General features: G+C 48.4%; 3 protein-coding genes across 51 annotated transcripts; all 3 read left to right on the plus strand.

The window, feature by feature from the left end:
- The first annotated feature begins 7,576 nt into the window (after positions 1-7,576).
- On the plus strand, positions 7,577-169,075 carry LRRFIP1 (LRR binding FLII interacting protein 1). Of its 48 annotated transcripts, XM_019957993.2 has the most exons (26): positions 7,577-7,733; positions 95,835-95,921; positions 102,477-102,494; positions 106,339-106,386; positions 109,134-109,178; positions 109,798-109,848; positions 112,917-112,955; positions 116,584-116,643; positions 119,654-119,716; positions 122,479-122,556; positions 123,917-123,961; positions 125,108-125,173; positions 130,789-130,878; positions 139,301-139,336; positions 139,733-139,858; positions 141,351-141,422; positions 143,353-143,523; positions 147,183-147,275; positions 148,199-148,291; positions 149,456-149,548; positions 151,083-151,224; positions 161,506-161,555; positions 163,679-163,796; positions 164,853-164,932; positions 166,457-166,561; positions 168,215-169,075. In XM_019957993.2, exons 1-26 carry the CDS (start codon positions 7,638-7,640, stop codon positions 168,323-168,325), a joined length of 2,076 nt encoding a protein of 691 aa, XP_019813552.2. In that variant the 5' UTR covers positions 7,577-7,637; the 3' UTR covers positions 168,326-169,075. The 48 variants fall into 48 exon arrangements, 47 of the variants coding, with proteins under 47 accessions (XP_019813552.2, XP_019813553.2, XP_019813524.2 ...); XR_011565966.1 differs by lacking the exons at positions 164,853-164,932; positions 166,457-166,561; positions 168,215-169,075 and adding an exon at positions 158,162-161,385 and having other exon boundaries at positions 163,679-163,719; XM_019957994.2 differs by lacking the exons at positions 148,199-148,291; positions 149,456-149,548.
- A 7,164-nt stretch (positions 169,076-176,239) lies between these two features.
- RBM44 (RNA binding motif protein 44) lies at positions 176,240-206,320 on the plus strand. Of its 2 annotated transcripts, none has more exons than XM_070786976.1 (16): positions 176,240-176,358; positions 180,009-180,099; positions 181,094-182,697; positions 182,982-183,037; positions 184,870-185,046; positions 185,668-185,851; positions 185,942-185,964; positions 186,097-186,178; positions 188,057-188,171; positions 189,060-189,188; positions 191,177-191,256; positions 191,356-191,429; positions 193,297-193,582; positions 199,726-199,871; positions 200,007-200,151; positions 204,311-206,320. In XM_070786976.1, exons 2-15 carry the CDS (start codon positions 180,027-180,029, stop codon positions 200,128-200,130), a joined length of 3,153 nt encoding a protein of 1,050 aa, XP_070643077.1. In that variant the 5' UTR covers positions 176,240-176,358; positions 180,009-180,026; the 3' UTR covers positions 200,131-200,151; positions 204,311-206,320. The 2 variants fall into 2 exon arrangements, with proteins under 2 accessions (XP_070643077.1, XP_070643078.1); XM_070786977.1 differs by lacking the exon at positions 176,240-176,358 and adding an exon at positions 176,404-176,767.
- Positions 206,321-212,956: 6,636 nt separating this feature from the next.
- On the plus strand, positions 212,957-254,136 carry RAMP1 (receptor activity modifying protein 1). The gene is made up of 3 exons (XM_019958002.2): positions 212,957-213,102; positions 222,245-222,383; positions 253,509-254,136. The coding sequence occupies exons 1-3, from the start codon at positions 213,051-213,053 to the stop codon at positions 253,762-253,764; spliced, it is 447 nt and encodes a 148-aa protein (XP_019813561.2). The 5' UTR covers positions 212,957-213,050; the 3' UTR covers positions 253,765-254,136.
- The last annotated feature ends 30,364 nt before the right edge of the window (positions 254,137-284,500 follow it).

The raw sequence follows: 284,500 nt of genomic DNA on the forward strand, positions 1-284,500 counted from the left end.
TGGTATGGATCTAACAGAAGCAGAAGATATTAAGAAGAGATGGCAGCAATACACAGAAGAACTGTACAAAAAAGATCTTCACGACCAGATAATCATGATGGTGTGATCACTCACCTAGAGCCAGACATCCTGGAATGTGAAGTCAAGTGGGCCTTAGCATCACTACGAACAAAGCTAGTGGAGGTGATGGAATTCCAGTTGAGCTATTTCAAATCCTAAAAGATGATGCTGTGAAAGTGCTCCACTCAATATGCCAGCAAATATGGAAAACTCAGCAGTGGCCACAGGACTGGAAAAGGTCAGTTTTCATTCCAATCCCAAAGAAAGGCAATGCCAAAGAATGCTCAAACTACCACACAATTGCACTCGTCTCACACACTAGTAAACACATGCTCAAAATTCTCCAAGCCAGGCTTCAGCAATACATGAACTGTGAACTTCCAGATGTCCAAGCTGGATTTAGAAAAGGCAGAGGAACCAGAGATCAAATTGCCAACATCTGCTGGATCATGGAAAAAGCAAAAGAGTTCCAGAAAAACATCTATTTCTGCTTTATTGACTATGCCAAAGCCTTTGACTGTGTGGATCATAATAAACTGTGGAAAATTCTGAAAGAGATGGGAATACCAGACCACCTGACCTGCCTCTTGAGAAACCTATATGCAGGTCAGGAAGCAACAGTTAGAACTGGACATGGGACAACAGACTGGTTCCAAATAGGAAAAGGAGTATGTCAAGGCTGTGTATTGTCACCCTGCTTATTTAACTTACATGCAGAGTGCATCATGAGAAATGCTGGGATGGATGAAGCATAAGCTGGAATCAAGATTGCTGGGAGAAATATCAATAACCTCAGATATGCAGATGACACCACCCTTATGGCAGAAAGTGAAGAGGAACTAAAGAGCCTCTTGATGAAAGTGAAAGAGGAGAGTGAAAAAGTTGGCTTAAAACTCAACATTCAGAAAATGAAGATCATGGCATCTGGTCCCATCACTTCATAGGAAATAGATGGGGAAACAGTGGAAACAGTGTCAGACTTTATTTTTTTGGGCTCCAAAGTCACTGCAGATGGTGACTTCAGCCATGAAATTAAAAGATGCTTACTCCTTGGAAGGAAAGTTATGACCAACCTAGATAGCACATTCAAAAGCAGAGACAGTACTTTGCCAACAAAGGTCCATCTAGTCAAGGCTATGGTTTTTCCAGTGGTCATGTATGGATGTGAGAGTTGGACTGTGAAGAAAGCTGAGCGCCAAAGAATTGATGTTTTTGAAGTGTGGTGTTGGAGAAGACTCTTGAGAGTCCCTTGGACTGCAAGGAGATCCAACCAGTCCATTCTGAAGGAGATCAGCCCTGGGATTTCTTTGGAAGGACTGATGCTAAAGCTGAAACTCCAGTACTTTGGCCACCTCATGCGAAGAGTTGACTCACTGGAAAAGACCCTGATGCTGGGAGGGACTGGGAGCAGGAGGAGAAGGGGACGACAGAGGATGAGATGGCTGGATGGCTTCACTGACTCGATGGACGTGAGTCTGAGTGAACTCCAGGAGTTGGTGATGGACAGGGGGGCCTGGTGTGCTGTGATTCATGGGGTCGCAAAGAGTCGGACACGACTGAGCGACTGAACTGAACTGAACTAGGGGAATTACTTTTTTGAAAAGCTTTTAAATTCTTGAAAGCTATTTGTCCACTTTTGAGTTTTGGTTGAAACTAGATTACATAAACCATAAATCCATTTAATCTTGTTCATCCAAATGTATCAAAATGTTCTGAAAATGATCTAATGAGAGAAAAGGCCCTCGGAATACATTGTGATATGACCTACAATGACTTACAGCGACATTATAGATCAAATATTAACATTTGATATATAACACTCTTATATTTAGTTTAAAATACATGTTAGTAGAAGTTTTAGTATGTTCTGCCTGTACCCCAGTTGTCTCATGCACCCCACCCTGGAGACCCCAGGTCCAGGAGATCCTGCAAGTCATCCATAGGTATGACAAGATGAAGCAGTTACAAACCATTGTGGAGTCAGCAAAGATGTGGAAGGGGAATAGACTCAATCAGAGATGAAGGATAAGATAAATTTTTAAAAATCCAACATGACTCCAAAGTTTTAACTACAAGAGAAATGGAAAATAACTGCAAGTGTTACTATCCTGGGAGAGAAGAGGCATTTTAGAATGGCAAAACTGGGTTGGGTGGATCCATCCAATTTGCTACTTGGAGATGCTGAACGAGGCAATTGACAAAGGCCATCGGGCCATCGGAGACCTCTCAGGCATGATAGAGACACTGACCTCAGCCAGCCCCGCTCTGGGCATGATTTTGGCTCTGTGTTCTGCCCACTGCCTTTTGAGCCATCCCTGTGAAGGGCTGTGACCCTCCGCAGCCCTCCTCCAGCTGTAATCCCCGTGAGCTTTACCCGTCCTCTGTTAATTGGAAGAGCAAGACTGGAACTTCCCAGTCTTGCTTCCCAGGTGATGTTAGTGGTAAAGAACCTGCCTGCAATTCAGGAGATGTAAAAGACGTGGGTTCTATCCCTGCGTCGGGAAGATCCCCCGGAGAAGGAAATGGCAACCCACCCCAGCATTCTTGCCTGGAAAATCCCATGGACAGAGGCGCCTGGCGGGCTATAGTCCGCGGGGTCACAAAGGGTCAGACAGGACTGAGCAAGCCGCAACAAACAACAAGACTGGAACATGAGTGGACAATGTTTGAAGCACAGAGAAGGCCTTCTCAGCGGACCCAGGTGAGTGGCGTAGCATCTCTGTCTCCTGCTCAAAAATAACCTCGCATGGGTAGTGTAGTCACCTGGAACAGGAAAAGGGCCACGTGGGAGGGGGCTTTAGTGCCAGGGGCAGTCTTCCAGGTAGAAGCAGCTTCATGGACAAGTGTCCAGAGCAAAGAGAAAGCCACTGCTCCTTGGTGAGCCATGGCTCAGCCTGACGGATGGAGTCTTGTGGTCTTCTGTATCCCTCAAGGGGCACCCCAAGAATAGGGGATACCCGCAGAGCTGTCTAATGCCCTTGCGCACCCCCTCACGCCTCAGCAGAGGCAGATTCATCCCAGATCCTGGCCCTTTGGGGACAGGAGCGCAAGGACCGCTTATTGACTGCTGTGTATCAAGCCCTGAAATACCTCATTACGTGAACTGCCTGCACCCAGACAACGCAGGTATCGTTCCCAGGCCAGAACCGATCCCCAAGGGAGAAGCCGTTGCAAAGCACGTCACCAAAGAAGGAGGAAACAACGGATGGTGGTCCACGAGGTCATGACCTCATGGGACCACGTGAGGACCAGCAACCTTGGTTCCGACGATTCCCAAGAAGTGGCCCTTTCCCAGATGAGGGTGGTTGATGGAGGAGAGGTGGGAGACAGAATTCACTGCAGTGTCTGAGGACACTGTGTAGGGACTGAACTTTTCAGAAATACCTCCAGGCAGTCCCTGAGGCAGCGAGTCCTCCCGTCTCTGGACAAAACCCAATGGGGTCAGTCAGGAGGGGGGTCGGAACCTGTACTCAGCCCCCAGTTTCAGACAGATGCTCTCATTATGATTAAAGCAGTGAAACATCCAGTCCCCAGTGAGGGCAGACAGCTGAGCAAGATAAGGTCAGCACAGAAGAATTTCAGTGCTGGCATACAGATCGGCTTGATGTCCTGATGAAGACGGGTGAGGGAAGCAGAAGCAGCCTTAAAGAGCTGGAAAGACTTCTTCCAGAAGGGAGCTGTTGGGGACTTTCCTGGTGGTCCAGGAGTTAAGACCTGATACTTTCCCTGCAGGGGGCACAGGTCTGATCCCTGGTTGGGGAACTGAGATCCCAATATGCCATGCAGCATGGCAAAAAGAAAAAGAGTTTTAATTTCTTAAAAATTAAAAAAATTTATAAGTTAAAGATTTCAATTAAAAGATTAAAATAAAACAAAGGAGATATTGGAACTTGGATATGTCATTGGATGAGCAGTTCCGGGTGTCTTGGGTAAGTCCAGAGAGAACAGCGGCTCTGTCTGAGTCCTTGGCGGGTCTGCCCCAGCCTCTGGCACAGATCCTGCCAGGCAACAGGTGTGGGTGAGTGAGTGAGGGAAGCCATGGGCACCAGCCTGAGCAAAGACAGAGCCTTCACAAGGCATCAGGTGCTGGGGGAGCAGTGAGCCTCCAGCAGGACTGAAGAGAGACCTAGGGATGCTCTTCCACCCAGGACTGCATCATCTAAGGACTGTGGGGACCTAGGCGGTATAAAATGTGATGTAGGAAACCCAGTCCACAGACACTTGCCCAGTCCCTCCACTGTGACAAGCAAATGCAAGCTCCCGGAGTACAACAAGGAACGAGGTCACTGCCCCTCTGCCCTGCTGACCCACCCCACAGCAGTCCACTAAGATGTCCTGAGCAACGGCACCTCCTGGGTCACTCCCCCACCGTCTTTTCGCCGCAATAAACCTCCAGCATCTTTCTCGGCCACTGCTGGGTCCCCTTTCTGTCCCCTCTTCCACACTACCCCCAGGTTACTTCCTAAGAGCCCAAACCTTCCTGGACACATCACTTGGTCAGAAACATACCAAACTGTTAACCATACTTATCTCTGAGGGGGAGGAGGGTAGGAAACACAGGTGACTTCAGAGTGGGCCTGCCCTCCTTTCTTCTCTTGAGCATTAAAGTTCTCCCCACACCCCAAAATAGTGGTAACTTTTGAACCCTGAGTTTCTACCAGCACATTTCTTCTTCCCTAATCCAATACTGACAGGTAGTTGGGTCTTTACCCTGAGTGAGAAGGCAATGGCTTTGTAAATCTTATCTGATCCTCCAGTTTATTTTGTTTTTGAAATTGAAGTATAGTTGATACACGACGTATAGAATAGTTGATATGCACACTCAGTCCGTCAGTTGTGTCTGACACTCTGTAGACCCCATGGGCTACAGCCCACCAGGCTCCTCTCTTCATGGGATTTCCCAGGCAAGAATACTGGAGCAGGTTGCCATTTCCTCCTCCAGAGGATCTTCCCAACCCAGATATGGAACCCGAGTCACTCGCGTCTCCTGCATCGGCAGGGCAAATTCTATACCACTGTGTCACTTGCTAAGTACCAAATAAACTATAGTTGTGTTAGTTGCTCAGTGGTGTCTGACTCTTTGTGATGCCATAGACTATAGACTTTCAGGTTCCTCTGGCCATGGAATTCTCTAGCCAAGAATGCTGGAGTGGGTTACCATTCCCTTCTCCAGGGGATCTTCCTGACCCAGGAATCGAACCCGGGTTTCCTGCATTGCAGGCAGATTCTTTACCTTCTGAGCCACCAGGGAAGCCCATAAATAAACTATACCTCTGAGTTATTTTTAAACCCACCCTTAGAGTGTGGAAGGTAAAGCTCAGGTTGTGGAAGGTAAAGCTCAGGTGAAGTCATTCCTTTTTCAACATCTACTTCCTGAGAATAGTCGACCTGTCAGGGCTTTTCCTAGAAGATGGGGATACAGGAATGAAGTGACAAGTCCCAGAAAACATGCCCCTGAAGAAGGAAGCGCCATCAACACAGGGTTTCTGAATGTGCTCTAAGGCTCGGCGGAGGGGGTGGGATGGGGGTTTGGTGGTGGCCAGATCCCGCAGCCTGGTAGACTGGAGCCAGAGCTGAACGCCCTGCTTATTTAACTTATATGCAGAGTAAAATGTGAAATGCTGGGCTGGATGAAGCACAAGCTGGAATCAAGATTGCCAGGAGAAATATCAATAACCTCAGATATGCAGATGACACCACCCTTACGGCAGAAAGTGAAGAACTAAAAAGCCTTTTGATGAAAGTGAAAGAGGAGAGTGAAAAAGTTGGCTTAAAGCTCAACATTCAGAAAACTAAGATCATGGCATCCAGTCCTGTCACTTCATGGTGAATAGATGGGGAAACAGTGGAAACAGTGGCAAACTATTTTGGGGGGATCCAAAATCACTGCAGACGGTGACTGCAGCCATGAAATTAAAAGACTCTTGCTCCTTGGAAGAAAAGTTAGGACCAACTTAGACAGCACAATAAAAAGCAGAGACATTACTTTGCCGACAAAGGTCCCTCTAGTCAAGGCTATGGTTTCTCCAGTGGTCATGTATGGATGTGAGAGTTGGACTATAAAGAAAGCTTAGCACCTAAAAATAGATGCTTTTGAACTGTGGTGTTGGAGAAGACTCTTGAGGGTCCCTTGGACTGCAAGGAGATCCAGCCAGTCCATCCTAAAGAAAATCAGTCCTGAATATTCATTGGAGGACTGATGCTGAAGCTGAAACGCCAATACTTTGGCCACCTGATGCAAAGAACTGAGTCACTGGAAAAGACCCTGGTGCTGGGAAAGATTGAAGGCAGGAGGAGAAGGGGACAACAGAGGATGAGATGGTTGGGTGGCATCACCAACTCAATGGCCATGAGTCTGAGTAAACTTCGGGGGTTGGCAATGAACAGGGAGGTCTTGTGTGCTGCAGTCCATGGGGTCCCAAGGAGTCAGACACGCCTGAGTGACTGAACTGAACTGAGGCCTGACTCCATCTGTGAGGTCAGACCCCATCTCACCTGGGGTGTAGGTTTGAACCAGGTCCCTACAGCCACCTGTTAGTACAAACCCCTTTCTGCAACCCAATCACTTCGAGTCCTCCCCTGTCCTCGCTGAGGTCCAGACACAAGCGGTAGCCCCTGCCTTGAGGAGGTCAGCCCAGGATTGCCAGGGTTCCCCACCGGGCCAACCCAAACCCTGGGGGCTCCAGGCATCTCGGGCTCCGCCTCCTTTCTCTGATCGTCTGCCATGGCTTGCTCCCGGTCCCCACCAACGACCCGAGCCCCCATCACCCCCTCCTTGGCGCCCACAAGCTCCCCACCCTGAGCCATCCCAGGCCTCCTGCCATTTTCCTGTTCACTGTCCCCTGTCGTCCCGCACCCCCATCCCTGCCTCCCACTGGAATCCCCAGCCCTCATAGTCCCCGTGCCCCTGCGCCTCCGCCTTGCTCTCGCTCCTCCAGCCCCTGTTCCCACCGGAACCCCGAGTCCCCTTGCCCCACGCATCCTCATTCCCCTTCCCTGACTCCCAGCGGTCCCAAACCTCCCGAATCTCCACGCTCACGGTCCCCAGGCGTCCCCGGGCCCCTAGACCCCAGCGCCCGGATCCCTGGCCCCTGGAGTCCCAGCGCACCCGGCTCCCGGGTCCTTCGGCGCATCCCCACAGCCCGGGACCCGTGCCCCTCTCCCCGGGAGTCCCCAGACTCCAGCCCCCAGCGCCCAGGTCCCCATCTGGCTCGCCCCGGTCCCCGTGTCCCTTCACCCCCACTCCGCTTCAGGCTCCCCAGCCCCTGTCCCCCGCGTCCCTGCAGTCCCCGCAGCCCGGGTCTCCGTGACCCCCTCCCCCGGGCGTCCCCAGACCCAGGCCCCCAGCGCCCGGGTGCCCATCTGGCGCGCCCCGGGGTCCCTGCAGTCCCCGCAGCCCCGGTCCCCGCGTCCCCCTCCCCGGGCGTCCCCAGCCCCTGTCCCCGCGTCCCCGCGTCCCCGGCCCGCGCCCGCTTACGCCATGACGCCGGCGGAGGGCGGGGCGGAGCGGGGCCGGGCGGCCAGAGGGGCGCGGGCGGCGGAGCCAGGGTCCCGCGGCGCAGCGGGCGGCGCGGCCGATGGACATGGGCACGCAGGGCTCGGGGCGCAAGCGGCTCCCCAACCGGGAGCGGCTGACGGCAGAGGACGACGCGCTGAACCAGATCGCACGCGAGGTGAGCACGGGGCCCGGCCGGAGCGGGGCGCGGGCGCCGGGCTCCGCCGCAGCTGTCGGGCGTCCGTCCGCCGGCTCGGCGGGAGGGGCGCGGGCCGGGCCGGCACCTCGGTGGGCCGGGCGCGGGTCCTCCGCCGCGGGGACGGGCAGGCGACACCTAGCCCTACCCCCAGGCCCCCGGCCCCATCCGGCCGCCGCCCCCTCGCCGAGCTGGACTGGGGTGCCGCCCCTCTTGTGCACGGTGGCCTCGGGCCGGCCTGGTGGGGGGCGAGCGCCCGACTGGGTTGTTCGCCGCATCGTGGGGGTGACGTAGGCCCGACCCCCGGAGCCTGCGGACAGTCCCCGGAGGCCACATGGCCCTGGCGAAATGACCCGGCTCCTGTGTCTGACCCGCTGTCGTCTCGATTGTCACACAGGGCGCAGCTGGGGCGCGAACTGGGGTCTCCCTGGATTTCGTTTCTGGACCGAGGCTTAAAGCGGGCCCAGGCACGCTGAGGTTCTCATCAAAGTTTCCAGGGCAGAGTTTATTATGACGGTCGATGATGAACTTGAAGTGTGCAAATTAAAGGAGCCCCGCTAGGGTGACTTGTACAAACGCCTTTTCTTCCCACAAGAATTCAACCTTTGGGCTAAACAAACCGCAGGGGAAAGATGCCAGGGAGACCCGGGGCAGCAGGTTCCCTGGGAAGGGGTGAGATTCCTAGGGCCCACAGGGGACAGAGCTTGGCTTGTCATGTCACAGAACACCTTTGTACGCCTTCTGGATTGCCTAGCCAGCGTGCTCACTGTAGACAGGCCCCCCTCCCCATCCACTCTCTTCCAAGTGTTGGAGTGTGATGGAGAGGCTGTCTACATGTCATTATCATCACGTGGAAAAACCTCCAGGCGGTGTAGACTGCGGTGTCTGGTTGCCTCAGCTATTTATGGAGGTCCACTCTAGTACCAGGTCTTAGATGATTGGCTTTTATGGATTCGTGGCTGTCGCTCAGTATTTGTTGAATATTGAATGAATAAATGCATTTATTTTTCTCCATGTGGGAAGAAACTGGGCTTTCCAGGAAAACTCCTATTCAGCCCTTAAAACCCATGGTAGATTTGTGTCCTGTGTGGGACCTCCCCCATCAGCCCAGGCAGAGGTCTCCCTGCCTGCACTCGGGCTCCTCTAGCTTTTGCTCCCTACACCTGCCGTGGTGGTCACGTGGCTTCAGCCATTTCTGTTCACCTGTCCGACCCCCGTGGAAGGTAGCCACCAGGCAGGCACCGTCTTACTCATTTCGCATCCCCAGCACTCAACACAGAGCCGGGCGCATAGTAAGTGCTACTAAGTCTCTGTTATATTGCCTAAAAAACCTAAGGGGTACGAGGCACTTACAGTACATGTGGCTAAATATAGGCGCTTGCTAAATGTAGCAGCTTGAACATAATCCCCACCCCTGTGAAGACGGTCATGTAAGTAAGTGTTTAAACATAAAACCAAACAGGTGTTCTCCGGGAGGCCTGAGGTGACATGATCCGTGGGCCTTGTCTTTCCAGCAGTGGTTGCGGACAGAGGAAGGAGACTGAGGGTCCCGAAGTCCACCCCGTGTCTGCTGGATTTTATTAAAACAGACTGAAAGGAAAGGCCAAGGGATGCTCCTGGGGGGAGAGCCTTGAGATGCACAGTAACCGGGCACCCACGGGCCTGCCTCCCAGCCTAGGGACGCAGTTGGCAGTGACAAATTCAGACACCGGCGTCAGACCCAGGACTGGAGCTACACACAGCTCCTCTGTGCTCTCCTAGTCAGCCCCTTCCCGGTCTCTGTTTTTTCATCTTTAAAATGGGGAAAAGACCTCCCCTGAGGCTGTTAGGAGTAACGGAAGTGAGCAGCAGATGTAAAGTGAGTCACTGGCTAGATGTAAGGACGACAGGCTTGGAGCGTCCCAATAACCCTGGCCATGTAGCTGTTCCGAGTGCTGAGTGGCAGCTATTTGTCATGTTGGAAGGAGCCGGTGCAAATACATTTTACTGCCAACTTAACTCTGTCTCCCAACTGTGAAAATTAGAATCACTATTCAAATGGCAAATATCTATTCACCATGGAGTTCTAGAGAGTTCTTATAAAAATCAACAAAATTATCTTAAAGTTTCATATGAATACTTTCTCATTTGCTCATTGACTCAGCAGATACATGCCGCTCTTTCTGAAGCCCTGTACTAGGGAGACTGGGATTCAGGGATGGACTTAAAGAGCATCCGCCCTTGAGGAGTTGGGGTCTGACTTAGAGCATGACAATAATAGAAGACAGGAAGAGATCTGAGATTAAAAGGATATTGGGCCATGAAGGTTTGGAAATGAGAGAGTAACAATTTATTGATGGGACTAAGAATAGCAATCAGAGGTGGCTCCCTGGAGGAAGTGGCATTTTGAGTTATTCTTGAAGAAACCCTGACCTGGACTGGCCTCCACCAGGGGAAATGTTCTGGCTGGAGGGCAGATTCTCTGGGCAGTGTCCCCAGGGCGGTGGACCCTGGTCTCCACAGCGTCTCTGCAGCCGGCTCTGCTGGGCGTCTCTGCAGGTGGCCTCATCCTCAGGCTGCCTTGCTTTAGCAGACTCTGCCCCCCACCCCCTGAACCCACATGCTCCGTCTCTTCTGCTGGCTCTGTCCTGGGAGCTGGAAGCATCTTCCCTGACAAATCTCGCAAGTCTCCCTGCTGCTCCTGAGCCAAGCTCTCTGACCGCGGCACGGGGGCAGGGCAAGAAAGGTTACCCAGTGATCAATCAGGCCTCTCCTGGAAGTGGGAAATGGGGGGACGTGGCCTCCCCCGAAGCTCTTGGGGACATGAGGGGGGCCTGACGGAAAAAATCAAGAGGCCTCAGGAAAGTGGCAGGGGGTGGGGCAGGCTTGGGTCAGGCAGGCCCCCAGGAATGTGCACTCAGAGGATAAGTGGAGAATTCCAGGCTGCAATGATGGAGTCGGGCAGGGACAGGGAGCAATGAGGACGGGGCGGGGAGGCGGGGGACGCGGGGAACAGGGGCAGGACCACAGTGTAGAGCTGGCTGCATCCCCCTCGATAGCTTCGGACTCTCTTTGTGGAGGAACAGGAAGCAGGGACCCAGTAGAAGCTCTGCTTTTATATTTCCGCAGTTCCCTTATGGTCTCACTCCGGGCAAGTTGATAGTAAATGGAGCTGTAACTTGAAAACGCTGCAGATGCATTTGCAGGAGTGGCTTGTTTCTCGCTGTCTGAGGTGGGATTCAGGCAACATGTTGTCAGGAAGAAGGTCCAGTAAGCTACCTTGAGGCACTGGAGCGGCGTGTCTCTCACCCCCGGGAGGGGTGTCTGAAAGCAGATGTAGTTTTCTCTCCCACCGCCTTGAGCGTTCTGCTCAGGATTCTGGTAGCATCCACACCTCTCATCCCATGCTCTGCTGGGAGTGCAAGCATGTTGTCTCAGAACACTGGCCGTTTGTGTTTCCAGTACAAGGAAGTTGGCTCTGCAGGCTGCAGGAGACCGGCCCTTCGGTGAGCTCACCATCCAGTGAACGCTGGTGGGGTTTCCTTCCTCTTTCACAGCACAGCGACCCGCCACGACTGTGGCCTCCTTTCCAAGGTGGTCTTGCTGGGACGCTGCCCTCGGGGTACCCTCGCCAGGGTACTTCCCAGGTTCCCCCCTATTGGTGGAAGTTGACCCCTGACCTGTGAGAGCAGCTGTTCTGGGTTCATGACCCCTCCCCTTCACTAGAGAAGCACCCATGGCCCCATAAGGGTCAACCTTTCCGGGGAGGGGAGTTAAGACCTCGTACCCCAGGGCCAGCGACTGACCCAGGGGAGTGAGGATGCAGGAAGCCCCACCCCACCCGCTTGCCTCCTGAAGGAACCGACAACGGGGTGCAGGTCACCCTCCAGGGCCCCCGAGGGAGGGCCCGAGGGCAGGCTCCACTGAGGCCACCTCCCTTCCCCCCAGCCCCTCACCGCCCCCCACTGACAGTGCTCCCTGGACAGAACACTCACCTTCAAACCCCAGCCCCGGGCTCCACTTCTGGGCACCCAGCTTAGGACAGCCTCCGTGCCTCACTCTGGGTGGTCCCACGAATACAAAATGTTCTGTCCTAAAGCCCCAGGTCACTTGCTGTCCTCCCACCCCCCATCCTTCCCAAATAGCCCCAGAGAGATCACCCTGTCCTGAAGGACCCTGACTGCTTTCCAGTCCAGCCTTGAGGCCATTCGAGGGCCCAGTCTGGGCGTGGGCCTCTGCAGAGCGGCCCCAGAGTCCGGTTCCGTTGGACCCCCGCTTCCCCTTCTTCCAGCTCTCGGCAGGCAGGTCTGACTCCTCTGGAGTCAGAGGTGAGCCCTGATGGCACGATGCAGGCTGCTGGTGTCCGGGCGTGGCCCGTGCCCTCGGGGGAGGTCACACGGCGGGCGGCGTCTACAACCTGGGCTTCCTGCAGCTGGTTTCCCTCATTTGAACCGTCACCTTCACTCGCTTCTCCCCAGCGAGTTTGCCTGTTTGAAGCTGGCCAGTGGATGCAGGCCGTTTGGACTGGAGGATGAAATCTATCCAGTGTGGCCGCGGTTTGGGACTGGGGTGGTGTCAGAGCCCCTCCTTCCAGGGTGGGAAGAGGTGAGGGGCCTTCAGACACCCCCACCCCCGGCCCCAGTTCTAACGCAACCACCGTGGGGTGACCCCGGGCCCCTCCCTGGCTTGTCGTCCTGAGACACTTGCACACATCTTGGTGCATCAGTAACAAGCATTAGGAATATGACAAGACGAGCCTTCCGAGTGGATGTGTGTCATGGTCTGAGCTGTCGGGAATGGCCTGCGCCCTGCCTGTGACCTGGGGCTGATTCCCGACAAGACGGTTCTGGGTGGGGGGTGGGCAGTCCTGCTGGACTCCCATGATCTGTGGGCCCCGCTCCACGGCTATTTCTGTCAGAGGGCCAGCTGTCTCCCTGTCCCTTTTCTGGGCGACTCTGTGATGACTCACGGCTTTAGTAGTCAGGGCTGTGAATGCATGTGGAGGACCTAAAGCATCTGCTCCATAGAGTGACTGTCAGGGACCTGGGTTCTCACTGAGCCTGTCACCTGCGAGCCTTGTCAGGGTTCAGGAGGGACAAGGGGGACAGGTGGCGACCGAGGGTGCTTTTAAGGTCTGAGGTGCGTCAGGGACTCCCAGGAGCTTCTCCCCTGTAAGTGTATGCCATCCCATCGGAAGAGTTTAGAGCATCCCTGTTAGATGTGGAAAAACTGCTCCGAGATGCTCGGTGACTTGTCTGAGGTCATCTAGTAACTCAGAGGTGCCAGGTCATCGTCCAGCCTGTTTCCTGCATCAGAGTCTTGGCTCCACACAAGGCCCTATTCCAGGCGGTGTCCTGAAGTTAAGCTGACTTGCTTCCCATCTCAGGCACTGTTGTCCTCAACTGCCCTCTGAACCATCAGGCTTAACATTGCATGTTCAGTTCAGTTCAGTCGCTCAGTCGTGTCCGACTCTTTGCGACCCCATGAATCGCAGCACACCAGGCCCCCCAGTCCATCACCAACTCCCAGAGTTCATTCAGACTCACGTCCATCGAGTCAGTGATGCCATCCAGCCATCTCATCCTCTGTCGTCCCCTTCTCCTCCTGCCCCCAATCCCTCCCAGCATCAGAGTCTTTTCCAATGAGTCAACTCTTCGCACGAGGTGGCCAAAGTACTGGAGTTTCAGCTTTAGCATCATTCCTTCCAAAGAAATCCCAGGGCTAATCTCCTTCAGAATGGACTGGTTGGATCTTCCTGCAGTCCAAGGGACTCTCAAGAGTCTTCTCCAACACCACAGTTCAAAAGCATCAATTCTTCTGTACTCAGCTTTCTTCACAGTCCAACTCTCACATTCATTCATGACCACTGGAAAAACCATAGCCTTGACTAGACGGACCTTTGTTGGCAAAGTAATGTCTTTGCTTTTGAATATGCTATCTAGGTTGGTCATAACTTTCCTTCCAAGGAGTAAGCATCTTGTAATTTCATGGCTGAAGTCACCATCTGCAGTGATTTTGGAGCCCGAAAAATAAAGTCTGACACTGTTTCCCCATCTATTTCCCATGAAGTGATGGGACTGGATGCCATGATCTTCGTTTTCTGAATGTTGAGCTTTAAGCCAACTTTTTCACTCTCCACTTTCATTTTCATCAAGAGGCTTTTGAGTTCCTCTTCACCTTCTGCCATAAGGGTGGTGTCATCTGCATATCTGAGGTTATTGAGATTTCTTCCAGCAATCTTGATTCCAGCTTGTGCTTCTTCCAGCCCAGCGTTTCTCATGATGTACTCTGCATAGAAGTTAAATAAGCAGGGACAATATACAGCCTTGACGTACTCCTTTTCCTATTTGGAACCATTGTGTTGTTCCATGTCCAGTTCTAACTGTTGCTTCCTGACCTGCATACAAATTTCTCAAGAGGCAGGTCAGGTGGTCTGGTATTCCCGTCTCTTTCAGAATTTTCCACAGTTTATTGTGATCCACACAGTCAAAGGCTTTGGCATAGTCAATAAAGCAGAAATAGATGTTTTTCTGGAACTCTCTTGCTTTTTCGATGATCCAGCAGATGTTGGCAATTTGGTCTCTGGTTCCTCTGCCTTTCCTAAAACCAGCTTGAACATCTGAAAGTTCACAGTTCACGTATTGCTGAAGCCTGGCTTGGAGAATTTTGAGCATTACTTTACTAGCGTGTGAGATGAGATGAGTGCAATTGTGCAGTACTTACTGTTTCTCCTCCTCCTCTTGTTTTTTTTTCACACTTTCATCTTTAAAAATTAATTTTATGTCATTAAAGTAATGTTTGTTTTCACCCTGGTCCCATATTCTCAGGCCATTCTCCACACAACAGCTGGGTGGTCCTTCTAAAACATGTCAGATTGTGTCGTAATGGCTTTCCATATCCCTCAGTAAAAGCCAAGCTCTTAATGGGCTTTGTTGTTGTTGTTCATTCAACAACCCCATGGACAGTAGCACCCAGGCTCTTCTGTCCTCCACTGTCTCCCAGAGTTTGCTCAAATTCATGTCCATTGAGTCGGTGATGCCATCCAACCATCTCATCCTCTGTCATCCCCATCTCCTGCCACCTTCAATCTTTCCCAGCATCAGGGTCTTTTCCAGTGACTCAGCTCTTCACATCAGGTGGCCAAAGTATTGGAGCTTCAGCTTCAGCAACAGTCCTTCCAATGAGTACTCAAATCTGATTCCCTTTAGGATGGACTGGTTAACGGCCTTAAAAGACCCTAAATGACCTGGTAATGGGCTCCCCATTTGTAAATAATATGCATGTGCACTATTCATTGATTTTTCAACTGTAGGCACCGTGTGCTGGCCTCCTGATTGGAGGGGAGGACTTGGGTCTGTGGGTCTAGCTCAGGTTCACTCCCCGCTTTCTCCCCGCTCTTCTTCACGTCATAGTCACCTTGCGCTTATAGATTCATAAGCGACCGCTAGCAGAACAATAGGCTGGTTAAGAGTGTGGGGGCCCAAGTCAGTTTTCCTTTTTCCTGGGTTCAGTCCCCGATCCTTGCACTTGCTCCATGACCTCAGGCAAGTTCCTTAACCACTTTGTGTCTCTATTCCCTCATCTGTAAGATGGGAACATTTTAAGAGTATGCTTCTTCCCGGGTTTTATGGGGGTAAATGAAGTATTTCCTGACAAGACTTCAGAGGATGACCAGAACATGCTCAGTGAACACTAGTGGTGATGATGATGTAGTGTGATAGCGCTAACTGCAGAGCCAACAAGTATACGATGATGTTTTTCTTTATACAATTTTCTGCTTTTTTTGGAGTTCATTATTTCCTTTTTTCCCCAATCGCTCATCTCTTTGCGTATCTCTCATGCCTAATTTCTCACGAGCTTTTGAACAGAAACCTTCGCAATATTATTTTCTATGTGATTAAATGAATCTATCAGTTCTGCTTTGTGCCCTCCTGGAAATCTCCCCCCGAGACCTCTGTCCAGTCTGTGCTGAGTGCTCTCGGGGTTTGTGTCAGCTGCCCTCCCTTTGCCACTTCTTTGTTGCTGTCGATGCATCCGTGTGTGCTGGATTCTGCACTGTCTTCTTTCTTGAGCTACTAACTCATTTTGTTGGAACACACCCTTCAGTAGCTTTCTGAGAGGGAATGCCTTTTCTAAGCGCTTGCATGTCTGAAAATGTCTTTATTGTACCCTCACACTTGATTGTTCGGCTGAGTATAGAGTTCTAGGTTAGAATAATTTTTTTCCGAAGAATGACAGAGATTTCTATGTATACTTTGAAATTATTTCCAGTGTGTATTGTTAACTGGGAAAAAAAGCAATGTGCAGAAAATGAAGATAGCATGCCATTGCTCAGGTGAGGAGGTCTGTGACTTGCCTGCATTTGCATAAGGAAACTGGCAGAAAGTCCAGTAAAAGCAATGTGGACATGTAAGTGGAAATGTAGATTTGTTACACGTAATTTTTATACTCCTTTGATATTTGAACCCTGTGACTGTATGATTTTTATGTGATTTTATCTCTTTATTTTTGGCTCTGCTGGGTCTTCCCTGCTGCACGGCCTCTTCTGTAGTCGTGGAAGCGGGGACTGCTCTCTAGCTGCAATGTGCAGACTTCTGATTGTAGCGGCTTCTCGGTGCGGAGCTAGGGCTCTAGGCACGCGGCTTCAGTAGCTGTGGTGCCCGGGCTTCGTTGCTCCACAGTGTGTGGAATCTTCCTGATCAGGGATCGAACGAACACGTGTCTCCTGTATTAGCAGGTGATCTCTTTACCACTGAGCTACCAGGGAAGCTCTGTATTACCTATTTAATAAAATAAAATAATAAATACCAAAAACGTATAATTAACTGTTTTCTACCACAATTTTGAAGACATTTTTTTCCATTTTATTCTAGCTTTCAGGATTGCTTTGATCATTTTGATGCCTTATATATTCTCAGTATCTTGTGTAACATCTATTTTTACACTCTACAAGCTTTCAGGATCCTCTCTTGATTTTCAGTATTCTGGATTTTATTTTTACATTCATTCAATCTGGAAATGTATATCCTAAAATTCTGGGATATTTTCTGAAAAATTTCCCCTTCCCACTGTTTGCTCTGTTCTTTTAAAGCAACTGCTGTTGATAGAAGTAGCTTCCTTTTTCATCTCATTTTCTAGCTTTTTGTATTTTGGTGATACTTTATAGCTAATTACTCAGCTTTATCTTCTCCTCCTTCTACTAAACTTATTTGTCCTATATTTTATTTCTAAGAGTATCTGTTCGTTTGTTTTGGTTCCGTGGTCCATTTTTGCAGCATCCTTTTTGAGTCACTAATGCAGCACCTTTTTCTGTCATTCTGAGGAGTGTTTATTTTGGTTTTCTGATTGTTCCTGAAAATCGCTTTTGTTCCCTGTGTGATGGTCTATTCCTTTCCGTCCTTTGTGTGATTTGGCCTCTGTCTTTAACCTTGGAGCCCTTCCCAGAGGTGTGGTGATCCTTGGATCCATTCATGTATGAGGACAAGGCACTAAAAAACTGGGAGACAATTTGAGGGAAGGCTAGGAGGGCTTCCCAGATGGTACTGGTGGTAAAGAATCCACCTGCCAATGCGTAAGACATGGGAGAAGGAAGTGGCAACCCACTCCAGGATTCTTGCCTGGAGAATCCAGAGGAGGAGAGCCACAGAGGCTGGTGGGTAACAGTCTATGAGATCACAAAGAGTCAGACACTGTTGAGTACATAGGAGGGTAAATACCACAAGATTCGGCCAGGACACCTCCTGGGGTGCAGTGGGGTGGCGGAGGTGTTGGCCCCAGACTTTAAGTAGCTCCTCAGGGCACTGGCACACAGTCAGGATTTGAACCCGAGTCCCCCTGTCTTCTGGGGAAGGCAATGGCACCCCACTCCAGTACTCTTGCCTGGAAAATCCCATGGACGGAGGAGCCTGGTAGGCTGCAGTCCATGGGGTCGTGAAGAGTCGGACACGACTGAACGACTTCACTTTCCCTTTGCACTTTCATGCACTGGAGAAGGAAATGGCAACCCACTCCAATGTTCTTGCCTGGAGAATCCCAGGGATGGGGGAGCCTGGTGGGCTGCCGTCTCTGGGGTCGCACAGAGTCGGACACGACTGAAGCGACTTAGCAGTAGCAGCAGCAGCCCCCTGTCTTCAAGGCCAGCAACTTGACCACAGGGTCAGTGTTCAGAGGAAATGCTGCTTAATGCGAACAAACCAAGCCTCTCTAATTTGGTACCTAGAGATAGAGTTTTGTTTTGATGAAGGGGGTAGAAGAGATTGAGAAGAAAGTTGGAAAATAGTCTGAGACTTATACCAAGGAAGAGGTTGTGTCCATACAGCCCAAACTGGAGAACTGGTCACGACAGTGTGCTTTTACTCAGGGTGGAAAAATGTCAAATTAGGTGAGCAAACAGAGAGCTTTGTTTTAAAAAATAAGATTTTCATAGCTTCAGGCATCAAGAAGAATTCATTTGTTGGTTCGGAAAATTCTCTTAAGATCTGAGAGATACTTTCCATAAAACAAATAGAAAATACCTGGAGAGGTTAGGTAGGCAGAATGTGATATGGTCTTGGCAGCGGGTGAGCCCCTGGATCAGCAAGAGCCAGAGCCAGAGCCGTCCAGTGCCTCCCCTGGCGGATTAAGTTGCGATGTTCCCACCCACTCCTTGGCTCAGGGGAGCGAACGAAAAACCCCGCAGTGGTCACAGTAGTGTTTCAGCAAGCAGAAACCAGGAGATCTAAAGTTGTTCGTTAGGCTTTGAATCTCCCTCACATAAGTTTATCCATTTTTCCACCCTTACCCTTGATTGCTTTTTATTTCTTATCTTCTTTTGTGATGTCTCTTGTTGTTGTGCTTTTTAATATGCTTTCTAGGTTGGTCATAGCTTTTCTTCCAAGGAGCAAGCATCTTTTGATTTCACGGCTGCATGCTGTGATTTTGGAGCCCAAGAAAATAAAGTCTCTCACTGTTTCCACTGTTTCCCCATCTATTTGCCATGAAGTGATGGGACTAGACGCCATGATCTTAGTTTTTTGTTTTTTTTTGAATGTTGAATTTTAAGCCAACTTTTTCACTCTCCTCTTTCACTTTCATTAAGAGGCTCTTTAGTTCTTCGCTTTCTGCCATAAGGATGATGTCATCTGCATATCTGAGGTTATTGGTATTTCTTCCAGTAATCTTGATTCCAGCTTGTGCTTTATCCAGCACTGTGGTGTTGGAGAAGACTCTTGAGAGTCCCTTGGACTGCAAGGAGACCAAACCAGTCAATCCTAAAGGAAATCAGTCCTGAATATTCATTGGAAGGACTGATGCTGAAGCTGAAACTCCAATACTTTGACCACCCTATACAAAGAGCCAACTCTTTGGAAAAGACCCTGATGCTGGGAAAGATTGAAGGCAGAAGGAGAAGGGGACGACAGAGGATGAGATGGTTGGATGGCATCACCAACTCTATGGACATGAGTTTGAGCAAGCTCTGGGAGTTGGTGATGGACAGGGAGGCCTGGCGTGCTGCAGTCCATGGGATCGCAAAGATTCGGACACGACTGAGCCGCTGAACTGAACTTGTTGTGCAGTTGCTAAGTCATGTCTGACTCTTTGCAACCCTGTGGACTGCAGCATGCCAGGCTCCCCTGTCCTTCACTATCTCCCGGAGTTTACTCAAATTCATATCCATTGAGTCAGTTATTCTCTCTAACCATTTCAGGCACATGAGAAAATATGGAGTTTTCCAAGTTGACACTGGGAGAGATGGAATTTCCATGTTGATTGAACAACTAATACGACCCCACCCTGGATGCCCTAAAATATAGCTTGAAGTTACCCTTGAAGCCCTCAGAGCAGAGCTGGCCAGTAGGACTTTCTGTGATGATGGAGATGCTCTGTGTCTATGCTGCATTGCTGTCGAGCACTTGAAATGCAGCTAGTACAGCTAAGGAACTGCATTTTAATTCATGCTTCGTTTTACTTCCTTTAAACATAAATAGACACCCCTGGTTGGTGGCTACTGTATTGGACAGCACAGCTCTTGAGCAATGATTTATTCTTTGTTGAAATCTGCTGTCCTGGAGGTGTGCTCTCTATTGCAGAAGCTGTTGATTCTCATCCGGAGAGGGGTGACAGGTGGACAGGCCTGGCGTCCCGCAGGCCGGAAGTGAGTCCAGCCCAGGGAGAATGCATCGGGCAGTGGGAGAAGCACAGTCAGCCTTTTGAAGTTGTGTGTCCGTAGGCAAGTTAGTGAGTCCGAGTCTCCTTCCCTTTGTCTGTGACAGAGGAATAACGTTTTCCATGTGGTTGTGGTGATGAGTGGAGCTTCCCTGGTGTCCCCGTGGTGAAGGATCCACCTGCCAACGCAGGAAGCAGGAGACTCAGGTTCGATGCCTGGATCAAGAAGATCCGCTGGAGGAGGAAATGGCAACCCACTGCAGTATTCTTGCCTGGAGAATCCCACGGACAGACGAGCCTGGCGGGCTACAGTCCATGGGGTCGAAAAGAGGTGGACACGACTGAGCGACTGAGCATGCCTGTGGTAATGAGTCGTGCCAGGAAATGGAGAGCATCTGCTGGGGACAGGAAATACACGATGGTTCTGGTGGGTGCCTGGGTACCTAGTGGGCGCTAACTGGATAGTGGCTATTTTCTCCCTCCTGCCGGCTGTGTTCCTCTCTACCAAGGGACAGCAGTACTGCCAGACTGGCCAGGATGTGCCCCGGGCATCACCGATGCAGAGACAGGGGTGATTGGCAGGTGGATGCTTTACCACTGAGCCACCCTCCCTCATAAGATGAGGGCTGGAACGAGAGACCAGGATCAAGATAAGGAAAGAGAGTGGCCTATAGGAAAAGTGTGAGAAAAATACAGGAGAGATGATCTCCTGTGTGCTGGGGGGGAAACAGACAGCCCTGGCTCTGGGTCAGTGAGCTCAGAGGAAAAGCCCTCACCGCTACCCCTTTAAATACGCTAACCCCATAAACTTTGTTTAGTATCAGAACCCCGTGTGCTTTCTTATAGTTTAGAGCCTGTGTTCAATTCTTTGGCCTTTAGATGGAAGGGACCCTCCGCTTTCGATTGTTTTTTGCTTCTTGGCCTTGAACTGAAGAACCAGTAATAAGATGCAGTCATATTTTTCTAGCCCCTTTACTGTCAGGCAGCCAAGCTCTGGTGTCGGGCCTCTGGTTAACGTCCCGGAGATGACGGCCCACTTCACCCAGGCCATGTCCCGCGCCATTTATCTTTGGGTTTATCTGACCTCTCAGAAGCTACTAAGCTACCTGCCTATTTTTAACCTGTGCCTGGAGCCAGCTCCAGAATGAAGTGGCCACATGAGCCGCGATGAGGTGGTGACCACACAGCCTTCCAAATCTTCACTCCACTTTCTCGGGCTTTTCCTCTTTTGTGTCGGGGTTTGCCAGCCTCGGGATTACTGACATTGGGCCGGATGCGGGGGTCAGGGGAGGGTTTCTGGACATAGCGGAACGTTTAGCAGCATCCCTGGCTTCCGCCCGGGAGTGACGACCGCAAGGGCCCCAGGGAGCAGAGCGGCCTGTGGAGAACCATCGTGTTTCCTGTTCCCGCTGGGAGTGTACCTCAGCTCTGGACCACACGCCTCGTCTCCAGAAACCTGGTTCCTTTGCTCTCACCTCTGATCGGTGGCTGCAGCTGCTCCCCAGGAGGGCAGAAAGCACCAGCTGACCAAACCACATGGTCCTGGGAGTTTTCCCAATTAAACCTCCCGGAAGTTACTCTGAGGGGCCGCCTACTCTGGAAACCTGTGGTGGAGCTGTTCTAGGAGCAGCTGTGCAGACTCAGGAAGTTGGGATGTTCATAGCAAACTCGATGAGCCTTTGCTGAGTGCCAGGGGACCCTTGAGTCGATGGTGGGGTGCGAGGGGCATGGGGAGAGGCTAAGGGGGGCTGGAATGGACCCTGAGAGGCAGGTACAGCAGTAACTCTGGCTGCCTCCACGGAAGGTGGGCTGGCACGAAGCTGGGGGCTGGTGAGAGGTGGTCTTTTGTGTTACATCCTACTAGAGAGAGTGGCTCCTTTGCGCCCACTGGAGATGCCCTTTGCCTTCTGGATGTGCTTGAGGGCCGTCAGGCCAACATCAGGCCCAATTTGGGGACTGCAGAGCAGAGCTGCCTGCCACCAGGCCGTGTCTGCCTGTCTTTCTCTCTGGGAAAAGCCCCAGGCCCACAGCTCAGGTGCGCTCTGGGGACAGCAGAGACGAGGTGGCGTCGTCCACGTGGTCACCATGGTGAGCGCTGTGGAGAGTCGGCTCTGCCCTGGGGGCGGGGACGCTGCAGGGTTGACCTTCCCAGCCAGCCGGGGTCCTGTCCCCCCAGCCCACAGGCTCTGCCCAGCGCCCTCCAACTCCATGCTGGGGATTCAGCAAGAGATGAAGACAGAGAGGTGCTGCTGGACGCTGCCCGGACATAGCTAAGCATAGCCACCTGCGACGCCCCCCATCCTGTAACCCTGAGTGGGGCATCTCCTTACAGCACCCACCGCCCCCCTCCCCCAGACAAGGGAAGCAGCCTGGGACAAGCATTGGTCCAGTAAGTGGCCGGGCCTGGGATGACACTGCTGGTTGACTTGATGTCCCCAAAAGGGCAGGGACGGGGCAGTGTAAGGCCAAGGGAAGGAGCCCAGGCTGTCGCCTTGTCCTTTTAGAGCCAGGAGGCCTCTGTGGCTGGGTATGACCCTAGCACACCTGCCAGCATCACTGCTCATTCGAAATCCCAGGTGTGTTGTGGGCAGGGAGGACCCCCCCAACTTCAGCATCACCAGTGGGGGCGGTGCTGGCAGCCCATTAATACTCCAGATCCCCACGGAGGCCCGCCCCCCAGATCAGAAGGACGCTGGGTGTCGAACGACGTGAAGACTGGTGACCAGCACACTTCCACAGGGCTAAAATTGTCCCAGTGCCTCCCAAGAGGCACAGTTGCTTTTGACATTTGTAGCTGAACTTCTTAAAACAGATGACCAGTTCTGGGCCCTGCGAGGACCCCTCTGTGTGCCGGGGTCTTTGCTCGTCTTGTTCTTTAGGAAGTTCTGTGCAGCCCCGTCTCCCCATACTTCCAGAGTGAGAACCAGGAGAATCAGCCATCCTAAGGGCTCACCTGCCCCGCCCATCCAGGGCCTCGCTTCCCTCTGGATTCCCTGGGGCCCAAAGGCCTGTGAGTCACCCCAGACGCTGCAGAGATGAGGCAGGAAGTGGCCGTTAGCCGTGGGGATGCTCTCTGTTCTGTCATATTGCCTTCCGAGGTTTAGAGCTCTGGCTTCTGTTTTAATATACAGTTTTCAAAGAAAAACACAGACATACTGCATCCCTCTCATGCTTGGAAAATTCAACTTTAAGATTCCTTTCACTTAGATTTTTGCTTGGTGAACAGCGCCACAGTTTTCTTCTATTTTTTTTATCTTTCTTAAACATCTTTTCCAACTTTCCCTAAACGTGATGAGGCAGATGATAAATTACCCTGAATACCGGATGCCGTGGGCGGGTTGCCTTGCAGCTTGGCATTGTGTCCAACACTAGCCAATCGCCTGCTCTTTAAATATGATTAAGTGTAGAAAAACACAGCAGGTGAAAAGCACAGCGTATGTAATGTGCATCGTGTCCTGTGCGGTTCCAGCTCACTCTGTCTGTGCTGCTCTGTATCCGGCTTTTCAAATGTTGAATTCTGTCGGGTGAGGATGCGCCCGGCCTGTTGGTGGGTTTCACGGGCATCCTTTAGAGGGTCATCATGCCCCCTGTCTCGGGCCCTGGCCGCGTTCCGTGGTAGATGGTCCATTTCTTCCGGAGAAGTATAAGCTGGCCCAGCCCTGCTGACCCCTGGATCTGGGATGCGGGTCCTTCACTCTTCTTGCAGCACCAGGTCCTGGGCGGTAGGGTGAGGACGTGGTGTTGAGAGGACTCAGGAGAAGATGCCTGTTGGTGGCCGGGGTCTGGGCTTCCCTCCGACCTCACCCTCCCGGAGGTCACTTCCTCTGGGAGGCCCCAGGCCGTGCGTCTCCCACCCCCAGGCCTGAGACAAGCATCCTTCCCAGTGTCCGCAGCTCCTCCCGTCCCCGCAGCCGTGGGCTGGCTGCTGCCTCCTTGTCTCCGCCCTCTCCGCACCCCCGACCCCCAGCAGGCTGTGTGCTCTCCTCTCTCGGGGCTGTGCCACGTCCAGTGCCCCTGAGGCCCGTGCCCCGGGCACACGGGAGGCCGTCACAGCCCACCTGTGACTGAATACAGCTCAAAGCACAAGCCAGTGTTCCTCTTCAGGTGGCTGGGGACGAGTATCCTCCGATTAAAAGGAAAGCCTTTGAATGTGGCGTTTTTCTTCCAAGGAGTTTCAGCTGCCTTTACTACACGCAGTGGGTTTCTTGGCCACTCATTCTGCATCCTGACAGCCTCCGCAGGCGCCAGCATAGGTCAGGAGCCGGAGTCGCTCTGTCCGCATGCTGGCAGCGTCATCGGCGTTCATCGGCGAGGGACCGGCACCCCCAGAACCACGCTCAGCTCTGCCGCCGAGGCCAGGTCCATGTTAGCTCCTTTCCGGCTCTCCTTGTCCACCGTTAGTGTGGCGGACAGCGTTGTGGGAAATGCACTGTCCTCCTAATTCCCATGGTTAGAGACATGAGATCATCTTTAGGAGCCCTGCAGAGAAGGTGCGCATGGGATGTCAGGGTCAGGAGACCTGGGTCTGAGTCCCCAGGGCACCATCTCCTGGCTTCGCCACTTTGGACACGCCACCCAGCCTGCCTGAGCCCAGCTGTGCCCACCTGTAAGGTGAGGTGAGAACCGTGGGGTGAGCACCAGGTGAGGGCCTCTGGACAGAGTGCGCCTGCCCTCCATCGGGCATCCAGGTCTCCCCATGCACAGATGCTCTGAAACCGGGTCAGGGGTCACGGGGCCCCTGCCACCCACGTTAGATGAGATGCGGACGGAGACAAGCCTGGCTCCTGTCCCCGGCTCCAGGCGCTGCTCCAGGCTGCCTGCTGGGGAAGTGGGAGGCATGGGGGGTGCGGGGGGGGAGGGGGCGTGCATGGTAGGGGCTGTGCCTGGGATGAGTCCTCCTCAGCTTCGACCTCCTTAACTACTATAAGGAGGGATGACCCCCACCCGCCAGCCTCACAGGGTTCACGTGAAGCCCAGGTGGGAAAACACGTGAGAGCGTGCTCACAAGCCCTCAAGGGCTCTGCACACATAAGACGGTGGTATTACTGTCGGAAAAGTTGGAAATAAATTCTTAACACCTGGGCGTCTCAGGCTGTCTTGTAGCTGCTCCTGGGGCTGGGAGAGGAGTGCTCACGGCAAGAGTGGTGCGTTTTTCTTCACATGGGGCCCTGTCTCTTTTTTATTTCTTAAATGTTACTGGGGTGTAGTTGATTTACAGTGTTGTGTGACTCTGTCTCTTGTGGTGCTGATGTTGCTCTCTTCTAAGACTGGAGGAGGAAGCCCTGCATGCCTGGCATGTCCATCAGGAAAGAAGCGGGTGGAGGTAGGGCGGGAGGTGCAGGAGCCGTGGCCCAGAAGCGGTCCACACGCAGCCCTGGTCTGGCCTTGGAGGCCTCTGCTCCTTTCAGGTCCGTGGGGAGGGGAGGAGGAAATGGACCAGAGTCACCATCACCATGACAACCACAGATCCCCCCGGCCCTGGCTCAGGGAGGGGTGTTGGAGGGGCTGGCACGGGCGCCCTCCTAACCGTTTCTAGTCTCTCTTGAAATCTCTTTTTGCCTTAATTCCCTGCAGTCTGGCCCTGCGTGCCATCTGCATAGAACAGGAGGGAAGTAAGTGATAGAAGATCCGATCTCATACAGGGAAGCGGCCCTTGTTCTCAGCACACGTGCGTGCTGTCACTTACACACTGTTACTGAATCAAGCCTTGTCTCAGGGACACAGGAGGGCGCTGGACTCTTAGACCTTCGTGTGGACTTTGCAGTAAATGGCGTCCTTTTGGCTTTGTGGCCTCTTTTGCGTTTTGTGGAATCAGCTGTACAGCAAACCAGCAAAAACCACCAGTCCTCATGGGGTGGAGTCGAGTCAGCCTGTCACCCCAACGGGTTCTGGTCCCTCGGACAGGGATGTTCACAGAGCTTCTCTGAAATAGTAGCTGTTAACTTACTCAAACTGACTCTGAGTATACAAAGCACACTGGGCTGGAATTGAAGGTGGCGGGTAGCATCTTAGATCAGTGGTTCTCAAAATGTGGCCTCCAAACACAGTATCCACACCCCTTGAACTCTTTAGCAATGCTGGTTTTCAGTCTACCCACCCAACTGAATCAGAGCCTTGGGGTGGGGCCCAGCCACCTGTCCTGAAAGCCATCCCAGTGGTTCACATATACTCTGAAGTTTGAGAAGCTCTGCTTTAGATTAAACGATGCTATTGGTGAGTCTGATTATAAAGATGACGTGAGGGTGTGAGTGAAAGTGACTCAGTCACGTCCAGCTCTTTGCGACACCATGGTCTATCCCTGGAGTTCTCTAAGCAATAATACTGCTGTGGGCTGCCATTTCCTTCTCCTGGGGATCTTCCTGACCCAGGGATTGAACCTGAGTCTCCTGCATTGCAGGCAGATTCTTTACCATCTGAGCTACCAGGGAATCCCATAAAGATGAAGAATAGCCTTTATACTAATACTTCTGATTAGAATAGTAGGGCTTTTTCCTGCTCAAATGCCTGAGGAGTCAGTCAGGCTGGGTAAACCTGCTTGTTGAGGAACTGACCCTTCTCACAGGTTTTCCCCACCCTGTCTCCCCTCTCCATGAGATCCTGGTGTGGCTGCCAGCCCTGATGGTCAGCCTCCTGGCACATAACAGGTGCTCAGTTAGTAGGGTTAATGGTGAATGAATGAACAAGTGAATGGCTGAATGAATGATTGGATGGATGGTGGATGGATGGATGGATGGATGGATGCTTGAGTGGATGGATGAATGGATGGATGGATGGAATTAGCCCAACTTCAAAGTAATATTTGAAAATACAGATTCTTTTGAAACTAGAACAAGATTTTTAAAGGTTTTTGATGGTTACTTGGGTATAAATGAAGATTTTCATTTACTGAATGAAAGCTGTTGCCTGCAGGATCTCACTTGGCAAGCTCTTGATCCTGAAATGTCCAGTCTGTTTCCCCGCCACAGCCCCACCTTGGGCAGCTTGGTCAGTGACCTCGTCCGCCTTGCGTGCAATAGGAGACGGAAGGAGAAATAAAGCAGGAAACTTTCCATTCTTTCCGGTGGTGCATGCAGTTGTTCCCTCCTCCCAACTCCTCCTTTTCAGACTTTGCCCCTCGTGTTTTTCCATTGTGTTGTTTTGTGATGTTGGCACTTGGAAAAAAATCTTTGAATTATCCTAGTGATGGCCATTTGGACAGGGCACGGGCGATCAGGTTCCACAGCATGTCGCCAGTGCCCCGAGCTCACAGTCACTAAAAAGGCATTCATTGTGTCCAGGGAAACTGCTAAGGCTGGTGGCACCCTACCAGGGGCTGAAGTAACTTGGACTGGGTTTGTAGAACATTCTCCTCTGGTTTCCCTACTGGGGAGCAGGGTTTGGACTGGAGGAGTTTAGGTGTATTCATGTATCCTGCCAGGTGCAATAAATAGCTGTCTTTGCCTGACCTTACCCCCCACGTAAGTTCTAAAAAGCCCTGTGCACACCAGGAGGAACTGAACACTTTAGGAGCAGGCTGATGCTAGTGTAACACGTCAGAAGCATGTTGGGCACACAGATGGAAATTGAAATGATTAAATGTTGGAGATATGCCTTGTAAAACCAAAAACTTAGCTAGACTGATCATTAAAAGAAGGCCTAACCTGTTCTAAGTGACTTTTGTTTGCTAAACTACAGACCTTAGACAGATCTCCCAGCTTTGTTTTTTCTGTGTTGGGTTTCTTGTTTGTTTTAATAAAGTCTTCTTTCTGTTTGGGGATCCACACTGCATTTTGTCATTGTGTTGCCCTTGTCTCTTCCAGCCTGTGATGGTTTCCAGGGACTTGTGAAGAGTGTCAGCTGTGTATGCACTAGAATGTTCCTCAGCTTGGATCTGTCTGATTAGACTGAGCTGTGGACTTGGGGGAGAATTCACAGGTGCAGTGCCCTTTTGCTCAAATCACATCAGGGGCGCCTGATGTCAGCATGACATCCTTGACAACGTCCCCCCGGACCCACGGGCTAAGAAGGGGTCTTGCCAGGTTCCTCCATGGCAATGTTACTGGTTTTACATTTCCCTGCTTTTTCCTCAAGAAGTGCATCCCTAAACCCAGTCCATCTCAGTGGAGGGGACATCTATTCCACATCTTAGAGGGAGGACTATCAAAGAATGTGTGGTCCTAGGTTGAAACCATCACTGTAATTAGCAAATTTGAGGAGAGATGTTTTCAGGCTATGCAGATATCCTGTGCTACCCTAAAGTTTTTCAGTGGATAAGGCATTCTTTCTTAACTATGAGTATCGAAATTGAGTTAGTAATTCCCCTACAATAGAAACAAGTTCCATCCTGAAAACATGTTTTTAAGTCCTGGATGGCATCAGCAACTTGATGGTCATGAGTTAGAGTGAACTCCAGGAGATGGTGAAGGACAGGGAAGCCTGGCATCCTGCAGTCTATGGGGTCTCAAGGAGTTGGACATGACTTAGCGACTTCCCTGGTGGCTCAGAGGGTAAGGCGTTTGCCTGCAATGCGGGAGACCTGGGTTTGGAAGGACCTGGGTCAGGAAGATCCCCTGGAAAAGGAAATGTCAACCCACTCCAGTATTCTTGCCTGGAGAATCACATGGACGGAGGAGCCTGGTGGACTACAGTCCATGGGGTCACAAAGAGTCGGACACGACCGAGCAACTTCAGTTTCTTTCTTTCACTTTCTAACAACTAAACAACAGCAAAAAGTCCAACAAATTTAGCCTACCCAACTAACACAATCAGCTATATAGCACTGTACTCTAATAGGTTTATAGCACTTTTCACACAAATAATACGTAACATTAAAAAACAAACACAAGAAAATAAAGAAAACGTTTTTAATCTTATACTGCGTTACCTTGAAAAGTACAGCAGTTGCAGCTACATCATCGCTGCTTTCACACTTGCTCCCTGACAACCTGGGCTTGAAATAAAGATGCTGTACTGCGCCCTCTGGACAGTACTCCACGGTAAAGTACACAAAAGCACAGCCACCTGCAGAGGATCCACACACATGACAATGTACGCCAGACACATGAATAACTTACATGATTGGACATGCGAGTTCAGTTCAGTCCAGTCACTCAGTCGTATCTGACTCTTTGCGACCCCATGGACTGCAGCACAGTAGGCCTCCCTGTCCATAACCAGCTCCCGGAGTTTACTCAAACCCATGTCCATTGAGTCGGTGATGCCATCCAATCATCTCATCCTCTGTCGTCCCCTTCTCCTCCTGCCTTCAATCTTTCCCAGCATCAGGGTCTTTGCAAAAATGAGTCAGTTCTTTGCATCAGGTGGCCAAAGTATTGGAGTTTCAGCTTCAGCATCAGTCTTTCCAACGAACACCCAGGACTGATCTCCTTTAGAATGGACTGGTTGGATCTCCTTGCAATCCAAGGGACTCTCAAGAGTCTTCTCCAACACCACAGTTCAAAAGCATCAATTCTTTGGTGCTCAGCTTTCTTTATAGTCCAATTCTCAGAGCCATACACGACTACTGGAAAAACCATAGCCTTGACTAGATGGACCTTTGTTGGCAAAGTAATGTCTCTGCTTTTCAATATGCTGTCTAGGTTGGTCATAACTTTCCTTCCAAGGAGTAAGTGTCTTTTAATTTCATGGCTGCAATCACCATCTGCAGTGATTTTGGAGTCTAAGAAAATAAAGTCTGTCTCTGTTTCCATTGTTTCCCCATCTATTTTCCATGAAGTGATGGGACCGAATGTGATGATCTTAGTTTTCTGAATGTTGAGTTTTAAGTCAACTTTTTCACTCTCCTGTTTCACTTTCATCAAGAGGCTCTTTAGTTCTTCTTCTTCTGCCATAAGGGTGGTGTCATCTGCATATCTGAGGTTATTGATATTTCTCCTGGTAATCTTGATTCCAGCATGTGCTTCATCCAGCCCAACGTTTCTCATGATGTACTCTGCATAGAAGTTAAATAAGCATGGTGATATACAGCCTTGACGTACTCCTTTTCCTATTTGGAACCAGTCTGTTGTTCCATGTCCAGTTCTAACTGTTGCTTCCTGACCTGAAAAGGCAGAGGAACCAGAGATCGAATTGCCAACATCCACTGGATCATTGAAAAAGCAAGAGAGTTCCAGAAAAACCTTTGTCTGCTTTATTGACTATGCCAAAGCTTTTGACTGTGTGGATCACAATAAACTGTGGAAAATTCTGAAAGACCACCTGACCTGCCTCTTGAGAAATGTGTATGCAGGTTAGGAAGCAACAGTTAGAACTGGAAATGGACAGGCAAACACACAGAATTTGAAGGTTCACGTGTAGGGGACTTACTGTAATTGGTGTAACCGCTGAACCCAAGAATAGAGCTTGGTCAGGGGTTGTGGCCCCTGACCTGGCCTCTTCCCAGCCCTGCCCTGTGGCCTTTTCTGCTTCTCCTCGCTGTACAGACACCGGCTGCGGGGGGTGGGGGGGTTCCTCTGGGCCCCACCAACCCCTTTGAGCGTTCTGCTCACCACGGCGTGTGGACTGGATGCTCCAACACCTCCCCGCCCTGCACGTGGTCCCCTTCCTCCCAGCTTCCATCGGCAGGCGCGTGCTCTGAGCAGCAGCCCCATTCCCGTTTCCTCGTGGTGCAGCCAAGAGAGGCCACGCTCCCATCCCAGGGGGGACAAGACTTGCTTGGGAAGATAATTCTCTCTCTTTTGGAGGGCATTCCAAGGAGACTAAACAGTGGGTCGTTATTGAATGAAGGTTATATAATGCATCCCTGGAGTAGGGAATGGCAACCAGCCCAGTATTCTTGCCCGGGAAATCCCACGGACAGAGGAGCCTGACGGGCTACAGTTCAGGGGGTCACAGAGAGTCGGACACGACTGAGCACACGCACTAAGACGGATAGAATAATGACTTTTTTCATCTTCACTCATTGTCACTTTTCATAGTCGAGACGTTTATTGCCTCAGTTTGAGATGAGATCTCAGTTTTTAAAGGCACAGGTCTGCCGTAGAGAAGCTCTTGAACGTGTCACCTTGTACAGAAGTCCTTTGGCAGAAAACAATCACCTTTAGTCACTTGAAGCTCGCTTTGCAGTTAAACCTAAATAAAAGTAGCTGCTGTTTAGTGCACATACTTTTTGCTAATTTTGTTCCCTGCTTTTTTACCAATAAAGTGAGCCAAGACTTAAGTGGAAAAGTCTAGTGGAAAGAAGGGCAAATACAGCACCTGCCTTTTAGAAATTATCCTAAATAACAGTGAGCCATAGAATGTGAGAAAAATTGGGGGGGGGGGCAGAATGCAGACCAGACTATTAGAAGACAAAATGTCTAAATTGCAGAGAATTATAAACCTTTCAATGGCAACCCACTGCAGTACTCTTTCCTGGACAATCCCATGGACGGAGGAGCCTGGTGGGCTGCAGTCCATGGGGTCGCACAGAGTCGGACACGACTGAAGTGACTTAGCAGCAGCAGCAGCAGCATAAACCTTTCCCTGGAAATGCCAACCAGAAATCCACACAAAGCAGCACTCATCGGGTTCTAGAGAGCTCTCAGAATTGCAGTTCTCCGTAATCTCTGGCCTAGCTCTTCATCCTGTGATACGGTTCTTTTCTTCTTTTCCTGAGATTGATTATCCACTGTGGGCGCCCTTGGTAATAAGATCAGGATAACAACAGAGGGAGTGGTAGCGGCTTTTCCTGAGTGGTTAATACCCTTTGATTAACTCACTAAATCTTCCCAGTGACACTATAAGGCAGTGTATGGCCTGAACGACCGTCCTCCCCACACCACTCATACAGCTGAAGCCCGGTGTGGCTGTGTTTGGAGGTGGGGCCTCAAAGGAAGTAGTTAAGGATAAATGAGTGCTTCAAGATGAGACCCTGACCCGACGGGACTGGTGTCCTTACATGAAGAGCTCTCGCCTTCTGTGAGCACACAGGAGAGGGTGGCTGTCCACACACAGGAGGAGCACCTCGCCAATACCTGTGCCTGCTGGCATCTTGATCTAGGACTTCCAGACTCCATGACTGTCATTTAAACTGCTGTTTAAGTCATTTATGTGACTTCTGCTCTCAGCAGCAGTGAGCAGAGGCCACAGAGACTTGTTCACTGGCTCTGACGCCTCTGCCCTGAAATGGCACACGTTTCGGACACAGGTGGCAGGGAGCATCCTGACTGAGCCCCTGGCCAATGGGAGACCCTCTGTGCAAAGGGGCAAAGGGAGGAGACCCACCCCGCAGGTACCCCTTAGGTGGGCAGACCCCAGGATGTGTGGCTGCGAGGGGCGGGGACAGGTTCTAAGCATGTTTTGTCTCTTCAGCCAGTGTTCAGTTAGTGGGAGGCCCCCCACCCCAGGTCCTGGCCCTTGGTTGTGTCTCAGCTGAGATGGAATGAGGTTTTGCCTCTTTTTTAAAAAAAATAATTTTGTCTATTTGTTTAGTAATTTTTGGCTGGGCTGGGTCTCTGTTGCTGCAGCTGGGCTTTCTCTAGGGGGCTTCTCTTGCTGTGGCGCTTGGGCTTAGCTGCCCCACAGCACATGGATCTTCCTGGACCAGGCATCGAACCCATGTCCCCTGCATGGGCAGGCACACTCTTAACCACTGGACCACCAGGGCAGTTGTGTTTGGCATCTTTTCAGCCTCCGTGGGAATTGTCAGGAGCAGTCGGGGCTGCCCCCAAGATTGCCATTCAGACTGTTATTGATGTTGAAGCCGTGTCTGTTTATTGAAGGTTCCAGAATCTGGGGATGCACTTACTCTTTTCCCTGGTGTCCTCAAGTCCTGAGGCCTGCTCTTGACGACAGCTGCATCTGCACCGCAACGTGAGGCAGCGTCTGAGGACGATGGTCTTTATGCTCTGTTTCACTTCCCTTGTTTGGATCCCAACATCACCCTCATTCTGTGCCCCTGTTAAAATTGCTTTTGAAAGACCAACGAACAAAGCTAGTGGAGGTGATGGAATTCCAGTGGAGCTATTTCAAATCCTAAAAAATGATGCTGTGAAAGTGCTTCACTCAATATGCCAGCAAATATGGAAAACTCAGCAGTGGCCACAGGACTGGAAAAGGTCAGTTTTCATTCCAGTCCCAAAGAAGGGCAATGCCAAAGAATGTTCAAACTACCACACAATTGCACTCATCTCACATGCTAGCAAAGTAATGCCCAAAATTCTCCAAGCCAGGCTTCAACAGTGCATGAACCGAGAACTTCCAGGTGTTCAAGCTGGACTTAGAAAAGGCAGAGCAACCAGAGATCAAATTGCCAACATCTGTTGGATCATAGAAAAAGCAAGAGAATTCCAGAAAAAACATCTACTTCTGCTTCGTTGATGCTAAAGCCTTAGACAGTGTGGATCACAACAAACTGTGGAAAATTCTGAAAGAGATGGGAATACCAGACCACCTGACCTGCCTCCTGAGAAATCTGTATGCAGGTCAGGAAACAATAGTCAGAACCAGACATGGAACAATGCACTGGTCCCAAGTTGGGAAAGGACTATGTCAAGGCTGTATATTGTCACCTTGCTTATTTAACTTCTATGCAGAGTACATCATGAGAAACACTGGGCTGGAGGAAGCACAAGCTGGAATCAAGATTGCCGGGAGAAATATGAATAACCTCAGATATGCGGATGATACCACCCTTATGGCAGAAAGCAAAGAGGAACTAAACAGCCTGTTGATGGAGGTGAAAGAGGAGAGCAAAAAAGCTGGCTTACAACTCAGCATTCAAAAAATGAAGGTCATGTTAAAAAGGCTATACAGTATAAGCATAGGAAGGCTGGAGGAGCTATATGGATAATAGGTAAAAGTTCAAAATAGAGATAAAGAGATATAAAGTGAGACTGTATAACAATAGAAAGATCAATTCATCAGAAAGATAAAAATCATTAATGCACATTTGTCTGATTAAAAGAAAAGCTTCAAAATACATAAAACATGATTTGCCCAAAGTTTAGGGGAAAATGGGCTTCCCTTGTGGCTCAGCCAGTAAAGAATCCACCATTCAGGAGACCTCGTTTCGATCCCTGAGTTGGGAAGGTCCCCTGGAGAAGGGAAAGGCTACCCACTCCAGTATTCTGGCTTGGAGAATTCCATGGACTGCATAGTTCATGGGACTGTGAAGAGTCGGACACGACTGAGCGACTTTCACTCACTCACTCATAGGGGAAAATAGTGCATTAAAAAAAAAAAAAATGAAGGTCATGGCATCTGTTCCTATCACTTCATAGCAAATTAATGGAGAAACAATGGAAACAGTGACAGACTTTATTTTCTTGAGCTCCAAAATCACTGCAGAGGGTGACTGCAACAACAAAATTAAAAGATGCTTGCTCCTTGGAAGAAACGCTATGACAAACCTAGACAGCATATTAAAAGCAGAGACATCACTTTGCCAACAAAGGTCCAGCTAGTCAAAGCTATGGTTTTTACCATAGTCATGTATGGATGTGAGAGTTGAACCATAAAGAAAGCTGAGTGCCAAAGATTTGATGTTTTTGAACTGTGGTGTTGGAGGAGACTCTTGAGAGTCCCTTGGACTGCAAGGAGATCCAACCAGTCCATCCTAAAGGAGATCAGTCCTGAGTGTTCATTGGAAAGATTGGTGCTGAAGCTCCAATACTTTGGCTGCATATTGTGAACAGCTGACTCTTGCAAAAGACTGTGATGCTGAGAAAGATTGATGGCAGGAGGAGGAGACGACAGAGAATGAGATGGTCGAATGGCATCACCAACAAAATGGATACTAGTTTGAGCAAGCTCCAGGAGATGGTGAAGGACAGGGAAGCCTGGCGTGCTGCAGCCCATGGGGTTGCAAAGAGTTGTTCATGACTGAGCAACTGAACAACAGCAAATGCCCAGTGAGGGTTAATACCCAAGATACATACAGAACCCATGCCACTCAATATACAAAAGCAAACAACCTCATTCAACAATGGGAGGATGGCCTGAATAGATACTTTTCCCAAAGACTATAGAAGATGGTCCCAGATACGTGAAAAAATGCTCAACATTGCTGATCATCAGGGAAATGCAAATCAGAGCCACAACGATGTATCATCTCACACCTGTCAGGACGGCTCCTGCCAAAAAGACCACAGATAACAAGGGCTGGTGAAGATGTGGAGAAAAAGGAACCATTGTACAAACTAGTGCAACTACTGTGGAAAACCATATGGAGTTTCTTTTAAAAAATTAAAAATAGAACTACCATACAATCCAGCAATTCCACTTCTGGGTATTTTTCCAAAGAAAACTAGTTGAAGAAGACGTGTGCACACCAGTGCTCTTTGCAGCATTGTTTACCATAGCCAAGATACAGAAATAACCTAAGTGTCTGTGGGTGGATAACATGGATGATGGATGGACATAGGGGGTATTACGCTAAGTCAGTCAGAGGAAGACAAGTCCTGTGTGATTTCACTTGAATGTGGAATCTAAAAAGCAAATGAGCAAACATAGCAAAATAGAAATAGAGTCATAGATTCAGAGAACAGACAGGTGCTCTCCAGAGAGGAGGAGCATGGAGGGGCAAGTGAAGCAGGGAAGGGAGATTAAGCAGTAGAAAGTTCCAGTTACACCATAAACGAGTCATGGGGACAAAATGTACAGTGTGGGGAATATAGTCTTCAGTTCAGTTCAGCCACTCAGTCATGTCCACTTCTTTGCGACCCCATGGACTGCAGCACGCCAGGCCTCCCTGTCCGTCACCAACTCCCGGAGTTCACCCGAACTCATGTCCATTGAGTCGGTGATGCCATCCAACCATCTCATCCTCTGTCGTCCCCTTCTCCTCCCACCTTCAATCTTTCCCAGCATCAGGGTCTTTTCAAATGATGAATATAGTCTTAAGTTTGAAAACAAGGAAGAGATTTCTGTCCCAGGCTACGACACAGATGAACCTTGACGACACGATCTAAGGAACTGAGGCAATCACAAAAGGACGAGAACCACGTGATCCCACTTATATGGGGGAGATCTACGGACAGGAAGCAGGTGGTGGGGCCTGGGGCGGGGAGAGAGGGCTGGGGAATTTTTAATAGGGTTTGGGAAGATGAAAAAAGTTCTGGAGTGGGATGGTGGGGGTGGTTGTACAACGTGTTGTACTTAATGTCCGTAAAGTATACACTTAAAAATGGTTAAAATGGTAAATTTTATGTTACGTATATTTTACCATGAAAGAAAAAGGGGTGCGGTGAGGGGGAACTTGAGGTGGGGTCTACATTGTAGGGGTGAGGTGTGGAGTAGCAGTGTCAGATGGCAGGTGGAGATGAGGATGGAATTAAGAAAAACCGGGAGGTCTTCTACACAGGAGTTTAGCTGTATAGACTTTCAAGGGCAATACATAAAAAATGTTTCAAAGTTAAGGAGAGGAAGTAGCCACTTTGGGCCACTTCTCTATGGTGACCTTGGAGGCAGTTAAAAAAAAAAAAAAAGCAAAATCCAGTAAACTCTTGATATAATTTTCAGGCCAGGCTAAATGTGCTTCCAGGGAGTGTGTCCTCAAAAACAGATCATACCAAATAGATTATATAAAACAGATATCTTTGGGGTGATGGAAAAGTTCTAAAATTAGATTGCGGTAGTGTTTGCATTGCCTTGTAAGTGTGCTGAAAATCCTTGAATTGTACACTTGAAGGAGATGATCGGTGTGGAAATTGTGGCCAGTAAAGCTGTTAAAACACACGCACAGGCAGAAATGGTTGTGGGTCCCTGTAACCCACCTGATCCCTTAGCCAGAGGCACTCTGTCTGTTGTCCATTTCACTAGGAAAAGAGGGTGGTGGCGGGCAGTGGGCTATCCAGCTGTCGGGACCCTTCGCGCTTTTACGCCTGGAAAGCGTTCTAATCTGGATGTGTGACCTCATTGCGGGCGGATCCTTGGTGCGACTCAGCAGTCCGCTCCCGGGCGCCGGTGGTGAAGGCTTCACCATGGGGCGGGGGTGGGGTGGGGGGGGTGTCACCAGGATGAGGCCAGCTCTCGGGTGCCAGCCACGCTCGTTGGTCGTGGGGTGGTGAGCCCTTGGGAGGTGTGAGGGTGCGCCCACTTCTCCGCACAACCCCCGCCCCCACCCCAGTCACTCGGCCTGGCCCTCTGCTGTCCCTGCCGCCACGCCAGGCACCTCCCCAGGCGGCGGCAGCTGGGTCCGCAGAGCCGGCTGGAGCCCCAGGCTTTCCTGCAGTAGCTGCAGTAGCTCTGAGCACAGCTCTCTGTCTGCAAGCCATTTACCACCTCATTCCTTTCCATGCTGCCACCAGCCCCTGTGCCCCCTCCAGACTCCATGGGGGCAGGGCCGAGCCCGCGGTGCTTGCTAGCGGGGAGGCATTCGGGCCGGGTGACTGGAGTGGGGCAGCTGTTCCCACCGGGGTCTGAGTCTATAAAAGGAGCATAAGGCATACCCGAGCTCTCTGCTCAGACTCAGTGAGGACCGATGCTAAAGGCTCTCGGGAGCTTCCCGGCACTAAATCAAGCGATCACAGTGACTGAGAGCTGGAAGGGGCCTTAGAGATTGTTCATTTCTATCCCATCGCCCTTATCTGAATAACGAGACTCAGAGGGCCTAGGACTGTCCCGAGGATACACAGCCAGCCAGGGTCAGGACTCAGACTTTCTGCCCCGTTTCTGGCTGGGCTGACTTCACTCCCTCAGGCCTGATGACCCCCAGCCCGCCTTACCATATTTAAATGCTTCCGTAACCCAACAAGGCCCGTCTGTTCAGGGACGAGATGACTTACACGTGCGTAATTAGAGCAACCTGACAGTTTCAGGAAACGGACAGATGGCTGTGACCCGCGATGGCAGTAAAGCCTGAATCTGGAGTGAAATGACTTCAGGCCCAACTGTGTCGGCCCCAGTAGAGGACTAGGCTGTCACCCACATGACTGTAGTTTTATCAGTTTATTTAGGTGTTTAGTTGGTGTCAATTCACAAGGGATTTTTTTCAATGTCAAGGCTGTCTGGCACCTAGAAGGCATTCTAAACTGTTCACTATTCTTTTATGATGTGAGTCACTAGCTTGGAAACCAGGACTTGGAGGCTTTGAGGGGTGGCCCCTCTGGGAGGGTCACTCAGCCCGGGGGACTCAGAGCTGGGGGCGAGCCCCAGTTGGACATCTTGATGACTGAAGAGACTCTTCTTGTGCCCAGATTGGCTTAGGAACTACTCTTCTAGGGCACAGCAATCAAAAATAATTTTTTGAAATCACAATTGCATAGCAAGGTCACAGTGATTTTAGAAGACTCTCCAGGCCAACTCAGCATCACTCACATTCTAAGGGAGAAGGGTTTTGTGTTTAAAAGGAAGACGGATGCCTACCGTTTTTCTAGGAAGCTGAATTCACGGTGGCAACACAGATGTCTCTAAAATCCCCCACTGCTGGGTGCTAAATGGGATTCCTGGTGATCTCTAAGTCCCGTACATATCTGTTGGCAGAGCCAGAAAGCATGCAGGGCAGGTTGTCTAAACCTCCTGCATTCACAGAAGCTGATCTGCTCCCTTGCATTGTAATTGGGTTTATATAGTACAGCTTTATGATTTAACTCAAAACAGTCTGTGTACTCACTGTAGAAAACATACCAGCTCAGTGTTGACTGACATCCAATCATGTAGACAAAAGGAAAAGTATCTGAAGATATTTTTATGTCTTTTTATATACAAAAATATCCATTGAATCTGTAGATTGCTTTGGGTAGTATAATCATTTTCACAATATTGATTCTTCCTATCCAAGAACATGGTATTTCTCTCCATCTGTTTGTTTCATCTTTGATTTCTTTCATCGCTATCTTAGAGTTTTCTGAGTACAGTCTTTTGCCTCTTTAGGCAGGCTTATTTCTTGGTATTTTATTCTTTTTGTTGTAATGGTTAATGGGATTGTTTCCTTAATTTTTCTTTCTGATCTTTCCATAGAGTATAGCAATGCAAGGGATTTCTGAGTATTAATTTTGTATCCAGCAACTTTACCAAATTCATTGCATGAGTACTAAGTCATGTCTGACTCTTTGTGATCCCATGAATTATAGCCCACAAGACTCCTTTGTCCATGGAATTTTCCAGGCAAGAATACTGGACCAGGTTGCCATTTCCTCCTCCAGGAGATCTTCCCCACCCAGGGGTCTAAGCAGCGTCTCCTGTGTCTCCTGCATTGTCAGGGAGATTCTTTGCCCCTAAGCCACCTGGCAAGCCACCAAATTCATTAATTAGCTCTAATAGTTTTCTGGTAGCATCTTTAGGATTATCCGTTTATAGTATCATGTCATCTGCAAAAGTGACTTAAAGTTTTACTTCTTGTTTTCCAATTGGGGTTCCTTTTATTTATTTTTTCCTCTCTGATTGCTGTGGCCAGGACTTTCCAAAACTATGTTGAATAATAATGGAAAAAGTGGACATCCTTTTGTTCGTGATCTTAGAAGAAATGCTTTCAGGTTTTCACCATTGAATCTAAAAATATCCAGACCCTCAGTTGAAATAATCAAAGACAAAACAGGAGAAAAACTACTTTTTTGCTATTGAAAAAGACGCGTAATTCCACCAACAGGACAGACATCCCTTTCTGGTCTCATCTTGTTTTCTGAAATGGTTCCCAGTCTCAAATTTATGCATGTAGTAAACTATCAGTTTTGTTGTTGAAGTTGTTTCTCTTTCATTTCATTTGGTTTTGACCTTGACTCTCTGGGCCTGTAATCTGGGTGAAGAGATTGAGAGGATGGGAAGGATGGGGACCTACCTGGCAGGAATTATCTGAAAGTGAAAGGGTTAGTTGCTCAGGCGTGCCCAACCCAACTCTTTGCAACCCCAGGGACTATTGCCCGTCAGGCTCCTCTGTCCACAGGATTCTCCAGACAAGAACACTGGAGTAGGTTGCCATTTCCTTCTCCAGGGCATCTTCCTGACCCAGGGATCAAACCTGGGTCTCCTGCATTGCAGGCTGATTCTTCATGGTGAGCCACCAGGGACTTACCTATGTAGCCTTTAAAAAAAAAAAAAGAAGAAGACAAACTTTTTGGTGGCAATTGTGCTACATATTTGGGCTTCCCAGACCCAGGTTTTATCCCTGGGTCGGGAAGATCCTCTGGAGAAGGGAATGGCAACCCACTCAAATATGCTTACCTGGGAAATCCCGTAGATTGAAGAGCCTGGCAGGCTACAGTCCACGGGGTCGCACAGAGTCGTCCTCGACTTAGAGACTAAACAGCAACAGCACTGCTGCCGCTGCTGCTGAGTCGCGTCAGTCGTGTCCAACTCTGTGCGACCCCAGAGACGGCGGCCCACCAGGCTCCCCCGTCCCTGGGATTCTCCAGGCAAGAACACTGGAGTGGGTTGCCATTTCCTTCTCCAATGCATGAAAGTGAAAAGTGAAAGTGAAGTCGCTCAGGCGTGTGCGACTCCCAGCGACCCCATGGACTGCAGCCCACCAGGCTCCTCCATCCATGGGATTTTCCAGGCAAGAGTACTGGAGTGGGGTGCCATCGCCTTCTCCGAAACAGCAACAGCACTATTGTGTTAAAAAACTAAATAAATTGAAGCAAAAATCCCTTAAGCAAATCAGTGCTACCTATATATTTCCCTTTTGCTTGTTTGCGATAGAAGCCTTCTTTATTATGCAATTAAGGGTTAAAGTAAGAGTAATTAAAAAAAAGGTACTTACTAGGCAGGAATGAGGCATGGATTTTTAAATCTTTGAATGTGTGTGTTAGTCGCTCAGTCATGTCCGACTCTTTGGGACTCCATGGACTGCAGCCCACCAGGCTTCTCTGTCCATGAGATTTTCTAGGCAAGGATACTGGAGTGGGTTGCCATTTCCTTCTCCAGGGGATCTTCCCAACCCAGGGATCGAACCCGGGTCTCCTGCACTGCAGGCAGATCCTTTACTGACTGAGCTATAAGGGAAGGCCCTAAATCTTTGAATCTATTCAAATCTTTGAATAGATTTACTCAAATTACATATATGCTCCTTTTTTGGCCAAGTTGAGGTACACGGTTTATTATATTATTTAAATACCTTTCACGGTCAGTAAATCAACTAATATTTATTGAGCAACTATATGTACAAGACTTCGGCTAGATTTTGAAAGCAGTGGTTCTTGGCTGTGGGCCACAGAGCCCTCAGAGTCACAGTGCCTGGTACTCTTGTATTCACATCAGTCACTGTTGAGGACAGTGATTGAAATCCAGCAGCAGATTTCAAATAGAATCTCTATCCAACACACGTGTGGTTACTTATTCATAATTATACGTGCACTACCTCCAATACTCTGGCCCCCTCATGCAAAGAGCCGACTCACTGGAAAAGACCCTGATTCTGGGAAAGATTGAGGGCAGGAGGAGAAGCGGATGACAGAGGATGAGGTGGTTGGATGGCATCACCGACTCGATGGACATGAGTAAACTCCAGGAGATTGTGAAGGACCGGGAAGCCTGGTGTGCTACAGTCCATGGTGTTCCAAAGAGTCAGATACGACTTAGCGACTGAACAACAACCACCACAATAAAAGTTAATTCACTGTACAGTACAGTGAATAAAAATAGAAGGAGGAACTAAAAAAAGACGAGAAAAAAGATCATTTGAAGAGCATGCATTTCACTTTGGAGAAGTAGGCCTACCAGACAAAGATAAATCTGTCTTATACCTGAACAGACTTTTAGTTTTCAAGCATTTGTTGATGCTATCGTCCTTAATAAAGCAGGCGGTGGAGAGTCAACACATGCAAAATTGGAATCCTCAAAGAAGAAGCCAAAATAAATGGAATGCAATAAATATTTCAAAATACGGATTAACAGAACACCTTAAAAAGAAGACTTGAATTTACACTGTGACCCAGAAAACAGTCATAGTGCAGTCAATACCAAGGCGCAGTCTAATAAAGTTACTAGATGCCATAATAAAGATTCCCATGCGAAGCTAAGCAAAAAGATCAAGTCACACATGAAAGGAAAAACATTCACGCTGGCCTGACTTCTCCATGGTAACACTCAAAGTAAGACAGTTGGAGCAATGGCCACAAAGCCAAGGACAGGCAGGATGACCCAGGATGGTACACCCCAAACTGCCATTCAAATTTAAAGAGGAAAAAAGTTGTATGCAATTACTTTGCCAACAAAGTCCATCTAGTCAATGCTGTGATTTTCCCTGTGGTCATGTATGGATGTGAGAGTTGGACTATGAAGAAAGCTGAGCGCTGAAGAATTGATGCTTTTGAACTGTGGTGTTGGAGAAGACTCTTGAGAGTCCCTTGGACTGCAAGGAGAGCCAACCAGTCCATTCTGAAGATCAGCCCTGGGATTTCTTTGGAAAGAATGATGCTAAAGCTGAAACTGCAGTACTTTGGCCACCTCATGCAAAGAGTTGACTCACTGGAAAAGACCCTGATGCTGGGAGGGATTGGGGGCAGGAGGAGAAGGGGACGACAGAGGATGAGATGGCTGGATGGCATTACCAACTCGATGGACGTGAGTTTGAGTGAACTCCGGGAGATGGTGATGGACAGGGAGGCCTGGCGTGCTGCGATTCATGGGGTTGCAAACAGTCGGACACGACTGAGCAACTGAACTCAACTGAACTGATATGTGCATAGAGTTTCTCTGAAGAGATGTGTATGGAAACAAAATTCGATTTTTGAAAATGTAAGAATTCAGGAATATCACTCCAGGAGCCCCTTCTTGGATAAACTATTGGGGATGGTGTTTTCCATGTAATGTTGCTCAGCGGAACCACCTGGAGGTCCTTTATAAATCCCCTTCCCAGGCCACACCCCACACTCATTAAGTCAGTTGCTCTGCTGTCTGCACCGAGTGACCAGTATTTTTTAAAATCCCAAGTTTGAGAATCAGTGCAGCCAAGAGAGTAAACCACCACACAAAAGGCCTGAACGTGAGCCTTGTGCCTATTGCGCTGTGGGACTAAGGTTAAAACCAGTGGAGAAAAGCTGTGACCCAGAGGACCACCCGGGAAAAGGATTACAAACAAGGCGTGAACCCAGTAGGGCAGCTGGCTGTGAAGAGCTGCACTGAAGTCAGCAGGCTCCATAGACACATGCAGTGAAGCAGCTATGATGGAAAAAAACAGTCCCATTTAATAACTGCAAAAATTAAAAATAAAAACAAGAAATAAGCTTAACAGCGCACAGTTTATGTAAAGTAACCTTTAAAACACCATTTGGAGATGCAAAGACTTCAATAGTAGGAAAGGCATACTATAGTCTCAAATAGGATGACTTAATATCAGAAAAATATCAAGCCTCCCACATCAATCTGCAGAATGCCAATTCCAATCAAAATAGCAATAGGATTTCTTTTGAAACCTGATTGACAGCCTGATTCTAAGATACATATGGGAAAATTAACAAGCAATAATAACCAGGAAATTCCAAAAAAGTAACATTCATAGGCAGATTATCCTTAAAATATTAACTACATTATAAATCTGTAATAAATAAGGCTGTATGATACAAGCACATCTCAGAATAGGCAGGTCAGGTACAAGGTACAAAATGCAGAAATAAAGAGCTGTTATTTGTGGTCAAAGGAGCATTTCAAACCAGTGGGGGAAAATAAATTATTAAGTGATTGTTTGGGGACAGATAGCAAATTGTATGGAATAAAGTTAGGTCAGTAAATGCTTCACAACTTATATCAAAAATAACAAGAGTATCAATGACTTAAATAGAAAAAAAATGAAGCCATAGAATTATAAGAAGAAATGAGAGAATCTTGAAATAATATTGGAAAGCCTTTCAAAGTAAGATATGAAACATAGAAGTTACAAGAGATTCTTACATTTGACTTAAACATGAATATATTCATTATGGCAAAAGTGAAAGTGAAGTCGCTCAGTTGTGTCCAACTCTTTGCAACCCCATGGACTGTAGCCTACCAGGCTCCTCCATCCATGGGATTTTTCAGGCAGGAGTACTGGATTGGGTTGCTATTTCTTTCTCCAAGGGATCTTTCCAACCTGGGGATCGAACCCAGGTCTCCCCCAATGCAGGCAGACACTTTACCATCTGAGCCAATAGGGAAGTCATTATGGCAAAAACCAACATTAAAAATAGGTCAAAAGACAGTCAACCAACAGAAAAAAGCTGTTTGCCATTCTCGGGCCCCCAGGAGTTTCCCGTCGGGTGGAGCGTCTGCTCTCCCAGCCTCTGCTAGTTGTGGGGGACACAGTGGACCACGTGTCCAGCCGGCCCGGACGGCACCATGCCTGGAGCCCTCTCCTCTGACTGCAGGTTCCCCCATGCTCCTGGGAGGGCGGGCAGCAGGAGTGTTGGTTCTTCGGAGCCCTCCGGCTGGCAGGCTGCCCTCCCCAGCACCCCTCCTGCCTCTGGATCCCAGTTGAGTCTGGGACGTGGCTGGCACTCACTCTCGCTTACCCCACCGCCCATCTTGCTCTGGGCCCTGGTCCACCTGCCGTCCCTGCCCGGGGCCCGGGGCTGTGTGGATGCCCCTGTCCTCAGCGTGGTGCCAGCTTCGTCCTCGGTGCGATCCTCTCGGGCGGAAGCAAAAGACTAAAGAAGATCCCGATGGCCTCGTCGCTGTCAGTGGGATTTTAAAATGAAGCTGAGGTGTGTGACGGGCATGTGCCAGTCATAGCAAGTACATCCGCTTGCCCTGCATGGGGACAGCTCCAGAAAGACGATGGCAGCACTTCTCTGTCTCCCGCATCCCCCCCTGCAGTTATGTGGCCAGACTGCCTGGCAGAGGCTGTGCCAACCGGGTACCCGTGAGCCCCCAGAAGAGGGGTCACTAGGATTCCTTTGGGCAAGATGTACAACCTGGCAACCTACGACAGGGAGCTTTTGTTATGCCCTGAGGTGGCCGTCACAAACTGCTGCAAACGGGGGGCTGAAAACAGTGTAAATTCCTTCTCTCGCGGCTCTGGAGGCTGGAGGGGTCGTTCGGGTCAGTTCCTTCTGGAGGGTCTTGGGGAGAGTCTGTTGCCTCTCCAGCTTCTGGGAGTTGCTGAAACTGTCATGTACACGCACGCCTCCAAGCTCTGCCTTTGTCTCCACCGCTTTCTCCCTGAATGTCTGTGTCTCTGAGTCCAGGCTTCTCTCTCCTTACAAGGATGAGGGTCCGTCCTCATCTAGGATGACCTCAGCTCAGCCTGACTGCATCTGCAGAGAACCTGTCCAAGGAAGGTCACGGTCACAGGTTCTGGGTGGACATGATCATTGGGAGGATGGAGTAGGGACAGTGCTCCTACGCTCACGAGTGTGCTCGTGTCCCTCAGGGTGGAAGTGTGTGGTGTGTGTCCTGTGCTCTGAAGCCCTTCAACAAGATCAGGAAAACCTTTTTTTCCTCCCAGGCCTAGCCACTGAAGGTATTTTTTCCCTTTATCTTGGGACTTGAAGACGTATAACAGTATGTGATAAACTGACCTGAAATACCTGTTTGTTCTGCAGTAAAATCCATTAATAATACCTGATAACTAGGACAGTTTTATGCTCCCTTTCTCAATCTGGCTATTTATAGTGAAACCTATTTTCTCTGAGTTAAAGTGCACTGGTTACCATTAACAGCTGGCACTGGTTTAACTAAAAGGACTCGATTTTTCAGTTTGATTCTGTCACCCCAGACCACTTGACCATCCTGATAACGACGGTCTTAAAACATGATGGATAAAGACTTTGCTGTTCTGACACAGGAGGGAAAGAGGTGAATAGCTAGATTTCCGGCATGGGGAAGGAGGGTACGCTGTCACGGTACTGTTTATCCAGACTGGGGAGCCAGGAGGCTGGCGGGGCAGGGTGGCACACAGGGGAGAGTTAAGAGTCCGTCTGAAAGCGTTGTGTTTGAGGGAGCTGAGGGCTGCCCCGATGGAAAGGTCTAGCAAACGTTCAGACATGGTGACCTGGAATTGGGAATCATCTCATTTGGGGATGGTCCATGAAATCTCATAAGGAGATGGGGAGAATGGGATGCAGAGGGTAGACAGACAGGGCCAGAGAAGAGCCACCCAGACTCAGGGGGGAACCCGGCAGCACCTCACGCCTCGGGAAGACCCAGAGGGGCATAGTTAGAGGATGTCAGGGGGCCTAGCCTGGGGCTTCAGGAAGGGCCACGGTGGACTGAACCTCGGTGGCAGGACTGCGGATGGAGTTAGGGTTTGTGTCATGGGCGTTGCAGCAGTCTGAACACAGGTTGCAAAAGAAGCTCCAGACTCAGAGGATCTCAGAAAGGAGTGAGTTTATTAAGAACAGAGAGCGGAGAGTTTGTGGGCATTGCAAGCGTGGCGGGCCAACCTCCTGAAGGCGGAGGAGAGCGGATAATTTTCGTGCCCTAGTAGCCAACTGTTACAGCCTTAAGACAAAGCTCCTGCTAGAAGAGTGGCATCAGGGAATTGGTTACGGCACCATTCTCAGGTGGCACTAGTAGAAAGAACCCACCCCCCAGTGCAGGAGATGCAGGAGATGTGAGTGTGATCCCTGGGCCAGGAATATCTCCTGGAGGAGGGCATGGCAACCCACTCCAGTGTTCTTGCCTGGAGAATCCCATGGACAGAGGAGTCTGATGGGCTACAGTCCATGGGGTCGCAAAGAGTTGGACATGACTAAAGTGACTTGGCACTGGGCACTGTAGGATGAGTACCAGGGTGGGTATTTTTGCCTAATTTGGGGTCAGGAAGCCTGCTGGTGATGATCAGGGGGGCTTTTGGCAAGGCTCCCTTCTATACAAAATGGAAAGTGATGCTGCTCAGAAACTGAATGGACTTCCTTGAAGATGTGAGGTCTGGTATCTGGAAGTGTGTTTTTGCTGCCTTCTTTGAACTTTTTTGTTTGAATACTAGAATTTTGAGCAAGTATCATTTTTTAAAATAATCACTGTAAATGTACATTTTTCTACCCACTGGCTGCACAGTGCTCTTCCGATATTTACCACAGTCTGTGCACATAAGCCCCTCATTCCCTTGCTCTAAATAACATGGAGACGAACAGCCACGTTTAACCATCTCTGCCTGCATCTCTGGCGTGGCTGGAAGTGAAATCGCTCAGTTCAGAGGATGCGAGCTTTTGTGAAGGCTTCTTGAGCGTACTGCGTCTCATGCCCCCTTGAATTAGTTTTCCACTACATTGCAGAATTTCGTGACAGCCAAGAATCTCCATTCACGAGACTGCACGTAGGGTTTTTTCTGGAAGCTAATACACGACTTCAGGCTTGTTATCGGCCCACTGCACCGTGCTGACTCTGAAAGATTTCTGAGTTTCTCATGTATCTTAAAGAACACATACAATTTTAATAATTCATGAAACATTTAAATAAGCTTCTTACTGTTAAATAATGCAGGAGGTCTGATGGTGGAATAAACTATTTACTGATGCTTTTTGAAGTTAACGAAACTGAAGTCTAAGGGTTTCAAATAAAGGTTAATGTAAAACACAATAGCAATTTTGTTTAAAAAGAAAGAAATGTTGATTTTGTTATTTACTGGAGTGAATTGTTCTCCTGACATATTTATATTTTGAAATGATTTAATTTAATAGCCTGCAATTTTGATAAAACATATATAAATAACCTATGATCTGTGAAACACAGGAGTCCCGATGTTTCTCCCAGATTTGAGAGTCAGCATAGGAATCCAGTCTTCCCGTGAGACTGAGTTGGTTCCTGGAGACAGCTATAACGCAAGATATCATAGTCTGAGGCCTCATTGATTATCAGCACAGTATTTCAAAGTGAATTTTTATCCTAACTCATTTCCTGCCATAAACTACGAAAAGGCACTACAAAAATAAAGCAATAATATGTTCTGTTAATAAATTTTATTTTATATTGGGCTATGGTTGATTGGCTCAGAGGTTAAAGCGTCTGCGTCCAATGCGGGAGACCTGGGTTCGATCCCTGGGTCGGGAAGATCCACTGGAGAAGGAAATGGCAACCCACTCCAGTATTCTTGCCTGGAGAATCCCATGGACGGAGAAGCCTGGTGGGCTACAGTCAACGGGGTCGCAGAGAGTGGGACACGACTGAGCGACTTCTCTTCACTATGGTTGATTCACAGCGTTATGTTAGTCTCAGGTATACAGCAACAAACATGTGCTCTTCATAAGCCTCATTAGCATGAAAACTGGACTTTCTGTGGAAGCGATCTTGTGTGTGTGTGGAGGGGGGTGTTTGACAATTTCCGCACAGCTGAGTTGGCTGGTGTAGCAGAGAGGCGACACCCCTTCCATGTGGAAAGCGTGATGGGCATTCTTTACCTGGCGAAAGGGCTGGGACTGAGGTCAACGCTAGGGGCCCTGGGACCAGCTATTCCTAACTGGCTGGATTTGCAGGACAGAGGGTTTCCATGGCAACTCCCTGCTGCTTTCCAGGCCCCTGACCCTGAGGATCATTGATTCAAAACACCCAGGCTCCCAGACCTTCCCCTTGGGGGAGCCCCTGGGTCCTGGCCACACCACCCACCAGCCACATGACTTGGGGCAATTTATTCAATAGTTCACCTTTTTTTTTTTTCTTTTTTTTTGCCTCCATAACCTTCCTTGGAAAATGGCTGGGGTGGAAATTAAATAGGAGAACCCAGGCACTCAGCAGGCTCCAGAGTCAGGTTCCTGCCCGCCACGTGGAGCACGTGCTGTCTGTGGAGGGACATGGACGCAGCCGTGAAGCAGGTTGGGGCCGCTCAGCCATGTTCCTGCTGTCCAGTTGCTGGAGGCCCCTGTGGGCTGGCGTTTCACTCTTCTTGCCCGTCCTCTCAGAGACTGGGGTTTTTCTCTTACCTGGAGATGGAGCAGGAGGCAGGGAGGGTGCAGGGGAGGGAGGCTGGCCCTGCCGCTGCGGAGGCCAGAAGCCGACGTCCCGCCTCCGTGAATGGGAGCACGGCTTGCTCATCCACCCATCACCACCCACAGTGTGGTACCCGCGGCTTCCGTCTGGGATGGACACAGACCAGAAACCACCTACGCAGGGGCTGGGGAGCCGCGCTCTGACACAGAGCGGCCCCTCGGCCTCCCTTCCTGCCGTGTGACCCTCAGACCGTGTGTTTCCCACCTGCCCCTGTCTCTCTCCTCTGTCACACCCTAGGCTCTTCTCTGTGCAGCCGCTCCCACGGCTTTAACCCCCCTCACGACCTCTCCACGTCCTTCCCTGAAACCCTCTCCTTCAAATTTGGTTTGATGATGCTACGTCCACAGCACTGAGCATCTTCACCCCTAACCGGCCACTACCCCCCTGTATCTCCCGTCCCCACCCCGCCACAGCCGCCTGAGCCAGGATCCCTCATCTGAACCCCAACCCCCTCCATGTCCCTCCCTCTGTGGAGCTGTGAGCATGGCTCGCGTGGTTGCCTCTGTAGCTTCCTAGCCTTTGGGCTTCCAAGACTGGCTCCCCTCAAACCTGTCTTCACTGTGGTGTCCCAGGGAGTCCCAGCAAACACAGACCTCATGCCACAGTTTCCCTCTGTTACCATCCTTGTGAAAGTGAAAGTCGCTCAGTTGTGTCCCACTCTTTGCAACCCCATGCACTGTAGCCCACCAGGCTCCTCTGTCCGTGGAATTCTCCAGGCCAGAATACTGGAGTGAGTAGCTGTTCCCTTCTCCAGGGGGTCTTCCCAACCCAGGGATCGAACCCAGGTCTCCTGCATTACAGGCAGATTTTTTACCGTCTAACCCACCAGGGAAGTGCCTTCACCATTCTTAATGACTCCCTATAGCTTCTAGGGTCACAGTCCGTGGGGTCTCCCTACAGCTTCCAGCTGCAGTCCATGGGGTTGCAAAGAATCAGACATGACTGAGCAACTGAACTGAACTGATAGCATCCAGGACCAATTTAAAGCTCTTAGGATAACACCAGGGGCCTCTTAGCTCCCCTTCCCATCTCCTCTCTCTCCCGCAGCATCTTGCACTGCAGACGTGCTGAGCTACCCAACAGTCTCTCCCATCACTGTCCATCCTTCTAGACTCAGTTTGCCCTTCCTCCAGGAAGCCCTCCCTGACTTCCACAGGCTGGGTAAGAGCATTCACACCCACTGCATATTCTCCCGAGAGCATTTATCCTAAAATTTGGTTTACAACAAGTTTTTGGCTGAATAAATGAAGAAATTACCAACAAGGGTAATAATTGCTGACGACAGGAAATGTTTATTACATTAACTGTCATACATATTCATTGTAGAAAATAATTAGGAAAATTCAAACAGAAAATAAAAATGATGCCCTGTACTGTGACCAAGCATAAGACCTGTTAGCATTTTGCTCTATTCCCCTCTATTGTATCAATGGCGTTTTTGAAGATGGCTTCAATTATATGTTTAGCAATACTGCATCTTTCGTTCTCCTCTTTAAGGAAAGAAATCCACTCAACCTCGGTACTGAATGCTCTGTAAAACCTTTAAATGGCCACAGAATACAGCACTGAGGTTGTTACATTGTGTCTTTGTTTTCCTCTTGTTGGATGCGAAAAGGTGTTTTACAGGTGTCTCTTTTCTCAGTTGTGAATAACACGGCAGATGAATGTCTTTAAGAATAAATCATGTTTTGTAGGAAAGTGTTAGTGGTTCAGTCACGTCCGACTTCGCAACCCCGTGGGCTGTAGCCCACCAGGCTCCTCTGTCCATGGGATTTCCCAGGCCAGAATACTGGAGTGGGTTGCCATTTCCTTCCCCAGGGGACCTTCCCATCCCAGGGATCGAACCCAGGTCTCTGGCATTGCAGGCGGATTCTTTACCATCTGTGCCAGCAGGGAAGCTGATTTCCTTGAATGGGATATTGGAAGTGCAAATAAAGCTTTTAAATGCTTAAACGCGTGTGAGGGTCCCAATACTTGTTTTCCAACTGCCTGCCTGAGAGGCTGTCAGTTTACATTGGCATCTGTATCGTCTGGAAGGATCTCACCACAAGAGGAGGTGCCTTTGTAAATCTAGGAGCTAAAAACTGGTGACTCTTTGATTTGTCAGTCTCGAAAGCTCTTTTTCAAACTGTCAAAGCTTGCTTGCAGTGTTAGTATTTCTTTCTTTCTTGGTGACTTAGAGCTTACTTATTAACCCGTTTGCATTGCCTGTTGCAAATCTGTCTCCTTAGCTGAGATTAGGAGAGTGTCTTTGGCCATGCTGGGTCTTTGTTGCTGCGCACGGGCTTTCTCTGCTTGCGGCAAGCAGGGGCTGCTCCCTGGTTGCAGCGTGCGGGCTTCTCGTGCGGGGGCTTCTCTTGTTGCCAAGCACAGGCTCTCGAGTGCGTGGGCCTCAGCAGTGTGGTACACGGGCTTAGTTGCCCTGAGCTGTATGAAATCTTCCCACACCAGGGATCAAACCCAGGTCCCCTGCACCGGGACTTCTAACCACTGGACAACAGGGATGTCCAAAATCGGGAGCTGAACATCTTCCTCCTTGCCTGCAAGAAACACCCTACCCAGGTGCTTGATAACCCTAAAATAGGTTCTCCACCGGGCTTATCTTATAAGATGTTGAAGCCGACACCGGGTGTTAGGCCGATGAATGAGAGCAGAAAGTTGGACTTAAGTGGGACCAAAAAAAGGACTCCAGCTCGGGTAAAGGCGTATACGCACTCCTCTCTTTAAAAAGAACATGATCTCCTTAGACGCCGACTAGTTGTTCCATCACACTGTTCCCTAGGCAACAGTCACTGACGAGCAGAAGCCTGCAAGGTCTCCTTAGCTTCCACCCAGCTGAGATGTGTCCATTGGACACAAAGTCTCCCACATCGCCCAGAGAGTGGGCTTGAGTCAGCTTCTGGCAGGAGATCAGGACAGTCTGGACAACTCTGAATGTTAGACACCAAGCCATCTAACAAAAACCAGCTGGGAGGAGTAGGTTTCCTGTGTTCTTGGACACTCAACAAATGGTGGTAGATGGTTGTAATTCTGAAAGGGAAAAAATAACACATTATCTAAGGACAATTTGTCAACTGGGTTTTTTTCACGGAGAGGAAAAAGCCTGAAATGTCCCCAGTAAAGCTGTTTGCCGTCGTTATAACCACAGTTGGCGGGGCGGAACACGGAGGCTGAAGCGAAGATGGCTCTGTCCTGGGTGTGGTGCTCGGCCGTGCGGTCTTGGACAGGTCACTTGTCAAGGCTGGAAAAGTGACGTCCACTGGGAGCAGCAGCCAGGCCAGATCATGTCCGGAGGCCCTTCCAGCTGTGGTTTTAAGAGGGAGAAAGAGAACATTTGTCCGGTGGAGGCAGGGGTGGGGTAGGAAAGAGCCGGGGCTAGGGAGGGAGCCGTTGAGCTCCTGGTGTGGCCACGCCATCTCGAACCTGCGTCAGCTGGAATCCATCACTCAACCCCAAGCCATGATTTCCAAAAAGATGCCCGGGAATAATAATAACCACCTTTCAGGGCTGTCGAGGCTTAAATGAGATAAACCCGGAAAGTGCCAACACAGCGTGTGATACAGGGTTCAGTGGCCGTCTTGTGATGGTTTGGGGACCCCTTCACACCGGTCCTGGGCTCACAAGGCCCCACTGCCTGCTGTTTCCAGGACCTCAACGAGCCTCTCTCCCTGTCTCCACCTCCATCCTAAATCGGAGAGTGGGTCCTTTCTCCTGATGGGGCTTCTGTGAGAAATAACAAAGCATGTCAGGCACTTCGATAGCCTCTGCTACACAGTATTAGTGATTGGTTTTGTCATCAGCCTCATGGGGAAATGTTTCCCTTGAGAGTCGAGCAGAGATGCTGAGCGCAGCACATGGGGCTTGGGGTCGGGGGGTTTCACAGTGAACCCTCCCCCCACAAGGTTCTCATCCGCCCCTTGTTTTATCTGAACAGACACACAATATCTTCAGGTCGTATGTGGAGACCCAGTCTATTCTATTGCATTTTAAAAGGGTCCTGGGATCCTGAATTAAGGGAACCCCTTCCAGTTCATGTGGCAATTATTGCTGTAACATTGGTCTCCCCCTTTGCAAGGGACGAGCAATGGCCTTGTGTCAGCTCGTGGCGTCAGTCATGGATCGTGTGACAACGTGCAGCACGCACACACTCGACAAGCAGTAGTGGGTGGTTCTCAGCTGCTCTAGAGGCTCAGAGCCGAGAGCCAGAGGCTTTCCACAGCAAGTCAGGTCCCCACACGCTTAATCCCAACCGGTGAAAACAAATGGTCCCACAAAAGCTAATTCATCTGCCACACGTCAGACACCCAGGACAGCACAACTAGATTCTCTCTTGCTGTTGCACATCTAAGTCAGACACTTCCAATTAAGGGTAAACCCTTGCTTTCCTGGTGGCTCAGACAATCAAGAATCCTCCTGCAATGCAGGAGACCCAGATTCAATCCCTGGGTTGGGAAGCTCCCCTGGAGAAAAGAAATGGCAACCCACTCCAGTATTCTTGCCTGGAAAAGTCCATGGACAGAGGAGCCTGGCCGGCTACAGTCCATGGGGTCTCAAAGAGTCAGACACGACTGAGCGAATTACACACACTATAGTGGAGACATTTGTGTTGGGTCTTTTGTATCCTTAGGACAACCACAGAGAATAGCTGGGGGCCAGGGGGCTCTGCAAAGGCTGAGGGGCTGCGGCGGGCAGCCCACCAGCTCTTCACTGCCTCTCCCCGCTTCCGTGTCCCCGAGAAGCCAGCCCGGCCCGGGGCGCACGGCCAGCACTGGCGTTGTGTGTGTGGCTGAGGGGCTGCGGCAGGCAGCCCACCAGCTCCTCACTCCCTCTCCCCGCTTCCGTGTCCCCGAGAAGCCAGCCCGGCCCGGGGCGCACGGCCAGCACTGGCGTGTGTGCATCTGTGCACGTGTGTGCACGTTTCCTTGTGAAGTATCTCAGACCACCTCGCCAAGTAGATTAAGAGACGTGCAGAACCAGTCTGGTAACATACTTCTTACAGCTTTTTCACTGTTCACAGGGTTGAGTTTCTTTTCCTCATTCTAATCTCTGCATTTTTTACTAAATGAAATGAATATTAGGTCCTCAGGTTTCTAGAAGTCTATGGAAGCACACAACGAGCAGGTCAGTCTCAGGACAGAGTCACTGATAGATCCTTAGAGATGAAGGGTCAGTGCCCCCCATTTCTTGTCCTGTTACTGACTTTAAATGTGCAGACAACATAGAGCTTCCTAAAGCAGAGGCAGAAAATGTGGTTCTTGGAAAGAGAGTTATACTTTTGTGTTCAATGAGAGTTTAATATTTGAAAAATTAAAAATTGAATACAAACAAGATATTAAAAAATTCTTAGATAGCCATTATGATCATATTACTTGTTCAAACTGGAAAGCAGAAATTTTTCTGTACCGTATGACACAAATTTTATCTTGCCTTAAAAAAATACTGACCTAAATTTAAGTTTGTTCTATACTTGGTTTATTATTCTGGTTATTCTAAAAGAATATATACTTTATCTTATATTAAAATAAGACCTTACAAATATCTTAGAATGGATGATACATATTTTAAAATGTCTCTTAGCTTGAAGTGCTAATCAAATCTTGCAATGTGATTCACCCTGTATTTTTCAAATATTGCTATAAATAAGCAGCAAGATGCTGACTTTCAGTGCCTTTAATAAATTGTTAGTTTTTCAGTTCTTCACAGAGAATAATGTGTTTACAGTCTGTAGCACTGTTCAAACTTTATAGATTAAAAGTAGGCTTATCAATGTGTGTATATTCCATCTGTGAGACAGAAAAGTGATCTTGTTTCTGTGTTAAATAAAACTCTGACATAGATGAGCTTGTTACCGAGGTTCCTCAGCTGGGAGTTGGGTCCTCTTTTATTACAAATGCTGTTAGAAACACTGTAACGAACTGTCTCATGGACGGAGGAGCCTGGCGGGCTACAGTCCACGGGTTCACAGAGTCAGACACGACCAAGTGCCTAGGCCCACACATGAGCTGAGTTCGTGGGAAAAAAGAAACACGGGGATTCAGCCGCCAAGGTTGGAAGTGACCACCAGGAGGCAGTCCTCTGCCGCCGGCCTGAGACTGCAGGGTGCCGCTCGGCCGCGTTAGGGCGCCAGGAGGCCACCAGGAGGCCTGGGGACTCGGAGTGTCGCCCTTTGTCCGGCTTTCAGAGGGGAGCCCCACCAGCCTCACGGGAGGGCTCTCCTCTCCCCCACCTCGAGTCACTTCTTGTTTTCTCAGAAACACAAAGCTGCGTGTTCTGGCTGCAAGCCCCACGCCTGGCACGTGTGGGGATATTTTCATTGAATGGCATGGCACCTGTCACGGTTATAAGTGGTTACTTATCTGTGCAGTTACTTGACATCAGTCTCCCCCCAGAGGCATGACTGCCCTGTCCCCTGTTACGTCCGTGGTCTCTGACCCGTGGCAGCCCCACCCCCGCGTGATGACGGGATGAGTGACAGGAGTGGATGACGTGACGATGATTGGCAGGGCGATAATGGGGGCGGGGAGGGGGCGGCACCGGGGACAACTGCGGTAATTCTGAGGAGACTCGCTGAGGCCGGGCTGGGGCGGTGGCCCGGGGGCACCTTGAAGTGACTCAGAGAGGGGAAGCCAACTTGCTGGTGGACTGCGCAGGGCGGGGAGGAGCGCCGGCCTCACTCGGGCGGGCATTTGCTGATGTCCGGACCTGAGGGATCATTTAGTCCTCCCACCAGCCCCGAAGGTTGTGTCTGCCACTGCCTCTCCTTCACTGATGGGCAGCTGAGACCCAGAGACCGCAAATGAAGTCTTCCCCAGAGGCGCTGGTCGGCAGCGCCCCCTTGGAAGAGAAAGTGCAGAGGACAGACCGTTGGAGGCGACAGGAATTCCATTTTGAATACATCTCGAGCTTGAGGTGACTGGGCCCTCCAGGCAGAGATGTCCACCTGGCCGGTGGGCTGAACCTTGGACAAATCAAGAGAAAAGAAATACAGATCTGGACTGGGGAACGTCTGGGTCACGGTCAATGAGGCGGGGCTGGCCAGGGGCCTTACGGGAAAGAACTCTGAAGACTTCCTGGGAATCCTAAAATCCGTGCCCCCAGGAGCATGGGATGAGGATGTAAGTGCAGCTGTGTGTTCGCTTTCTTTCTGGGGCATTCAGAAGTAGGTGCAATATGATGGATAAAGATGCAACAGTTACTGCTTACTGCTTGCAAGACGGGTTGACCATATCAGTGAAAAGAGAGACGTGCACCAAAGACATGAGCTTGCATCACCGTTATTTTCTCTTGCAAAGAGAAACCTGGCATCAGTGATCCACCCTGTGATCACGCGATCAAGCCTGTGACTTTTAAAGCAAATTTTAAGGAAGAAAAAAAAAGCACTTTAACACCCAGAAGGATTCTGAACTTTGGGTCCCCTCACCCTCCAAGGGCCTTTGGTTAGATTTCAAAGGATCCCTGAAATTGGGTCAGAATAAAAAGAGCAGCATTACCTCACGTTATGAGTGCCAGCCTCAAACCCGAGCAGAGTTAGAAGTGCGCGTGGTTTCATCACCGAGTACTGTTTTTGTGTAACTTTTCGGTGGTTGCAGACAGCTGGGGAAATTCACATGGTCGTGTGGATATTAAAGTAGACGTGAGGTCTGGCTACTCAGGGCACCAGGAAAGAAGCTGGTACCGGGGCCAGTTATTCCCGGCCGTGTGACGCTGGGCCGGCGCTCTGCGCACCTCATCTCCCCCGGGCTCTGCCCACGGGCGCTAGGGGGCGACAGTGAGGCGGAGGAAGGAGACAAGTCTGCTCCGCCCCGCCTGCTTCCTGTTTCTGTAAGCCGTCGCCCCAGCAACCGCCTTCACCGGCAGCCTGGTTCCGTTTCCAGCGTTCTTCATGCTCTCAGAAACCACTGCCGCGGAGCCCGTGGAGGTTCTGGAGCACAGTGCCTTCTGAGTCTTTGGGGTACACTAACTCACCCCTCTGTTCCCCCAGCCCTAGTGTTCCCCGAATTATTACCTCCTTGTTACCTGAGTCTCCTATGCCTTCTAAGTCATTCAACACTTGCTTAGTGGGTCCCCTGTATTAAATTACTCCTATTAACATAACTGGTATAATTTCTCTTTTTTTTTTTCCTGTCTGTATTGTGATTGATTGATTGCTGTTGTTGTTGTCAATAAGTCATGCCCAACTCTTTTGCGACCCCATGGACTGTAGACTGCCAGACTCCTCTGTCCATACAATTCTTCAGGCCAGAATACTGGAGTGAGTAGCCATCTCCTTCTCCAGGGGATCTTCCCCACCGAGGGGTTGAACCCACATCTCCTGTTTTGGCAGGTGGTTTCCTTACCACTGAGCCACCAGAGAAGCCTGTGATTTATACTGTATCACAATTTTAAAATATATTTTGACAATACGTTTCATAATAATCACTTTCCTTTGTAACTGTGTATACTTTGTTTTACAGATCTTCCCTGTAGCTCAGACTAGGTAAAGAATCTGCCTGCAGTGAGGGATACCCGGGTTCAATCCCTGGGTCAGAAAGATCCTCTGGAGAAGGGAATGACAATCCACTCCAGTATTCTTGCCTGGACAATCCCATGGACAGAGGAGCCTGGCAGGCCACAGTCCATGGGGTTGCAAAGAGTCCGATACGACTGAGCGACTAACACTATACTTTGCTTTAAGCACTTACAAATACCATTCTGAGGATGGCCACAGGCTTCACCAGCCTGCCTCACCAGGGGCACCTGTGGTGGTATAGTAGAAAAGTAGGAAAGAGGCAAACACAGTAGAAGCAGCCTAATTAATTGCAGTTTCCTTTTAGGTTTAAAAGCCTCTAGGAAATGAACACATAAAGGTTTTTCTTTTCGTTCTTCTTTTCCTTTCAAATAAAGTTACAGAGGAAAATGAAACTTATTCCCCCCTTTAAAAGTAGTACATGTGTATAAAAAAAAAGGTGAAAAATAGAAGGAAACAAAAAGCTATCTATACTCTCATTATAACATAAAAACAATCATGGCACTATTTCAGCTCATTTCCTCGGGTCTAGTAGTGAAAGTCGATCAGTCACGTCCAACTCTTTGCAGCCCCATGGACTGAACTCTCCAGGCCGGGATACTTGAGTGGGTAGCCTTTCCCTTCTCCAGGGGATCTTCCCAACCCAGGGATTGAACCCAGGTCTCCCACACTGTAGGCAGATTCTTTACCATCTGAGCCACAAGGGAAGAATACTGGAGTGGGTAGCCTATCCCTTCTCCAGGGGACCTTCCTGACCCAGGAATCGAACGAGGGTCTCCTGCATTACAGGCAGATTCTTTACCAACTGAGCTATCAGGGAAGCCCTATTTTGTTAGGGTCTTTGTTATTTATTTTTTCATAGATGTTATTGGAGTGTGTATGTTGACAGTGTGCACTCAGCATGGTCCTAAGCGCTTTGCATTCTATTACATACTCATCAAATATACCATTTTTATAGCCAGACAGAATGCCATAAAGTAGATATCCCAAGATCAATTTGGCCATTTCTTATGGTCTAAAACTTTCAACATAAATTAATTTTTAGTGTGGTAAAACACACATAACATAAAATTCCCCATCTTACCCATTTTAGGTATACAACTCAGTAGTATTAAGTACGTTCACAGTTATGCAACCATCACCACCACCTTCTCCAGAGCCCTTCTCATCTTCCCAGACTGAAACTTTGTGTCTATTAAACACTGACCCTCATTCCTGTGGGTTTCCCAGGTGGCGCTAGTGGTAAAGAACCCACCTGCCAATGCAGGAGACGTAAGAGACGGGGGTTTGATCCCTGGGTAGGGAAGATCCCCTGGAGGAGGGCATGGCAACCCACTCCAGTGTTCTTGCCTGGAGAATCCCCAAGGACAGAGGAGCCTGGTGGGCAACTGTCCATGGGGTTGAGAAGAGGTGGACACGACCGAAGAGACTTGGCATGCATGCACTCATTCCTGTGTCCCCTCCATTTGGCAACCACCTTCTACTTTCTCTATAAATTTGACAATTCTAGGTATCTCATGTAAGTGAAATCATATTTGTCCTTTTGCAATGCGCTTATTTCACTTTGCACAATGTTTTCAAGGTTTTATTCACATGGAAGCATGTATCTGAATTTCCTTTTCTTAAAGGCCCAATAATATTCCATTGTATGGATATACCACGTGTATTTATCCACTCATGTATCAGTGAACACTTGAGGTGTCTGACATTACTAGCCAATAAGAAAGCTTTCGCTCAGGCCCCTTGGGAACACTCACCTGTGGCCAATGGGAGGCAGCCACTGAAATTTCACCACCCCTCCCAACTGTGTATCTGTTTCTCCTTAATTTCTCCTGTTCTTCCCTACTTATGAACTTCCCAGGTGGTGCTGGTGGTAAAGAATCCACCTGCCAACGCAGATGTAGGAGATGCAGGTTTGATCCCTGGGTTGGGAAGATCCCCTGGAGGAGGGCGTGGCAACCCACTCCAGTATTCTTGCCTGGAGAATCCCATGGACAGAGGAGCCTGGCAGGCTACAGTCTATGGCGTCACGAAGAGTTGGACACGACTGAAACGACTTAGCACGTGTGCACTCCCTACCTACACATCCTTTTGCCTCCTTCCGGAGATAAAGATGCTAGAAGATACGGTGTTATTATAAGTAAGTAAGCAAGTGAGTGAAAGTCGCTCAGTCGTGTCTGACTCTTATCAACCCCATGGACTATAGTCCATGGAATTCTCCAGGCCAAAATACTGCAGTGGGTAGCCTTTCCCTTCTCCAGGGGATCTTCCCAACCCAGGGATTGAACCCAGGTCTCCCACATTGCAGGTGGATTCTTTACCAGCTAAGCTGCAAGGGAAGCCCCAGTTTTATTATATTTTATGCTAAATGGAGGACACATGTTCTAAATAATCATAGAATATTCAAACTGAAAACTTTGAATATCTTTATTCAAAATTCTTAGTTGCTTCACTGTGGGACAATTTCTTCTTTTTCAAAAATTGTACCAAAGGAGAGTCTCTTTACCCAAAAAGAGAAGTTCGTGGGCTTCTGTTGCCTAATCCCCTTCTTGGGAGACACAGTCGTTTCTCCTTATCTGGGCTGTGAAGTTCAAGTCCAGTCATCTGACCAGAACTTCCTTCAGAGTGTCTGAAGGCAAATAACGTTCCCAAAATTCAGGCCACTTGTTCTAGAACAGTAATCATGGTTCCTCCTACTCCAGCTCACAACTTAGAGTTGCAGTTCGTCTTCTGGTTGCAGGGGCTTACCAAGCCTGTGTGTTTCCCCTGCACCAGAGCTACCCAACAGGCTGTGGCTTCTGAGCCACGGAGATACTGGCAGAGATAGAAGCCAGAGTGGGTGAGGCCGGAAGGCAAGAAGGAGGGGCGGCTGGTCTGGGACAAAAGTTAACTCTCAGATCCCTTTGTGAATAGTGACTGGTTCCAGTAGATTTAGGTTACACGTGCCTTGAAGAACTTTGTAACGTGTGCACTGTGAACCAAACACCTGCACCGCACTTTATTTATTTAAGTACAGGCTTCGAGTCATCACGGATGGAACCTGACACACCGCGTGCACCAGGTTACTGCCGCTGTCCGTCCTCTCTGACGGATGAGGAAACCGAGGGGTGGACCGAGGTTACAGGACTGGCCAAGGCGGGCACCACGTTCTTGGCAGAGCGCAGCTCCCCGCACGGGCAGTGTCGGTCCCAGACCTGATCGTTCCTTCTCGGTGCCTCTCCCTGCAGAAAAAAATCAGACGGTGACGCTGACAATAATAATTAGCTTTTCACTGACTTCAGTGCTAATCCTCCTTCAAGTCGCTTTGCCTGTTTATCTTTTATTGTTTAAAATTAGATTCTGGCCTTTAGGCAAGAGTGTCTTTTTTCTGAGCCTTATAATTTCTTTCCTTTCAGGGGCTTTATCGAGTGGCTGACAACAGAGTCTCTGTTTACTTTCTAGGCAACTGCAGTGCTCTTTCTGTTCTAATAAGCCTGCCGTCCTGTCCTGTGTTATTGCAGCGCAAGCACAAACTCCCAAAGCTGCTGAGTCCTTACTGCTTCCCTAACTCAGAGCATCCGATGGAGGAAGAGACGGCAGGCCGGGGCTGGTGTAACGTTCTGATGATGGGAGTGCTGCTGTTCAGACAGGATAAAGAGATCAGCAGTGTGACTACTGAAGAGAGAGAGAGTGTGTAACTGCTTGCACGCTAATCCAAAAATTCAGCCCCAAACTGAGTCCTGTGTTTGTAATTATATAAACAAACATCCATAGTAGAGGGGAAGGGTGAGGGGGGAGGGATGGTTAGGCAGTTGGGGGTGGACATGTACGCTCTGCTATATTTAAAATGGATAACCAACAAGCACCTGTTGTACAGCACAAGGAACTCTGCTCAATATTCTATAACAACCTAGTGGGGAAAAGAATTTGAAAAAGAGTAGATACATGTAGGTAAATAACTGAATCACTTTGCTGTGCATTTGAAACTAACACAACATTGTTAATCAGCTGTGCTCCGATACAAAGTTAATTGATTGATTAAATGTGCTCAGGGAACAAGTTTCTCTACTTCTCCCCTCCCCCGGAAAAAACCATTGCATTCTCATACACCATGGTCGTTTTTTTTTTTTTTTTTGAATGATGGCAAGAAGACAAGCTTTCATTCAAAATAGCATTTAGGAATAAAGAAATATGCAAGGCCTATATGAAGGCAACTATAACAATATACCAAAGGACATAGACTAAAAAAATGGAGAGAGAGGTACCTTGTTTCTGAATTAGAAGACTCTGTATTGAAAAGATGTTAATACATCCATAAAGTAATTCCAATGATATCCCAGTTTAGGGGACAAGGTTGGCTTAAAGTTAAAAAAGTAGACTCTGAAGCTGATCTGGAAGAATAAATAGTGAAATCAGCCAAGAAACTTTTGGAAAAGATTAACAAAGGTGATTTTTAACCTTTTTTTGTTTCCTGCAACTTCTTTGTTCAAACAAAATTCTACTTCCCTATTCAAACACTTTCAGTGGGTCCTTTACTGCCTCCTGAATAAAGTGCAAGTTCCTTAAGCTATTATATCCAAAGAGCGTTCTAACAATATCTGAGGATATTCTGAACAGCAATACAATTCTATCACTTAAATAGAGCAGCTCTTTTGTTTATGTGTTTCCTTCTGGTCTTTGTCTACGGTTTCACAGAGTCCTATTCGTAATACATCAAGACCGCAGAAAGCTTGGCTTTGGGGAACTAGTAAAGCCAAAATTCTGGACTTGGAAGGGGGAGGTTCCAGAAAGAGGACAAAGCACCCAGTGCTCAAAAATGCTGACCAAAGCTTTCAACCTAACGCCAGCCAATTAAGTGACATGGGACTCACTCTACCTGCAGCTTCTCTCAACCTATGTGTCAACTGTTCATTCCAGAGTCCCTTACCTGCAGGAAGAATAACCCATGTATTTTCGAATAACAGCCAGAGTGTGCAGCAGGTGCCAGCCTGGGGTCTTACCACTTACCCGCTGCCTGCCTGCTGGCCGCATCTGTGCTGTGTCACACAGGAAGCTGTGGAGGTCACAGCAGTGGCCCGAAACTGCAGCCTCGCCAGCAAGAGAGCAAGAATTCTATTCAGCTTTCTCCCAAACCTCTGCTTTGGAGGTTTTTCACTTTGTTTTCCTTGTTACTGGCCTCTTTCGTTGGTTTACAGTATCCTGTTAGTTTCAGGTATAGAGCACAGTGACTACGTTATATATAAATGTGCATATATATATATATTCTGTTGAGACTCTTTCCCATTATAGGTTATTACAAGATATTGGATATAGTTTCCTGTGCTATACAGTAGGTCCTTGTTGGTTTTCTATTTTATCTATAATAATGTGTCTCTCTTACCCCCAGCCTCCTCATTTACCCCTCCTCCCCACCTTCCCCCTTTGGTTACCATAAGTTTCTTTTCTGTGTCTGTGAGTCTATTTCTCTTTTGTAAATAAGTTCATTTGTATAGTTCGTCGCTCAGTCGTATTTGACTCTTTGCAACACCGTGGTCTGCAGCCCGCCAGGCTCTTCTGTCCATGGGATTCTCCAAGCAAGAACACTGGGGTGGGTTACCATTCCCTTCTCCAGGGGATCTTCCTGACCCAGGGATTGAACCCGGGTCTCCCACCTTGCAGGCAGATTCCTAACCATCTAAGCCACCAGGGAATCCCGGATAGTTTATTTTAGATTCCACATATATGTCTCATCGTATGATGTTTGTCTTTCTCTGCTGGCTTACTTCACTCAGGAGGCTTTGGAGGTGTGAGGGCCCCTGCGCTGTGTGGACTCTGCCGGCCGCCTGTGGGCCCCCACCCTTGCCCTGGCTGTGTTCTCCATCACGCCCCGCTTTTGGATCAGGTCTTCCCACCGGGTCCAGGAAACCAAACTCAGTTCTTTGACCGTCTCACTTCCTGTGTTCTTCCTTCCAGCCCACCTCCACTGTCACCGCCTTGCCCTTGGCCTGACTGCACCAACTCTGAAAGCTCCGTCTCTCTCTTCCCACCCTGTGGCCCCCGCTTCCTACCTTTCAGTGTCAGTCCTGACTTTCTCGCTGCTCCTGACCGTAACATCCAGCCCCGCTTTTGAGTTTTTACTTGAAAAACTGAGGGCCACAGACATCAGAGGACATGGTGAAATATTTCTGTCATGACCATTACTTCTGTGCATGTTTAGCTTGGATCTGTTGGGGTGTGACTCCTCTGTGTGAGTTAGTAAGTCCTTCTACAGTGTGGGTGTCTTGGATGAAGGCACGAGCTCCCTAGATCAAGGGTTCTCAGCAGGTTCCCTTCGCCTCCCAGAGGACATCTGTCGGTGTCTGGAGACACCTCTGGTTGTCGCAGGAGGGAGGAGACTGCTACTGGCACCTAGCGTGTGGTTGCTGTTCAGCCGCTCAGTCACGTCCGACTCTGCAGCCCATGGACTGCAGCACTCCAGGCTTCCCTTCCTCTACCATCTCCCAGAGTTTGCTCAAATTCATGTCCATTGAGTCGGTGATGCCATCCAACCATCTCATCCTCTGTCAGCCCCTTCACCTCCTGCCTTCAATCTTTCCCAGCATCAAGGTCTTTTCTAATGAGTCAGCTCTTCACATCAGGTGGCCAAAGTATTGGAGTTTCAGCTTCAACATCAGTCCTTCCAAAGAATATTCAGGACTGATTTCCTTTAGGATGGATTGGTTGGATCTCCTTACAGCCAAGAGACTCTCAAGAGTCTTCTCCAACACCACAGTTAAAAAGCATCAATGCTTTGGTGTTCAACTTTCTTTATGGTCCAACTCTCACATCCATACTTGACTACTGGAAAAACCACAGCTTTGACTAGACGGACTTTTGTTGGCAAAGTGATGTCTCTGCTTTTTAATATGCTGCCTAGGTTAGTCATAGATTTTCTTTCAAGGAGCAAGCGTCTTTTAATTTCATGGCTGCAATCACCTTCTGCAGTGATTTTGAAGCCCAAGAAAATAAAGTCTGTCACTGTTTCCATTGTTTCCCCATCTATTTGCCATGAAGTGATGGGGCCAGATGCCATGAACTTCCTTTTTTGAATGTTGAGGTTTAAGCCAACTTTTTCACTCTCCTCTTTCACTTTCGTCAAGGCTCTTTAGTTCCTCTTCACTTTCTGCCATTAGGGTAGTGTCATCTGCATATCTGAGGTTATTGATATTTCTCCCGGCAGTCTTGATTCCAGCTTGTGCTTCACCCAGCCCGGCATTTCGCATGATGTACTCTGCACAGAAGTCAAATCAGCAGGGTGGCAACATGCAGGCAGGGAGGAGAGTGCTGTGGCGCCCAGTGTGTGGAGGCCAGGAATGCTGCTGGTCATCCTCTGATGCACAGGGTAGCACCCAGCAAAGAATCACTTCACCCCAGATGTCAGAGGAGCCACGGTTACAAAACCCTGCCCTGTATTTGTATTAAAGTTCCATCTGGGGAGGGAGATGGGAGGGAGGTTCAAAAGGGAGGGGACATATGTATACCTATGGCTGATTCGTGTTGATGTTTGACAGAAAACAACAAAATTCTGTAAAGCAGTTTTCCTTCGATTAAAAATAAACAGATAAAGAAAAGTTCCCTCAAAGTCTAATCCCATATTTAATACACATGCCTCAGTGGAAGTGAGGATAATAGGAAGGGACTTCAATGTAATCTGAGTAACTAAAAATCAAACCCACAGGTCAGAAGAGGCATTTGGAAATCCTACAATGGACTTAGGGAGCCACGCCCTTCCATTACCGAAGGCGGGTCGAAGCTGCCCGGTGAGGTGGCGGGTATAAAGGTGCCTCTAATTGACCTGTCGGCTGGTACTCAGAGCTGACGTGGTCAGGAGTGCTATTTGATCTCTAGTTATTCCAGAATTTCCACTCTCGTGCCAAACATGTCTCTTCAGACGGCTGTTCTTCGCTCTTCCTTAAACTTCTCTTGAAGTTCATCTGAAGTCTTCGTGTTTCAGAGGTGAGGTTTTTATGCTCTGTGTTAAGTCTTCTGGAAAGATGTCTGGTTCATACAAATTGGTGATAAAGGAGGTGCCCATAATCTGGCACCTTTCTGAGGCTATTAGTTGATGGTTTTTCTTTGCACTGTATTTCAGGGGCTAAAATGCAGAAGGGAAAATCCTTATTTTAGGCTGTGGACATGTGTTTTTAGTGTTACTCAGGTGGCACAGGGTAAAGAATCCAGGAGACACAAGAGATGTGGGTTCGATCCCTGGGAGGGAAGATCCCCTGGAGGAGGAAATGGCAACACCCTCCAGTATTCTTGCCTGGAGAATCCCATGGACAGAGGAGCCTGGCGGGCTGCAGTCCATGGGGGCGCGAAAGGGCTGGACACGACTGAGCGACTGAGCACATACACAGTGTGTTACAGTCTTTGTTTTCTTTAGAAATATGTATTTTCTTAGGAAGATTATTTTAGGGATGCTGTTTTAGACATTTCTGTACCGTAGGCGAGAAGGTTGCTTACTTCTGATGTTTCTGATTTTCCTGAAGTCGGGTCACCTTCAAGTCAAGCTGTTTAGCAGGAAGGCCTGATTTTAAACCTTTGAATTCATCCTACATGCCCTCAAATTTCCCTATGTGCTGTGGGTACTGTTTAAATTTAGATTATAAACTCCTGTGTTTCCCATACTTCCTTTCTATGCATGACATTTGTCAATAGCATTTGTAGCCTGACTGATTTCTGGATTTTTCAGTGAGCAGGGTAAATGTTTGTTTCATGGTTCTGATTGTTAGGCACTTTTTATCTCTCCTAGATGTTAAACTCATAGGCAAGATTACTGAGGCCAGAGCCAAATAAATCAGTGAGCATCTAGAAGAAATATTGCTTTTATCTGTAATCATTTTATTTTCCTAAATATATATTGAAACATTTCCTTTATTTCTTACCAGAAAGTGTTCTGTTAGCTAGTAAATACAGTTGTTGAAAGTAAAGCACATTTTTTCTGTCTATTCTGATCGAAAGTATTATACATGTACTTTTCCAAGTGCATGTAGAGATATTTTTTCCTTTGAATTAGGGTGGACTTAGAAGGGCTTTTCAGCCTTTTCCTATATTATGGAGAAATATGTAATGGATTTCAGTTGTTTTGTCCTCAATATTTTTAGAAAATAATTGGCTGATACTTGCAGTGTGTTGTGTTCATGAAAAACAGAATTGGTTTTGCTAAGAGACGCTTTATCACAGGTGTTTGTGGCCGTTTCCTTGGCCACAATACATGAGGAGTGTTCCCGTGATCACTCTCATCTTGGTCTTAAGGATCAACCGTTCTGAGGAATGGATTGAAAAAAACTGATACATTTCCCCCCAAGACTGCTATGGACTTATTCCCGGGCACTCTTGGAGATGAACGTAATCCCAGAGTAAAATAAGCTAGAAATTACTTTACATGTGGGTAGCGTTTACCCTGCCGCAGCATTTGTGGGCTGTCTGGAGCCCCGTGGAAGGGCTCCGGGTGCAGGTCCTGAGACCAGCATCGCCCAGGCTGAGCCAGAGGCAGCTCTCCCGCATGCCCTGCAATTTCTGCTCCACCCGCCCTTCTCCTGCCCCAGCTCTGTGTCCACAGTCTCTGCACCAGGCCTGTGCTTCTCGTGGTCTGTCCTCTCCTGGACACTGCGGTTTTCTCATCCCCATCTTAGCTCGGAATCAGGCCAAATGCTGAAAGTCCGGAGAAACCCCCCAGCCCACCCCCTCCATCCCTTAGTCAGCCGTCTTGCCCACGCCCCCTCTGTTTTTCCTCCCTCTCCTTTTGACTCTCCCACTTTTCAGTCTCCAAACTGGCTCAAGTCGCTTCCATCCTTAAAAACAGATGGGCAAGTGAACATGTCTCTCCCCACCCAATCCCTCTTCTTGCTTCTGTCTTCCTCCCGGGCTGTCATGTGTCATGTACTATATGAGCAGAAACCACTGAAAATGCTGGAATGTAGAATTTCAACAAGAGAATACAAGAGCCAGTGTTTATCGAGTTGCAAATTAAAGGCTTTCCGGACCCTGTTGTCATCACTTCATCTGCCTTGCTTAACACTGGTATTCACACCAGCCTTCTGAATAGTGGTTTCCAGAAGGCACCTCTGTTATGCGTTTCTCTACCCACCCATCGTCTGTGTTGACTAAGTGTTCTTGTATTATGACGATGATGATCTGGCTGTTCTGGGTCTAAGTCGCAGCATGCAAGCTTGTCAATCTTGGTCGAGCTTGCAGGATCTAGTTCCCTGACCAGGGATCAGACCTGGCCCCCTACGTCGGCAGTGTGGAGCCCTACCCACTGGACCACCGGGGAAGTCCCGGTGTTGGCTTGTTCTTGTCACTCCTCGTATTCATGAAATGTGGGGATCCCCAGATTCCTTCCTTCAGACCAGTTTCTGTTATATGCATGCCACCATTTTTCTCATCACCTTAAACCAGTTTATACTTCTGGTGCCAAAGCGCCTGTTGGACACCTCCAATAAGGCTTTCTGCCCCTGCTTCTAGTTCAGTCCAACCAAAACTCGAACTCATCACCTTGCTTAGAAAATCCAAAGGGATTTTAAACATACATATTAAATAAAAAAGAAGTCTGGTGAATTGCTGGGTGCTAGGTAGCCATGCAGAAAAAAACATTCCTAAAGTCATGCCACTTTTAGAAGAGAGTTTCTATTCTCCGTGGCTACAAAAATGTAAAATACATAAGATAAATAAGAGTTGATGAGAAGCTATCGAAGTCCCTCGTTTTCCTGGGAGAATCACCCGTGCATCTGTCGTTTATGAACTGCCCTCTGTCCCCCGAGGTGAGCACATGCACCCATCCCTGAAGGGCCCACTCAGTCCTGGGCGACAGTGAGGACCACACAGGCAGCCATGAGGCTGAAGGATGTGGTCGTAGGACACCGGCCCAGGGTGGGTGCTTAATAAGCAGGAGCTGTTTGTGTGCTAGAAACAAGCTCCCTCGCTTTCCAGTCACTTGCCTCCAATACTTGTGTCCACCGGAGGCTGTCAGGATCTTGGCTCGAGGGTCAAGTCCACTGTGGCCTGAGCTGGGCCAGCTGACTGGGAGGTGAATGGCATGCAGGGTCTGACTCCCTCACCTGATGCTTCTACCAGTGCCCTGGTCTTACCAGGAGAGCCGGCTACACCCTTGACCTTGATCTGGCTACATTATTTTGTCGGTACCCATGGAGCGGGAGATGGGGCTACTGGTCCAGACTGAGCCCAGGGAGGCAGCCTGTCTGCTGACTGTCTGTCCCAGTGAGCATCCCTGGCTGGCCCGGGCAGGGAGCACCTCTGTGTCAGACAGTGTACTGGACACTGAGGGCTTGGACTTGGGTTAAAAGCCGGGCTCCACTCTTCCAACGATCATCTGTGTGGACACGCGACACAACCTTTGTGGGCGTCAGCGTGTGTACAGGCAGACCTCTTTTCATTGTGCTTTACTTTACTGCAGTTCAAAGATACTGTGGTTTTTTTGTTTGTTTGTTTGTTTAACAAATAGAAGGTTTATGGCAACCCTGTATTTAAGAAATATGTTTCATTAGGTTATCGCTGCCATACATAGTGATTCCTCTGGTGGACTTGGGCAAAGTAAATTAAAACCCTTCTAAAAAGTATTCACTATGCTTCATGCCATTAAGAACATTTGTAATGCATTGGAAGAGCTCAGAATATCAACACTGACAGAAGTCTGGAAGAAGTTAATTCCAGCCTTCATGGGTGACTTTGTGAGGTCAAGACTTCAGTGGAGGAAGTAACTTCAGATGTGGTGGAAACAACAGGAGAACTAGAATTAGAAGTGGAGCCTGAAGGTGAGCCTGAATTGCTGCAATCTCATGACTAAATGACATTCGCTGACTCATCGGACATGAGTTTGAGCAAACTTTGGGAGATGGTGAAGGACAGGGAAGCTCTGCGTGCTGCCGTCCATGGGGCTGCAAAGAGTCAGACATGGCTTAGCAACTGAACAATAAAACATGTGGACAAGCAATGCTAATGGTTTCTTGAGATGTAATCTACTCCTGTGAAGATTTGTTGACATGTCAACAAAGGATTTGGAATATTCCATAAACTTAGTTGCTAAATGATAAAGAGAGTTTGAGAGGAGGGACTCCAATTTTGAAAGAAGTGCTACTGTCCACAAAAATGCTATCAAACAGCATTGCATGCTACAGAGAACTCCTTTGTGAAAGGCAGGATCAATCACTGTGGCAAACTTCATTGTCATCTTATTTTAAGAAATTGCCACAGCAGTTCTTAGCCTTCAGCAACCTCAACACAGAGGCAAGGCCGTCCTCCAGTGAAAAGATTATGACTTGCCAAAGTTTCAGATGATGGTTGGGGCTTCCCTAGTGGCTCAGTGGTAAAGAATCTGTCTGCGATGCAGGAGACTAGGGTTCAACCCCTCTAGGTCGGGAAGATCCCCTGGAGGAGGGCATGGCCCACTCTAGTATTCTTGCCTGGAGAATCCCATGGACGCAGGGGCCTGACAGGCTACAGTCCATGGGTCACAAAGAGTCAGACATGCCTGAGGGACTGAGCACACACACACATGATGATTAGCGTTTCTTTAGCAATAAAGTATTTTTAAATGAAGGGCCTCTTGAAGATAAGAGAGGGGAGTGAAAAAGCTGGCTTAAAACTCAACATTCAAAAAACTAAGATCATGGCATCCAGCCCTGTCACTTCATGGCAAATAGATGGGGACACAATGGAAACAGTGACAGATTTTATTTTCTTGGGCTCTAAAATCACTGCAGATGGTGACTGCAGCCATGAAATTAAAAGATGTTAAAAAAAATAAATAAATAAATAATAAAAAAAATAAAAAAAGATGTTTATTCCTTGGAAGAAAAGCTATGACAAACCTAGACAGCTTATTAAAAAAATAGAGACATCACTTTGCTGACAGAAGTCCATATAGTCAAAATTATGGTTTTTCCAGTAGTCGTGTATGGACGTGAGAGTTGGATCACAAAGAAAGCTGAGCACTGAAGAACTGATGCTTCTGAACTGTGGTGTTGGAGAAGACTCTTGAGAGTCCCTTGGACTGCAAGGAGATCCAACCAGAAAATCTTAAAGGAAGCCAGTCCTGAATATTCATTGGAAGGACTGATGTTGAAGCTGAAGCTCCAATACTTTGGCCACCTGATGGGAAGAGCTAACTTATTGGAAAAGTCCCTGATGCTGGGAAAGATTGAAGGCAGGAGGAAAGGGGGATGACGGAGGAGGAGGTGGTTGGATGGTATCACCGATTCAATGGACATGAGTTTGAGCAAACGCCAGGAGATAGTGAAGGACAGGGAAGCCTGGCGTGCTGCAGTCCATGGGGTCGCAAAGAGTCAGACATCACCGAGTGACTGAACAATAATGACAACTTTAAAATTAAGGTGTATACATTATTTTTTAGACATAATGCTCTTGCATGCTTAATAGACTACTGCTGCTGCTGCTAAGTCGTGTCAGTCGTGTCCGACTCTGTGCGACCCCATAGACCGCAGCCCACCAGGCTCCGCCGTCCCTGGGATTCTTCAGGCAAGAACACTGGAGTGGGTTGCCATTTCCATCTCCAATGCATGAAAGTGAAAAGTGAAAGTGAAGTTGCTCAGTCATGTCTGACTCTTCTCGGGTCCCCATGGACTGTAGCCTACCAGGCTCCTCCACCCATGGGATTTTCCAGGCAAGAGTACTGGAGTGGGGTGCCATTGCCTTCTCTGAATAGACTACAGTGTAGTGCAAACATCTTTTTTTATCCGCTAGGATGCAAAAACTTCATGTGACTCTCTTTATTATGACACTCACTGTATTGCAGTGGTCTGGAACCAAGCCCACAGTATTTCTAAGGCATGCATGTGTAAAATGCTTTGTAAACTGAAAGATGTGGTGCACATCTGGGTAATCGCTTCATGAACCAGCTTTACTACATGGAGTGTTCTTTTATTTTAGTCAAAGGGATCCATGGGAAGTTATAACATACATGTAAGCTCACTGTTTGTAGAAGTAATATAGAAATGTTTACTCTCCTGAAACCAATGACTGGTGATTCATGTTTATGAAAAACAGCTGTGATGGCTATGATTTGGAAAAATGGTTTTGTGCGAGCTATCTGAAGAGCAGGACGGCCAAGGACCACCCTGCTTTCCCCTCCCGGCCCTTTGCCTTGTCCTGCAAACCTGGAAGCGTTTGTCTTGGTTGCTGTAGCTTTCAGAACCAAACCACAGAAGCAGGCGATGCTGGTGAACCTAGCAACGGCTCAACACCATGGAGACCAGTAAACGAGTTAGGGTGTGGCCCCAAAGTGGTTGAATGTTGTGGCGTTTGCTGGTGAGCTATGAAGGCTGATGTTCCCAGAACAAAATTAGATCATTCTACTTACCTGTTTGTCCTTATTAGGCATCCCTTAAGAAGTTAAGTTCCTGCACGTAATCTTGAATGTTGGAGAACTGCTTTTGAGATCTGGGACATTACACTTTTGGGGGGAGGGCTCCAAGCAGCATAAGCATGGTGGCTTTTAGGAATGCCCGGGACAACCGGAGCTTTCACAAAACCTGAGGCCCCTCTCAGGACAGAGTCCCTGGGTGCCTGTAGGTGAGTGGCTGCCCGCAGCTTGGAAGGAGTGAAAGTAGCCAGCCTGCTGGAAGTGGGGATCTTGACCGAAAGAAGGGAAAACGGAGCCTGTGTCACTGACCTCACAGCTCTGCATATAAAGACCCTAGGCCCACACTGGAGCAGTCAGGATGCATGGCCTCCCTCTTCCTGACCCCTCCCCAGTCCCCCCTCCCCATTTTGCGGCTCAGATCTTTCAAAGGTGCCCTGGGTTTCTTCTGCCAGCCTCCCTGAGGATGGAAACTGGGGGCTTCTTGTCTGATTTTCTTCTTACCTGACACTCTTAGGTGACTCTGGTTTTGTCTTCCCCAATCTAAAGGATTTAGGTTACTCTGCCTAGTGGAGGAGGGAATGGTAACCCACTGCAGTATTCTCACCAGGAACATCCCATGGACAGAGGAGCCTGGCGGGCTGCAGTACGTAGGGTCGCAGAATCGGCCATGGCTGAGCTGTGGCCCTAGTGACCTAACACACACCCCTGGTGACCTAACGCTGTGAGCACAGGGGTAAAAATGTAGTGCACGTCCGTGGTTTCTCTTCTACAAAATGTCACTTTCTTTGACTTCTGTGTGGACTTTCCCAGCACCAAGTATGTAGGCGACACTCAGTAGTCATCCTCACAAGTGTCCATGGTGAGTTTAAAACACAAGAGCGGGGTGGGTACTGCTGAGAGAGGGCCCCAGGGGGGCCCCTTTTCATCGGAGGGCTGCTTATATCAAAATAAAGGCAACTAGACCCTCGACACTGTGTTCTGGGGCCCCGGCGTCTAAATAACAGAGAAATGTGAATTCTGCAGCACTTAAAATGCAGACTGACATTTGCCCTACAGCTGGGACCGGTCTGAGCTGTCCCCCCAGGGTGGCTGGCTGGGACACATGTCAGAATGTCCTGGCCTCTCATCTACAAGGATGTTGGTACAGCTGCTGTGGCTACTGGGTGGAGTCAGAAATCTCTTGTGCCTTTACTATTATTATCTTACTGTTGGTGTTGTTAGTTTGTTCCTGGGACTAAAATTAATCAGCCAGTTGCTTCTTCTGAGACAGTGTCCTGCCACCTGGGGCTTCTGCAGCTGGGCCCTCCCATAGCTTCTGTGGGGGCTGTGGGTTTGTTGTCTTCTCTGGGGCTACTCACCATCTTTCCCGGTTCTCAGCCATGTTAACCTGTTGTTGCCCAGCTTTCCTCCTGCTGCAGAGCAAGGCAGGTAGGCCCGGGTGCCTTGTGGGGGGTTTCTGGAGGCAGGGGGAAGGTAGGAGGCCAAGAGGCAGCCAGGCGGCTCCACCGACTGTGCTCAGGGGGGCCTCCCCTTCACCCTGGGCACTTTCATTATAACTGGCAGGTTTCAGATGAAACTCGAGACACAGGGGCTAAGTAACTTGCTCACAGTCCTACAGCCAGTGACAGGGCCAAGAACTGAGCCAGAGGGTTTAACTCCAGGGCCCACTTCCCTATGCGGTTTTCCTAAAGCTGACAACTAGCAACTGGAAGGCCACCCGGGAGGTGGTGGGGAGGGGGTGCCCGTGTCTACAAGCATTGCCCTGAGACCTGCAAGACAAATGAAGCCTTCTCCCTGGCCCTGGCTCAGGGAGATGTGGTCACAGGGTTCCAGGTGGCAAGTAGCTCTAGAATCTGCTGATCTACATCAGAATATTCCAACTGATCAGATCAGATCAGTCGCTCAGTTGTGTCCGACTCTTTGCGACCCCATGAATCCCAGCATGCCAGGCCTCCCTGTCCATCACCAACTCCCAGAGTTCACTCAGACTCACGTCCATCGAGTCAGTGATGCCATCCAGCCATCTCATCCTCTGTCGTCCCCTTCTCCTCTTGACCCCAATCCCTCCCAGCATCAGAGTCTTTTCCAATGAGTCAACTCCTCGCATGAGGTGGCCAAAGTACTGGAGTTTCAGCTTTAGCATCATTCCTTCCAAAGAAATCCCAGGGCTGATCTCCTTCAGAATGGACTGGTTGGATCTCCTTGCAGTCCAAGGGACCCTCAAGAGTCTTCTCCAACACCACAGTTCAAAAGCATCAATTCTTCAGTGCTCAGCCTTCTTCACAGTCCAACTCTCACATCCATACATGACCACTGGAAAAACCATAGCCTTGACTAGACGAACCTTTGTTGGCAAAGTAACGTCTCTGCTTTTGAATATGCTATCTAGGTTGGTCATAACTTTCCTTCCAAGGAGTAAGCGTCTTTTAATTTCATGGCTACAGTCACCATCTGCAGTGATTTTGGAGCCCAGAAAAATAAAGTCTGACACTGTTTCCACTGTTTCTCCATCTATTTCCCATGAAGTGATGGGACCGGATGCCATGATGTTCGTTTTCTGAATGTTGAGCTTTAAGCCAACTTTTTCACTCTCCACTTTCACTTCCAACTGAAGGCTCCCAGAAGGCGATTTTATTAACAGGTTATCCTTCTCATCTGTGGAGCTGTTACTCAAATTATCTTTGCTTTCCACCAGAGATTCCCCAAATCCCATAGGTATTTACATAAAATAACTTAAAATTTTCTCCAACGTGTTTAATCAAGAACTATTAACACATTAACGGATTTTAAAAGCGTTATAGTAAGAAGACAAGGTATTAAAGGTACGCATTTCAGTCTTTCTGAAAGTTATTCTTGCGAACCTGACAGTCCTGTGCATTAAAGCTTAGCGGCCGTGTTCACTTTCATCAAAGCTGACACCTGCTGTTTCTCCCGCGGTGGCCACTCTGGGTCTTTACTCGGCCTTGCTTTTCTGCTGCCCCTACTCCCTCCTAGGTTAGAACCCCCGGGCCCCCCAGAACCTCCTCTGTCCACCCCGCCCCGTCCTCCACACACATACATACACCCTTCCTTCCAGAGCCCCCTCCCCTGAAGCCAGAGTGGGAAGGTGAGCGCACACAGTCCGCCGCGCTGACACTTTACTGAGAGCTAGGTTAGGGTGGCGGAGATCGGGAGACGGGGCGACGGTAGCATTTAAGTGCGCATTGGTGGTCTCAAGACGCTTGCTGGAGCCGCCTTTGCAGACACCTCGGCCCAGCCTTCCTGTTGGAAGTTTTCATTTTGAGGTGGGGAGGTGGTCTTTCTGAGAAGGGCTTCCGAACACGTGCCCTCAGGGCGAGGTCAACAGAGGCCGGGGCCGCCTGGATGCGGCGTAGGAGCAGGGGGCGCCGCGGGCGCGGGGCATGGCCGGGACAGGCTGGCATTCCCATAAAAATCTGCGTCCTTCCTTCCCGTCGCTCCCGCCCCGGCCTGGCGAGGTCGGGACACGTTTCCATGATTTGCTTGTAGGACTTTTAAAGAACGAGTCACGCGTGTTCTGGGGCTGGAGGAGGCGCGTGCGGAGCCGCGGGGGCCCCATCCCGCCGCGGACACTCCCCTCCGCGCGGCCCCAGCCTCGCACGACCTCCCGCAGGACCCTGGACGGTGCGGCCAACCCCCCCGCCCCCACCAACCCCGGCGCTGAGACCCCGGATCCGCGCCGAACATTATTCTTCTGCCGCAGCTTGTTGAGCTGGAGCCGGGCGGGGGGGCGCACTCGGCCACCGGATGCTTGTTCTCACCCCGGCGGGCAGCGCATTCTGCTCGCCCTAGAAGGCGGCCCTTTCTCCGGGGGACGCGTTAACGGGGTACCCCGGCCAGCAGACGCTGCGGAGCTCGGGCGAGGCTGTCGTGTCCGTAGAAGCTCAACTTGGCTTGAATTTGGGGCCGCAGCCCAGCACCGACGGCGCGGGGGCGGCGGGCGGGGGCACAGGCGGGGCCTGGAGAGACTGTCAGCTCTGCCCCCAGAGGACGCCGCCCCATTACCCGGCCCCCGGAGGACCCCGCCCCAGGGCCCCGCCCCCGGAGGGCTCCGCCCCCGTGCAGAACCCTCCCCCTTACCGACCCCTCCCCAAGGGGAGCCAGGCCCCGTGCGCACCTCCCCGCTCCCGCATCTTCCAAAACTCCTCAGTTCGCCCTCCCTCCGCGGGTGGTGGGTGACCAGGGCCGGCCGGGGGTTTTCTCCTCGGGTGGGGACCGAAGGGGGCTGCCGGTGATTAATGACCGCGCCGGGGGGCGCGGCGTGGGGGCGGAGCGCGCCCGGTGGACCCGGAGGGCGGCGAGGGCGGAGCGCAGGGGCGGAGCTCGCGGGGGGGGCGGCCAGTCTCCTCGGCTCCCCGCACCGCCCCCCGCCCCGGCCCGCGGGCCCCGGCCACCTGCGCCCCGCCCCTGCGGCCGCGCCCGAGCCCCGGAACCGCGGAGGCGCGCTCCGCCCGGGCGAGGGCGAGGTTGCCGTCCCGACGCGAGGGTAGTCTCAGGCAACGCGATCCCGCCGTTCTCGGCATGTGGCTGCGCTGAGAGCCCGCCCGCGGATCCCGGGAGCCAGACGTCCACTGAGGATCTCTGCTGGCTGTGTGAGAAGGTGGTCTTCAGCCGGCAGGATGACCAACCCTGCGGCCGCGCAGAACCAGGAGATAGACTGCCTGAGCCCAGAAGCTCAGAGACTGGTAAGAGGACAACACATCTCCGAAACGTTTGGTTCTGACTGCGAATGTGTGGACCTTGTGGATGTGCTGGGACCGGCCGAGGGCGGGCGCCACCTTCCACCGCAGCCATCTGTGCCTGGTGAGGTGTGGGTGGGCCCCGCCTGGCCGGGGACCCCCTTAAGCGAAAGTCCGTCCCCACGCGAGGATGTGCGGCGGGGCGGGGGTAGGGAGTTCTCGGTTCAGTTCGCGGTTTCGTTTGTGCTGCCCGCCTTGCACCCCGAAAACACGTTTCCCCGGACGGCGTTCCTCGCCACCGCGGAAAAGAACTCGGTCTAGTCCGCTCAGGCCGCATTGTCGGGCTCTGCCCAGTTGGGTGTTTCGTCCGCGGATCCAGCCGAAATCTGAGACCTGCGCGTGGTCTATAGAGTTTCACTCACAACTGCTGGTTTGGTGTTTTACAAAACAGAGCACCTGGGCACTGGTGCCCAGGGGCGGTGCCTTCAGCCTGAGGCTGGCACCCCCAGCGGCTGGGTGGTTTGCAGTGTTTATCCTTCTCTGGGCCTTAGAGCCTTCTCTAGTCCCCGAGATTCCAGTTCCCAAATCCTCCTTGGCTGGTCTCCTGGGGTCTCTCCGTCTGGTGGGGACCTTTCATCTGTGGGATTTTGCAGTTATTCAGCTCAACACCCAGTATTGGGACTATGGATGTGAGGCATTAAGAGTCCAGCAGGGGATGAAGTGGGGAAGGTTTGTAATTACCTATTTTCGTGTGGCTTGTGGCTGATCATGAATGGGAATATTTAAAAGTGAAAGGGTGCAATTTGGAAAAGACATACATTATTAAGTTAATACTGTAGAGAGAGAGAGACCCTAGATTTTCACTTTATTGGGCCTTTGTGGAACCTTAATCGAAGTGTAAGCCCCCAATAATCACTCCTTCACCAGGCAGGAATTAACCCCCTACTGAGTGTTTCTGGAAGGTTCAAGATGAATAAGACTGCTCTGCCCTCAGCTTCCTGGTCAACCCCAGAAAGAAGTGTAGAAATAGATTCTGATGAACACACACTTGAAAATCACATTCCTTCCTGAGGACTGTCAGGTGGGTATTATTTTTAATGTCCACATTCGGTGTGCTCCTCTGGCCTTAGGTTCCAGCCTTGAACCAGATCCTTGGAGCTGGTTCCTACCCCTTGGCCTAATTGGGAACCTGCAGAGAGAGCCTTGCGTCAGCATCAGGGAAGGGCCCTTGGAAGAAAGAAGGATGGGAATGCTCTGAGAAAGGCCGGTGCTTCCAGGAGCCGCCTAGGCAAGCCATAGATGGCAAGAACAGACTGATGTTAGTCCTGGGCAAGATTCGAGCTCAGAGGAATGAACTGCTGGGCACGGAGAAGAACAGAGTGACTGTGGGGAGCAGGATTTGAGGCAGGAGTAGAAACAGCACCTCTTGTTCAACGGCACTCGATGCGGCGTCTCTTTAAGCCTTAACTTACCTCGGGATCGGGTCTGGTGGAGATGTGTGCCTCACAGACATGCTGCTGGGAGCCGGAGCCAGGAGAGACTGGAACAGCTGCTCGTTGAGAAGGTGCCCACCCCCTCCTGCCCACGATTCCAGGATCTAGTATAGTCAGAAAACTAAGGCTGTTACTCTTTTTTGTAAGTTGTGAGCAGAATTCATTTGGCAGTGACGGGAGGCTATTTGTGTCCCCTCCCAAGTCTCATCGTATTGTGGGGTCCTGTGCCAAGTTCTCCAGGTCCCATTTATTTGGCTGATGGGAGGTTATTTTCAGTCTTTATTCTTCTTAGTGTGAATGCGCATACATTTCTCTGCAGCCCCGTTAAGGTACTTGATTAAGGACTGTTACTCTGAGTCTTTAGAGAACATACAGTGTATGCCTCTTATTACCCTTCTAAAACCCAAAAATGCTGAATTCTGAAACATCCTTGGTCCCAGGGGTTTTCAGTAATCAGTTGTGAACTTGTTAGAGTTTTTGTTTGTTTGGGAGAGGGCTTGTTAAGGAGGGGTTTGTTTGTTTTTAGTAAAAAAACAGCAAAAAAAAAATTTTTTTTTAAGCAGAACATGGGGAACAGAAGTAAAACTCAGTCCTTGTTTTATGACGTTAGTGGTTGAAAGGAAACAAGTGAGGTGGGGTGGGGTGGGGTGGAGGTGGGGTGTTGGGTGGGCCATGTCCGAAGGACTTACCCAGCGGCCACCCTGGGCATTAGTATTCTAGCCAGAGAAGGGTGGGCATTTCAGACTGGTTTGTGCCGGCTTGTGTTCAGCACTAAGTGACCCTGTGTCCCAGGAACAGTGGTCCCCAGTGGAGGAGGAGGAGGGCCGGGGCCCCATGGGTGTGAGGCCAGGGCTGGGATTGGCAGGAGGACATGGATTTGTCTAGCTCCACCTCAAAGCAAAAAGCAGGATCCGAGCAGGAAGTCCAGGCTCCTTGCAGGACTGGACGGTGTGGAAACCGTGTTTCCTTAACTTGGGCAGCTTCCCCGTGTGCACGCTGGTTGTGTCAGCTGGCTTTTTCCCACGAACTGAGCAGCAAAGGGTCCTCACAAACACCCAGCCCCATCCTGAGAGAGGCTGTCGGGGGAACGTGGACCCCCCAAGTCTCCTCGCATCGTAGGTGCCTGTGCCCGGGTCCACTGGCCCTGGCGAGTAGAAACACGCAGCGCTCGGGTGCCTGGCCCTGCTAGGCTCAGCCTGAGACTGGGTGTTGGAACCCTGGTTTGTGTTAGGTGCGTCATTGCCCCAAGCTCTTAAGATATAAAAGCAGTAAGTTAGGTCTTTTCTCTTAGTAGTAAAAGTGTCCCACTAGGGCAAAGATGGAGACTCAATTTCCCCTTTTCTTTAAGAATTAGTTTCTGTTCAGCCTGAACTTATGTCAACGGAGCGGAAGCCTCATTTGCACCCTTTTTTTTTTCTTCAGATCCTGCAGTCTACACTGCCGCTTACACTGAGCACAGGAAATTGCGTTATTTATAGCGGCTCAAGTGTTTTCAGACAAAGTTGATCCGAGTATTACCTGATTAACAGTGAGGTTCTTATCTAGTTTCTACAGAATTACAAGGTCGCATGTTGGTGTGATATGTTTGCTCCTCAAAAGGCAATGTTCAGGAGGAAATTCTTATCCTTGAAAAATCAGGCTGTGTGACTCAGCAAAGGAAATGTTTATGACTGGTTGATTACTCATATGCCAGTGTTTCCAGAATATCTGATCATACTTAAAAGTTTTGACCTCGGAGCCCCACTGGCCATAGGGTTCAGGTTACTAACCTGTTAGAGCAGGAAGGCTGCTATATCTCACTGTATGTTAGACATGGGTCAGAGAGAGAGGAATTTTTGTTACTTCACTGCTTTTACTCTGGGGCACCCCAGTTTTAGTGCACGCACACTCACGTGTGTGTGTGTGTGTGTTTTAAAGCAGGTTATTTCCATATTTTCATGGATTGGATTTACCAGAACTTTTACGGTTCAGACTATCTAGAAAAAGTAAATGAACTTCTAATTTAAACAAAGCACTGTCTTGACTACATCCAAGATTCAGTGATTCAGAATTCCTGTGCATTTAATGGTGGACCACTACTTAAATCCCCTTTCTGAGACTGATGTTTTTGTTTAGGGAAGGGCCGGAGTTTCAAGTGGTTTTCTCCTTCAGGCTATAAGCTGACACCTTTAAAACCTGTGTAAATACTTTGGTTTGGACTCTGAAGGAGGGCTACTTTGTAGTTTAAATTACTATAAAGATTTACTTTTCCTTTTAACTAAAATGTTTCATTTATGTGTTTGTGTCCTAGAGCTTACCAGAGCAACATGGTTTCTGATCCTCAGGTCTGTTTTATCTCTGGCCGGTGGGGGTGGAATTCTCGCTGCGGGGAGAGAAACAGGAGTGGGCTTTTGGTGTGGGTGGGCTATCTCCCCAGCACACTTACTCCTGGTGGGTGTTTCAGCATGCTCGTCTTCTCCCTTGTCTTGTAAACTTCCTCTGAGCTGAGTTCACGCTGCTGGGACAGAGACAGTGTGTAGGTAGACACAGTTGGTAGCGCTTCCCAAACCCCTGCTGTGTCAGCGATCTTCAGGGTTTCCTGTAGAAATCTTCCCTTGCCCTGGCGTATCTCAGGGGCAGTTAGGTTATCTCCACTTACACATAAAGAGAAGATGAGCTCAGAAGGTTCAGGGGACTTTCCCAAGACTGCACAGCCACAGGCCGCGGGGCCCGTTGGGCCCCAGGCAGGATGGCTCAGAGCTGATGATGGTCACTGCCACCCCTGTCCAGCCTGCTCAGGCAAGGTCTGGCGAGGCGGCTGGAGAGCATTCTTGCTGTTGTCAGCCTGTCTTCTGAGCCCTGGGCCGTCAGCCCCAGGCTCGGGCCGAAGGACGTCTTTCTGCTAAGGCAGCTTCTCAGGACACACGTCTTTGCAACTGAAGTCTTGATTTGATTAACATTTCCTTTCTATTTCTGGTAGTTTTTCAGACAAAAGAACACTCAATGGGCTATTTTTTCTAAATAAGGACATGAATAGAAACCACATAGCTGCCAGAATTTTTATTTTTCTGTAGTTCATACCGTACCCACGTTTTAGCTGTCACTTGGGTCAGCCCGCAGCGGGAACTGCTGGGTACCAGCCTCATTCCCATGTGTTGTAAAGCTCCTCCCCACCATCCCAACAGACGAGCCTGCTGAGGATGTTTGAGGGCTCCTGGCCCTTTCCTGGCTGGTTCCAGGAGGATCACCTGGGCAGAGGAAAGGGTGTCAGTAGCTGTGTGCTGCCTGCGTGGGAAAGCATGGGGCTACTGGAGCATCAAGTCTTTTTTTTGAGAAGGAACAATGTCAGTGTTTTGTGTCATCTCAAAGGGGTGGGGGGTGGGGCGGCTTCCCAGATGGCTCATTGGTAAAGAATCCGCCTGCAGTGCAGGAGAGACAGGTTCGATCTCTGGGTCGGGAAGATCTCCTGGAGAAGGACATGGCAACCCACTCTAGTATTCTTGCTTGGAGAATCCCATGGACAGAGGAGCCTGGGCTGGAGTCCATGGAGGGTCACAAAGAGTCAAATACAGCTTAGTGACTGAACAGCGAGAAAAGTATGCGGTTTACAAGGAAGAACCTGAGCGGAGCAGGTGAAGCGAAGGCCACGGAGACCAGATGGATTGCCCGGAGGGAACCTGTCACGGGGAGCGCTGCTCACGTGAGGCCAGGCTGCTCCCACCTGTCACTTGTCAGTCACACATGAGGGTATTTGCGACTATTGCTTGCTTGTAGCTCCAATATGCTGAGACCCTGAAGGAAGTATGAACATCCCTCATCTCAGAAAAACATTTAAGATGTATTAACAGCAAGAGGAGAACTTTTTGCACGGAAAATACTGTGCCCTGTTTTTTGTTTTTTTTTTTTAGTTTTTAATCATTCGGTTTTATTTTTGGCTGTGCCGGGCCTTCATTGCTGCACACAGCCTTTCTCTAGTTGCAGCGAGCGGCGGCTGCTCTCTGTTGCGGTGCACAGGCTTCTCATTTCGGTGGCTTCTCTCGTTGCAGAGCACGGGCTCTAGGTGCTCGTGCCTCGGTCATGCGGCCTCTGGGCTCAGCAGGTGCGGTTTTCAGACTCTGGAACACAGGCTCGGTGGTTGTGGCACCGGGCTTAGTTTCTCCGTGGCATTTGGGATCTTCCTAGACCAGGGATCGAACCCGTGTCTCCTGCACTGGAGGGCGGATTCTTTACCACTGAGCCACCAGGGAAGCCCTAAGTATGCGCTGTTTTTGTTCATCAGCTTGAGTGCGGGTCACTGCTAAGCTGAAGATCGTTTTGTGAAGTTTCAGTAGGTAATTGCTATTAGTCTGCTCTCTGTTAAGTAACATGAACACTTTTGTTCGTGATGAAAATGTTTGTTCTTTTGGTGTGTTTCTCTGAGAAGAAAAGTCAGGAGATTTCCAGTAGCAAAACGGGGAAAGAGAACTCTGTGGACAGTCTCAGTGTAACAGATAATTCACCCCTTTGTAGACCAAACATTTCAGAGGCAAAGCAAGCTCCTAGAGACCACGTCACCGGGTTTCCAAAGTGACGTGATTTGTCTAAGTTGTCATAATGGGCGAGTGGCAGAGCCAGCACTCACAGCTTGGTCTTGAGACCCCTCTCAGGACAGTCTCAGTCTTTGGAAACCCTGGACCCTGCTGAGAACACCACCACCAGGAGAGGTGGTTTCTACGCCTGGTCCCCCGAGACCAGAGGATGCGGCGCCAGAACTCAACCTCTGGGCACAGACACGGGTGGCCTTGTGAGGTCAAGGCTTCTTTGAAGGCTGCTGTTTTATTATAAAATTCCTTGATCATTTTATAGTCCATAACTCATCTGATTTGGTTTTGATGGAAACATAGTGTTTTAAATAACCAATTAAACTTTAGCCTGATTAGTCCTTAACTGTATGTCCTCCATATCATCAAGTGAAGTTGATAACTTGTTTATTTTGCGGCTTCAGCACTGGCCCCCAGACCTGTGCCCTGAACCTGTGGTCAGGCTGTTTCAACAAGCGTGGACATGCAATAGAGGGGTTCAGCGTCCCCATTGCACCCCAGACTTTTAAAAAAGTGGTTCCCAGTCATGTCAGACCCAATGTCCCTTTTTATAACAAGTTTTTAATATCCTTGTTACTAAACCAGAAATGAAATTCCTAGGTGGTAGAAGCTACCTTCACACATAATTTCAAGTCAATATAATGTTTGCACCATAACATTAAAAAGAAATCAAATGAAAGTAAAGTGCAGGAACAGAATGTGAATATTGTGAATAACTCTTGGGAAGGTTCTGAACAAAGCCGTGTATAATCTTTCCTGATTTCCATGCAGATTGCATTCCTGGAATATTCGATGTATGTTGAAACTACCCATAACATTTTGAATTTACATGTGAGTCGAGATCAGTTTGTAGGTCTGAAAGTTATGAATGTGGTTTTTAGATCTGGTGGGAAAATTCCTCATTGTACAGGCCTGCCCGAGGACAGGATGGTTGGCATGCCATGCCCTGCCCCCAAATGCCATCAGTCTCTGCTCCAATCACTGTGACTTCCCAACACCTGCCCCCTCCCCCCAGCATTTCCTAAATGCCCTCTGAGAGCTGGCACATGCTCCCTGACAGCGTCATCCCAAAGTGCCTTCTCCTCCCTGGCGATCATACAGCTGTGGCTGGAAAGGCAGGCCCCTTCGTGGAGGGACTTACCATGATTGAGGGGGTTGGAAAGATGAAATTTTGAGACTGGAGTCCAATCCCCGTGGCAGCTGAGGGGTGCAGGGAGGGCAGTGGACACACATACAGAGACCCGGGTGCCCACTGATTCTGGGCTGCCAGCTGGATGTTCCCTCTCCTGTTCCTGCCTGTGCGGGAGAACACATGGCCCCATCTACTTGGTTACTTTGACTAGCACGCTATTTTTAGAATCTACTGCATATGAGGAGTTGGGGGTCTATGTAGAAAACAAAAGTTGGTGGCTATTGTCAGTTCCTGTAGCCAAGTCAACTCAGCAAAATAATAAAGATCAGAGTGTACATAAATAAAATAGAGATTAAAAAATCAGAAAAGATCAATGAAACCAAGACCTAGTGTTTTGAAAGGATGAGGAAAATCAGCAAACCTCTAGGCAGGCTCCCCAAGGAAGAAAAGGGAGAGGACCTAAATCGAAGAAGAAATGGAAGAGTAGAAATAACAACTGAGACCCCAGAAATACAAAGAATCATGGTTATAAATACTATGGATGGCCGTGTGCCAATAAATTGGACAACCTAGGAGAAATGGGCATGTTTCTAGAAACACAGCCTGCCAAAACTCAGTCAGGATGAAACAACTAATTTGAACAGACTGATCACTAGAAGTTAAATAGAATCTGAAATTTAGGGAGGAAAAAAAAAAAGAACCTCCCTGCACACAGAAGTCTGGGACTAGACAACTTCACTCGGGAATTCTACCAAACATACAAGGAAGAACTTATATGTATCCTTCTTAAACCATTCCAAAAACTGAAGAAGGGGGCACACTCCCAGACTCATCCTGTGAAGCCACCAACACCCCGATGCCAAAACCAGACACAGACACTACAAAAAAACGAAAGGTACAGGCCAGTGTTGCTGTGAATGTAGATGCAAAATATTAGCAAAGCACATACAACACTGCATAGAAAGGGTCATGCACACAGTCCCGCGGGATTCATTCCAGGGCCACAAAGACGGTTCCACATCAGCAAATCGATCAACGTGATATACCGCATCAACAGAAGGAAAGATGGAGACCACGTGATCACTTCAGTAGACGTGGAAAAAGCATTTGACAAAATCCAGCCTTTGTTTATGGTAAAAACTCTCACCAGAATGGTTATAGAGGGAACATATCTCAATGTAATAAAAGCCATTTATGATAAACCCACATTCAACATAATATTCAATGGTAAAAAGCTGAAAGCCTTCCTGCTAAATTCAGGAATAAGACACAGTTGCCCCTCTCATTACTTCTATGCAGCATAATATTGGAAGTTCTAGTCATAGCAATCAGACGAGAAAAAAAATACAGAACTTACCTGGTGGTTCAATGGTTAAGAATCTGCCTTCCAATGCACAGGACATGGATTTGATCCCTGATCGGGGAACAAAGGTCCTACATACCACTCAGCAGCTAAGCCCATGCGTCACAACTGGAGAGCCCGTGCACTCTGGAGCCTGTGCGCCGCAACTAGAGAGCACAAAGAACGCACAGGCCAGCGAGGACCCAGCACAACCAAACTAAAAGTAGATGAATAAGAAATACAAGGCATCTAAACTGGAAGAGAAGAGGCAAGCTGCTACTGTTTGTACATAACATGATGCCCTATACAGAGAACCGTGAAGTCGCCACGTAAAGCCTATTAGCACTAATACATGAATTCAGCAAGACAGCAGGATACAGGGTTAGAAACCTGAACCTGTTGCATTTCTTTAATAAGAAAATATCAGGAAAATAACCTTTAAAAAAAAAATCCTGTTTAAAATCACATCAAAAAAAAAAAACAAAAAACCTAGGATGAAACTTAACCGTGGTGGTAAAAGAGCTGTATGCTAAAAATTATTAAATGTTGATTAAGGAAATTGAAGAAATCCACAGGATCACTAAGTGTCAGACACAAGTGAGCAACTGAACTGACTGAACTGAAGGAAATTGAAGATAATTCAAAGAAATGGAAAGATATCCCATGCTTTTGCTGACAAAGGTCCATATAGTCAAAGCTATGGTTTTTCCAGTAGTCACGTAGGGATGTGAGAGTTGAACCATAAAGAAGGCTGAGTGCTGAAAAATTGATGCTTTCCAACTGTGGTGTTGGAGAAGACTCTTGAGAGTCCCTTGGATGGCAAGGAGATCAGTCCTGAATATTCATTGGAAGGACTGATGCTGAAGCTGAAGCTCTAGTACTTTGGCCACCTGGTGCGAAGAGCTGACCCACTGGAAAAGACCCTGATGCTGGGAAAGATTGAAGGCAAAAGGAGAAGGGGACGGCAGAGGATGAGGTGGTTGGATGGCATCACCGACTCGATGGACATGAGTTTGAGCAAGCTCCGGGAGACAGTGAAGACCTGCAGTCCATGGGATTGCACGGAGTCGGGCGCGTCTTAGCAGCTGAACAACGACGTAGATCACCAGAACGGAGAGCCCAGAAATAAACCCACAAACCTCTGGTCCAACTTCAGCAAAGGAGGCGAGAATGTAAAACGGCAAAGCGGTGTCTACAGGTGGTGCTGTGAAACTGGACCACTGCATGTAAATCAGTGAAATTAGCACACTCCCTCACACCATATAAAGCATAAACTCAAAATAGTCTAAAGACCTAAGTAAAAGACATGACGCCATAAAACCCCTAGAAGAGAACATAGGCAGAACATTCTCTGACATAAGTTATAGCAATATTTCCTTAGATCAGTCTCCCAAAGCAAAAGAAATAAAAGCAAAAATAAAATGGGACCTAATTAAATTCAAAAACTTTTGTATAGCAAACAAGACTATAAACAAAAGGAAAAGACTGGGAGAAAATATTTGCAAAGGATCTGACCAGCAAACAGTTAATATCCAAAATGTACACACAGCTTCTACATACAACTCAATCTCAATAAAACAAACAACCCAATCAAAACATAGACAAGACCTAAATAGACATTCTCCAAAGGAGACATACAGATGGCCAGCAGGCAGATGGAAAGATGTTCAGCATTACTAATTATTGGAGAAATGCAAATTAAAAGCCCAGTCGGGTATCACCTCCCACCAGTCAGAATGGCCATCATTAAAATGTCTACAAATAATAAATGCTGAATAGGGTGTGGAGAAAAGGAAACCCTCCTACACTGTTGGTAGGAAGGTAAATTGATGCAGCCACTGTGGAAAGCCATGTGGAGGTGCCTTTAAAAGCTGAAAATAGAGTTGCCATGTGAGCCAGCAATCCCACTCCTAGACATATCCACTTATGTGTGGAATCTAAAGAATACAAAAGAATTTGTACGCAAAACAGAAACGGACTCACAGACCTCAAGACGAACTTCTGTTACCAAAGGGAAAGGCAGGGAGGCAGGACAAACGAGGAGCTACGGACTAACAGATCCAAAGTACCGTGTATAAGATAGACACACACCAAGGCTATACTCTACAGCACAGGGAATTGTATTCAATATCTTGTAGTAACCTGTTAATATAATAGCATAGAGTGTGAAAAATAGCTGAATCACTTTGCTGTATGCCGGAAACTGACACAATCAATTCTACAAAAAATTTTTTTTTAAAGGCAGGTCAGGGAAGGGCTTCTGTGTTAGAGCCTCATGGTGTCCCTGCACGGAGTGCAGCGGTGTAAGTCCCTTCAGCCTGGGGCCCTGTGTGTGCTCCGGTGAGTCTGCGAACTTGGTCATCTGTTCTTTCCTCATTCCAGGGACCAGTCACATGTGGATGGACGGAGGGCCCCTGCTTCTTTCTAAACAAAACCGGTTCTTTGTCCCACTTCAGGCTTCAACCCCTTGGTACTCCTCTTACATTAAAGTGTGTGTGCGCTTTAGTCCTTTAACTTTTCCCAAGAGGTGATAAATACCGTGGTAACATGTCCTGTGGCTGGAAGAAAACTCTCCCATCACAGAGCTTTGGGGTCACTGATCCACATGTCAGCCAAGAGCATAAGTCTCCTGGGCTCTGCGGGGCGGGGTGGGAGCTGCTTCCAGCAGCGACACCCCTTTCCAGGCCCCGGGGCTTCTCTGCGGAGAGGGAGGAGATGACAAAGCTGCCAAGCTCATTTCCCAAGACTCACACCAGAGTTATGGCTCATAAATCCCTGCCCCTTTCCATGTAGAATTCTGGAGCCCCAGGAGAATCTAAGAACAGAGGAGGAGCTTTTTCTGTGACATGGGATAAGGGATGTGGGGATATAGAATTCCACACTTTGCTTGAATCCCAGCAAAGCTTTGGAGCTCGGAAGAAAGTGTGCAGAGTCAGGACTCTGGACTTCATGTGGGGCTTTTCAGAAAAATATTGAGTCTGCCTCCAGGCACCTCTGTCCTCTCCAAGCAGGCAGGACTTGGGTTCCACCGGCGTTTACCACATGTCTGTTTTTTAAAGATGTGGGGTTGAATTGGTAGCAGCCACAAAAGGATACAAAGAGTATTAGAGCTCTTAGAGCCCCCCAGACGCCACTGAAATTGGGGTGCAGGGTACTGGGGTGGTGTGTGGTCACTCCACCCTTGGGCAGAGTCTCCCCTTCCTGCTTACGAAACCCCCACCACAGACAGGAGGTGGGGGGAGGAAGGAAGCTGTGCCGGGGCCGGCCTAAGAGGCAGGGCACACCTCGCCACTTTCTCCTCCTGCCCTGGTGAATCACTTCTGCTTTAGTTTTGCTCAGTCCCCAGGCCAGGCTGGGCTGTCCCTGAGTTCCCTGAAGAGAGGAGCAGCTGAGGTCCTTGGAGCAGTCCGAGCAGGGGGCCTGTCGGGGTCCCTGATAGAACAGGGGTGCGTCTGACTGTTTATCCACTGACTCTGATGTTTCATCCTGGTAGAACCCACTTTTGCTCTGTGGTCTGATCTAGAACCAGAGCCCATCGAGCCCTTGGCATAGAGACCCGTCACCAAAGTAACTCCTGCTTTTGCTGGTGACATCTTCACATAGCTCGCCAGCCTTTCTCTGGCCCTGTCTGGGTCTGCGCCTGCCTCAAGGGCATTTCAGATAGAGAAGCACTGAAACCACTGGGTGTCATTTCTGGGGCTCCGAAGAGCTCAGGTACCATAGACCTTTCTGTTTCAGTGCAGAAAGAATTCAGTGAGAGAAAAAGTTATAGGTAACAAGTGATTTGTTATTTGGTAGAAACCAATGCAATACTGTAAAGTTACTAACCTTCAATTAAAAAAAAAAAGAAGTGATTTATTAGAATAGGATGCTTGTGAGGCTTACGGGCGGGCAGGCAAGGTGGTACCACATGACTTAATGAAAACTTACTGGGCTACAGTTTTATAATCAAACAAAAAGTGGGAAAAGGAGACCATCTTTGTCTTTTTTGAGCAGATGTCGCGCCTCCCTTATCAGCTTCTCCTCCAGGTTGAGCAGAGGAGTTTTCTGGTCCTACTTGGTCAAACCAGGTTCACAAATTATTGTTTTTTAATGTGTGTGCAGAGAGCATGTCCTGCGTGCATGTGTGCTAAGTCACTTCAGTCGTGTCCGACTGTGGGACCCTATGGACTGTAGCCCTCCAGGCTCCTCAGTCCATGGGCTTCTCCAGGCAAAAATACTGGAGTGTGTTGCCATGCCCTCCTCCAGGGGATCTTCCCAACCAGGGATCAAACCCAGGTTTCCCACATTGCAGGCAGATTCTATACCATCTGAGCCACCAGGGAAGCCCAAGAATACTGGAGTGGGTAGCCTATCCCTTCTCCAGGGGATCTTCCCAACCCAGGGGTTGAAACCACATCTCTTGCATCTCCTGCACTGGCAGGCGTGTTCTTTACCACCTGTGAAGCCTGAGCATACCCTAGGGATCATCAGCTTGCTGAGCTCACTGGGCAGGATGTGGATCTCATGCCAACATTGTTTCATTGTTTGGGCACATGTCTCAGGCTTCTGCTGGGTGATTTTGTTGTTAGGCAAGCCTGCTTGGTTTTGCAGTTAAGCAAACCTGCTTTTCTGAGTAATCATTAACTTACAAGAGTCTCCCATAGTTTTTCTACTTACAGTCCCCTAGTGAAATTAATTGCTTAATCACCTACTTTGTCCCTTTAATCTGACCGTATCAGCAATACTTTGGCTGTCTGTCTCTCCAGCCAGCCCGTGTGCCCTTGTGGCTGGGCTGCTGGCCGGAGGTCTCCGAACCTCCGTCCCAGACCATGGGTGGCACTGCAGGGCTGGCACCCCAGGCTCTGACTGGGTGGGCCCGTCTGTTTTTAATTAACCCTTTGTTCAGAAGTCCCCGGAACTCAGACTTGTGCTGCTCTGTGTATTTTTTAGCGTCTCTCAGACCATACCGGTCACCTCAGGGTCAGAGTGTTATCTTGTTTATCACCAATAAAATGTTGAAAGTGGAACTTTGGAATCAGGGGTTCAGCTTTTGAGGATTATTTTGAGGCCACTGGGGCGATAAAAGAAACTTTCTCACCCCAACCATCTCCATTGTCAAAGGCTGCCTTGCTTTAAAGCCCAGCATCTGTAAGGCTCTGTTTGTGGGGTTCCAGGTCAAGTGGGACCTGGGGATGGGGGAGCTGTGTCTCCTGGGAGGGGCTGGGCCTCTGGCTGTCGTTCCCCTCCAGCCCTGGACTGTCCTGAGAAAGCTGGGGAGCCTGGATCTCATCAGAGGAAGCCTGGCCGGGTCAGCTCCTCCACCCCCCCTCCGACCTCCTTGGTCCTGGAGTCTCGGCGGGACAGGGAGGGGGGCCCAGGTTGGGGGTGGGGGCAACACTGCAGGGGTGTTTAGTGGCAGAACCAAGGCTACCTTCTCACAGCAGGGAGCTTGGTTTTGGTTTCAAGGCTCCTTCACTTCCTTCCTTCCTTCTCTCTCTCCCTCTCAGCCTCTGCTCCCTTCCCCCACCCTTTCCTTCCTTCCTTCAAAAATGTTTGCTCTTTGTTATGAAAAACGTCAAACATACCCAAGCGGAGATGGAATAACAGAAAGCGGAGGTCGTCGCCCTGGAGGAGCAGCCAGCACCCGGGGCATGTTGCAGCCCAGACGGGCGTGGCCCGAGGCTCTGACTCAGCGGTCTTGGGTGGAGCTGGGCATTCTGCATCTTTAACAAGCCCCGGGGGGGGGGGGGGGTGGGGGCGGGGGGCTGCTCCTGCTGCTGCTGCTGCTAGGGAGCAAGACCCTTCCCCCATCCCACCACCAGCCCCGCAGCTGTCAGCTTGCGTGAGGCCCTGAATGTCTCCTTAGTATCTCGACAGAGATGATCTTGGGCAAAGGAAGGAGGGTCTGGGGTCCGGAGCCCCTTCCAGGGATAGTGGACTGACGGAGGAGCCGCAGGACTGGTGGGGCCCGACGGCCAAGCTCTGGAGGGAGCGGGGGAGGTGGACCTCAGCCCTGCGGTGCCCTGGCATCACAGCCGGCAGGCCTGGGGCTCAGTGACCAGGGGGAGACCCGCGGACCTTGACCTCCAGTGAGTACGAAAGGACTACCACTGGCAGCTGGGGAGGCAGGTGGGAGAGGAAGCCTGTGCAGACTCGTGCTTTTCTATGTGTGTGTGTGTTTAAATTTTTATTTTGTATTGGAATATAGCTGATGGCTTCCCTAGTGGCCCAGACGGTAAAGCGTTTGCCCGCAACGTGGGAGACCTGGGTTCGATCACTGAGTCAGGAAGATCCCCTGGAGAGGGAAATAGCAACCCATTCCAGTATGCTTGCTTGGAAAATCCCATGGATGGAGGAGCCTCATAGGCTACGGTCCGTGGGGTCTCAAAGAGCCGGACACGACTGAGAGACCTCACGTCATAGCCGACGAGCAATGTTCTGGTAGTCCCAGGTGGCCAGGCCGGGACGCGGCCGCTCAGGTACACGTGTCCCTCCCCCTCCACACTCCCCTCCCGTCCAGGCTGCCTCCACACTGAGCAGAGCTCCTCGTGCGCACGGTGGGTCCTCGTGGGCCATCCGTTTGCATTATCGCAGTGTGCGCATGCGCTTGGTTCCAAGGCCCTGCGAAGGTCGTAGCTTGTGCTCTGAATTCCGTGGGTCTGTCAGTCCCTCTCCATCCTTCCCCTTGGTCATCATCTCCTGTGAGGCTGGGAGCTGGGTGGGCAGAGGGTCAAGGTGGAGAAATAAGCCATCTTCAAGGCCAGGGGCGTCAGCAGACCGTGTGAGTCTGGGTGGGCCTGCTGCGTGGGCCTGGGTCTGGGCTCTCGTCCATGGCTCTCAGCTTCCCAGGGCCTCGGGGGCCTCCTTGGGGCCTCGGGCTCCTGACCTCCTTCCGGAATCCTCTCCCATCTCTGCTCAGCATCATCCTTGGCACGTGGTTTATGCTCACAGGCTCTCTGACCGGAAGCGTCCCCTCCTCGCCTCCTAGGTCTCAAGTCCCTCCTCCCACCCCCGCTCCCGCTCCCCACCCTCATCCAGAGCGGTGTTTCTAAATCAGAAGTCAGACCCCACTGTGTTCCTCCTCCTTCAAACCTGTCAGTGCTTCCGCATTCCTTCCTGAGATAAGGTTCCAGACACCAGGGCTGCAGCTGTGGGGGATGCCTGAGACCTTGGGGACCACCCCCCGCCCCCGGCCCAGGCCCTATCCTGGCACCTCGCCACCCGCCCCCTCGCCCCGGCTTTCTCTTTGCTCCTCAGGGTGGGCTCAGGGCTCCTGATCCCCGAGTGGGTTGTGTTCTCCTCCAGAGCAGCCCAGCACGTTTTTTTTTCTCACCCAATGTAGCACTCGTCACTTGTCCACAGCCCCCCATTGCTTTGTGTGCACCCGTGAGACTGGGCCCCAGCCTTCCCTGGCTGGCTCAGCAGTGCTGCATGACCTGGGCTGGTGGTGGCGAGGGTCCTGCAGCCCGTCCCCTACAGGCACGGGGCAGAAAGTGAAAGTGCATTAGGAAACTTAAACAGTCCAACGTGGCTGTGACCCCCGGCATGTGAGTTGGTATTTTACAAAGTGTCAGTCTGAAGTGGATTTGTCCTGCACCATGGAGGCTCTGGCTGTGGGCACATCGACCGTCAGAACTGCTACCCAATGGTCGCCAGCTAGAGGGCAGGGCTGGGCCCCGCTGGAAATGCTGGGTGAGTGACCTCATGCCTGCAGGTCACCAGGGTGGACCATCGCTATTTGGTACTTTTTAGTTCCCTGGACAACTTGATCTTACCGGAGATTTCCTCTGCTGCTGTCTTGAAGGATGGGTATTCGGGATGCTCTGTGTCCGTTTTGTGTTCTTGGCAACATGAGTGTTTCAGGATGCACTGTGTTATCGGGGATCTGTGTGGTTTTCTCTCTGGCATCTCAGGCCATGTCAGGGTTGTTCTGCTGGTACTAGTTTTGTGCTGGTGAAGTTAGCTGTGTGTAGGTTCTGTGCCACTTGAAACGTTGGCTTGTGTATCTGTCAGCTTCTAGCCAGAGTCCCAGAGGCAAGCATGGTTGTTTCTACTTCCTGTGTCGTGAGAGCCTGTTCTCCACGTATGAGTCATGTCAGAATCCATGAGATGAAGGGACTTCGTATGGTGGTGACTGCAAGCATTTGAAACTGTGCTGAATCCTCTCCTTCCCTCCCGCCTTCTGATCTAAGGTGAAGCGTGGCTGTGTTGACGTGTCCGCAAGGTTGATTAGCTTGTATCCTAGCAGGGAGTTTGTCCTAGGACTTGGTTCATCCATGTGGTCCCTTTAGCAATACAGGCCCAGGTCCCTCAGATCATGGACGGGACAGACAGGCTGGATGGATGTAAGGACCAGAGAGGGGGCGGGCCCTTTCCTGGGGGGAGGGTGACCCGCCAGAGTAGCCAGGGTCTGATGATGGGCCATGATTTGGGAGACCTGCCAGTCTGATGGGGAGGTCACCCCAGGAGGTGGGGGCTACCTGCTCAGACAGGTCCCTTTGAGGATCATTGCTCCTGTCCCAAGCAGGGCAGGACAGACAGGCCAGGGAGGAGCTGGGCGACCACGGGCTTGGGCTCCCTTTGATCGCAAAGGCTCCCACGCTGTGTGAGCAGGAGTCATCCAGCCCTCACCCACTTGGGCCAGTTCTCCACTGCTGTGTACCCAGTGCCCACAAACATGGCAGCCTGGAACAGCACACGTTTTTCAGCTCACAGATTCTGAGGGTCAGGAGTCTGGCCGCAGCCTCCCAGGTCCTCTGCTCAGGGTATCAAACAGGCTGCAGTCAGGGTGTTGGCTGGGCTCAGTCTTTTCTGGAGCGCAGGGTCCTGAGCCCAGCTCCCATGGGTGTTGGTGGTGGTCTCGTCCTGCTGGTGTGGGACCGGGGTGCCGCATTCCCATCCGCTGGGGCCACGCTCAGCTCTCAGAGGCCCCCACACTCCTTGTCGCGTGGCCCCTCACAGGCAGGAGACTCTGATCTCTAGACCCACCTTTCCAGGCCTCCTCTGGTGAGGTCAGGCCCACACAGAACTCAAGTCTGCAGTTGAGGGGATCTTGCTCACCGGGGCAATTGTCTCTGCAGCGTGGTGTAACCCAGCCCCAGGGTGACACCCGTTGGACAGCGCTCTGCCCACACTCAGGGGCAAGGCATGTGTGCAGCGTGTACATCGGTGACGGGCATCTCAGGGACCACCTGGAGTCCTGCCCGCCGCTCACCTCTCTCGCTGTCCCCCGCCAGCAGCCCCTCCTTCTCCAGCCCCTGGGCTCTTTCTTACATCCTCACTCCTCATCCCCCTTCTCTTCCTCCTTGGCTTTCTTTCTGCTTTTCCCAACTGCCCTCCTCCCAAGCTGAGGGACTCTGACTGCCTGGTTCCCCACTGGCGTGGACCCTGAGCCTACAGATCTGGAGCCCACGGCTCCCCAGGCAGGGCTCTGAGGCCACTGCGCTCAGCGTGAGTGCAGATCTCTTGCTGGCCCGTCCACGGGGCTGTCGGGACTCCGCGTGGCCAGGGGCCAGTCTGTTGGACCTCCCCCCATCCTTCCCCCCCACCGCACGACACCCCGGCTCTCCAGTTTGGCTCATCACACAGTGTAACATGGTTTAGAAAGCTGAAAATGGCAACGAGGTATCAAAGTTCTGATGGAGCTTGATTCTTGACACCATTGATTTGAAGGACTTGGGCTTGGGTTGGTTGATCAAGAAACCACATGAACAAAGCAGGTTATAGAATAAATTCCTTGTAAAGACATTAGCCAGCCAAACTGCGGCAGGCCAACTAAGGCCAGTTTTCAACTTAGATTAGAATTTAGAAAGAAGATGAATTTGTAGCGCTATGCAATATAATTTGGAGAAAGAAATGGCAGTCCACTCTAGTATTCTTGCCTGGAGACTCCCATGGACAGAGGAGCCTGGCAGCCTGCAGTCCATGGGGTCGCAAAGAGTCGGACAGAACTGAGCAACTAACACACACACACATGCAGTATAATTATAGGGTGGAAGTGAGGGGCGTCGTAGACATCAGGACCCACCATCCTGATGGGAGTTTGGGGTACAGGGTGCCCCGCCCTCAAAATTGGACAAGAGGACTCAGGCCGCCTCACAGCTAGCCAGACACAGTGACCACACCAGAAGCATGCTGGCCGTCTCAGTGGCCTCATTTTAGGATGATCTAAGGAACAGTGAAAGCTGGGTCAGAACTGTTGGAAGCATTACAAGTGAATTCCCATAAAAATTTAAGTGGAAAGGAAAACGGATTTGTTTTAACAGCAGGAAACCTGGATCCTGGCACCTCTGCACCATTTAGCTCACTGGGCCGGTTTATCACCTGCAGCAGTGCATAAGCTCGAGATTTGTAGAACAGGAAACAGGGTTCAAGCACCAGGTCCCACGGCATTGGTTAGTCTTGGTCAAGCATTTTTGAAAGCTTTTAAATAGAATATTGCGTGCGAAATCAGCTGCAAGTTGACTAGTAGTTAAATGGAGTCGGGTTTTGTTTTAATGTAACCTTTCTAAACAGCTGGAGCCACTCAGCTCTGGTCTGAGATGCTTTGAGAGAAGGTGGGGCTTGCCCAGGCTCCAGTGCTGAGCCTGGAGGCAGCAGGGAACAGCGAGGGGTGACCAGACTAGAGTTCTGGGAAGCAGGGGCAGAGTCCCAGCCCCGTGACCTTGGATGGGTCTGGTGGCCTCTCCAGGTCTCTGCTCCCTGCTCTGTACAGGGAGCACTTGAACTGGTGACCCCAGGGTCTTGTCCAGCTCTGATGCTCTGTTCCTGCATTAATCTGTCATCCCTCCAGAGGAATGCAGACCGCCCAGTCCTGCCACTTGACGGGCTGTGTGACCTTGGGCCCATTGCCCTCTCTGTGCCCTAGGTCTCTTACTTGTTAACTGGGTGTGATAACATGATCGTTGCAACAAGGCTGCTATGATGAGCCCACAGCTTAATGTGTGTGAAGCCCTCAGAACAGCGCCTGCTTGGCCTTTAGCAGAGTGAGCAATCCTGACTACTGAAAAGTATTGTGATTCCTGGGCCCTCTTTAACACGTACGGGTCTGTGTTACTGTGTGTTTGGTAACCTCCGAACCAGAGCACCATGGTTGACCGGAGCCTGGAAAGGAGCCGCTGGTCTGTCTGCTAACACAGTCTCTGGGTCTGTTGCAGGCGGAGGCCAGGTTGGCGGCGAAGCGTGCGGCCCGCGCGGAGGCCCGAGAGATCAGGATGAAGGAGCTGGAGCGGCAGCAGAAGGAGGTAAGGCTGGGCTGGTCAGTGGGCCCCCAGGAGGGTCCCTTCCAGGCCCTGTCCCTCCTGTGATTCTGGTCCTGGTCAGGCCAGGCGCGGCGTCCTGGACACTCGACCCGTCCAATCCGCACAGCGCACTTGCCCGCGTGGATCACACTGGACCAGCCTCCCGGCCTAAAGGAACCAGGAGATGCTGCTTCCAACTGTGGAGCCACAGTTCCCATCCTCTGAATTAAAACGTGAAAGAACAGATTATTATTTTTTGAGGCTACCCAAACAGTCCCGTTTAAAAATACTTCCCTTGCGGTTTTTACACTTTGTAATAGGTTTCATGAGACCTGAAACCCCGTTAAGTGATACAGGGAACAGAATAAACGCCGGATGAAATGGCCAGGGGGGGAAATGGCCCTCCTGGGAAGTGGACAGCGTGGTGTTTACACACCCATTAATGCTGTTTGCTGCTTTCTTTCACCACCTCGAGCCGGAGCCAGAAGCCACGTGGGCGGCATGAGGGCTCTCTCACTCGCAGCTTGAGGGGTGGGCTTTCCCCTGACCTTAAAGCTCACGTGGTGGGTGAAGGAGTCCCTCTCCAGAGGCTCCGCCTTCTCCTGTGGGCCTCGGCCTCTGGGGGTCTCGGGAGCAGCCACGCCAGGCCCCCCCGGAGGGCTCTCTCTGTTGGGAAGATTTGAACATTGTTGTATTGGAGAGGGGGCCAGATGCCTTCTCACAGCGGATTTTCGTACAGAGTCTGGTCTGGTTCACGTAGTCACATTTTCTAAGTTGAACCAGTGTTTTAAAACTCGTCAGGCTTCAGATAAAACTGGATTTCCAGCCTCTTGTGAAACTGCAGTTTCTGCCAGGTTCCCAACGTCACATTCCCCGTGGGGGTGAGTCCCTCACGCTCACTCTCGCCCCTTCCCGCTGCCTGCAGGGTCAGCCGCTCTGAGTGAACTCAGGGGAGGGGCGTGGACAGGTCTGAACTTGAGGAGGAAACCTCTTGCGTGTGGCTGCGAAAGCAGGTTGGAGGTCACTAGAAACTCAAGCCCAGGGGCTTAGTTAGGGGAGTCATACCTGGGTCCCAGTGGTGGAAAGCTGAAAGCCGCCAAGGAGGGTGTGATGTCCCTGAGAGAAGGGCCACCCCCCAGGCCAGCAGGGATGCTGGGAAGTGAGCCCGCAGTAGGGCAGCAGCCACGTTTCTTGGGCATCACTTGTCCTGTGTTTACATGCAGACAAAGACTAAACAAATATTTGAAGGTAGATCAACCACGCCCTCCCTCCTTGTTGGAAATACAAATACGATTGGAAGTAAGTTCTAGCTTTTATGATATTTTGCCTCTAGAATTAATTTAGTATTTTAATTTGGGGGCTTTTCTTTTGATTTACTTGGAGAAGCATGGGTCTGACATTTTCTCAGTGCCTCTCCCACCTAGAATCACATTTACCGTTTTAAAAAATGGAAATAGAGCCTCCTGAATTCTCAAGTTAGTTATTTGAACTCTGCAGTTGAGCTGAAACTGCTTAATGCTGGGGTTACCTGCAGCCCCTCCCCTGCCATGAGGCTGGTTAAGGGCGAGGGTGGGAGCCTGACTCATATTCTTCTGTAAACAACTCTGGGGACTGGACCTGGCCCAGAGTAGTTGTTAAAGTGCATTCCAAGAGGCGTTTTCAGGAGACGCTTCAGGGAGGAGTACTTGCACTGGGAGGTGGAGAGGAGGCGTAGACCTCGTTGTCTGTGGGCCTTTGTCACCTGTCTGTCTGAGACATGTCACCTGGGCTTTAGGAATCACCCTGACACCAAGAGCCGGCACTAGATGGACATAAAGCGTACGCATTGGAGGCCACCTCGGTTTTTAGGTTAGGGATTTTATTTATTTGTTTTAGATTTAATTTTATTCTTTATTCTTTATCGGCCGCTCCGCAGTTTATGAGACTTCAGTTCCCCAACCAGGGACGAACTCAGGCCCCGCCAGTGAGAGTGCTGAGTCCCAGCCACCGGACCCCCAGGCAGTTCCCCGAGTCAGAGATTTTAAGTGACGGATTGATTGTTCGGACTGCCTGGTGCTGATGTCTGTTCAGAATGTTGCTGTTCACGTAGTAACTCCTTGCACACCCTGAGTGCAGGACACCGGGAGCCCCTTCCCTGTGCTTTGGGAACCCCCGGCAGGGATGTTCAGGGGTTAGTGCCACGGCTTCATCAGTTCCTGGGGCGGGGGCTGCGTTCCCCAGCCTCCAGCAGGAGTGGTGGCTCGTTCCTTCGTCTGCTTCCCCTGCTTCTCCTCCAGCCCCCAGCCTTAAAAGGGCTGTAAGAAGAATTTTCCACAGTGTTTTGTTGCCCCATCCTGGTTTCTCCGCCTTTGACTGAGTATCCACACTGCACCCTCCTCTGCTGGTAGTAAGTGTTTTTGGCGGCCTGTGGCTGTCCCCTCTACCTGAACCACTGGACTCGGGAAAGATGACCTTGAACCTGAAAGGAGGACTCCCTTTGGTTTCCGTGGTGGAAATCATTTTACCATTTGTCTCACAAAGTAAGAGAAAGTTACTCTCACCAAGAACACAAAGGGAAAATTTCTACCAAATCAAGGTGAAAGTGAGTTAAATAGTATGTGTGTACATATCTATCCTCCAGATTATAATATATTCTATCCTTAATTATGGGCAGAACTGAATTAAATATATATTAGGCTGTCCAGAAAGTTCGTCCCAGTTTTCCTGGGCGCTCCCAAACGAACTTTTTTGGCTAGCCCCTGCTGAATCATATGAGCAGCATGTTATTCACAAAGTTCTTTGGCAGAAGTTCTTGTTTTAGAAAATAAAGGTTAAGAGGAATTAAGCTAAGTAAGAAATTATGTGAAGTGCCTCCTTTAAAAGCAAAGCACCCCTTTCTCTTTTGAGTCAAGGGAAGTCCCCTTCCGTTCCACATTAATTCTGCAAAGTGATCTCTTGCTGAACTCCTGCACTGCAGTTGCAATACCTCGAGCTGCAGAACTGCAGCTGCTACCCAAAGATGGGAAACTGCGTCCGGGCCATTCGATCTCGGTATCATTAAATGGGCATTGGGTGTCAGCAGGGGAGTGACCTTGTGGAGTCTTCCCCCACCCCACCCCCGCCAGCACAGGGCTCCCAGGACAGAGGTGCCCGAGGACTTGAGCAACCTGGCCCAGCTGCTGTGTGGCGTGGCCTGCCCTCGGGTGTCTGGTGACTACTAAGGACCTCAGGCTTTGCAGAGAAATTTGATTAAAACCTGGGAAATCTGATTTAAAAATGCCACAGTTTGCCTCCCTCGGTCAGACACACAAGTGCCGTTGGTTAATAGATGCCATTAGAATTTCAAAAAAAATTTTTTAATTTTATTGAGGTATAGTTGATTAATAACGTTGTATTAAACCTCTGCTGTATGGCAAGGTGATTCTGTTTTACCTATATATTCTTTTTTGTCTTTTTTCCCCATAGTGATTTATCATAGGATCTGATTATAGCTCCCTGTGGTACACAGTAGGGCCTTGTTTATCCATTCTTTATGTAGCAGTTTGTACGGAAACTCTGTATTCTTACAGTAGAGACACATACGTGGTCACGCGGTGAAGCGGCGTTGTTGTGACTCACAGGGAAGGTCTTGCACGAAAGCGGTGCGCTGACCAGGGGGTTCTTAGCATTCAGTCCCCGCAGGGACGCTTTCAGACATGAGAACGGGTTTCCAGGGTGGGTGGGTCTGAGCGTGAGGACCCAGAGGAAAGCTCACCTTCACTGCCTGGAAGGTACCTTAGGTAAACGTCACCTTTTTAAATGAGCCCTGTGTGGGTCTCCTCTGTGGGACCCTTCTCCCTGCCATGAGCTCAGGGACAGGCCAAGGAGACTGCGACGGTGTCTTCTCTGCTGAACGCACGCCTTTCTCAGGGTCAGACCACATGCCTGGCGACCACGCCCCACACTGTGAATTATCTGGGTGCAGAAAGACACCCTGAGTGGGGGGCCTTGCATGTGTCAGGGAGGAAGCAGAGGAACTAACTCTTGTCAGCACAGCGAGTGTGGACACCGAGTGAAGAAGCTGCTGGTGGAGAAAGGCAGGGCGGGCAAGGAGGCTGTGGGCAGAGAGCTGGATGGCGGAGGCTGGAGCGCGGACGGGGGCCCTGGCTTGGCCCAAGGTTTGTATTCAACCTGTGAGCCTATGGGCGCTCACTCACACCAAGGACAGCTTTGCGCGCATAAATCCAGTGTCCTTGGGGCAGGAGAGCATTGCCACGGACCGTTTCTGTCTAGTTCCTCAACTAAGGGATTTGGAAGGTTTAAGATAAAACACGTGGATATGTATTAATAGTCAAAGCGGACTGGGGTGGGGCAGGGGGTCGGCAGGGACCTCCCGGAGCCCCCTGGAATGTGGCGGTGCTGGGCTTGGGTGCCCTCACCGTTGGGAACAGGGTCTATCCGGGTTTTACTGACAGATGAGGAAAGCAGGCCTTAATTAGACAGAAGCCGAGAAGGTGGCCGAGCCAAGATTCAAACCTGGAACCGAAAAAGCTGCAGAGCCTGTAATCCTCACCCTCTGCCTCCAAAGCAGGCGTGTCATCACCAGTGGCAACAAAGGGCCTCACCAGTGTGTTGACCTCGGGATTAACACCAGCAGGGCGCACGCTGGCACTCATGCAGCACGGGAGTGCAAACACCCACGTAATCCTCAGCGGTTCACAAGCGGAAGCACACCTTGAAAAACCAGTTTTTTTCCCTTGGTGCTGATTCGGGGCACGTCATGGGAACGCAGAACAGACCGTGGTGTCCGCCCATGTGCTAGAGAGACACGAACAGTAGCTGTTGGTCTGGCTGATTCTTAGCGTGACCCAAGTCCAGGGCTGCGGGGTGTGCACAGGTGTGCCCATCTGGAGAGAGGAGGCAGACGGCTTTCAGGTTTGGGGCCCTGCTTTTAGTAGCGAGGATGGCATGCAGGCGTACTCCTGGGTCTCCCCTTCGCATATCACGTCTCTGGGCCTGCCTATAATTAGATCCAGCCCCACAATCTGTGTTACACAATCTGTCAGCACTGGCATTTTAAGTTGTTGATGAAGTGGAAATGAATATGCTTTGGAAGACCGGTGTTTAACCTGTAGCATTGGTATTTCAGTATAAAAATTGAGAAACACGATCCCTCCTTCCGTGTGGTGGCGAGCCACCACACTGCTGCTTCTGAGCAGGGCAAAGGCCTTCCTTGACACGGAGGTGGGCTTGGCAGCAGGCAAACGGAGCCTGTGAATGCCTGGAGAGCAGTGAGGTCCCTGGAGGCTCATGAGAGCAGGAAGCTGACGACACCACTGGAAGGTGTTGGAGGTGGGTGGTGCATGAAGCCACGCTGGTGCCTGGGCCCCTCCAAGGCCAGCATGGAGAGTGCACACAGAGCAGAGGTGAGCCGAGTGTCCCCCCTCTGGTGCTGGAGGAGCTGGGTCTGTCAGCAAGGCCTAGCAGACCCTGCGGACACGGGGGCTGGGAGCAGGCTGGTGATCCATCCTGGTGGTGCAGGCAGCCCCAGGCTTGCAGCTGAATGGTTCAGAGGTTCTCTTCACCCCTGCGGATGCTGAGAACCGACTGCGTGGCTGTGCTTTGGGGCTATCTCAGAGAACTATGAGCTCCTTCTTAATGGATTTATTAGGGAGAATATGCAGATGTTCTTTGGGAAATCTGAGTGAAACTTCAACTCTGTCTGAGAGCCTAAACTAATGGGAAAAAAATTCTGGTGTGATGATCAGGTGATCTGATGATCAGGGCATGTCTCTTGTTGTTACTGACCTGATCAACATTTCTGTTGGAGACTAACATCTAATGCAGTACAGGTGCTGGGTATATTGACATCTGCTCACCTCTGTAGGACTGGAAGCGTGGGGTCTGAAGACTTAGAGCTGTAGCAATGCCTTGGGCCATGCTCGGCAGTTTTGTTGGGTGAATAAAGAATGAATGAGTGAATGAGTGATGGAATAGGCATCTCAGTCTTACCTAGGGATTACTACAAAATTAGGAGAAACCTCTAGAGCAAGCTAGTATGTCCCAGTATGATAATAAGCATTTCAAAATGTGTTTCAATTATATCCTCGCGATCAGTCTGTTTGGTGGAAGTTTTCCTGATTTGTATCTGCATGAATCCAAACATGAAAGAATGTTTCCTAACTCTTTGTGAATCTGACCAGCTGACTTTCCAATTAAATTTCTGTACTTCTTTGCTACACTTTGGTCATGTGAAAAGAAATTTTATATTGAGGATGAAGTTCTTTTTCCCATTAGTGGTATTAGTTAACACAAACTTTTGCATTAGACTAATAACAGGATTCTCATAGACTTGTGTGGACGTGCCTGTATTTCATCAACGTAACTAAAATAGAATGTAAGATCTGTTATGAAATTACTGATTATTTCGATGAGACTACAAGAGAGTTTTTTTCATTCCCGTTTTACCGGTTTTTGCTTTGTTTCAATATGGCTTTTATTCATATTTCTAGGTCCTTATAGAACCTTTCTTTCTGATTTTTCTACTTCTGTAATTGGATTTTGTGTTTCTTTCCCGATTTCTTTTGCCCTTCTCTGAAGATCTATCAGGTTCAAAAGGTAGGCTCTTCCATATTTATTTTCTGATTTGCATGTACTCTTTTTCCCTTGCCAAGGACCTGGTCGCCTTTCAGAAATAACGCCTTTGATTGAGAACTCATTAAAGTTCTTACTGCTTCTTTTACTGTCATATTCGTGAATTGGTTTGAGCACGAATGCTTAGGTGTTCACATCAGCCCCCACGAAAAGCAGCCGTCAGCACACACGTCTGTGTACTGAATGCTTTTTCTATCTCCATTTTTCTCAAGAAATTGGAAAATTGTTTAAGAAAAAAATTAAGACAAAATAAATCACACTTTAGAGTCTGGAAAACCGTTTAGAATCAGACATTTGAAAAGAAAGAGTATCCTTGCATGTAATTTTATTATTAATAGTAAGTGTTGAAATTTTCAGTACATGTTACTATACGTTGAGATTATTACATACTGAATTAAAACTGAGTAAAAAAAGAAAATGATGGTATAACAATAAAACCCAGTAGCTTAAAACACACCTGCCTTCCATCCCTAATATTCAGAGTGCTACCATGCATCTCTGTTTCCTAAGGGTATTTTGTAAAGGCAGTGAGGTTTAGAAATAAATGCGCTGAGCTGTCCCGCTACAGAAAATAAAAACAACCAAGTCAGTGAGTCCTGATCCAGCAATAATGAAGGCAGGCGCGAACGGTTCCCTGGGAATTTATAGGAAAGTGTTCACAGGGAGTCTTTCCCATAAATGAATTGAAATAATTTCCTATTTACAAACATATTTAGTTTATAAAGAAGAGTTGTAGTTGTCTTTGAGAGCAGCTAAGAAAATCAACAAGGTGACCTAATCTCATGGGTTAGAAAATGCAAGCCCTTTAAACACAGAACATCAGTGTGTTTAAATTTCCAGAGTCTCCAGCTCCTGGGGCTGCTGTCTGGTTAGACCCCAACCCGGAGCCACGTCTGATTTCTTTAGAATCATAACCTTCTCTGGAGAGTCTAAATTGCCTCAAGTAGCAATTTCCCAAATTTCCATTTGGTATTCAATGAAAATGCCCGTTCACCAGGATTTAGAGTTCTAAGAAGCGTACACCAGACAAACAAAATGAGTAACATCTCCATTTCCTTCTGCACTTGACTCCTCAGCCTTCACTAGCCCTCCGGGAGCCACCTGGCACTTTATAAGAATATTAAATGCAGTGTTAATTTTGAAAAAAAAAAAATTGTTTCTGGATTCCTTTACCAGCTGCAGTTCCACATTGCCTCCCCCCCTGCCCCTCTCACTCTGCATAAATATTATCCCCCAAAGTGTCAAGAAACCAGTTAAGAAGGTGCCAAGATCTATTAGAACTTTGTTAGTTTTTGCAGAGTCCACTTGGAACTGTATACTGAGGCTAGAGTTCGAAACCACACATAGAGAATCCAGGTCAGAATTTCACAGGCAAAAGGCAAGGCTGGGAACCGTCACGGTAACTGATGGAATAGGACACAGTCAACTAAAACCTAGACAGGGACTCCTCTCTGGTCGTTTCTACTTGACTCATTCCCATCTGGTGCTGGATCAAGAATATCTCCTCCTCACTCCCAGGGATACGCCGTTAGAATCTTGTCAGAATGGTCACGTGTCACACAGTACAGGCGGCCCAGCTGGCCCTTAGTGGTAAAGAACCCACCTGCCAATGCAGGAGATGCAAGAGACCTGGGTTCGAGCCCTGGGTCGGAAAGATCCCCCGGAGGAGGGCACAGCAACCCACTCCAGTGTTCTTGGCTGGAGAATCCCATGGACAGAGGAGCCTGGAGGGCTACAGTCGGACATGACTGAGGCGACAGCACAGCACGCACACCCAGCACACACAGCTAAAGGGAGCTCAGGGAGCCCTCAGCGGAAAAGCAGATGTCCATTATTATCATAAAGACATGACCCGGGACGCAGGGGGAGGAGGCAGTAAGGTTTGGTGGCAGCCCGTGGGCTGTCTCCATCACAGTTTCTCTTGTGTTGAATCAAAGCTGTTTCTGAAAGTCAAGCACGTGTGCACCCGTCTGGCTCTTGCTTCCCTCTGCATGGCTCACTGGCTCCTCACAGCCTGCGTGTGCGGTGTCGTGCACTTCCTAGAGTTTGCTGTGCCGCCCCTGCTACTAACACCAGGACGACTCCTTAACTGTGCTTTTCCAGGGGCGTCCTCTCCCCACGATGGCTTGGAAACGTAGCTAGAGTTACCGCAGCTGTTTATAAGGCCACCTGTGAACTCAACGGAAGATTTTAAATACTGGTTCTTACTTTTGTCCTAAAAAGTGGGACAGGTAGAATGCAGTATTTGATACGGGTATAGAATTGGCCAAAAAGGAAAAGACAGAAATAGAAAAACGGATAATGCAGACCTCTTTTGGAATTTACTTTTTTGTCAGATTCTATAGGCCCATTCCTTTTTAAAAGCCACATTTTCTATCTGTGTAGTCAGGGCATGAGATAAAGGAGGGTTGATGGCATCGAACTTTTATACATGGAGCTTGACAGTGAAAGCGGAGCTAGCAGGATTTGAACGCAAAATAGCTTTAAGCAGTTGTGTTTAACTTAAGCTGTTGTTGAAACATGACTGTGGGAAGTATTTCCCTTCTCAATTTATAGTCTAAGGGAAGGAACTTACAGAAAAGTGTTTGGCTCATGTGCTTTAGCTGCTCAGGTTCTATATTGGTTGAATTTTTAAAGCACTGATAAGTTCTCTCCTAATTTTCTTCGTCACGTTTTCTACTTACCACCATTCCTAAGAGAAAGGGGCGAGACCATTGAAGGGCCATATGTTTTAAATCTGGCCGACTTTCAAAATAAACAGAAACTAAACCAAATATAAAGCCAAGTATAACAGCAGCAGCCTGTTTGGTTCATTGTAAAACCATTTCAAGTGCTGTCGTGCACTTCTCACATGCGGTATTTTCCCTCTGATTTTAAGTTTTTTGTGTGCGAAAGGAAAATCGTCTCTGTGTTATACGATACAAAGGTTTAGATGGTGGTTTCTTGGTTTTCTTATTGGAAATCAAGGGAAAAGTGAGGAGAAAAGCAAAGCCCCTTTATTTGGGACTCCACCGGGGCTCCCACCTAAATTGGGAATTGCTATATTTTGGCGACAATAATAGCCATCCTGAATCTGCTTTTGTAATTCTCACTTGGGCAGCTGCAGTTTAGATAGGCAAGGTGAAAGCATGGAGATATTGGCTTTTTTTCCCTGTATCAAGACCTCTTCTACAATAGGCTGCTTGGCCATCTTGCCGTTAGCAGCATATGATAAAGACGTCCACAGCCCAGAAATTCTCGAGGGCCTAAATTTAGCATAGATATCAGATGGCTGGAGCAAGTGTATCAGAAATCTAGGGCTCAGGACATGGTTTCTGCCCCTTTCCTCTGGTTTTCTCATCCCTGTTGTAGCAACAGAGAAATGGCTCTCCGGTTTGGCTTCTCTTAAACAGGGGTGGAAAAGAGCCGGACACGACTGAGCCACTGAGCACACGCACACGTGTGCGCGCGCACACACACACACACACAGTGTTTTATGGCTGCAGTACATTTTCTCTGAGGGCACAGCCAGCTTGACAGAGGGGCTCGTCATGCTGCCGGGCTGTTGAAATTCCTGGTCTCTACGGAGGTCTCCCCCTCGCCCCAGCAATGCTTTGTCCTGGCATGTCTTCCCAGGTGGGGAGGGTCATCTTCCTGGGCTCACAGGTGGTGTGGGGGTCTGCAGCCCCCCGCAGAGCCCCGCCTGTTCTAACTCTTGTTGCCTCGGCATGTTCCCTTGACCCTGGGGCTTGGAAATGCATGTCGGAACAGTGTCCTACTCAGAGCGCGTGTCACTTCTTGCCTCATCTTCTTTCCCTTCTGTCTACAGAAATATTATGGGCTGGATACAAAATGGGGCGACATCGAGCAATGGATGGTAGGCCTCAAATATGATTTTTCAAAGCTTGAAACGGTCTGTGATTTCATTCTCCCACACTGTAATTGCATAGCTAGATCCTGGCTGCCCCCTAATTTAATACTGAGAGGCTGCCTTCCGGGGGATGTTTGCATCTGGTCTGCTTGTTTACAGCCCCTGTGAAGGCTGCTTAGAAAAGGTCCGGCCAGGCGTCTGGTGAGGCGGCTGGCTCCTGGAGCCCCCCAGGCTAGCATGGGGACACTCATGCCGGACCAGGGCCCCCCAGTGTGAGAACCTTCCTGTGACCGGCCGGCCTAGCCAGCAGCTCTAGCCGGAAGCCAGAGGAAGCATTGTGCTGTGTGGTCTCCATTCCCAATTGCAGTCAGCTGCCCGGCCACTCTCCTTCCGAACTTTATCCTTCACTGCTGGGCCCTGCTCACCTCGTGCACTGTCCCTGAGAAACCATGGTTCTTGGGGGAGAAAATTCCTTTATCTTCTCACCCTGTTTCCTGGCACAACTTATCTGTTCTTCGTTGCCGGGGACCAGCCCTGGCTGATCCAGGGTATTCGAAGGAGAGGCGACGTAGGCGAAGATCAGGAAACAATTGCTTAATTAAACGTTAATTAAGGATATAAAGAGTAATAGAATGAGGATAGCTCAGTGAGGAAATTCAGTAGAGAAAAGAGGCTGAAATAAGGATAGCTCAGTGAGGACATTCAGTGTAGAAAAGAGGCTGAATAATTCAGCCAGAAGGTAAGAGAAAGAACGACATGGTGAGACCAAGTTTCGGTGAACAAGGCCCGCACTTTATTTTCCAAAGTAGTTTTTATACCTTAAGTTATGCATAGAGGATAATGGGGGAAGGGGTAGAGTCATGCAGCAAGCCAGGCTTTCTTCCTGCAGACTTATCATATGCAAAAGCTTAGGTGATTTGCATCATCTTCTGGCCCGGAGGCCTGTTAACATTTTAAGACCCTTTCTTCAGAAAACTTATTTTTCTCTAAAGGTGATTGGCCAGGAGCCACCCTCCAAAAGCATTAGATAAAGTTGCATTCCTACAGAGCAAAGGTGTGGTGGGCTATAACAAGAAAAAGAATTAACTCAAGGGTCCTAGGTTACAAACATTAAAGCTACTACTTACACCAATTATATTAATCAATGCACTGCCAGGGACACAGCAGGTAAGGGATATGCAGACTTAGCAGCAAACATTGGCCCAAGAAGTGAAAATCCCTTCACCAATACAATTTCTAATCAATCTTTTAACTACTCAAAAGAATCTGTGTTTAGACAGTTTAGAACATCTCCTGCCTCTCACGGTTGGGAGGCTCTGAACAATCACATGTGGCCGGAAAAACCTATTCAGGCAGGCTAGAGGATTTCCAAAGGAGTTTGTAGGTTAAACACTGTCACACCCAGGAATCGTTAACTGGAGCTGTAAGCTAACTCTTTTTTCAGAGAGGTAGTGGGGGACAGCCCCCCATAAAGTCAGAGGTGTAGGTGAAAGCTCAAAGCAGAAAGTAGGCAGACTCTGGTTTTGGGGGTAGATGGGGGACTCCTGAGGCTCGATCCCACCTTTGCGTATGCCGAGCCTCCTTCCTCATGACCTTTGTCATGGGCGGAGTTCCTCACTGGCTCCCAGCAGTGATAGAATTCCAGTTGAGCTATTCCAGATCCTGAAAGATGATGCTGTGGAAAGTGCTGCACTCAATATGCAATATGCAATATGCACTCAATATGCAATATGCCGGCTCCCGGCACTTCGTCATTTAAGAGCTGGCCTGCCCTTCACGATACCACCCCCCGTCCTTACAAGCCTTTCAGGCGGAGATGTTGCCCCACAGTGGGAGGCTCTGGAAGGGGGGTGGGCTCTGAGAGCCGTCCAGTGGTCATCAGTTCACCCCCGAGTGCCCCCCACCTCTCCTTGTCCTTGTCACCTTGCTTGCTGGCCTCACAGACATCATCGCATCCTTCCAGCCTTTGAGAACCAAGCCAGTATGCAGCTGTCCCATTAAATGTCCCTTATACATAAAATGATCCAAGGAAATAGAAAATTACCTACATCGTAGAGATCTGTGTATAATATAAAAGAAAACAGCTGTTGATATACAAAGAACACACAATTCCTCTATTTAAACAATTAACTTCAACCTCTGTTATGTGTAACCATCATTTTAACGCTTATATGGCATAGGTATAAATTTAACAAATCTTAAGACACAGTTAAAAGAGGTGTCAGTGTTTTATATGCCACTGAGAAAGAAAATGCTAATTATAATTGTGAGCAACTTTGATTATAAGGTATGCCTCGACTTCAGAGAAGTCCAGATGCAAAATGAAACATCTTAGGATGCAGTGAATGTAGTAGATAGGGTGGCATCCACGTTGGATCTCTTGCAGAAATGGTTTCTTCTCTGATTCCTGAACAGAAGTGAGTAGGTTTTGAATGTCAAAAGTAGGTTGATTTAAATGCACCAGATTCGATTAGGAAAAAAAAAAAAGAGCCTGCTTTTCACCGAACACATGCTTGTTTTTAAAGCCAGAATGAAACATCCCAATGATTTGTGTGCTTAAGTTCCAGTCTCCACCCCCACCTGCTTTAGAAGAAAACATTTTCTCCCAGTGGTTTAATTGAGGCCTTTAAGCAAAGTAAATATTTGTTTGACATTTATATCAGAAATACTGTATTGAGACGCGGTTGGACGGTCTTAGGGCTTCTCCTGTCTGCCTCTAACCTTTCTGTGCTGTCTCCTCATTGCTTTGGTAGGAAGACAGTGAACGCTACTCTCACAGATCCAGAAGAAACACGTCGGTTAGTACTGTCTTCCTCTGTTACCTCGGCGTTTCGGCTGAAGTCTGCTTGGCTATTCTAGTGGCTGAAATAACATTAATTATCTCTCTATCCGCCCACCTATCTATAAGTATATATATCTGTCTACAGATCTGTGTCTATATCTATATCTAAGAAATTAACACTGATACGATTACCGATACAAAGACTGTGAACTCAGCTTTTAGTACTTTGACTTGACTTTGGTGAGAGGAAACTTTGAAAATTTCCTCAGTATTTATGAATGTTTTAACGAGTATTAATATGTTCATTACAGTTTTAGTGCTTTCTTTGCTGTTGAATACTCATGAATAATTTGCAGTCGTGTGCATGAAGCTATATATTTGTACATAACCAGCGAAGTGAACAACACCACTTTAATGAAGTTAATGTAAAACCATGTTATCCAGAAACAGTCCTGTGATACTTTGCACAAACAGAGCCCTTTTGGGGAGCACACAGGTTCATGGGCACTGAGATTCTCAGAGGGGCCTGACCTGCCCCCGGCCGTGTGTCAGGTCAGCTGCTCTCCTCTGAGAGCTGGGCGTCTCATGTCTGTTACCATATCTCCTCACGGTTGTTTCCATCTTTCTTTCACTAGGCGTCTGATGAAGATGAGCGCATGTCAGTGGGTAGCCGCGGAAGCCTGAGGGTCAGTAACCAGGATGGTTGGGTTTGCATGGTACAGTCTGTGTCCGTGGTCCGTGCCCTCCCACCCCTGCGTTCAAAGTCCTCGTTCATTGTCAAGATGCTTATTTAACATCTGTCCAACGTTGGGATGTTTCTTTGTGATGCAGAGAGTTGATTGATGCGTTGTGTCTTTCTCCCCAACGTGGAAGTTATCGTTTTTTCATGTTGGGTCCACGTCACCAAACTGCCCCATTTAGATCGGGTCGTCTCGTTGCTAGTATGATGAGAGGAGCATGAAGACACATTCTGTCCTTACAGAAGTGCAGGCTCCCATCCAGTTGGAATCTCAGTGAAGTAACTACAAGTTAAAGTAGCTGTTATGCAGTGATGCTTTGCATGGCTCCTTGAAAGCTGCTGTGGGCTGCCTGGTAAAAAGTTGGAGCACGTTGAATCTATCCAGCCCGGGGCCTTCGGCAGCCTTCCCTTTCATCAACTGTAATGAAATCTCTGCATCACGGACAGCTTGATGGTTGATAAACAGAAATACACATCCTTCCTTAAACATTCCAAAAATCTTAATTATACTTGAAAACATGGTGTGCTTTGGGAAGTTACGTAGAGAATATGTGTTTGGCTTATTGGTTCTTCAACTCAATGAGTTAAACTCAGCATGTCATTGACATTTGTTGATGTTCAGTTGCTCATTCGTGCCCGACTCTTTGCGACCCCATAGGCTGCAGCACGCCAGGCTTCCCTGTCCTTCACCATCTCCTAGAATTTGCTCTGACACGGAGTCAGTGTCATTTGCCACTGGGTTAAAGCTGCATCTCCCTGGTAATAATTCAGTCTCAACACAGCCTCTCATTTTACTGAAGGGCTGTATGGAGCAGAAGGCTCACTTTTAATCACTGTGATGACTAAGTTGTGATATCACTCCTAGCCTTCTTATATTCCCACTAAATGTGCATTTAATTCGGCTGTTTATAACAGAAAACTACAAAGGTGATCACAGTTCGCCTTTCTTATCCCCAAGTTCTGCATGATCCAACCAACCAGAGATTAAAAATAGTCAAGGAGAAAAATTTCCAGAGAGTTATAAAAAAGCAAAGCTTGAATTTGCCGCACCGGCAACTATTTACATAGCATTTGACATTGTATTTACAACTATTCACATAGCAAAGAGTCAGACATGACTTTGTGACTTTGCGTCTGAACGACAGCAACACAGCATTTACATTGTGTTGGGTGTTGTAGGGACTCTAGAGATGACTGAATGTATACAGGAGGGTGTGCATGGGTTATGTGCAAAAGCCAGGCAATTTTGAACTAGGAACTGGAGCATGTGCAGATGCTGGTGTCTGTGGGGGTCCTGGAACTGACCACCGCCCCCCGACAGATGCTGAAGGACGGCTGTATATTGTTGCTCTGGTGTTAGCAGTGGTCATTGTCCTTAAAGTGCCAAAAGCAGATACATGGTGACCTTGCCAGAAAGTTACAGTTTAAAAGTGAAGTCAAAGAGCTTCCTTTCTATTTGAAACTTTCTCCTTAGCCACCTACTTGTAAATTCCTCATCTGTCCTGTGACATGATTCATCCAAGAGGAAGTAAGATTCATGTAACGCAAACAGTATCAGTGTAGAACTCAGTTTATAGACTCTGTAGTCAAGGGACAGAAATCACAGCTGTTGAGCAGACCCAGGAGGAGATCAGGTCCTTAAAACCAAGTGAAGAGGATACTTTTTCAAGGAGGAGGAGGGTGAGCATGTGAGCACAGGACTCACATGACCGTTAGCCTCCACACCATGAGGAGGTCCACAAGGGAGCTTTTGATGGAAATAGAGCAAAACCTGATTATTTGGGGGCTCAAATCTCTCTATCAAAACAGCGTTTTCCATCTATGATACTCCTTGAACTTGTATTCAAGATTTTTTATGTACTTGCATTTTTCTGGGAAAATAATCAGTTCACTTTAAGATTCTCAGAGGGTTTCCTGGCCCCCTTAAAACTATTGTACTATTCGTTACTGTTTGGCTGTTTACAGCATTTATTTCATTTTTAAGGATTTTAACCAGAAATGAGCTAAGCTTTTATGCTGGATACCTGTCTCTGCCAAGATATCAAGTGTGTTTGTTTTAGGATATAAAATTTTAGAGGACCTCCACAGTTAGGACACTGAATAAGAGAGGGGAGAAAGTGGAAAGTTGGTGGTGGGTGGTGTTTGTCGTTAGCCGGGGGGTATGTTCCCGTAATGCTCTTGATCTAAAGGAATAGCTTAAAGATTTTAAAGATAAAAACCACAGACCTTGAGAACCTGGATCCTGGGAATAAGAGTGAAACTTTTTTATTTTTATCAATATAGAAAAAGCCCAGAGCAATTGAGGAGGCTGCTCAGAGCCAGGGCTTTGTGACAGCATCACCCCTCAAGCCCCTCCGGGGCCCAGAAGCTCTGGTCTCTCCAGGTTGGTGGGCGAGCAAGGCTCCCCACTGCCCCCTGAGGGCAGCTCATCTCAGTCCATCTCTGGGTAGGACCAATTTCTGCTGTTTTACATATTTTAATATTTGAAAATCTTTATAGTTTGCAAAGTTCAAAAACCATATCTTTTATCTCCTGACTTTCTCAAAACACAGGCCGTCTTCATTCCATTCACAGTGATGATAAGCCCTTAAAAATGGAAGAAATTTTTTTTTCTAGTGTTTGTATGGACATCCTCAGAAAATCTGGATTTAGATATCAGAAGTCTAAGTTTTCTTTATTTAAAAATTGATAGTGATGCATCTACTGACGCTCTGTCTAATGTAAATGGCGGGCACTAGGTAGGGGAGGAAGCAGGATTGTTCAAACTGCTTCAGATTTCATGAATTACAGCAACGTCTGCCATGGAGGTTTTATTCAACGTTAATGCATTTTATGGCAGCTGCTGCTGTAACTGCGTTTGTAAATGCACATGAGATCCTAGAAGTCATGAAGAAAATTAATTTTAAGATTTTCAAGATTGCTTTGTTTTATGTTTCTGTTATATTGTGCTTAGCTTTTACCTGATTGTGGGCAACTCTCTTCTGTTGTTTTTCTCTTCCATCCTTCCTCCGACAGTCGCAGCCTGACTTGGAGTACGGGGGCCCCTACGCCTGGGTGAGATGTGCTCTGATCCGAATAGTGTGGCCTGGCAGATAATAACCTGTGGTGTGTCCACTAATATTGTGGGTGCTTGTCTAAAAAGCCAAGTTCATCTTTGTGCGAAGAGACACACGTGCCCCCCTCCAGTCCTTTCCTGGAGACTGAGGCCAGAGGGCAGGCGTGCCCGCAGCTGTGCTTCCGAGAGCCTCCTTGCAGCTCTGCCCCTCCTCCGGTGTCTAGAGTCCAGGTGTGGACGCTTGACCGTCTCCCTCACCGGGCAGCCTGTGAGCACCGCTGTTTGCCAGGCTCTGGGGTAACAGCCGTGGGCACCAGATGGAAGAGACGGGGTCTTCTTGCAGGAAACCCCAAATCAGATCAAGAATTCCCAAGCCTCTACATTTCCTGTAACAGATTAAATTTAAAGTCATTTTATCTAATGAAAAATTTATTATTTCCTAATCTGTATCCTTTCAAATTAAATGTCCCAGATGGCTCTTTGGCCAGAGAGTGCTCTTTGAGAAAGACCCCAAATCCAGTAACAAAATAAAGCCTTTAAATTCAGCATTTCCCTTCTGACATCTGTCTAGAAGAGTTTCTGCAGCTTATGCTTTCTGTAAACCTATACATTTAAATTACACTCAAGGTAGAAAAATGTAATCTCACCAGCATTAATCACACTCAGCATTAAAGTGACTCAGCACTGAAATTATATTGGATTATACACTTCTCTGCTTGAAGGATTTTTTTCCCAAAAGGATTTTGTGCTTCATTCATCCCATTGTGCTGAAAAATTATTTAGCAAACTACCATTTTTAAAACACATGTTTACCCTTAAGGTGATAACAGGGCACAGCACAGCTCATCTGCACAGACATTTGTCCCCAGAGCCTCCCCGTGGAGCGGCTCTTCTCCACTTCAAAGACAACTGAGTGCATCGAGTGCGCTTCAGAGCTTTTATTTTGCCTTTCGTTATTTGTTTCCCATCTCTGATGCCCTTGAAGGTGCTCTGTCTTCTGACTTGGTAGAAACAAATGGTCAAGTATCGGCCTGGAATGCAGGCGACCCTGGTTCAATCCTTAGGTTGGGAAGATCCCCTGGAGAAGGGACTGGCTACCCACTCCAATATTCTTTGCCTGGGAAATCCCATGGACAGAGGAGCCTGGCGGGCTACCGTCCATGGGATCAAAGAGTCAGACATGAATAACCAACTAAACACACATATACATTAATTTTAAAAAAACTATTTAGTAACAGTTGCCTTTTGCATGGTCATGTGTGGAATTGGTTGATACTTTGACAGCACTGCATGTTATTAGATGACTAATTAGAAGTTCCATTAGACTCATTGGTTTTGATGGGGCATCTATTTTTGTATCTTGCTCGTCCTTTTCCAGAAAATGCAGATTGGTAAATGTCTCTTTACTCTGTTCTCTCTTAAGAGCAGTGCTTCCCAATGTTACTGTATGAAGGATTCACCCGAACTTGTTAAGATGCATATTCCCAGGCCTCTGGGGATTCCGATGTCTAAGGGGCGACCAGGATGCAGGGGGTCTGTGCAGTGAAGAGAGCTGAAAAAAATTTCTGTAGAGCAAAGCTAGGTGAACACATGCCTCCTGTGGGCTTTTCGTTCTAATGTCGTGACAGTTAATTTTCAACTCTCCTTATTATCCTCTTATGCCACTAAAAATGGTCCCACCAACCTGAATTCAACACAGAAAAACTACCCAAGAGGAGAAAGGTGGTGTTTTTGCTAAGAAGGTCAGAGAGATTCTTTCTAGAGATGTTGTCAGTGAGATCTCTGTGTGGAGGCTATGTTGTAGGAATACATTCTCTGCGACAGAATTTCATTACGACAGAGAAGTGTGGATATTCATTCCGCAAAGCTTTCCAAAGAAGGGTTTTTCCCGCATGTTCATGGAAGGCCAGAGTAGACAGGGACAACTGGAGGAGTGCCTTTGCCCTCTCAGCCCCCACCCGCCCTCTGCTTCTTGCTGCAGGCTAGACTGGAGACAGAGAAGAGGAAAGGAAAAATTCACCTAAAGCAGTATGTATGTTACAAGCAATAATGGACAGCCAGAGGGTTTATATATGCAGTGTGTTTTCTTCCTTATTTATTAGCAAAGTAAAAGTCACCTAAAATTGATTGATGCTAGCCTTCAATATTATATTAATTTTTTTCCAGAAACTAGTTTCTAAACAGATATCAAAGGAATAAGATTGAGATCTGAAATGTAAAGTCCTTGACATTTAAGATTATTTCCAATAATCTCATCAGGCAAGAGAAAAAAAGGAGGCTGAATAAAATGTCTGCCAACCTCCAAAGATTTTTTATTATCAAATTTATTTCAGAAATGTTTTAATGTACTCATAGTTTTAAATTTTACTTTTGAAGGATTTCTACATACTCCTTCTCATTCAGAAACCTCATATTGACTTGCTTTTGAGTTGTAACACAAGTAAATACATAGTTTTATAGTCAAGGTTTCCTGACCCTGGCTTTATAATGTCTGGAAATCCGTGTATTTATCGTCCATCAGCATCACAGCTGCAGAGTATGTCTGCCTACCCCCACCCTTCCAACAAGGAAACATATCCTGGTCCTTCCTCTGTGCTGGGCGCGTCCCCATCTGGGCAGCACATCCTTCACAGTCAGCCCTGATCTAATCACTCGTTTTAATCAGATTTAATCCCCACAAGGGCCTTGTAAAGTATTTATGACTCCGCACGTTTTCACAGCCACAGCGGTGGAAGTTCCAGTGGATGAAGTAACTTGCTTTAGGCCACATGACGGAGCTTCTGCTTGGAGTCTGGACTCACGTGTGACCCTGCATGTCCTTCCACTTTTAGCTGCTATGCCTCCTTTTTCCGACTCGAGAGCTGGCTGTGTCCCTGACACCTGACAGTTCTCATCCTGAAGCAGCAGAAATTTCCTTATAGGTGAATGAGAGCAGGTGTAGAAGCCCAAGCAAACTTTGACAAGGACTTGGGAGGAAAAGGGAGACAGACACACTCTTAATCATTCTCTCTTTTTTTTCCTGGAGAACAAATTATGAAATACGTCCTCAGATTTCACTTTGAAAAAGTAGGAAAACTGGATGAATGAAAGCCTCATATTATAGATTAGATTTTCCATGATGAACGTTTGCATTTAATTACGAATTGAGTAGACCGCTGTCTTTGAATCTTCTGAACACAGCTTCATAATGAGCTGTGGTTTTAAGGGTGTCATGGCGAACCAAGAGCTGAAAACTAGTTGACTCAGATGGAGGCATTAGCCTGCTTGGCTGGCATTCAGGCTTCTCGAAGGCTGGGATTCGCGCAGTACCACCACAAAACTGGAACGCAAGTGCGACTCACTCCACGAAGACGTGGCACTGCTTCCATCCCTGAGTGAGTGCCTTGTAGACTCCAGTGATACTAAGAGGACAGCTTTGACTCCCGGACAGGGCTGGCTTCTCCTGAGCTACAGCTCAGAAGCATGGAGCCAGTGGGGCGCCTGCTGGGACACGTGCTCTGCTGGGCATGTCCATCCACTCCACTCCAAGAGCTCAGTCTGCGCCTGGCTAATTCTTCTTGCCAACCTGTCCCTGTCTCTTCGTTTGTGTACTGATACCAGCTTCTCTCCTTTTCTTCCTTGACACAGACAAATGGGTATGATGGAGACTTATATGGATCACAGTCCCTGAGTAGAAGATCTGGCAGGGTTCGTATAGTGAATGTACATGACGCACAACTCAAACAGGTTGCTGCAAAGCCTTTTTAAAAAGTCTGCTAGATTTAGCTTCTTTGGTTCTTTTCTGTGTCATATAGTCCTCTTGTGTGTGTGTGCATGACAGAATGAAAGCTAACGTTTTTCAACTGGCTAATGGTCTGTGTCTTCTAACATTCTAAATGTTAGTTTAAGAGATCAATACTGAAAGGAATCTCTTAGGTACTAAAAGGTTGAATTAAATATTAGCTCTCTCTTTATTTTATTGCCCTGGGTATATGTATATGATGTGCATATGACTATATCCAGCTCTCAAATACACTTAAATTCGACATTTTCACAGTTCTCCACATTGATCCTTTGTAATTTCAAAGACACATGTACTAGAGCCTGTGTTTTGCTAAACATTGCTGCTTGCAGTGTTCACAGCTTTGGGGTGGGAAGCGGGACAGAAGCAGAGAAGGGCTGTACATGAGGAGAGAGGCCTTGGGATTGGTCAAGGAGACCATTGGGAATTCAGGTGCTTGAACTGGGCACATTTGAATTTAGTTTTCCGGATCTGCTGCACATCTCTTATACATTAAATTATCTAAAATCTTCCTGTTCTTCTTGACTTCATTTATTTTCCTGTTCAGTTCAGTTCAGTCACACAGTCGTGTCCAACTCTTTGTGACCCCATGGACCACAGCACGCTAGGCCTCCCTGTCCATCACCAACTCCCAGAGTTTACTCAAATTCATGTCCATTGAGTCAGTGATGCCATCCAACCATCTCATCCTCTGTCGTCCCCTTCTTCTCCCGCCTTCAATCTTTCCCAGCATCAGGGTCTTTTCAAATGAGTCAGCTCTTCGCATCAGGTGGCCAAAGTATTGGAGGTTCAACTTTAACGTCAGTCCTTCCAATGAACGCTCAGGACTGGCCTCCTTTAGGGTGGACTGGGTGGATCTCCTTGCAGTCCAAGGGGCTTTTGGGGCTTCCCAGGTGACACTAGTGGTAAAGAACCCACCTGCCAATACAGGAGGCTAAGAGACTCCTGTTCAATCCCTGGGTCAGGAAGACCCCCTGGAGGAGGGCATGGCAACACACTTCAGTATTCTTGCCTGGAGAATCCTATATACAGAGGAGCCTGGTGGGCTACGGTCCATAGGGTCACAAAGAGTTGGACACGAAAAGTGAATTAACAGCAAGAAATTTTACTAGTTGTGTAAAATAGTATTTTTAAAATTTATCTTAGTTATATTTTATTAAGAAATATTATATGTACTTTTAAAAATATTTTCAAGTTCCAAAGGAGAAACTCAACACTCTCTTAGCTTTCTGAAACTAGCCGATCAGGTTTTACTGCCTTATCCCTATAAGGATTGCATCCACTTCTGTTTCATCTAGTTTTTCTCATTCCAAGCTAAAAGATCCTCCCACTTTAAAGGCCCTGTCTTCCCCTTTATGTTGCTTTTTGCACTGACAGCTTTTGGACTTTCTCGAGCTCTGTTTTCCTTTTCAGTAATAATACAGCACTCAGGAGACAGAAGCAGTTGCAGCCATTCTGTTCTCTTGGGATGCTGACAACTTTGCTTCCTGTGCTCAGCATCCCTACAGGCTGTCTACTGCTGACATCACAGGACAGGGACTCTGATGGCCCCCGACTGCTTGTCGGGGCTAAATTGACTAGTTAGTAACTTACCACCCTAGATGCGTTATTCCACTATGTTGATCACAAAGATTCATAGTTTAGAGTGGAAGTTACTTAAGAAGTTCCTTAGTCCAACTTCTACCCAGGATTACATTCTTCTCTAGAACGTCCCAAACGTGTAGTTGGCAGCGTTTGTGCCTGTACAGGTGGCATCAAGCTCTGTATTGCTTATATCCACATATTTTAATCTTTGATTTTTATATTGAAACAATAAAAGTGTGCCTTGTGCTTTCATGATTAAGTAATGCCTCTAGAAATTAGATAGAAAAGAACTTGACTATCAAACTGTTCACTGAAGAGCAAAATTGAATATAAAATCGATTTAATAAACAATCAGGAAATAGAATGACCCAAGTACCGAATAGCCTACATCTAAGCGGCATCTTGGGCTCCCAGGTGGCACTAGTGGTAAAGAACCCACCTGCCATGCAGGAGATGTGAGAAACCTGGGTTCAGTCCCTGGGTCGGGAAGATCCCCTGGAGGAGGGCACGGCAACCCACGCTGGTATTCTTGCCTGGAGAATCCCATGGACAGAGGAGCCTGGCGGGCTACAGTCTGTGGGGTCACCAAGAGTCTGACATGCCAGAAGCAACCAAGCCTGCGTGCATTGTAACGGCCACACACACCACCTCCCCAGCCACAATCTTGGTGGGATCCTCTCTTTATAAGGTGTGTGTTGAGACCCCACAGGGCGACGGCAGGGCCCAGCCTTCTGTGGATGGTTCTCAGCTGCAAGAGGGTGCCGCTTCCCTCAGGCTCCACTCGCCTCCCTCCAAAGCCTCCCTGGAGCTTTAGAGCTGAGCTGTAGCCCTCGGATGTGCTGAGCTGAGCAAAGGGTGAAAACTGTGCAATAAGTGGAATTTCAGTTACCGACAAAGAGGTGCATTGGTTCGGCCAAAAAGTTCGTACGTCTGACAGAAAAACCCAAGTGAACTTTTTGGCCAACCCAGTAACACGGGAAGTCTAGACTAAGAGGTTATAGACAGTCCACCATGAGATTTAGTTAGTAGTTACAAATAATAATAAACAGGTACGCTGAAATATAAAGAGTGAAACCCTAATGATAATAGTTAAATCACGTGATGCCACCGAGACATAAACAAAGCTTTGCTTTGTAAAACAAAGCTCAGGCCCCTAATGGTTAAAGGGTTCTGCTGTCGTGGAGCATGTCAGTTCTCTCGCTGCCCGTCAGTCCGGGAGTACTAACACTGGTCTGGCTGTGTGATTGCATAGTCGCCTCTTAACCGAGACTGGTGGTGCTTTGCAGGAGTGAGAAAGGGCTCATCACTTACACTGTCTTCTTTGCCGCTCAGAATTCCAGCTACAGCGGTGACGGCCGATTCTCCACTCTGTCATCATCCAGAGAGGACACCTTGGTTGGTTTTATCTTAAATCTTTCCTGTCCTCGCTGCAGAAACTGTAGGTTTTGTAGCATGTGCTCTTGTATGTGTAAACTCAGCTCTCTTTCTCTTTTAATGTCTGTTCTATGAAGTTTCATTTGGATAACTGTTAAGGTCCATTTAGGAGCAGTAATTAACATGATATATTTAATTCAGATTTACCCCACTATCTTGCCTTTGATTTCAGATTCGAAAGTTGGAATACACATTGTGATGTCAGGCGAGGTACAGTGAAAGGAAATAGGTGGATATTTAGTAGTTAGAATTAATCAAAGGGGAAAGAGAGAAGAAGCCTTGAAATTCTTTCCTTGAGGGTTCTTGAAAGCAGACTGACCTTGCAGGGTAAATGCACACATGGAGTAATTTTACAGGAACAGACTAGACTGAAATGAAAATCCAATCCAAATGTCTACACAGGAGCATTCCTTCCCATACTTTAAGGACACAATCAACCTTGATAGGCACATATTTCTCAATTATTGAAGAGCCCTAATGAGCAAGGCTCGTTTATCCTAGGTAAGGCTTGTGTTCACTCAGCAAACACTAGGGAACTAGTTTAAGTGGGGCAGTCACAGCGACAAGCAGGCGAGTTAGGTCCTCTGGAAGCATTTACTTCTAGAACAGAGGACAGATCCCTGTATGTGATACACTGGAGCAGAAACTAATTTTGCCAGGAAGTGTCATAATACAAGGATGTCAACTGACTCTTAAAGAATACATGGGGAGGGGAAATAAATAGAAACTAACTTGGCAGAGCCACAGCATTCTAACCATGGTCCTCACCCTGTCCTCAGCCCCCTTCCGCTTTGTGTTCCTGCTGTGAGGGAGGCAGGGGCTCCAGCTCCTCCATCACCCCATCAGCTTGCCCACTTCCCAGCCCCCCACTGCTGCCCCCCAGCCCCCTCTAATGATGAATATCCATCCTTTCCTTCCCCGAGGAGGTGAATTCCGACTGAGTACAGGATCAGCTGTCAATACCCAAGGACTGGTGGGGTTTGACACCATGAATTTTTTGTGTATTGGGGGCATTTCTTAATTCAGTGGGAGATTTTGCTGCCAAAAAGAGCACTTTGTCATTCAGAAAACTTAACTTCCTCCACACTTTCCAAGCTTAAATACTTTCTGTAAAATAGAAGACAATGACAGAAATCTAATACTCAGATGTGATTTGGTCATCAAAGTTCAGCATATATCTGACTCCTTTAAACTCAGTTGAAATAACCCACATCCAAAGTACTAAGGGCGAAAGTAGAGCTGTCCAAAAGTAAATTAATTAAATAAAAGGTTTACTCATATAAGGGGCTTCCCTGGCGGCTCAGATGGTAAAGAATCTGCCTGCAGTGGGGGAAACCCGGGTTCAAACTCTGGGTCAGGAAGATCTTCTAGAGAAGGAAATGGAAACCCACTCCAGTATGCTTGCCTAGAGAATTTCATGGACAAAGGAGCCTGGTGGGCTAAAGTCCATGAGATCACAAAGAGTTGGACACGACTGAGCGACTAACACACTTACTCATATAAAAAGTAGAGCTGGCCCATTCAAAACCCGAAACATCAGAACTTCCCGAAGGACGTGTGTCCCTACCATGCAGCTGCCTGAGATCACGTTTTACTCAGCATCCTCGGAGGCTTGCTGGTAATTCCTGTGCTCCGCAGCTGCCATAGCTGTTCCTGCAAACACACTGGCTGGTTTGCTTTGATTTCACTCTAACGATGGGAAGGAATCATGCGGCGCACAGTACTGTCTTCAGTCCTGTAGTGCTGTCTTCCTTTCTGAAGACCCTCTCTTGCCTTAGACTTGCCGGAAGCAAGCCCTGGACGTGGCCGTGCAGTGTCAGGTGGAGGCCTTGGGCTCTTTCTGTGACCCAGAGGGGCTGACAGGGTGGCTTCCACGAAGGGCACTCTCTCAACCTCTGGAACAGGTTTTCGGATTCATGTTAAATGTTAAAAACCTTCTACCTGCCCATCCCAGGATTCCACTCGCTTGTCCTTCAGGTCATTCTAGGGTAGTTTCTTCAAGGCACACAGATGACAGGCTCCAGTTATGGGATCCTCAAGGCCCAGTGGAATATCCTAGGGACCATCAGACTGTTTCAACAGCATCACTTCATCCCCTTCAAGCACTGCCCTGGGTTTGTACCGTCAGGAAAATACTGCTGATGTGGGGATCAGAAACCGCTGGCACCCTCGTCAAGGATCCTTCCTTTTGGATAGAACGCTTTGGATAGAAACTATTCATCTATCTAGTAATATTCCCCAGAAATGCTGTATAGACTGCTGGCCTCAGAACTGTACCACTGAGTCAGTCATGTCTTCTGTGAGTCCTGAGCACGTGGAGCATGTCCATACCTAACCAAGGACTCCAAGCTGCAGATCGTCACCAACTGGCTGCATAGAACGGAGATTACTGTCTCTGTAAACTCCTGACTTTGAGTTTTTCCCACCAAATGTTAAATATTAGAGTTTGCATCAAAAAGACCTTCAGAGCCCCTAGGGCCTAGCTGTCGGCTCAGAGCGATGAGCTCTGCCTTTGCCTGGGCATAGACTCCGAAGTCCTGACTTGGTCCCGTGGCACAGCTCTGTCACCTCACTGAACTGTCTCTGTGCTCTCCCCTCTCTCTCGCTTGCATGTCCTTTCCTGATGTTGCGGAAGCCGGTTTTCTGTGCCTTGATGATGCCTTTGAGATGGAATGAAGCTGTAAGCTTTTTCCCCACCTCCAGCCCGTTTTCTCTGATTCCAGGGACTTTCCTGCTCAGACCTTGGGCTTCGCCATCGTGGCCTGGCTCCCAAACCCCTGTCTGCCCAGAATGGAAACCGGGTCTGTTCTGCTTTTTACCTCACTCTTCCCTCTTCTCCCTTCTGTTGACTTTAATTCTGAGTGAATGGACATGGACGCTTCAACCTCTTCGTGTGACATCCGAGGAGCCAAGCTTAATAGTGTGTTTCCACTGGCCTAACTGCTGAAGACTTTTCTCAAACCATTTAAAACATTATCAAAAATAATTTAAGACCTTACTTTTTTTTTTAAAGAAGCTTAGGAAAAAGGAGGATCTACTGAATGTATGTTTTCAAGAGCTCTAGTCCAAAAAATTGGTCTCTTGGGTCTCTCCTCCTTTTCCCGCAATTGTTCCCCATTTAGGGTTTCCTTTGTTTTTTTAAAAAAAACATTTTTCTCTTGTAAATGTGTCCAGGAAGCAATTTGGAAGGTTTCTGTGCATAATTGGACTCCTCCGTCCCGGATAGTGGGGAGAGCAGCCTTATTTCTCTGGCTGGCTCCCGGCCGTGTTTCCTGTTTGTACAAGGCCGGCCGAGATCGTTTTCAGCCCCAGGTACAGGAGGCCGGTGCTCTGGGAGGAAGTCGGAGTCAGGGCCCTAGGAATGGATCACGTCACGGAGGTTGAGCTGCCCTGTCCTCGCATTGCCGTGTTCCCTGAGTGATTGCTCCCCGGTCCTGCACATCCCCTAACCCACCGCTGGCCCCGAGCCTCGGGCTCTCCTGGTCCTCTCTGCCTGCAAACGGGTCAGCATGCTCTTCTGAGCCGAGGCTCAGGCCACACCAGCACACCGCCTGTGTGTCCCAGCGCACCCCGCGGACTTTGTCTCTGCTGCGGGTGTGGGCTCCCCTGTGACAAGGACGTGCCCCCACCCCAGCCCCGGAGCAGCTGAGAGCTTCCCAGCTCCTTCTGTATCTTGGAGACCGTCACTCGGATCCTCCAACACAAAGAAGCAGGTTCCTCCCGCCACACCGCTCCTCCTCTGGGGACGTCTGTGTATCAAACGCCCCGACGTGCTTTCTTCCCCTGGGACTCTGGGTTGCGGGGTTGGGGCTCTTGTGGGTGCCGTTGACCTTGTCACCATTCTGTCTCCTTCCCCGACCCTTTCTTCCAGGAATGCCTGAAAAGAAGTGACGAGAAAATAGCCATAGTTTCAAAGGTTCTGCGGGAAGTTTACTATTTTTAAAGCCAGAAATCCTCTCCTATTTATTTTCCTTGTAAATGTGGATTTCCCTCTGTCAGATTTACTGAAAGCAGGGTACCTCCTGGGACTCTCTTCCTTCTGACGGTTGTACAGTCGCTTGGCTGTGATGATCACTGGCAGCATCGTGACGACCTTGTCAGTATTATCTGTTGCTGTTTTTTCAAGGGTTTAAAAACCTGCCATTTGCTTTCATCCTCCAGCCCTCCTACCTGTACAGCGCTGCCCGGCCGGCGGGGAGTAACCTGGTGCGTGTTTCCCCCACCCCGGCCCTTCTGCCGCCCCCTTGGCCTCTCCCAGACCCCACCCAGTCCCGCTTAAGCGCCCCCGCCCCGCTGACTCTGCGCCCCTGCGCCCTCACCGCGCATGCGCACCCCTCTCGCGCCGAGCGCCTGCTCCGAGTGCCTCAGACTGACCTGTTTGCCTCCCTTCCGAGGGAGACTCACCCCTTTACTCGGAGCTTTACACGGAGCCCCCACTGTCCAGATCTGGGATTTATTTCTCTTAACAGGTGGCAATAGCTGGGGAAGACACGTGTCTGCATAGGATGGTTAGGCATGAAAAAATCATTAGCAACGTTTACTTAATCAGTGGGCAAAAACAAAGCTCTTTATTCCTTTGGTAGCCTTAACAGATATGAATCCATTATTCTGCATTACTTTGGGAAATTTTCAGTTTTAAATACAAGGTATTAATACCCTGCAGGAAACTTAAGTATTAAAGTAGCTATATTCTTCTTACTAATAACTTTCTGAATCACCATCCGATTGCACATTTATGAATTAGATATATAACTGGCCCAGCAAACCCACTGTGTCTTCCGGGGAAAATGGGGGAAATTAAAGTGCCATTTATCCTATTGTAAACTCCTGTTTGCCCTCAGTGATTAATTACATAGGATTTTCAAGTTGATGAAATGTTCTGTCCTTTAGTTAGCACTTCTTAAAGAATGATAAAATGTTGAGCTCTAATCACCATGCTGTTTTTATTCCAAAGTCATTTCATATTGGAGTAACTTTCTGAGGGTCAAGTATGAGGATGCCTTGACAAAATTCAGCATATTTGAACTATCTGCTCATTTTAAGTCTGTATTAACAACTTTTTACTTAGCAAGGAATATTTTTTAGAATCCGATTTAAAGGATCTGTTGGAAATTCTATTGCATACCGGTTGACAGCACCTGAAACTCCCCTCTCCCAGATTTCCGCATGACCCTGTTTTGCTGCACTGTCCTTGCCTGTGGAGGCGGTTTTGAGCCTTTGCTGCAGCTCTGCCGCCGTGATGTTTTCAGGACGTGTTCCCAGCATGTCACTCTCCTCTAGCTTACGCTTCAGTGTCTCCCGGGTGCCGATGGAGAGGAGGCACCCCGTCCTCACAGTGTGTTTCCGTCACAGGCGTCTGCGTCCGACGAGAGCAGTCTCGGTGGGGCTCGGCGGGGCAGCGCCTGCGGTTCTCAGGCTGTAAGGCACTTTCTGTGTTTCCCGAGCTTTCTGCTGCATGACCCAGGGGTGACTCACTCTGCACAGCTCCAGTCCTGGGAGATAACTAACCAGAATTGTAGGGAGGAAGCACTATCTCATCCCAGTTTTCCATGCTAGTGAGGGTCATGGATAACATGAGTCATGTAGCCTTTAGTGGCTGGTTTCACGTCCTCAGTCAGTCATTTCAGTCAGTCACATCCGATTCTTGGTGACCCCACCCCATGGACTGTAGCACACCAGGCTTCCCTGTCCATCACCAACGTCTGGCGTCCTCACTCATCAATTTATGTTAATGTCCTCATTCATCAATGTGTGTTGACGTCAAGGGGAGAAAGACTGACCTTCATTGAGTTGCATCCGCTCTTTCCCTGCAACAAAGCTGGAGTGATCTTACAATAATAAAAAAACGGCAAAAGGGAATTCAGCAGGCCACAAAATATTCTCACCTCTCGATAGTCAAGGAAGATGAACAAATTTAAGGACTCGGAATATTACACATATGGAATCTCCTTATTTTATTGTCCTTTCACCTCTTCAAAGGATTTGAAGTGATGGGCTTTCTCGATAAAGGTGTGGAGAGTGGAGTGGAGTCGCTCAGTCGTGTCCGACTCTTTGCGACCCCATGGACTGTAGCCTACCAGGCTCCTCTGGCCATGGGATTTTCCAGGCAATAGTACTGGAGTGGGTTGCCATTTCCCTCTCCAGGGGGATCTTCCCGACCCAGGGATCAAACCTGGGTCTCCCACATTGTAGACAGATGCTTTACCATCTGAGCCACCAGCTTAAAGGTGGAGTAGTTGTATAAGAAATACTTGTTGTGTGGAAAAGATGAGTGAATGAGTGAAGGATAAAGGTAGACAAAATGGAAAAATGAGACCAGTCCATGGAAGTGAGGAAGCTGGTGGCCTGTCCTGAGACCGGTTGAAACTGAGCATGAGCCCCAACTCAGCCCTCCCCAGGGGCAAAAGTTTCTGCCTCCCGGGTCTCCTCCACAAATCCTGGAAAGATGTGTTCAAGCCTCACGTGAAATATGATGGCATAGGAAATACTTGAAAGTACTCTTATAATTTTGCTTTGGGAAGTAATTGACTACTTAATTAGGGGCTTCCCTGGTAGCTCAGACGGTAAAGAATCTGCCTGCAAAGCAGGAGACTCAGGTTCGATCCCTGGGTTGGAAAGATCCCCAGGAGAAAGAAATGGTAACCCACTCCAGTATTCTTGCCTGGAGAATTCCATGGACAGAGGAGCCTGACAGGCTACAGTCCATGGGATCACAAAAGAGTTCGACACAACTGAGTGACTAACACTTTCACTACTTAATTGATTGGCTAAACAATCCAACTTTATAATTTATTATATTTCTCCAATCATCTTGAATATTCAGGAATTCCTGTGAAGAAACCAGCATAACTTACAGTTTTCTTCAGAATGTAATTTTTATAAATATTAAATCTAATAGAGATAGCATGGGTTTTTAAAATTTTTTATCGGAGTATAGAAATCCCGTGGACTGAGGAGCCTGGTGGGCTACAGTCCATGGGGCGGGTTGGGGCGGCGGGGGGGGGGGCGCGGTCACAAAAGGGTCGGACATGACTTAGCAACTAAACACCAGCAACATAGTTGATTTACAATGTTGGGATAGTTTCAGGGGTATAGCAAAAAGATTCTAATACACACACACACACACACACACACACACACTTGTACACTCTTTTGTAGATTCTTTTCCCATACAGTTTGTTACAGAGTATTGAGTAGAGTTCCCTGTGCTCTACAGGAGGTCCGTATCAGTTTTCTGTCTTATATTTAGTCGTGTGTGTGTGTGTCAGTCCCATGCAGCAGGAGTTTTTGCTGACATCTAATTAAACACTTGCATTGGACACTTTTATACTGCATAACATTTTGAGGCAGTGGAGTACACTATACTAAGTCTTTCCCCCAGTTCTTAAATATTTTTGTAGGCCCTTAAAAAGCTCACAAACTACACATGCTGGATAAAATAGCTCTGGCCTATCTGACAGATAAAATGCAACTAAATGCTTTTCTTTCATCCGTAAGAGACAGCAGCATCCTAACTCTTTAAGAGAAGGAAACTTCTGAAACACCAAAGCAGAACTCCTAACTGTTTGGCGGGATGTTCGTCTCATAGGTTCTCTTTGATGTTACTTCTGTAGATGGACTTTCCCCGTAGCTGATTCCTGGCCTTCAGAGTGCAGCGATCAGCATTGCCGATTGCTCTTGTGTACGGCATGCTTTCAGCCTCCTGGAGGAACCACCAGGGAGGGATGGTTTTAGGGAGTTGAGGTGAAAGATCTGGCAGCAGAAAGCCTAAAATAGGGCTCCTGTGGCTGGTATCACGCCAGGCAGAAGAAACAGAATAAAAGGACGTTTTTCCGCACCTAACACTGCATTCCTACGAAGAGGGAGCACAGCACGTGTTTATTAGATTAAATGGGACAAATTGAACCCTGGGACACAATCCCTCAGGAGAGAGTTCTGTGCTGGCCCGCTGCAGGCCAGCGGGCTGAGCAGGAGGGAAGGTTCACTGACCTCTTGTTCTCTGCCAGCTCAGCTCACAGAGTCACAATAGCCCTCCAGGGGGGTACGGAGTTCCCCACGCCCAGGAATGCAGTTTCCCAGGTTCTCCCTCCACATAGGAGCTGTGGCTGCTGATAAATCCACGTACAAAGATCTGAGGACACTGCGCCTCTGGGGTCCCTTCGGTCCTGACCCGTGGTGCTCTGACCTCAGAGTCCAGGCTGACCCCAAGCCCGCACAAGCCAGCCCCGAGCCCCCTTTGAAAGACATGTCCTCATCTTCCTTCTCCCAGAAAGTTTGCCTCAGACACAGGATGTGTTTACAGCTAAACGACTTACTGTGTGCATAAGTTGCTTCAGTCATGTCTGACTCTTTGCAACCTTATGGACCATAGTCTGCCCAGCTCCTCTGTCCATGGGATTCTCCAGGCAAGAATTCTAGAACGGGTTGCCATGCCCTCCTCCAGGGGATCTTCCCGAACCAGGGATCGAATTCGCATCTCTTGTGTCTCCTGCATTGGCAGGCGGGATCTTTACCACTGGCGCCAGCTGGGAAACCCCACTTATTCATAAATGACTTATCACAGTTACAGTTAAATGATTCTTTTTTTAATGACTAGTTCTTAACAGTAGAACAGTTTTTTATATTTTAATTGGAGGCTAATTACTTTATAATATTGTAGTGGCTTTTGCCACATTGACATGAATCAGCCATGGGTGTACATCTGTTCCCCATATTGAACCCCCCCGCCACCTCCCTCCCCATCCCATACCTTGAAACCTTTCTATTTTGTACCTTCCTTAGCATTCGTAAGCTGCTTGTATGTTGTAGGGAGGACTCCTGGCCCTGTGTGACATGACCTTCTAGGTTGTTCTGACCCTGGGTCATCACCACCATGCCACCCGGTCCAGGAGCCATGCAAATTGTTTTATCAGGAGGAGACAGCAGGGAAAAGCCAGCTTGCGTTCTCTGCGTCATCCTCCCCACCCGCGTGGTCAGTAGCCCTACGTGATGCCACCGGTGACATGCTACACAACTTTGCTAAGGTCTCCCAGCTGATTAGAAATGGACCCTGGACTCAGAACTCTCTACCTTACGTCAGCCCGCAGTTAACCACATTGGCTCCAAAGCACGGGTGGCTCCGAAGGTGCCACATGGACCCCATGGCACAGGCTTTGAACTTGACCCTTCCCTCACCAAGTCAGGTCAGATGATGTGAGAGCAGCTTTTGACTCAGGAATTGGGGGAACTTGGGTCAGAAAGAAGCCTTTTTAACAAGAATCCGCCACATCTCTGCACCATAAACCGGGATGTGAATGATGTAGAATATAGTAGGATTTGCCTACACGAGAAAGTTTTCCTCACTTTTTCATCAGCGAAACCCAAAAGGCAAAATATTGCTTTACAGTGCTGATGTCGAGTGTTTTTCTTTATTTTGAACAAATTTTCTTTATTTTGAAGAAAGCTGAGAGGTGAGGCCAGTGACACTGGTGAATTTCCTGTACGTGCCCTGTGTGGCAGTGATTCCTACACGCGGTGTACGTGCCGCCGTGTTGGGTCTGTGCGTCTGAGAAAGCATCTTTCACCTACGTGTAAATATACCTGAAGTGTTTATGCAGCCGAGGGGTGAGTCCGGGCAGGCAGAACCAGTCTGGGGAACTCACGTCTCCATCAAGGCTATTTACAGTCTAACGTTGAAGTGGTTCGTTCAGCAAGTATTTCTCAAGTGCCTCCTGCATGCCAGGCCTCCTCTGGTGGCCAGGGATTCAGCAGGGAGCAAAATACACACAGACTCTGCCCTTGAGAATTCCACGCTGATGGAAAACAGGCAGAGCGAGCAATGGTATTTGCGATAAGGATCAGGAGAAGCCCCAAAGCTATGGCTCCTCCTAACCTGCAGTTGGCATGATGCCTGCGGGTCTCAGAGTGGGGGTGGGGTGGGGGGCAGGGAAGGGACAGTCAGCGGAGGCCTCTCAGACCACTGCTCAGTCTGCTGACGCCCTGGGTCCTAAACAGTGTTCAAATCCTGCCTCTCCTCCCACCCACTGCCTACCCTGCCTTGTTTAAGAGGCAGGTAAGATCTTGTTGTAGGGCTAGAACAAATGTGAATACAGATCAAAGTTAAGAGGGCAGAGCCTCCGGATAAACGATTTGCTGGTGTTTTCCTGTACCAGAAGAGAGAAAGTTTAACAGATCAAAGTTAAGAGGGCAGAGCCTCCGGATAAACGATTTGCTGGTGTTTTCCTGTACCAGAAGAGAGAAAGTTTAGGGAAGATGGATACGTGGTAATGGATACAGGCTTCCCTGGTGTCTCAGTGGTCAAGAATTCGCCTGCAATGCAGGAGGCGCAGGAGACTCGAGTTCGATCCCTGGGCCAGGAAGATCCACTGGAGAAGGAAATGGCAACCTACTCCAGTCTTCTTGCCTGGAAAATCCCATGGACAGAGCAGCTTGGCGGGCTACAGTCTATGGGGTCCCAAAGCATCGGACACCACTGAGCAACTAAAGAGCAGCAACATAGACACACACACAGGCAGCCAGATAGAAGGTCCTGTAGCACTTGAACAAGCCACGGCTAGTCTTGTATTGGCCCTGGGTCTTGTTTTGTATCCACTCGCAGAGATAGTAGAGAAGCAGACTTCTCCGTTGCCCCAAAGCCAGGCCTCTGTCCCCGCCTTTCCTGTTCCCATGCCAGGAGGCAGCTCACAGTCCCCGTCCCCCACCAGCCTCTTCCATGTCATCCAGGGTTCTCTGCACAGAAACCGGACGTCCCCCCAACCCCCGGCCAAGCAGGTGCTGTGTGTGACCTGCACCCAACCGAGCAGGAACCCCACGTTCCTTGATAGGATGATTAAGTTGTGTGTTCTGAGTGGCTGCAGGTTGGGAGCTGGGACAACACTGCCTTCTTGCAGGGGGCCGCCGCTGGCCGCACTAACCTCTCCTTCCTCCCTGAGCTGCTCCCGCTGGCCTCGCCACTAACCGGGGCGTCTGTCGTGTGGCCCCCCTCCTCCTCACTGACCTGTTCCTCTGTTTCTGTCTCTGTGTCCCGCGGCCAGCTGGGTGGGCAGGCTTCGGAGCTCAGCGGCCACTTCAAGTCCAGCTCCCGCGCCTCCTCCAGAGCCAGCTCTGCACGGGCCAGCCCAGTGGTGAGTGGGTCTCTCTCTCTCTGGCCCCTGTCCCCTCCCTTCCTTCCCTGCCTCCTGCCCTCAGACCCTGATCTTCTGACCCCCAAGAAGACCCCCCCACCCCAGCCTCCAGATGCCTGAACCCAGGAGCAAGCCAGAAGGCGTTCCATGACTTAGTCCAGGTCTCAGTTTAAAACATAGGATTGGGGAAGACGCTTCCAAATTTAGAAAAGGACGGCTCAGTGAGATCGGAATTGCCCTGCTCAGGCTTCTGAAGGACCGTCTCGGAAGCCACTGACAGGCCTTCCCGGGAAGGGGAGCTTTGTGTGGTGGGGAAGAAAGGCAGCCGGGTGCATGGATGTGTTGTTTTTTACGATTTAAAAATGGGAAGGATTCACTCTTTTATTTTTTTGTATTTGTCCCAGTTAACTTTTTTTTTAACTTTTATTAGAGTACAGTTGGTTTACGATGTGGTGTCCGTTTCTGCTGCACAGCAAAGTGAACCAGTTACGCGTATACATGTATCTGCTCTTTGTTAGATTTTTCCCATAAGGTCATTACGCAGTGTCGAGTGGAGTCCCTGTGCTCCACAGTTACGCGTATACATGTATCTGCTCTTTGTTAGATTCTTCCCATAAGGTCATTACGCGGTGTCGAGTGGAGTCCCTGTGCTCCACAGGAGGTCCTTGTCAGTTATCTGTGTCATGGGTAGTGGTGTGTATATGCCAGGCCCAAACTCGCAGTTTATCCCTCTGCCCAGCTTTCCCCGCCAGTAACCAAAGGCTTGTATTCCACATCTGTGAGTCTGCTTCTGCTTTGTACATAAGGTCGTTTGTACCACTTTTTTAGATTGGAGGATTCACCTTTAACCTCTGTTTGGAACGTTGTCCATTCTTGGACCTGACAGTTTTTAGGGTGGAGTGAGTGCCCGCACCCAGGCCCTGCTCCATCCCCCTCGACACCCTGGTCCTCTGCTCAGAGCCTGGGAGGCCGACCTCAGAGCTACTCTGCTGTCCGTCACTGTGCACGAGGTGACCCCAGGGCCCCTCAGAACAGGGGCTCTGCCATCTAGTCCCCCGTCACTCAAGTCTCGTTGTTGTATGTCTCCCCCGGTCTTGGGAATTTTAGACAGCGTCACCGCATCTGATGGTTTGTAGGAGGCCACTGTGTTGTTCTTTTGACCACAGGTGACTGGCAGGCCACTTTTGTCCGGGGGACATGTAGGGTGGGGGCTGACACGGTGACCAGGGGAAGGGCGTTCAGTGGGCAGGGGCCGGGGCTGCCACACCGAGGGCCGGGGCCCCTCCCGACAGACCCTGGGCGGAAGAGGCGCAGATTGGCAAAGCTGGCCTCTTTCCTCACCCCTGCATCCTAGAGGAGCTTGACTGAGGCTCTTAACACTCACACAACCCTGCTGTTAGCTGTCTAAAGTTTAGGAAGTCTTCCTGGTCATCAAGAAGAGACGTGGGGGTGAGTCACTCCTTGCCCAGGTGCGCCTGTGGGCGTTGCTGCTTTGTTTTTAAACCAGATGCCGCCTTTGAAAGCCAGGAGGTTTCTCACCCTGTGCAGCTTGTCTGCAGCTCCTGGGGGAGCAGCAAGGGATCGCTTTTACAGACGGAGCCTGTGTTGCTGAGTCGGGGACCTCCGTACCCCCACGCCTGCCTGGCTCTGCCTGCTGCCAAGGCCAAGGCCAGAGGCGTCCCTCACTGGGCTGTACGGGTACTTTCCTGATAGGAATGCTTGCTCCACCATTTGCATATCGAGGGTGCAGAAGCAGAAGGCAGATAAGGAAGCTGAGTGTTAGAACAGAAGAGCCTGTTTCTCTGTGGAAATGAAGGCCGCCCCCTCTGTGAGCCCCCCATCCCCCCATCCTGACCGTCATGTCCTGACCGTGCTGAGGTGGGGCAGAGGGGACATGGGGTGACGGACACCCCACAAAGCCCCCTGCTTACTCCTGCACCCAGGACCCGTCAGGCCAGGACAGGAAGACTTTGAGCTGCTCAGTGCGCGTGAGCACAGTGCTCAGACCTGGAGGGCGCTTCTCCTGATGTGACAGGCGTGAGCGAGGGGCAGCGCTTGTGAACTTGGGCTCCACGGGCAGCAGCCCGCACCTGCGGGGGCCGGCCCGCCTGCACCTTTGGGCCCACAGTCAAGTTTCAGACACACGCGGTCCGGAAACCTTCGACTGGCAGGAGTCGCGTTTTGCACGATGACTCTAGTGTGAAGACACTCATCGTCAGGTGTAATACTCTCTTGTGCTCACCTTTTGGGAAAAATGAAAGTTCACAGTTGTCAGAAGAGGCTGAGGTCTGATTCCACACCAGTGCCCTGCCCAGCACGGCTCAGGGGGACAGGCAGCTGTGAACAGTGCTGGTCTGGCCATTTTGGGTTTATTTGGGCTTCAGGATGAAGCCACAGAGTAGCAGCTCAGTCAAGCTCCCCAGACCCTAGGCCGACAATGAAAGTTGCTCAGTCGTGTCCAACTATTTGTGATCCTGTGGACTACACAGTCCATGGAATTCTCCAGGCCAGAACACTGGAGTGGGTAGCCTTTCCCTTCTCTGGGGGATCTTCCTAATGCAGAGATCGAACCCAGTTCTCCGGCACTGCAGGCTGATTCTTTTCCAGCTGAGCCACCAGGGAATCCCAAGAATACTGGAGTGGGTAGCCTTTCCCTTCTCCAGGGGAGCTTCCCCAATCAGGAATTGAACCCAGGTCTCCTGCATTGCAGGCGGATTCTTTACCAACTGAGCTATCAGGGAAGCCCCAAGAGATGGAAACCAGAAACAAGTTCCTCTGTCATCTGCTTCCTAAACCTGAGAACAGTTTACTCAGAATATGGGTTTAGTGGACGCAAGAGAGGTGAACGTTCACCTGGCTGGTGCCCCTGGGGCCTGATAACGAGAGTTGGATGTCTCTTTGTAACTGGGACGCTAGCCATGCCTGCCCCACCGCCTCTTGGTCCCTTGAGAGCCCTGGGTTTGCAAGACTCCCAGGGACTTGACTGAGCTGAACCTTGAGTTCACTGCACGCAGGTCATCGGTCCAGTCTCCGCTCTCCCCTGAGTCATCTGCTCACTCATAAAGGTCACTGACTCAGGTTGGCACAGTCAGTGAGCAAAGGCCAGCATCTGGGCCCTCACGATGCGGGGGGACCTCAGAGCTGAGGACGCCTCTGTATGAGGCCCTCAGGCAGCAGAGACACTCTGGCTGTGCGGGGCGGTTCCCCAGGGCATGTGGTTACAGTGGCTCTTGGCCATGGGAAAGCCAGAACATGGGCAGCACCCTTGGCCTCTGCAGAGAGTCTGTAGGATGCAGCTGAGCTAGCCCTTGGCTCTGTGCTTCCAGAGCTCAGTCTCTTCCTTGGAATTGGCTCGTTTCTATTTTCTGAGTTCTGGGCGGTCCCAGCACTGGAAAGGGGTGGGTGTTTGTATTTTGGGCTTGGGAGACTGGCAGAGTATAAGTGGGTGTAGTTGGCCGCGTTGACTGGAAAGAGGCCAGGAAACTTGTGCTCAGACTCCTCTGGCGCTCCTGCCTGGCAGGGAGGAGCTGCGGGGCAGGCGGGGCCCCAGGGAGAGGACCCTAGGGGTGACCGACTGTCCCCACCTGGCCTCTCAGAGGGACGCAGGGCAGGAAGGGAGGAGGGATTCCAAGAACCCAGGCTAAAGTTCACAGCTCTCATTCCTGCCTGGGGACACCTGGCCAGGCATACATGCCTGAGCTCCACTTGGAAAGACGGGTAATTGATAACGCTTGAAACATAAAAACAAGAAGAGATTTGAACCTGCTTCTCCCGGGGTGAATTTTCCAGGGGTGGGAGTGTTGTCCACCATGGCTCATGGGGAATGTCCCCAGCTGTGATCCAGCAGGAATATGGTCCCAGGAGGGTGGCATGAGCCAGGGCAGGGGACAGGAAGGAAGCATGAGCCATGCAGGGGCAGCTCTAAGTGCGGGTGGCAGGCTGGTGCCCTGGGGGGTGGGCGAGGGGAACGCCATCCAAAGCAACAGTAACCAGAATGAGGGAGGCGACAGCCTGTCCCACTTTGAGAAAACAGAGGTGCCTCCGCATCCCAAGGGTGCCCCAGCCGCCGGTCCTCCAGCCTCAGGGGGAGCAGAGAGGACCCCCGCCCCGTCTCGGGAGGCACACGCTCCTGGACCTCATGCTCACTGTCACATTCTGTAGGCCAGCTGTGTTTCCTTCTCTGACGAGCCCAGAGTCTTCCTCTTGAGGAAGTTGGGGTCTGTTCATTCAGCTGTGTTTATCGAATGTTCCCGGCACAGGGCTGCAGGGTAAGGACATATACCTGTCCCCGGCAGGGACGCACAGGCCGGGAAGGCAGACCTCAGCAAGTGGGCAAGATGCAGGATAGAACTCAGAGCACAGGCTCTGAGGTGGGGGTGAGCGGGGGGAGAGGGTGCTTCTGGAGAGCTGGACTCAGCAGGCCAGGTGACCCAGCCTGGAGGGGCCAGTGCAGCCGTGTCCCCCATGCCTCAGGGCCCCGCGCAGACCCAGCAGAGCTGCCAGGGCTCTGAAGCATCCTCGGGGTGTCCTGCACACAGCCCAGCTTCACGGGCTGCTGTGCTCACAGAGAAGCATGACTGGTGAACAGGAACCTCGGCCCCCTATGAGCCAGGAAAACAGAAGGCTGTAGTGACTCACGTTCAAGTCTTGTAAAGAGGTGAGGGCAGGAACCGGGTGGAAAAAACAGGTCTTGAATTATGAATACAATAGTTGAAGGACGAGTCATCCGGATGAGGTCAATATTATTGGATTGAAAACCAGAAGTCTCCAGTCTAATGGTAGGCTCCACTGCTGTTTACGTTTGAGGGGTGTTGTCTGAGCAGTGTTCACTGCTGTCCGCTGGTTTCTCGAGAGGGAACCTGTGGTGACCTGCTTCTGTCTGTGGTCCCGTTTCCTGCCTGGGGGCTGGACACCATGAGGAGAAGTTCCTTTGTCCCCAAACCGTTGACTCGGGTTGCCCTGCGCCTACATACTGGGCTCTGTCTCCAGGAAGGTGGGCAAGTCAGGTGGTGATATGCCAAACCTGGAATTTAAAACCTCACCAGACGTGATACTTAAGTGAGCCTACATAGTAAGCTCACTTAGACACCATTTTAGAAGGTTGGAATTAATAAAATATTTAATGTGCTACTTTAAGCTTTTGTTTTTGAAAGGAAAAAGTGAAAGCATTAGTCACTCAGTCATGTCCACCTCTTTGAGACCCTAGGGACTGTAGCTTGCTGGGCTACTCTGTCCGTGGGACTCTCCAGACAAGAATACTGGAGTGGGTAGACATTCCCTTCTCCAGGGGATCTTCCCAACTCAGGGATGGAAGCCAGGTCTCCTGTGTTACAGGCAGGTTCTTTACTGTCTGAGCCACCAGCGAAGGGAGAGTTGACATAATTTAAAATGTCAAAGAAATTTTTCCGAAGTGATTATCTCCCAAAGATTTTTTTAAATTGTTGTTGAAATGCTGTCGCTTTACAATGTTGTATGAGTTTCTGCTGTACAGCATGGTGAATCAGCTATGACTATAGCTCCTTTTTGGGGGGTGGATTTCCTTCGTGTTTAGGTCACAGCACTGAGTAGAGTTCTCTGTTCTCTGCAATAGGTTCTCATCAGTTCACAGAGTAGTGTTCAGTTCAGTTCAGTTGCTCAGTCATGTCTCTTTGTGACCCCATGAACTGCAGCACGCCAGGCCTCCCTGTCCATCACCAACTCCTGGTGTCTACCCAAACCCACGTCCATCGAGTCAGTGATGCCATCCAGCCATCTCATCCTCTGTCGTCCCCTTCTCCTCCTGCCTTCAGTCTTTCCCAGCATCAGGGTCTTTTCCATTGAGTCAGCTCTTCACATCAGGTGGCCAAAGTATTGGAGTTTCAGCTTCAACATCAGTCCTTCCAATGAACACCCAGGACTGATCTCCTTTAGAATGGACTGGTTGGATCTCCTTGCAGTCCAAGGGACTTCTTCAAGAGTCTTCTCCAACACCACAGTTCAAAAACATCAACTATTCAGTGCTGAGCTTTCTTCACAGTCCAACTCTCACATCCATACATGACCACTGGAAAAACCATAGCCTTGACTAGACAGACCTTTGTTGGCAAAGTGATGTCTCTGCTTTTTAGTGTGCTATCTAGGTTGGTCATAACTTTCCTTCCAAGGAGCAAGTGTCTTTTAATTTTATGGCTGCAGTCACCATCTGCAGTGATTTTGAAACCCAAAAAATAAAGTCTTTCACAGTTTCCACTGTTTCCCCACCTACTTCCCATGAAGCGATGGGGCACAGTAGTAGTGTGCATGAGTGTATGTACGTCAGTCTCAGTCTCCCAATTCTTCCCACCCCCTTTCCTTCCTTGGTGTCCATATGTTTGTTCTCTCCCGTAGATTTTAAAAGATGCCCTTGTGTACACTCTTTTGTGATTTGCATATTTCAAAAGCCTGTTCCTGTGACGTTTTCACGTCCACCTAAGGTGTTTAGTATTGCTCAGTAAATGAGAATAAGAGAGTTAATAGGCTGCAAGATCCATGGTGCCGCTGTCCTGTCTGGGACGAGGAGGTGAAGTCCGCAGAGCCCCGTGGCTTGTCCCGGGTCCCAGGCGGCCACGGCTGCAGCGCGTTGGGGTGTGTATTGCCCACAACATCCTCTGGGTCACTTTGTGCAGCAGCCACGACAGTATTTGAAAGCCCTCCATCTGTTTATTCTGTTTCTTTGTATATTACTTTCAAAGATAAAGTGCTGTGCTTTATGTCAACTTAAACTCACTGTTGGGGTTCCTTGCTTGGCTGTTCCTTTTTTAGGGGTGGTCAGAGGTGCCCTGCCCCACCAAGGCTCCCTGGGCACGTCCTCCTCCACGCGACACAGGCTGCCACCTGGTGGCAACTCGAGGGGCTGCAGCGGCAGCACACTAGTTCAGTCGCTTGTGACCCCGTGGACTGCAGCCCCCAGGCTTCCCTGTCCTTCACCATCTCCTGGAGCTTGCTCAGACTCACGTCCATCGAGTCAGTGATGCCATCCAACCATCTCGTCCTCTGTCATCCCCTTCTCCCCCTGCCTTCAATCCTTCCCAGCATCAGGGTCTTTTCTAATGAATTGGCTCTTCATATCAGGTGGCCAAAGTACTGGAGCTTCAGCTTCAGCATCAGTCCTTCCAGTGAAGATTCAGGGTTGATTTCCTTTAGGTTGGACGGGTTGGATCTCCTTGCAGTCCAAGATACTCTCAAGGGTCTTCTCCAATACCACAGTTCAAAAGCATCCATTCTTCAGTGCTTAGCCTTCCTATGGTCCAACTCTCACATCCGTACATGACTACTGGAAAAAAATCATAGATTTACATTGTTGTGTTAATTTCTGCTGTACAACAAAGTGATTCAGTTATATATGCATATTTTTTTTCAGATTCTTTTCCCTTATAGGTTATTATAAGGTACTGAGTATAGGTCCCTGTGCTATACAGTAGATACTTGTTATCCATTTTGTATATAGTAGTCTGTGTGTGTGTTAATCCCAACCTCCTAATTTATTCCTACCAACCACATTTCCCTTTTGGTAACTATAAGCTTGTTTTCTTATTTTTAAAAAAAATTTTATTGAAGTGTAGTTGATTTACACTGTTGTGTTAATTTCTGCTGTACAGAAAAGTGATTGTTTTATATATATATATATATATATATATATGTTCTTTTTCATGTTCTTTTCCAAAAATATTGAATACAGTTCAGTTCCCTATGCTCTACAGTAGGGGCTTCCCAGGTGGCTCACTGGTAAAGAATCTGCCTGCCAATGCAGGAGACACAGGAGATGTGGGTTCAATCCCTAGGTTGAGAAGGTCCCCTAGAGGAGGAAATGGCAAAGCACTCCAGTATTCTTGCCCAGAAAATTCCAAGGACAGAGGAGCCTGGTAGACTATAGTCCATAGTGTTGCAAAGAGTAGGTCATGACTCAGTTACTCATGAGCAGTGGAAAAATTACAACCATTGTCTCCACTGCTTTCTCTTGCTCGGAGGCCAAGGTTAGTGATAGCCAAAAGTAAAACCCTCCATGGTTGCGTCTTCCAGCCCCTGGAGCCCTGGATACATCCTCACGTTCTGATCACAGTTCCTGCGGTGGGTGAATGAGGCTGGTGCCATCCCATCTACACTCGGCTCTGTGTGCAGTGTAGAAAAACCTGTCAAATCAACCTGTTCAGATTCAGATCATTCACAAGTCACCTTCCAGTGGAAACTGTGAAAGTTGAAAAACCACACAACGGACCTCAGCCAGGCACTGTGAGCTGCCCACAGGCCACCGTGTGGCACCAAGAGTGTCCACGAGTTTCATGGCACCTAGTGTTTGAATCACAAGAGAAGCCAATGCTTTATCTTATTATTCTCTTTCCCCCTAAATCCAGATTCTCCGTTTAATGTGTTTCCATATTTAACATGTGTCCATTTTCTCCTCCAGGTTGAAGAGAGGCCAGAAAAAGACTTCACTGAAAAGGTAGAGAATTTCTTTATATGATGTCATGTAGAAACCAGAGGGCCCCCAAATTTATGCGTGAAACTGACCAGAAAATGTATTGCTTGATCTTGAGTAAAGAATGACTCCCCAGCCAGCATCACCACCTTTGGGGGTCCCTTCCCGGTGCGTGTTTAAATCTTGCAGAACAGTGAAGGAATTCAGTGATGGGCCCAGGCGTGGAGCTCACAGTTAATCCAGACAACCTCCAGCATTCACGAGGCCCCTTGAGATGAGGCCCCTCTCTTTGTGGCTCGCCATAAACTCAGCAAAGATTTTCCAATTTGGAGACTGATTCCAAGTAAGGGAACCATCCTGGTAGACTGAGAAGCTGTTCTGGTTTTGGCTGAAATCCCATTGCTCTTTGCCACGTTACAGGGGTCTCGCAGCCTGCCTGGCCTGTCTGCAGCCACACTGGCCTCCCTGGGGGGGACTTCCTCTCGGAGGGGCAGCGGGGACACCTCCATCTCCATTGACACCGAGGCTTCCATCCGGGAGATCAAGGTAAGGTTCTCTGCTTAACGCTTGAGCCAGAGAAACCGGAAAGGAGTCTTGAAATAAAACAAGATCGAGTTTGTAGATTCCCAGCTCTTCTTCTCGGTTAGGTCTTCCCTGGCTCCCCTAAGCTCCGTGTTCCAGTAACAGCCGGGTCCAGCCCAGTTCTGGTGTCCTGCAGGGAGCCACACCTGACTTCCCTGCCCCGGCGGGGCTCACCTGTGCTGGGATTCCTCAGCTTCCTGGGTACAGCTGGGCGGGAGCCCGTACCACGCTGCCCAGAGGCGCTCAGCCCCCTCTGCACACAGGACAGGCACAGACACTCCGTCCTCAGCGCTGGAAGGTGCTGGTCACAGAGTCCTTACCACTCCCGGGGTCCCACCCTGCCCTTGGAGCACCCGCGCCCTCTGCCTGCAACACGCCCTCCCTCCCCCACTGTAACTGGCTTCCAGTCGACCCTGGCACGGCATTTTAGTGATTTTTTCCTCCTCCCACTGGAATGTGTACATTGTTCTCTGTTACATCTCAACACTGAGCGTGTGACAGAGAAATGGCCTCTGCTTGTCAAAGCAACGGGGGATGCCCCGTCTGGAGGCCGGGCCTAGGGAAGGCTGAGTCACCAGACCTCGTGTCCACTGGAGACAGAGCCAAGGCCAGCGAGGTGCTTCCAGGTCAGGTTTGGCCTCGTTTATGGACACGCTTTCTAGTAATGAAAGCTGGCTGCGAGAGAACCAGCCACCCCTGCTGCTGTCTGAACCGCGGGGTGTCATTTGCCAGGGAGCCCAGAGCATTGGGGCCGGCGGGGGACCAGCTTCCCGGCAGACCCCTTCCAGCTCCCCTGCTTTCTAAAACAGTTTCCAATCGCTCTTCCTGAAATGTCCCCACCCCCGAACCACCCCTCCTCGGCCTCCTGCAGCCTGGGGCGTCCTTCCCTGCCTTGAGGTAGTGTTTGCTGCAGTCATACTCCATCTCTGTGATTGGCTCGTGAGCCTCATCCCCTTGATCAACAAGGATTTACTGAGATTCCAGCTCATACCGGATACCAGCCCCCAGGAATGTGGGGGTGGACCGGGCAGGAAGGCAGAGGCCTGGCGCTCCATAAGGGTTGGGGCAAGGCTTTGCTGGCTTCCATCTTCAGTATCTTGCTCTGTATGTAGCACAGCGTAGATCTCAGAAGAGCTTGAATGAACTGTGAAATGTGAGCAAATTAACTTGCTCCTTTCTCAGAAGCTCGTTGGCCTGTTTTATAAAGTTGCATCAAAATATATGAAGACATCTACGTCTGATAAAGTTGCGTAACATTATATGAGGCACACCGAAATTTTCATCTTTGTAGTATTGAAATTCATCTTATTTTTCTTTTAATACTTAAAAAGATGAAGAGAAGATTGCTGCTAAGACTACCCAAATAAGGGAGCTGCCTCTCCTTCTCTGTGGTCTCTGTCCATTTTTTTTTTTTTCCCCTTTGACATCGTTTGCCTTTTTTTGCCATTTCCCCCAGGAACTCAATGAGTTAAAGGACCAGATTCAGGATGTAGAAGGCAAATACATGCAGGGATTGAAAGAGATGAAGGTACCAACTTACAGAAGCGTGGGCTTATGGAATTAACCCAACTTAACTGTAAAAAGCCTCCAGAAAGCCTTCAGATTGCATGCTTGCTCTGAAGAGGCTCCAGACTGCAGACCCCAAAGTGGCAGCAGTGCTAGAAGCCTGGGTGTGCGTGTTCCTGGTTTGCCCAAAAGCAGCTTTTAAGCCAAGACCTGAAAATTGTAACTCACTAGGAAAACTTACTAACTCGTTTTCCTGATGCATGTCCTTTACTCACTGTCCTCCCACCACCACACCCGAGTTAAAACCACCTTCTCATTTCCCACAGAAGTGTACCCTCCGTGGCAGACTTCCAACCCACCTGGAGAAGGATTTGGGGTTTTCTCCACTTATATACAGACCTTACATAACAAACACTGCTTCATCTTAATTTGCTTCTCAAAACACCTGATGTCTCCCAGTAAGAAAGTTTGGTTGCTGTGCTTTTTGAAACACACAAATTATTTGCATCCTGAGCCATTTTACTAATGGAAGCAATGTCTGAATATGTATCATCTTGAATTTATTTGAGTAAATACCCGATACTTTTAGAAAGTGGAGTTACTGTGTTGTGCCAACAGGAAATTGAGTTGCCACGCTCCCTGAAGGTGAGGTGGGGAGTCAGGGGCTGTTCTCTGACTTCACTGGGCAATGAGAGAGGGTAAATCTGTGCCTTCCTTTTCAGTCCCCAGGAAAGTACCCCTGAAACAGTCTGAGTTCAGTATCCCAGGGGTCCAAACCACGTGACTGATCACTTGCTTGTTTGTGACCTCTCTTGGTGTGGGTACTAAGTCGCTTCACTTATGTCCAACTCTTTGAGATCCTGTGGACTGTAGCCTGCCAGGCTCCTCTGTTGACAGGATTCTCTAGGCAAGAATACTAGAGTGGGTTGCCAGGCCCTCCTCCAGGGGAGCATCCCGACCCATACCGCATCTCAGTATGTCTCCTGCATTGCTGGTGGGTTCTTTACCACTGGCACCCCCTGGGAAGCCCTGTGACCTCTCTGTAGGGTGGGGATTAAGATTCTGGCTTTCAACTCCTGGTGGGGCTGAGAAGGGAGCCAGGGAAGCAGCCCAGGGATCACAGGTCCCACCTGAAAACTTCGCCCTGGTTTGCAAGTGCAGGCGTGCATCACTGGTCTCCATGGATCCCTGGGTAGCACCCAACAGGCCCCACCCAGAGGTGCCCACCATTCTGCAGCTCAGGGTCCTTTGCTGCCCTCTGTTCTCCTGGGGTCGCCTTCCCCTGATCTGTGTTTCAGGACCCACACGTTGCTATACCCTGTGGCCTTCCTGCCAGGGTGTGAGCGTGTTTATTTTGGAGGCTCTTTCCTTCATTGTCGTTTCAAAGGAACGGCGTTTGCCTTTCCAGGACCTGCCCAGGGAGGCCTGAGGAGCTTGTTGAGTTTTCCTCTGGGTTACAGATGTGAAATTGCCCTTAAGCCTCTCCTGGTTCCTCAGTTGCTATGGGGACAGTGGGCAGCTGGTGGCAGGGGTTCTCTCGCCCCTCCCCGCCTCACACTGGCACTGTCCCAGGTGCTGATCACGTGTCTGGAGCGGTCACGTCAGGCGCCTGTTGAACAGCCCAGCCCAATTCAGAACCCACGGCTGAACTCTGCTGCCTCTGTGACCAGCGCCCTTTCCACCCGGGGTCCCCCTTGTCCTAAGGACTGTAAATTACTTTCATCTCTAGACACAGTTAATAACTAATTTTCCAAGTCTCGAGAATTTGAGCAAATTAAAAGGAGGACTTTCTAGGCAATCAAAACTTGCTGTGTTTCTTCTTCTGATTCATTTGCTCTAGAAATAAAATGTGAATTTAGAGCTGAGTTTTTGGGGTGTTGCTAAAAATGCTGAACTGATCCGTGTTTTTGTTTTCTTCCTACAATTTCAAAAACCTGACCTGGTTTCTGCAGGACTCACTAGCAGAAGTTGAGGAGAAATATAAGAAGGCTATGGTTTCCAACGCACAGCTAGACAATGAGAAGACGAACTTCATGTACCAGGTCGACACGCTGAAGGACATGCTGTTGGAGCTGGAAGAGCAGCTGGCCGAGTCCAGGCGGCAGTACGAGGAGAAGAGCAAAGTATGTGCCCCCCTGAGGGGGAGAGTGACTGTGTGTGTGTAGATGGTGTGTGTGAGGGGGGAGAGGATACACAGAGTGATACACACAAGGATGGGAGAATGTATATGTGTGTGCACGTATATGTATAGTGAAAGTCACTCAGTCGTGTCCGACTCTTTGTGACCCCGTGGACTATATGCAGTCCCTGGAATTCTCCAGGCCAGAATACTGGAGTGGGTAGCCTTTCCCTTCTCCAATACATATGTATACACACACACATAAATATAGGGCTTTCCTTGTGGCTCAGTGGTAAAGAATCTGCCTGCAGTGCAAGAGATGGGAGTTTGATCCCTGGATCAGGAAGATGCCCTGGAGAAGGGAATGGCAACCCACTCCAGTATTCTGGCCTGGGAAATCCCATGGACAGAGGAGCCTGGCAGGCTACAGTCCATGGGGTCGCAAAGAGTTGGACATGACTTAGCGACTAAACAACAGCAAGAATTTATATACATATATTTGGTATATATAAGGATGGTAGAATATATGAAAATGATATATGAGAGGATAGAGTATATATGTAAATGGTCTATGTAAAAATGGGAGAATGTATATATATATACACATATATATATGGTATATGTAATTATGGTAGGATATATGCATATATATATGGTATTGATACATGTAAGGATAGGAGAATATATATATGATATATGTAAGAATTGGAGAATATATATATATGGTATATTTAAGAATCAAAAGATATATGTGTGCACATATATATATTTGATATGTGGTGTGTATCTACATACATATATGTTACATATGTATATATACATGTTTATGTATATATTTGTGTGTATATAGTTTTTTAAAAAACAGTCATTCTCTGCTTGCCCTGGTAGCTCAAACATCTAAGAATAAGAATACCATGCTCTTTGCCGAGGTACTTGATATATTGATATGCAAAATTTCAATATGTAAACTAGAGACAATTTTACTAGGAGGACACTTGTGTTTTTTGCATGTAAGGTAAAATCATAACCGTGGAAAAACCTGCCTCCAAAAGACCCAGAATGCTTGAATAAGCATAATTAGATGCTTCAAGATTTTCCTGTTAATATTTATTTCTGGATTTTTATTTTGTTATCTCAACACCAGAGAGAAATAGTTGCAAGTATCAAGGATTTTAAGGAAATTATATTCATTCGTTTTCTGCTGATTGGAAAAAAACACAGTTACTCCATTTAAGAATTAAACACCTTCATCAGTCTCAAAAAAGAGGAGAATCTTATTTGGGCTTTCATTAAGAGGCACTGGAGTTAACGTGTTAATTTACAACATCAACAAAAGGCGTGAGCATGTGTGGAGATTAATGACAACAGGTTGACTTGCTAAAGGCCAGACTTAACTGTTCTTTGTGAGACAGAGAACACGAATACTTGTTTTTCGTATTATTATTTTCGTATTTCGAATTAGTTGGTTTCTCAAATCCTAGAGTATTGACCAGTTTCTAAGTTGCTGACATAAATAGAAAGTTTAATTTGTGAGTGTCATTATCTTTTTTTGTAACTGGTTATATCCTCTAAAGGGCTTCCCCAGTGGCTCAGCTGTAAAGAATCTGCCTGCCAATGCAGGAGACCCAGGTTCGATCCCTGGGTCGGGAAGATCCCCTGCAGAAGGAAATGGCAACCCACTCTAGTACTCTTGCCTGGAAAATCCTGTGGACAGAGGAGACTGGTGGGCTACAGTCCATAGGGTTGCAAAAGCTTCAGACCTGACTTAGCGACAAAATAACAACAAAAATATCCTCTAAATCCAGGAGTTAAACCCAAGGTGCCATTAACAACTCCAAGGCCTCTTTATTTCACTGCTGTGGTTGAGTTAGAAGCTGAAGAAGAATTTTGTCTATGAAGTCCCTGATAACTGAATGCTGAAATGAAGGAGAAACTTTTCATGAGACCTAATGTCATGAAAGCTTCCTTTGAAACTGACTGACAATTTAGGAGCAGAGAGCATATTCTGAACCCCACTCAGATGGACGAGTACTTAACACATTCTAAATACTCCTAGCATGCCCTCAGGCATCAGGAAGTAGACCGAGAGACCCCAGATCTAATTCCAGAGAAGTGGAGTGACCCTGGAACATTGCCCCGAAGTGGGTATCACAAGCCAAGCAAAGCCCAACAGACAGGTCCTTGTCCTGGTCTGGAGGCTCCAGTCACCCCCGAACTCCAGAAAATGAGTGTGCTCAGGATGCCACGGGGAGCTAAGGTCCAGTCCCTTCTAGAATAGCCAGGCAACACATCTAGGGAAGGTGTCCCCTGCTACCCCTGAAATCCTGGGAAATGCCATGGACAGAGGAGCCTGCCGGTCCATGGGGCTGCAAAAGAGTTGGACGGGCAGCTGGTTGGGCACCAAGCCATCATTAGGGACTGTGCTACTGTACGGAGCCGAGCAGAAGACAGCAGAGCCGCAGTGCCTAGTTGTGGGGGTGCGTTTCATACACGGGAGAGTCGGACTGGGGGAGTGGCTTTATGTTGACGAGTGCTTTATGCCCCCTTGCCCCTATTTGTCTCTAGGGTACAGAGCTGGCTATCTACTGTTAGTAGAGATAAAATGGCCAAAGTAGACCACATTTACCCCCTTTTTATCCCAAAGAGTATTCACTGGCATATTTCAAAATCAGGGATAATTTTATTATCTGTTGTTGTTTAGTCAAACGATAAGTTGTGTTGGACTCTTTAGTGACCCCATGGACTACAGCATGCCAGGCTTCCCTGTCCTTCACAGTCTCCCAGAGTTTGCTCAAACTCCTGTCCGTTGCATCTGTGATGCTATCCAACCATCTCATCCTCTGTCACCCTCTTCTCCTCCTGCCTTCAGTCTTTCTCAGCATCAGGGTCTTTTCCATCAGATTCTTTTTGGCTCTTTGCATTAGGGGGCCAAAGTATTGGAGCTTCAGCTTCAGCATCAGTCTTTCCAATGAATACTCGGGGTTTATTCCCTTTAGGATTGACTAAGGGACTCCTTAGTCAAGGGGTTTGATCTCCTTTCAGCCAAGGGACTCTCAAGAGTCTTCTCCAGCACCATAATTCGAAAGCATCAATTCTTTGGCACTCAGCTTTCTTTGTGGTCCACCTCTCACATTTGTATGTGACCACTGGAGAAACCAGAGCTTTGATTTTGGGGACTTTGTTGGCAAAGTGATGCCTCTGCTTTTTAATATGCTGTCTAGGTTTATCATAGCTTTTCTTCCAAGGAGCAAGCATCTTTTAATTTGTTGGCTGCAGTCACTATCTGCACTGATTTTTATTTTTATCATCAGCCTTTTACAAATTTTATTGTCAGTCTTTTGCAATGGTGGCTCCTCCAGGTCTTCAGCCCAGACAACCCTGTGGACTTCAGCAGATACCCTGGAGAGGGACCCCTTCCAGGGCACTGCTCACCTTAGAGAACTCAGGAGACTCTGTCAGTTGCATCAGCTCCTCACATTGATTTTATGGTAAATCATAGGGGTGTCTCCTAGAAAATCCAGAGAAATGGGCTCCTATCATTAAAAAAGCCTTGAAAACTGTGTTGACATAGTAGCAGGTGAAGGTCAATCATAAGAATGTGAACTAGAGGGACAGAAAAATGTGATTCCACTGCAACCTGAATGTTCCTCTCCTCTTTTATAGGAATTTGAAAGGGAAAAGCACGCCCACAGTATACTCCAGTTTCAGTTTGCCGAAGTGAAAGAGGCCCTGAAGCAAAGAGAAGAAATGCTTGAGGTGAGTAGCTTTTCCCTTTTTTCTTTTCTTTCCTTCCTTTTTTTTTTTTTTTTTAAAACTTGGGAGCATTTTGTTGGTTTACTACTGAAGTTAATCAGTTTTCTTGGACACTGACTTCAGGTGAATTCTCTATGCCTGTATAAGGAGGCAGCTGCTTTTATTAGAGCAGATTCTCTTTCTTTGGTGGTTTTGGGTTTGTTTGGGGACGTGTGGCAGAGAGAATAATGGCCCCCTAAGATGTCCACGTCCTAATCCCTGGAACTGTAAGTCACGTTTCACAGCAAAGAGGACTTTGTAGATGTGATTGAGGACCTTGTGATGGGAGTCGATCCTGTGTTGTCTGGGTGGGCCCAGTGTGATGCTAAGAGTCCTTGTAAGACGGAAGCAGAGTCAAAGGCAGATTAGGAGACGTGACCACGGGGTTGGAGGTCAGAGCCATGTGAGGGAGGGGCCACAAGCCAAACTGTGGGCACCCCTAGGAGCTGAAAGGAAGCGGGGAATAGATTCTGTCCCCGCCCTGCCCCATCCCTGGTCTCCAGAAAAGACCCCAGGCCTGCCCACACCTTGGGGGCACTGCAAGACTTCTGAACTTCCGAGCTCTCGAGCTGTAAGAAAATAAGCCTGTGTTGTTCGAAGCCACTGGATGTGTGGTTATTTGTTCAGTGACAACAGGAAATTAATACAGGCTTGATTTTTTTTAATCTTTTTAACTTGATTAGAGCTTTCCCACCTGTCAGTGAGGATTTCACTCCAGGTTTTCCTCCTGCACTGGGAGCTGGGGAGCATCCTGAGAATAAACTCAGTGAGCCGTCCTGGCGCTGGGATCCGCGGGGTGCGCGCTGGCTCCGGGGCTGTCCACGCCACAGAGTGCCTCCCTGTCTAATCCTGTGTCTGCTCTCTTTCTGTCTGTCCCTATTCTTCAGGAAATCCGACAGCTACAGCAGAAACAGGCGAGTTATATCAGGGAGATTTCTGATCTTCAGGAAACAATAGAGTGGAAAGACAGAAAAATAGGGGTAGGACTCCCAAGCCTCTGACATCCGTGCAAGTGGGCAGCCTGCCTAGCAATTGAGCGCTTTCAGATTCTTTGGTTTGCGAAAAAGGCTTGTTTGAGTTTGCATGCGACCCCCCACGTGACACGAAATGAATAAAAGAGAGACTGCAGAACTCACCCAAATGGACGTTAACTCCACATTGGAAGCTAACTTCCAGCCAGGGAGATTCTCGTTTTGTTGACACCGCTGGGCCTCCGGCCTGCCTGTGAGTGGCCAGAGGCACAGAGGTCAGAGGGGCAAGGCAGTGCACCTGGCGGGCCCACGTGGGGCTCAGACCTCTTGGGACGCCCTGTCGGTGTCATGGGGGCTCCTTCTCAAAAGGCTTTGAGGAAGCTGCAAGGCGGCAGGGGCAGTACCCCTCGAAGCCCCACCTCGGGTCTCCCCGGGGAGGTGTCAGCATCTCCCTCCCCAAGGAAAGAGGCGGTCCACCTGCCTCTTTTCAGCAGTGCAGGTTGGGCAGCAAGGAGCCCACTTAGTTAAGGAACGGCCATGCTCCGTGATGCCAGGCAGCTTCCAGACCACAGCAACTCACGCCTCACGGCTCTGACAGCCGTCTCTAGACGTTAGAGCGAAGCTCGGCGCTTTCACATCGTGAAGCTGCGCCTTGCCTTCACTCTGATGCGCTCACCGACACGGGATTTTGTGTGCATGTCTGTGCGTGCGCTGTGCTTGCTTCAGGACCACTCTATGCTTACCTGTGACAACAGACACCGAGAATCAACATACAGAAATAATCAAATTGCTATTAAATAAAACAGTTGTCACCGGGGGTTCCTAAGCATGTCTCCATTTACCCCTCACTGAAATGGGTGCATTGCTTCTGTTACTTCCCTGACGATGCTGTGAAACCACAGACTGAGCCAGGAGAGGATGTGAAAAAGAGAGCATCTTTCAAAATGCCGATGTCCTTCAGGGAGCATGCACAGCGACATTTCTTGGCTGGCGTAAACTACATGAAAAGCTTCACACTTGCACTGCGTTTGTGTCTCTAAGCAGTCTGTTGAATGTCTTGCTGATGTCAGCGTTTTCCTTAGTATTCATAGAAGCCTCCTTCCTAGTCCTGCTTCTGAGGTCATCTGCTCACCTGTGCCTATCTTCTCTCTCTCTGCTCCGCTACACACTCAGGCGTTAGAGAGACAGAAAGAGTTCTTTGATTCCGTAAGGAGTGAACGAGACGATCTTAGAGAAGAAGTAGTCATGCTGAAAGAGGAATTAAAGGTATGAAGCCAAAGTACGGTTTAAAAAAAAAAGGCAACAGCAGCAGCTCCAAGATTCTCAAGGATGAATGTGTGTGGGCAGTGGTGTTCATTAATTTTATGACGTTGATTTTTGTTCCGTTAGTAAAATCAAATCGTGGGTTGACTGACACCAGAGAGACAAGTGAAGTCTGTACATCCTGTGGGGGGCATGCCCATTGCCTGTCAGTGTTTACAGGCACATCTGATCTTGAAAGCAATTCTGATTTCCAAGAATTTCTTTTGATAAGCTGTCTAAATTTTTTCTCAAACTCATTAGTAAATTCTCTAGGACACTACTCCAAGTTGGAGTAGATCTTTGTTCCATATAAATACATATATCAAGCCTGGACTGTAAGGACCTTTCTAGCTGAACAGTGTATAGGTGTCACTAGTCAGACTGGGAGATCTCACGGACTGTAGGAAGTTCTGTGTCCTGTCTGGGCCACGTCTAGGGTCTTCTGCTGCTGGCTGGACCCTGAGTGAAATAAACCAATGGGCAGCAGTGGGGGTCAGAGCTCTGGGTGGACTCTCGGCACCATAGGAGGAGGTACTGAGTCTAGGGATCGTGGCCATGGACTGGCTCCTGTGTTGCCAACAGAAACATCAGCATCGGCTATGTACAATGAAAGGTCAAGGCCAGAACAGTAAGCTAGCAGGGTCAGAGCCCAGAGTCACAGAGCTCCTCCTCAGCAGGGTGTGCGTACACATGGAGGGTTGGGGAATTCCTACAAAGCAGAAGAGAAAGTGCTGCAGATGGCAGGAGGGCCGAGGGAGGGGGTGGTTCAGGGTGAAGCGGGTATCCTGGCATTGTGAAGTGCGGCTGAGTTTAATGTGCTTTGCTATGTGAAAGAAAGTGTGAAAGTGAAAGTCACTCAGTCCTGTCTGACTCTTTGTGACCCATGGACTATACAGCCCATGGAATTCTCTAGGTCAGAATACTGGAGTGGGTAGCCTTTCCCTTCTCCAGGGAATCTTCTCAACCCAGGGCTGGAACCCAGGTCTCCCACATTGCAGGCGGATTCTTTACCAGCTGAGCCACAAGGGAAGCTATGAAGTGAGCACAAATTGTATTTCTTTGGAAAACAACAGACATTCCAGCCAAGGTTCACCGTTCCTTTCAGAACACGCACATATTTCTTTCTTTACCTCTCTGCCTCCTTTTAAAGAACACAACTGGGGTTCTAGAGGTCAAGACCCTTTCACGGTGAGGTGCTTCACGTTCCACTTTCTGGCCGCCTGCAGTTAAAAAGGGATGCTGGCTGAAAGCGTTTTGTTTTGTCACCAGCCCATTAAGACATGGATGGGAACATGTAGGAAAGAAGGGCCTTTGGAGGAAGACTTCCCAGATCTGTGTGTGTTGATGGAATATTTCCAGGAGCCTAGCAATTCTCTATTTCTGTAGCGTTTTCCTCTGCTTAGGGAAAAGTGAGGTTTCTTACAATTACTATTTATAAAATAAAGTTTAACTGTGTGTCACTTCATGAGTATTATGATGAGCCTGTTTTTATTCCCAGAAACATGGAATAATACTAAATTCAGAAATAGCTACCAACGGAGAGACGCCAGACACTCTGAACAGCATTGCCTCGCAAGGTTCCACAAAAATGACGAAGGAAGAGCTGAATGCCCTCAAGGCAACGGGGGACGGGGCCCTCGGTAAGTCCGTGCTTTCCTCTGACCCTTGCGTCTTCCGATCAGCGCTGGTCCACCTCCATGCATTGGTAGAGCTGACGTGGTCATCACTGATCAATTAACCATCACCCAGCATGCCCTGCGTTCTGTCACTTCACGGGAACTTCCTCACCACACGGTGCTGCCACCCACGTGTGTTGTCTGGCGTGTACTTCTGTTCATTGCTCACCACCAAAGGCTCAAGAATATGTTTCTTTTGCTTCTCAAAGCTGCCTGTGAGACTGTGAATACACGGAAAATAATGTCAAAATTCAGTGACAGTGTTGACTTTTCTATTAGGTTTTCCTCAATTATGTGCCGAATATGGCGTTGTGACTTACTCTGTTACAGAATTATCAAAAGAGCAGAATAGCAGCGGCTGTACAGTGAGTTAGTTGTGCAGTAAGTTAGTTGACCATGTCTACAAGCCAATGCTGCAAGTCCCGTGCACCGTTAAGCGTTTGGAGAGCCTGAGGTGCCCGTGGACAGTGTAGATGGACAGGGAGCCCTGGGTGGTGGGGAGGTGGACAGGGAGCCCTGGGGTGTGAGTGTGGTCGGTGCGGACGGCTTTCCTTATAACAAGAGTCTGAGTAAGTCTGCCCGTTTGTCAGAGGTGATGTTCCTTTGTACGTCCTGTTTTTACTTCTGAAAGAGTATAAACTGAGGAACCCCATAGATAGTAGGAATGCGTAATACAATCTGCAGATATCGGAAAAGATTCACCAGTTAATATTTGTCATAATCCTCGGCTTTGGTCAGCACCTGATGGACAGCCTGAAATAGAAGCTGGCAAATAAGGTCTCCCTTGCAACCGGGGATCAGATGCGTTTCAGCTTTTCACAGTGAGGCTGGGACAAGGTCAGGGACTGTGGCTTTCGTTTCCATTTGGAAGGTTCTCCATGGAAGTGGAGAAAACTGTAGGCCCAGCTTCCCAGGTCTGCCTTTCCAGAAGGTGCTTCATTATCTGATGGCTATTCAAGAACCACAGCTCTTTTCATTGTGTTGAAGTTACTGAAAGAAAGTAAGCTGATGAATGTCCACCCTCCCTTTACGTTCCTACCTGAGCAGCTGGGGTGCATCCTGCTGCTCTTACACATTTTATGCATCCTTGGTAACTACTGTGTAACAAACACTCAAAGAACTAGGAAATGCATTTTGTGCATCCACATATTTTTGGATCGTATATCCCTGTTAGTAGAGAATTGTGGGAACTTCCAAATACATACGTTTATTTTTCATTTATATGTGTAATATTTAAGTAATATAAAATGTGCATTATAAAACAGACACAATACTAGAGATTTTTAAGGGGTGAAGCAAAGGTGACTGTAAATGGAATCCTGCTTGTCTGTCCGCTTTTCCCTGGAGACCGCTGGTCCTAAGTCACCAAGCTGTGACTTTCAGTGACGTGGCAGCTCCTACCCCTCGGTGTTGTTTGTCTTGAGAACCCAAAAGGTAATTCTTCCTTTCTAAGCAGTAACAGATTGCTTCATTCCTAAGTCTTTAATCAATGAATGGTTTATGTGTGACTAAGTGGTCTCTTGATTGGAGGCGTCGGCTCCCGCCCCCCCAGGAAAGGAACAGAGGTGTGGAAGGCACAGGCTGCTTCCCCAGGAAGACAGGGATTAGGGGCGGAGGTCGAGTTCTCTTTACCTCCATGAGCTGTTTCCAAAGTGGCTTCCTGGAGATGGACCTCGAGGCTGAGTTTCTTCAGATGAACTGAATGTTTCTTTTAAAAATGATCTGAAGGCTGCTCTTAGAGCTGGGTGATGTGCAGTGCAGTTCAACAGCTGGAAGAGTAGGCGTGGTCCCCTTGTGCATCCAGAAATGAGAATGGGGACCACGAACCTTGAGTCATTCTGAAACCCCTCATCTTGGACGGCTGGGCTGTCTGATCCAGAGGTCTTCCTTGTCTGTTAAAAGTTCCCCTTTGAGAGTCCGTTCACCCCACATGGCACCAGCAGCCCCTCTGGCCCCTGACATGGCGGCAGTGGCCTCTGTTGACCCCGCGTTTGCTCACGCGATGGCTGCTTTGCCGCACAGAACTGGCAAAGGCTTCTGTCCGTGTGCTTCTCTGATGGCTCTCTCTCTCTAGGAGCGGGGTTGGCTGGGAAAGAGAACGTGTGTTTACGTTGTAATTTCTGTTGTATGGTCAACCACATCATGGGGTCCCTTCAATTTTCTCAATGGTCTTTTAGGAAGAGCCAATGAAGTGGAGGTGAAAAATGAAATGGTGGAGCATGAGGGGAAAAGAGCAATCTTGCAGAGCACTGAGCAAAGACAGCACAAGGAGGACCCAGGAGAGAGCTGTGTGGACACAGAGGCGTCACATCCTGGTGACAGTGCTGAGGACCAGAGAGCCTCTGCGGACGGTGCCCCCTCCCCGGGAACACTAGTCAATTCCGAGAGCGAGGAGGAGGTTCAAAGCCGAGTTCTAGAAACCGCTTCCTTCCTTGCAGACACCCAGCAGGTTGAGTCAAGTGAGGTCTTAAACAGTGAACTAGTTGGTGAAATCCCAGATCCTGGGATTGGGCAGGGCAGTGGTAATGCTTTGGATATGGAAAACCAAAGGGAAGAATCTGCCGAAGAACGGGAAAAAGGAAAACAGGAAGATTTGAAGGCCAACTTGGAAGAGATGAGCACAAAGCCATGTCAGGAGTCTGCTCTTCCGCAGATATCTGAGGCTGAAAGGGAGAGCAGTGAAGATCCTTGCAAGCAGAGTGGGAGCCCCACAAAGGCTGAGCCAGAGGCAGGGCTCACTGGGCTGGGGGCCCAGGGGGGCACTGCAGCCTCAAGTCCTCTAAGCGGTCGTGATGACCCAGGGAGTCACCATGAAAAACACCTGGTAGACACCCCAGAGGGGTCAGACCCCAGCGCAGGGCAGGATGTAGAGAAAGAACTTGCCAACCAGGAGGTAGCTGAGCCCAGGGAGGCCCCAGTTCAGAGCACAGAGGCAGGCGGGGAGAACGAGGAGGTGGAGGAGGATGAAGGAAGAAACTTAAGGGAGGAGAAACCAATTGAGCCAGAGGTCCAAACTAGCCCTCGTCCTCCAGAAGCCGAAAGCAGACCTCAGGAGGTGACGGACCCGAGGGTGGAAGATGCTGAAAGCGAAGCCCTGGATGTGAAAGACCCCAGTGAGGAGAATGACCAACAGGGAGAGGCACTGGATTCGTCGCAGAAGAAGACGAAGAGCAAGAAAAAGAAAAACAAGAAGAAAAAATCACCGGTACCTGCAGAGCTCAAAGATGTTCAGAAAGAGTTAACGTTTCAGAACCCAGGTTTAAGTGAAGTGAAAGAAGAGCTGGAAAAAGACACTGATGAAAAACCGGTTGTAGATGCCCAGAATGAGGTCACTAAGAGCCCAAAACAGAACAGCGTAGCAGACAGCAGTGAAAATAGTGGTGGTCCAGAAAATCCAAAAGTTGAACTGGATGGAAAACTTGACCAAGATGATGCTGCTGTAAATGCTAAGGCTGGTGGAGACACATTGGATTTTGAAGATAATATGATTCAGTCGTCAGGCACCAGTAATAAAGAATTAGACGAAGGTGCTGTAAAAGACGAGGCTGAGGAAGATGGTGGTACTCCCAGCAGTCCTCCAGGTCCAGAGAATACAGAGGTGCCCAGCAGCGCCCTGCTCGAAGATGAAAGTCCCCCAAAGGACATTAACGATGCCTCTCACACAGAAGGCGCAGAAGGGCGTGTGACGCCAGAAAATCTAGGGCAGACAGTCAGAGAGTTTTCAGACAGCATTCCTCTAGAGAACGATGGCCTGGCAGCAGCAGACGAGGTGGGGGACTTTAATTCAGAAAGCAAGGAAGAGAAGACAGGTGGGACCGGGAAGGGCAGAAGCAAAGAGGACTGCACCATGTCATAGGTCGGGGCAGGGTCCCGGGGAGGGGCCAGGACTGCACAGCAAGTCAGCTGGGAGAGACTCAGAGAATGTTCTAGACCGGTATAGATGCACCAAATGACAATCAGCCGCCAGGTTATCTACTCCTTCAAGCTATATAGACTGTTACCTGTAGATTTCTATGTCATCATTAAAATGACCACCCCGCTGAGAAGGACTCTTCTGTTATCAGAGTAAGTTCTAACGGGGAGCATTCCAGAAGTATCAGACAGCAATGTTTACTGTTTTGTTTCTGCTTAAAATCAAAATCCAAACATTTAGCTTTTATCTTAAGCTGATATGAATGTGCATATTCTTGACCAAATGTATCAGCATCTAACTGAAAGGACCAAATAGTATCCTGAGATTTCCACATTATAATTTTTAAATGGTCTCGTTTAAACATATGTGCATTCATATTTGACTTTGATATGTGTAATATAACCTGTATGGTATTTTATTTAAAAAGACATGAATAGCAAAGCAGTGTATAGGTCACTGAGTCATGAGATTTGCACCTTAGGACAATAATTTATCACATGAGGGATAGCAAATAGCTTACTTGCATTTGCCTCGTACAAGTATCTTACTTTGGACCAATACTTTTCGATTTCATTCTTGAGGACACCTGAATTTATTTTGTAGGAGATTTTGACTTTGTGCCAATTATGTACCAAAGTTATTTTATACAAAGACTTTTTTTGTTCTGGAAGAGATATATGTTGTAATTGCATTTCCTACTGCAGTATTTGGGCAGGGAGAATCATTTCTGAAATTTATTTTTTTAATTTTAAAATCAGTTCTCTTTGTATCTGTCTAATCATTATTCAGTAGAGCAACACAAAAGGACCCTTGTGCAAACTGCTGAGTAGAGTCTAACAGGATATTTTTAATAGTTGAATCATTTTTGGTATTTTGGTATAAATATTTTCATTTGTTGTTTTTCAGTATATTCTTAGTGAAAATTTGTTGTTTCGATCCTCCTAAACAAAGTATATATTTTCTATATGAAGAAACATTTAAAAATAATTGTAAAGTTAAATAAAAATCATTGTAAAATATTACAAGGGGATGTACAGTGTGAATGCTATTGATACTTTATGAGATCACATGACTTCGTATTATTGTTACAAGGTATAATTGAGTGCAAAAAAGACCAAAATCCTCAACAAAACTTGAGGCAAACGGAAGTGTTACTATGTCATTGAAATAAAGACATTTTATAATTTTACAAGCCTGTGCTTTCACTCTTGTGCTACTTGAATTCTGGTTGTGGCTACATAATGCTATCTTTAACCTACTCTTGTCTATTTCTGGGTTGCTAATTCCCAGTCGGCGCTCTGTGAAGAACTGCATCATGGCCTTTGCCGGTAGTGAATAGCTCCGCTCCTGGCACCCACCCTGAGGCCAGTGTTGGACCGTCCTTGAGCGAGATCTTTTCCTCAGAGAATCTCCTGTAATCTGTGGTTCTGATCAAGAGCTCAGTTGAGAAAAGTCTCCATCCCGTACTTAGGAGTGCTTACAGGTGCCAACATTTAGACTTTCGAAGAGGATGATGGGAATTTCAAATAAACACTATTTCTTCGTCCTCTCCTGAAGCAGGGGACAATGGGATGGACCAGTTCTGTCCACTTACGCCACGTGCATAGGAAACTAGAGGCCTTCTAGACCATCAGGACCGAGGGCCGCCACAGACTTGCAAGTTGGTGTCTCTAACTTGAGCAAAGCTGCGCTCGGACTGGAATGCACTCTGTGAGGCAGCCCCCGTCCTGCCTTTTAAGGCCGCTGCGGAAGTGATTCAGGCGCTGAACTCACTCCGTGGTGAGCTCATAAAAGCCTTTTAAGGTGTTTCCTCTGTTTCCCATGTTCAACAGCACATTGAAGGGCACTGCAGTACACTTCCCATCCCTCAGCAGTCTCAACTGTTCACTCCTGCATTTAATCAATAAGCATGTAGATCACCTCCTACATGGAAGGTGCTGGGAGCAAGCACCTGGGACCAGCCTCTAGGGGTACAGGAGCTGAGAATCTGAAAGGGAGCGAAAGAGAAGACAAGGATTCTAAAGGGTCAAACGATTCTTGATCATCTAAGAGCCTTCATTATGAACGAGGACGAGATGACATTACAGCCCTACCCAGTAATTACTGTGCAGGTGAAGGCCCCTGAATCACCAAGAAATGGTTGCCTCTGGTGTACTTGGTGTTGGAAGGCATGGCAGTATTGAGTTGGCCAAAAAGTCCATTTGAGTTTTTCTATACCATCTTATGGAAAAACTGGAATGAACTTTTTGCCCAACCTAATATATAAGGCAATTTGGAAAGATCTCAATGTCAAATGAGTCAGACTCAGAAAAGAATCCAAAGGTTACCCGCCAAACACATCCCCAGAGTAACCTGGACCGCTGAGGTTTCACTATAATGCAGACAGAGAAAAACATGGATCCATCACTGATTCTTTAAATCAAAAAGCTGGGATATTTTTCAGCCTCAAACCAGAACATAGCGACTGTGTGTAAAATGTTAATCTTCCCTTCAAAGTATAAGTAAGTATAATTATGAGTTTATTTTAAAAGAGAAAGGTACAGAGAATTTTGAATTATAGGGTATTTTCTCACATAAAAAGGTTAGGAAGCAGTAAAATTTTTGAAAAGCGTGTTTAAGAATTACTTTCTGTAACATTGAGTATTTCTAGTTAATGGAAAACCTAATGACCTCAGCATTTAAATTTCCACTGTCACTGGGACCCTGGAATGCTGCTTCTAGGGGTTTAGGTAGTTTAGGGTTTCCTGTTTTCTATTGATAGATTCCTTTCCCAGGAGACCCCTTTGTGCAACATGCCAGTGTGACCATCGAAACGAGATTCAAAACAACAGTAAGACTCATTCCGAGCGTTGGCTCCAAAAGGAAAGGAAGGGGTGTTTGTGAGTGTGTTACATTCGGAATACGTACTTATTCGGTGTGATGATCTTACATAGGGAAAACATCAGGAGAAAAACCCCTTTCACCCTTTCTGCCCCTCTTACTTCAAAGACGTGTGTATTTTTCAAGACATGAAAGGCTTCAGCCGTTCAGCTGACCTGAAACAGCGGCTGGTGCAAGGCATCTGTACAGACCTCTTTGGCCCCGTGCTGCTGCTGCTGCTGCTGCTAAGTCGCTCAGTCGTGTCTGACTCTGTGCAACCCCATGGACCACAGCCCACCAGGCTCCTCCATCCATGGGATTTTCCAGGCAAGAGTACTGGAGTGGGGTGCCATTGCCTTCTCCGTAAGCAGGAGGAAAAAAGAATCATCAGCAGCAGCCTGTCCTGTCCCAGTTCCCCCTTTTATAGGAAGGAGGGGTGGTCCTGGCGTGGGAGGCTAGGCCTGGGCAAGATGGAAACTGACCACCTGGATTAAGATCAAACTAAGTCAGTGCAAGAAGGAAGCAGAGAGAGGGCCACACTCAGTGGCTTTCTCGAGACCTGTCTTATGATCATTGTCTTCACGAACACGGGGGGAGCTGACTTTTCTCTGCAGTGGGGCGGGGAGGCCTAAGGATGGGAGAAATTAGCCTAAGGATGAAGATTATCATTATTAAAAGTAAGCTATTTACCCTCTCTGTGCCTCACTGTACTATCTGAAATCGGGGTTAGAACCTGCCTTTTAGAGTGGTGATGAGGATTAGATCCAAGTAATGCACGAGAGAGAGGCGTGCTTCTTGCTGGTGGTCGACCTTGCTGTAACCCCTACAGCCGCAGTCACAGCACACGGGTCCCCCAGGGCAGGGCTGGGGGCCCTCTGCTTGCTTGCTGCTCCCTTGACTGTCTCTATGGTCTCGCCACTTTATTCCTCATTTCACAGGTCTCTAAAGTTCACACCAGAAAGTGTGTTGGGATTTAATATATCGGGTGAGTGGGCCAAAAATCTCATTTGTGTTTTTCCATTCAATCTTATGGAAAACCCCAAGCGAACTTTTTGGCCAACGCAATATAAAAACCAGATTTGTTTAAAAAGATAAACTGTTGACAATATTACTAAAAATAACTTTAATTTCCAGTTATTTTTAACTTCCTAATATAAAGGAACACTCTGAGTCTTAGACTTTGTGACTTAATTTTCTTAAATGTTCATCTCTTGGGTGTCAGAGACCAGTGATGAGTAGGATTGCTTAGTGAGCATAAGTTTGAGACATCCTTGCTGAGTATTACAGTGATTACCAGTCGGGCCTCACTATTCACCTGACAAGTTAGACCTGTTGATTTTTAAAGCTGTAAAAAAGCGGTACTCCTTTTCTTTTTTTATTGAAGTACAGTTGAGTTACAATATTATATTAGTTCCAGATGTATAACATATATAAAAACATAGTTCAGTATTTTTATAGGTTACACTTTATTCCCTAACCTATACAATGTATCCTTTAGCCTTTTTATACCAAGTATTTCATACCTTTTCATCATCTTCTCCATCTTGCTTCTCTCCTTTCCCTCTCCCCAGTGATAACCACCTGTGAGTCTGTTTCCATTTTGTTAAATTCATTCGTTTGCTTTATTCTTGCAGTGTGTGTTATATGTGATAACACACACTGTTTTTCTTTCTCTGACTACTGTGCTCATTTTCTTTATATCAGACAATTTTGCTTCTTTCTCTCCTCCAGTTTCCTAAAACTGTCTAGTTTTAATCTTCTCCAGTTCTGCTTTAAAATTTCTCACATTTCTCTCTTTATTTTTCATGTTTCCACTGTAAGACTAAAGGTCACATTATCCTTGTTTTTTTTATTGCTAGCACTGTTATTACATTTTAACATTTTTTACTTGATATTTGAAAACTTCTAATAGAAAAAATAATAATAAATTGTAAATGGACCCATGAGCCTCAAGTCCCTTTCTGTTATATTCAGTGTTTCTTATGCCTGTGGTTACTGTATATAGGAGTATTAAATATACAGGATAAAATGAAAAGCGATATTGCATATGAGAGCCAAGTTTTTAATTTTTTTTAAATTTTTGTTTCAGTGTTGAGTGCATTTATGGAAAGGACAAAATAAAACATCTGTCAGAAGCAATTTATATGTCAATTAAAATGGAACTCAGAAGGATGATAAATGTATCTTACACATAACTTTTTCTGCTTTCATTTATTTCATTGTTATGCCTTTCAAAATAGCAACTTAGGATGTTGGGAAAAGCCAATTGAGAAAGCATATAATTTTTATTAGGATAGATGACTTTGCAAGAATGAAAACGAAGGTGTGTCTTTTATGAATTTTCCATTTCACACATCTAATCAAAATCTGGGCAGTGTGAGAGCGCTGCCCCTTGGGAATAGGAGCCTCAGTTGGTCTGACTCAGACAGCCAGGTTTATGCAAACAGTGAGCGCAGTGGTCAGGGGTGCGGCCCGGGGCCTCAGGAAACCTGCTGGGCCGGGGTCCTCCCCTGTAGAGGGGAAGTATAGCAGCAGCGCCCCCCGTGGGGCTTCGTGGGCGGTAGTGTGAGTCGCCGGGGCACACCACAGCACACACGGGCATCTGTCAGCATCAGCTCATCCTGATGTTGCCTGGAAAAACTGGGGAGGATGTTGCCCCTAAAGCCCTCCCCAGTCTTAGTTTCCCCCCTGTACTCTGGAGACCATATTCCTCAATGCCCCTTCACAGAGACGTTGGGGGGATTTCTGGGTGCTTCCGTTCAGCTTAGTCGCTCAGTCGTGTTGCACTCTTTGAGACCCCATGGACTGCAGCACGCCAGGCTTCCCTGTCTTCCACCATCTCCCGGAGCTTGCTCCAACTCTGGGTGCTTACGTACATGCAAACTTCTGTGTCTGGGGTGGGAGGAGTGACAGAAACCTGAGCTATTGTTTCGTTCTTCCTCAAAAGAAGAGCAGCTCCTCACAAGTGGGTTAGCCGGTGTGTCATCGGCACACTTAGGGTCTGTAAACAACTCTGACGTGGGTGAGTCTTTGAGAGAAATGAAGAAGATACACATGTCTGGGGTAGAAACTCGGAGAGTCAAGGCTAATGAAAACGCTGGTTATATCTGGTCGTGATACTCGGTGTGTTTGTAATACCTTGCTAATGATGTTAAACCATGAAGCCTGTGAGATCTTGTGTTGCAGTGTGGTTTGGCCTTAGAGCTCTTGCATGCTAACCCAAAGTAGAAGATTAGCCTGCTTGCATGCAGCCGGATACTGCCCTACGAGACAAGCATGTGTGGGAGGTTGACGCGGCTCAGCCCTCCCTTGGCTGAATTCCTCCCATCCTGTCTGTGGCCTCATTCACTGTGGTACGTGCGTAATACCATCGTCAGTTTCACTAACCCCAGTGCTCATTCTGCGGTTTAGCCATCTGCTGAAAGACGCATTCACCGAGTCACCTAAACCTGTTGTCTTTCTGATTTCTTTAGATATTAGGTTGAAAAAGCTTGTTGATGAACGGGAATGCTTATTGGAACAGGTAACAATCTTTTTTATTACTTTTCAAGTTCTGGAATGGGAAACCTGAAACTGGGACCCTCCCCACTCCAGCTTCTTGCTTCATCAGGAAACCCCTAATGCATCATGCCTGAAGATATCATCAAGCCAACCAGTGTTCTTAATGTTTTTATCCAAGTGAGACATCAGAAGTCATACTGGACTTAGGATGTCCCAGAGATTCAAGGCCATGTTCTGAATTTGGCACACTCTACATGAATTGCTGCTTAAATAAAAGATTTGGGTAAAAGACCTTGAATAAACATTGAGAGGCAAGGGTGTTCCTGAGACATTCCAACACCCTTCCTCATCTGCCTGCCCATAAAGGTCAGTTTTGGGGCTTCCCTGGTGGTCCAGTCGTTAAGAATCCACCTTCCAATGCAAGGGGTGCACTATGAATCCCGGGTCGGGGAATTAAGGTCCCACATGCAAAAAAAAAAATTTTTTTTTAAGTCGGTTTTGTAATCTCTCAGTGATCAGCACCCCTGTCCGGCAGATATTTCTTGCTTATAGCTGATCCAAGTTATTTTCAGTGCTGTTTACCTACCTTGATCTCTTCTGCCTCAGGAAATCCGACACAGTTGTACGCTTTGGTCTTTTTCATAGTGGGATAGTGAAAGCTGCTCAGTCGTGTCCAACTCTTTGTGGCCCCATGGACTATACAGTCCATGGGATTCTCCAGGCCAGAATACTAGAGTGGGTAGCCTTCCTTTCTCCAGGGGATCTTCCCAACCCTGGGAAGACCTGGGTCAAGCCCAGGTCTCCCACATTCCAGACAGATTCTTTGTCAACTGAGCTACCAGGGAAACCCTTTTTCATATGCAAGGTAGTATTATTAAGAAATTATTCCACAATCACTTTCTTAGGAAACTCGATTCTCCTCATTTTCCCTCGTAAGCCTAATCAAAGGTATCTGCCTCACTTTTTTCAAGTTTTGAAGATTTCTCTCAAAATTGGGTAAACCACTAAATGTGGTGAGAGGATTCTCTTGAAGTGTCTGTGATCTTCTGTAAACCTGTGTCCATGGTAATTCTGTACTTGCTTTCCAAAGCAGTGTGCACCAATGGTCTGTATATCAATGTGGGTCTGTTCTGCTCCTGTCAATGGCAGTGGGGAGGACTTCCAACAAGTCCGCAGAGATTGGAGGCTAACAGGACCAGGGCTGGGAGACTCCCCATTGCACAACAGAAAATTCTACACACACACACACACACACACACACACAGCTGTTAATTGCAATCCCAACTGCTATGTGTGTGTCTGTCTCAGAGGGAAGAAAGCCATGTAGACACCAACCCCTTGCAGGTGGCAAACCTGCAACCTGATGGGGTTCTGCTGGGGACAGTGCTTCTGTGCCTGGAAGGCTCCTGGTGGCCTATCTGGCTTTTTAGTGAATAAAGCAAACATAATTGTGTACAGATTTATGAACTTGTAGATAAACACTTCGGCTTCCCCGGTGACTCAGCTGGTAAAGAATCTGCCTGGCAAAGCAGGAGATGCAGTTTCAATCCCTGGATCGGGAAGATCCCCTGGAGTAGAAAATGGCAATCTGCTCCAGTATTCTTGCCTGGGAAATCCCATGGACAGAGGAGCCTGGTGGGCTCCAGGCCAAAGTGTCACGAAGAGTCAGAGCATGACTGAGTGCATATGCATACATAGATAAACATTAAAACTATTTTATGGAAGAATCTCCTGAACTCAAGAGGAATTTCAGCCTTAGAGATAATTTTTCACCCAGAGTTACAAAATAATGCATGCCTGATACTGTAAATATAGTCTCATTTTCACCCATTATACTATTACTTTCAAAGAAGAGTGCTCACTGGCGGAAGGTTTTTCATTTGTTTATTATTTGGGTTTGTTCCTTGACAAATAAATCAGAAGAGAGACTCCCCATCTTCCCGGTGGGTGGTAACATTTTGCTGTATTTCTCTCCGGCTTCTTTATGTAACTCTTTACCTTAGAGAAATGCGAAGTGCTGGCAGGACAACATCAGATTGTACTTGTGGGGCGTGGGGTTTGACTTGACATGCTCCTTCCTTTCTGATAGGCTCTAGTCTCAATTAAAATAGAGAAATTAATGTACTTTTTTGGTGGATTTTTCAGATTAAGAAACTCAAGGGGCAGCTGGAAGAGAGACAGAAGAATATCAGATTAGACACTCTGCACCCGGAAGACAGCGTCTTACAAAATGGGACGGATGTGCACGTGACGGATCTACAGAGTAAATGTCAATCCTCGTGTAGAAGGAATCCCTTAGCCGTGTGTGGCTTTTATTGTACTAGTGCAGGCAGAGAAAACTATCATGGCAAGGAGTGGCCAGTGTTCCCCACGTTCTCCCAGGAGCCCTTGAGTACAGAAGCAGAAAGCTGTTTCTTCGTGGGCTAGGACAAGGATGGGCAGTGGGCAGGACAAGCATGTTTCTGTCTGAGCCTAGGAAACAGAACAGGTACCCCAGAATGAGCACCAGGGTACCACCAGATGAAACCACATTTGCTATGCTGGACACAGTCTTTGGATCTGCTGACTGTATGGGGAAGTCAGAAGGTATTTTTCTGTGCCAGTAAACTGAGTAGGAAATGGCAATCTGCTCCAGTATTCTTGCCTGGGAAATCCCATGGACAGAGGAGCCTGGCGGGCTACGGTCCAAAGTGTTGCAAAGAGTCGGACGTGACTGAGCACGCACGCTCCCACAGATAAACACTAAAACTATTTATGGAAAAATCTCCTGAACTCAAGAGGAATTTCAACCTTAGAGATAATTTTTCACCCAGAGTTACAAAATAATGCATGTCTGATACTGTAAATATATCAGTGAAGAACTGACTCTTTGGAAAAGACCATAGTGCCGGGAAAGATTGAGGGCAGGAGGAAAAGGTGTGACAGGATGAGATGGTTGGATAGCATCACCGACTCAAAAAACACGAGCTTGAGCAAACTCCAGGAGACAGTGAAGGACAGGGAAGAATGGAGGGCTGCAGTCCATGAGGTCGCAAAGTCAGACACGACTTAGCGGCTGAACAACAGCAACAACAAAATGAGAAAGAGGCTTAAAGGGATAAAAGCGTGCCCAGTCTCTCGGCCTACTCCCCGTTCCCCCACCATTTCTTTGTCTTCTTTGCTCTAGGGTGCTCTCCCTGCGGGGTGAGAGCGCCTCCTGAGTTGTGGGACCACAGGCAAGAAGATTACATGGTTAAGGGCTTGGTTCCCAGTAACTATTGTTTTAACATTTTAAAAGCCCCGAGAGCTTAACAAATTTTCCTTCTCTTTCAACCTTTAGGGGATGCCAACAGACAGATCAGCGACCTCAAATTTAAACTTGCAAAATCTGAGCAAGAGATAACTGCATTAGAACAAAATGTACGTGCGCACTTTTAAGCCATCATGGGCAGCCCAGCCGATGATTTAACTGAAGTTTTTTATTTGCTAGAAAGAACTCACCCTTCAAAGGCTGAGGACAGAAAGAGGCAGAGAATTTTAGAACCAAAAAAGGTCCAAAGGAGGATAAACAAGGCAGCAAGTCTCTCCAAGCATTTCCCGCAAGGAGAGGACATAGGGAGGAAAGGCCACTGCTAGGATCTGGGCTGTTAGCGGGCCTTCCCCGTGGCTCCCACTGTAAAAAGTTGGCCTGCAGTGTGGGAGACCCCAGTTCCATCCCTGGGTCGGGAAGATCCCCTGGAGAAGGGAATGGCAACCCACTCCAGTAGTCTTGCCTGGAGAATCCCACAGATGGAGGAGCCTTGTGGGCTACAGCCCATGGGGTCACAGAGTCGGACACTTATAATCGATGCCAATCCTTTACAGGGCTTCCCTGGTAACTCAGAGGTAAAGAATCCACCTGCCAATGCAGGAGATGTGGATTTAATCCCAGGGTCACGACAATCCTCTGGAGAAGGAACTGGCAACCCACTCCTGTATTCTTGCCTGACAAATCCCATGGTCAGAGAAGCCTGGTGGGCTACAGTCCACAGGGTTGCAAGAGTCAGGCATTACTTAGTGACTAAACAACAACAATCCTTTATAAACAAGATTAGTTGAAGAAAGTACCTAATGTGGCTGGGGAGTTTTCTTGAAAGTTCTTTAAACAAACAAACAAAAAAATGGTTAATCACCAAACACTTGATGCAGGTGTCTCCCTCTTGCCTGGGTTTTCCCTCTTTCCCTCCCAGCCCGGGGCTCGCTCTGATCTCCTGATTTGGGGCACTCATACTTCTAGCATGCTGGGCCCTGGGACAGACTGTGTCCTAACAGAGGGGAGAAATAAAAACAGGTCCTCTTGCCCCCTCCATCATGGGTATATGTGGCTGGAACTTCTGAGAAATTTTGTAGAAACGAAAATGAGAAGCCCACCTCCAAAGCAATGTGTGTTTGGAAGCATGCCTTTGAGGGCAGCAGAATCTATCTCCAGCCCCAGATGCCACCCAAAGCCGCCTCCTGTACCCCACCCCCGCCCCCGGCACCCCGAGTCCCTTGTCTCTCTCCTACCTTCCTGCTTCCTCACCCCACCACCTCTGGAAGAGATCGGATGGGAGCTGAGGTCCTGAGGGAGCCGTTGCTTTGCCAGGCTGTTCTGCAGGATCGACCCTCATCAGAGAGGATGGTGTCCCAGGGTCAGCACGGTGGGAACCACACTTGGGACAAGGGTCAGAGAGGAAATGAGTCCCTGATAGGTGCCAGTACTGGGTTGCTCGTAAGTGTGAACAAACAGCTTGCGTGGCTAGAACCTATGGGACAGCTCCACATCCTAGATCATCATTCTTGCTGCAGTGTCTTCTCTCCTTTTATTACTTTACACCCTCGGATCACAAATATAAGCAAGCAGTCGGGGAGAGAAAACAGGCCTATCAATTTATACACGTGATTTTTTTTTTCCTTTCCTTCCAGGTCATAAGGTTAGAAAGTCAAGTATCACGTTATAAACAGGCTGCTGAAAATGCTGAAAAAATAGAAGATGAACTTAAGGCTGAAAAACGGAAACTCCAAAGAGAGGTAAATTTTCTAGGCTATTTCTAGGAAAAGAATGGGTAATGATATTCCGGTTGGGAGAGCAGGGTGAGGATCTGCTGCCCGGAAGTCTGCCGCTAAACCATTCATTGTTGGTCTTCCAGGCCACTCTGAGGAGCCTTGCTCACATCGTAAAGGAGGGGTTCCCCTAAAAAACCTGTCATTCTGTTTTTTGCTCACGCGTGTGCTTAGTCGTTCCCACTTTTTTGCGACCCCATGGACTATAGCCCACCAGGCTCCTCTGCCCATGTGATTTCCCCTGCAAGAATACTGGAGTGGGTTGCCATTTCCTTCTCTAGGGAATCTTCCCAACCCAGGGATCAAGCCCATGTCCCCTGCATTGCAGGTGGATTCTTTGTCACTGAGCCACTGAGGAAGATCAGGATTTTTTGGCTTTTTTTTCCACTCTAGCTGCTCTGCTGTTCTCTTTCCTTTGATTTTCTACATCTCACATGAATACATGTGGGTTTACTGCTATTTATTCTGCTTGACATGTGTTGTGTTTCTTTGATCTGTGACGTCTCTTTTCTAAATAAATGTTGGAAAATTTTCAACCACGATCTCCTTAAGTGACTCCTCTTCCCGAGAGTCCACCTTCCCCCTGGGACTCTGATCAGAGGATACCAGACCTGTTCATGGACCCTCTGGTATTTCTCTGCCCATTTGTCATTTCCATTTCCTGTCTCCTTACTTCCCAATGTTGCAAAATGTACAGTTTTTAGAGATCTTCCAGTTCGCCTCCTTCTGTGTTCTGAAATAGACTCATTCCTGATAGTTCCTTTGTTGATCATAGCCTCATTTCGTGAAAGATTTCGTATGCAGCTGTTCTGTTTCCCACACTGATGACCAAAGCATGTTCAGTCTTTGAGGTCTGTTTCTGTTGTTTTGCTTCTGTTGACAAATGGTTCGTCCCATCCTGTCTTTGGTGTCTCATGAGGTTATGCTTGATTTAAATGTATAGGAATACTCCAGGCTTGCCTTGGGGGAATTTCCACTGAGGGGCTTGCTTCTGCGTCTGCTGGTGAAAGCCAGGGCAATGGGAGTTTCACTTGTCTCAGAACCCCACCCAGCCACCTGGAGGGTTTTGGATCAGAACCAGAACCACAGACTCTATTCGGACGATGCATGTCTCCACAGTCACAGGGCTGTGAACCCCCACCTTGGGGCACCCCCACTCTGCATGCTCCTGCTGGTCCAGGCGGCTCCCTACTGATGTGTCTTCTGCTGTGTCTCCCAGGCTCTGTGGCCCTGGCTCCCCGGGTACCATCCTGGCCTCAGGCATTCTTGCTTTGGTTTCTGGCTGCAGAACCCAGAAACCCAGCTGCACAGGGCTGTGGGGAGCGCCTCTTCCGGCTGGGCTGGCTCAGCTCTTGATTGTGTGTTTGTTGGCCTCACCTTCTGTGAGACCACCAGGATCCCCAAGACTGTGCCACGTCTGGGTCTAGTTCCCAAGGGAGGGTCCCTAGTTACTCATGAAGCTAGAATCTCATGCCTTGTGTTACTTTTTAAATTAAGAAATATACATATACACACCTGGAGGTATGTGTGTATTTTCAGGATCTTGATGGGTCTGGGTCATCATTGTGATTTTCAGTGGGGTTAGAATCAAAGCTTGCTGACTTTCACCTTTGTTTTCAGCTTCGCTCTGCACTGGACAAAACAGAAGAGCTCGAGGTGAGCAACGGCCACTTAGTGAAGCGTCTGGAGAAGATGAAAGCCAACAGGAGCGTCCTCTTGTCCCAGCAGTGAAGGACAGTTCTGAACAGGACACGGATGGGTGGGTGGAGAGCACGGGTTCATAGGCTGGTCTGTGGCTGCCCAGGAGCGCTGCTTCTCCCCCTGCTTCTCAGAGGACACCCCGGGGAGCACCCTGCTTTTGCCTGGAGCCCTGGCAGCCATGAGACGCCTCTGTCTGCAGATTGAGACCCAGTCCAGGGCAGCCGCTCTGCACCAGCAGGCCATTTAGTAAGCACACTGGGCCATGGAGCTCTGTTTCCGACAGTGCGGTGGCCTCTTCACCCCGTTTAAAATGGTGTTTGGAGTAAAGACAAATGTGGGACTCGAGTTCTCTTTCCATGTGTCTTGCTGAACATTAAGGGGAAATGTTTCAGTGTTGGGACTTGCTTTCGTGGCAGAATCTGCAATTTGAGCGACTTCAGTAGTATCTCTTAGTCTATGCTTTTCATACACAAAACACTGTGGAACCACAAGCCATTACCAAGCAAAACTCTTTCACTAGAAACAAGTGGATGGTCTAGAAGTAAAAGTGACCTTAAGCAGACTCTTTCCAGGCAACAATGAAGCTTTTCTAAGGGGTTTTTGCATCAGTTCAATCAGAAGAATACTTTTTTCCAGGGTAATTAGGCAACAGCTTCACTGAAAAACAACAGCTTTTCATTCGCATTATTGAATCCTTATATTTGGGAAACTGAAGTTGTTAACTTCTTTTAAAAAATGTACTATTAGAAAAATTAAAAATTGAAATGTTGAAAGACTTCAGCAATGTGGTTTTTATTTTTCCCACTGAGAAAGAAGATCTTTAACTATTTTATACTAATTTTTCTGTATACTTTGGGATACTTTTTCATTTTCTCAGCATTATCAAATCAACCCATATTTCTTTCCCTCTTTAATAAAGAAGGTGTATTCACAGTGAATAGGAATAGAACACAGTAAGAATCAACACTCTTAGAATAAAAAGTGAACTGAAGAAGTTACAGACCAGAGTAGACACAATTCTAATATCTTCAAGGACAAAAGTAGAAGTCATTTCGATACTTGCTAATTTGGGGTTATTCTTTGTATATGTTGGATTTTAGATAATGCTGGTTTAGCAGGCCAGCTTTCAGGGTATTAGCAAGTGCAAACCAAGATAATATCATCTGTATGTATCCCTAGTGTTGACAGCTGGAGAGTGCTGAGGTAGGAGACATGAGTTGTGTGTATATAATTAAGAAAGCATTCCCAACAGGGTGCTAGAGGTCTGGGGTACACAAGGCTGCATTTCACTGGGTAAGAGGAATTTGGTCTCCTTGTGCCGAGAATATTTTACAGTGCTATCTGCATAAAATATTCAAATAAACACATTGAGGTATTATAGGAGAACGTAGAAAAAAATCATTTGAGCAGAATCAATCTGTTGACACCAAGCAGATGTGTTAATGTGTAGTAACAGAAATGACCCCCACGCCTGAGGTGCACACTACAACACAATGGTAAGATCTTGCCTGATGAAACAGGGAAAGTGAAATGCAGTCAAGACAGGAAGTCAAAGAGGAAGGCCAAGGAGTTCCATTTAGGCCTTGTCAATTTTGAGAAGCTAAAGAAACATAAAAACAGCTGTGTGATGGAGGAGTGAGTACTTCCTGACCACTCTGTTTAAAATTGCCAGCCTTCAACAATCCCTATTCCCTTTCCTGACTCATTTTTCTCAACTTACTGTCTAAGAAACAAGAGATCTTGTTTTATTTACCATCTCTCATTGGGCTTCCCTTGTGGCTCAGCTAGTAAAGAATCCGCCTGCAATACAGGAGACCTGGGTTTGATCCCTGGGTCGGGAAGATCCCCTGGAGAAGGGAAAGGCTACCCACTCCAGTATTCTGGCCTGGAGAATTCCATGGACTTATAGTCCACAGAATCGCAAAGAGTTGGACACGACTGAGCAACTTTCACCCCCCACTGGAATGTAAGCTCCAGGATGCCAGGGAACTGTGTGGAACTCAGGAAAGAGACCTGGGTGAAGGTATAGATTTAGGAGTCATCAGCAGAGAGGGGATTTTTCAAATCTTGGGACTAGACTTGCCTAGCTGTTATGTTCAGTTGCTAAGTCATATCCAACTCCTTGCAACCCCATGGACTGCAGCACTCCAGACTTCCCTATCCTTCACTATCTCCTGGAGTTTGCTCAAACTTGTAGACTGAGTCGATGATACTATCCAACCATCTCATCCTCTCTTACCCCTTCTCCTCTTGCCCTCAATCTGTCCCAGCATCAGGATCTTTTCCAATGAGTCGACTCTTCAAATCAGGTGACCAAAGTATTGGAGCTTCAACTTCAGTATCAGTCCTTCCAATGAATATTCAAGGTTGATTTCCTTTACAACTGACTGGTTTGATCTCCTTGCAGTCCAAGGGACTCTCAAGAGTCTTCTCCAGCACCACAATCCGATAGCATCAATTCTTTGGCGCTCAGCCTTCTTTATGGACATGCCTCGGGAAAGAGTGTAAATAATTAGAGGGCACAGGAAAAGCCAAGAACAATCTGATGGGCGTTGAGGAGCATTTACTTGTGAATGTCATTGGGAGTTCTTAGAGAAATGCACGAGGTGCAGTTTCCCAAACTGTTTGATCATGGAACCCTGCTTTTCTCAGAACCTTCTGAGACAAGGACTCTGCGAAGCACAATTTAGAAAGTACTGCTGTAGCTACAAGACCAGGCACAAGCGTATGAATTCCTTGTCTGAGTCCTCTGCTCCAAGCCTGCATCCAGAAGCAGCCCAGTATCCCTTTCCATGATGTTCTTCAATATCTTGACCCTGCACAGTCCAGAGTGCAAGATTCCATTCTTTTATCTTTACAGAAGGCCTTTCAAGTTGCAAATTTGGGTGTCTGAGGCTCATTTCTGCTTGAGGGGACTACCCTAGACCATCTCCAGGTGTTCTTCAACTGTGGTCACCACATTACGAGCCCATCAGCAAAACCATAGCTTAATTCATCAAACCACTCACTCCTCACCATCTTATTCATCAGAATCTTCTTGTTCCACTATTTTTCTTTCTTTCAGAGTCCTATGCTTAGTCACTTCATTGTGTCCAACTCTCTGTGGCACCACGGACTATATCCTGCCAGCCTCCTCTGAACATGGGGTTTTCCAGGCAAGATTACTGGAGTGGGTTGCCATTCCCTACTCCAGGGGATCTTCCCAATCCAGGGATCAACTCTCGTCTCACTGGCAGGCAGATTCTTTACCACTAGCACCATCTAGGAAGCCTAAGGGCCAGTTATCCAAATTTATGAAGATAATTTTCCCCACTTTTAAAAGGAGATTAACAAGACTGTTTCTAATCATAAATGAAAATAATATTCTCATTATGTTACTAACTTTGATCACAACCTTCATAATGCTTTTTACTATTCATTACAGTGCTTATGAGAACAGGGGGCAGAACAGAGAATACAATTTCATGCCTACTACGTGCTACAGTTCAATCTTATTTATCAGTATAGATGGAAAACTGTAAGTAAAATTTTAAAGTCAGATTCTACAACATGCTGCTGCGTCATTTCAGTCATGTCCGACTCTGTGCGACCCCATAGACGGCAGCCCACCAGGCTCCCCCGTCCCTGGGATTCTCCAGGCAAGAACACTGGAGTGGGTTGCCATTTCCTTCTCCACTGCATGAAAGTGAAAAGTGAAAGTGAAGTCGCTCAGTCATGTCCGACTCTAGCGACCCCATGGACTGCAGCCTACCAGGCTCCTCCGTCCATGGGATTTTCTAGGCAAAATTACTGGAGTGGGGTGCCATTGCCTTCTCCAATTCTACAACATAGTAAAAGACTATTCAACAAACAGGGTTTGTAGATGGCTTAATATTAGAAAAGCTAATACTTTTCTAACATTACACAGATTTCCCTGGTGACTCAGTTGGTAAAGAATCTGCCTTAAATGTGGGAAACCTGGGTTCGATCCCTGGGTTAGGAAGATTCCTTGGAGAAGGGAACGGCTACCCACTCCAGTATTATGGCCTGGAGAATCCCATGGACTGTATAGTCGATGGGGTCATAAAGAGTTGGACATGACTGAGTGACTTTCACTTTCACTTTAATAATTAGAAAAGCTAATACTAGATCAATTAGGAAAAAACATTTGATCTCTCGTTAGATCCTATGAAGATTTCTAATGACAAAATTCTTAGACTGAAGAATAGGATAATTCCTCAGCATCATTAAAAATACTATTTCAAACAGTTAACATCACATTCTATAGTAAAACCACAAATAGAAGCATTTTCATTTAACAGAAAACAAAGATGCTTAGTCAGCAATGTTTAGGCAATACAGTAAAACATGAAGCACTAATAAGGTATATATGTTGGAAAAGAGGTAAAATATTATTTGTCCTCAGTTGCAAAACTATAGAATTTAATGAGTAGTTGTTGTTCAATCACCCAGTCATGTCCAACTCTTTGGGGCCCCATGGACTGCAGCACACCAGGCCTCCCTGTCCTTCACCATCTCCTGGAGTTTGCTCAAATTCATGTCCATTGAGTCAGTGATGCCATCCAACCATCTTATCTCATCCTCTGTCATCCCCTTCTCCTCCTGCCTTCAATCTTTCCCAGCATCAGGGTCTTTTCAAATGAGTCAGTTCTTCGAATCAGGTGGCCAAAGTATTGGAACTTCAGCTTCAGCATCAGTCCTTCCAATGAATATTCAGGGTTGATTTCCTTTAGGATTGATTGGTTGGATCTCCTTGCAGTCCAAGGGACTCTCAAGAGTCTTCTCCAACACCACAGTTCAAAAGCATCAATTCTTTGGTGCTCAGCTTTCTTTATGGTCCAACTCTCACATCCATACGTGACTACTGGGAAAACCATAGCTTTGACTAGACAGACCTCTGTCACCAAAGTAATGTCTCTGCTTTTTAATATGCTATCTACATTTGTCATAGTTTTTTGTTCAAAGAGCAAGCATGTTTTAATTTCATGGCTGCAGTCACCATTTGCAGTGATTTTGGAGCCCAAGAAAATTAAGTTCCTTAAAATATTAAGATATGCATGCACAGAAATCAATAGCTTTCCTATATATCAACATTGACTAGTGAGATTTAGATAATTTCATTGGGGATCTCATTCATAATGGTGAAAAGTAACTCTCCCCACAACAAAACAGTAATAACCTTAAAAATATAATGACCTATATTAAGGAAATCTGTGTGTGTGTGTGCTCTGCTGCTAAGTCGCTTCAGTTGTGTCTGACTCTGTTCGACCCCATAGACGGCAGCCTACCAGGATCGCCCATCCCTGGGATTCTCCAGGCAAGAATACTGGAGTGGGTTGCCATTTCCTTCTCCAATACATGAAAGTGAAAATGAAAGTGAAGTCGCTCAGTCGTGTCTGACTCGTAGCAACCCCATGGACTGCAGCCTACCAGGCTCCTCCATCTATGGGATTTTCCAAGCAAGAGTACTGGAGTGGGGTGCCATTGCCTTCTCCGGTGTGTGTGCTCAGTCGTGTCCAACTCTTTTCAACCCCAAAGACTGTAGCCTGCTAGGCTCCTCTGTCCATTAAATTTTCCAGAGCAAGAATACTGGAGTGGGTTGCCATTTCCTACTCCAGGGGATCTTCCAACCCAGAGACTGAATTCATGTCTCCTGCATCTCCTGTATTGGCAGGAGGATTCTTTGCCACTGCACCACCTGGGAAGTCCAAGGAAATCTATACATTCTCCTCAGAAATGTAAGACATGAAACACTACAAACATGTACAGTAAAAATAAATATCATAAAAAAGTAACTTTCTCCTAAATTTATAGATTTAATATGTTTGTTAGGAAAATCACCTTGAGTTTTTGGGAGGTACACTCACAAAATTATTCTAATTGTCATCTGTCATACTGCAAACCTAGATAATTTTGATAAAAGACCGTTTGGGGCAGTGAGTAGCCTCTGCCAGGTGTTATGGATACAAAAGTGAAATGACAGACAGGTCCCTGGACAGCCAGCCTAACTCACAAGGGCACACACTGTTTTTCTCTGCCATATTTTCCCACTGCATTTCCTGAGAATTTCCAGAGTGTGGCTTCCATGCCATTAAAGGAGCTCTACAAATTGGCCCCACTCTTGTGCGTCTCAGTCTATTCCACACATTTCAGCTCCCAGTGACTTCTCTCTGGTATCAGCTGGACTATATAGTCTTTCAGAGGAATTGCCTTAAGTTTGTACTCCTTGGCCTGCCAGATACACAGTGAGACCTCAGCAGGTGTTTGTGGAATAAGAAAAAAAAAATGTTAGCAGCTCCTGAATACAGAGATAAATATGCGTAAGGACAGGAAAGTCCACATGGGAAAAGATTCCAATTTTAACTTTCTATGTAGCACTCCCAAGAAACAATCAAAGGGAGGCTCTGGGAGAAGCAGGATTACAAGGAATTTCTATTCTCTTCTTTATATTTTTATGCATTAAATTCATGCGACTTCAATAAGTTTAAGTGTTTCAGTTATAAGAAATGAAATGTTAAAGTAATCAAATCATAAAGGACAAATAAAAGCTATTGTGCAAATACCATTATTCTGTACTTGGAGAAGGAAATGGCAACCCACTCCAGTGTTCTTGCCTGGAGAATCCCAGGGACGGGGGAGCCTGGTGGGCTGCCGTCTACGGGGTCGCAGAGTCGGACACGACTGAAGCGACTTAGCAGCAGTGGCAGCAGTACTTGGAATGGGGTAAAAATCACATTAAATCACAAATGTATTGACAAATTTCATTAAAATGTAACACTTCACATCAAAATTATGGAAGCCCCAAATCGATTATATAAGAATTGCCTGACAGGAAAGGCAGTGCTGCAGGCTACACACACAGACACCAGAAACTACTAGGAGCAAGAATCCCGCTGCCCCAAGGCTAGGGGGGAATATCTGGAGATGGCATCAAAAAACTGATTTTAATGCAATCTATGTGTGTTGGGGGGGGGGCGGGGCGGGGGCGGCAGTACGTACAGTCCTGTCCGACTCTTTGCAACCCCATGGACTGTAGCCCGCCAGGCTCCTCTGTCCATGTAATTTTCCAGGCAAGAATCCTGGAGTGGGTTGCCATTTCCTCATCCAGGGGATCTTCCTGACCCAGGGACCAAACCCACCTCTTTTTGGCGTCTCCTGCATAAGCAGGTAGATTCTTTAACACTAGCGCCACCCGAGAAGCCATTGCAACATCAAACGATTTTAAACGAAATGATTTAAGCAAAAGTCAAAATCAACACACACAAAATGATGGGAAAATGCTCATTTTAAAGACAGGATAACGATCCCTTGAGGAGCCATATTAGAGCTGGAGGCAAAAGGAAAAATTAGGAGTACTGATGTGGCTATTTCGTCCAATTTGGATTTTTCATTACGTTTGATTTCCTTAAACGACGCGTTAAAATATCATTTATCTTGATTACTGAGGGTTTTGATGCCCCCCCTAAATTTTGAGCCCGAGGCCAAGTAAATGCCTCATTCTCTCACCCCAACCCTGTTCCTGCTAATAATAAAGACTGCCCGTAGGAGGACAGGTTGAATTAGACACGAAAGGACACGGGTCAGCGGTGACAGCTGCCCTAGGAGGGCGGTCAGGCGTGGTTGTCCCGATTCTGTGGGCGCGCGACTCGGACAGTACCGAGCCCAAACCAGGCGGCAGTGGGGCCTCTGCGCGAGGGTGTGGCGCCTTTGCACAATCGCGCGGTCCACACGAGAGTCAAGGGTCCCGGGCTACAGAGCAGTTAAGGTTCCGCTGGGCTTCGCTGCGAGCTGATCCCGTGGGCCGCACCTCTTCTCCCGCCGCCAGCCAGCGCACTATCACAGCGGGCGACCCCGTTCCCGCCTTCCTGCCCGCACGCCCGGCCAATCACGGCGCCGCCCCTGTGCACGCTGACCAATGGGAGCGCCCCACCAGGCGGCGGGCTGAGCCGCCGGCCGTTACCCGACGGGCCCCGCGGCTGCACGCGGAGCGCCACTTGCTCTGAAGCGGAGGCGCTCGCGACTGGAGGCTTCACGAGTGGCGGCGGCAACAGCGCGGTTCTGAGGTGCGACGGGAGTGGACGCGGCGGGCTGTTGTGGCTGGCCAGAGCGGAGGCCGGGGCTTGAGCAGACGGGGTAGCGAAGCCTAGTTGAGGCGGGTCCCCGCCTGGGGTGCGCCCCCGCCCAGGGTTGCGCCCCCGCCCAGGGTTGCGCCGTGTGAGGAGGCAGTCGAGGGCTCCTCCGGCGGGCCCTGAGGGGAAGCGGCTGGGGTCCGGGGGTGCCGCCGTGGTCCGCGGGGTTTGCGAGTCCGTCGGATGGCCTTGGAGTTCTAGAATCACCCAATTTGGTACCTTTGCATTCGGTTCCAAGTGAGCCCCCCAGCCTCGCTTCGCAGGCCCCGAGACGGGGTCTTGCGCTCCCAAAGCACTTTTAGAGCCGAGTGGCGGGGCCGGACGCTGATTTCTCCGGAAAAAGGTGAAAATTCACTCGTGTGTTTAACGTTGTGACAAACACGAGCGGAGTCTCTAGAGCGGGTGGGCAGAGTACGGCGGCAAGCGAGACACTGTCCAGAGCGAGAGGTGGACGCTGGACGTTAACTAGTGTCCGAGATATGGAGGATGGACGGCAAAAGCGTGGGGATGTTGTCCAAACTGACAAAAGTTCCTGATGCTGTGTGAAGGGCCAGGAAATTTTCCCTAAGAAACGGTTACTGGGAGTGAGATTGGAAGGTTGAGCAAGAATTGTAGGTGGTTGGGGTGGGGGCACAGCAGGAGAAGAACGCACTTGGCACAACTTGTGGGAGGAAGTGTGTGTGCTTGTGTGAAACCCACCAGTGCCAAGGTGAAAGCGCTTGGCGCAGCCTGTGTATCCCACAAGTGCCAAGGTGAATGCAGGGCCCAGGCCCATGGAGGGGCGTAGACGGTACTAAGATTTCAATCACTCTCCAAGGAATGATGCCAGTCTGTTGCTTGGCTTTCAGTAGGAGGGTGAACTGATCAGATCTGCATTTAGGAAAGATTATTCTGGCCGGCTAGAGGTTGTTGCCCAGATCCACGTTAAGAGTCAGCAGTCCCTGGACTAAAAGGTGTCAGGCTCTGGTAGGTCACTGACAGGACCTGGTATGGATAAGGGAAGTATCAAAGGAGAGCAATTTCTGGTTTGGTTCTGGGATTGAAAACACAGGAAGGAGGGACTGGTTTGGTAAATGAGAGCTGGGAGAGCAGAATAAAAAGGAGTATATGCCTAGGAGTGGAATTGCTGGATCACATAGTTATTCTTTTTTTTTTTTTTTTAAGAACTGCCAGATTGTTTTCCAAAATGGCTGTACCATTTTACATTCTCACCAGCAGTGTAAGAGGGTTCCAGGTTCTCCATTTCCTTGCCTGTGTGTGTGTGTGCACAGGCTCAGTTACTCAGTTCTGTCCACTCTTGTATCCCATGGACTGTAGCCCGCCAGGCTCTTCTGTCCGTGGGATTCTCCAGGCAAGAATACTGGAGTGGGTTGCTATTTCCTTCTCCAGGGGATCTTCCTGACCCAGGGATCAAACCTGCCTTGGATTGGCAGGTGGATTCTTTACCACTGAGCCATCTGAGAAGCCCCATTCCTTGCCAATACTTAACTCTCTCTCTTTTTTTTAACAGCCATCCTAGTAGGTGTAAAGTGTTATCTCATTGTGGTTTTGATTTGCCTTTCCCTAATGCATGGTGGTGGCTCAGCTTGTAAAGAATCTGCCTGCAATGCAGGAAACACAGGTTTGATCCCTGGGTTAGGAAGATCCCCTGGAGAAGGAAATGGCAACCCACCCCAGTATTCTTGCCTGGAGAATCCCATGAAGAGAGGAGCCTGGTGGGCTACAGTCCATGGGGTTGCAAACAGTCAGACACGACTGAGTTACTAACACTTTTACTTCAATGCATGGTGATAGATTGAGCATGTTTTCATAGGTTTATTAACCACTTGTAAATCTTTGGAGAAATGTTTATTCACAGCCTCTAATTCTAAAAATTGGGTCATGTGTCTTTTAGTTAGACCTGCAAGAGTTCTTTATATATTCTGGATGATAGACCCATATCAGATGTATGATTTACAAGTATTTTTGTTATACTAGAATTTTTCCTTTTTTCAAAGTTCTTGAACTTGCGTGTCTGTTAACATTTAAGAATGAAACAAAACATTGAACGCAGATCTGAGCGCAGAATCAGATGTGAATGAGAATCCAGCTTGTAAAGACAGTAAGGAGATTTGCAAAATAAGTATGTTCTTCCTGATAATTTTTTAACATATACTTTTGTTTTTTAATTTAAAATGTTACTTATATTAAGTAGAGGGCTTCCCAGGTGGTGCTAGTGGTAAAGACCCTGCCTGCCAAAGCAGGAAACATAAATGGCTCCTGGGATCGATTCCTGGGTAGGGAAGATTCCCTGGAGGAGGAAATGGCAACCCACACCAGTATTCGTGCCTGGAGAATCCCATGGACAGAGGAGCCAGGTGGGCCACAGTCCATAGGGTCTTACAGAGTCAGATACCACTGAAGCAACTGAGCACACACTATATTAAGTAGTGGGTTGTTTATGGATAAATTTTAAGTATTTGAAATTTTGAAAGTTTTTGTTTTACTCTATAATATGATAAGTATTAATAAATATTACCCACATAAACAAATACTCCTTGGGATTCTCAATACTTTTTAAGAATGTGAACAATTCCTGAGAATCCAAAGTAGGAAAAGAAATCACTTTTCTTTTTAATGTTAATTATTTTGATAAACTGGCTTTCTTTACATCTACTCTTTATTTTAAATATTTACCTGACATTCTTAGAGTAGAGTCTTTACTGACTTAATTAAAATCCCTTAAGCCAGGAATTATAAACTTTCTGCTTTTAAATGTAGTATAGAAGTCCATAAATCCTTTAATTATATATGTATGTATGTGCATTTTCTCAAACTTTTATCAAATCTGCAGAAAGTCTGTAACCCCAAAATTTAATAACCGTTTCCTCAGTGTACTGTTACCCCAGAAGAAGCCATAGAGACCATTTAGGGAAGAGTATTTTTAGTAGCGTATTTGGGGTTCTTCCTCAAGAAGACCCAGCCTCCCCTTCATTTAAGGAGTTGTAGGTCTCTACTCTGACACAAGTCTGGGAATTGATTGAGAAGTCATGACTATCTGTATGATTCAGGTAAGAGTTTTGTTCACTTGACCTAGAACTTTTCTGCTTTTGGTAGCCTAATACATTTTCCAAATGTTCCTTGGAAATCCTAAAAGAATATGTCTTATCTGTTTAAATAATGGGCTTGCAAGTTGGCTTCGTGGTAGAGAATCCACCTGCCAATGCAGGAGGTGCAGGAGACATGCATTTGATCCCTGGGTCGGGAAGATCTCCTAGGGGAGGAAATGGCAACCCACTCCAGTATTCTTGCTTGGGAAATCCAATGGACAGAGGAGCCTGGCGGGCTACAGTCCATGGGGGTCACAGAGTTAGAAACGACTGAGTGACTGATCATGCATGCACGCGTGATATTTAAATGATATAATCTTTTATTGTAGTTCTCTGTTCATATCTTTAAAAAAATTATTCAAATGTCTTACTGTTTTATTAGCCCCTGATGTTAGAATCTTTGACTATGATTACTACTCTGTCAAATTCTTGTTTTTCTAATAGTTTTTAAAATATGTGCTGAGTATCATAGTTCAATATTTATACCTCTTCTAGGATATACATCCTTGAGTGATGCAAGCCACTGCAGTGGTTGAGACAGCTTCTAATAAAGGCTACAACAATAATGGAAGAAACATTCAGAAAGGTAAGAGGCGTTACCTTTGGTTGGCTTTATTAATAGTTCCCTCCTCAGTGTTGCTATATGTTAAGCCTTCCTACAAGTAAGATGAGATTCAGCATGTTTTTAACTTGATGGATCACTCAGGTGATTTCTGGCAAATGTGAGCAACCTAAACAGGATCTCTCAGGTAGATGGAAAATTTAAGAAATAGAAGTGAGCTAGAAGAGAGGATTTATGTCCAGCCAGGCTTTCAGGAACTACTGACAGGTACAGTTACCTTCAGGATAATAAGTGGAAAGTGGACCCAAGGAAAGATTTTTTCTTTATATCGATCTAAAATTTCTTTTTCTGTCGTAAAGGTGGAAGAGAAAATAACAAGGGCATATAAAGCAAGTTGATTAAGCTTTAAGTGTTTATGAATACATGTAGTTTTAACTGTTAAGAGGACTTATGATAAAAATTCTTTTTCAAGTCAGAAGGGAAATAGTGGATTTTTCAGCAAATAGTAACCTTAGTCATTCTACTTCGTCAGCTGGGTTCTTATAGCACAATACCATTGAGGTGCCTTTAACAACAGGTACTTATTTTTTCACACTTCTGGAAGCTAGAAGACCAAATCAGAGTGTCAGCATGGTCAGATCTGATAAGGGCTCTCTCCTGCCTTGTATCAGTGGACAACCACCTTCTTGCAATGTCCTCACATGGTGGAGAGAAAAAGAAAGCAAGCTGTCTGCTGTCTCTTCTCTCATATGTGCACATATCCCATTTTGAGGGTCATGACCTCATCTAGCCTAGTTACCTCCCAATGTCCCATCTCTACATGGGGAGTTAGGGCTTGAACACATATGAAATTGAGGGAAACATAATTCAGTCCATAGTAGCAATTACTTAGGGATATTTGTCATGAATAATATAGAAAATATTCCTCCATTGGGAAGATCTTGGGCCAGACTATATCTAAGGTCTTATGTTTAAATTCTGTGATGTCGCTAACATTTTATCTTTTTTTTTTAATCAGATGAGCCTTCTCATCATAAGAAAGAAAATTTGTTATCTCCTAATGGTTGTAAAGAAGCCAAATTGACTTTTCTTAATGATTACTATGATTCCTTGGCATTAGAAAAAAGAGCTAATGATAAAGAAATCAGCAATATTGACAAAATAGATTTATTGGAGCCGTCTTTTACCATGAGTCCAGATACTAACATAGAGAGTGCTCACTCTCAGTCAAGTGAATTTGAAGATAATATCGACTCTGCTTTCCTGAATGAAACCTACACTATACATTATTCAGAGTCAAAACTAAAGAGTGAAAGTCTTATTCATTTAAATTCAGAGTTAGATTCTGAAATGCAGAAAAGAGAAGAGGTGTTTTTTGATATTTTGGAACATCAAGGTGATAAGACTACTGACTTGGAAAGAATCTACAAGATTTCATATGATGATTATAAAAAAACTGCTGAAGATGTGCAAAAGCCTGATATAGATGAAGACTCACAGCAGGAATATCACAGTGCAGAAGAACAAGAGTGTATAAATAACCATTTATCATTTGACCAGGCAAAAACATTAGACATACCTAATCTGGAAGTTTTGGGATTAAGAAATTCAGGCTGTGAAGTTAAATGTGTTAGCAATCTAGAAGACAGTCCTGTTAAATTGGAAAGTAATTCCAGCATCTCTTTTGATTCAGTTGATGTTTATGGACAAGAAGATTCACCTAGTGTCTCCAAACTTCAGAATTCTGTTACGTTAAGAGCATTTCATGAACCTAAATATGAAAAGTGTAAGGAACAAGGGACTAGTTTAATGCTTCACACTGTATTGGATGAAATTATACTCAGGAGTAGTCATCTTGAACACAAGGAATCTGAATCTAAGGGTTTCCTAAACCCTCAAAAAGCATTAAAAACTAAAATTTATACTCACAAAGTGAACCCTCAATTAACTAAAAGCAAAGATTCTATTGGAAATGTAATTGTTGAGGACAAAATGTTACAGCACCTTGATAATCCAGGCACATTGCCTCAGGACAAACATTTAGAGACATTACTCCAGCCTTGTAAAGATTGTCAGACTTCCTCTGTTTTTGATGATTCAGTAATTTCTGCCTGTGGGTATTCACATTATGAAAGCCTACAAAGCACCCCTAACCCAGCCTTAGATGTTTCTATTCCTCTACCAAGGTCTGCAATCAGAGGTAATCAGGCAGTAGAAGAAAGTGGCTCCCTGAAAGTCGCTAATGGCAATACCATCAGTAAAGCACACTTTCACAATATGGAAGGACCGTGTCCCAAATCAGAGACAGGTGCAGCAGGTTGTACAGTCACAGTTGATCAGACGGTGGATGTTAGCACTGACTTTAGGGCTTGTTTCACAGCAAGCAGGGCGACAAGTGCAAGATCGTCTGTAGTATCCACATCAAGCAACACAGAGATAACAATGATGAATAAAAAACGGCCTAGTGAATGGCAAAGTGAGAAACAAAGAAGTGTGGCTTGTAACACAGATTGGTCATACATTCAAGATACTGAAGATCCACAGATGGCTATGACAAAAGGGCCCACAGGGAAATCTCTCTCTGTTGACAATTTAAAACCTAATGGAAATGTCCTAAATAAGGTAAAACCAATATGATTAATAATAAAAAATGTACATGTAGACTTCATAAAGCTACTGTATGCTAATGTAAACATTTTGGTTTATTGATTTATATCAGGGATTTCTGAGGCTTTGGTGAGAAAATGCTGGATGAAGGGAAAACATGACTAAGATTGTTACCAACTCTGTTCTTTGGGGGCAGTTATTACCACAAAATCACTTAGAAGTTGGATTTTACATCTTAACAGATACAATGTGTATTGTTTGTCATATATGTCTAATTTTATTTTAAATAATGTTTTCAGGATTCCCTGGAGTTAAAAACATTTGAGTTCACAGACTTAAAGAAACATTCTGAAAGGTAAGTCAGATGTATATACTTCCAGATTGTTGTTGTTCAGTCACTGAATTGTGTCTGACTCTTTGCAACCCCATGAACTGCAGCACACCAGGCTTTCTTCCTTCACTTATCTCCCAGAGTTTGCTCAAACTCCTGTCCATTGCGTCAGTGATGCCATCCAACCATCTCATCCTCTGTCGCCTCCATCTCTTGCCCTCATTCTTTGTCGGCATCAGGGTCTTTTCCAACAAGTCATCTCTTTGCATCGGGTGGCCAAAGTATTGGAGCTTCAGGATCAGTCCTTCCAATGAATATGTGCTTGCAGATACATCAGTATAGGTCATTCACTCAGTCGTGTCCAACTCTTTGCAACCCCATGAACTGCAGCATGCCAGGCTTCCCTGTCCATCATCAACTCCTGGAGCTTGCTCAGACTCATATCCATCGAGTTGATAATGCCATCCAACCATCTCATCCTCTGTCGTCCCCTTCTCCTGCCTTCAATCTTTCCCAGCATCAGGGTCCTTTCCAATGAGTCAGTTCTTCACATCAGGTGGCCCCAAGATACACAGAAGGAAATAAAGTAGTAATTTTCCTTTTTGTGTAGGGTACTTTCATGCTCAGTCACTCAGTTGTATTTGACTCTCTGACCCCATGGAGTGTAGCCCGCCAAAATCCTCTGACCATGGAATTTTCCAGGCAAGAATACTGGAGCAGGTTGCCATTTCCTACTCCAGGGAATCTTCCCGACCCAAGGATCGAACCTGTGACTCTTTCATTGGGAGGCAGATTCTTTACCACTGTGCCACCTGGAAAGCCCAAAGGGTACTTAACCATATAGAAAAATAGCTGAGAAGGATCTGAAGAGATCATCCACTTCAGCCATTTGTCTTGAAACACATAAATATTAGAATAATATAGAACATTAAAGCTTTCCACTTACTGAAATTTAAGTCAGAATAATTCCTTCAGAAAGCTAATGTCATCTTTATCTAACTCAGACTCACACTGATTTAATTACTTTGTTTTCTTTCATTGGATCCCCTATAGACCAAAACAAGATAGCACATATGGATAAAAAACCATATATTGGATAAATAAATACTTGTACTTGAGTATTTTAGTCTTGATTTTAATTCAGTGTATAATTTACTTTGCATTCATGCAGAACTAGGTGGTTGGGAAGAGGAGAGAAAACGGGAGGTCTCAGAAGTCAAATAGTTTTCATGCTCTGAGGCCATTTACTTTTTCCTTCATTTATACTTATTCTCCTAATGAGTTTAATCTGGTGTCCAGGCCTATAAAATTAAATAGTTGGTTTCAAGAGACAGAAGTATTTGAGAACAGTTAGAAGTGGCAGCTAGTAGGAAGGGAAGAGCTATTAACATTCAAAAGAAGTAGTGATTTTGGAGCTTTTTGATATGATAACAGCAAAATATTTACTTAACACAAGCATTATTATTTTTAAAATGTAAATTATATCTTCTGTTTAAACGGTAATGTGTAAAAACCATTTCCTCCAGAATATTTATCACTTTTAAAAACCAGTGCTTGATTTAAGTTGAAAATCTGTTGATTCTGGATATATAAGTTAGTACTTTATTTTAGAATTTTTTCCTTGGTTAAAAAAAGAAGTATGAATTTGAGAATTATTTACTCTCTTAACTTCTAAAAAGAATATATGTAGCTTTGACTCTTGACATCCTTGTTTTAAATCAATTTCTTTAGTGGAAATTGATTTAAACTTAACAGAGAAATGTTAGAGATTTAAAATCTGTTTCTGGAGGCTTTCTTTGTCATTAACACAGAAAAATATTTGGAATCTTACCTAATCCCAATTTTTTATTTCAAAGGGAATCTCAGCTTCCTAAAGAGGTAGAGAAGAATTTGCCATCGAAGTGCTGTCAGCAGATAATGCAGAGAGCCATCCAGGCCGAGTCGCACCTTTTAAATGTTCACTATCAGTTGTGCCATCGCCACTGCAGCGATATTTACAGACTTGTGATGGAAGATAGGGAAGGACTAAACAGGTGACTGTTAGGGCTTTTTATTACCTGTTCTTTAAATTGAAGTATAGTTGATTTATAATATCATATGTTTCAGGGATATATCATAGTGATTCACAATTTTTAAAGATTATACTTCATTTATAGTTATAGGTGATTGTTAATTGTAAATCTGTATCTTCCTAGAAACCTATCATTATAAATTTATTCTAGAAAATTTCTTTAGTTTTCATTTTTGAAGGGCAAAAAGAGGGTAGATTGTAACTGGGTTTTTAACTAGCCTAAGGGTAATTAGAATGTAGTATATTTTAATTTCATGGACAGGCAACAGTGCATGTTGGGATAATGAATCCAGTAAAAAGACAGATTCAGTGTTTATAAAGTCCAAATATGGATGAAGTCAGTTGGAGTGTTTTTTATGACATTCTACCACATTCTTTCTGGGTTATTTGTATACTGAGGTTTGCTTTTACTGCCCCCAGAAAAACATATCTTCGTGATTCATTTTCTGTTATTAAACATTTAAAAAAAATTTTTAGAGATCTATTAGAGTTAGAAGTAAATGTATATAGATGTGTAATTTGATATTAGTTTTAAATGGGTGGCTTGGGCCTAAATAGTTTTGTGAACTTAACTTTTGAACAGGAATTTATCAAGTAATTCTACTAGGAAGGAATTAGGATCAGCACTGCTGTCGGTTTTAGGAGACTTGAAAGTTAGATACATGAATTTGAAAGAGAAGATAAACAAGGGTATACCACTGGAAGAACTGCCTCCCTTGTCAATAGAATCAAGATTATTATCTGCCTTCTCTACTTTTGCTTCCAGGGTATGTATTTATGTTTTACAAATAAAATTTTTACTTCGTTTGGACAGGAAACACTTTAAAAGCTTTTTCTTCCCTTCTCTCTCTTTGCAGCTGATGAAAGAAGAGTCACATATGTAAGTTACGTATTCATCTAGTTTGAAATTTATTAAATTTTAAACATTGGTTAATTCAGTTAACTTTGTTTTCTGTTTTATTCTGTATTCAGAATATTGATAAATGCTTTAATGAAATATTAATCTGTTTAGCTTTTCAGGAGCAGATTCTGAACTAGATAATCAAAGTACACGTGATGTTGGTTCTTCTAGCCTAAAGAAGACACTCTCTCAAGTGAGATTTTTTTTAAGTAGTTCATCAAGTATAAGTCTTTAATTTTATGGCTTGCACAAAGTAAACTCATTTTTAGGAGCTCTCCCATCCTTCTTTTCACTCAGCTGGCTTTGGGGCTTCACTGGTGGCTCAGATAGTAAAGAATCATACTGCCATTTGAGGACTGTGACTGATTAGAAGGAACATAGTGTCCTGACCAAATGGATGTCAGTAGCATATGTTGAGTAAGATGACCACACAATTTGTCATCAAATCAGGAGACTTTGAGGATGAAAGGTAGTGATTTAATAATTCACCATGACAATTGATATAAAACTTGACTGTCTCTGGCAGATCATAGTTTATGGTCCCCATCATGTTAATCCATTATAGTGAAAACTAACATGCTATGCCTTTATCTCACGAGGTAGTATAATATCCAGTTCATTTTGGATGGAGCAAAGTTTCATTGCTTCTTTGCTAAAATGATGAAAATAGTTTTTAAATGCCTTTCATAGGTTTTCTTAATTGATGTTTGTCAGATGACAGTTTGTGTAAGAGTACTTTGAAAACTGAAGTGATAGAGAAACATGAGTTATATTCACTGTCAACAGAGTAAGAAAACTGAAGTTTGTTTCTGCTTTCTGACTTTGGTCTTAACCCTGTGGTTATATTATTATTTGGGTAGTTATAAACAGTAAGATGCATCCCAAAGCCAGAAGTGAAATAAATACTTGATTGGTTTATATTCCTTTCTGTTAAGATAAATGATTAAAAATAAATTAGCAAATTAGTTATTCCATCATTCTGTTTTTTAAAAAAAGAAAGTCTCAATTATCCACAAAGAATTAACAGGTCTAAAATCAGATTTTTATAACTTACATAGTTTGCTTAAACAACTTGTCCATTTACTGATATATGATGTTCTGAAGGGGTTTTGTTTTTATCGTTATAAAGGTAGCAATGGTGTAACCTGCTTATTTGGGCAGAACAATCTTTAAAAGTACAAGATGCAGATATAACATATTTATAATCTTGATTCTGAAACTATCTTCTTTAAGTTAGAATTACTTTTTAATACCTATCTCACTAAGTTACACATGAAAGTATGCAGTTTCTAAATTTCAGCTCCTTATGTACCTCTTCATAATTTTTCTTAGTCTTGTATTACCTATAATGTTTGCTTTGTATTTTTTTAAATGATTCTCCTTTTTTAAAAAGTGTATGTGAAAAGTAACTTATGTATGGGAAAGAAATATTAGACTCCCCATAAATAAAAGGTATAAATAAGCATACATTAAACATATAACTTAAATGTTAATGTGAAAAATACTTACATGCATACCTCCAAAAATCTTCTCAGGTACTTCTGGTGTGTGAATGTCACACTTTGCTAAATATTGATGGTGTTCACATACAGGGGCTTCCCTGGTGTCTCAGTCAGTAAAGGATCTGCTTGCAATGCAAGAGACCACCTGCAATGCAGGAGGCCTGGGTTCGATCCCTGGGTCAGGAAGATCCCCTGGAGAAGGAAATGGCAACTCATTCCCGTACTCTTGCCTGGAAAATCCCATGGACAGAGGAGCCTGGCAGGGTTCATGGGGTCACAAGCGTTGAGCACAACTTAGTGACTAAACCACTGCCACCTCGCATACAGTCACTGGATAGCTAGTTTCAAATCATAATTCTCATGTGTGACAGACATAAAACTAAATAAACAGATTACCTAGGTTCGGTTTGCTCATCTGTAAACTGGGTTGGTAATGATTTTGTCTCATACATAGCCTTTGCTATTGTGAGGGATAAATAATGCCAGTAAAGCATACATGTCACATAGTAAGAGTACATAATAACTGTTAGTCCTTATTTATTATTTTTGTTCTTGTTATTAATCCTTAGACATCTCTGTTACTTGACAATGGTCATCCTAAACAAGATAAATCACCCGAAGAGGGTGGTTTAAAAAATGGTGATATAAATGTAGACTTGAGTCAACTAAAACTTGATGATAAAGGTTAGTATAAAAATATTTGTCTTGTGTTATTGCCAGAAAGTAAATAATAAAATTTAAAATATCCCTTCTGCCCATCTATTAAGTTAAACTTTTTAATTAACTGAATGATACAATTCAGATTATGAATGTTAAGTATGTTCTTATTACATCTACTTGATACCTTTAAGGTTACTTAATGTATCTGATAATGCCAAATAATAATACAGATTTTTTTCTTCTGGTTCATGTTTTCCAATTTAAAAAAATTCCTTCTTCTGTCCAGTTTATATCTCTGTAAACTGTGTGGTTTTTCTTTTTTTTTTCTTTTTAGTTTTCTCTATGAAAAGATTATGATCATTCCAGGAAGATCATTAATTCAATTTTTCATGAAATAAAGACCTGTAGCACTGCTTAACCCCTTTTTTACAGATGTTTACTATTATTCTATCTATAAAGATATTTCTTCTTCAGTAAAGGATAATTAAAAGTCAGAAAAATACGGAAATTTTCTGGTTGTCCAGTGGTTAAAAATCCGCCTGCCACTGCAGGGGACAGAGGTTTGCTTCCTGGTCTGGGAGGATCCCACATGCGGCAGAACAGCTGAACCTGTGTGCCTCAACTACCGAGACCCAAGCTCTAGGGCCCGTGCACCATGGCAGGAGAAGCCACCACAATGAGGAGCTCGCTCACTGCAGCAAGGAGGAGCCCTGCCCACTGCAGCTGGAAGAGCCCGCGTGCAGCAACAGGGGCCCAGTACAGCCAAACATAAATGAATGATGTGTTTAATCAAGATATAAGACTTTTAATAAGTTAGGAATCTGTGTTAATTAAAACCGGAGGCAGATCACACAGATAACATCTCAATGTTAAACGTACATAACTCATTGCTAATTCTGTTCAATTTCTCAGACTGCAAAAATTACCGAGAAGTAAGTGAAGACTGGTTTGATGCTAAAGAGAACCTGACTGGAGCAGACTTCTCAGGAATACAAGAAAATCAGATAGAACAAGACAAAGGGGACCCGAAGTTTACACTCGGTTGGTTCTTAAAAGTTTACTGAGAATCCTAACCTAGCTCATTCATAAAAAGTGCTTACCTTCTTCTGTATTATTTGGATGGGTGGCGGGGAGGTGGTGGGGGAGCTGTACTGTTTTAACATTTTATTCCCATTTGCTTTCCCACAGTTAATAACTTAGTCTGCTTCAAGAATGTTTTCATCTTTAGATGGCATTTAATTGCTTATGAAGGTTGGAACTTCCTCTAATATCTGAGATTACTGCCCCTCTGTTGTTTCTAATGATATGCTATTTTCTCCTATTTCTTTCATATATTTCTATGGATTTTTGTTTTATTCAGCATAATAGGATACTTTTATTTTTTCCCTGCTTGATAAATAATGTTTAAGATTTTTAAGCAAAACATAAAAGTTAAAATTATCTGAAGTGTCTCCAACCTGCAATAACTACTAATATTCATTACCATTCTTCAATGTGTTTCTTTATACTTATGTTTAATATACATATATAGTTTAAAATAAATGGCATCATATTGTCTAGTTTTATTGTAACTACTTTTTTCTTTCTTTGCATTGTTTTTCTCTTATCACTTATCAAATGCTGTGTAGTTTGCTTACTCGATATTTTAACTGCCTTCCCACACTCAAAATATCAACTTAGCGAGGTTTTGTTCACTGCCTACGCCTAGTGCCAGGTATGGCATTCAACCTGTGGGGTATTTAGTAGAGATGCTAAAATTGTGAAGGTGAGGTGATGGGTACAATGTATGTCTCCTGATTTCTTATTTACTGCCTTTTCTACTAATATTGTAGCTCCTTGCTCCCTCCACACCCCAATGTAAAATTATAAAGACAAGTAATTCATTCTTTATATACATTATAAACATTATACATTATATATTTTCTCTCTGTACATTATAAACCAAAGAGATTATAACAAGTTAAATAAAGTAACCTGATGAAGAAGGTTAGGTATTAATTGCCTAGAGATGAAGGACTCTGCCTAAATTTCAGCACCACCGCTTATTGGACTGGTGGCGTAAACTCCAGACCTCAGTGTCCTTATCTGGAAAGTGGACAGGGCAGTGGTTGCAGCTTAACAGGGTAGCTGTGAGCATTGCAAGAGACGGTGCACACACACAGTTAGCACATTGCATGAACATGGAGAGCACTCCAGAAGTGTTATGTTACTAGTATTATTTAATGAAAAAAAATTAAACTTACAAATACCCTATTTCATAAACAGGTATAAAACGTAAATAGAAGTACTCTAAGATGTTATTCCACAGATATTTATTGTTCGCCCTCCATGCGCCAGGTTTAGATTTTGGTGGTAACTTGAAAGAATCTCAGTTCACTAAATTCTTTTTGATTTCAGACCAGGTTTGCTTCAAAATTGAGATCATGAAAATGTCATCTTAATAATTTTGAATTTTTTCATCAAATGAGGAAAAAAATCTATATTTCTGACATTTATGGTTTTTAAAATAGTATTGAGGGTGTGTCCACCCTTTTTTCTTATATGCAGTTACCATTACCACAAGCTGTATACCTGCTGTTGATATTTTTGTGTGATTTAAAGGTTTCCTTGGTATGTTTTCCTAGCAAAGGAGTGTATGTAAAGAGAGCCCTCACCAGCATGCACACAGAGCATCCTGGGTGCATCCAACATCCTAGATAGCACTCTGAACCAGAGATAAATGGAGGATACTTTTTTTAGTGGTTGATGTAATTAATTAGATGTTATTGATCCATTTTTCAGCCATAAGGGACTAAATATCAACCAATCCAACCTCTTTATTTTTAACATGGTATGATTAAATCCCAGAAATTTTGAAACTATGCTTCAGGCTCTTACTCTCTAGCCTAGTACTGATATTTGCTAATAGCTTTATAATAATCTTTGTGATAATAAAAAATGAAATCTTTACCAATTTTTACATTCTCTCTTTAAAATATTGATACAATAATGATTATGTTCTGCTGTGTATCATGTTTATCTACAAGCAGAAATAAAGAATGTGGAACCCTTACGAAAAGATAAAGGTTACTTGATGCATGTTGGTGGCCTCTGCCCTTCAGTGTCTGAGGTATGCCAGGGTTTACTTTTTGAGCTTCACTTTCAGATCTATCAGTGTTCATATTTTGATTGTTCTGCCTTTCACAAACTTTTATTTATCTTCTTTTAGGCTGATTTAAGGTCTTATTTCCAGAAATACGAAATTTCTGACATTTCAATTTATGATTCTTCTCCTAATTACAGGTATGTTTCCCAAATTCAACAAATGTACCTTTGCTGGGTGTCTGCTGTGTGTAGGTCTCATTTTAGGGGCCCGCTCTGTACTGAATGTCAACAACTTTGGTGATTAAGCCAGGAATTTTGCAGCCTAGAGTAGGAAATGTCAGCCCACTCCGGTATTCTTGCCTGGAGAATTCCATGGACAGAGGAGCCTGGTGGGCTGCAGTCCCTGGGCTCGAAAAGAGTCGGACACAACCAAGCAATTAATGCTAACACTTTTATAGCCCAGAAGAGGAATACACATTGACAGATAGCTGCAGTCATTAATTGGTGCTGTTCTTAATCAAGTCTTTCTTTCATTATACTTTTTAACATGCTACTAATGAGGTACAGGAGAATTTCTGAGTTTTCTGCAGTTACCTTGTTTCATACCATTTCATGGGGGGCAGTAGAGTACATTAGTTAAGAGAACAAGCTCTACAGTTAGATGGCTTGGATTCACTTCCCAGCTCCATCAGCAACTTGGTGAATAAGTTTGGTCAAGTTACTGAACCTTTCTGTATCTCAGACTCTTCGTCGGTAAAGTGAGGATGATGATACCTACATAGCATTGCTGTGAAACTGTCATGAGGTAAATAAGTAAGCCTTTGGAAATGAAGCCTGGCATGCAGTGGGCACTCAGAAAATTATATTCAATTTTATTATTTTTTATTTTAATTACTTTTCAGTTGATACTTTATTTTTTAGGTAGATGGCTATGTTATCTACAGGTAGTCATTTCTAATACATAGGTTGCTACTTCCTTTTTTGTGATATCATCAGAGCATTCAAAAGAATCAAATAAGAATGGTGATAGCTTAATGGAAATGCCTTTACTGTTTTAACACAAACAAGTATAGCTTTTTATTTCAGATATGAAAAATTAAAATACATTTTAAAAGGATCCCATTTGTAGTTGGGTTGAAATTTATTAAAAGTAAGTGTTTCATTTTGTCTTAAATGTATAGACTTAAGATCATATGCTTTTTTTGACCCATTAATATGTTAATATATTTCAGTATATTAAAAGTAGTGTTGTGTTCCTAGGTGTATTATTACTGTTACACTTGATGTGAAAGATTCTTTTAGTGTCTTACTGAATCCTTTGAAAAAGAGAAACTATGTATTTTTATTCCTTGAAGTATTATACATTCTGTGTGAAAATTTAGGAAATATAATTAAATACAAAAATATAAGGAGGTTACAAAGATTTATCATGGTCCCATCTTTTGAAGACATCTGCCCTTCAGAGTTGATATATTCTTCCATTTACACTGTCTAGAGCTGGCACTTTCAGAAGGAGGGCTCTTGCCCAGCCTTGTCACTTAAAAAGTTTAAATTCTGGTTATATTTTCCAACTCTTTTTGGACTATGTATTTTTTCAGTACAAGACCATAGGACATTCTCTTCTATTTTCTGCTAAATGTTTTGAAAGTTTTCCTTTTACATTTAAGCCTACAATGTATTCAATGTATCTTTCAGCTACATTTATGTATATAGGGATTAATTTTAATTTTTTAATGTGGATAACTAATTGTCCTGAGAACACTAATCTGTGTAATAACTCTGTCATGTATTGGCTTTGCAAATGTTTTACATTAAATTTTTATATAAAATTAATAGATAATTCAGAAGAAATGCTGTCTTTTATTTCCCATCTTTGAGTTTGTTTTTTTTTTTTTAGTGTTCTTAAGTATTCTTTCTGATCCCAAGGTAAGTGTAGTGACTTTTTTGTTTTTAAGAGCAGTTATTCTTGTGAAAGATACATGCTAGCCAATAGTGACACAATGATGTTTAAGGCCATTTAAAGTCATTAACAAGAACCTTTTGGTTTTCTGCTTTTATGTTTTAGATATGCATCTCTTGCTTTTAAAAAAAACAGTGATGCAAAGATGGCTGTGAAAGAAATGAATGGCATAGAAATAAAAGGGAGATCAGTAAATGTGCGGCTTGTCAAAACTCCTGGAGAATATACACCACTTTCCTCCAAAAATGGAAATAAAGTTAGTTTCAGTAATTTGGAAAAAAGCACCAGCAAAGAAATGAGCTCACCATCCTCTGTTTCTAGACTGCCCAGAACTCGGCCGAGACAGCCGGGGTCTGAGCAAGACAGTGAGTTCTTCCCTTTTGACCAAAAGGTTAGTTTTCTTGATCAAGCCCTTAAATGGTCTTCTCGTATGCTATATTTCAATAAGCAGCTCTATAGGACAAATAACTCTAGGACAGCATCATGAAATGGGAATAAGGACATTAATCTGAATAGTTTCTAACATTGACTCCAGAGTAGGCTGCTTCTGTACAACTCCAGTTGCTCCTGGAGGAAACAGATCTTTGCAGACCTTGCTTCAGAGAAACTCATTTCTCCTTAACTAGGCTCTTGGCCAATTGTGTGCAGTCTTTTTATCTCTTTATCTAGGACAGTATTACTCTGTAAGTGGCTACTTACACTTTCATCATTCTCTTTTTTTCACAGCTAACCTTATCTCATAATTATTAAAACCATAAAATACAGTCATCTTTATTATGTGTGCTCTCCTCTTTACCTCGTTGAGGTTTTAAATGGCACATGGAAGGTGATGAAGTTGACTTACTCGTTCTTATCTCTGTACTGCTCAACAAAAGAGCTGGCATCCTATAGGCTTGTCGTACGGTTTTTTTTTTTAATTTACATGCAGTAAAATTCACTCTCTCTGCTGTCTTTAGACATATGTACATAGGCTTGTAACCAGCTCCACAACAAGGTATAGATCAGTTCCATCATTTCAAAACATTCTCTTGTGCTCTGCTGTTTCCTGTTTCTTTTAATATAATTTTACCTTTTATAGAATATCCTATGAATAGAATATTATATAGCCTTATTAGTCTGGCTTCTTTCACCTAGCTTAATGCATTTTATTACTGAGTTCTCAGAGGTTTTCATATTCTGAAGATAACTCTTATCAGATAGATATGAAATTCTCAAATACTTTTCCCAGCCTGTACTTTGCATTCTTTTAATAGTGCATTCTCAGAGCAGGAGTTTTAAATGTTGACAAATTCCAATTATCAATTTTTTTAAAGTGTGTTTTTAGTGTTGTTTCTGCATTTCTACATAAACCTCTGCATAACCCATGGTCACAAAGATTTTGAGTTCATTTTTATATGATATGTGAGATACAAATTGAGGAGGCTTTTGGTTTGTGTTTTTGTTTTGTGTGTGGAATTGTTCTAGCATCATTGTTGAAAAGACTAGCCCATCTCCACTGAATTATCTTTGTGCCTTCATCAAAAATCAATTGACCATATTTGTGTGGACCTATTTCTAGAGTGTTCTCCTATATCTCTTTCTCAAATTTTCCGCCAGTACTACACATCTTGATTATTATAGCTTTCAGTGAGTCTTGAAATCAAGTAGAATTAATCCTCCAACTTTATTCTTTTCCAGAATTGTTTGGGCTATTCCACTTGTCTTTGCCCATAAATCTCATAATTCTGCTTGTCACCATCTCTTAAAAAATCCTGCTTGGATTTTTACTGGAGTTAGTTGGACTCTACAGATCAGAGAAAATCCCTTTTTAATAAATGGATGAAAGGAAAACATATTTGTTGAATAAATGAATTTAGGTTTTTTTCCCTTGAAAGTAAGATAAAGGGATCTCTTCTCCCTGTGTCCGTATCCCATCCTTTCCGCTAATTCCTCGAGTTATCCCATTGTTTTTCTGTACCATTAGGGACTCTGTTCTACTCACAGGCCTTTCTCCACTTAGAGTTATGCACAGCTCTTCCTAATCCTGCCAACATTTCCACTTGACTTTTCATTCTTTTGACATGACCGTCCTTATTTGTTCTGTGTTTTTCCTGTCAGACCTCCCAAACAAGTAGTTATATCCAATGTCTGGGTTTCTTTAATTGTTCCTTTTCTTCATCCTAATAATCTGACTTCAGTCTCTTAAAATTTTATCTACAGTGCTCTTTCTATAGCCACTAGTGACATTATCATTGGTCTTTCTCCCTGTCTCCCTTCATTTTGACCATTTAGCCCATTTGATGTTGGTCATTCCTTTCTTGCAACTCTTTTCCTTTCATCTCAGTGACACTTGTGTTTAGGATGGGTTTTTGGTGCATAACTTGAATCCATAATAGGAAGGAAGGAACAAACTACAGTTGGGCTATGGGGACTTGACCTTGGAGCTTTGGGAGCTGTGGCTCCTCCCTGCCCCTCACCTGGTCTCTTGCCTCTAAATCCCTGTAAGTGCCTTTCTTCTGCTTCTCTCTCTGCACACTGGCTTTCTCTGCTGCTCATGACTTCTCTCACCCTCCAGAAGGCTTTATTTTGCTTAATTCTGACTCTACAGTATTTTTCAGTTCAAGCTCATCTGTTCCAGTTGCACATTCTTTAGATAGGGAATCTGACCCAGCCTGGTTTTGGTGTTCATGGGTTCAGGCAGGAACAGCACTCTTGGTCCTGTCAGCAGAGGCAGCAGGCCATGGAGCTGGCAGAGGGAAGGTCATGTGTTGTAAACAGGGCACCGTGGGCTAGGCCAGGAGTCTGCTGTCCTCAAGTCTATGGACAGGGCAGCTCTTGTTGCATCTTTGTTAAAATGTACTCTTACTTTTCTAGCAGCTTCCTGTCACCTTTATTCTCAGATTCTTAACATTTTTTCATTATATTCATTCATTTATAAAATAGTTATTATCTATAACAAGAGGTAGAGAGTGGTGATTAAGAAGAACAGATTCATAACCTGGCTTTACTACCTACTCATCAGGGGCTGGGCAAGTTACCACCCTCCGTGTCTGAATGTCCTTATTTTAAAATTGGAATAAGTGTTACTGCCTCACAAATGTTGTGAGCTTTCAGTGCAGTTCAGTTCAGTCGCTCAGTCGTGTCCAACTCTTTGCGACCCCATGAATCGCAGCACGCCAGGCCTCCCTGTCCATCACCAACTCCCAGAGTTCACTGAGACTCACGTCCTTTGAATCGGTGATGCCATCCAGCCATCTCATCCTCTGTCGTCCCCTTCTCCTCCTGCCCCCAATCCCTCCAAGCATCAGAGTCTTTTCCAATGAGTCATCTCTTCGCATCAGGTGGCCAAAGTATTGGAGTTTTAGCTTCAGCATCAGTCCTTCCAATGAACACCCAGGACCGATCTCCTTTAGAATGGACTGGTTGGATCTTCTTGCAAGGGACTCTCAAGAGTCTTCTCCAATACCACAGTTCAAAAGCATCAATTCTTTGGTGCTCAGCTTTCTTTCTAGTCCAACGCTCACATCCATACATGACTACTGGAAAAACCATAGCCTCAACTAGACGGACCTTTGTTGGCAAAGTAGTGTCTCTGCTTTTTAATATACTATCTGCCGCTGCTAAGTCACTTCAGTCGTGTCCGACTTTGTGCGACCCCATAGACGGCAGCCCACTAGGCTCCTCTGTCCCTGGGGTTCTCCAGGCAAGAATACTGGAGTGGGTTGCCATTTCCTTCTCCAGTGCATGAAAGTGAAAAGTGAAAGTGAAGTTGCTCAGTCGTTCCCGACTCTTAGCAACCTCATGGACTGCAGCCTACCAGACTCTTCCGTCCATGGGATTTTCCAGGCAAGAGTACTGGAGTGGGTTGCCATTGCCTTCTCCGCCTATCTAGGTTGGTCATAATTTTGCTTCCAAGGAGTAAGCATCTTTTAATTTCATGGCTGCAGTCACTATCTGCAGTGATTTTGGAGCACAAAAAAATAAAGTCTGACACTGTTTCCACTGTTTACCCATCTATTTCCCATGAAGTGATCGGACCAGATGCCATGATCTTCATTTTCTGAATGTTGAGCTTTAAGCCAACTTTTTCACTCTCCTCTTTCACTTTCATCAAGAGGCTTTTGAGTTCCTCTTCACTTTCTGCCATTAAATGAGTTTAATACACAATACCTGTCATGGAGCGTGTACTCAGTCAATAAGGAAATGGCAACCCACTCCTGTATTCTTGCCTGGAGAATCCCATGGACAGAGGCTACAGTCCATGGGTTCACAAAGAGTCGGACACGACATTGAATAACACACAACAACAACACACACTGTTATTTACTAGTAACTTGGCTTTCTTGGAAAACCCATTTTCTCTGTGGTTTCAACTGCTACCTAAACTATTATATCGGAAGTATTTATTTATCAAATAGTATACCAACTGTGTACACTATTGTAGGCAGTGGGAAAGTAGCAATGAACAAAACAGACAAAAATCTGCTGTTAAAGAGCTTAAGGTGATTCCCTGGTGCCTCAGACAGTAAAGTGTCTGCCTGCAATGCGAGAGACACAGGTTCAATCCCTGGGTCGGGAAGATCCCCTGAAGATGGAAATGGCAACCTGCTCCAGTATTCTTGCCTGGAAAATCCCATGGACAGAGGAGCCTGGTAGGCTACAGTCCATGGGGTCACAAAGAGTCGGACAGGACTGATCAACTTCACTTAAAGAGCTTAAATCTAATGAAGGCGATAAGGCAGTAGGCAAATGTTTAAAATATATAACATTCTGATTTGGGAGATCTAATATTATATATTATCTTACCATGAATTTTCTTCTAGATATGAAAGTGTCAGCTCTTTTCTTGTTGAACTTTTATGGGATGTACAGTGGTTTCATACAATTTATAGCCTACTTGCATTGTTGTTGTTCAGTCACTAAGGTGTGTCTGACTCTGCAACCCATGAACTACAGCATGCCAGGCTTCCCTGTCCTTCAGTATCTCCCTGAGTTTCGTCAAACTCATGTCCGTGGTGTCAGTGATGCCATCCAGGCATCTCATCCTCTGTTGCCCGCTTTTCATCCTCTCAATTTTTCCCAGCATCAGGGTCCTTTCCAGTGAATTGGCTCTATGCATCAAGTGGCCAAAGTATTGGAGCTTCAGCTTCAGCATCAGTCTTTCCAATGAATATTCAGGGTTGATTTCCTTTAGGATGGACTGATTGGATCTCCTTGCAGTCCAAGGGACTCTCAAGAGTCTTTTCTAGCACCACAGTTTGAAAGCGTCAGTTCTTCAGTTCTCAGCCTTCTTTATAATCCAGCTCTCACATCCATACATGACTACTGGAAAAACCATAGCTTTGACTATATGGACCTTTGTTGGCAAAATGTCTAGAATTGACAAAGCTATTCTTCCCAGGAGTAAACATCTTTTAATTTCGTGGCTGCAGTCACCATCCACATTGATTTTGGACCCAAGAAAATGAAATCTGACACTCTTTCCACATTTTCCCCATCTGTTTGCCGTGATGTAATAGGAACCAGATGCCATGATCTTAGTTTTTTGAATGTGGAGTTGTAAGCCAGCTTTTTCACTCTCTTTCACCCTTATCCAGAGGCTCTTTAGTTCTTCTTCACTTTTTGCATTAGGGTGGTATCATCTGCATATCTGAGGTTATTGATATTTCTCTGTGTAATCCTGATTCCAGCTTGTGATTCATCCAGCCCAACATTTTGCATGATGTACTCTGCATATAAGTTAAGGAGGGTGGCAGTATACAACCTTGACGTAGTCCTTTCCCAAGTTTGAACCCTTCTTGTTCCATGCCTGGTTCTCACTGTTGCTTCTTATCCTGCATACAGGTTTCTCAGGAGGCAGGTAAGGTGGTCTGGTATTCCCATCTCTTTAAGGATATTACACAGTTTGTTGTGATCCACACAGTCAAAGGCTTTAGCGTAGTCAGTGAAGCAGAAGTAGATGATATTTTGGATGGTTAATAGTAATTAACTGATCATTTTAGTTTTGTCTCTTCAGTTTAATTATAAGATATATAACTGATGGTTCTATTTTATAGCACTAGTTTCCCCCCTCGCCAGCATGTGCTGGGCATATAGGTTGTTCATTAAATGTTTAGTAATAAGACATAGATTGTAAGATATATATATAATTACCATGTAGACTAGCATTTCTCTGTCTGGTTGGGTAAAAGAATTAAGCCTTCATGCCCTAAGCCTAAGATATCCATTGTATGTAATGAATGAACCTCTCTCCTGTGCATCTAGAACTGGTTATGTCCTATCTTAGGGAAAATTGAGAAAATAGTTAACATTATTTTCTGAGTCCTGTGGATCAGATGAGCAATCCTTTTTGAGAAAGGCTAAGTGTTTAGCATTTTTTAAAACAAGTTGCCCTGAATACATCTCAAGTAAATCTACTTGGTAGAAAAAAAAAGTATCTCGAAGTAAATGTTTAGAAATTTTAATTTTACTATTTGTAACTTTTTAATTTAGAATAGGCTGAATTGCCTCCCTAATCATCACTGATTTAAATAAAACTTTAAAATGTTTATTTAGGGTGTAAAGAAGAATTGTAAACAGATTGAGTCTACTAAATTATTACCTGATACACCTATTCAATTCATACCTCCGAAAACATTGAACCTGCGTAGTTTTACCAAGATCATAAAGAGACTGGCTGAACTACATCCAGAAGTTAGCAGGTAATGACTACAGTTATATTTTAACTGGCTTTAAAAGTTTGTATAAAAATACAGTTCCTTTCAATAACTTAGCCATATTTAGAATGTGCTACTTTGGAAAAGACAAATGCTCATGTATGTTTTCCTTTGGCATAGAGATCACATTATAGATGCTCTTCAGGAAGTAAGAGTAAATCATAAAGGTTTTCTGAATGGCTTATCTATTAATACTATTGTGGAAATGACTTCCTCTGTTTTGGAAAACTCTGCTTCCAGTTAGGAATAAAAGAAGCAGTAAGAGGTAAGTCAGTCATATCTTTCATATTTAAATAGTAAACATTTTAAGCTGTGGATTCCATTTCCTTTTCAAGTAAAAATTATATTGAAAATAATAATATTACAAAATCTAAAGCAAGCATACTAATTTGGTTCACTGTTAATGCAAAACTAGTTACCCCAAAATTAATTGACTTAAGCAACCTTTATCATCACCTAGTTTGCAGGTCAGAATTCAGGAATGGCATAGCTGGGTGTTTTTAGCTTAGTGACTCGTGATGTTGCATCAGGGTGCTGGCATGGGCTGTGGTCGTCAGGAGGCTTGACTAAGACTGGAGGACCGCTCCTGAGACGGCTTCTCCCCACAGCTGTTGGCAGGGACCTCTATTTCTCACCACATAGGCCTTGCTGTAGGGCTGCTTGAGTGTCTTTACAGCATGGCATCTGGCTTCTTCAGAGCAAGAGCCATCAGAGAGAGAGCAAGATGGAAGCTGCAGTGTCTTTTGTGACCCACCCTCAGGAGTCATACTCCATCATTTCTACCACATTCTGTCAGATGCAAGTCACTGTGTGAATTCACACTCTTGAAGAAAGGTGTTTCAAAGAATTTGTGTATGTACTTTAAATTACCACATACAAACATAGAATCCCTGTTTACAAAATAATGGATGAGGCCTTGTTCCTGTTTATAGCTGTCTGGGTGAGTAAAGCCAACTTTCCACAGCAAATAGTTAGAAAAGCTGAATAAATATAAAGACTATGCCTGCTTGAAGACACAAGAGAGCTATCAAGATAGTATGAATTACTGGGCCAGGTAAGAGAAAATTGGGGCTTCCCTGGTGGTTCAGTGGTAAAGAATTCGCCTGCCAATGCAGGAGGCATAGGTTCGATTCCTGGGTCAGGAAGATCCCTAGAGAAAGAAATGGCAACCCACTGTGGTATCCTGCAGTCCGTGGGGTCAAAAAGAGTCAGACACAACTGAGTGACTGAACCATAACAGCATGTGATAGATGGTTTGCAAAAACAGCCACAATCATTCCCTTCCCCATAACCATGCCCCCTTTGCAGTGTGACTTGGAAGCTCCTCTGATCAAGAAGTGGAGTCTCTTTTCCCACCGCTTGAATCTAGACTGACCTTTTCAGTTGCTTGTGCCATTTCCAAGCCTAGCCCTCAAGAGACCTTGATCACTCTCTCTGCTCTCTCGGAAATTTACTGCAGCCACCTAGGGACACCCAGGATGCCTGCTAGAGGACAAGAGACTATAGTCACCCCTCAGCATCCATGGGAGATTGGTTCCAGGAACCCCCACAGATACCAAAATTAGAGGTCACCCAAATCTCTTATATAAAATAGCATTATTCAGTCATCAAGTCATGTCCAGCTCTTTGTGACCCCATGGACTGCAGCATGCTAGGCCTCCCTGTCCCTCATGTCCATTGAATCAGTGATGCCATCCAAACATTTCGTCCCCCATTGCCCTCTTCTCCTCCTGCTTTTAATTTTTCCAAGCATCCCACTCTTTTCCAGTGAGTTGGCTGTTCACATCAGTGGCCAAGGTATTGGAGCTTCAACTTTAGCATCAGTCCTTCCATTGAGTATTCTGGGTTGATTTCCTTTAGGATTGACTGGTTTGCTCTCCTTGCTTTCCAAGGGACACACATATAACCTACACACATCCTCCTGTATACTTTAGATCATCACTAGATTATTTCTAATATGTAATACAATTGTAAATAACTATGAATAGTTGTAAATACAATATAAATGCTGTAAATAGTTGCCAGAGCACAGTAGATTTCAAGTTTTGCTTTTAGGAGCCTCCTGGAATTTTTTTTCAAATATTTTCAGTCCGTTGTTGGTCGAATCTGCAAGTGCAGAACTCGAAGATATGCAGGGCCAGCTGTACATGGAGGCTGGCTGAGGCATTCCATTCTACATCCATTTTCCCCAGAACACGGGACAGAACCTAGCACAGATCGGCAGATCACCTACCAACCTGGCCGCTGTCCACAGATGCATGAGTGAGCCCAAGCAAGGGAAGCCGAATCACCCAGAGGAGTCTAGCCCATTGCTAACTGCACAATCAGAGGCTAAACAGATGCTCACTGTTTTAAGCTACTAAGCTGTGAAAGTTATTTGTTGCACAGCAAAAGCTAATTAATTCAGATGTATTATGTTCAAGGAGACAGAAAACAAGGTTAAGAATTTTAGTGTAGAACTGGAAATATTTTAAAGGAAATTCCATTAATGAAAAACAGAATAACTTAGATGAATAATTCAATTAATAAGTTCTACAACATATTAGACAATTGGAAAGGTCAGAAAAATTACGGAATGAAGCACAGAGATAAAGGGGTGAAAAACCCAAAAGAGAAGAAACAAAGATATACCAAGAAAACCTTTAATAATTTGTGCAACTGGAATTTTAACCAAAAAATAAAAAGGGAGGAAATAGAACAGATACAATATTTGAAAAAAATTTAAATGATAAAACATATCAGAAATTTCGTAAAACTTTCAAATGCCAAGCAGGAAAAACAGAGAGACCTCAGCGCATTAGAAAAACTGCCTGAATGTGATCCTGGTGACCACTGTGCAAAGCTGCTGAAAGTCAGTCAAACCATTTAATGAGCCTCAAAGCTTTATGAATAAGGGGATAAGCAAGAGAAATAAAAGCGCGGTACACACCTGCACCCAGACACCCACACACAGGAAAACGGAAAAACAAAAACGCTGTAAAGCAGCTAGAGGGGAAAAAGTACAACAATCAAACTGACATCTGATTTTCAACAGAAGCTGTCAATACCAACCTAGGATTCTGTACTCACAAAAAGAGCCTTCAAGAGTAAATGTGAAATAAATTTATTTTTACTCAATTAAAAGCTAAGACAATTTGTTACTTAGAAGACCCATTGTAGTAAAGAAAATACTAGAGTGTTTTCTAGAAAGAAGGAAACATTTCAGATGAAAGGTCAGAGATGCAGACAAATTGAAGAATAAAATGTACAGATCAACTAATACTATATAAAACAAGAATAATGGTATTTTACAGGGTCTAATAATTAATGTATGACAATAATCGCATGTAAGTTGAGAGAGAATTAAGTACTGCAGCTGTTCTAAGCACCTTGTAACTTGGGAAGAGAGTAAAGTGTACTGTGTTGGCGGTCCCCAGCAACACCCCCAAGAGCGAGAAGTAAAATCTAAGAATAGAGGAGAAGCCTCACACTGTTGGATTTGGCAGTGATTTCTTGGATATGAAACCAAAAACACAGACAAGAAAAGATAGACAACCTGCATCAGAATGTAAACCTTTGGTGCATCACCATCAGCGGTGAAGAGGCACCCTGCAGAACCGGGGGGAGTGTCTGTACATCGTTTCTCTGACAAGGACTCACATCCAAAACATAATAAAGAACGCCTGCAACTCCACAGCAGCCCAGTTTAAAAGCGCACAAAGGATTTGAATAGACTTCCTCTGTAGAGGATATGCAAATGGTCAATGAGCATATGAAAATAGGCTCATTATCACTAATCATTAGGGAAATGCAACCAAAACCACATGGGGTATTCACTGCACACCCATTAGAATGACTGTTATCCTCCTGCCAAAACCAGAAGATAACAAGTGTTGGTGAGGATGTGGAGAAATTGGAATCTTTGTGCATTGCTGATGGGAGTGTAAAATAGTGCAGCCATTGTGGAAAATGGTATGACCATTCCTCCAAATATTAAAATAGAATTATATGATCTAGTATTCCACGTCTCAGTATTTACTGAGTTTAGTGATATGCCTAGTAGGGGGTAGAAATTAATGGCAAGTATGAAAAGTGAAAGTGTTAGTTGCTCAGTTGTGTCCCACTCTTTGTGACCCCATGGACTGTAGCCCACCAGGCTTCTCTGTCCATGGAATTCTCCAGGCAGGAAGACTGGAGTGGGTTGCCATTCTCTTCTCTGGAGGATCTTCCTGACCCAGGGATCGAACCCAGGTCTCCTGCCTTGCCAGTGGATTCTTTAACGCCTGAGCCACCAGGCAGGCATATATAAGCATATAAGTATGATAAATGAGTTAACTAACAATGATTGATTTAGTAATAGAGTGTACTGATAACTATGTACTTTTACGGAATTTTGGATTTAGTGTAACATTTTATTGTTGGTTTCTTCTTTTCTTGACCTCTAGAATTTCCTTGGAAAGCATGACTTCCTTTCTACAGAGAATGTTCTCCGGCACTTACAAAAAAATTGTGATAACAGCAAAACAATATAGTTAAATAGGCTCGATAAATGGGGTTGGCTGTTTGTAATATTCTACTTTATATAGCCATCTCTTAAAACCTAGCAACTGTTGTTTCGACAATATAAAGATCTTATAAATTAAAAGATACTTTTTAATGTTTATAGACTTTGTATTTCAAACTTGTCACTTAGAGACTTGAAGCTGCATGTTTTGGAGCAGAGACAAAAATGGTGTCAATTTCAAAAATCTGTGTTAAGTCAGTTTTAAAAATATTGACCAATAGAAAGTATGATTTTATATGTGAAAAATATAATTTACCTGAAGTTTAGTTTCAGTTTTCAGTTATCTTAAGACTTTTATATTGGGCCATAGCATAACAGATAAACTGGATCTACAGATACATATTTTGTAATGTTTTTAAGTTTCCAAAATAATTACTGTTGTGATGCATTAATAGGTTTAGATGTATGTTCCCTGTTTTCACTAGGAACAGTGAACCCATGTGTGCTCTGGTAAACTGTTTCCTTAAATGTGAAATGGTCCCTGTATTGATTATGTTCATTTTGTAAGAAGTTCTATTAGGTTAGAGTGTATATTGGAACACTTTTCAAGACCTATTCTTTGGCTTTATCTGATAACATAAATTACTTTAATTGCTTACTTTTAAAGGTAACATATTGTTTAAAGTTAGAGTCTTATTAATAGTAAGATGAACACTTAAATATGCATTTTCTTCAAATGTTTAAAATGTTTATAGCATTCAATATGTAGCTGGTATTGCTTGATTAAAACTTACCTATTTAACATTTACATTTGGTGTATTATATTTAATAAAGGTAGAATCTGAAAGGTTGTTGTTGAATCACGCGAATACACCAGGATTCTTGGCCCCCGGAAGAGAAGAATTCAATCCAGGGCCAGAGACGAGGCTTAATCGCTCAGAGCTTTTGTGTAATAAAGTTTTATTAAAGTATAAAGGAGATAGAGAAAGCTTCTGACATAGGCATCAGAAGGGGGCAGAAAGAGTACCCCCCTGCTAGTCTTCAGCTGGATATTATATAGTCACTAGCAGTCTGTTAATGAAAGAAAGGAATGTCTTAAAATTCAGAATGGCACCAGGCCCCTCACCCGTAAGATGCATTTTGGGATAATCTTGGCACCAAATGGCTTATCCTGGGCCATAAAATGATTAACTTGAATCTTGAAGAAGGGCAGACCACCATACAAATAGTTTCATTTACATAGATTAGGGGAACAATATCTGAGTATAACATACTGGTTTGTCAAGTAGGTTCTGGGCCAAGAGGCAGAACCGACTTGGAGACAGAGTTTGGGGTAAAGGCATAGTACATTAGCATAGCTTAAGACGGACATTTCCATAAGAAAAAGGCATTGGTTATCTCTAGGCTCGAGAATAGCTAACTTCAGGTGAAACCAGGTGTCATTATGGCAACACAGTATTTTAAGAGAAACCTCCCTTAAATTTGTATAGAGAAGGAAAAAATATTGCTAGTTTGTTTCCTCCTGCCGCTTAAGAGAGATAAAAATGTCTGACACTTGCAGGCTATTTCCTCCATTTGGAGACCCCTCTCTCCTTGGGGACCCCTAGATTTCCTATCAACCTGCCTAGGAAATGACTCTCTCAAATCTATAGTAAACTTTAATACTTTCTGCATGTTTGATGGCATTCCAAGTGTAAATTAACCTACCAGTGTTTATATGAAATATACATGGACAGTAAGACTACAAATCAAACTATTGGGTTTCAAATTTTTTCTCTTCATGGAATTTTTGGGTTTATTTCATATATTTATCTCGTTATTACCAGATCCACTCCAAATGTTTACCAGAAATTGAGTTCCAGGATGTAGAAAGTAATAATGATTTAAAAGGACACTATTAACTGAAACTTGAGAATCATCAGGTTAGTGAGTGATTCTTTCCTTTGGGCCGTACATCAAGTTAGCAGAATCCTAGAATTACGCAAATTGCTTCCTATAATGATTATTTATATTAAAAGGCTACATTCAAAGTAACCTTTTTAAATACGATTGAAACATGGATCAGTCATTATTTTTAACATACTAGTGGCAGTGAGGAGTGTACGCATGTGCTTGTGTGCTCAGTCGTGTCTGACTGTTTGCAGGCCACCCGGCTCCTCTCTGTCCATGGGATGTTTGCCTCTAGTCATTTGTTTCTAAAAGGATTTAATGAAGTGGAATTCCCTTTTAAAAAACATACAGACCAAATTAATGAATTCATTTTGGGGGAAATATAGAAAGGATCACTTGAAATTCTAACTTTGAGATTTTTTTGGAATAAAGATATCCTCTTCAAAATGTAAAGGAAAGATCAGGCAACTTTTAGATCAACAGGTTTTTAACAATGACCATGTAAATTGATCCCTGTTATTAAACTTCCCAAGTAAAATATAGAAACTAGAATAATTCATGAATCTTTAGTCCTACAAGTGAAAAAGCAATATTTATTTTCTAAGATCTCTAATTTTATATTGGTTAATTATATAAAGTTGTTAGAGAATTTAAAAGACTGGTCAGATTATCCAAGTTTCTAAATATCTTCAGCAAAGTTTCAGACAATTTCAATATGATTAATTGTTGCTCAGAATCATTTTTTATTTCATACTGTATTACTGGGACACCAAAGAACACTTTAACTATATCAGCTATGATATACAGATAGTTATGTTTAGAGATAACCAGAGATCTAGAATATTGTAAAATACCCTGAGACTGTCCCCAAAAAAGTGGGACTAAAAATTCTAAATTGGCTCTGCCTAATGCCAGTGTTAATTTTGGTCAAAAGAGATAATATGTGTAACTGAGAAGCTCAATATTTCAGGTAGTTTCTTAAAAAAAAGTTCTTCAGCCAGAGTTCTGTATATGTTGACTTAACTTCTTTTTCATTATTGATCAGTTACTTATTACAAAGTATCTATCTGGCATAATAGTAAAATGTTTAATACTGTTAGCTCTTGTGGTCAGTAAAGTAATGGCCCTCCAAACTGACCAGTCTTCATGCCCAAACCTGTGAGTATGTCACATGGCAAAAGGGAATTAAGGTTACAGAAGCAAGTAAGATTGCTAATCAGCTGACCTTTAGATGGGGAGAGGATCCTGGATTATCTGGGCGGGCAGAAGAGAGAACCAGAGAAATGGCATCTGAAGAAGGGCTCCACCACTGTTACTGGCTTTGAAGATGGAGGAAGGTGGCTAGGAGCCAAGGGATTGCAAGTGGCTTCTGGAAGCTGGAAAGGGCTGGTCCACTAGAGCCACCAGCAGGATTGGTACCTGCGGACATCTTAATTTTAGCCTGGTGAAACCCATCTCCAACTTCTGACTTCTAGAAGTATAAGAAAATAGATCTGTATTGTTTAAGCCACCAAACTTGTGGTAGTGTGTGACATCAGCAATAGAAAACTAATACAGCTATAAGGGTTATCTCTCAAGAGCTGCTGGGAACAATATGAGATTCCTGCCTGAATTTTGATTCTTGGGGACAAAGCAGTTATGAGCTGTGAGTATTAAATAACCCCCTAGCTTTATTGTTCAGTTGCTAAGTCATGTCTGCCTATTTGCAACCCCATGGACTGCAGCACCCCAGATTTCCCTGTGCTTCACTATCTCCTGGAGTTTAGTCAAACTCGTGTCCGTTGAGTCAGTGATGCATCAAACCATCTCATCCTCTGTCACCACTTTCGCCTCCTGCCCTCAGCTTTCCCACCATCAGGGTCTTTTCCAGTGAGTCGGCTCTACACATCAGGTGGCCAAAGGATTGGAACTTCATCTTCAGCATCAGTCCTTCCAGTGAATATTCAGGATTGATTTCCTTTAGGATGGACTGGTTTGATCTCCTTGCAGTCCAAGGGGTTCTTAGTGGTCTTCTCCAACACCACAGTTCAAAAGCATCTTTTCTTCAGTGCTCAGCCTTTATGGTTCACCTCTCACATCCATACATGACTACTGGAAAAACCATAGCTTTGACTAGCTAGCTACTGCTTAGCTACTAGTGTTTATATAGAACTTAGATCTTAAGGTGGCTCAGATGGTAAAGAATCTGCCTGCAATGTGGGAGACCTGGGTTTGTTCCCTGGGTCCAGAGGATCCCCTGGAGAAGGGAATGGCTACGTACTCCCAATATTCTTCCTGGAGAATTCCATGGATAGAGGAGCCTGGTGGGCTATAGTTTATGCGGTCGCAAAGAACTGAACACGATTGAGTGACTAACGCTAACACTTTAGATCTTAATACTTAGGGTTGATAGTAATAGTCCCCTGACACATGAGAGAATGTCGTTAATATGTATATTATGGACATTGATTGTTTAAAATGGCTTTGCTTTTCCTGCCAGCAAGCTGAGAGCCAAACTCCTGCATCACTTTTCCTGCCAGGAAGCTGAGAGCCAAACTCCTGCATCACTTGTAATTGTACTGTTAAAGAAGGCAGGCTCTGAAGCCAGATTCCCTTGATGCAGGTTCCTGGCCGAGCTTGTCAGCTGTGTTTAACCTTGGACAAGTTAGGTAACAGCCCTGGGCCTCAGTTGTCTGGTGTGTCAGGTGAAGATGGACGCACCTGCCCTCACAGGGATGGCGCAGAGCGCTTGCCTCAGTACTTGTCACAGTGGACGAGCCTTTCACGCTTTGCTGCTGCTGGAAGGGCCTCTGCAAGCAGTGTGCACTGGTGCGTCTTTCTGTGCAGCGACTGCCCGGACTCTCTTGTGCTGTCCTGCTGCTTTGCTTTCATTCTAGTTTCTTATCTTCTTTCTCTCTTCTATAAATGCCTATACCCTGCCTCTAAATTTCTTAGAATGAAGCAGGCCATAAGTTAGTATGTTACTCAGGGGGCAGTGGATTGCAAATGATAGAAATACTACTCAAACTAGCCAAAGCACACAAAAAAGTAAAATTTAACTCCCGTAATTGACACCTCCAGAAAAGAACTCAGATATAACTGGATCAAGAGCCTTCTGCTTTCTTCCCGTTTTCTCATCTTTTCTCTCATCCCTCCCTTCTTCCCCCACCCCTCCACCTCCACACACACACACTCCTGAGTAAGCAGGAATGGTTACAGTGCTCACTGAGAACTTGTAGGAAATAGGCACACAGCAGTGCTCAGATTTGAATGCCGAAACAAGCTGAGTGCTCCCAAGACGCCGCTGGTTATGGCTCATGTTTGTCTGACAGTTGTGCTGTGTGAGCAAACCACAGAGCGGAGGTGTTACTGCTTACAAGTGCGTCTTTGGAACCACTCATTCGTTACTGATAAGGACTGAAGCATCGCCTCTGAACTGCTACCCTGGGAGTGGGGACTCCAGCAAAACTTTCCCCATTGTGTCAGCAGATGACTGAAAAGCTGTCTGTAGAGCATGGGATGTTCTTTCCTTCCGTGCTCACTAGCGTTGCTCCATCCCTGTCTGGTTCGCATTGTTTCCCATGAGAACCTTGCTGTCGCCGTTATCTCTGCTCCTCTGTATATAACATAGTTTTCCTCCCGTCGTTTTAATAGAGGTTTTCTCTTTATTACTGGTTGTAAGCAATTTCATCCTGGTGTGCCTTGATGTATTTTTCTTCATTCTTGTCCTTGGGGTTTGTTGATATTCTTGAATTTATAGATTTATCAAAACTTTTACACAGTACTTCACATATTTGTCTGACTGAACTCCAGCTCCACATACATTAAGCCACTTGAAGTTGTCTCATGGCTCTTTGCTGTTTTGTTCTTAAGTCTTTGTTCTGAGATGTAGTAGTTACTTAAGAGTTTATTAGATCTAGTCAATTCTTGCTCTGAAGCTTTGTCAGGTGGCCCCAGGGCAGCCTTTATAGTTTTGTTTTGTTTTGTTTTTTCTGACTCCAAAGGCAGTAATTCTCACTACTCTTCTGCTTATCTCAAGGTTTTTCACTATGGTTGGTGGAGCTGGAGCTTTTCAGGCCCCGCGTGAGCTCTGAGAGATTGTTCCAACCTGCTCCTGGCCAGGGCTTTGTTTTTCTGCCTCAGATACCGTCCTTACACGCATACTCTGATCAGTATTCAGCTGCCGCTTTCTCTGTGCAGCTCTCTCCTCTCTGGTACTCTGGCACCCTGCTAGCGCCAGCTGCCTTGGCTCCCCAGCCTCCCAACCCTGGGAGCCCCCAGACTGTGTCTGGAAACTGCAGGCAGTGAGCAGTCATACGGCTCACCTCACTTGTTTCCCTGCTCTCAGGGCCTTTGTCTCGTGGTCCAGGGTGACAACTATTCCTTGATCTGTTTTGTCCAACGTTTTAGTTTAAGCGGGGCAGGTGCATCCAGTCCCTGTTACTTCATCATGGATGGAAGCTGAAGTCTTCTTGTAACTTTGAATTTTTTGTCATGTTGACCTGTCTAGATTGTGTCTTTAGCCCTGCTGTGCATGTGGTAAAGCATTTGGCCATCTTCTCAACTCTTCCATTGCTTAACCTAGCATTCATGTAGATGGAGGTGCCCAGGGAGAGGACTGTCCATGCTGCCAGCAAGAAATACGGCTGGGGCAAAACTGGCAACTCTTATGATATCATAGGTATAAAGACATTAGAGTTTGTCCCACTTCCATACCTCTGCCAAAGGGAAAACCCATAGTAATTACTGGGGGGTCTCTTACCCAGACCCAAGGTGCAGATAAAACCATTAGGGGAGAAAGTGCCATGGTGGGTACACCCCCAACTATGGCATTCCCAAGAGAATTGTGAGCTTCCTGAGTCCACAGATTTGAGAAGTACACTCTGTCTTGTCAAGTACATGTATCTGTCAGGGTGGGCAGTGTGAGAAAATGGAGAGGAAAAAAGGCAAGAGGGCTTCCCACCCAGACCCTGCCAGCCCCAACAGTGGAAGGAGAGGGGTCCCCGGTGCCTTGGGGAATGAAAGAGCCCAGCCATAAGCAGGTGCAGAGAGGCCCACAAGCCATGGGGGAAAGGGTGAGTGGAGGGCGAGTCTGAGAGAGCAGAGATCCTGCGCTTCATGGGGAGGGGCTGAGACCTCACACCCCACCCCACCCCCCACCCCACCCCACCCCACCCCCCCAACCCCCCCACACACACAGTTGTGCCTTGGCCAGTGGGCTCTTCACTCTGGCCTGCAGCCTCATACACTCACCCGCCCAGCCCTCAAGGCTTCTCACACTGCAGCTGAGCCAGCTGCATCAGGCCCGGGCCTGTGGTTCCTGTGTTACTGAGATTTTTGCAGGCGCCTCACTGGATTACCAACTGAAGGGCAGAACACCTGCCTTGTTTACCCAGCATCTGTCTCTTAAATGAATAAAGAGAGGGAGGCCAGGCCACGAGCTGGGGTGTATCTTCCTACCGTTGGGGAAGAGGGGCTTAGCTTGAGCAAGCGCGTGCTCCCCCACCATGGGACCCCGGCCCCTCGGGCTCCAGGCTACAGGCACGCAGGTCCTCAGTGCCTCCTGCCCGCCTGGCTGTCAGCTGCTGCTGTTCACAGAACTGTCGGCAGAGGGATGTGTTGAGTCGGTCCACACGGACTGACCACGGAATTCTGCACCAGGCACTCTGCTAGGCGTCAGCAGCTTCGGTCACAAAGGTGTGATTGCTGCTCCTCCCAAGGGCAGTGGTTGATTCCTTAGCATGAGCATAAATGTACTCAATTGTTGAGAGTTCTCAGAATAGGCTGTTAACAAGCAGAAACCTCTGCAGAGTGAAGCACAGCCACCAACAGAGCTCAGAGAGCCCAGGTCAGCTTAGCTAGGCTGGGCTGATGCCTCCCAGGTCAGACCTAAGCATGCAGGTTACCTGCACTTGCCCAGATTCCCAGGGCTCTCATGTGTCCCCCCACCCCAGGGAGCCCTTCTCTTTCTACAAGTTCAGTCAGAAAGAGGCCCTCCCAGCCTCCTCTGCCTTTTGCCCCCCATGTCAGGCAAGAAGTGCACAAGGGCCACCTTTCTGTACCCCCAGGAGCCTCTTCCCTCTAGCCCAGGACCTACACCTACCTTCCAGGCACCTCCTCCCGTGCACCCACACCCACCACTCCCATCATTCCAGCTCCATTCCAGCTCCTCGCTGGACCTGTGGGTCCTTTTTTTGGTTATTCTGAATGTGTCCAAGCGCCAGGGCTGTTTTTGTCCTCTCAGGAACCCCAGTGCCTGCACCTTGGGCGAGGCGGATGGGCGAGGGTGGCCTTGGTCTTCTACAAAGTAGACCCCCGAGGTAGAGCGGTTGTAACCCACAGAGCGAAGGAGAGAGGGTACCCGGGTTGGCATCGAGAGGCCCTGTTTAGAAGAGCCTCCCCAGTTAAACAAGTGGCAAACACTTCAGGAGCACCCGAGCCTCGGTCGAGGTCGTCGCCGGAGTGTGCGGTCCCCCGGGCAGGGTCCTGCTGACACTGCGCGGCTCCCTCCTCTCGGGCGAAGCCTTCCCCATCCGGCCCCGCGCTCTCCTCGCTGGTGCAGCGTCTGCCCCCGCACCCCGGCCGGCAGGTGCTGGCCAGCCCGGCTCGCCTGCTGCGGGCCTTCCCTGCGGGGTTCCGGCGCGGCCCCCATCCCCGCGCGGGCCACCCCTCCACCCGCCGCGGGCCGCAGTGGGCCGGGCCCCGCGGCAGCCGCCTCCCGCCCGCTCCGCTGCCGCCCCCGCCCCTGGTGCGGCGGGCTCAGTCCTCGGCGGGGCGCGCGGCGGGCGGCTGGACTCGGCTCGGCTGCGGCCATGGCCCCGGGCCTGCGCGGCCTCCGGTGCCGCGGCCTCTGGCTGCTCCTGGGTGAGTAGGCGGGGGTCCCGGCTCCGGCTCAGGACGGGCCGCGGGCGGGGGGCGCCTCCCTCCGGGGAAGGGGCGGCTTCGGAGGCCTCGCGGGGGCGCGGGGCGCGGGCACTCAGGTTCCGGAGGAAACCGTGACCGACCTCATGGCACCTTGGCCCCCGGCTCCAGGCTGCGGGCAGTTTCGGGTTCCAGAATCAGAACCCCGTACCATTTACCTAGAAAACTGGCTAAAACTGAAAATCTGACACATTCACAGCCAACAGTTGCTGGTTTGTAGATAAGCCTCCTTTGCAGAAATGAGGCCAACCATTCTCTTCGGGGCATTTCCACAGGGGGTGTGTGTGTGTGCGTATTGACTTGCCATTCTGTGTGTGTTGACTTGCCTGTGTGTGTGTGTATGTAGGTGTGTGTTGACTTGCCTGTGTGTGTGTGTGTGTGTGTGTGTTGATTTGCCACTCTGTGTGGGTGTGTGTTGACTTGCCAATCTGTGTGTGTATGTAGGTGTGTGTTGACTTGCCAGTGTGTGTGTGTGTGTGTGTGTGGCTAGCAGCAGTCCAGAGAGGGGCTCTTGGGGAGGTGGCAGAACACGCCTGGCTCTCTGTTCTGAGACCATGGTGGCAGGAGCCTGCAGCTGACTCAGCAAAATCTAGCAGAAATTGTCATCTTCAGTTCCCTCTTCCCACTGTTTTCATAAAATGCTAAGCAACCTTCCTGAACTGCCTCAGCTATTGGATTCATTTCATGTATTTAGTTACCATTTAATAAAAACCAAATCAGTCATGTAAAGTGGAAGAATCCAGTGGCCCAGGGAGGCCCCCACAGTTCTTCCTGGTGGCTGTGTCCTGGCTGCCAAGCAGCGATGCTGCCCTTGGGGAAGGGGTCCCCACAGTGCCGTGCAGCTGCTCAAGAGGCAGCCAGGGGTTGCGGGGCTTGTCTGGGAGGCGGGAGGCTGTCACTCCAAGCTTCCAGTTCCCACACCTCGCCAAGGAGTGTTGGAGCTGCCCAAAACCCTTAGCATCTACTTCAACAGAATGTACTCTGAAAGCTGATCCTGCCACTTAAGTATTTTTGCTGAAGGTATATGAAAAGCAGAATCTTATAATAATATTCTCTTCTTTTGCATTAGGATCTGTGGGTTTGACCTGGAATGTACTGTTTTAGTTTCTTAAGAAATGAGCATTTCTCTTTCAGCAAGGTAGAGAGCTGGGCTGAGCCCAGCTTATTTAAGCATAAATAAACAAATTCTCTTTCCTACCATCCAGAAGCTGCACCCTCTAAAGCTTATGTAAATAAAACACTTTATCGTGATCACATATTAAAGACCTTCCTTGTTTACCAAGAAAATAATACATGTTCTGGTGGAAGGTCAAAGTCTTGGAACCCTAACATTCTGAGAGGTCTGGCTAATGTTATATCATGGAAGAACAAACACAGCTTTATGAGGTTATCAGTTAATTAGTGTCATTGGAGCCGAGCTGTAGTCAGAAGAATTAGGAGAGCACACGTTTTTCTTTCCAAGGGGTAGTGTGAGCTAGAGCCCCTTGGTGATGAAGATTTTGCTACCCAGAATAGCAAGGTGGAATTTCTTATTTTTCATCCGTCAGAAAAGAGGGACATTTCCAGAGGAGCCAGAGTCCGTGCATCATGACTTCGTTGTAAGCTCCCGTCACTACCCGCCCACCTTCACTGGGCAGTGCTGGCCGGCGTTGGCCTGTTTGAACTCCTCTGTCGTCTGTCCTGGGAAACATGCACCTCCCCTCGCGTGCTGGGGGAGGGGGTACTTCTTGCAAGGCTGCTGTGTCCCTGGGTCGGGAAGACCCCCTGGAGAAGGGAATGGCTACCTACTCCACTATCTGTGCCTGGAGAATCCCGTGGACAGGGGAGCCTGGCGGACTACAGTCCATGGGGTCGTAGAGAGTCAGACACAGTGACTAACACTGTGTTTATTGAAATATGTGACTTTATATAAATACAAGGGTAGCTGTTTGGAACCGACCAGGACATCACAGGAAATGCAGTCCACATGACTGCTTCAGATTGTCATGCTGCTTTAGTCCGGAGGCGGCTCTAATCCTGGAGTCATCTGAAAGGTTCTTTTTTTTGCTCATCAACTCAGTGTGTCTGTTCACCCTGTGTGTGTAGTGGCAGGGAGACGTTTCTGGGTATCCGTCTTCCTTCTACAGCTGCGTGCCCGGCAGTGTGCACATCGTTAGGCGAGGGCTGTTGAGAGATGATGTTTATGCCCACATCAGAAGTGGCGGTAACCACATGTCAAGGAAGGGTTTTAGGTGAAATCCTTACTCAGGGCAAATAGCTAGCTGGGGAAAGCCGGTTCCTCCTGCTTTCCCCCAGGATGAAGCAATCCCATAGCTTCTCCTCACTTAGAAACGGCGCCTGGCAGAGTGTGTGATGGCGGCGCCCCGTGTGACCTGAATTCCAGGAAGATGCTGAGCCATCAGCAGGGCAGCCCCTCGGGCTTGGTGGCCTTCAGGCCCAGAGCCTGTCTTTCCCAAGGGCCGCCTGGCACGGAGGGCTCCCCGCTCCTAGGGCCCTGGCCCAGGCCTGCCTGCCGGGACGGTCTCGGGGAGGGACCCGGGACCCAGGCCCAACTCTCCGTTTAGTCCTCTCAGCTGGACATGGGGGCCGTGCGGCCAGGTCCCATCCCAGGAGCCGCAGGGGCCCCGGGGAGGGGACAGCAGGGCACCTCTCCAAGACAGACGCACTGACAGACAGACCTGAGTGAGCCCCAAGAGATGAACGTTTCCAGCCCATGACCCCGTCACATTTGAGTCTGACGTGTGCCCAGCAGGGTGGTGGGCCTGGTGCGTGGCAGATACACGGTGGGCTCTGAGAAGGGCACACGCTGGCAGGTGCGGGAGCTGTGAGATCCCTGCCTGAGAACCTCTCGTTCTGCCAGGGACTCGGGAGACCTGAGGAGGAGACCGGGAGCCTGGGGAGGGGCCGGGGGAGGGGCAGAATCCCCGCCGGCCCTGGGTGCCCCCCCACCCGCCTGCCCCTGCTCTTCAGCATCCTCCTGGCACGTGGAGACCACAGGACGCTGCTGGGGCTCTGCCCTGTCCCCCCAGCCTCCTCCCACCACCCCCATGGTGCGCCCACAGGGATGTCCTGGGCACCAGCCCTCCCCCGCTCCAGGATGGATGACCTTGGGGCTGGATAACGTTTCTAGAGAACACGTCTGTTCTTGGCCAGGAGGGTTATGTCAACACAGCAGCGGGAGGAAGCTCCCAGGCTAAACAAGAGCTTATTCTTGGTGACATAATGATGGTATTGTTGTTCATGGAGAAAAACAAAAGAATTTCCCTAAGATTGTTTTATGTTAGTATTTTCTTTGACATCGAAAGACATCACTGCAGTGATCATTTAAAACACAGATTCTGAGCAGTTTCACTAAAGCAGGGTCCATGGCCAAGTCTCAGCAGGGGAGCAGGGGACCCGGGCGTCTCATCACAGCCCGGCCGCTCTTATTTCCTGCTCACTAGACCTCCCAGTGTCCCTGTCATATTTGTCCTGATCCCACCCCGCTCCCGGGTGGAGTTCTCCGGTGAATTCTGTGGGACCAGGGACCAGAGGCCGCCCCCTGCACCCACCTGGGCAGCACCCACCTGTGTGTGCTTCCAGGGCTCTGTACCCCCATACCCGAGAGGCTCACCAGCAAGGGTTCTCCTGAGCCAGGCCTCACCTGGGAGGATCAAAGACAGCAGTTTACCCGGCAAATGACCGAATGACAATGCCTGTCTCACTGTCACACGCTCCAGTCCACCGTCGACTGGAACAAAAGCAGTCCATGAATCAGATAGCAGACTTGAGAGCTGGACCATAAAGAAGCCCGAGCAGTAAAGAATGGATGCTTTCGAACTGTGGTGTTGGAGAAGACTCTTTCGAGTCCCTTGGACTGCAAGGAGATCCAACCAGTCCATCCTAAAGGAGATCAGTGCTGGGTGTTCATTGGAAGGACTGATGCTGAAGCTGAAGCTTCAATCTTTGGCCACCTGATACGAAGAGACAGCTCAGTGGAAAAGACCCTGATGCTGGGAAAGATTTAAGGCAGGAGGAGAAGGGGATGACAGAGGATGAGATGGTTGGATGGTATCACCGACTCGATGAACATGAGTTTGAGCAAGCTCCAAGAGATGGTGAAGGACAGGGAGGCCTGGCATGCTACAGTCCACGGGGTCGCAAAGAGTTGGACATGAATGAAGGACTGAACAACAGCAATAGCAAACCTCATGTTTTGGGGGAAGAGGCCTGAAAGGCAAAGGCGAGGCGAGGTGACAGAGGCTGGCCCCTCTGCGTGAGGCATTATTGCCTCGGGCAGGTTCCAGGGTCCATTTGTGCAGACAGATGCTGTGGTCCGGGTAGATGGACAGATGAGGGAGGCACTCCCTCATGCTGGTGACTCCCCCGGCTCCTAACACTAGGGCCACATGGGGCCAGGCCTACCAGGGCTTTCGAGAAGCCGGAACAGATCTGGAGCGCTAAGACAGCCGTCCCTGCATGGGAGTGAGGAGTCTCCCAGCTGATCTGCTGAGGCGGGCTGCTGAGTATGGAGGAGGCACAGGCTCCCAGGTCCCCGTCCCCTCCTGCGGTTGGCTGTTGAAGGGTTCCTGGTAGCAGTTAGAAGATGGCGCGATGCACAGTCGGAGAGGGCTCTCTGCTGGGCAGGGCGGAGGAGGTGATGGTTCACTGGGCCTTGAGGGTTGAGTAGGAGTTTTCACTTGTCACACAGAGTTGTTGTTGTTGTGGTTGTTTTTGTTTTTCATTTTGTCTTTTGGGTTCTTCTTTTCCTTTTCCAGAGTAGACGGAGAAAGGCTGAAGGTAACACGTTCAAACCAAGTGCTGTTTACGTCATCCTCTGGGGCATTTAGTGACTGGCCAGGCAGGTAGCTTCCTGGGCATTTGGCTCCTGAGTGGCTGTAACCAGGGGAGTCCTGGGAGTGGGTGGTTCCCAGTGTGCTGGCCCCAGCTGGGGGAGCAGAAGGTGATTCGGCTGGAGCGCACAGAGCAAGGCTTTCCTGCGGCTGTTAGGAGAAGGTCTGGGCAGAATAGAGGTGGCGCTTTGGAAACCCCATTCCTTAACCTGCAGAAGATAGGGAAGAGCAGAGGCAGCGTGAAGATCAGCTGTGATCACAGCACTTGGCTCGCCGCTCTCAACATTCCCTCAGATTTACTGATTTTAATTGAGGAGTGACTTCCCTCGTGGCTCAGCCAGTTACGGAGTCTGCCTGCAATGCAGAGACTCGGGTTTGATCTCTGGGTCGGGAAGATCCCCTGGACAAGGGAATGGCTACCCACTCCAGTACTCTTGCCTGGAGAATTCCATAGACAGAGAAGCCTGACAGGCTACAGTTCATGGGGTTGCAAAGAGTTGGACATGACTGAGCAACTTCTTCAATTCAACTGAGTAATTGGCATAGAATAAACAATGCATTTCAAGTGTGTGGCTTAGAAGGTCCTGGGATATGTATGCACCCATGTGGACTCAAGACTGTGCGCGTGGGTACCCACCACCTCCACAGTGTGCCTCTGTCGCCTCCCCTTCCTGCCCCCTCCCACCACGCCTGCAGGGCTCACACGCTGTGAGTCACTAAGGTCCCCTCACACCGCAGACCCTCAGGGAGGGCCACGTGCGGCTGGTCCTGTAGACACAAGTTCTGGAAACCAGCCCCGTTGGCCCACTTGGTGCAGGAGGGTCTCATTTCACAGAGAAAGAAACTGTCCCAGAGGTGACGGGGCCCGGGGGCCCAGCCTGGGTGGTGGGGGCAGTGGGCTGGGGCCCAAGGGCCCACTGGCTCCGCCGGGGGAGGCTCTGAGCCCAGCTCCCCGGCCGGCCACTCCAACAAGGGAGGGGCCCTTCCCACGGCTCGCCCCCCACCCGTGACCCCAGCCCTGGGAGGCCCATGCGGGTCTGCGGCTCTGTCTCTGCAATCGTGGCGTGAGCTGAGCGGCAGCAAGACGGGCCGGTTTTGCGGGCACGCAGCCGCAGGCCAAGGGCACAGGTGAGAAGAGAGACCTGGCGGGTCCTCCCCTGGGCCCTCGTCGCTCGTTAGAAAGCCCAAAGGCCCCCAAGCCCCAGGGGCTCCCGTGAGGCGCCGGCCACCCTGTCTTTCTGGCCCCAGGCCCATTGCCATAGCGATCTCACGGCGGGTCCTCTCCCTGTCAGGGCCGGGGGCATTGTCTGTGCTTTCTCGGAGCCCCTCCAGCCCCAGCCAGCCTTCCTGCACTGGAGAACACCGGCACAAGGGCAAGTCCTGCCTCAGCTTGCTGCTGTCTGCCCGGCAGCCTCGCACTTGGCCTCTTAAGACACGCGCTGTGAAGGATTAACCTCGCAGTCACCTGGGAACGGGAGCCACCTGGTCTCAAACAGCTGGTTTTAAAACATTGGGCAGTGTATTCAGTTTTAAAGCCATGATGGGGCCTCTCTTTGCAAGGAAAAGAACTATATCAGGCTCGTTTTTTATTAAAAAAAAAAAAGCATCATCCTTCTCCTGTGCTGAAACTGGTTTCCAAATTCACCACCCAAGCAGCTTGCCCAACCTCATTCCAGTTGTCGAACAGCCGGGAGAACCAGCTCTGGGCTCCCGCAGGGCAGGAAAGAAAGGGTAGCGGTAGTGGTGAAGGCCGGACTTTGCCCCCACAGAGCAGAGGGCCCGCCCTTGGGACACAGACAACGGCTCCCAGAGAGGTGGGAGCTGCCCGACCCTGGGCCAGCCCCGATCCGGGCCACGGCGAGGCCACGGGGCGGGCCCTACAGCGGGGCTCACACCCACAGTGGGGGCTCCAGCGTGACCTGAGGCCCGGAACGATTGTGGGGGACTGTTGTGGGCACCCCTCCAGTGTCCACATCAGCTCCTGGCTTTCGGTTGCCTGCCCCCGAGCACTGACCTTCTCCCTAACCCAGCCCTGCCAGCGCAGGAGGGGAGCCCAGCGCCCTTCCTGATCTCCTGAGGGCGCTCCGAGGCGCCTCGCTGCAGCCCAGGCACAGCGCGCTGTGCTAAAGCCGGGTGTCGCAGACTTGTTCGTTTGACAAATAATAAGGTGCAGAGCCGCTGGCTAGCAGGGAGGGCGACAGGCAATCAGAGGGCGGCCAAAGGAGAGGAAAACCCCGCCCACCCTAAATAAAGCCTGGAGGACCTCGGGGAGGAGGCTGCGGAGTAGGACGGGCTGCATCTGGGTCTGGGCTTTGCGGGCAAAAGGAGGTCCGCGGGCGCAGCCCGGGCAGATGTGCAGAGTGCTGAGGGCGTGGGGGCACCAGGGTGGGGCTTTCGGAACATGGCTGGAGCTCCTCCGTGAGCCAGTGTCTAAGCACTCCCCACCCTGAGCTACCTGTGACCCTGGGCGCTCCACCTGTGCACGAAGGTGGGCTTTCTCAGGGGCGTCTGGATGGAGCCGGGGTTGGGAGCAGCCCCTTCCCCCAGCTGGTCCTCGGGTGCGTGAGCTGTGCCAGGTGGACCCGGCGGGGTCCCATCCCAGGGCACCCAGGGTGGGCTGGCCTGCTCCCCACGCCTGCGGGTCCTCTTCTGAGGCTCCTCCAAGGGGGTTTTCCTCTTGCCAGCCTCTCGTCTCCTCCACCCACCACCCATTACTCCTGGTTTCTCTGGCTGAAAACCCCCAGGGTCCTCCCTGCTTCCCAGCATGCATGTCCAGATCTGGGGTACAGAGTGACACCCTCCAGGCGGTGGGCGCAGGACCGGGCATCTCGGCGCTCAGGCAGTGAAGTGAAGTGAAGTAAGTCGCTCAGTCATGTCCGACTCTTTGCAACCCCAGGGACTATACAGTTCATGGAATTCTCCAGGCCAGGATACTGGAGTGGGTAGCCTTTCCCTTCTCCAGGGGATCTTCCCAACCCAGGGATGGAACTCAGGTCTCCCGCATTGCAGGCGGATTCTTTACCAGCTGAGCCACAGGGTGAAGCCCGAGGCTTTTTTCAGCTCCTGCCGCCAGCTTCACCTCTATCTCCATGTGCCGTGGGCTCCCTGTGTTTGGCTTCTTATTTGTGACCAATCACAGAGCTAATCACAGTCCCTGGCAATCCATGGGGTCACAGAGTCAGACACGACTAAGCGGCTAAACAAACAAATCAGTGTTGTCCTTGTGTTGCTGTGAAATGTCACTCTGTTGGCTCGAGCCCCTGACAAGATGTGTCTGGCCTGCCGTCTGTCACTTAGGTAAGTGGACTCGTTAGTCTCCTGCCCCCACTGGGCAACATGGAATTGGGCCCTGGAGGTCCTCACGTGGACCCTGGAGAGGAGGGTGGAGCCCCCTGCCACCACGTAGCCCCTGGGACTCCGGTGGGGACAGAGACAGGGTCTGCTCCCCTGCCTGCCAGGGGCCCTGTGCTGGCCACCCTCCCAGCCCCCAGGGCACTCTGCCCTTCACCTTCATTTGGGACAGCCCGTCAACTCTGTTACCTGTAGCCGACACCACTGTCCACCTGTTCCTCTCCCCAGTCCCCATGAGTGGAAGGGTAGGAACAGCTCAGGTGACAGCTTGGCAGCTTGGTTTCTAGCCGATGAACACCCAGACCCAGAGAACGTGAGCTCAGCGCTGGGTGGTACAGCCCGGCTGGCACACACTGGTGGAAGAGCGGGGTACGGGTCTCCAAGACCCTGTGCTGCTCACCAGCTCCCTGGGGCAGGCTGATTCCTCCCCTCACTCCCGGGCAGACGTGCAGGGGCCTCGTGGGTGATCAGCCTGTGTCCAGTCCCAGCAGGCTGTTCTCACTGCCACAGTTTCTGTGTCTGCGAAGTGGAGGCTTAGGAACCAGGTCAGGGGTGGGTGAGGCCGAAAAGGTGCGTGAGTGTCAGGCCGTGTCCCCTGGACCAGAGGACGTGCAGTCCCCGCTCTGGAGCCCAGGGAGATGGCGGTCTCAGACACACTGTCAGCAGGCGGGCCTTTGCTGGGCCCCGAAGTGACTGATCATGCCATCCAGCTGGAGCCTGGACGCCCCACCCACCCCCCACCTCCGGGATCACGGCGCCCCCCAGGGCATCTGGGTGGCCTGGGAGTCAGACGAGCCAGTCTGTGCTGGTGGGTGTGGGCCGCGAAGGGTGGAGCCAGCCCCTGACTCTGCAGGGATGGGCGAGCTAGGTAGATGACTATCCTGCGGGGGCTCTCGTTGCAGTGACCCACCTCTGCCTGGCCACTGCCTGCCAGCACGCCGACCACGGCACCCTCCTCCAGGAGTTCTGCCTCCCCCAGTTCCAGGCACACATGGAGGCCGTTGGGAGGACGCTGTGGTGTGACTGGGGCAAGACCATCAGGTGAGTCTGGCGTGTCCTGGAGGGGCAGCGGGGATGCTGTGAGAGCGTCTCCCTCGAGGCCCCAGGAGCTGTTCTTCACTGACAGGCTGGTTCCCATGCCACAGGCTGGGACCAGAGAGAGGGTGAAGAGGGGTGCGCTGGGGGGCGGGCGCGTGGACAGGGAGGGCAGGGGCCGTGACCTCGATGACCAGGCTCAAGCTGGGTAGCGGGGCAGAGGCGGCAGGCAGCAGAGGGCTCCGTCGGGCTGGGTCCAGTCTGGGATGCTGGTGGTGGGAGCAAGATCCAGCTCCCAGGGGGCCGGGTCCCTATGACAGGAGGCCCCTCCCCCACCTGGTGCAGGGTGGTCCCCTCAGCCTCCCACCATCCCCGAGACCCAGCCTGTCCTCCCACCTGCCCAGGGGGCTCGGGCTCGGAGCTTCCTGGAACCGTAGGGTGGAGGCACGCCCCTCACCAGGGGCAGCTGGACATGAGCCCCTTCTTCTTCCCAACTTGGTCCTTCTACCAAGATGTCCTTCCCCCAAGATGTCCTTCCCCCTGACCCACAGGGTGCATCCCAGCCCCCCTCGGCTGCCTGATGAGGTCGGGAGCCTCCCCCCCACCCAGGCCTGGCTCCTTCATCTTCTAGGGCAGCCAGCAGCAATCAGCTTGTCTGCGGTTGATATTCAAGGCTGAGTTTTCCTAGGCTGTGTTTCTGCTTCAGTGTTCAGACCCTGGGGGCACCTGGGGGCTCCAGTGGGCAAGGAAAGGCAAAGAGAAGCACCCTCCAAACACCGAGATTGCAGTGGGGTTGACAACCCAGCCAGGCATGTGGGGTCCCCAGTGTGTGTGCGGGTTTCGGGCCGGGCTCCGACATCGTCCGTACAAGGACTGCCCTCGGTTCACAGCCTGGCCAGGACACACAGGAGCTGGGCGCGGGGTCCTCAACCTCCTGTAGTTAACATGAAGCCTGCGCTTGCCTCCAGGGTTTGAGCAGAGGCTCCGCGGCAGCCACCCCAGCAGGGTCTCCTCCCCATCCTCCTCCTCCACGGCCTTCAGGGTCTCCTATTCTGAGCTGAGAAATCAGTCAAAGGGGGAGGCAGGCTATTAAAAATCAGCTTTTCAGGCTAGTGGGCCTTCCGATTCTCTGAAGGGTTTGTGTTTAAATGAAAGGTCACACATTGTTAAGATGCAGAGAAGACGCCAAGGGGTCCCTGGGGATCCGCACTCCCCCCACCACCATCCAGCTCTGTGCAAGTGATTTGTGTGGACAGATTGCAAACCAGTGGCCGAGCAGAAGAGGTAGCACAAGCAGCAGGTGACATGCTGAACGAAGCAGTGGTGACAGGTTCCTAGAAACGAAGCGGGCGCGCACGGTTCCCGCCTGTGCTCAGAGTGCAAACAGGAGTCGTTATCACCCGGCCTGGAGTTCTGCCATCCTCCCAGCTGAGCCAGGTGTGATTCAGCTGGAAGTCGGAGTGGCGGGGGTGGGGCGGGGTTGCTGGGAAATTTCTTTATTTAAAAAGGAAATCAAGACCACTGAGGGAGGGAGAGGCAGAAGACCCATCGTGAGAGCTTCTCAGCAAATCAGCTGGGGCTAGCAAGCTGGTGGGCAGAATAAAGGCCCCTAGAGATGTGTGCACCCTAACCTGAGACCTGGGAACGTGTTTCATTGTGTGATGTTCAGTTCAGTCACTCAGTCGTCTCTGATTCTTTGTGACCTCGTGGACTGCAGCACACCAGGCCTCCCTGTCCATCACCGACTCTCTGAGTTTGCTGAAAATCATGTCCATCAAGTAGGTCATGCCATCCAACCATCTCATCCTCTGTCGTCCCCTTCTCCTCCTGCCCTCAGTCTTTCCCAGCATCAGGGTCTTTTCAAATGAGTCAGCTCTTCACACCAGGTGGCCAAAGTATTGGAGTTTCAGCTTCAGCATCAGTCCTTCCAATGAATATTCAGGACTGATTTCTTTTAGGATGGACTGGTGGATCTCCTTGCAGTCCAAGGGACTCTCAAGAGTCTTCTCCAACACCACAGTTCAAAAGCATCAATTCTTCTGTACTCAGCTTTCTTTATAGTCCAATTGTCACATCCATACATGACCACTGGAAAAACCATAGCCTTGACTAGACGGACTTTTGTCAGCAAAGTAACGTCTCTGCTTTTGAATATGCTGTCTAGGTTGGTCATAACTTTTCTTCCAAGGACCAAGCGTCTTTTAATTTCATGGCTGCGCTCACCATCCACAGTGATTTTGGAGCCCCAAAAAATAAATTCCGTCACTGTTTCCACTGTTTCCCCATCTATTTCCCACGAAGTGATGGGACCAGATGCCATGATCTTCGTTTTCTGAATGTTGAGCTTTAGGCCAACTTTTTCACTCTCCTCTTTCACTTTCATCAAGAGGCTTTTGAGTTCCTCTTCACTTTCTGCCATAAGGGTGGTGTCATCTGCATATCTGAGGTTATTGATATTTCTCCCGGCAATCTTGATTCCAGCTTGTGTTTCTTCCAGTCCAGCGTTTCTCATGATGTACTCTGCAGATAAGTTAAATAAGCAGGGTGGCAATATACAGCCTTGACACATTCCTTTTCCTATTTGGAACCAGTCTGTTGTTCCATGTCCAGTTCTAACTGTTGCTTCCTGACCTGCATACAGATTTCTCAGGAGGCAGGTCAGGTGGTCTGGTATTCCCATCTCTTGAAGAATGTTCCACAGTTTGTTGTGATCCACACAGTCAAAGGCTTTGGCATAGTCAATGAAGCAGATGTAGATGTTTTTCTGAAACTCTCTTGCTTTCTCTATGATTCAATGAATGCTGGCAATTTGATCTCTGGTTCCTCTGCCTTTTCTAAATCTAGCTTGAAAATCTTGAAGTTCATGGTTCACATACTGTTGAAGCCTGGCTTGGAGAATTTTGAGCATTACTTTGCTAGTGTGTGAGATGAGTGCAATTGTGTGGTAGTTTGAGCATTCTTTGGCATTGCCTTTCTTTGGGATTAGAATGAAAACTGACCTTTTCCAGTCCTGTGGCCACTTCTGAGTTTTCCAACTTTTCTGGCATATTGAGTGCAGCACTTTCACAGCATCATCTTTTAGGATTTGAAATAGCTCAACTGGAATTCCATCACCTCCACTAGCTTTGTGTTGATGCTTCCTATGGCCCACTTGACTTCACATTCCAGGATGTCTGGCTCTAGGTGAGTGATCACACCACCGCAGTTATCTGGGTCATGAAGATTTTTTTTGTACAGTGCTTCTGTGTATTCTTGCCACGTCTTCATATTTTCTGCTTGTGTTAGGTCCGTACCATTTCTGTCCTTTATTGTGTCCATCTTTGCATGAAATGTTCCCTTGGACTCTCTAATTTTTTGGAGAGGTCTCTGGTCTTTCCCATCCTGTTGTTTTCCTCTACATTACGCGGCGATGGGGAGGCAAATCACAGGTGGCACTGCGGTTGCTGCCCAGGCGGCCTGGAGGGGGGTCATGAGGGTTGTCTGGGCGGGCCCGGCACCGTCACTCGGCTCCGCAAATCGTCCAGCCTTGGCAGTTTGTGCTTCCTGGTGGCTCAGACGGTAAAGAATCCGCCTGCAATGCGGGAGACCTGGGTTTGATCCCTGGGTCAGGAAGATCCCCTGGAGAAGGGCATGGCACCCCACTCCAGTATTCTTGCCTGGAGAATCCCATGGACAGAGGAGCCTGGCGGGCTGCAGTGCACGGGTCACGAAGAGTCAGACCCGACCGAGTCTGCACTTTAACCTGGTGGTCACAGCGCCGTCAAGCTAACTTTGGTGTCCTTTTGGCCCACCCACTCACCGTCTGACTTTCTCACCATGAGATTCTCCAGGCTCATTCTGTGCGCTTTCTGCCCCAACCTTGGAATAAGCCATGTTTCCAAGGAGCCCTGGTTCCTTTTATTAAAGAGCGGTGTTCAGAGGCCAAGATAAACATACACATATATTCCTATCAGGGATTGAGACGTAACCAGTGAAACCACGCAAGCCCAAGAAGAAAAAGAACATGGGTGAATCCCCCTTTACCCTGGTGGAGGGCAAGGCTATATATAACTGTATTTATTTCAAGGAAGTGGCTTATGATTGTGGGGTGTGCAAAGTCCGAAACCTGTGGGGCAGGCCGAGGCTGGAGGTCTTGGACAGAGCTGATGCTCGCAGCCTCAAGGCAGAATTTATTTTTATTTTATTTTATTTATAGCTGTTTTGGGTCTTCGTTGCCGGGCTCAGGCTTTTCTCTAGTTGCGGTGCTTGGGCTTCTCCCACTGCAGAGCCTGGGCTCTAGGCCACTTGGATTTCAGCGGTTGCAGTTTGTGAGCCTTAGAAGACAGGGTTAGTTGCCCCGTGGCACATGGGAGCAGGGATCAAACCCACGTCCCCTGCATTGGCAGGCGGATTCTTAACCACTGACTACCAGGGAAGTCCGAAGCAGAACTCCTTAACTTGCTCTCAAGGCCTTTCAGCTGAGAGTGAGGTGCCCCCCACCCCCGCCCCGGCCTGCATCATCAAGAACCATCTCCTGTATTTAAGGCCAACTGATGCTGGGAGGGATGGGGGGCAGGAGGAGAAGGGGACGACAGAGGATGAGATGGCTGGATGGCATCACTGACTCGATGGACGTGAGTCTGAGTGAACTCTGGGAGCTAGTGATGGACAGGGAGGCCTGGCGTGCTGCAATTCATGGGGTCACAAAGAGTCAGACATGACTGAGCGACTGAACTGAACTGAACTGAACTGGCCTCCAGCTCATCTGTCCTGAGAATGGCTCGGGGGTCAACGCTCAGTCCTTCCATGTGTGAAGATGCCTGGGGAGCCTCAGATTGCTCAGGGATCTGACCCATCGCTGCTCCAGGTCCTTGCGGGGCTGCTGGGCCCAGGAGAGCAGGCTCCCGTCCGTGAGCCAGGCCAAGTCCACCACGTCCCAGAGTTCAGCTCCTTAAACTGCAGCCCTGGCTCACTAATGGGAACCTAACATGATTTAAAGCATTAACTGGGGGTATAATCTAATTGGGGAAGCTTCAGAGGACATGGGAAAATGTGTTGTCAGATGCTCTCATTTCCAGAGAACTTCCTGCACTGTTGGTCAGGGAGGGGAGGAGTCTGGAATGTGCAGGACTCAGCTAGGAAACGGCTGGTTTTATTTATTTATTTTTAATATTTGTTTACTTGGCTGTGCTGCATCTTTGCTGCAGCCTGCAGAATCTTAAGTTGCAGCACACGGGACCCAGTTCCCTGACCAGGGATGGAACCTGGGCCCCCAGCACTGGCAGGCGGATTCTTAACCCCTGGAGCACCAGGGAGGTCCCGAGGGCTGGTTGACAGTGATCATATTTTTCCCCAAGCCGAGAAATGTCGGGTGGGTTTGGAAGGCCAGGAGACAGCCCTGCTCGTCCACTTTGCACACACCTTCAGGCTCTGAGCTGGGGAAGGTATTAGGGCGGGAGCATTGGAGGTGGGCCAGGGAATGGGCACTGCCCTCTGAGACTGGTCATAAGGGACACAAGTTTCACTTCTTCCCGGCGTCTCTGCCCCGAAGCCTCTGGGTTTGTGTCTGCCCCCCAGGTGAGGTTTTCCAGGGGGCTCAGAGGTTAAAAAAAAAAAATGCTCCTGCCAATGCAGGAGACACAGGAGACGTGGGTTCATACCTTAATTGGGAAGATCCCCTAAAGGAGGAAATGGCAACCCCCTCCAGTATTCTTGCCTGGAAAATTCCATGGACAGAGGAGCCTGGCGGGCTACAGTCCATGGGGCTGCAAAGAGTCGGACAGGACTGAGCGACTTCACTTTCACTTTTTCACTTTCATGCATTGGAGAAGGAAATGGCAACCCACTCCAGTTTTCTTGCCTGGAGAATCCCAGGGGCAGGAGAGCCTGGTGGGCTGACGTCTATGGGGTCACGCAGAGTTGGACACGACTGAAGTGACTTAGCAGCAGCAGCAGCAGAGCACACACGCATGCACGCATGTGTCTGCCTCAACGCTTCAGCGTCTGAGGGGCCCGGGTCCCTGTGGCCTGCTCCTGGGGACCCCTCGCTGCCACACGGGCCCCATGAAAGCCCTCCAGCCTGGCCTGAGCCTCGGTCCAGTTACGAGGCCTGGCCGGCCTGGGCGCTGAGGAGCCGCCCCGGGGGTTGCCAAGGAGGGCACAGGAGCAGGGCACTTAACCAGGGAGACTTGGTTTCGGTGGGTCGCTGGCCCACACGGGGTCTGGACAGGCCCGCTGTGATGCCCCTTATGCTGTAGGAACCAAGGGCCTGTTCTGTGTGTCGCTTGGAAGGAGTCAGTTCAGGAAATTCTTCCCTGCTCCGCAGCAGCGGTTGGAACAGCTGCTTTGCTTCTGACTCCAACAGGAACCGAGGGCAGCATCTTTCTTCAACACCGAGGTTCCTCTGGGACAGATTCTGTCAGCCCCTCCCCAGGGTCCCTGCTGTGCTTGGCCACCCCTCCCAGGCCTTGGGGGGCCCACACCCAGAGTACCAGGCAGGCCCTTCACCAGCGCCCCGCAGGACGCCGGGAGGGGAGGCCGGCCCACCTGAGCACCCCCCGCAGCCGGGAGCTCTCAGAGCAGGGCCGGGCACACGTGAGTGTTTGTCACGGGTCTGCCCACGAGTGCTGGGCCACATCCTTGTCGGGAGGACCTAGCACAGAGGTCCACTTCCCGCCCTCTGCTCACCTGGATTGGGGCACCCGCCAGGCGTCCCACAGCACCCACCGCCTCCAGCCCAGGAGTGCAGAAAGCTGGCAGATGCCCTGGGGCCTCTGGGGGCCTTCGGGGAGGCCTCCCCCGGCTCCCCGGCCCAGCCTCAGCTGGGTCTCCTGCCCGCAGGGAGCAGGCATCGACACGGCCTTCCAGTGGCTGGACGAGGGCGTGGAGTGGGTGAGCACGTGGCCGCGGTCCTTCCCAGACGGTCCCTGCCTCCCCCAGCTTCACATCACCCCCCTCATCGCCCTTCTGAGCGTGACGCGGGTAGGCAGGAAACTCTGCTGCCTGGGGGGCGGCGGGGAGGGAACCCTGGGCTCTTAGAGCCCCCCCAGGATGCGCCAGGCCCCACTGCCACAGGGGCCCGCCTGTGCTCAGGTGGGCTGGGTGGGCAGAAGAAAGGGGGCGCCCTTCCCCGCCAAAGGCAGATTCCTAAAGCCCCATCTAGGTGGCATCTGGGCAGAGCCTTCAGGACGGCAGCTCTGGGCACAGGAGTGTCCCGGGCACCCCATGACCCCAGACACCCCACCACCCCGGGCACCCCAAGACTCCACAGCATGAACACAGGCCTGCGGTCGTGGGGATAGGGGTCTCAGGAGGCCTGCCAGCCCTCTGCTCTGTTTCTGGAGCTCAGCCACGGCTGCCCTGGGGGCAGGTCCAGGGCTGGGGCCAGTGGTGGGCGCCAGGCATGCTGGAGGGGGCAGGCGGGAGCCTTTCTGGCTCCGAGAGATAAGACTGAGGGTCAGGAAGCTCCCAGGAGGAGACCCACCTGCAGAGGCAGCAACCACGGGCGGGAACTGGGGAGGAGGGCCTGGACCTCCCCGTCCATGCCCGAGGCCGCTGCTCCGTCCTCAGGTTCCCTCCACCTCCACGGCTCCCCTGGAGCTGGGGACAAACACATGCTCCCCAGACGTGGGGCCACCAGGCCCTGGCACCCCGCCTGCTCTGACGTCTTTTTCCATCAAGTGATGAAGGGCCCAGTTTCACAATCTCCCCACTTCGGGATGGAGTCGGGCCATGTCAGAACGGGAATGTCAGAAGCAGACGGCGCCCAGAGGACCCCAGCTGGGCGGAAGGGCAGGCAGATGGAACTCATCGGGGCTGGGGGCTCCCTGCTCCCACGCCTCCCTCCCCGCTCCCCTGGACACCCCTCCCCGCAGCCCCGGAAACCGCAGGCCCGTCCAGGCCCTCGGGGCAGCTGGGACTTCTCTGTCTGGGGCGGTGGGCCAGGCTCGTCGTGCTGGACAGCTTCCGGGGTCTTTGGACACCGGGAAGGGGGGCAGAGCAGGGCTGGTGATGGGAGATGAGGATGGGGTGATGCGGTGCTCTGGGAGCAAGGGTGGCTGGGCGGGGGTCATGGCAGATGTCCCTTCTTAATGCTGACCTCACCCCAGCACTCACCCTGCCCCCTGCAGCGCCCCCTCCAAGCCCAGAGACAGGGTCTCCCAGGACCGGCCCACTCCTCAGTTATTCACACCCAGGGTCTACTGGCGGAGGGGCTCTGGGAGCCCGCCCCCAGGCACACTTTGAGGTCACCTTTCTCTCCAAGTGTCTTACAGGACTTAAGCCCTGGACACTTATGTACAAGGTGCCCAGCAGGACATACTCAGGACAGCCCTTAGGTCTGAGACACCTTCTTCTCCAGCTCCTTGTCTTAGAAACAGAGACCTGGGACTTCCTGGTGTTCCAGTGGCTAAGACTCTGGGCTCTCAGTGCAGGGGCCCAGGTTCAATTCCCAGTCACAGAACTAGATCCCACGTGCGGCAACCAAAGATCGTGTATGCCTCAAGAAAGATTCAGTGCAGCCAGATAAATAAATAAGATTTTAAAAGAAAAGAAATGGAGACCCCACTTCCTTTTTTTTTTTTTGACTTTTTAAAAGTATTTCATTTATTTGTTTGGCTGTGCCGGGTCTCAGTTGCCACATGTGGGATATTTGAGTTGCAGCATGAGAACTCAGTTCTGGTGTGTGGGATCTAATTCCCTGACCAGGGATGGAACCCGGGCCCCCTGCACTGGGATCAAGGAGCCTTAGCCACCAGGGAAGTCCGAGACCTCACTTTCTTAAAAACACACTCCTTTTGGGTAGGTGGGTAGCTGAGTTTTCCCCACTGCCAGGGCGGGGCAGGCAGTCTATATCAATGGCAAGAAGGCCAAGTTAACATGACCTGATGTTTCCAATCCCACTTATGTTCACCCATTTCTGGGTTTTGATGTTGCAAATGATGCCACTATAAGAATTTTATACGTAGAGCCTTACTTCTTTTCGATTCATTTTTTAAGAATTCTTGCACGTGGGCTTGCTTCGACACATGCCATGAACATTCTGTGGTTCTTGATAGGTTTGGCCCTATGGCCCTTTTAAAGGATTTCACTAATCCGCATTACCAGCAACATTCAAAAACACGTATTTCCTCATGAGGAATGTGTATGAGTTTAGGGAGATTTTATTTTTGCAGATTTAAATGAGATTTCCTCTTCAGTTTCAATTTGCCCCATCTTTGACTGTTAGAAGACTGGGCTGTTCTCCCATAGCTATTTGCAATTTGTTTTTTTTCCCCCTCAAATGCAGATTATCTGACCTTAACCTTCCCTGTTTATCTCTTGAGTCATTGGGGGTATTTTTAATCTTCTTGTACAAACTCTTGACTACAGTAAAGACTGGCTCTTTGTCATCTTGTTCTAAATATTTACTCTTCATGTTTTCTTTGGTGATGTTTATTTTCCATGTTTTATTTAATTAGTTATTCAGTTACTACAAGTGCCCAGATTCATTCCTCAGAGCTCTGATTTCTGCGAGGTCCTGTCTGTCCCACAGGTTCAGCTGAGTCATGTGGCCACAACAGTATGTTGTTTCTATTTAGTTGTTCTGTGTTTTGAAATAACATGTATCTTCTCAATGCAGTGGATCGTTACCTTAAGACGTGAATGAAAATTTATGTCCTTCCTACCTCAATGACCCTAATGTAATTTTTTGAATAATATTTCCTCCCTCAATTATTTGGTTATGCTTAGTTTAATACATTTAATACATTCTTGTACACATTGGAGTCTGTTTCAGGTAGTTTTTACTTATGTTTTGGGGTCATATTCCAGCACTTCGATTATCATGGCTTTATGATATTTTCTGCAAGTTAGAAGTGCTCGTCTGATCCTACTGTGCTCACTTCCCTTATATTTCACATTAGGTTGTGCTCTGTCTGACGTATTTTCCACCTGTTTTTCCGAAAGAACTGAAGAACCATTTGGCCAAATTCCATACAAACTCTATTTTAAGATTCTGAGATGACTGGTATCAATCCATCAACTTAGGAAGGATCAGCTGTTTGCAAGAGCCTTTCCCACCGGGGGCACTGTGGGCCTTGGTGTCCTGAGTGCTGGCAGCTGGTGTTGTGGGTTGACGAGTTGTTACCTTTGGGTGCTGCCTCTTAGTGATTAGTACAAGAAGTAAGTGTGGCAGGGGGAGGCAGGGGCGGGGGGAAGCATGGAGCCGAGATGGGGCCCGTCTGGGTATGAACCCTGCTGATTCTTTCACTGCTTACACTCTCTGGGCCTCTGTTTTCTCTGCAGTGAATGAGTCTAATAGCATTTTCTTGATTAACAGTTCCTGATTTGCCTCTATGCGAATTTCCTTAATTGGGTTTTAGGATTAGGCTGCATGTGTGGGTGCTCAGTCATTCAGTCATATCCGACTCATTTGCAACCCCATGGACTGTGTAACTCACCAGGCTCCTCTGTCCATGGGATTTTCCAGGCAAGGATACTGGAGTGGGTTGCCATTTCCTCCTCCAGGGGATCTTCCCAACCCAGGAATCAAACCCACATCTCCTAGCAGCTCCTGCATGGGCAGGGGGATTCTTTACCACTGAGCCATCTGGGAAGCCTAAAGGCTTAGCCTCCTACTTGCCGAATGGAATATATGTGTTCAGCGGACTCCTGGAGCTAAGAGTAGGGAATAACCGACGTACCTGGAGCATGATTCGTTCCTGCAAGGAGATCCTGAATACTCATTGGAAGGACTGATGCTGAAGCTGAAGCTCCAACACTCTGGCCATTGGATGCGAAGAGCAGACTCACTGGGAAAGACCCTGATGCTGGGAAAGGTTGAAGGCGGGAGGAGAAGGGGGCAACAGAAGATGTTTACAAGAGTCCTTCCCACGGGAGGACTCAGCTCTGAATAGATTGGGGGAGTTCGTTCTCCAGTTTCTCCCCCCACTGTTTATTAGTTTTGGCTGCTTCTGGCTTCCTGTCTGTGGTTCAGCCATGTGTATGTGGCCCATAACCTCTCACTAAACCGCAGAGGCCTGTAGCATCCCCTTAAATGCCCGCTGTCCGCTACGTCCAGTTTTGTGTTTTTGTTGTTGCTGTTTGGCTGCACTAGGTCTTCATTGCTTTGCAGAGCCTTTCTCTGCTTGCAGGAAGCGGGGGCCACTCTGTTGCAGTGTGTGGGCTTCTCGTTGGGCTGGCTTCTCTTGTTGGGGAGCACGGGCCCTAGGCTCCTGGGCTTCAGTGGTTGTGGCGCTGACACAGCGGGCTTGGTAGTTGCGGCTTTCAGGCTCGAGAGCATGGGCTCAGACGCTGTGACACATGGGCCCAGTCACTCCTCAGCACGTGGAATCTTCCCAGGCCAGGCATCGAACCCGTGTCCCCTGCGTGGGCAGGTGGATTCTTAACCACTGGACACCAGGGAACTCCCAACGTTTGTTTTATCTCTGTGTTTTTCTCCCCCTTTTTTCCTTCATTTAGATGCCACCTTATTCATCAAAGGGAAACCAAAAGGCCCAGTTTTCCATTCAGTTCAGTTCAGTCGTGTCCGACTCTCTGTGACCCCATGGACTGCAGCACTCCAGGCCTCCCTGTCCATCCCCAACTCCCGGATCTTACTCAAACTCATGTCCATCGAGTTGGTGATGCCATCCAACCATCTCATCCTCTGTCGTCCCCTTCTCCTCCTGCCTTCAATCTTTCCCAGAATCAGCGTCTTCTGAGGAGTCAATTCTTCGCATCAGGTGGCCAAAGTATTGCAGTTTCAGCTTCAGTATCAGTCCTTCCAATGAATATTCAGGACTGATTTCCTTTAGGATGGACTCGGTGGATCTCCTTGCAGTCCAAGTGACTCTCAAGAGTCTTCTCCAACACCACAGTTCAAAAGCATCAGTTCTTCGGCGCTCACCTTTCTTCACAGTCCAACTCCCACATCCATACACGACTATTGGAAAAACCATAGCTTTGACTAGATGGACCTTAATTGGCAAAGTAATGTCTCTGCTTTTTAATATGCTGTCTAGGTTAGTCATAACTTTCCTTCCAAGGAGTAAGTGTCTTTTAATTTCATGGCTGCAATCACCATCTGCAGTGATTTTGGAGCCAAAAAAAATAAAGTTTGTCACTGTTTCAATTGTTTCCCCATCTATTTCCCATGAAGTGATGGGACCGGATGCCATGATCTTAGTTTTTTGGATGTTGAGCTTTAAGCCAACTTTTCACTCTCCACTTTCACTTTCATCAAGAGGCTCTTTAGTTCTTCTCTTTCTGCCATAAGGGTGGTGTCATCTGCATATCTGAGGTTATTGATATTTCTCCTAGCAATCTTGATTCCAGCTTGTGCTTCATCCAGCCCAGCATTTCTCATGATGTACTCTGCATATAAGTTAAACAAGCAGGGTGACAATATACAGCCTTGACATACTCCTTTTCCTATTAGGAACCAGTCTGTGTTCCATGTCCAGTTCTAACTGTTGCTCCCTGACCTGCACACAGATTTCTCAGGGGGCAGGTCAGGTGATCTAGTATTCCCATCTCTTTCAGAATGTTCCACAGTTTGTTGTGATCCACACAGTCAAAGGCTTTGGCGTAGTCAATAAAGCAGATGTAGATGTTTTTCTGAAACTCTCTTGCTTTTTCAATGATCCAATGGATGTTGGCAATTTATTCTATGGTTCCTCTGCCTTTTCTAAATCCAGCTTGAACATTTGGAAGTTCATGGTTCACATACTGTTGAAGCCGGGCTTGGAGAGTTTTGAGCATTACTTTGCTAGTGTGTGAGATGAGTGCAATTGTGTGGTAGTTTGAGCATTCTTTGGCATTGCCTTTCTTTGGGATTAGAATGAAAACTGACCTTTTCCAGTCCTGTGGCAGCTGCTGAATTTTCCAACTTTGCTGGCATATTGAGTGCAGCACTTTCACAGCATCATCTTTTAGGATTTGAAATAGCTCAACTGGAATTCCATCACCTCCACTAGCTTTGTTCATAGTGATGCTTCCTAAGGCCCACTTGACTTTGCATTCCAGGATGTCTAGCTCTAAGTGAGTGATCATACTATCATGATTATCTGGGTCGTGAAGATCTTTTTTGTACAGTTCTTCTGTGTATTCTTGCCACCTCTTCTTAGTATCTTCTACCTCTGTTAGGTCCCTACCATTTCTGACCTTTAGTGTGTCCATCTTTACATGAAATGTTCCCTTGGTGTCTCTAATTTTCTTGAAGAGATCTCTAGTCTTTCCCATTCTATTGTTTTCCTCTGTTTGTTTGCATTGATCACTGAGAAAGGCTTTCTTATCTCTCCTTGCTATTCTTTGGAACTCTGCATTCAGACCTCTGGTGTTTTGGCTCCCTCCATAGGCTGTATATTGTCACCGTGCTTATTTAACTTCTATGCAGAGTACATCATGAGAAACGCTGGGCTGGAAGAAGCACAAGCTGGAATCAAGATTGCCGGGAGAAATATCAATAACCTCAGATATGCAGATGACACCACCCTTATGGCAGAAAGTGAAGAAGAACTCAAAAGCCTCTTGATGAAAGTGAAAGAGGCGAGTGAAAAAGTTGGCTTACAGCTCAACATTCAGAAAACGAAGATCATGGCATCTGGTCCCATCACTTCATGGCAAATAGATGGGGAAACAGTGGAAACAGTGTCAGACTTTATTTTTGGGGGCTCCAAAATCACTGTAGATGGTAACTGCAGCCATGAAATTAAAAGACGCTTACTCCTTGGAAGAAAAGTTATGACCAACCTAGATGGCATATTGAAAAACAGAGACATTACTGGGATTTCTTTGGAAGGAATGATGCCACCTCATGCGAAGAGCTGACTTATTGGAAAAGACCCTGATGCTGGGAGGGATTGGGGGCAGGAGGAGAAGGGGACGACAGAGGATGAGATGGCTAGATGGCATCACCGACTCGATGGACGTGAGTCTGAGTGAACTCTGGGAGTTGGTGATGGAGAGGGAGGCCTGGCATGCTGCGATTCATGGGGTCACAAAGAGTCAGACACAACTGAGCAACTGAACTGAACTGAACTGATATCTATCTCTCCATCTACCTCTTTCTATCCATCCATCCATCTATTTACTTATCTATCATTGCATCTACCTATTTTGTACTCTCTGTTCTTTTATCAGCAATAACTATTGATCTGATAGGGCTCTTGGTTACTTAATCTGTGCAGACAGGCTGTTAATTCAAATATGTCTTACTGTTTTTAACATCATCATTCGTTTTTACGTGTTTTAAATTCAGGCAACAGTTTGAAGTAGATCCTAGAAATAAGCCATGTGATTAGTACATTCTCAGAATTCAGAACTTTCCAAGGAGCTTTTTGCTGCCTTTGTACTTGAGTGACAGCCTGACAGGATACTACGTCTATGCTGAGCAGCCTTGTTCATATAGTTCATGAGCATGAAGTTCACGAAGCTGCTTGTTGTCCCATTGTCTCTGGCTTTTCATCGTGTTTTCAGAGAAAGCAGAAGATGTTTTGCTTTGTCTTTTAAACATGAGCTCCTTTTCTCTGGCCCAGAGGTTCGTGGGTTGCCAGAACCAGGGGGCCAGAAATAGACAGCAGAGGAGCAGGGCAGGCAGGACATGGGCCCGGAGGCCCAGGGGCTGCACCACGGCTGCCTGGGGAGAGCTCGCAAGACACACATCCTCAGACCCTGGCAGCTGAGACCGCTGGGGACGTGAGCCGATGGGGAGCACCAGTGCACGACACCCCTCCCCACCTGGTCCCAGAGCAGGTGGGGGAGGTTTGAGACCCCTCTCCTGGAAGCCAGGTGGGTCTGCAGTTTCCCCGTGACACCTATTTCCCTGTGTCTCCATCCTCCGGGTGCTCATGGTCCAGGCTTGTGTCCCAGGGTGATTTGGGGCCACGGAGAAGCCCCTGAGGATGACTGGGAGCTTCTCCCTTGCTGGGGGGACTTGCCCTCCTGCATGGGCACATGTTCCCGGGGTGGTGGAACGTATCACCAGGCCAGGGGATCAGGGGCAGCCAGGTGCCTCAGTGGGGTGGGGTGGGCATCTCAAGTGGGGCTTCTTAGCCTCATGACTGCCTCCTACTAGGCAAGGTGGGGGACTCACGCCCCCTTGCTGGGAGCCTGGGACCACTCTACCCATTTTAAAGGTAGAAGCATGGAGCCTCAGTTCTCAAAGCCCACCGCTGGTCGCTGTCCTGTGGTACAGAATGTTGTGCGGCTCTGCCCCAACCCTCAGTGTTGCCTTGAGCTCCAGACAAGATGGGCCAGCCAGGAGGGGGCCAGCTGGGCATGGGCAGCTGGCGGGACATGTGGTTGGGGGTGAGCTCATGCTGGGGGCCCTTACTGAGGAGGGGAAGGTAGTCCGTCAAGGCTTTGGGAAGCTCTCGGGGGTCCCAGGAGAATCCAGTGGCATCAGGGAGACAGAGGACCACCAGGGCAGGGGGACGGGGACCAGGGCCCTGCCCAGGCCCAGGGGCGGGGCTGCAGGGCCTGGAGGGGAAATACCGTCCCTCTGGCCGCCAACGTGGCTTCCCAAAGGCTGTTAGAGTCCAAATATAGCGCCCTGGCAGTCCTGCTTAATCCCGGGCTCAGACAAGCATGTTCACCCATGTCCTGGCAAGGGCAGGGCCCTGGGCCCCAGCAGGCTGGGTGCGGCCAGCTGGGGACTTCACCCTGCTGGACCTGGGTGTCCACACAGTGGTCCTGGGAGATCCCAGGGTGGCAGCGGGTCAGAGGGGTCCCACTGGCCTGGCCACCAGTGGGCACTGCTCCTGGTGTCCTCAGACCCGGGGCCGAGCGCTGTGAGCACAGTCACACCCCACCTACCGACCCTTGGAAGACACCCCCTGCATTTGGAAACTGGAGCCTCCCTCCTCGCACCGCAGACCCCCGGAGCCAGGTCCTGCTGCAGCCTGATCCTGAGGTGGTGGTGTGCCCTGCTGCCCGTGGGGAGCCCGGCCTGGCAGCGCCCAGCTGGTGTCTGATGCCAGAGTGGCTGCTTTCGGAGCCAGGGATGGACTCCTCCCAGCCAGGGCATAGGGGCCCAGAGTCCTTCCTGCCCGGAGCAGAGCCCATGGAAGAGGGCCAGTGGGGGAGGCCCCTCCCCAACGGGGTTAGCGGTCTACATGTAGGAGGCAAGCAGACCCCAAGTCAGACCCCTGGGCCAGCCACCTCACTGCCCTCTGGGGCCACTTGCTTGGTCGCCTGCCCAGCTCCCTGGGCTGCCAGGCGGGGCGGAGTCTGGGCGCCATGTGAATGGCCTCAGTGTGTCCTGTCCGCTGAACAACAGAGGGTTTCGCTGTCACAGGGATGGGGCATGTCCACTCGGAGGTCACAGCCAGCTTCGGGGTGTGCGGGCCATGCACCCCAGCCTAAGTGAGTCCCCATTCTGCATGCCCGCAGCTCCCTCCTAGTTACAGGGTGTCCATCGCCCAGCGGGGCGAGACTGGGCCTGTCCTGCCCCAGGGCCCGGTGTGCACGTGCTCCCAGCAGGAGCCCAGACCCCCTTGTGGACATCAGACCAGCCCCACCTGCCACAGGGTGTCCGAAGAGGCGGGTGCCTGCCCCCCTCGGTCTCTCAGCCTTGGGTCCCTGAAGTCCAGTCTCCCCGCACGGCACCCAGCAGCCCCTCTGTCCCCTCTGGGCCTTCCTGCTCCTCCGTGCGGGTGCGTCTCACAGGCTGGGCTCCACTGAGGAATCCTGGGGGTGGGCAAGGAGGGGGTGCTCTCTCTACAGAGCCTGGAGAGGGAGCAGAGGCCCAGTGGCCTGACCAGTGCCAAGCTCAGGACACCAGGACGGGGTGGAGAGCTGCCCGGCATGGTGGCAAAGCTCCGGGTTGTCCCCCAAACTCTGTGGACATCTTCCAGAAACACAGGAAAACGGTGACGTCCTCAGTTGATAGCAGTCACCTTCAGTTCAGTTCAGCCGCTCAGTCGTGTCCGACTCTTCATAACCTCATGGACCGCAGCATGCCAGGCCTCCCTGTCCATCACCAACTCTCTGAGTTTGCTCAAACTCATGTCCATCAAGTCAGGGATGCCATCCAACCATCTCATCCTCTGTCGTGTCCCCCTCTCCTCCTACCCTCAATCTTTCCCAGCATCAGGGTCTTTTCCAATGAGTCAGTTCTTCGCATCAGGTGGCCAGAGTATTGGAGTTTCGGCTTCAACATCAGTCCTTCCAATGAACACTCAGGACTGATCTCCTTTAGGATGGACTGGTTGGATCTCCTTGCAGTCCAAGGGACTCGCAGGAGTCTTCTCCAACACCACAGTTCAAAAACATCAATTCTTTGGCGCTCAACCTTCCTTATGTTCCAACTCTCACTCTCATACATGACCACTGGAAAAACCATAGCCTTGACTAGATGGACCTTTTTGGCAAAGTAGTGTCTCTGCTTTATAATATGCTGTCTAGGTTGGTCATAATTTTCCCTCCAAGGAGTAAGCGTCTTTTAATTTCATGGCCGTAGTCACCATCTGCAGGGATTTTGGAGCCAAAAAAAATAAAGTCTGCCACTGTTTCCACTGTTTCCCCATCTATTTCCCACGAAGTGATGGGACCAGATGCCATGATCTTCGTTTTCTGAATGTTGAGTTTTAAGCCAACTTTTTCTCTCTCCTCTTTCACTTTCATCAAGAGGCTCTTTAGTTCCTCTTCACTTTCTGCCATAAGGGTGGTGTCATCTGCATATCTGAGGTTATTGATATTTCTCCCGGCAATCTTGATTCCAGCTTGTGCTTCTTCCAGTCCAGCGTTTCTCATGATGTACTCTGCATATAAGTTAAATAAGTAGGGTGACAATATCCAGCCTTGATGGACTCCTTTTCCTATTTGGAACCAGTCTGTTGTTCCATGTCCAGTTCTAACTGTTGCTTCCTGACCTGCACACAGATTTCTCAGGAGGCAGGTCAGGTGGTCTGGTATTCCCATCTCTTTCAGAATTTTCCAGAGTTTGTGATGATCCACACAGTCAAAGGCTTTGGCATAGTCAATAAAGCAGAAATAGATGTTTTTCTGGAACTCTTGCTTTTTCGATGATCCAGCAGATGTTGGCAATTTGATCTCTGGTTCCTCTGCCTTTTCTAAAACCAGCTTGAAATCTGGAAGTTCCCGGTTCACGTACTGCTGAAGCCCGGCTTGGAGGATTTTGAGCATCACTTTACTAGCATCACCTTGGCTGGGTGCTTTTCCCGGTGAGGGTCGGGGAGTGGGGACCGCCCCACATGCACTGGCTTCCTGGCAGCCATCTCAGCCCTGGGCCTTCTGCCCAGTTGGATCCCACAGCTCAGAGATCCTGAGCCTCTTGCCTGAGGACACACAGCAGCTTCACAGGGCAGCTGGCTGAGGCAGAAGCGGAAATCTGGCTTCCCAAGCCGCATGCCCTGCCTGGAGGAGGGGGCATCCTTCCAACCCCACCCAGGGCCCCCCACACACAGCCCGGCCCCACGTGCTGCACACCGTGCTTCCAGGCGGCCGCGACCGGTCTGGATGCCGAGTGAAGACTCAGCTCAGGGTGTCCCCCCATCCTTCCCCGAGGTGCGCCTCCAGCTTACGGGGTCTGAGTGGGGACTGATACACTGCCAGCTCTGAGTGCAGAGACTGCGGCCTGTGCTTCTGAGAGGCGTGTGCACCGGGGGCCTGGGACTCCCTGCTGCAGAGCCCCTATGCAGGTGGGGAACCCAGCTGTCCCCAGGGCTCATCTGTCCACACTGGGGTCCTGGACAGCCCAGGCTAGAAGGGACAGTGACCCCCCCCCCCCCAATGCCCCTTCCCTCCCAGCCCAGGCTCAGGGGACAAGGACTCTGAGTGGCTCCTAGAGTCACAGACATGTCAGCCTCCTCCACGGGGCAAGGTGTGCCCAGTGCCAGGCCCGGGGTACAGCAGGGAACCCGAGGTCACACCCCGGGTGGGCAGACAGCACATGGGCGGCTGCAGCACCCGCAGGGATGGGGGAGACACAGGGGTCCCAGGGCCCGGAGGTCGCGCCTAGGGGTGTATCCCCACAGTACTGAGCTGGAGACAGGAATGTATGCAGGCAGGTGGCGAGGTGGCTGGGGGCATCGGACGAAGGGGTCCCCCTCTCTGTCCCTGCTGTGGACCAGGGCTGGGAGAACAACTTCCTCTGGAACAGGAGATGCAAAATCCGGCCTGAGGGTCACCGAGTGGGTCATTCCTAAGTGGGTCCTGAGAGGCGGCTGGAAACAAGACCGCATGAGAAGAAACAGGCTCAGAATTTCCCAGAAGTCCCCCTCCCCCGTGTCTGCAAGGCAAGAAGCTCTAGGCGGCCAGGCGGGAGGAGATCCTGGGGACTCAGCGCCCGTCTGTACTGAGTGGGGCGGCCCTCTGTGCAGCGTCCCCCAAGCTCCATGGACCCCAGAACACTGCTGGCATTTGCCTTGGTGGAATGTCTCAGGAGTGGGACAGTCAGGCTGGCTCCAGGCCAGGAGAAGACAGAATGAAAGAGCAAAAGACAGAGGAGCTGAAGCCAGAGGCCCCAGGGTGGGAGGGGACGGTGAGAATGAAGACCCAGAGGGCTTGTCCAAGAGGGCGGGGTCCCGCAGTCTCCCCAAGTACCTGGCTTCCTCTGCTGTCTAGGTGATGGAACCTCCAGATGGGGGTGTCTCCTGAGGGACAGAGAAAACGCCAGCCTCTTTCCACTTTTCTTCCTCTTCTTACCTTGAACAGCCCCCTTCCAAGATCCTTTTTTCTCACCTTTATTCATATCATTTTCATTTTCCAAGAAGAATGGCATTTGTCCACCTCGCTCAGCAAGTGCCGGTGGTCTGGGAGGTACTGTTTAGCCAGGGAGCTGGTCTTGTGAAGATGGGAGCTGGAACTGACCTCTGCCATTTAGGCTTGGTATGAAGCCTGTCGCGTTGTTTGTTTATTTGTTGACCCGGGAGTATTAGGGGGCACCTCCTAGCGTGTGTCATTCCTGGACAGACATGGAGCTCGTGGTTCCCAGTGCTCCCAGGGAAGATGGGTTTGCCCAGACATGTAGAACAGGAGTTTCTACAGCAGACAGAGACCCAGTGTAGTGGGAACCTAGCAAACACCCGCAAGAGTGCGTTTGCACGCCGTGGTCATGCTGACTGCAAAGTGTTCCTGGCAAGGTGTCCTGTGGGTCAGCCCTAGGCTGGCAGAAATGCATGAAGACGCCTATCACTTGGTCTCGGTGGATTTTTCCAGCTGGGTGGAATCTCTCTGATCTCCCTAGTTTAGGGAGGGCTTCGCAGAATGGTGTCCACCTGCCCCCCACCCCCAAAGCAAGTCCTTGGGGTCCAGTGAGCCCAGGTACACTGCTGGCTTGGGTCCCACCAGCACAGCACAAGTTTGCAGGTGACTCCAGAGTTCGAAGTGAAATGTTTTCAATCCAACCATCAACAGGGCTTCTTATATGCTCCCTGCAGCGTCAAGAAAAACAAAAGATGCCCTGTCCTGTGCAGCCTCCAGGCACTGTGGGTCTGGGGAACAGTCCCCCAGGTGGGCTTGGTTACCCGCCCTGAGGGCCACTCGGCCCCTGCTGTGTGTGATTGGAGGCCCTTTGCAGAGATGAGCTGGCCTGGCACACTGGCTCCGAGCCTGGAGCCTGACGTAGGGTGGGCCAGCCCATGGCTTTCTGCCACCAGAGGAAGTGGCCTGGTGAGCTGTCAGCCCCTCCCAACTTTGGAAAGGTCCTGAAGTGGCTATTTATGAAATCTTGGGTGGGAGCGAAGGTGGAAAAACCAGGGGGAAGGCAGACCTGGCCACCTAAAACATAAATGGGTTCCTAATTGTGATGAAAATGCCTCAATAGCAAACATGATGTTTGCTATTTATTTGAGAGATTTTGTTTTATCACATTAAGAAGAACTTCTTTGTGCTTTACAAAGTTGGGCTTTTTTTAAAATCAGAAATGAATGTTCAGTTTTATCAAACGCCTTTGCCACATGTATCAAAACGATTGCTGCTTTCCTTTGACAAACTGAAGTATGATTTTATAGTAATAGCACTGAAGCCTTCCTGAAATAAACCCACTTTATTCTATACACTAGCTTAAAGTTGCTAGTGTTTGAAAAAGGACATCTGTGTCTATTTATAAGTGAAAGTGAACATCTGTTGCATGAGCCTGTCTGTTCCCAGGCACGTGGGCAGGCCATCTTAAGAGGTTTGGGATCAGGGTTTTGTTAACTATTTCAAAGAGCTGAGAAGCTTGACATCTTTTTCTGTGACCTTAAGAATCTGAAAGAACCGCCTGAGTCTAGCACCTTTTGTGAAAGTAGTTCTTTAGCAATTTTTTTCTTTTTTCCTCTCAGATTTTCAACTTTATAAGTCCAGATCATCATTTATAATCTCCCCCAAAGCATTCCCATTCATCAAAGACTTTCCAATTTTTAACATACATGTTTTGCATGTTAGTCTCATACTTCTTCTAATCTTTTAACTATGGTTTTGTATGTTGGTGTTTTCTCTGCTTTTTTTCTGGATTATCCACAAATGTGATCATTTCATTGTAGCTATTTTTCTAAAGAATCAACTGCTGAATCTACTTATTCATTTTTATGTTTTTAAAAAATATCAATAAATACTAGTTTTCAATAATTAGTAATGCATTTAAACTATTTGCCCTTTGGAGAGATCTATTTTGTGTTTCTTTATTTAAATGTCTTTATTTGGATTCTTACTTCATTTATTTTCATTTATTTTTAGTAATAATAAGATGAATTACAACTGCAGATTTTTCTCAAAATTCAGTTTTGCCTTGATTTCATTAATTTTTACATGCAGTGTTGCCATTATTTTTTCTTAACAACCTATAATTGAATTTTTAAATGCCATTTGGCCCTGAAATTATATAAGAGTGATCTTTCATTTCTAGGAGTTAATTTTTTTTTAATTTTATCCTTTTTTTTACTAATTTCTAGTTTCTGATATTGTAGCCAAAGACTTAAAATCTCCGCTTTGAGAATTTACCAAGTTTTCCTTTGCGGCCTAAATAGGATCCTGGGACTTTTAAAAAGCTTGTTGATTCTTTGCAGGATAGAAACTTCCTCATATAGTCACTGAAATCAGGTTTATTAAATTTATTTTTCATTTTTATGCTAGTTACTATTCACTCAACCTGGAGAGGTGTGTTACAGCCCCCCACAAGAAGAGTCTGTCCTGATTACTCACAGCAGGAGGCTCTCTGGACCCTGCGGACCTGTGACAACGCCCTTCTCCGTATGAACGCCCCTCTCTTCCCGGCTACCAGGTTACCGGGTTACCAGGTTACCGGGTTACCAGGTTACAGTCTTCTGCGCTGGATTGTGCTCCATCGCCCCCGCGTCCTCTCCTGTCTCCAGGCAGATCCGTCCCTTTCTCTTCCTTCTGCTTTTGTTTCTCTTGCCTTTGAGATGACTGCTGTGAACAGTCAGCTGATGAATGGGGCTTTGTTTTTCCCTACACTCTCCCTGCCCTCGTGGTGTTTGCAGTCTAGAAACCGAGACCAACAGTGAGTGAACAATCCTGAGTTAAAAGTTCAGATACGAAGAAGGACACAGCTGTGAAGGAAAACCCTACTTTGCTGGGGATCCTAACGAGTTGAAGCATCAGAAAAAAAGGCCTGTTTGAGGAGGTGACATCTGAGGGACATGCAGATACTGGCCTTGTGACGACCAGGTGAACGGTCTTCCACACAGAAAGTGCAGCATGTGCAAAGGTCCTGAGGCAGAAACACCAGCCAGGCAGGGTGGCCAGGGGGAGAAGGAGGGGCACAGTTGAGAGTGAGGGGCGGGGGCTGCATGAGAGCTTTTGAATGCAGCGCAGGTGCGGGGAGGGGGCAGAGCATTGAAGGTATGAAGCAAGGGCGAGCTGGTGTGGGCAGTGGGCGAGGCTGGAGAGCACAGAGGCCAGGGCTCTGGCCCCAGGAGCCCATGGTGGACAGAGCCCAAACTGCAGAAGAGAGGAAAGCGGAGGAGGAAGATGATGGCTGCCTTTGGACAGCAAGGATATCCAACCAGTCCATCCTAAAGGAAATCAGTCCTGAATATTCATTGGAAGGACTGATGCTGAAGCTGAAGCTCCAATCCTTTGGCTACCTGATGCAAAGAATTGACTCAATGGAAAAGACTCTGATGCTGGGAAAGATTGAAGGCAGGAGGAGAAGGGGACGACAGAAGATGAGATGGTTGGATGGCATTACCAATGCCACGGACATGAGTTTGAGCAAGCTCCGGGAGTTGATGATGGACAGGGAAGCCTGGCATGTTGCAGTCCATGGGGTCGCAGAGAGTTGGACACGACTGAGTCACTGAACTGAACTGACTGAGCTGCTAAGATGAGTAGGGGGAGGAGAAGAGACACAGATGCCCACGCCCCTGGTCCACGATCAGTGCAGAGAAATGAAAGCTGGTCAGTGACGGGGCTGCAGGAGGGGAGGGAACCCCTGGAAATGGGGGGACCCAAGGCAACTCAGAGAGGGCAAGGCTTCCCAGCCGAGAATGAGAGGTGGGGCTAGGCCGGGGGCACCCCGAGAGTCAGGTACATGGACAGCCCGCTGTGCCCAGGAAGGCTTCAGATGGGGGTGAGGATGTCAGGAGTGTTGGAGGTTGCAGTCGCAGGGCCCGGCAGAGAAGTGAAGCAGCGCCGCAGAGCGCGGAGGACCCTCACGGGCGGGAAGGGCGCGTGATGAGGCAGGCCACAGATGGGCAGATGGAGCGAGAAGACAGAGAGCCCCGAGCGAGAGACGGGGCGGGGTGGGGGGTGCTGACCGCGAGGGAGGGGGTCTCTGGGGAAGAGGTCAGGGGAGGAGGGACCAAGGAGAGGCGGTCCCCGAGGAGGGGGCGCCATCTGGTGGCCTCGTCCTTCCGGCAAGAAGGGTCCAGGGAGCGCGGGGTCCTTGGACGCCTGGGGCGGGGAGCCAGCGGGCGGATGGATGCCAAAGGGGGTCCTGGCCTCGGGGCCCTCTCAGCCTGCAGGCGCAGACGCCCCTCGGAGACTGGGCATCTCATCCCCGCAGCATCCGTGTGGAACCCGAGAGGAGGAGAGGGCCCTCTGGCCGGCCGCGCCCCCGAATTGCCACAGCCTTGTATCTCTCCGAGGAGTCCGCCCCTCCTCCCACTACATCCTGGAGCAGGGCTTCCCGCCCCCCCACCTGAGGGAGGAGGGGAGTCCCAGAGCTCCATCCCACCCCACTCCGGAGCGGCCTCGGGGGCAGAACCCCCGTGCTGGAAGCAGAGGGTGGGAGAGGGGGCGTCCCCAAGGTGGTCCCCGGGCCGGGACTGACCCCACCCAAGTGGGGCAGAGGTTAGGCCGGTGGAAGGAAGGAAGGCCGCAGGCTGCGGACCTGCTGGGCCTGGCGGGGGTCTGCAGGAGTGAGTAGGAGCCCGGGGCCACCGCAGCCCCTCTGAGCCCTGGGCGGTGCCAGACGTGGAGCGGCCCCGCCCCCAGCAAGGTGCCACCCGCCAGGCAGCGGGGCTGAGGGTGCTCGCGCCCCCTACCCCTCGCCAGCCCGGCTCCCGGCTGGCACTCAGTCCTCCCAGCTGCTTGGGATTCAGAGCGTTCCCTGCGCCAAAGGCTAAGGAGACGTGCTCCCCACAGCTGCAAATGCAGGGGGCTTGAGTGTCCGGCTTTCTACAGGCCTTTTAAAACATACAATTATAAAAATAATATGTGCCTGTAGGAAAAACATGAAAAAAAATCCCTCCAAAAGCGGAGATAGGAGAATAAAAGTCCACCACCCTCTAGGGGTGACAGGTCCTCTTAACGTTCCGGGGTCTTCCCCTCCTGCATGGACCGCTTTATGCTGAAACCACGCTGTCTGTGTCATTTGGTCTCCACGGCTTCTTCTGTTCAGCGTTTTAGCATAACTGTTTTCTTCCTGAATATCTTTTTATAGCTACATAGCAGAGGCTCTTGTAAGCAACTTGAGTCCCTGTCCTACTGCTTGCTCTTTTTCAAAATTAAAAATCTGTAGGAGACATCTTCTTCCATGACTTTGGTCTACCTTTCATATTATTAATTTAGGAAAATTCCCAGAAATAGAATTCCTGACTCAAAGGGTATCCATGACTTTGAAGTTCTCCAGACATAATTGCCAAATAGCTTTTCAGGAAACTTTTACTAGTTTATCTTCTACTAGTAAAGATACAAACACCTGCTTCATTTCACTGTACCTTCACCAGCACTGCATAATTCTCATTTTGAAAATGGATTGTTTGGAAGTTGCTTCTTTCTTCCTTAAAAGTGAGGTTAACAATTTTTTTTCCAGATGCTTGTTAGCCATTTGTATTTCTAGAACTATTCAGCCAAAAGCTGAATGAGTATCCTTCTTTGTGTCTTGGACTCACCCACACACCTCCCTATCTACCTAACTACCATCCCCCCACATCAGTCTGGGGAAAAAAAAAACCCTGACGCCGGGAAAGACTGAGCAAGAGGAGACGGGGACAACAGGGGATGAGATGGTTGAATGGCATCACCAACTCGATAGACATGAATCTGAGCAAACTCCGGGAGAGAGTGAAGGACAGGGAAGGCTGCTGTGCTGCAGTCCGTGGGGTCTCAAAGAGTAGGACAGGACTTGGTGACTGAACAACAGCATGTCAGTCTAGCATTTAGACGGGCTCCCCAAGCTGGCCTCAAATGGGTCCCAGTCTCCTTCACGTGCCCCAGCTGCCAGAGTGCCAGGTGGTGCCACCTCCCCTACAACCAGCAGGTATTTAAAGCTGCTGGAAAAAAAAAAAGAAAGTGAACCAAACTCGTGGTTCCTCCTCAGATATCTGACGTAGACACACACCGCCTGGTCAACATTTACCCGAGTTTATAGAACAAGAAATGTACCCTTCAGGGACCACACACCAGTTGTCCGGAAGTTGTCCACTTACTGGGCACCTGCTGTACACCAGGTCCTTGACCTTGTTTAATTTGATCTGCCCAATAACCCTGTCAGGTCAGGACCTGTCTCTTCATTGATTATAAAGAGACCAAGGCTTGGATGACCAAGGCTGGAGAAGACTCCTGAGAGTCCCTTGGACTACAAGGAGATCCAACCAGTCCATCCTAAAGGAGATCAGTCCTGAATAGTCATTGGAAGGACTGATGCTGAAGCTGAAGCTCCACTACTTTGGCCACCTGATGGGAAGAACGGACTCATTGGAAAAGACCCTGATGCTGGGAAAGATTGAAGTCAGGAGGAGAAGGGGACGACAGAGGATGAGATCGTTGGATGTCATCACCGACTCAATAGACATGAGTTTGAGCAAGCTCCGGAAGTTGGTGATGGACAGGGAAGCCTGGCGTGCTGCAGTCCATGGGGTCACAAAGAGTCGGATATGACTTAGCCACTGAACAACAATAAGGCTTGGATGGGAGAGATGAGGCCCCGGGATCACTCAGCGTAAGAGGTGGAGCTGGATTTGAACCCAGTTTTTCAGGGCACCAGGGCCCATACTCAGATGCTCTATAATCAGGACCAGTCAGTCCTGATGCTGGTTGGTATCCCCAGAGCAGACAAGTCCCCTGTGGGTAGGGGCGGGCACCTTCTTGTCAACAAGAAAAAATAATCGTCAAGTGCAGTGCCAGGAGCCTGGACTTGGTGGGACCCAGACATACTGAAAACTCCCACCATACTGTTCAGGAACATTCCAAGCAAAGTTCACATGGGGGCCCAGAATAGAAAGTCTTGGCCAAAAAAGGAAAATGATTCCATTACATGAGAACTGAAAATATAGGGTTAAAGCAAGAATATTTCCTGATGATTATTTTGGCCCGTTCAGTCAGTATAATGTTCTTTTGATCAGAAGAATGTCTGTACTCTGGGAGGAATTCTTGTATCACATCCTTGCTGACAGAGCTCACAATATTTATTGAGAGTTTCAGCTGTCACTTCTGTATAAATAAACAGGATGAAGTGGGCAGCCAACTCCACATGAGGGATATTTTTAGACGGGGGTGGAGGGGTTGGCTTTGCAGACAGGAAGGATATTTCAAGGAGAAAGTGCTTGGCCCCAGAATGGCCCACCACTGGCTCAGCCTCAACATGTGCCCAGTCTGTGGTCCCTGGTATCACAGTTTCCTGGGTCAGGGGTTCTTCCCATTCTGGCAATGCCTCCTTCAAGGGATAACCCAGCTCTATTCCTCAGGCAGAGCACAGGGGACAACATTTAGGACTGACTGTGTCACCGTGTCTGCACCACACCTAAAACTACCCATCAATTTGATGGGTCTGAGGTGGGGAAGAAGACACTCTGGTAACATGTATCCCTGTAGTTGGCCAACCACATGCTCAAAAGGCTGGTCTTTGGTTTTTAACGACACTTTCACTCACCTCATACCAGGCTTCTGACGTGTACTAATTCATTTTTCCACAATGAGACCCAGTCTGTCCTGACTTCCTGTAGGTTTTTCCACTTCCATTTTCTGCTTGGAACATGAGTCCTTGTTCTCTTAGAAAAACCTCACACCCCTGTAGGCATGGCTCCTGCACACCATCCACCACTTCTGCCCACTCCATCCATTTAGATGGTCATGTGGACTGAGGGAGGCCTTGTGTGCATGCAGGGTCATGGCCCAAAGGGCAAGCAGGGCAGAAAGAACAGTGACCTAGTGATCGAGAGACCATATGATAGGAGCTGTGGTGGAGGGGTGCTTGGGTGCTGGAGGGACCCCAACCTTTTCCCTCTGCTTTTCAATACATGCCTGAGTGTCTCCTCAATGTTGATTTATGGCTTCTGCTCTGTGTACTCATTTCCCGTCCTAAAATAAGGAAAAGCATATTTTGTAAATCTTCATTTTACTGGGAGGAACTCTTCATTTCTTTGTGTGGGTCCAAAGTTCCTTCTGTTATATTCTTTTGACTGAAGAACTTTAACATTTCTTGTAGCACAGGTCTGCTGACCACGAACTCTATAAGCTTTTTTCTGAAAAGGTCTTATTGAAAGCTCATATTTCAAAGATATTTTTGCTGAGTAAAAGATTCTGGGCAGACAGGGGTTTGTGGCCCTTCCCTCTACCCCTCCCCCCATCCCCACCTAGTACTTGAAAAATGCCACCCATTGTCTTCTGGCTTGCATAGTCTCAGTGAGAGGTCTGCTGTAGTTCACATCACACATTCCTCTGTAGATGTCTCTTTTTTTCCTGAATGACTCCAAGATTCTTTTCTTGGATTTTTTTTCCTTCACCATTGGTTTTCAGCAGTTTGACTTTAATATCTAGGTGGCTGTTGTTGCTGTTGCTTTGCTTTTTTGTTCTGTTTGGGGGGGGGGTGTCTCTGGCCTTCTTGGATTTATGGTTTTTCATCTCATTATTTATAGAACATTCTCATTATCTCTTAAATATTTCTTCTGCCCATTCCTTCTCCTTTTGGAATTCCAATTACAAGTTAGAGATAACATCATTGACAGTGCTCTTAATTTATCACAACTGTTAGATGCTCTGTGTTTTTCTTTTTGTTTCAGCTTGGGTAATTTCTATTCACCCATCTTCAAGTTCACTAGTTCTTTCCTCAGATGCCAAGTCTGATGATGACCTCATCAAGATGGACTCTCTGATACTGTGGGGTTTCTTCCCCCAGCATTTCTCTTTGACTTTCTTACATTTCCATCTCTGCTGAAATTCTCTGTTGGTGCATATTGTCTACTTTCTCAACTAGACCCTTTATCATATTAATATTTTTAAGTCCCTGTATGGTAGTTACCATATCTGGGTCATCTCTGAGTCAGATTCTGTTGATTGCTTTATCTTTTGACAGCAAGTCCTAATGTTTTATTGAATGCTGAACTTGCATGTTTAGAAGAGAAGAGATTGAGACAAATAGTATTTACATCTGGAAATAGTTAAGCCTCTTGTGTCAGGCTGTTATTATGGGATTTAAATTGATCTTGTGAAGAGTTGAGCTGGGTCTGGGATTTGGTGTTGCTATGGTTTCCTTCAGAGCATGATAGCCTTCAAAGATCTCTGGCAATGGGCTCCCATTGTGCTGAGGGTGGGGCTAGAGAATTTTTGTCTGTGTTCTGTGTCCCACCCTGAACACCTGTGCCACAGAGGAGGTCTCTCTACCCCTCCCTGCAGCAGAGTACTGTTGCTTGTTATTCTATGCCAGATTTATTTTGGTAGAGAGGAAGAGGCATTCCCTTGTCCTGGTCCAGTCTCAGCTTAGAAAAGCCCTAGACCATCAACCTCCTCCCTGTATCTGTGGGGGCTTGGGTGGGAGATTCCTGTCCCTCCTCCAGTGGTGTGGGGGCTTGGGTGGGAGATTCCTGTCCCTCCCCCAGTGGTATGGTATCATGCAGGTTTCTAGGTCCAGAATGGTTTCCTACTGTCCTCCCAAGGGAAAAGAGTTTTTTCTCCCCTTCTCCCAGCCATGGTGTGTCTTCTTGTGCCCTGGGGCTGATGGCTGTGCCATCCCTCTTTCAGCAGCTCAAGGCTTAGCTTCCTGGAGATAAGGGTCTGGGAGGGCTTCAGTCCTGTTCAGCTGCAGCCACAGAGACTTAAATAGGTAAATGCACTCCCATGTTCAAAGCAGCAGAATCTGTTCATCAGGATCAGTTTTTCTCATCCTTCAGCGGCCCAAGGCAGTGTTGCTGCTTATGCGAGAAGGGTTGGGGAAATGTGTGGTGTCCGTGCCTGCCCCTTTCTCACATGCTCCCCCTAGAGCCTCATGAGAAAGAGCAAAGAGTCACGGAACCACCAGTACACCTGGGGCCCCAGGAATTCCAGACTGACCCCCTCAGCCTACCCTGAACCCTGGGCAGTTCATTATTATGCAGCTGGTACAGCAGCTGCATCCTCTTCACACAGCCTTGCTCCTCCCTGAAACTCAAGTTACACTGCTGACTTGCAGTCTCAGCTCTCTAATGGACTCAAAAAAATCTATGACTTTGTAGTTTCTTCAGCTTTGTTGGTTGTCGTTCAAGAGGAATCAGCATTCTGTTTTGCTTTTTCCATCCTAAGCAGAAGTGATACCTTCTGGAAACTACATTTTCATTTCCCCAACATTGAATCTTCATTTATTTTAAAAAATTGACTCAAAAAACTAAACACAAACTTATAATATGATCCAGCAATTTCTGGCTTCTGAATATGCACCTGAAAGAACTGAAAGCAGAGACTTGAATATGTAATTGAACTACATGAACTGCTACATGAACTCCCATATTCAAAGTAGCAGCACTTGTCACAACAGTTAAAACATAGAAGCAACCCAAATGCCCGTCAATGAGCAGATAAACAAAATGAAATATGTTCAGCCTTAAAAAGGAAGGGAACCCTGTCGTGTGCAACAACATGGATGAACCTCAAGGACATTCTGTTCAGTGAAATAAGCCAATTACAAAAGGACAAAGAATATATGAGCCCACTTATGTGAGCTACCTGGAGTCATCAGATTTCACAGAGATAGAAGGCAGGAGTTGCCAGAGACTAGAGGGAAGACAGGTGTGAGTGTTTAATGGGAACAGATTTTCTGTTTGGGAATGAAATAGTTCTGGAGATGGATGGTGCTGATGGTTGCACAACAATGCCACTATAGTTAATGCCACTGGACTACACAGTTTAAAAGGGTTGAAATGGTAAATTTCATGTTATTTATATTTTAGCATAATTTAGAACAAAATGTATTGGTTCTTGGCATGTACCAGGGACGCTTCTAGGCACTGGGATTACAGAGGTGAACAAACAGACAACATCCCTGTCCTTATGGTGTTTACACTCAATAGGCAAAAAGAATGCATAACCTACCAGAGTGAAGGGTGACAGCACTATGGCACAATTCCAGAGAGAGTGGGAAGATGAGGCATTGGGGTGAAGGTAGGGTGGGAAGCCTCACGACAAGTCCTGTGGACTGCTGGGGGAGCTTCCAGGCTGGGGTGGTCTGCACGGGGTGATGGGGACAGCAAGGGGCTCAAAGGGCTGAAGCTCGTTTTTCCAGACTTCTTTCTGAAGATGCTTGGCTGGTCCACCTTCTAGTCTGCCCTTGGTGTGACATCATAGCTCCTAGAATCCCTTAGCTCCAGCTTGCCTTCTGGGGTCTGGCCACATGCTTCCCACACACACACACACCCAGGAGCCTTCCAGGACCTTTGTCTCTAGAACCAGTCACCACCTCAGGGCCTGGGCTTCAGTGGTGCTTGCCACAGTGGGGATTGGGGTGGAGAGCCCCAGCTCGAGTCCCTCCGGGTCCTCTGCCCACCAGGGCCTGATGACCTGCTTTTCCACCTGCAGGAGCTACAGGGAGCTCTCCGACTGCACCAGGCACGTGGTGCAGAAACTGGACTGCTTCTGGCCAAACGCGGAGGTGGACAAGTTCTTCCTCGTCGTCCACCAGCGCTACTTCAGAAACTGCCCCGTCTCAGGCAGGGCCTTGCAGGACCCACCCAGCAGCGTCCTCTGCCCCTTCATCGTGGTCCCCATCCTGGTGACCCTGCTCGTGACGGTGCTGGTGGTCTGGAGGAGCAAGCGCCCAGAGGGCATCGTGTAGGCCACGGTCTGTGTGTGGGGGCAGGGGGAGGGCTGCCCGCTCACAGAAGCTGCAGAGCAGGTGGGAGGTAGGCACGGAGGCCCGGCCTGACCAAGGCTTCTGGAGCCCCAACGGCAGAGCAGACCCCCGCGCCCCCCCGCCTCCCCGCAAATCCCCTCTTCTACTGAGAAGAGCTCACCCCGGGATGCCAGCCAGAGTGGTCAAGCACACGCGTTGGCCTGGGAAGGCAGCCCAGGGGCTGGGAGGGAGGGGGCACAGCTGTTGGTCTTGCTGGGGGTGGTCTGAGCTGTCTCCCAATAACCCCCACCACAGTCGCGTTCTGCCTGTGGCCAGACTGTGGAGAAGTATTTGTGATTAAAGGATGTCCTCAAATCTGGGCAGCGTCCTTCTTTCTGGATGTGGACCAGTGGGAGTGGAGAGGGCAGACACGCCAGCCCCTCCAGACTTTCTCTGACAGGAGAGGCCCTCGCAGGGACGTCTACAGGGGAGGGTGACGGCCCCGCCAGTGTGGGAGACCCCCCGCCAGTGTGGGAGACCCCCCGCCAGTCTCCCACACTGTCTGGACCTCAGTGAGCTGGGACTCCACCCCAGACGGGGCCGGGTCTGCTCTATGTTCATGGAGGCCCCTCCCCAAAGATGGCTCGCCAGCCCCCAGGTCCCTTCTGTCCCCCAGGCTTTTCAGCGGCCGTTTCCTCTGTTTCCCTCAGGCTGCGGCAGCACGTGCTTCCCAGGCTCCCGCTTACTGCCGGGCTTCTAGAAGGTTCTGGAAACCCAAAGGGCGTGCCCTGCGCCGTCCCTCCCAGATGTCCTCAGAGCTCAGCCCGCTTCTCCCGGGTCCCTACAGCTCCCAGCCGGCCGCAGTGCCTCCAGCCCAGGAACTGCCCCCTCTCAGGCCCACTGTCCTCTGCCCAGCGGGACAGCCACCGAGGCATGGGGCCACAGCCTCTGGGCTCTCGAGTCCACACTCACGGCCCTGGGGCCCTCCTCGGCTCCCCACGGGGTGTGATCCTCCGCCTCTACCAAAGGAGCCAGAGCCGGGGCGGGGGAGGGACGGACCGGAGCAGGAGGGTGGGGCTCGGAGGGAGGCGCCAGAGAGCGGGCGGCCCTCCCTGAGGGAGCCCTCTGCCCGGGGAGCCTTCCAGAGGCAGCTTTGGGGCTGTGGTGACTTCAAGGACAGGCCCCACCTCTCCCCACGTGCTTTGCTGGCTGGAGGGGTGTGAGGGGTCGGGTGGGGTGAGCTGTGAGGTGATGGGGTGTGAGGTGGTGAAGTGATGGTGTGTGAGGTCTGAAGTGTGGGGTGGGTGTTGATGGGTGTGAGGTGATTGGGTGTGAGGTGTGAGGTCTGGGGTGTGAGGTGATTGGGTGAGGTGTGAGGTCTGGGGTGTGAGGTGATGGGGTGAGGTGTGAGATTTGGGGTGTGAGGTGATGGGGTGAGGTGTGAGGTCTGGGGGGTGAGGTGATGGGGTGAGGTGTGAGATCTGGGGTGTGAGGTGATGGGGTGAGGTGTGAGGTCTGGGGTGTGAGGTGATGGGGTGAGGTGTGAGGTGATGGGGTGTGAGGTGATGGGGTGAGGGGTGAGGTCTGGGGTGTGAGGTGTGAGGTGATGGGGTGAGGTATGAGGTCTGAGATGTGAGGTGATGGGGGTGAAATGTGAGGTCTGGGGTGTGAGGTGTGAGGTGATGGGGTGAGGTAGGAGGTGATGGGGTGAGGTCTGGGGTGTGAGGTGTAAGGTGTAAGGTGATGGGATGAGATGTGAGATCTGGGGTGTGAGGTGATGGGGTGAGGTGTGAGATCTGGGGTGTGAGGTGATGGGGTGAGGTGTGAGGTGATGGGGTGAGGTGTGAGGTCTGGGGTGTGAAGTGATGGGGTGAGGTGTGAGGTGATGGGATATGAGGTGTGAGGTGATGGGGTGTGAGGTGTGAAGTGATGGAGTGAGGTGTGGGGTCTGGGGTGTGAGGTGATGGGGTGAGGTGTGAGGTGATGGGGTATGAGGTGTGAGGTGATGGGGTGTGAGGTGTGAAGTGATAGAGTGAGGTGTGGGTCTGGGGTGTGAGGTGTGAGGTGATGGGGTGAGGTAGGAGGTGATGGGGTGAGGTCTGGGGTGTGAGGTGTAAGGTGATGGGATGAGATGTGAGATCTGGGGTGTGAGGTGATGGGGTGAGGTGTGAGATCTGGGGTGTGAGGTGATGGGGTGAGGTGTGAGATCTGGGGTGTGAGGTGATGGGGTGAGGTGTGAGGTGATGGGGTGAGGTGTGAGGTCTGGGGTGTGAAGTGATGGGGTGAGGTGTGAGGTGATGGGATATGAGGTGTGAGGTGATGGGGTGTGAGGTGTGAGGTGATGGAGTGAGGTGTGGGGTCTGGGGTGTGAGGTGTGAGGTGATGGAGTGAGGTGTGGGGTCTGGGGTGTGAGGTGTGAGGTGATGGAGTGAGGTGTGGGGTCTGGGGTGTGAGGTGTGAGGTGATGGAGTGAGGTGTGGGTCTGGGGTGTGAGGTGTGAGGTGATGGGGTGAGGTGTGAGGTGTGGGGTGGGGTGGATGATGGGTGGGGGTGGTGCTAGGGTGGGGGGTGGGGGGTAGGGGTATGGAGAGGATCACACTTGGTGGAAAGGCCTCTCCTGCCTTGCTGCTGCTGCTAAGTCGCTTCAGTCGTGTCCGACTCTGTGCGACCCCATAGATGGCAGCCCATCAGGCTCCCCCATCCCTGGGATTCTCCAGGCAAGAATACTGGAGTGGGTTGCCATTTCCTCCTCCAATGCATGAAAGTGGAAAGTGAAAGTGAAGTCGCTCCTGCCTTGGCTCCTCCTTAATTGGCCGCTCACTTCTGCACCACTGACAGCCAGCTGATTAATAAGACTTTCCAGATTTGACCAAGGGAAGGAACCTTTGCAGGACGGCAGGCTGCTTCTCCCTCACGTTGCCCTATGCAGCCCCTGAGGACCGTTTTCCCTTAGAAGAAAATGACTGCGGGGAACTGGTCACTGCAGGTCAGAGGATGGCTCAATTAGAAGAATGTGTTTTCCAAGCACTCTCTTCTGAAAGGTCTAATCTGAAAGCTGTCACCTAATCTCGTCATCAGAATGTCACGTGTTCTGGAAAAACGACTGTGGATCTATTTTTAAACCTTTGAAAATGTATTTCCTGTCATCACAGCCTGTGAAAAAATAATCACATTAACCCTGACAGAGAAGGCCAAGTTCAGCCTCAGGACAGCCTCCTCGCTGTCCCCACTAACCCTGGGGCTCCATGCCCCCATCTCCTCCTCCATAAAGTGGGGAGGGTGGTGGGGTCCTCCTTGAAGGGTGAGGCGTTGATTAAGCAGAATGTCTTAGCCCTGGTTTTCTGAGACGCCCAGAACGGATTCCCCGTGAGGCAGTTGTCTGTCAGGGCAGCACCTAGGAGCTGGGGAAGGTCCCAGATGCCACGTGATCTAAGAAAGGTCGGCAAAGCCACAGGGGTCTCTGCACCAAAGCCTGTGCCTTGGAGTCCTGGGGAGCAGGCCTGCCTTGACCCACCCATCTCCTGTCTTGGGAGCGACCCTGTGAAGTGTGGCCTCGAGGTAAAGCCCCGATGGGTCCCAGAGCCATCAGTGGGCCCAGGGCAGCCCCGCTTCTGGTGGTGAAGGGTCTGGGAGGAGCATCCTCAGGAACCACCCCTGCAAAGCACAGACGGTGTGAGCACTAAACACAGTCATTACTTTAAAATTATCCGAGCTAATGGAAGAGGGCGGCAGAGGATGGGATGGTTAGATAGCATCACTACCAACTCAATGGGCATGAATCTGAGCAAACTCCAGGAGACAGTAAAGGACAGAGAAGCCTAGTGTGCTGCAGTCCACGGGGTCTTGAAGAGCTGGACATGACTTAGTGACTGAACAGCAACAATGGAAGAGTGACTGATAATTAAGTATTTATCAAGTTTATTAAATGTTATTTTGTTGTTGTTGTTGTTTAGTTTTTTATCTCTTGGTGGTGCTATGTGGCATGTGGGATCTTAGTTCCCTGACCAGGGATGGAACTGTGTCCCCTGCATTGACAGCATCCCCTGCATTCAAGCACTGGACTGCCAGGGAAGTCCCTAATGTGTCTTAAAGTACTCAAAAATTGGGTTTTGACTTTAGAGACAAATTTGTTTTAATTGAACATAGTTGATTTACACCGTGGTGTTAGTTTCTGGTGTACAACAAAGTGATTCAGTTATAAATACGTATATACATTATTTTCAGATTCTTTTCCATTATAGGTTATTACAAGATATTGAATAGAGTTCCCTGTGCTATGTAGTAGGATCTTGTTAACTTACTTTATATATAGTAGTTTGTATCCACAACCCCAAACTCTTAATTTATCCCTCCCCCCTCTTTCTCCTTTGGTAACCAAAACATTGTTTTCTATGCCTGTGAGTCTGTTTTGTAAATAAGTTCATTTACATAACTTGTTTTCGATTCCACACATAAGTGATATTATATGGTGTTTGTCTTTCTCTGATTTCACTTAGTATGATCATCTCTAGGTCCTTTCATGTTGCTGCAGATGGTATTATTTCATTCTTCTTATAACTGAGTAACATAGTAAATAGAGTCCTGCAGTATTTGTCTTTCTGTGGCTGGCTTTTAGAGAAGGCAATGGCACCCCACTCCAGTACTCTTGCCTGGAAAATCCCATGGATGAGGAGCCTGGTGGGCTGCAGTCCATGGGGTCGCTAAGTCAGACATGACTGAGTGACTTCACTTTCACTTTTCACTTTCCTGCACTGGAGAAGGAAATGGCAACCCACTCCAGTATTCTTGCCTGGAGAATCCCAGGGACGGGGGAGCCTGGTGGGCTGCCGTCTATGGGGTCGCACAGAGTCGGACACGACTGAAGTGACTTAGCAACAGCAACTATCTCATTTAGCATAATGCCCTCAAGGTTCATCCATGCTGTCACAGATAGCAGGACTGCTTCCTTTTTAAGGCTGAGTAACATTCCACTGTATGGATAAACCACATGTGTTTATCCCTTCATCTCTTGATGGACACAGCTTGGCTACAGTGGATAATTTCTAAACATTTAGGTTTGACTTTGGAATGCATATTTGTAAGTACATTTGAATTCATGTGCACCTGACTAGAACTTTCCTGGCAGTGACACAGCTCTGCTGTGTTTAGGGGGTTTAGGGGGACCCAAAGAGCATTCAGAGTTCTCTTCTTCATCAGTTCACCGGTCTTGACTGGAATAGAGACCAGACTTTGCCCTCACCAGGGGGCTTTCCGTCTAGCCCAGGTTCATGGTCAGTTCAGTTCAGTTCAGTCACTCAGTCATGTCTGACTCTTTGCAACCCCATGAGCTGCAGCACACCAGGCCTCCCTGTCCATCACCAATTCCCGGAGCTTGCTCAAACTCATGTCCATTGAGTTGGTGATGCCATCCAACCATCTCATCCTCTGTCGTCCCCTTCTCCTCCTGCCCTCAATCTTTCCCAGCATCGGGGTCTTTTCAAATGAGTCAGCTCTTCGCATCAGGTGGCCAAAGTATTGGAGTTTCAGCTTCAATATCAGACCCTCCAATGAACACCCAGGACTGATCTGTGTTTGCAATTCACAGGGCTGAGGGCAAAGAACCTAACACCAGCAAATAAGGTGCTTAGTGAGAACTGAAAAACCGAAGTGGAATTTTTGTATTATTTGTTTGAGATTGTCTTATAAATAATCATGTAAGCAAAAACAAATGACTTTCTTATTATGGCTGGCCCTTCTGCGTCCTCGGATATGGAGGACCAGATACGAGCCTCTGCAGATCTTGGGGCGTGCAGGGGTCCTGAACCCCATCCTTCGTGGTCACTGAGGGACAACTGTCATTTCCTAGGCCTGCCTTTAGCAAATTTCCATGAGCTAGGTGGCTTAACACAGAATGTGTTCCCTCACAGTTTTCTGGAGGCTAGAGATCCCAGGATCAAGGTCTTGTCAGGGCCACAGTCTCGCTGAGGGCTCCAGAGGAGACTCCTTCTGGCCTCTGGTCATCCTGGGCATCCCTCAGTGTTCCCCAGCTTGGCCCACCAGTTTCACCATGTTCTCTGTGTGTCTTTGTGTCTTCTCTTCTTATAAGAAGAGCTCCAGGTCGCAGGCGCCGGGATGGAAATCTGTTCAGAGCCGTGGTTCGGGCATCCCAGGGCCAGACTCCAGCTTGTTGGGGTCTGCTTGGACCTCTGTCCAAGCTGTGTGGCTCTGAGCAGCTTCTTCACTCTCTGATCAGTTTCTGTGCTGGGAAAAGGTTATCCCTTATCGTCATCAGCCACATCCCAAGGACTGTGTTTAAGCACCGGAGAGCAGGCTCCTGGCCAGAGGACCTACGTGTTTGTGGAGGGAGTTGGAGGCGGGCTGTGGCTGGGGGCCTTTGAGGGAGGAAAGATGTTTTAAGCCACTTTTGTCTCTTTTATGAGCATAACTGCTCTTTGGTTCCTTGCAGAATAACTTTAGGAAAGATCTGTGGTACTTTTCAAGGCTATTTTTGGAGGTGAACTTGGATCTGACTTTGGTTTCTTCTTCATGGAACCATGTGCTGAGAGGGGCTGGGAAGCTGCCTGTCTTTTGTGTCAGTCGTGTCCGACTCTGTGCAACCCCATGCACTGCAGCCCACCAGGCTCCTCTGTCCATGGGATTCTCCAGGCAAGAAGACTGGAGTGGGTTGCCATTTCCTTCTCCAGGAGATCTTGCCCATCCGGGGCTTGAACCCACCTCTCCTGCACCTCCTGCACTAGTAGGTGGATTCTTTACCACTGAGCCACCTGGGAAGCCCATTATATGTAGATCATATGATGATGTCCAAAAAACCTCAAAGTAACAGGTTTGTTGGATACTGGAGTGGGTAGCCACTGCCTTCTCCAGGGCTCCAGGGGATCTTCCTGATCCAGGGATCGACCCGGGTCTCCTGGGTCGCAGGCAGATTCTTTACCACCTGAGCCAAGCTCTGATGGCTTCCCTGCCCATCTTCCCTGCCTGCATCACAGGCAGATTCTTTACCACCTGAGCCAAGTTCTGGTGGCTTCCCTGCCCATCTTTACTCGGGTCTCTAAACAGGGAGAAAGGATAGCAGGTTGATGGCAACCTAAGGAACAGTTTGCTGTATATAACCTTAAAAGCAGTCCCCACTCACCCACCCTAGCCACAACCGCTGGGCTGCGGATGGCCACCCCTCAGATGAATCCCCTTCCCAACAGACACACTCATTCACAGGAGGCCAGATGGTTTGCTCCCTGACTGTTCTCTGAGTCGGGGCAGGAGGCAGGTGGGGGGGGATGTCCCTGCAGGTCAGTGCAGACCATCATCACAAAGGCAGCTGCATCCTAGTGTCCACCCAGGCTGCCCAAGGTCACACTTGGAGGCTACTCGGACTATCATCCTGGCACCCTCTCCTTGCTAGAAAGAGTCCATGTTGAAAAAGAAAACAGCTTCCTAGGTGGCACTAGTGGTAAAGAACCCACTTGCCAGTCCAGGAGACGTGGGTTGGATTACTGGGTTGGGAAGATCCCCTGGAGGAGGAAACAGCAACCCGCTCCAGTCCTCACCTGGAGAATCCCAGGGATAGAGGAGCCGGGAGGGCTACAGTCCATAGGGTTGCACAGTTGCACACGACTGAAGTGACTTAGCACACACAGCATAGAGACGATGGCACCAAACTGCCTGCGATCGGATTGAATCCCAGCTGTGCAGTAAAACTGGTGAGGCAGGGTACTCGGCCCCTCTGGGCCTCACTTTCCTCACATGCAAAGGGACGGCTGTAGGTACTCTGGGGAGTCGCATAGACAGCTCTCAGCCCTGTGTTCTACGCCTCCTACGTGCTCTTTAACTTGGCCATGGTGCTGCGTCCTCATGAAGGATCTGGGCGCCGAGGACTGTGGGTGTGCGTGAATGCCCGTCCTGGGCATCTATTTCTGTGTCTCAGGTGGTCCCAGCCCCAGTGCACGGAGGGCAGGGGGTGTGTGGAAGGGACAAGCATCATGATGACGATGACGGTTCAAGGGGTGACGTTAGGGGCGGCCCCCCACTGCTGGGGTCCACCGCATTTGGTGTAGAGCAGAGCTGTATCAGTCTGCTGGGGCTCCCATAGCATAGCACCAGGGCCTGGGCAGCTTAAATAGCACAAGGGTATTTTCTCCCAGTCCTGGAAGCTGGAAATCCAAGATCAAGGCGTCATGGGGTTGGATTCTTATGAGGCTGCCCTCCTCGGCTTGTAGATGGTCATCTTCACGTGGCCATCCCTCTGTGCATAACCGTGTGCTAATCTCCTCTCCTTATGTCACCAGTTGTGTGGAGTTAGGACCCTCCCCAGTGGACTTACATCACCTTATTACCTCCTTCAAGACCCCATCTCCAAATTTAGCCACATTCTGAACAGCTGGGGACCAAGACTTCACACATGAACTGCGGCGAGGGCACACAGCCCAGCACTCACAAGAGCCCACCTTCCCCAACCACTGAACTGCCACTCAGGTGGTGGTCAGCTTTCCCAGCGGACCACAGCAACCAGTTTAAGCTGTGATGGAATGAAAGGGCTGTAATTCACCATGAAAAATCGTAGGAAACAGCATTGTAGCAAGGCAGTTGCTACAGAAACATCACAAGATCGAATAAAAACCTGCTTTAAGATGCATCACACATTCGTGCTGGGGGAGAGCAAGGCTGCAGGGGTAGGGGAGGGTCTTGGTGGGATTCCTAAGAGGTCCCCGGAGCTGCTGCGTTCAAGGGCATTGGCAGCTTGGCAACACAGACTTTTCACCTTGTCTCATTTTTTGAAAAATAGATAGTTCCCTTCTTGCCTGTTGCCTGTGTTTCTGCACAATCATGTTTTTTTGTGTGTGGGGGGGGGGGCTAGAAACAGAACAAAGAAATGAAGGGCTAAGGAGAGAGGAGGGAAAAGTACAGATATTTTTCTTGAGTTAACTGGGTCAACCATCAGGACAGCAGGGAGAAGAGGAAGACTGTTAGAGAATATTAAAGAGATGCCGGCAGAACCAGCCTGCTGTGAGGGGAGGGAAGGAGGGCGGGCAAGGGCAGCCTGGGCCTGCTTCCTGAGGGTGAGGGCGAGAGATGCCAGCCAGCCACCCGCAGCAGGCCAGGCGTGGGGCAAGCACCGAGCTTGTGTCCAGCCGCTGTCAGGGATGCTCACTCGACTCACCTCTGCTCCTCTAGCCTCATTGGCCCTGGAGGTGGGCTCCAGTTCTCAGATAAGGGGACTGAGGCACAAGGAGATGCCAGCACAGGGGCAGCTGCCCTGAGCGTGGGTGCTGGACCCCGGGTCTGAAGCCGGGGCACAGGGGCAGCTGCCCTGAGCGTGGATGCTGGACCCCGGGTCTGAAGCCGGGGGCACAGGGGCAGCTGCCCTGAGCGTGGGTGCTGGACCCCGGGTCTGAAGCCGGGGCACAGGGGCAGCTGCCCTGAGCGTGGGTGCTGGACCCCGGGTCTGAAGCCGGGGGGCTGCTGGCTCCCAGACCCCCAGTTCTATCACCTGTGCCACCTCCCTTGGTTCAGGAGAAAGGAGACCAGTCAGGAACTGGGGGCTCCAGGAGGGCGAGGACAAGGAAGTGGGGGTCATTCCTGGGTGTGTGCATCTCCAGCTGGGCTCCCTTCTGCAGGACTCATACCCCCACATCCCCAAGTCCTGCTGGGCCACCTCTGCCCCTGGGGGCGCCCCCCCCACACACATACAGCAGCCTCATGACTGATCCTTTTGGGAAGCCACGGGATGGAGACCAACGTGGGGAGCCCCATCCAGGCCTCTGCAACCCCGCGAGGTGCCCTGGCTCTCCATGGCCCAGCAGGTCGGAGGAAGGCTCTACATCTTGCCTGGAGGAGGAGACTGGGAGGCCTCTTGGTTCTTCCACGCCACCTCTTTGTAAGTCTCCCTGCCTCTCAGCCGCCTGTGCCCCCAGGAAGGATGACTGCTTGGCCCCTCAACCAGAACAAGCTGTCCTTAAACTTTGGGAACATAAGGCGGCATGTCCAAGGGAGGAATGTTTGTGTACCCCAGGAGTCAGGGGCCAGGCAGACCCCCTCCCACAGCCCCCTACCCCTTGCTGCTTCACTCAGCCCCCACATCCTATTAGGCCCCCCAGCTCCTCATCCAAACCCAAGTCCTTTCCATCACCCTTCTTCTCAATCTCCAATTTTCAATTAAAGCAATTCCACCCCCCTCCCGCCCCCCCAAAAAAAAAACAACTGGTACTAATAAAACAGTGAATTTCTATTGGGTTTGGATGGAGGACTTTCATAATCCATTGTTCCCTTCCTTGTGCTTTTAAGAAGATAACTGCTTTCTAGTTTTCAAGTCCTGGCCCTGCAGAAGGTCATGCACAGCCTGAAAATGATTTAACAGATCAGGAGAGACCGGCTGGATCAGCACTCACCTAACTGTGACCTGTGCCTGAGCGTCTTTCCTACCCATTCATTGGCCTGGACGACACCTAGCTGCCACTGGCTGGGTCCTGACGTGGCTCACTGGAGGGCTAGGGAGTGGAAAGAAAACGATTGCAGTTGAGACCATGCCTGGCTGGCGGTTGCCTGGTTTCACAAAGGGAGGAAACGCTGCCGCGAGTGTTCAGCCTACCGCTAGAGGCGCTAGCGAGTCGGAAGCCGCGCGGCGGGGGAGAGTTGGGGCAAGACGGGAAGCGACCCTTCCTCTGAGTCAGAGCGCCTGCCATCTACCCAGGACCCCTCCTTGCTTTTTCTCACTTATTGCGACCCCTTTCTTTTTTAACTAAAGGCTCAGTCACATGTACAGCAAAGAACAGCTAAAGACTTCCTAGTGTTTAAAACAGTGCCCAGCAAATGGTCGGCACTCAAGAAATCCATATCCAATTGACTGACTGTAATTAGCAACATCACTGACACAATGACATGGGTTTGGGTGGACTCCGGGAGCTGGTGATGGACAGGAAGGCCTGGCGTGCGGCCGTTCATGGGGCCGCCAAGAGTCGGACACAGCTGAGCAACTGAACTGAACTGAACTGAATTAGTAACAGATAACCACCCTTATGGCAGAAAGTGAAGCAGAACTAAAGAGCCTCTTGTGAAAGTGAAAGAGGAGAGTGAAAAAGTTGGCTTAAAGCTCAACATCCAGAAAACTAAGATCATGGCATCTGGTCCCATCACTTCATGGCAAATAGATGGGGAAACAATGGACATAGTGAGAGATTTTATTTTTTTAGACTCCAAAATCACTGCAGATGGTGACTGAAGCCATGAAACTAAAAGACGCTTGCTCCTTGGAAGTAAAGCTATGACCAACCTAGACAGCATATTAAAAAGCAGAGACATTACTTTGCCAGCAAAGGTCCGTCTAGTCAAAGCTATGGTTTTTCCAGTAGTCATATATGGATGTGAGAGTTGGACTATAAAGAAAGCTGAGCACCGAAGAATCGATGCTTTTGAATTGTGGTGTTGGAGAAGACTCTTGAGAGCGGGAGGAGAAGGGGATGACAGAGGATGAGATGGTTGGATGGCATCACCAACTCTATGGACATGAGTTTGAGCACGCTCCAGGAGTTGGTGATGGACAGGGAGGCCTGGCGTGCTGCAGTCCATGGGGTTGCAAAGAGTCAGACACGACTGAGCGACTGAACTGAACTGAATTAGTAACAGTGAATCGCAACCTCATCAGCCAGTCCTGTGCTGTTAGGCGTTTAACATAGCAGTATCCCTCTATTTCGCATTGTCGTGCCAGTAATAAATCACTTTTACTATGGAAGTAATCTGCACATTGTAGAAAATACAGGTAAACAAAAGAAAAATAGTCTTTATTCTTACCATTCAGGTAATTTTAACACAGGTTTTGCATATAGTCTTCTAAACTTCAATTTGTACTTAGATACACGGGTGGTAGGTTCCCCAGCTGGCACTAGTGGTAAAGAACCCACCTGCCAGGAGAAAGGAGACACTGTTTCAATCCCTGGTGTCCAAAGATGCCCTGGGGAAGGAGATGGTAACCCACTCCAGTATTCCTGCCTGGAGAATCCCATGGACAGAGGAGCCTGGAGGGCTGTAGCTCATGGGGTCACAAAGAGTCGGATGTGACTGAGCACATGGATGACAGATAAACCAAAAAAAAGGGGGGGGGGCTGTACAGTTTTGTAAACGAAGTCTTCAATTTTTAAGATGTAATTTAACAAAATGACTACACAGTTATAAATTTCTACAGGCGGGGTGCTGTCTGTTTTGTTTACAGATATTTATAAACAGTGTTCTGATGCACATGTCCCTATTCTATTCCTTAAAACAAATGTTTAGAAATAGAATTTGCGGGGCAAGAGGAGGCAGGCTTTCTGTGACCTGTTTCGAACATTTGCGTCGCCCACTCGCCAGCATCTGGTGGAGTCTCCATTCACACGCAGGGCAGCCTCTGGTGCGGATACTGCCCACAGGAGTCTTGTGGAGCAAATCACCACCCAGGCGTTTTACCCATTTATAGATTACACGCCACAATAGCACGCTGCTTGCCCAATTTGAGTGTGTACACACTTTCCAAAGGGCTTCCCTTGTGGCTCAGCTGGTAAAGAATCCGCCTGCAAGGCGGGAGACCTGGGTTCATTTCCTGGGTTGGGAAGGTCCCCTGGAGAAGGGAAAGGCTACTCACTCCATATTCTGACCTGGAGAATTCCATGGACTGTATAGTCCATGGGGTCACAAGCAGTCGGACACGACTGAGAGACTAACACACACACACACACACACACCCCTCTTAAATACGGAATCTAAAAAAAATTATACAAATGAACTTAGACGAAAACCAAGGAAATCCGAATAAAGTGTAAACGTTAGTTAATAATGATGTGTGTCCATCCTGGCTCTTTGATTCTAACAAAGGTGCCATACTGATGTAGGCACTAAAACCAGCAGCGATGTGTGGGCCGTGTGGGAATCTGCATTCTCTTTGTAGCTGTTCCGCACATTTAAATCTATCTTGAAGTAAAAACATTTATTTAGAAAAAGACAGAAACAGTGGCTGGTCCTCCCCCACCATTCTTTGTGAGTCATCATCCCTGTAGATTGTCAAATGGAGATATCTGACACAGCAATTTTCAAACCATGCAAAAATGAGTGTGGAGGCGGTTCAAGAGGATGACTTAAATATCAAAGGTCTGAGAGAGGTGCTGAGAAAACTGATGGAGAGGTTTTGCAAACATGCCCCTCTTTCCTGGGAAAGTCAAGCCCTCTGCGTGGGACGTCACATCATGCTAGCTCACCTCATGGCTGCTGAGACACAGTCCATGCGTGATGGAATCTTTGTTCTAAGAGTTCCCTTGGAGCTGCACTTGGAGCTCAGCCCCTGATGGCCTGGCAGCCTGGGTCCCCGGAAGCCACCCTGGGCTCCTCGGGAAGGATGAGGAGGCACACCAGGGCCCCAGGCCTCCACAGCTCCAGGACAGCTCCAGGCTCCAAATATACAGCCACAACTTGAAGAACACAGACCTCACGGCCAGTATGGATACAGACCATTGTTAACTAAAGTTTATACTTTATTCACATCTCCTTGGTTTCCCTCTAAGTCCTCTTTATAGTCAAGATCCCAACTAGGACATTACATGACATTTTGTTGTCGTGTCTCTTGAGGCTCTCCTGGGGGGGGTGGCAGGGGGGCCTCTGTGGTTGGAGGTGCACCCCCCACCTGAAGCAGGGAAGGGGCTGGACAAGTGTGTGTGTGTGTGTGTGTGTGTGTGTGTGTGTGCTTCGGGGTGGGGAGAGATGGGTGGGAAGGATGGGGCAGCCCACTGTGTGCGAGTAGCAAGATCCCCCACCCACGTTCCCACCACCTACCCCTGGTCTGACACAGAGCTAGCTCTGGTGCTGAGCCGTGGACCACAAAGAAGACTGAGCACCGAAGAACTGATGCTTTTGAACTGTGGTGCTGGAGAAGGCTCTTGAGAGTCCCTTGGACTGCAAGGAGATCCAACCAGTCAATCCTACAGGGAATCAGTCCTGAATATTCTTTGGAAGGAATGATGCTGAAGCTGAATTTCTAATACTTTGGCCACCTGATGTGAAGAGCTGACCCATTGGAAAAAACCCTGATGCTGGGAAAGATTGAAGGCAAAAGGAGAAAGAGGCAGCAGAGAATGAGTTGGCTGGATGGTGTCACTGACTCAGTGGACATGAATTTGAGTAAGCTCAGGGAGCTAATGAAGAACAGGGAAGCCTGGCGTGCTGGAGCCCATGGGGTCACAGAGAGTCGGACACAACGTGGCAACCAAACAACAACAAGTGAACCAAACCAAACTGGGTCCAAAAGGAAAAATGGTACCAACAGCCCCTTTCACACCAGTTAATGGTACAAGAATGCGCCAGTCAAATACCCTCATCCGCAAGCCAGCTTCCAGCTCTACCTCCCCCTCCTCCAGGTTCCTGGGCCCAGTTCTGAGTCCCAGGGTGGCCCTTAGGGACCTCACCTACGACAATTCCATCCTCACTGCAACACCACTCCAAATAAACAGATAATTGACCAAAACACAGCACATTTACCAACTGAAGAAAGTTTCTTCCTTGTGTTTTTCACCTATTCTCTTTATTTTTTAATTAACTTTTATTGGAGGATAGTTGCTTTAGAATGCTGTGTTAGTTTCTACTGTACGGCACAGTGAATCAGCTCTACATCAACATGTATCCCCTCTGTTTTGGATTTCCTTGCTATCTGGGCCAGCACAGGGCACTGAGCAGAGTTCTCCGTGCTCTGCAGTCAGTTCTCGTTAGTTATCTATTTTATACACACTGGTGTATGCACGTCAATCCCAGGCTCCAAATCCATCCCATCGTCTCCCCTCTTTCAACGATTTTCTGATTCCAGTTGAGCTGTGTTGCGCAGACCCCCTGCATCAGCTATCTAATGCTGTGTAAGAAAGCACCTGCAATTCAGCAATGAAAACAACGGACGTTTCTTACCTGGTCATAGTCCAGGCACCACCTCCCTGGGCCCTCTGAGGCTGCAGCATCTCACCAGCCTGGAACCCAGGTGTCAGCTGGGCTGCCTTCTCATGCGGAGGCCTAACTGGGGAAGGACTCACTTCCAAGCTCATCCAGACTGTTGGCAGAATTCATCTCCTTTCAGCTGAGTGACTGAAGATGCTGCATTTTGCTGGCTGTCGACTGGAGGCCCCCCTCAGGCCCTTGCTAGGTGAACTTCCAGAATACAGCTCCTGCTTTATCATGCCAGCAAGGAGACGCTCCAGTGTGTGCTAGTAAGACAGTCTTAGACGCATATCTTACTGTAGTCATGGGGGTAACACCCCACCCCTTCCCTATATTCTGTGGTTTCTAAGCAAGTCACAAAGTCCACCCATTCTCAAGTTCAAACAGGGCATGAACTTGAGGCGCACTAGGGTCTGCCTGCCACATTCCCCACAAGGAGATTTTGAATCTGTCGCAGGGAGGACACTTGGGGAAGAGTTCTGGGGTGCCACCCTGTCAGGATCAGGGGAGACGTGCAGGGTTGTGCCCTGGCAGGCTCTCAGATTCACAGTCACTTGGCCCAGAAAGGCAAAAGACATTTGTCATGGTAAGATCAAAAAGTTGCACCACAGCCAAAGCTTTTGCCATGTATGCTTATGTGCAATATCATGGTGGGCCTGAGTTGTGCAGTGCACACCTGTATGACTGTCCTTGGCAGCCCTGAGTCACATCTGTAGACGAGAGGCTCCTTCAGAGCGGAACCTCACTGAGGAGTAATATCTGGTCTGACTCCAGTTCCACCAACGGACCATATGTCTGTGCAGCTGAGTTTACTTAACACTACACCCTCTTTCCCAGCTAGTCCTTGACTTTTCTATTCCTCCAACACATCCAGAAAGCTTGAAATATTTTCTCTGGAACTTCTGACTGTTTTCACCCAAGGCGATCCAACATTCACAGCTTCTGGGAGTTTGTTTATTTTCTCACACTGCTGGGTCGGTCTCTAGAAATGGCGCATCCATGAGTTGGAGTCTCCATTGAAAACTTTGATCTCTCCAGAGCAATGATCGTCACGGCCGTCACATTGTGGGGATGGCCCACCCTCATAAAACGCTTTGGCTACAGTGTCACAGCTGTGACACTGATACTAAGACATAAAACCTCAAACTGTTAAATTAATTCCCAGACATCTTTGCTGTTGTTTGGTATCTCATTTGTGTCTGACTCTTTGTGACCCCATTGACCATATAGCTCTCCAGGCTCCTCTGTCCATGGGATTTCCCAGGCAAGAATATTGGAGTGGGTGGCCGTTTCCTTCTTCAAGGGACCTTCCCAACCCAGGGATCAAACTTGCCTCTCCTGCATTGGCAGGCAGATTCTTTACCACTGGGCCACCTGGGAAGCCCCCAGGCATCTTTGGCACAACCCAAGACTGCTTTTCAGTTAACAATAAACAGAATTTCAGGACAGCTTCCTTTTTCTCATGACATCCTTAACTCTTGTAATTCATGACAACGTTACCCACTTATGGAGTACTCATCATGTTTTCCATGTTTCCCCCAAGGGTCCTCTAAGTCAGACCGTAAAGCGTCTGTCTGCACTGCAGGAGACCTGGATTCGATCCCTGGGCTGGGAAGATTCCCTGGAGGAGGAAATGGCACCCCACTCCAGTGCTCTTGCCTGGAAAATCCCATGGATGGAGGAGCCTGGTAGGCTACAGTCCATGGAGTCACAAAGAGGCAAACACCACCGAGCGACTTCACTTTCACTTTTCACTTAAGGCAGCTACTATTATAAATAGCAATTCACAGATGAAAAGACAGCAGACTTTGGCTTGGAGAGGCTCAGACCCTTGTGAAGGGAAGGTTGAATTGGGACAGCGAGGTCTGCCTGGCACAGGGCCTGCTCCATCTGTGGGGCAGCCATACCTGCGTGTTATGAGTGCAATCCCCACCTGGGCCCACATGGGCAGCACCCCGGGGTTCCCTCCATCCTCTGGTGCCTGGTTAACGCTGACACTCCTCTCTCCAATCTGCATGAATGTGGGCCGCTGGGACTTGCACACGGCCCATCACCAATGGGTGGAAAACCAGGCGGGTCTCCTTTGGTTTTCATGGTGGATTTATAGCACCTGCTTTGCCCTCCCTGGCGCAATGATTTCTGCCAGCTTTAACTTTTTCTTTGACATACGTGATGCCAAATGAAAACAGACTGAGTAAAAGAGTGGCTCTCAATTTCCCAAGGAGCATTTCCATTGTGACTTTGCTCACACGGAATCCTGCTCTTCCACAGCTTTCACGCGGCCACCTTTGACCCAGGACAGGGGCCCTGCTGGCCGAGGGCACTGCCCCCACCATGTGCCCGCTCTCATGGTTTCCTCCTCCTGGCGTGGGCACTGTGACCTCTCCTGGGGCTGCAAACTTACCCAACCCTTGGCCTCCATCCACTCTTGCCTGTCCTGCTTCTGAGGAAGAAAGGGGGGATGCTTGCAGAGACCCTGAAAGTAGATCAAGAAACTACCTGCTTTCAGTGCCCCTGGCAGAGGCAGGGGCAGGTGCAGGAGTGCGGCTGTTGGGAAGCCTGGCCCCCGGTGCTGGGGTTCATTTCAGGAAGGTGAGGACCCAAAAGACTCAGTTCCTTGAGCCCTGGCCTTAGAGAAGAAATGCATTCTCTTGCTCAAAACTTCTCACCACACGTCCACTCCTACAAAGCCCCGATCCCACGAAGGGCCACGTGTCCAGTCCTACAAACCCCTGATCCTGCGAAGAGCCACGTGTCCAGTCCTACAAACCCTTAATCCCACGAAGGGCCCTTTGTGCCTTCCAGGGCCATGGTCGGGGGACCAGCCCTGTCTCAGGTGCCCTTGAATTCTTCAGCCCTGCTCCTCCCTGCGCTCCCCAAACCCCCTCCTCACGCTCAGCTGATGACTGGCTTCCTGGTCACTGACACACACAGGGAATATTCACATGCCCCACACGGGTCCACGTGCATGTGCCACGTGCCCTGCCTTCCCCAGCACTGCAGTGGGCTGGCCACACTTCTGTCCAAAGCCTCACCTTCTCCTGGTAAGGACATCCCATAAGCAACGACCCTCTGCTTCTCTCTGGCACCCCCAGTGTTTCCCTCTCTAATGGGACAATTCCTACTGATAGCCTACAAATAAACTGCAAAACCTCCCACCCTTAACAAACCCTCACTAGAAAACCCCCTATGTCTCCCTTTGGTTACCCTAGACCTCCACTATCCTTTATAGAAAATTCCTCTGAAGCTCTTTCTAACTTGACTGTCTCCAACTCCTTACCCCTGTTTTCTCTTGAAGCCACACAAGGCAGGCTTGCATCTCCACCACTCCTCTGAAATAGTTTCTGCAGGGACACCAATGATTTCATTGTGGTCAATTATCACATCACCTAACTTGACCGATCAGAGACTTCCAATGCAGTTTTCTCACCTCTGTGAAGCTTTCAAGGCATCGTAGCCTCTTGTTTCTCCTCCTGTTTCACTGGTCACTCCATCTCAGTCTCCTTTCCTGGACCTTCCACATCTTACCACCTTCTAAACTTTGAAGTGACCCAAGGCTTGGTCCTTAATCCTTTTGTGGATCTGCACTCAGTCCATGGTGATCTCAGTTGTTCTCACAGATCTGCAAGCATGATGCTAAGTCGCTTCAGTCCTGTCCAACTCTTTGCGGCCCTCTGGACTGTAGCCCGCCAGGCTCCTCTGTCCATGGGATTCTCCAGGTAAGAATACTGGAGTGGATTGCCATTCCCCAGGGATTGAACTCGCATCTCTTATGTCTCCTTCATTGACAGGCTTGTTCTTTACCACTAGAGCCACCTGGGAAGCCCTCACAGACCTAAATACTATCTATTTCTAAAAGACTCCCAAATTATCCTTCCATCTTGAACATCTTCCTTCAACTCCAAATACATATGTCTAACTATGGCCCCAGTATCTCCACTTGGGTGTTTGCTGGGCTTCCTAGGCGACTCCGACCAACCACAATGCAGTCACAGGGACCAGGTTTACACAGCCACCTGGAACACCAACAGAGAAAACCAGACAAAATATATGCAATACGAAAGATAGTTTTCAAGACACTGCATGCCGGACAACGGGGACAGTAGCCTCTGAGAGGTGGGTGACAAGAGAGGGGACCCCCACCATGGCCCCTGCTCTCTGCCTGGAGGGCTTCCACTTGCAGCACAGGAAGGAAGACTGAAGCAGAGCTCGATGGACCCGGAGCTGAGGAGATGGAGCTGAGAGTCCAGGGAGACCGGAGTTCCCAGGACAGAGCCCTGGGGAGGGGAGAGCGCAAAGGAAGGCTTGGAGACCTACAGAGTGTTCTGCAGAGCACTGACCAGCACACGGGTGTGGGGAAGCCCCCAAAGCTGAACCAGCCAAAGGGGGAATGGCGCCTGGAGCTCACATCAACCTGGGAATCACCAATTACCACCAGCCAAACCCGGAAGACGTTGTGACTCCTGGGACACCGGGTACAGTATACTGAGGAGTTAGCTCAGTAACGGAAATAGTTACCCTGATCTGAGCGTGGCTCTGGTCCAGTCTGCATGCTAAGTGGCTTCAGTCATGTCCAGCTCTTTTCGACACTATGGACTGTAGCCCGCCAGGCTCCTTCCTCTGTCCACGGGATTCTCCAGGCGAGAATACTGGAGATTCCCTTCTACAGGGGATCTTCCCAACCCAGGAATTGGCCTGCGTCTCTTGTATCTCCTGCGTTGGCAAGTGGATTCTTTACCGCTAGCACCACCTGAGAAGCCCCTGATCCCGTCTAACAAGTCTTAGAAGCAAGACCCGGGAGAGTCTATCTGTTTCCAACATGGGGTGTAAGTGCATCCCGGAACAAAGCTAAGGATAGTTCTAGGACTACAGAGTATCTACCACGTGACAGCTTGAAATTCACAGTATCAGGCATCCAAGCAAAAATTACCAGGGATGCAGAGAAACAGGAAAATATGAACCTGATGTGAACAAAACCAATGAATTGAAACTGATGGACAGTTGAAGCTCGTGTTAGAATTAATAGGCAGGAATATTTAGAGAGTTGTCCTGATTGATGCCAGTGATCAATTTATCCCCTCCCAGCTCCAAATTCACCCTTCAGTACCAGCTCTGCAGTGGTGGAAAAATTCTTGAAGCCTTCTCCTCTACCAGTGAACACAGTGTTAAGTCCCCCAGTAGAGGGTGCTACAGGGACACATGACGAGGAGCTCTCCTGCCTGCCGCGGCTGTGATGGGTCGGTAGGGTGGCGCTCTGTCCCCAGCACGTACTGAGAACACATGGCCGCTCAGCAGCCTTGCAGCCTGGCCTGGTGACAGTTTCCCTGTGGTCCCCCTGGTACAGACACCATGCTCTCCGTGCCTCCTGGCCCACCAGCATGCTGATTCCTTCTTCTCACCTTCTGGTCCCTCACCATGTCTTACCTGGTCCACCTGCACCCTGGAGGATCCCCGCTAGCCCCACTCGCTCTGCATGCCTGTGTGCCTGGTCACTCGTAGCTGATGGCTACCTATTCTCAGCCGGACCTCTGGAGGATAGCTTTCTGCTAGCTCTGTGACCGCAGACCCGTTCTGACAAGGAGAAACCAGCAAACCTATCCGGTATCCAGTGGGCTGCACCTACAACTTCTCCAGCCAGGTCCAAACCCCAGTAGCAATGGGCATGCCCAGCACCCAGATGTTGATTTCTAATACCATTCTCCAAGAAAAGGAAGAAAGCTTTTTGGTTGGTGGCACTGGTGGTAAAGAAGATGCCTGCCAATGCAGCAGACGTAGGAGATGCGGGTTTGATCCCTCGGTCAGGAAGATCCCCTGGAGGAGGGCATGGCAACCCACTCCAGTATTCTTGCCTGGAGAAACCAATGGACAGAGGAGCCTGACAGGCTATAGTGCATAGGGTCCCACAGAGTCAGACATGACTGACATGATTTAGCACACATATCCTTTGCCCCAGGTGTTAACTATTGCCTTGCTGCTGCTGCTGCTAAGTCGCTTCAGTCATGTTCGACTCTGTGCGACCCCATAGACAGCAGCCCACCAGGCTCCCCCTTCCCTGGGATTCTCCAGGCAAGAACACTGGAGTGGGTTGCCATTTCCTTCTCCAATGCATGAAAGTGAAAAGCGAAAGTGAAGTCGCTGAGTCCTGTTCGACTCTTCGCAACCCCATGGACTGCAACCTACCAGGCTCCTCCATCCATGGGATTTTCCAGGCAAGAGTACTGGAGTGAGGTGCCATTGCCTTAGGCAGCAACAATTTGTCTGTGAATATTTTTGACAAATGCCCCCTACATGGTGGCTTAAGCCCTGGGGCCAAGGTGTAAGTCAGGAAGTAAGGATAAATCTTTTGAGCTTGTCTTTCAGGGAGTTAGTTACTAGATAGGTCAAAAGATGATAATTCTTCATGAAGATTTGTTTTTCCCCTGCTGGGAACATGGGCTGTTATTTTTATGGAAATCAAGAAAGACCAACCAATAAGAAGAGCAAAGCCTATTTATTCATATCCATTAAAGCATACCATAAGTAGATAGTATAGACAGATAATAACAGACACACATACACATATGTCCATTCCATATTATGAATTATATTCAGCTATATTTAGGAATAGGTAGTGTAATTATTAATAAATGTAAGAGTTTTTTTTTTTTTGCCCATTCTGAGAGGCTTGTGGGATCTTAGTCCCCAACCAGGAATCAAACCCATACCCCATGCACTGGAAAAGTGGAGTCCTAACCACTGAATCTCAAGGGAAGTCCTTAAGTGCAAGTTGTTATGTTTTAAACATCTCTAAAAAAAAAAACCAAAAACCTACCTACTCAGAGCTGGCTGTAGAAAGAGAGCCAGCTGCCATTACTTGTGTTTGCAAAGACTCAAAGGCAGGCAGGGCTTTCCAGGTGGCTCAGCTGGCAAAGAACCTGCCTGCCAATGCAGGAGACACAGGTTCGATCCCTGGGTCAGGAAGGTCCCCTGGAGATGGTAATGGCAGCTTGCTCCAGTATTCTTGCCTGGAAAACTCCATGGACAGAAGCCTGGTGGGCTGCAGTCCATGGGGGTACAAAGAGTTGGACATGACTGAGTGTGCACACACGAGCATGCACAAACACACACACAAAGGCAGGCAGAGGACGAGAGGGCTTTCTGCTGGGAGACAGGAAGCCTCCAGAGTGCCTGCTGGGGCCGTGGGCCTGGGGTAGCCCACATGATGAGTGTATTTGGCTTTCTCTGATTGGCCCTGAAGTGGACTTGGGGACAAAATTTAGGGAAGCTGTCAGTTATCCATCCGGTCCTGGCCATGTGAGGCAGGTTGTTACGGAAGGAACTGTTTAGATTCCTAGAATGAAAACAATCCCATTCCTTGCAAGTCTGACTTAGAGCAGGCTGTTTCCTGGGCCGTGTATTGTGGGGAGGGGGTCAGGGTCCTGGGCCGCCTCTACAGGTTGTGGCCGGGGTTCTGTTTTTGCACACAGGCTGCCCATGGTCTGTTTATGTCTCAGCCTCTCTGGTTTTACGGCTACTGCGGGGCTGGGGAGCAGGGGATAGGGCCAGCACACGTTGGCCCCACAAGTTCCAACTGCACTCGTTGAGATTCACCTGCTCCCTGGGACCGGTGCCTCCTGACTTGTCGCTTTGTTGTTGTTGAGTCTTATTCAGACTTGTTGCCAGCCTTTGCTTAATTTCCAGAGTCCCATAACGTGGACTGTGACTGTCCGGGCCAATTTTTTGCTGCTCTTTAGAAGCAGCAGAATTTCAGAGTTCCTCTCTCAATTTTTAGCCCAGTGACCTAAGATATTCGTTTTTAAAAGGCGCGGAGAATTCTCATTTTATTAGTGGGCTGTTCTTTAGAGGTTAAGCACAGAGAAGAAGCCGATTCTGACTCTATGCTGGAACTGTTCCTTTGACTTGTTTTTTTATTATTTTTGTTTTGTTATTCTAATCACTGGAGAAGGAAATGGCAACACACTCCTGTATTCTTGCCTGGAGAATCCCAGGGACCGAGGAGCCTGGTGGGCTGCCATCTGTGGGGCTCACACAGAATCAGGCACGACTGAAGCGACTTAGCAGCAGCAGCAGCAGCAGCAGCATTCCAGTTATACATAGAGGCCCACCTCAGAGGACTCCGCCCCTCTCCTTGTTGTTCAGTCACTCAGTCATGTGTTTGACCCCATGGATTGCAGCACGCCAGGCTTCCCTGTCCTTCACCCTCTCCCAGAGTTTGCTCAAACTCGTGTCCATTGAGTCAGTGATGCCATCCAGCCATCTCATCCTCTGTCACCCCCTTGGTTGTCTTTGGCCAATCATTCTGACCCAGAGTCCTTCCTGGTGGCGCACGCGTTGCTCAGCCAAGATGGAAGCCATCGATAAGGATTCTGGGAAGTGGTCAGTCATGTGGTGTCTCCTTTTGACCTTTCCTGAACTCTTCCAGTTAGTGGTGGCTTATTAGTTCCGTGTTCCTTACCAGGAGCCCCTGTCTTAAAATAACTCACGCAAATGGTTACTATGGTGCCCGGCCAGGGTGGGGCAGTTTCCGTCAGTGTGTTTCCCCCTAACACTGTAGCCCAGAGCAACTGTTGGTGTGTGAGTGTCAAGAGTGGAATTGTGTCCCCTCCAAATTCATGTTGAGTGCTAACCCCCCTGGAGCCTCACAATGTGACCTTAGAGATCGGGCTTTTCCAGAGCTAGCTGAAATAGTATGAGGTCGCTGGGGCGGGGCCCAGTCCAGCATGCTTGGTGTCCGTGTAAGGAGGGGACATCTGGGCACAGAGGGATGATGGGAGGGCACGGGGAGGAGACGCAAGCTGGGAGAGAGGCAACCGACTCTGCCCACGCCCTGACCTCAGGCTTCCAGGCTCCCAGCTGAGAGGCAGTGAATTTCTTCTGTTCAAGCCACTCCTTTTACAGTACTTTGTTTCATCGGCTCTAGAAAAACTAATACAACATGCTTCTAAATACTTTCTGCTAGTCCGTAAACTTATCTCTATCTGAACAGACCATTTTGACACAACGTCATTATACTGTTCAGGCAAGTACACCACTAAGTTTTCCATTTGTGACAGACAATGGACAGTTTTCCGTGCCAGGAGGTGCCCGTCTGCTGGTTCTGTGAGCAGCTGCCCAGGCTGGCTCGCTGACGCCCCCTATTTCCTCGAGGACCTGTGGGTGGAGACTTGGGTGGCTTCCAGGCTGATGTTGCTGAGAACAGGCCAGCAGTGATGGGGCGATATTAACCTGTCCTCCATGTGACATCCTGTGAGGCCTCCGACCAGCCCTGGGGACCCCTCTCCCTGGCAGCTGGTTCTCGGTAGTCCCCTCTAGCGATGTGAGCTTTTCTGTGCAGGCCGTGTCTTTGAACCCTTCCCTGATCCAGACATCTACATTCTGAGAGGCAGAGAGTTTGTAATTTCCTTTACCCGAGTCACGCCTCTTGGCCATTAAGCTTATTTAAATATTTCACATGTCTTTCTCCCTGAGCCTTCCTCATGACAATGTGAAAAGGACTTCTTGATAATTTCTCAGCTGGTGTTGGTACATAAAACATACCTATTGATTTTTTTCATACAAAGCAGTGTGTTCAGTGTTACTTGTTTGCGGTTTTCAGCTGCCTCAGGATCTGCGCTAGGACGCTGGTCACGTGGTCTGGTCATGTTGCCTGGTCCTTTCTCCTGCCCGTCTCCTGTCTCTGGCACGTGCCTTCCTGAGTCAGCCAGAACTTCCAGAATAAAGGGCAGTACTGATGGTGAGCGTGGGTGCCTTTGCGTCTTTCTGCATCCTGTTTTCTGTGTCCTCTCCCTCCTCCTCCTTCACTGTAACCTCTCCAGTGCTCCCCGGCCTTCCTCTTCCTCCCGGCCTCTCACTTTTCCCTGCAGTGTGTGTTTGGGGACTGCCGTGAGGCAGACTGTCTTTTCTTGTAGAAACTTGTTCAGAATTCTGTTGGACTTGACTGTACTGTATGCATAGCAGATGGAGGAGGAGCATTCATACGACCATGTAGATTTGACATAAAACTAATATATGATCTCTACTAGTTACCATCTACTTCAAAACAATTTTCTCTGTCTTCCTTATTTATTTGTGGGTGCAGCATGTGGGATCTTAGCTCCCCAACCAGGGATTGACCCTGTGCCCCCTGTATTGGGAGCACAGAGTCTTAACCATGGACCTCCAGGAAAGTCCCTGCATTGCCTGCTTTTTTTAAACCATCTGTTCAAGGAAGCCTTATGCTGCTTCATATTTGCTTCTCTAGTGAGTAGCAGCATTAAAACCATTTATTTGACACACGATGTGTGCTCAAGGTAAGGGTCAATCGTGTTTAGAAGAGCCCTTTGTATTATCCTGAAGACAAAATAAAGTTTGGAAGGAAAATTCACTCAAAATCCCACCAGTCTGACACAAAAATTATATTCACTTTGTTCATTTAGTTCCAGTCTCTGCCCGTTTGTTGGTTTTTCAGAATGATGGTCACTGAATTTATACAATCTGAATGTTGATTGTTTATTCATTGTAATAAGTATGTTCAGGTTCTACATAATCTGCCTAACAATCAAGTGTAATCACAGTGTCATATTCTTGTAAGCAAATGAGCGGTCATTTAGTTACCCTTCCCCCAATACTGAGCTTGAGGTTGCTTCCAAGTTCTGTAACAATGGATACTTTTGTGCCAGGGCCTTTTCTGCTTTTGCATTACTCATCAGGTCAGTCCCTAGAGTGGAATTTCTGGCTCAAAAGATCTGAAGGCTTTTAGGATCTCTTTTTTGCCCTACCAAAGGGCTGTGCTGGGTCACCTAACGCCAGCAGAGCAAGCAGTGGCCCAGGTCCACTCTGAACAGAGGCTCCTCCTCTTCAGAAGCAGGAACCACAGCGTGGCCATCACTGGAGTTCTGCCAACAGATGTCAGTCATGAGGGTGTGGAGAGGAGTTCCTGGAATGTTGGTTCTTCACCCCAGTCTCTAGTGAGAGAGCCATGGCGGCAGGGGCGTGGCTGTCCCTGGAGGTGGGACTGCCCCAGCTGACCCTAGTGTGGTCCCGAGGCGGGGGCGGGGTGCAGCCCAAGACACAGACCAATGGACATCGCCTTGGACAGTTACGGATGCTCAGAACACAGTGTGGTCACTCCAGATTACGTTCCTGCCTTCTTCTCTTGAGTGTTTACATAAACTCTCATGGATATACATGTTCAGCCGTGGTGGGTTTTTTTGTTTTGTTTTTTTTTAAGGGAAAACAGTATTTTGTGGCTCTTTTTTCCCCCCATAGCACTCACTGGAGTGCACATGGTCAGATACTCAGAACAATGAAAACTATAGGTGTTACAGAACGTACACAGCACAGGCAGCAGCGCCTCCCGCAAGCACAGTCTGAGCATCCCGCATCCCCGTGAACACGCCCTGGGCTGATGGCACCGGCCAAGTCCTCCAGGAAGGTTTCCTGAATGCCCAGATCCCAGGCTGCCCTTGAAGCCCCCAGCCACCATTCCTGGCATGTTTCCTGGAGGCACTGTGCATCAGCTTCCTATGGGCGCCACAGCCAATGAAGGTTTAAAACATGTATTTATTCTCTCACGATTCTGAGAGTCAGAAATCAAAGATCAGGAGGTTGACGGGGCCCCACTGCTTCCAGAGGATTCAGGGAACTCGTGTTCCTGCCTTTCCCAGCTTCTGGGGGCCACCCATACTCCTTGGCTCAGGCCCCTTCCTCAGTCACTCCTGCCTCTGCTTCCACTGTGATGTCTGCCACCACTGACTCTGATGTCCTGAGCCTCCTGTAAGGACCCTGAGATTGTGACGGCCCCCCTGCATAATCCAGGACCCTCTCTCCATCTTGGTCCATTTAGGCTGCAGTAACAAGACACCACCGGAGAAGGCAGTGGCACCGCACTCCAGTGTTCTTGCCTGGAGAACCCCAGGGACGGGGGAGCCTGGTGGGCTGCCGTCTATGGGGTCGCACAGAGTCGGACACGACTGAAGTGACTTAGCAGCAGCAGCAACAAGACACGACAGCCTGGGTGGGCATACACAGCAGAAATGTATTTCTCATCGTTCCAGACGCTGGAAGTCCAAGGTCAAGGTGTCAGCAGATTTGGTAATGGGTTCCACTTTCTGATTCACAGATGGCCACCTTCTCTCTGATCTCCCATAGCACGGACAGGGGAGTTATCTGAGTCTCTTTTATGAGGGCACTAATCTCATTCTTGAGGGCTCCACCCCCACGATCTCATCACCTCCCAACATCGCCACATCCTTAACTAACATCATCACTTTGAGGGCTAGGATCTCAATATATGAGGAGACATAAACATTCCATCTACAGCATTCCCCATCTTAAAAATTCTTAACTTAGTCATATGTGCAAAGTCCATTTTACCATGTAAAGTAATACATTCACGGGTTCCAATAACTAGTTCAAGGACATCTTCAAGGGGCTATTTATTCAGCCTATCACGTGTGGTCACACACACATCCATACTATTTATGTCCCCTACCAAGAACTGAAGTATAAAACATTTTTCATCAGTAGCATGGAAACACCTGAAAAGATGAATGGGCCTTAGTCAGTGAGTCATACTAAGGAATATGCAATGCAAAACAGGAGTGTGACAAAGGCAGATGATTTTCGTATATTTCCTTACGAAAGCAAGAGCAAAGGCTCACAGGAAGGCGGCTTCTCTCCTGTGTTCACCAAGCGCTCTGTCTCATGGGGGCCTGATCTGATGGGAAGGAGCACAGAAGTGCAGCCTGCAGGCAGGGGGGCGGGGACCACGGGGCGCTGACTGGGCAGACATCTGCATTCCATTTACAAAGCGCAGCCCTTGTTAGAATGTGCCCAGTGTGGCTTTGGGATGAGTGAGAAAATCTCAGGCCTGTAATACTCAAAACATCATGTAGATTCAGCCCCCTTTCAGGAAAGCTGTCGTAGCTCATCTCATTATTATTTTAAAGGAATAAAAGGAAACATGATGCTTTCCCTGGGGGCCAGTCAAAAGTTAATTATACTCAATATGTAATTAAAGTCACACTACTTAAGAGTCCAACTGTCTGCTGCCTGGATAGCTACTTCCATTAGCAGCAGCACCCCAGCACCACAGCCGTCATCACCATACCTTGGGCCGGCCCAACTATTACACCAGGGGCCTGTGTTACTCAGGATCCCAGAACTGGTTGACTGGGCGTGCTGACGGGTCTTGGTTAAGACAACCTCCCTGCCAGGACACTAGAAGCACTGCCGGCCACTGTCTGGTTTAATCTTTGCCTCCTCCTCGCCTCTCCAAATTAGCACACTGCCCTTTACTCTAAAAGCCCCAGTCAATCTTTTCCTAACAATAACAATGTGCCATCTCCACTTTTAACAACAGGAGGCACCAGGACGACCTTGGCTCCTGGACGTTTGTTTCCAGCCTCCCCACTTGGACTCGAAGGCCAGGGCTGTGGTCAGCATCGCTGTCCTTCCTTCCTCCTTCCCCCAGCAGTCTCTCAAGGGAGACTGCAGAGACTCTGACCTCCTGTGTGTGGGCAACCTTGAGTCACAGTTGTATCTCCCCATCCTACAGTGATTTACCAGGACTAGTTCTCCACGGAGCTCATGGTTTCAGAGGACAGGGTCTGCGCTTTAAACATTCTGTCTCCTTCCGGCAGTCAGCACTTGACAGATGCTCACTGTACAGTTCTTTTCCTTTTTAAATTAATTAATTTATACACTTACTGGGTGTGCTAGGTCTTTGTTGCTGTGTGGGGTTTTTTCTCTGTGTGGCCAGTGAGCAGAGACTACGGTGAGGGGCTCCGGCTTCTCATTACGACGGCTTCTCTTCTTGTGGAGCACACATTCTAGGGCGTGCGGGTTTCAGTGGTGGCACCACGTGGGCTCAGTAGTTGGAGCACATGGACTTAATTGCTCCACAGCACGTGGGATCGTCCTGGACCAGGCATTCAACTTGGGTCCCCTGCATTGGCAGGCAGATTCTCACCCACTGAGGCACTGCTGTGGCTGCTGCTGCTAAGTCGCATCAGTCGTGTCCAACTCTCTGCGACCCCAGAGACGGCAGCCCACCGGGCTCCCCCATCCCTGGGATTCTCCAGGCAAGAACACTGGAGTGGGTTGCCATTTCCTTCTCCAAGGCATGAAAGTGAAAAGTGAAAGTGAAGTCACTCAGTCGTGTCCGACTCCTCACAACCCCATGGACTGTAACCTACTAGGCTCCTCCATCCATGGGATTTTCCAGGCAAGAGTACTGGAGTAGGGTGCCATTGCCTTCTCCACTGAGGCACTAGGGAAGCCCATCACACAGTTCTTGACTTACTGAGATAGATTTCAGGAGACCCTGGAGGGACACAGGCCTGTGTGTGTCCAAGCCTGCTCATTAGTGCCCTGGATCTTGCTTCCTAGGAGAATGGGCCTGCTTGGAGGAAACGAAGCGCACCCTGGAATAACCACCAAACAGGTTGGAACAGATACCAGCTGAGGGCCGGGGTGGACCCTTCCACCCACGTCTCCTCAGCATCCAGTGTTAGGGCTGTGTCCCAGTCCACACAAGGGGCTGGGTTGGGAACATCGGTGAGGTCCTGCCCTGGCAAGGGCTTGGAGTCCACAGAACAGGGTGGGCAGAGCAATCCTCCAATGAAGCCAGGAGCCAGGAATGTCAACCCTGATTGGGTGCTGCTGGTATGAGAGAGCTCCGCTCCATCCACAGAGTGTGTGAGAGGGAAGCGAGAGTGAATAGCTAAGGAAAGCAACCCTCTTAGGGCTCCCCTAGCCTTTTCCTGCTCAGGAGGCCCAGCCTTAACCCAACAGGCACCCGGGCCCTTGTCCCAGGTGATATTAACCAGTTTTCAGGATGCCCCAGGCTGAAGAGTGCCCAGAGCCCTGGTTAGCCCAGACCTTGGTGGTACCATGTCACTAGGGAAGTGAGTCCCAGACCGGCCAGGACAGCTTCTGGGGCAGCCTGTACAGTTGTGTCCAGAGTCTGGCATGGCTGAAAAGATAGGGGATATCTCCCCTTCCATGCTTCAGCCAGAAGCCCTGGGCTGAGCTTCTCAGGGTAGGGATGAAGGAGGTGGGAAGAACACCCGATGAATTGTGTCCACCTGCTCATCCCTGGGCACCATGCTATTCTCAGAGGCTTGTTACCAAGTCCAAGCTCATGCTGCCTGCTGCATGACAGGCAATAAATCAAGAGAGGAGTTGCTGGGGCAAGGAATAGCGACTTTATTCAGAAAGCCAGCAGACCAAGAAGATGGTGGACCCAGTATCCCCAAGAACCATCCCACCCAAGTTAGAATTCAGACTTCTTTTATGCTGAAAGTGGAGGGAGGTAAAGTCAAACACTTTGTGGTCCCCATCAGCCTCTGGAGGGGACGTGTTAATTTCTTCCTTCCAGTAGTCATTCACTTGTGAGCCTGGTCAGGATGGTTCCTGTAAGCTCAACAAATGAGTTTTAGGTTAATGCTCATTCGCTGGGAATAGAGGGTTCCCAAGCATGGGCCATTATGTATCATTTAAATTTATAGGCAATATCCCTTTGATGATTAACTTGTAATAGAATACAAAGATTCTTCCCTACTAGAGGCTCACAACTCTACCCCTTCCGCCCTTACATATAGGTGCACGGGCATGTGCACACACAGGCAATTGCACACACATACATGTACACACATGCGTGCACACATATACACAGGCATGCCCACATGCACACACATACATGGGCATGAGCACACACTGGCATGCACATACACACACACACGGGAGACTGGAAGGGAAGCGACTGGCCTGGATTGTAAAGATGTATCTGAGGCCAGGCCCCAGCTACACAGAAGCATCTGGT

The sequence above is a fragment of the Bos indicus genome, chromosome 3 (genome assembly GCF_029378745.1).
Source record: "Bos indicus isolate NIAB-ARS_2022 breed Sahiwal x Tharparkar chromosome 3, NIAB-ARS_B.indTharparkar_mat_pri_1.0, whole genome shotgun sequence".
NCBI lineage: Eukaryota > Metazoa > Chordata > Mammalia > Artiodactyla > Bovidae > Bos > Bos indicus.

What these genes read in the sequence shown, in the direction of transcription:
- LRRFIP1 (XM_019957965.2), top strand. Translation starts at nt 7,638, where the DNA reads ATGGACATGGGCACGCAGGGCTCGGGGCGCAAGCGGCTCCCCAACCGG. An exon ending in TGAGTAGAAGATCTGGCAGG is followed by an intron (nt 116,644 to 119,653) that starts GTTCGTATAGTG and finishes TTTGCCGCTCAG; the next exon opens with AATTCCAGCTACAGCGGTGA. An exon ending in GGCCGGCGGGGAGTAACCTG is followed by an intron (nt 123,962 to 125,107) that starts GTGCGTGTTTCC and finishes TTTCCGTCACAG; the next exon opens with GCGTCTGCGTCCGACGAGAG.
- RBM44 (XM_070786976.1), top strand. Translation starts at nt 180,027, where the DNA reads ATGCAAGCCACTGCAGTGGTTGAGACAGCTTCTAATAAAGGCTACAAC. An exon ending in ATGGAAATGTCCTAAATAAG is followed by an intron (nt 182,698 to 182,981) that starts GTAAAACCAATA and finishes TAATGTTTTCAG; the next exon opens with GATTCCCTGGAGTTAAAAAC. An exon ending in TTAAAGAAACATTCTGAAAG is followed by an intron (nt 183,038 to 184,869) that starts GTAAGTCAGATG and finishes TTTATTTCAAAG; the next exon opens with GGAATCTCAGCTTCCTAAAG.
- RAMP1 (XM_019958002.2), top strand. Translation starts at nt 213,051, where the DNA reads ATGGCCCCGGGCCTGCGCGGCCTCCGGTGCCGCGGCCTCTGGCTGCTC. An exon ending in CGGCCTCTGGCTGCTCCTGG is followed by an intron (nt 213,103 to 222,244) that starts GTGAGTAGGCGG and finishes CTCTCGTTGCAG; the next exon opens with TGACCCACCTCTGCCTGGCC. An exon ending in GACTGGGGCAAGACCATCAG is followed by an intron (nt 222,384 to 253,508) that starts GTGAGTCTGGCG and finishes TTCCACCTGCAG; the next exon opens with GAGCTACAGGGAGCTCTCCG.